This window comes from Syngnathus typhle, linkage group LG4 (genome assembly GCF_033458585.1).
Source record: "Syngnathus typhle isolate RoL2023-S1 ecotype Sweden linkage group LG4, RoL_Styp_1.0, whole genome shotgun sequence".
NCBI lineage: Eukaryota > Metazoa > Chordata > Actinopteri > Syngnathiformes > Syngnathidae > Syngnathus > Syngnathus typhle.
This window is the reverse complement of record NC_083741.1, coordinates 9,521,228-9,804,778: the sequence shown is the minus strand read 5'-3', so window position 1 is coordinate 9,804,778 and position 283,551 is coordinate 9,521,228. Positions and strand designations below refer to the sequence as shown.

The window sequence follows — 283,551 nt, the reverse complement described above, 5'->3', positions numbered from 1 at the left end:
AATGTGTTTCCTTCTGTAACTCAATCATTTGTAGAGGTATAGTGGTAAGGAAGGAACTTCGTGGATCATAATACTTTAAATCCTCTATCCAGAGGTATTTGGACGCTGAGTTTATATTTATAGTCTTTGTGTATGTTATGTAAATTTGATGTTCATTTAACTTTATACACTACCGCAATGAATGTGACATAAGATTATCAAGGACACTGGACTACAAAATGTGTGAATTGTAAGGTGGAAAGGATTTTACTAGAAGCTCACACTCAGCCTATTTGCAAATAACAGTAACAACAACGAAGCTGAAGTCGTTAATCTTCCAATTTAAACTTTGTCAACGGTCAAATCAGTGGCCAAATGGCAATCTAACAGAGCATATTTTTCACTTAACAAAGCCAGATGTGAATGCAATAAGCCCCATGAAAAACATCATGGTGGCTTATTCAAATGTCATTTTTTCCTATTATGCTCCACCAATTTACTTCCTATAAAACTACTATTGCACTTTCCAGAAACAATCTCCTAGGTGTAGGTTACAGCTGAGCTGTTTTGTGTCCACTTTGAGTGAACCGACCCACTAACAATCTTTGTCATTCCAGTCGCCCAACCAAAACATTGTTGCGTGAGTGCTAGTGATAAGGTGTGTATGTGTTTTGAGTGTGGGAAGAGATGGGTGGGGTGTATAGAGGCTAGCAGGAGTGTAGACACTGTGTCCAGCACCAAACCGCCTCCCAAAATAAACGCCGTCCTTGCGTCTCCATGTCTCTCCGGGGGCAGACCTGCAGGCTCCCCAGCGCCCCAGCGGCAGCAACGAGGAGTCTGGGGCCCACAGGAACAGCATGTCATCACCTTCATCACTCCCCCTAACGGCCCTCCTCAAGACCAGAGACATGGCAGACTGGGTTGCCCTACCGAGGCGGCAGTTGACACACACACACACACGCACGCACGCACGCATACATAAACATGCACACACAACTACTCCCAGCCTCTTATAGACTGGACTGGAAAGACTCACAGGTCCTCTTATGAAAACATGAAGGGATGCTGGAGATAATGTCTTGCTAGAACTCTGGACCCGTGCCAGACTGTCCTCTATAAAGGTTTGTAACAATGGACTGATAAAATGTTAATGTTTACAAGTCAGCTCCATTTTCAAAAATAGTCATTTTGACTTAACCTGTCAGGAGCACTGAGGGCCAGTGATGTCAGAAGCACTGTCTCCTATTTACAGTACAAGTCCGTATTTCTTCCATGAAATTTTGTCGCTGCATGCATCCCCACTTCAGCCTGTTCTCTTCATTTTGTGTATTTTCTTGGAGACGAAAGCACAAACAAAATTATTTATGGGGACTCCAAAAATATGTTCAGCAATATCAAATAAAATTGGAATGTCTACAATATTTCCTCGCTACATCACGGTTTACCTTTCATAGCCTTGCTGCTTCACAGATTTTTTTTTTTTTACAGTTGTTGTGTTATGGCTTCAGAAGAAAAAGACTCTACAAAGCGGAGTTAGGCCGAAGCAGCACAGTCAGAGGTGCAGCGAAATACACGTGAGTCACAATTTGTCCTACTATATACTACGTACTTCGTATTGATAATTAAAATGATTATTTTACTGTAGTTATTTGTAAAACAAATGTTTGATTGAATTTAACTTAATTTAATTTAAATTTGGTAAATAAATTTGGGCCTGAAAACCGTTTATGTTCTTTGGTTTCACTGTTATACATGTATAATAATGGTAAAAAAATTAAAGGTTTCCATGTCATGGATTTCACCTATCACGAGTTCTTTTCAGAATGTAACACCAGCGAAAAATGGAGTTACTGCATAGGGAATTTGTTGACGCACGTGTGGTGCTTTTGTCGCCCCCATGCGGACAAACACTTCAAACGTCAGTTAATAAGTTAGTCATACTGTCACAGAGAGCGTTCCATTTTAAAATTAAAAATATACCGTCTGTGATCATACACAACATATATTGAACGAGACCCCAAATATCAAAAACATCATTTCATTTGGCGGGATGATGTATTTTGAATTGCAGCTGAGCGCAAGTGTTACAAAAACAGCAACCACAACAACAACATTGTTTATTGTGCACTCACACTATAGGTTGATTTATTTCCGCTGCAGAATAGGCTAGCAGGTCAAGAGGGCAATGAATGTCAAGAGGCATCAAACCCAACCTTTCCTTCTCAGCGGGTCTCAATAGTGCACACGCCCATCCTCGTCCGCTTGACTTGTGGCACCAGGGAGGTGTAAATCTCTACTCGCTCGTCACACTCAGCTCTAATGCTGCGACAAGCCTTTGAATTTTTCACTGTGATGAATTTCCATGCATGTCATGTTTTAAGGCGAGATATTAATTTTTCTTCCTCCATCTTGGGCCTGACTCTGACTTGGGCAACAGTGAAGCTCGTTAATCACTCTCTTCTTCTTCTAACTAATGGAAAACACTAATCATTCCTCAAATATGTGGGGATGTGGAGTTCTGTTGCCATATTTGTGTAATAGTATAAGATGGACGCCATTGTGGTAAATTGAAAGCATTTAGCATGAGGATTCATTTACGATTCCTTATGGGCTCCAGGATTTTCTACCAGCTTCTCAGTTTCACCATAAACTCTTGTGTGATGGATGAGCTATTGTATTTGCACTGCAGGTTCTTCTTGTAAGTCTTTGGTTTGGTAAAGTGTGCACAACCCCAAAAATTGGCCCCGAACTTTGCATGCCCCTGATCTGCATTGATGTGGAACACACAGTAACCAGCTGTTGCCCTTACTTTGTACATACTAGATGCTGCATTTGAGACCGCATTTGCTGCTTCGGCCTTTGGGGACATTATGAAAGAAGTTGGAATTTAATCAATCATTGTGATCCTTCGTATAGTGAACCACCAGAATGTAAAGGTGGTCATATATGTAGATGTATAACGTTCACAGTATTGTTTTTTTTTGTTTTGACTTCCACGCGGGGAGACGGTGTCTAAGAAAATGAGGAAGGAAACGGGATGAAAACAAAGGAAAAGGAAGGGAACCACGGTGTGATGAAGCCGGTCCCCTTTCACAGATCTCGGGCAGGCTGGTGTTGTGGCTTTATGCTCTGATACACTGTTGTAGTGTTGTCACTAACCGTGGGTTGCTTACTGGTTGTTTCACCAATAATACACGGAGGCAAGGATGCAGTACAAGTCGATCTTTTACTGCCCGCTCAGTCAACATCTCCCCGACTCTCAATACAGACAGACCACACAGTCGAGCACCGAGTGCTCGATTCCAATCTACCACATCCCTCTTTTCCAACTGAGAAGTAGCTTATCTAGTATCGGTTACCTTAACTCTTTGGTATCAACATTGATCACAATTTCGACATGCATATATCAATTACAAACAAATCATGTTTCAACAACCCAAATGGCTTTCAACAATCTTTTTTTTTTTTCCTTCCGAACCTATAACATTTTATAACACTTCACGATAAACACAAAACATCCACACTTTAATTTCTCCATCACTTTCTCTCTTAACATTGAGTAACAACATCACTTTGTCATTCAGTGTACCTGGCAGGGCGCCTAACTGCTCTGCCACTCCTGGTATAGCATGTGGGCATGCTGTCCACAGGCACAGGACAAGGGTTGCGTGGTACCGGTTCCAGTGGTGGTGAGTCCACTGTTGCAGTAGCCTGAGTATGTTGAAACTCAGAGTCCAAATGTTCATCAGGGTGAGAGTCTTTGAACAGGCTTGGGTGTATCTTTCTCAGATGTCGCCTGTTCCTCCTGCGTGTCCTCCCTGCCGGTGTCTGTACAGTGTAGGAGCGTGGTTCATCTCGCTGCCTGATGACAACCGCTGGCTCCCAGCCGCGTCGCGTCTGCATGTGCACCGTGTCTCCTGGGGTCAGCACTGGCAGTTGCTTTGCACGCTGGTCGTAGTGTTGCTTTTGCCGGGACTGCAAGTCCTGTATTCTTTCGAGAATATGCTGTGGGGATGACTGTTTCAGCACAGCACTGGAACATGGAAGTGTGCTGCGCAGGACTCTACCCATCAACATTTGTGCAGGTGTCAGGTTTAGTCCTGTCACCGGTGTGTTTCTCAGCGACAGCAACACTAGATGTGGGTCAGTGCCAGTCTGCACTGCTTTCTTCAGCGCGTGTTTTACCGTCTTTATGGCCCGCTCCGCCATTCCATTTGAAGAGGGAAAACCTGGGCTGGAGTGTGTGAGCTTGAACTCCCATGAAGCTGCAAATGACTGCATCTCATAGCTGGCGAATGGGACATGATCACTCACTACCTCCTTAGGTATCCCATGTCTGGCAAAGACAGACTTCATCTTCTGAATCACCGTGCGAGCTGTTTTATCAGTCAGGTTGAGCACTTCTGGATATTTTGTCAGGTAATCCACCAACAGCAGGTATGACTGACCATGCAGCTCGAAGATGTCAGCTCCAACTTTCATCCATGGCAGTTCAGGAACCTGGTGTGGAATGAGTGGCTCAGCCTGGTGTCTGGGCTGTAGCTGCTGGCACTGCACACATTTTTCCACCATTGTCTCTATGTCTCGTGTCATGCCAGGCCAGTAAAGGACTTTTCTCGCTTTAGCTTTAGTACGCTGCACGCCTTGGTGTGCAAGGTGCAGCTTCTCCAAAATCACTCTCTTGAAGCACTCGGGTATTATGATTTTGTCTCCGACCATCACAATGTCATTCACGATGCTGATATTGTCCCTCATTGGCCAGTAACTGTGTAGTTTACTGTCCAGACTTTTCTTTTTCATGGGCCAACCCTTCAAGTGTCTCTCACATACAGCTTGTAACACGCCATCTGCTGCCGTTGCTGATTTCAGCTGGCTAAGTGTTTCGTTACTCAACGCGTCTGTGGCTTCCAAGGCATACACAACTCTCTCATCACAAGGGTTCTCATTGAGATTGCCACTGTCATTGCACGCTGTGGCGCGTGAGAGCGTGTCCGCGATGTACATGTGTTTGCCTGGTGTATATGTCACATTCAAATCATACCTCTGTAGTTGTAGAAGCATCCCTTGCAGCCGTGCTGGCGCTTTGCTCAGTGGTTTGCGCACAATGACCTCCAAAGGTTTGTGATCAGACTGCACTGTTACTGTTCTTCCGTAAACATACTGGTGAAACCTTTTAGCAGCAAACACTATGGCAAGTAACTCTTTCTCGATTTGCGCATATCTTTTTTCAGTGTCCGTGAGCGCTCTTGATGCATAGCACACCGGGTGGCCATCCTGCAGCAGACAGGCTCCCAGCCCATCCTTTGAGGAATCTGCTTGCAGAGTCAGCGGCTGCTTGTGATCGTAGTACCTCAGAACAGGCGCTTGTGTGAGGGTAGACTTCAGCGTCTGTAGTGCTGCGCTGTGGTGTGGGCACCACTGCCATGCTACGTCCTTCTTTAGCAGCTGTCTGAGGGGTGCCGTGAGTGAGGCTTCATTTGGTATGTACTGCGCCAGGAATTTTGTCATTCCCAGCAGGCGTTGGAGACTTTGTTTGTCGTCCGGGGTCGGCATGTCGACAATCGCTTTGATCTTGGCGTCATCAGCCCTCTGTCCTGCTGCCGTGATGATGTGTCCCATATATTTTACTGTGTTCACTTTGAACTGGATTTTGTCTTTGTTAAATTTCACATTGGCAGACTTTGCTCTCTCCATTACTTTCTGCAGGATTTCATCATGTTCTTGCTCTGACGATGCTGCTATAATCATGTCGTCTGCTATGACGTACACACCTGGAATGTCGCCGAAGGTCTCACAATTCTTTTGTTGAAAGACTTCACTGGCCGACTTAATCCCAAATGGTAGCCTGAGGAAGCGAAAGCGTCCCCACGGCGTGTTGAAGGTGCAGAGCTTAGATGATGGCTCATCTAGCTTGATCTGCCAGTACCCATCCTTCTCATCCAAGATGGAGAAGATGGATTTTCCAGCCAGTCTGCTGCGCACATCTTCAGGAGTAGGAATGGAGTAATGCTGGCGCTTGACTGCCTCATTCAGGTTGCAAGGATCCAAACACACCCTCAGCGACCCGTTCTTTTTCTTAGTGGCAACAAGACTGTTCACCCATTCTGTTGGTTCATTCACCGGTGTTATCACTTTTCTGTTTTGTAAGTCTTTGATTGTCACTTTCAGCGCATCCATGATGGAGAGGGGTACATTCCTGCATGCGTGAATCACAGGAGTGACGCTGGGGTCGACGTGTATGTGATGAACTCCAGGAAATTCCCCCAATCCTGTGAATACATCAGCATATCTTAGTAGTAGCTCCTCTTTGGTGGCTGGCGGTTGTTGTTGTTGTGGAGCCTTTGCCGCGAGCGACCCCATCCTCTTCACCAGTTGCAGCTCTTCACAAGCCTCCCCTCCTAGAATTGGCTTGTCTGCTTGGCTACTCACGTGGAAGTCCAGCACAGCCTTGCGTTTAGACGTTCTGCATTCTAAAGATGCAACACCATCTGCTGTCAGGCGTGCCCCTCCAAAAGCTATCAACATAGTCTTTGTTGGACGCAGCTGAACGGGACCTGGTAGCTGCTGGTATAGCTGCCTGGGCAGCACATTAGCGTCAGCACCAGTGTCCAGCTTGAAGTCAATTGCAACACCTCTGATCGTGGCTGTTTCGCGCCATACAGTGTCCTTTGTTTGGTGTGCTGTTTTCTTGGTTCCATTTCCAATCATGCCTATGTATAAACAGTCCATTTCTTTTTCTAAATTGTTTACAGTCTTTGTCTTACAATGGCTATTTTTCTCATAGCCACCCCTACACACCTTTGAAAAGTGGTTATTTTTTCCACATTTATGACACACAGCGCCGTAAGCTGGGCATTGACGAGGCTCGTGCTTGTTTCCGCATTTACGGCACACAGTCATTACCTGCTTCTTGTAGCTTGGTTTGTTCTTGTCCCAGCTGCGTGTTTGCACTCTTGCTCTATTTAACGCATCCACTGAGGCATCATGGACAACAGGTGACGCTTGCATCGCTTGTATTTGTGACTTGGCGAGTTCTGCTGATCTACATGTTTCCATTGCTCTGCGTAAAGTAAGTGCATTATCACGTAACAGTCTCTCTTTCAGATGGGTATCACTAATGCTGAACACCAATTTATCCCTTATCATGTCATCTTCATGTCTTCCAAACTCACAGTTCTTGCTCTTCTGACGTAGTTCTGTGATGAATCTGTCCACCGATATTCCTGATGACATTGTGTGTGACCAAAACTGATGGCGTTCAAAAACAACGTTCTTTTGTGGACTGCAGTAGCCTCTGAATGCTTCCAAAACTTCCTCCATCGTTGCTTCCTCCCCTTCTGGGGTAATGGCAAGTGTATTATACACTTCCAGCGCCTCTTCGCCGACAGTGTGGAGCAGGATGGCAATTTTAACCCCCTCATTTTTATCCACCGCGCCAGAAGCAACCATATAGAGCTGGAAACGCTGCTCCCACCTGCGCCAGTTTTCAGCGAGGTTCCCCGTGATTATCAGCGGAGACGGTGGCCTGAACTGCTCCATGTCGGCTGTGTTAGCTCCCGTTAGCTTGCCGCTTATCTTCGGTCAACACGTGTTGAATACTGTCCTTGACTTACTCCGTAACTCCGTCTTCTGACACCATGTTGTGACTTTATGCTCTGATACACTGTTGTAGTGTTGTCACTAACCGTGGGTTGCTTACTGGTTGTTTCACCAATAATACACGGAGGCAAGGATGCAGTACAAGTCGATCTTTTACTGCCCGCTCAGTCAACATCTCCCCGACTCTCAATACAGACAGACCACACAGTCGAGCACCGAGTGCTCGATTCCAATCTACCACAGCTGGAGTCATGTGGACAGTGGCGCCACTGCCACGACTAATGGCTGTGGTCGCTCACGAGTGACCTTTTATTTATTTATTTGACTAATAGACCAACAAGGGAATTTAATGGTAGGGGCGGGGGTGATGTTGCCAAACTGAGTTACTATGGCAACTTAACATCAATAACTTCCCAAATATGCTGAGCAGGTGCAAGTCTTGCTTTTTTGCCTTTTTATTTTTGCATTTTCAGTAGTTTGACCACAGCTTCCTTTTAAGGAGACAATGTGAAAACTGTGCGCGCTGCCAAGATGGACACAGGAGGAATCATCATCAGATCATCAGATTAAACTGGGGAAGTAACTTTTGGCTTGATGTTACACAAAGCATTATTCTTAAAATTCCATGAAGACTGTTGGGGTCAATGTGTTTCAGAGTGAAAACAAGGTCAAAATGAAGTAGGGCTTGATGAAATTGAAGGAGCCAGCACCCACACATTGCCAAACATACTCTCAGCTCTGATTCTGTTTACATAGAGGGGGCGAAATGTTGAAGGCAATACACTCAGCACAACTTGTAATTGCTTGTGATTCTCTCCCCTGACTTCAAAGTCAAGGATGGCTGCAGTTCAAAGGTCAAAAGCTCCAGCAGTGCCCAATGCCCCCTCAATTTCCTGTTACGTCTGGTGTGCCAGGTTAAAAGGATCTCAAATGTGAAGGTCACTGTCTGTAGCTCCCTCTTGTCAATCAGGCGTACAAGCAGTTCTTCAAAACGGGCATTTATTCAACTTCTCCACACACATGCCGTGAGAACTAAAAGACATAAAGACTATTAACATAAAACGTTCTCACAGAGAACAATAAACGTTACACACAAAATAACTTAAATCTGCACATGCACTTAAAACACATTCGTCATGTTCTTGCTAACATAACATAGCATGGCTAACATCTAAGGATTACCTCATTGCCGCATTTGCTCGAGGGAGAAAACGAAGAAAAACGTAAATCGTGACAATACAGGTAGGTCTTCAAACTCCGGTTTCAACAATAAACAAAAATGCTATCAGAAAGGAAACAAAATAAGCATTCTTGCATTCTTCACCACTTGCTTATTCAAACGGAAAAACGTCGCCACACGGTGGCTCAAAATCAGACACTCTCGCCCTTGTGTAACTCTCAAAAAGGAACCGCTAACACAAAAACTAAAATTGGTTCCCACTTGGAAACAGAGCTTAGCTCAAAACGTTCAGTGCATTTTCTTATGGCAGCTACACTCCCACCAAATCACTTGTGATTTTCTTCAACCATCTGAGATGAGTAGAACTAAGAGAAAAAGGGCAAGTATAACTGAGGTAAGTATAATTAAGGTAACTATAACTAAGGATTAGGTCATAAGCTAGCTGGCGCTAGGGAGGGGCTCTAGAGAGGGTAGACTGGAGGCTCTCATTCTGCTTCAAGCAAGGTCACAGTCTTATGTATAGGTCTCTCCAGGTAGGTTTGCTTGTTGACTCGTTTTCCAGTGTCACTTAGTTCTGAGTCGCTGATCAATAACTGTATCTTCCTCACATGACCATCTTCACTTGGGTACACTTGTGTGACCTTAGCCAGCTTCCATTCATTTCTTGGTGTATTTTCATCCTTTATAATCACTATGTCATTGATCCTTGCATTTCTCTTCGTCTTGTTCCATTTTTCTCTTTGTTGTAGGTTCAACAGGTACTCTTTCTTCCATCGGGACCAGAATTCTTCAGTTAAGTATTGCACTCTACGCCATCTTTTCCGTAAGTACAGGTCTTCCTTCACAAACTTTCCAGGAGGAGACAGGACTATCGAGGATTTCATCGTCAAAATGTGATTAGGCGTTAGAGGCTGTGGCCCTGTGGGATCATTGAGAAGGTGAGTAGTTAGAGGTCTGCTGTTTATGATTGCCATTACCTCGTACAGGTAAGTCCTCAAAGATGAGCTATCCAGTCTTCGAGAAGACTGATCCAGGATGGATGTCAGCACACTCCTAATGGTCCTGATGTGCCTTTCCCAGGCGCCGCCCATGTGGCTTGCAGAAGGAGTGTTCATCACAAACTCACAGCCAAGTTCTTTTAGACTCTCTTGATCCATCTCTTTTACAGCTTCAAGGAACTCGCGTCTCGCACCCACAAAGTTTGTACCTTGGTCTGATCGAAGTTGTCGAACATTTCCTCGTAGAGCGATGAATGCGCGGAGCGCATTGATAAAAGCGTCAGTAGTCATGTCATCAAGCAGCTCTATGTGTACGGCGCGAGAGCACAAACAGGTGAGTAGCAGACCGTAGCGCTTCAACTCCTTTCTTCCTTCCTTGACGTAGAAAGGACCAAAACAATCCATCCCACAATAGGTAAAGGGAGGAGTGGTCTCCATCCGTTCATGGGGTAAGTCTGCCATTCGTTGGTCCTCCGTACACCTTCTGAACTTTCTACACTTGACACACTTGTAGATGTAGGATGACACCGCTTGACTGCATCCAAGTATCCAGATTCCGTTTGATCGTAGCTCGTTCATTGTTATGCCACGTCCTTGATGCTGCACCCTTTGGTGGTAGTGCTGGATCAGTAGTGTTGTTATGTGGCTGTTCTTAGGCAAGACTGCTGGATGCTTGATGTGTCGATGCAGTGCAGCACGTTCCAGTCGACCTCCCACCCTTAGGATACCTTGCTGGTCCAGGTAAGGGTTTAGTTTGGATAGTCTGTTGTCCTTGCTTATGTCCTTCTTAGTTTGAAGACCTTGTATCTCCTTTGATAAGGTTTCTCTTTGGACAATGCCTATGATCGTGATTTCTGCTTCCTTTCTTTCTTCGAGACTCGTGGCTTCATTGATTCTTTCTGTCAGACCCTTGAGCTCTTTGACACGTCGTTTGAGTCTAGCGATGGCTTTGACTAACATCATCCAGCTGGAGAACTTCTGGAAGCGATCAAGCAGTGAGTCTTCCGTCGTCAAGGTCTTGCCCACGAAGGCCTTTCGAACTTCAGTGTCTTCTGCTAACATCTCTCCCACCTTGATGTCTCCGCTGGGCTTGACTTTGTTGGCCTTGCTCTGCTGGGAACGGTCCTTGTGGCGCTCCTTGTCTTTGTGCCTGTCCGAATCTCTGTCTCGCTCCCTCCGCTCCCGATCCTTCTCCGGCATCCTCCCCGCTGCCTCTTCTTTGGATTTTGTGAATGAGGACTTGCCACTTTCAGAGAGATAAGACTTCTTCTCCTCCAGAAGTGATTTCAGATTGGAAGTGGAGGAAAGCGTCCCATCTTTAAGCTTGTCTTTTCTTTTTCGCTCACAGTCCTTGGAGCGATCGGATCTGCCGTGATCTGAGCTTTTCTCCGAAGGCTTCTTCTTGTCGTAACTCGCGCGGTCCCTTTCTCTGTGATCCGTATCGGAGCGCTTGTCTCGACCTTTTCGGCCGTCTTCGTGCTTCTTGGCGGCGGACAGAGACTTGAGTTTATTGCCCGGGAAGTGGGCGGAAGCGGGCCCGGCTCGCTCTTTTTCCTTCCAGCGCTCCAACTGACTCTGCGGCTCAGCTCTGCTGGCGTGCTCCGACTTGAGCTTTTTTTTCTTGTCCGGATGCCTTTTCTCCATTATGGATAGAAAACGTAGATCTTCCTGTGAGATATGAGCCTCTTCGGCTACTCTTTCGTTGAAGTCTGATTCGAGTGCCTTAATGACTTCTGGTGGTGTGATAACTTGTTTCACAACGATCCTGTGGCTGCTTCCAATTGCATCTCCATAATCGACGCAGGGATCTGCACAGCCAACTATACTCCAGCCCAAGTCTGTTCGTTGAGCGAAAGGCTCATTATCCTTTCCTGACACCACTTCTCTGGGCAACAGGGCCTGAGAACAGTTGTAGCCTATGAGCAGGCCAATCTCACAGTCACATAAAGGAGTGATCTCTCCAGCAAGGTGCTCTAGGTGAGGCCATGATCTTGCTGTCTCAGGTATTGGGACATGACTTAGGTTTGCAGGAATAAACTCTCTTGTGTAGGTTACTGGGAGAGATATTTTCTTTGTCTCATTATAACCTCTGACCTGCAGTCCAGTTAACTTCTGACTCTGGATGACGGTATCTTTGGATGACATCGTGGAGAGCTTTAATTGCACAGGCTGTTTCTTTGTAACTAACACTTCTGCCGTTTCTTGCAGGATGAAGGTGGTGTCGCTTTGGTTGTCCAATAGAGCGTATACGAGCACTTCCTGCTCTGGATTACTTGCTGTGGACAGCCATACAGGAACAACTGTGGAGGAATAGGTGCTCCTCTTGTCTTGCACCACTCTGTTAGCTGTTGCCTCTACTGGTGTCTCTTCTTTCTCTTCAGACTCTGATAAGTCTTCCTTTTTCTTAAAGCGTCTCCCACTCTCCTTTCTTTTGTCATCCTCTTGTTCTTTCCTATCGTCTTCCCTTGGACGATTTTCATGTAGACATGTTGGATGCTTCCTTTTGCATGTCTCACAAATGCTTCGCTTCTCACAGTTCTTGGACTGATGTCCTGATTTCAAACATCCAAAGCAGAGCTCGTTTGTTTTCACAAACTTGACTCGTTCTGCAGTTGTCTCTTTCAAGAACCTTCGACATGTCTGTAAGCCATGATTTGACTTCTCACAGAATACACATCCTTTAGCATCTGTTTTCTCTTCAGAGCTACTTGCTAGCACCTTAGCACCAACACTTCGTGTTTTTTGTGGCTTCTCCTTTCCACCATCTCCAGACTTCAGAGCGTGAAGGGAGGTAATCGGATTACAAGCTATATCGGCTTCCTCTGTGACGAATTCCACGAACTGATCGAAGCTGGGGAAAGTCTCATTTTCCTTTTCCATCCTGGTCACCCTTCGGTTCCATCTTGCTGTAAGCCAGTCGGGGAGCTTGGAGAGCATTCGTTGGTTTTCACCACAGTCGTTAAGGACCTCCAGGCTCTTTATTTGCGACGTGGCTGCTTGACAGCCTTGAAGGAAGTCTGAGAACTCTCGTAGCTGAATGCTTTCCTTGGGTCCTATGTTTGGCCATGAGGCCAGCTTATCTCTGAAAGCCTTAGCAACCATAAAGGAGCTTCCATATCTTTTTTCCAGGACATCGAGCGCTGTCTGATAGGCTGCATCTGTTCCCAGAAGGAAGTATCCCTCAATGGCTTTCTTTGCTGGTCCACCAACATATTTTTGTAGGTAGTAGATTTTTTCGTTCGCTGGTATATTCTTTCTGCCTATCAGCGTTTGAAAGGACATTTCCCAGCCCTTGTACTTTAGTGGATCTCCACTGAAAACAGCAGGCTCTGGTGCTGGGAGACGGCTTACACTGAAGGACTCTGCTAGTACCTTGGCGAAATCAGTTGTGCTATCCTCTTTGGGAGTAGTTATAGAAGATTGCATCCTTGTGATTAATTGTGGCGTGACAGCAGGTTTTGAGTCGAATGTAAGCCTTTCTCGTTTGGGCTTATAATCCTTGAATAGATCCAGCAAGTCTGAGGTTGATCCTTGTTCTTGTTTATACACTTCTAGTTTGGCCTTGGCGGCATTCATCTTTTTTATGGTCTCTAAGCGTTCTATCTTTCTGCGCTTTTCTTCCAAGACCTGTTTATTTGCAGCACATTCTTCTTCTTGTTGTGCAAGCCTTTGTCTGTACTCAGCTTCTAGGTTTCTGAGTTCACGTTCCTCACGCTCCACTTGCTCTTGGACTTCCAAAGTGGCTTCATTTGCGGCTAATTCTGCTGCAGCTTCACTTATTTTTGAAGATTTACATGACGATTTACTTGAGAGTGATGATCTTGAGCTTGCACTGCATGCTTCTGATACTTCTAATGAGAACACAGAGCCAGTCTCAAACCACTCTATTTCTTGCTCGTTATCTTTGTCTTGGAGATGGTTCCAAGCATGCTCTAATATCTGCCTTGAGACAGTGTCGCAGGTGTCTGTTCGACGACGCGTCTCTTTATCAGGGATTATGCATTTGCGCAGGTCTTCGTACGCCTGCTGTACATCATTTGATGCTTCTTTTATCTTGTTGATGAGAGTTTGTAGGTTCTCTTGAGAAGAGGCTCCCTCTATCTCCTTCCTTGATTTCTTAGCAAGAATCTTCCACTTGTCATAGGTACGTGAGAAACGATGTTGGAGACCTTTGAGTTTAGTCTCTTCGAGTTCTTGTCCCTTCTCAGTGAGCCTTCTCGATCTTTCACTTCTTCTTAGTGCATCTTCTGGGGCAGGTTGTTTGCCTTCACTTATTTCAGTCTCCCTCTTAAGAGTTTTATCTGCTTGCTCACTATCCATTTTTAGGAAGTCTCATGAACTCAGTATTTATCTGATTTACTAATGTAATGATGTTATAGTTTTATCACTTGACTACAGTAGGCTATCTTGAATTACTACTGACTCCTGTAATTTACTTTATCAACCAACCTGTCTAATATATTGACTAAATGTACAATAAACTTAATTTTTCATTGCAATGACTTAATCACTTAAATGTTGTTCTACACCTTTGAATGTTCGCAAATGAACTTGTTTTCAAATGCTATGAATGGTCGTTCACACCTCAATCAGACATTACTAGGTGCAAATAAGCACGCACTTAAACCTTACAACATGCACACATCACCATAACATTGCACAATTTAGCACTTGTAGGTCCCTTTACAGCAATTGAGGCTAGTCCACCTTTAAACATTTAACTTGTTCAAATGTTTTACTTATTGTTGACTGGCACCCAAAGCTCTCTGGACTCAGGTAGCTACTTGTGTAGGCAGGTGAATGTACAGTCTCTTATCTGTCCGATGGAAGAGGTATGTGAAGTGACTTGCTTGTAGCTCTGCCGAACACCGTCTTGTTCTGGGGCCGGGTTGGCTGAGTTCTCACTGTAGCTCCCTCTTGTCAATCAGGCGTACAAGCAGTTCTTCAAAACGGGCATTTATTCAACTTCTCCACACACATGCCGTGAGAACTAAAAGACATAAAGACTATTAACATAAAACGTTCTCACAGAGAACAATAAACGTTACACACAAAATAACTTAAATCTGCACATGCACTTAAAACACATTCGTCATGTTCTTGCTAACATAACATAGCATGGCTAACATCTAAGGATTACCTCATTGCCGCATTTGCTCGAGGGAGAAAACGAAGAAAAACGTAAATCGTGACAATACAGGTAGGTCTTCAAACTCCGGTTTCAACAATAAACAAAAATGCTATCAGAAAGGAAACAAAATAAGCATTCTTGCATTCTTCACCACTTGCTTATTCAAACGGAAAAACGTCGCCACACGGTGGCTCAAAATCAGACACTCTCGCCCTTGTGTAACTCTCAAAAAGGAACCGCTAACACAAAAACTAAAATTGGTTCCCACTTGGAAACAGAGCTTAGCTCAAAACGTTCAGTGCATTTTCTTATGGCAGCTACACTGTCTTTTAGATTCTACCAGACAAAAACATCAACTGGTCCCAGTTCAGCTTTATTTCACCTTATATACGGAAGACCAATAAACATATCCCATTAGCCGTTTGTATCAATTGAAATGAAGTCGTATTACCTTGGTACAATATTTGTTGTGGCTGGTCATTGTACGTTCTTGTTCATCTTGAATCAACTGCAACAGTTAAGGCCATTTTGAAAAAGGTGCATGCAAAGAATCTAAGGCAAGCTTTGTAAATGGAATGCTTTTTCAACTCCCTTATTTCATCTTGTCAGGAGAAACCCTTTTTTCAGCCATCCATGGCGCATGAGAAGCCTTTGCTCTTCTCTCCAACTTCAAGCAGCGGCCAAGAAGGACTCTCATATGCTGTAAATTATCTCGGGATCCGTCTCACTCCAACAGCATGAAATGGAAAGTGGGTGGACAAACATAAATTTGTGTGTACGTTTTATTGAAAGTATTACTTACGATATTGAACCTAGTAAGACCGGCTCCGTGGAAGAGTAGGGTTGAAATATCAAATAAGCCTCAATGTTCTGCACACACACACATACTATATTTATATATTGGTGATTTTGTGGGGGTTGGGCAAACATGCGTGTGAGGAAACCCAGTGCTAAATTACACTGAAACCTGGTCCCTCTCACAAGCCACATGTGGGATTGGCCCTGACAACTGGATGCAGTGCTGCTCTCATTTTGGTTACTTTGTTTACAACCCTATAATAGAGACAGCACCGGACCACAGGGCAGGACACAGACAAACCAAAAGCAAGCTATCCTGGAAAGGTTTCCGGAGAAGAATGACCTTAGCTAAAATGAGTGTATGGAATGGATTAACTCAAGCTTTGATTTTTGTTGGTATTTTTATTTTCTTGCAACAATTGACTTTCAAACTGAGTGGAAGGACTGCAACAGGAGGTAGTGGTTTGTTGAGTTAAGCGGCTGCGTATGTAATTACAAGAGAAATGTGTAATTATATTGCAAATGGATCTGAATTTCACCACCATACTCCCTCTCTTTGCATTAACAGTGCGATCATTGACGCACTTTGTTTACACGTAAAAGATACAAACTCTCAATTTAGGAATGTAGTCATCACCTACACTCAAATAACATGCATACACGTGAGTGCGTGCACCGACAATGTCACAGCTTGAGCTGATTTGGTTTCCTTGTTTCAGGTCAACTCTTTTGATTTGTCTTTTTTAGGTTCAAGGCATGTCTCGAATAGACAAAACTATTGCCATCCGTCAACTGTCTATAATTAGTCAAAGACATAAATGATCAACTAAAGCAAAAATAAACATTTATATTTATGAGTTGTGCTTAAAATGATTCCGACTCATGCAGATTTTGTTACAAGTAGCCAACATGGTAATAAAAAAAAAAATCATTATTTTCAAATTGATTATTATAACCACTAGTTCACTTTGCCATGTAGCCTTGCAGAAGAAATAGGATAAAATGGCTGCATGGTTGCATTATCAACAGACAGCCAAACTGCTGAGTATCGTCAATTTTTTAATAAAAAATTAAATAAGACAAAAACATCCCTGCAGCATAATATGGAACTCAATTTTACTTGTATGGGTTGGATGTAAAATAAAAATGTACAGATGCCAAGTGGACATTGACACCTTTACATGACAGGCGACATTTAGCAAGGAAACTGGATTGCATGCAAGAAGAAAACAGACATGGAAATGACATGACAAGATCAGGTTTGCATTTAATTTAACAACATAATGTCTTCTATGTCATAATTTAGGATTGCAATAGATCCTGTGTATAAAAAATACTGCTTTCTTTTGCTCTGCAGCATCAGAATCTTTTCATCTGTCGCCGATCTTGTCTTCGCTGCCTTTTCTCATTCACTTCCTCCGGTGCCGATTGGCTTGTTGCAGAAAACCATGGGCCCAGAATGTTCACCCAAAGCAGGTGAGCGGCGCGTGCCGGTGCCTGGCAAACAACGCACACATTACGTCTCTTTAAAATAAGCAATCGAACAAATGTACGTGGGACGTGAGTAAAAAAATAAAGTGAAAACTCTTACCAGCAACCACAGGTACCAAAAATATGAAGAGATACAGCTGAGGACTTGGACAAACACTGTGAGTAGGATAACATCCTTCAGGTGCCTGGTGGAGATAAAAATAAAAATAGATATTTAATGTAATGTATTTTAATGATGTAACTTGTGAATGCATTCATTCAAGTTACATACAAATTTGAAATATTTTATGGTGCGACAGTATAATGTGGTGTGATCACTGACTCTGCCATTCCTTGTTCCATGTTCAAGTCTATTCCTCCATCAAAGAGACTTCCGTCCTCAGCAAACACTGGTTTGGCCATCGTGGACATGGAGCGGTAACTCCCAACGTACACAGCTAGCGCAAATGCGAATAGCAGCTGCATGAAAATGGAAAGATCCAAAAATGTACTTAAAATAATAGTTGGCCAAAGATTTCCAACAGCATATCAATCAATATACATAATGCTCACCCATGTCCAAAAAGTCGATGAACTGTAGAAGATGAAAAGATTTACAGCAACATATATGGCCTGTGCATAATTAATATTATTTTAGAGTTAGAAAATCGACCAACAATACATCAGTTTATTATAAATCAATTATGAATGGACACATATGCAACATTACTGCTTACATTAGCTCCCAGAATGACTCTTGTGTAGAACTTGAGAGTTGACTCGTTGTCCTCGAAAATCTGCTTCTTTCCTTTGGTACCAACTTTGCCTTTGGGCTGTAAAGAGAGATTGAGAGACAGGGGGGGTCGGTTTCATTAATAACTTCATATATGCACTTCGTGTCATTAAATGAATTGCTGGTTTGAAATGGTTTTGGTTTCGCTCTTGACGTTTACTATATATTTAATTGGACGTAAATAGAAGTTTCTAGATGTTTTTCACAAATAATATCGTCCTCATTTTGCATACAATGTTTAGTTATTTTGTACATTTACTCTATGACTAGATTTGTTTAAAACGTACATAAATTGCAACAGTCATTTGTGAACTAAATGAAAAAAATCACTGGAAAAAAACTGGTGGTGATGTGTTAATCAATCCATGGTCCAAATGTGCACAGATAACGTCGCAGTCGAACAGTTGAGCCAGTGAAAGAAAAAGTGCAAGTATGTGCAACCTCACCGCCATTATCTCTCAGAGAGATACTTGTGCACGCTTCCACTGTGTCCCCTTACAGTACGCTGTCCTCGAACCAACTTTAATACGTATGTTACCTCATCGAAAACTCGCGGAAAAATTCACTCCTTATTTCTTGTAACACATCAGCGTTAGACCCGTCTGAGATCAGCAGTTCCGGCGAGTGAAATAAACGTCATTCTGGTTCTTCAAAACTGAAATTTGGTGGTTGTCTGCCCTCTGGTGGCCGTCTTGCAACTAAAGCATTGCGTTGTACAGTAGAACAAACAGAACGTTTAACTGTACATTTTTAATTTGACGTTGTATTTATTATTACAGATATGTGATTTGTAAAGCATTTCCACTACTTTCCAAATTGTTTGTCCTAATTAATGCGTTTTCAAATACAAATTTTTAATCATTTATTATTATTTTAGTTGACTATTTATATTATATATATATATTTTTTTTCTGAGCATTTCGACTGCCCACCAAACTCAGTGTTGTATGTTAACTACAGAGTAAACCATTCTAACCATCCGATTATCAAATTACTCGTGCTATTTTTTAAATTTTATTTTAAATTAGTGTTTGTGTGTAACGCGACCCTCGTGAGGATTAAGCAGTTCAGAAAATGAATGGATGCGTGAGTCCGTGCGTCCGGGTGTGTGTTATACTTTCCTTATAAGTAAATGAGAAGCTGTCAAAAAGTGCTTTTTTTGCTGGTCGGTCTACCACACCCAAAAAGGCGGCTGCATTTTAGCACAGGGACACCTCTCTCCTCATGGGCTGTTTTCTATTGGCTCCTTTTCGACCTTTGTCGGCCACCGTCGAAGCAGAGATTCATCCACAGTCCATCCGTGTTTGTTTTGACGAGCAGTCCTTATGTAGTTTCACAACTTAATTGTAAGTCAGGTAGGGAGAGAGGCTCTCTCTGACATTTTAACACATTATGGATTTTTTGCTTCAAGTAAAATTAGGCGCGCTGGTCGGTTTGTTACTTCTAACTCTTTTTTTCGGCTTCATCCCCGCGAGAGTCGCTTGGTTCAGAAACACAAATGGGACAGGTAAGTGAAGTTACTGATCTTAACGAATTTCTTGCTATTTATTTTTGAATTACGTTGACCGAATTACAGGTAAACTGAGGCTTAATTTACAATCAAAACTATTTTTTTAAGGCGGACTCTGATCGACCTGGCTGGATGTATGAATGATTTTTTACTCAGTGAAGAGTCACGTGCTAGATGAATCGTCAGTGATTCTATCAACTTGCACATGATCGATTCCGTAGGTCTAATATGCTGATTAATACCCAGGGAATAAAACTATTTTGTTTTTTTAATACAGAATTTGAGTTTGCTGCAGTCGTTTTTATACATGAATATAAACTCCATTCTGCCCAAAGTTTGGGTCACCTGACCTGACAATGACCGTGTGCTGTAGCCCAAAGGCATCGTAAATGTTTGTATATTTTCATAATGCAGCAAGGGTGGTTGTCATAGTGAATTTGTCCAAAGTGCATCTCAACTCGTCGAGTGTGGAAGTGAAAATATTACTTCTCTCTGAGCACCATAAGAAGGATCTGAAAACTAATCTATGACGTGTTGGTCTAATCTGTCATTAAATCACACATAAAAAAAAGACTGTGGGATCAAATTAATTGCATGACCATGTGTGATATCGGAATTTAATATATATACGTATATATTTTTAAATGTTGCATTTTCAGAGACTCACAGCACAGTTTTGAGTCTGATTAGCTGCTTTGCCGGTGGAGTCTTTCTGGCAGCATGTTTGCTGGATATTATCCCAGATTACCTGGCGGACATCAATGCTGCCCTGGCATCAATGGAGGTACAGTTAACCTGCCTGCTGGATAATCTGCCTACCGATTACTTTTGTGATCAGAAAATTTACTACATAAGAGCGCTTGACAGTAAGCTGTAATAATATTGTGGTTGCGTGTGATGTTATTCTCATATCAGGAATATGTATTTCATATGATTGACTTCATTTTATACGTATTTGCTTTAGCAAAACTTTGTGATGGCAAGGCTTGATCGCATTGTCTCTCACAGGTCAACTTCCCACTTCCTATGTTCATCATCGCTGCCGGCTTCTTCGGTGTCCTCATGTTGGAGAGGATCGTTCTGAACTGTCGGGAGAATAGTGGGACTGGGAATGAGAGAGTCCCACTTATACAGGACAACAGGAATGGCCACGGGCACACCCATGTCCACACCTCCTCCGTGAGTCCGGATCTGGAGAGCAGCGGCCACCATGTCCATGTGGACTTTCAGGCCCACTCGCCTTTTCGCTCCTTTATGCTCTTCCTCTCGTTGTCACTCCACTCCGTGTTCGAGGGGCTTGCTATCGGCCTGCAGGATACTGATTCAAAGGTAATAAAAGAGGGAATGACATTTCCTGACATTGAATTATCTCAAGGTTGCAGATAATATTGAATATTAAGCAAGGTTTTCTCCGATTGTTTAATTGCACTTTTGCAGAGTCTTGACTAACAGTTCTTTACCAGTTCTACTGTTCAGTGCATCTGGAGTGCCAGTGCTGTATTGCACGGTATTCACAGCTATCAGGAAGAATAGCAAACACAATCGGTCTAATGAAATTAATTGAAAAACGAATATTTCATCCTCCAGGTGTTGGAAATCTGCATCGCCATACTGGTCCACAAGAGTATCATCGTATTCAGCCTGTCAGTGAAGCTGGTCCAGAGCGCAGTTCGTCCCGCATGGGTTGCCGCTTACATTGTCGTGTTCGCCGTCATGTCGCCTTTGGGCATCGCCATCGGCATCAGCGTGATCGAGGCCCAGCTGGCGGCCGGCGCGCTCATCCAATCCGTTCTGGAGGGCCTCGCGGCGGGGACCTTTGTCTACATCACCTTCCTTGAGATCCTCCCGCATGAGCTCAACTCCCCCGGGAAGCAGCTGCTGAAGGTGCTCTTCATCCTGCTGGGATTCGCCGTCATGGCCGCTCTCACGTTCGTGGGCTGAAACGAAGCCGGTCGGGTGCATGTCAAGATTTTGACTTTGTGTTTGACGTCATCTCTGTTCTGAGCATGGAGATAACATTTTTTCCTCACCTTATGACAGTATTGTAGGTCCTTGACTTTTCATGTCCACCAGTGCATTTTTTTAAAGGGACAAATTAACATTGCTTGATTTTTTTTTTTTTTTTTTTTTTTTTTTTTTTACGACCTTTCTGTCTACCTCTTAAAATAATTCATGATTGGTTTATAAGTATACGTTGTTTTACTTAAGAACAGGTCTTGATTAATAACCATGCTAGTCAAGAGTAAACAGCACATCTAAACTTTCACATGTCACTGGCAAACAAGTTGAACTTGAAGGAACCACTGAAGATGTTTACCATGTGTATCACATTGTGTTTTATCCAATTGAGTCACATTATTAGCAACTACATTTGTGTCCATTTACTTTTGGTTCATTTGACTGAAATGATCATTGCTTCCTTACAAGTGCCTCCAAACGTGTATACATACGTACATAATTAATTTTAAAGTTATTTTTCCTTTGTTTTTGTTTTTTTGCTTCTAGTAGCCTATCACTGACCTCATGACATTTGATTTGTACTGAGACTTTATGTCGCTGCCTTTAACCCATTTTTGATCTCAGTAATATTTTGTTGCTTGTATGATCCATAATGAGATTTTGTGAGCTTGCTTAAAAGTAGGCACTCTTCCTGATGCATTGTGTATTAAAACCCCAAATGAAAATGTAATCAAGAAAAAACTGAGATTTTTTTAAAACTTTTTTTTTTTTAAATAAAATATTGATATCTGAGAAAGCTTGTATGTACTGAACTAAAATGAACCAAAAAAGTACGAGAGGCAAAATAAATTAATGCTTTTTATGATCCAATAAATTCATACATAACAGGTTTCTGTCTAGATATCATGATAAGAAATATCCCACTTAGCGTTGATCTTAGTGTTCAATTCAGTTTGCAATTGAGGAACTATGATTATCCCACAACTGACAGGGTTTGTTCCAACACTGGGATTTGAAAGTCCTGTTCCCTCTTACAACTGAGGTGAAATGTTAAGCATGATTGCGTAAAGCACAGGGGTCAGTTCTCCATTTAGCCATAAAGTCCTGTTCCCTATTATAAATGAAATGTTCAACACTATTGTTTAAAGCACAGGGGCGTCAAACTCAAGGCCGGGGGGCTCAGAGCTGGCTGGCCACATCATTTTATGTGGCCCGTGAAAGCAAATCATGTGTCAACTTCTATGATCAGAATCACCTTGCTAAATTCCGTACCATCGTGTAAAATATTTTCGTAACTCTTTTCACAGTAACTTGAATTATTGGGTACCGTACAGTGGATAAAACACTATGTAAGTGCCCTCCATTTACCGTATTTTCCGGCCTATAAGGCGCACCGGACTATAAGGCGCACCTCCAATGAATGGCCCATTTTAAAACTTTATCCTTATATAAGGCGCACCGGACTATAAGGCGCACCATTAATGCATCATGTCAGATTTTTAATCCAAATCAAATCATTCTCCATTTTATCTTTTTTATTTCAACTTCAGACGGAACAAATTACTTTATAATCATAAAATAATGATCCATAGTCTTTTTAAGTCATGATTCATAGTCTTCAGCGGGCCACTTATGATTGATTTCATGACACAATACTTCGGGCCAGTTTGAATTTAGGAATTTGGTCCATATATAAGGCGCACTGTTGGTTTTTGAGAAAATTTTAGGTTTTTAGGTGCGCCTTATAGGGCGGAAAATACGGTACTTTTTATCCTTGACTATTAGTAATTTCAAAACAAGTCAATTTGATGTGTATTTATAATAATACGATGAGACAATTAAACATAGTTTCATCAACAGCCGATGGAAGCCATAACTATTACTACTTGCAAGCAGCATTGTGGAATTTGTGGTTTATTTATACAAAGTATTATGAACTCGTATATGGATAAACAAGGATTTGTAACAATATTGGTTACCTGGTCTTCACTGCGGGATCAGTTTTATCGGATCCGAGACAAATATTTGTTGCTGAAAGCAATTGAATATAATTGTGCAAAAACGTTTATCCTTAGTAATACAATCAATGCAACGTCCAATGCATTATCGTTGATGATAACATACTGCCATCTACTGGATCCTTTTATGTACTACAATGCAAGTGGATTAAAAGCACCGTTAGTGTTTCACCTCATTACAAAAAGTATGTAAAGTATAAAAATGCTTTTAATCTTTATGTCCATGCACTAAAATAATATTTTTTATGAATACCCGCTGGTATGTTTTATATCTGAATTTATTCTAATAATACATTTGATGTGGGTGGCACGGTGGGGCACTGGTTAGCACGCCTGCTTCACATTTCAGAGGTTGCGGGTTCAATTCTCGGTCCAGCCCTCCCAGTGTGGCGTTTGCATGTTCTCCCCGTGCCTGCGTGGGTTTTCTCTGGGCACTTTAGTTTCCTCCCTCATCCCAAAAACATGCATGGTAGGCTGATTGAGGTCTCCAAATTGCACGTAGGTGTCCTGCGGTTGAAAATTGGAGTGCATGCCATATTCTATTCCATTTATAAAATTTGTTGCGGGCCTTAGTTTGGACACCCATTAAATCAGTTCGAATCTATATGATTAATGTCTGCATCGCCCACGCAATTTTTTCTCATTCGATTTTCACAAAAGCACTGATTGGCAACACAAGGCTGGGAAATTTGAGGAATGGTAGAAGACACACACACAACACACACACAAACTGCCGCTTTTGTTTATGTTTTATACAAAATCCAGAATTTATTGGAGCTGCGGGTTTTGTACTCATCACATATGCTTTGCAAGATGGCATAACATCAACACTCTTTCCTGATGTTAAAGAAATTGCCAACCCATTTTTTTCTTCAAGGTGAAAGGGGGCTTATTCATGAGAATCTGCTAATGAGATATGGAGTTGACGAACAATAGCACAGAGTGCACGCAGTAAGTCGGCCAGCACAGAGGCCTCAGTGTGAATAAGGGAGCCAGTAGAGCATTGAGCTCCGTCCGGTGTGAGATGAATTCTTCAAACAGCTCATTAAGCTGCTCTCCCTCTCACATCTCAGGACAGTCACGTTGTTTCCATGAAAGCAACGCTCACATGCCTGCCAAATTGTAGACACTCTCGTGAATTCAGAGTGTCAGAGAGGTTCCAGAAGTTCTAAAATGGTGGACTGACTCATTATTATCCATTTCTTATTACTTGAAAATATTTTCGGACGGATACGTAAGTTCCTTCAAAAACAATGACTGTTTTTGTCCTTTCTGTTGACAATAATTATTGTAATCAAATTATTAAATAGCCATGGATGTATGAGGTAGTTTGCTCATGATTTGTGTGTGGTGTGAAAAAATAAAAAGTGGTTCCCTCCAAAGGAATGTACACAGAGGAATGTGCAGCATGATGTCGAGTGTGGTCCCTTCCCACAGTCTCAACATAATTTTGAGATCAAACCCCACATTTCATGTCACGCGCTGTGCCACACAATGGCAACGACACTCTAATATGACCTTAACTGTCTGGATCAATTAGGACAAAAGACTATAGAGTGTAGGAAAAAAAAATATTAAACACAAATCAATAGAGGAAATTGATTTCCTGTTTCCTGTGTTGATATAATATTGACGAAAAGTAAAATCATTCAATTAAAAAAGAAAACTTCAAATGTTATGCAGTACAAATTGGATAATTTACTCTTACGTTTACATTATTTTTTAATGTAAATTCCAATTTTGTCAAGATACTAGATTTGAGGATGTTGTCAGCTGTATGTTAGCAAAGTATCTAACAAATATAAACCATGTAATATTTCACATAGTTCCATTGACAGTGATGAGAGTGGAATTTCTTTCATTTGTTTTCAAGTTGTTGTTGCTCTTTATGGAACAAGGAATCTTATTTGGCATCTTAAATGAAACGGAGAAGCAGACAATGTCACACAGCCAATCAGCACAGAAATATATTTAATCATTAAATAAGTAAGAGATGGGGATAAAAAAAAGGGCACTACACCAATATAACATCATTAGAAACTATTTATAATTATATTGTATACTAACTGTTTATATGTAGACAGTAGCAATAATCTCAATGTTATACTGTGTGGAATATGATATGCTGTAGAACTATATGTTAAAATATTAATTGTATTGTTTTTCTCCCTCCCACAGGGTCATTCAAGCTCCACCTTCATTTTGCATTATGCAAATTAGCCAATTGGTTGGTGGCAACTAAGTGATGCCGCCTGCCCTTCTGGTCCACTTTCCTCTAGTGGTCTTCTCTTCCACACTCCCCTCAAATCACATTCCACCTGCTGAAGGTAAGACTGATATTTTCTCCATTAGGTCTTTGTGCAAACCTTTGCGATATAGATATAGTCAATTATTTTCCAATATATAATGATAATGAACATTTGTCATCATCCTCTACAGTGACGCTGCCGTCAGATACTGCAAGCAAACATGGCTTCGGTAAGTGAAATAATTTAATGTGAGTTATTTAACTTGTGCCAGCCGATGTCACTCAATTGTTCCTCTTTTAAAGTCTTGGCTTTACAAGTCCTTTTCTATGATCATGTGAGGCAGCTTAACCAGTCACTCAGTGGGTGTGCATCGCTCGGGGTCCCTGTCGGTTCACAAGTCCCAAAATAATATCATCTGTGCACCCTGAGTTGCTATTACAATTCAAGATTCAAGTTGAGTCGAGTTATTATTTGGATTAAGTAATTGATGTTTGTGTCCTCTGCACGCCTGATAGCATATATATCTATATACACTGACTACACAAAAAGAACATTTCTTTCCCAAACAAAACAAACAACACATTATCTTTCAATAGCATATTTTTCAATTTTACAATTTGTGAAAAAATGTAGTGTAAGCTCTTATTCCTTTCACGCAGACTGGATCGTTCCGTGTGGTGTCAGAGGACGAGCAGGCCATGAGATCCAAGCTGGAGCATCTGACAGTGAAGGATCACGGGCCTGTGTTTGGACCATGTCACAAAATGCCGGGCCACACTATACAAAAGGTAACATGGCGTTGGATATGACAATGACCCCATGACTGGAGATATGGTGTCCACTCTGCAGGCTAAGGATGAGCTGAATGAGACAGAGGAGAGGCGGGCACTGTCCCTCAAGGACCTGCGAGGTATGATGAAAGAGAGGGCAGCCGAAGGAGATGACCTGGCCAAATTGGTGCTGGAGCGTCTCGGCGATAAACCCGACGCTCTGCTCCTGCGCTTCCTCCGAGCCCGCAAGTTTGATGTTGACAGGGCCCATGAACTCATGAAGGGTAATTGTCTTCATTTTTCATCTCTTCACATTCCAGAAGTATTTACTGATAACTTCAGTAATTGATGGGGAGCCCTCTTTTTTTTGTGCTCCGGTTTAGCAGGAACACTGTCCATCATAGAAAAAAGGGAGCCGTGTGTGTGTTAATTGGAGGCTCTGATGAGCCCCTGACAAAGACCTCCTTTGTGTCCAACTGGGACAGCAAGATTATTTAACGTATGAACTCATTGTGTACCGATGGGAAATTCACAGTAACGCACCATGAGTTTCACTGGTGGTACTGGTCAGTTTTACATTACAATATCCTTACTATTTGATTGGTTGAACTCCATAATGAATATAGTAAGTGTACACAAACCTGTCGATGACAAGATGAATAATCTCAGAACTCCCCCCCCTCCTATAACTTTATTTATTTAAAAAAAAAGTCAGATTGAACCAGTAAAAATAAAAATATAGGGATTTACGATACGTTTTTTTTTTTTTTTTTTTTTAATATCTCAGTAGCGACCAAGCCCTCCTGCAAAAAGTGGGGAAAAAAATCACAATTGGCCCTTTTGTAAATATTTATAATTGTCTGGATTGTGTCAGAACTTTAAAACATAAATATACCAAATGACAGTTTAATATGTCATTTCAAACACAATACTACCCTCCAAATTGTTTTGTTTTTAGAAGAAACACACCCGAAGTGTTTTTTTTTCCAATTGAAATGTTTTTTTCAATTTTAGTTTGAGGTATTTAGTTTTAAATAATTATGATAACCTTGTTCTAGACCTGCTCCATATGAGTACGTTGAGTGAGGTGTGTGTCGAGCATTGCTGTTGTATAAATACAATTGAGTTGATTTCTTAAAAAGAAAAACACGTTGGGCTACGTGAAAACATAGCAGGAGCATGACAATAACCAAAGTACACATACATCCACATCACCATGAAAGTAGAAAAACATTTTTTTTTCCCAATGTATGATGAGAGAAAACATTTGTATGCAAATTAAATGCAAACTATTCTTCTGAGAACTTACTGAGGATTGTAAGTGAAAATCAAACATATTAATTGGCGTCTCTTGCTTGAAAAAAGCCACGTGTTTCACGTGCTATGAAACAGTGGCGTCATTCATGAAGATAATGTCGTTTGTAGGTTACGTGCGTTTCAGGAAGGAGTACCCCGAGTTGTTTGAGAACCTGACGCCCGAGGCGGTCCGCAGCACCATTGAGGCGGGCTACCCTGTGGTTCTGCCCAGCAGGGACAAGTATGGTCATGCAGTCCTGCTTTTCAACATTGAGAACTGGGACCTGGAGGAGATCACCTTTGATGAGGTGGGCAAAACATCTTGGATGTCATGAAAAGAAATACTAAACATCAGTCTTTTGTGTGTGTCAGATTTTAAGAGCGTACTGCGTGATCCTGGAGAAGTTGCTTGAGAATGAAGAGACCCAGATCAATGGCTTTGTCCTGATTGAGAATTTCAAGGGCTTCACCATGCAGCACGCCTCAGGAATTAAGCCTGCTGAGCTCAAGAAGATGGTGGACATGCTTCAGGTCGCTCAGATATTCTGTCAATCAACACGTGCATGAGTGTTTTTTTCTAGTGTCGTTTTGTTGGTTATGCAGGATTCGTTCCCGGCTCGTTTCAAGGCGGTCCACGTCATCCACCAGCCATGGTACTTCACCACTACATACAACATGGTCAAGCCTTTCATGAAGAGCAAGCTGCTGGAGAGGGTATGGGGAGAGGGGTGGGGTGAAGCACTTCTCTTCTCCCACATCACTTTTAGTATGATTAGCATTCATTTCTTACACCTCAGGTGTTTGTCCACGGGGACGAGCTGGACAACTATTTGAAAGAATTTGATGCCGACATCCTGCCTGCAGATTTTGATGGGAAAGCTTGCGTGGCGGACTGCCAGGCCATCGCCGCCAGGCTCTTTGGCTCTGAGGACACAGCTCTCTGAAGGAGGAAGGTCCTTCGTCTTGGACCATCGATGATCAGACAGGCACCCTGTTGTGAAGCTATAGGACAATCTTTTTTTCTTTTTAATCGGTAAGGAAGTGCTGAGCACATAGGTATTTAGATTTAGCAGAAGGAGGCTTAAGGTGATAATTAAAATGGATGTTTAGATTTTGGGATGAGCAGTTAATATTTTGGAGGTGGTGCGTTTGATAGTTTCCTTTAAAACTGGAACAGAATTTGTGCCTACAAACCTGTCAGATGAATGCTATCAGAAAACGAAACAGTTACAATGCAGGACAAGCTAAAGAGTGACATGTTATAAAGTTATAAGTTAATCTGTATGGTCTTAAATATAGTCTAAATATGTGCTCTGCAGTGGATTTCTAACCATATTAAATTTTTATTTTCATTTTTTGTGGCTGTAATATAATTTGTCAGGGAATTACAAACACGTTCATGTTGATATTAGACTCAGAACAGTCTCGCGCAGCTTCTGAAATGTATTTTTTGGGAGGGGGAAAAAATCAAAAAACAGAAAATGTGCTTTTGTCAGACAAAATTTATTTTTATCATAACTCCTTTTATAAAGACTCTTGAAAAAGAAAACAAGAAAATAAAAAATACCCAGTGTCCAACATGAGAAAATAATGTGTGCACCTTTTTTGTCACTTTTGCATCCTTTTATGGCATTTCAACATAAACAACTAAAAACCAAAATTAAAGCTGCATATTTACTGTGGCTCATTTTTAATGTGGGCTCTCAACCACATGCGAAAAAAGGTTGACTCCAAACGTGTGTACCCCTCGATAAGAATGAGCCCAAAATGCCAAAAAGTATAGGCGAAATTTTTTTTTAGATCCACTGGGCACTTATAAATACATTTTCTTTTACAACATGGTACATAACGTTACAAGCTAACCACCACGGTGTCTTATTTACATTACACTGATCTTCATTAATTTTGTTTGGTTGCTTATTGCCTTTAGTCCCTTTAGTTTTGCCCCATCCATGGGTTAATGAAGATTTCAAAATAAATACATTTTCCAAGTATTCATTAAACGCTTTCATTATTTAAAGTCAATCGTTTTGGTTTTTTGTCAGTGATTATAAGACAACGTAGACCTACGCATGTCTCACTCACCAACACACAAAAAGGTATTCAGGAAACATGAATTATTCACAAAAAAATAAAGATCTGTTAAGTTAGAAGAGGCAGAAATAAAAATCAATCTCATTCATGATGACTGAATTGGAAACAGATCAACCATTGGCCTCTCGCTGGTTGAGATGATAATGATTGGCGTCCCTGACAGTATCAGTGATTTTTATAGAAAGGCTCCTGGCAATGAGAAACCTCTCCATTATAGGCCAAGGTTATATTTAATGTAGTTTTTTTTAAGTTTAATCTTACAACTAAATTCAGCAAAATTAGATTTTGTACCATATCAAACAATGGTCACATTTGAATGAAAATGAACTGCAAAGGAGAGAAAGAAAATTTGAAAGGAAAGCAACAGGGGTATCATAATTTTTCCAGACTGAGAAATGGAACTAGTAGAAGAAGCAGGACACTATCATCAGCCCTATACCAAGAAACTGAGTGTACTTGGGAGTAATACATTATTCCTCACTTTCGTGACAAAATAATTGTCTAAGTTATGTATTCTATTTTTTTTTTTTCTGACAATGTAAGAAAAAATTACAAAATACGTGAGGGCGAAAACCAGATTTTACATGAAATTGGTGCTGGATCTTTCAATATACACAGTTGTTACGGCTTTTTTTTTTCTTCTTCAAGTAAACTAAACTATCTCATCATCATGTTTACATAAGAGTAATTGGAGTTATGTTGCCTTTGAGTCAAAAGTATTAATGTTGCAATTAGATCTCTAATAATTCATGTTTTAATAATTTGCATTTGAGCAATTTACTGCATTTTTTTTTTTTGTTCAAGTAGCTGCACTCAAGCACTGAACACCATAAAAAAAAAAAACATCGTCCTTCACCTTACATCTAAGTATCTGTCACTCAAATGTGCACTGTTCACTGGCTGATAACACATCACAATCACCAGTATTGTTCAAACAGTCCACAAAAAGAACCATTTGGTTTATCATTTAGTGACTTGACTGAGATTATTCGAGCCAAGCTAGCAAGTGTGCTTGCCAATGCCGAGCCGTCCCTTTAACGGTACAGCGAACAAGGCCTTGGCTCTGGCCACTGAGCATTGGCAGTGGGTCAGCGTCTCCACTCGAGCTGCAGCTGTGGAAATAGATTGCGGTGACACCAACAAGAGGCAACGCACACGGGGGACATCTGAATGATCTCACACATACGCCCAACGTTGTCCTCTCACTAGCAGAGAGCAAAAGAAAAACTTGAAGGGATGGGAGGAGCTATAAAGTGCAAAGAATCAGAGTAATAGAAAGTGACTGCGGGAATGTGCATGGATTGATCTTTTTGGGCTTGGTCCCTCCTCACGAGCAAATGTGCTTTCTTCCTCTTCAAGTGTCATGCACACAGTAAGAGGGGGGGTGGAACAGAAATCCGACCAAAATATTACTTGTTTTCGTTAACTGCTAATTTCCTACGCTTGAATCGGGCCTACGTGATGATCGTGTTACACATGGTTCCCAGTCTTGCTATATTTATGACTGATGCTGCATCAAGCAGACATCATGAGGCTATAATGGCGGTGATAAGCAGTGATCCGTAATGGCCACATTACTTTGACTCATATTTGGTCAATGCCTTCATTATCAAAGGTCACCGCTGAGCACATGTCGTGAAACAATGTGTTTCCTGCTCTGAACTTTACAGAAGCAGATTGTTGTTCCTGTGCTGAAGGCAAGGGGACGTGTGGCAGGTGCAGCACCAAAGAAGAAGGCAGAGGAGGGAGGGAGCACTTCCACATGTCTCCTAAGTGTCGAACAGTGGAGTCTTACGTGGTCAGGGAGTGCGAAAAAGACGTGGAGAAAAATTTTAGGCTTTTTCCTTTGTGCAGGAACTCTCACTCAGGGGGTCACTTTGGCACGGCGCTTTCTGCTTCTGCCACTGGCATATGGCGTTGGCGTAGCTCACAATCACTTTGTCCATCCAGGTGAGGGGTTTGGGGAAGAGCACGGCACCTTTGAAGAAACCCAGGTGCCCACCGTGTAGCGTCAAGGCAAAGATGACATTGGGCTTCTTCTCTATGAGGTGACAAAGCGGACAGTCATCAGACCTTTGGACTCTGAACACGAAGAACAGAAAGTTGCCCGGAATAAGACACTAATGACGGCTTATACAGATAAAAGCATGACTCCATGGTTCCATATCATATCACCAAACAACCACATGGACTTCAATTAGAGTATGATAAAGCAGAAAAAAAGATTACAGTCAGAAAAAGACATAGCAACTCAGAATAGAGCTCAAATTAGTCTCAGATTTGTCAGTACAGTTGCCCCGGTTGTCAACTTAGACACGGGGGTCCTTGGTTTGCAACACTGTTTCATCGCTACGGAGGTGGAGAATACAATTTGTCAGTCGGAAGACGGCGGACGTCAGGACCATAAATGAGGCACCCCTTCAGTCATTAATACAACATTAGAACATCTCACAATTAGGGTAGGAAAATTCAGTGAATTTTCAAATCTGTTGGAATTATCAAAGTTATGGCAATATAAAAGACATTTACAAAACGGAATAAAGTTGAGGACATTTTTAACAAGTTCAAAATTTGATGCAGACACCCTTGCAAGCCTTTGCCACTCAGTGAGAGTCAACCTGCAATAAATGTTGTTGTTTCAGCCGAGATTATGCTACAATGTATTTTCCCCGACCAAATTGGAGTTACTCCGCCAACCAACTGCCACCACTTTCTTGAAAATTGCCAACTACTCTATTCATCCATTTTCTACACCACTTAGTCACTGCTTGAGCGCTGCTTTCTGTCGCCAAAAATGTGACAGGTTCAATGCAGTGGAAAAAGTCTCATTAAATAAATACAAGCACACAAAAAATTGCTGAGATGAAAATGAAGGAAACTATGTTGTTGTTCCTCCTTTTGCAGCTATAACAACATTTATTGTTCAGGGGAAATAATTTTATAATACGGCGGAGTGTTTCTGTGGGATTTTAATGGACAAGAGGTTGAGGCTGTCGAATTTCTTCCTGTGAGTGTGTGTGTGTGTGCGTTTGTTTGTTTGGGGGTCTTGCAGAGACATTTTTAGGTGAGCATGGGTACATATGTGTCTTAATAAATTTGAATTTGGTGAATGCTACTCAAAAGCTTGCAATAGGTACAGTAGCTAAGTGAGCTTTCCTCAGTGTTGTTCCACGATGGCTAACGCCAATATGAGGTGATTGTGGAATAAATCGGACATTGTCAGAATGTCTGACATATTACAAAAAGATAATGGTCAAAACTAGGACACCTTCCCCGAAGGCGATAAATGATTCATCTTCATCCGATGGCCACGTGAACTTGCATAGGGTGCTGCAGCTGTGCCCGAGCGGAGCGGCGTGCTCGGCTATTAAGGATTGGCCTGGATCTCTTTATTTTGTATCTTTTATCTAGGTTAGTGGGAGACACTGATTCAGTTCAGTTGTGATTTTGACCCCACAGGGCTTTTAACTGTGTGCATCATGCATGGAAGCTGCCTTGAGTGCTGGTCCACACCCTTCGACATCATTTCACCAGGCACAGAATGATGAAAATTTAACACTAAAATAATAACAATAGTTGTAATAGTGGTTGCATGGGTGTACTCTGTGTTCAAGTTTGGCGCACAAGAGTAGCAGCATGTGCAGTAGATGTCTGTCATGCCTTTTCCCAGTATGACTGCATTATATTTTAAAACCAACAGCTGGTCATGGTGTTACTTAAAAGACACATGACTGAAAGTCAGTCACACAAAGCCTCACAGATGAGGGACTTTTCTTTTCCCAAATAGCCTCCGGGTTTGTATATGGCAGAGTATTAAGAGGGCGAGAACCCACATTGCACGGTTCATCTGATACACTTTGGATTTTTTGCGGTCAAATGGCTCATTTATTATAATTTGATCTAACATGATATGAATTACAGCAGTGTGAAGAGAAAACAAAATGATTGAATAAAGCCTCAGAATAAAATAAAACTGTCTCTCTGTATTATGTATGCATTTATGTATCAATGTCACAGTCAAGTGTTAACATTATTTTCATGCAATTTAGGTGTATGTGGGTGTTCCGTGGAAACAGACCCTTTTTTTTACCCTTTCAACCTAACTATTTTGGTAGTGCTTCAGTTCCCAACATACTTAGACTTCTAGAAGCCTATTGACATAGTTGCAAGGCACTTTGGATTAGAATGAAAAAGTTGGCAAATTATAACTCATACTGCAGCCCTATTACTGCCACAATTTGGCCATAGATTTTTTTTCTTACCAGTCTCAAATATCTCTAACATAGTGAGTAATCTATCATTGTCTGTCGAGCAGGTTGACATTCTTCCTGACAACACCCTCAAGATGTGTCATCTTAGCAAGAAGCATTGTGCAAACTGCCTTTAAATTGAAGGCTTCGGCCACAAAAATACAATTTTGAGATTTTGTCTGCGGACCGCACCGGGCTGGTCTTTGTTCTATTGAGGTTTGTGGTTCTAAATAAGCCCAAATGGAACTAATCCGACAATAATATGTGGAATCATAGTGTTGCGCCACTGAGGTGGTTGTCATGGCAAATTGTTGCTTACCTGCTAATGTGCGGGGGATTTTGAGCAGAGAGTCATGAACCAGAGGATCGTCTGCAGCGTTCACAAGCAGCAGTGGGACATTTACCTACAAGAAGACAATTCATAAGGTAAACACCACAGAAACAATGTCAACTTGGGTTATATGAAAGGCCGTGGCTTACATTGTGAATATAATGGACGCAGCTTTCCTTCTCATAATACTCTTTGAGAGAGCTGTGGCCATGAAATTTCCTGTTGAAAGACATAATAGTACGATAGATTCATGGTAAGAGATTGAAATTTGTGTTATTTGAAGATCAGAAGTGGCAACTTTAACGTACCTCATGATGTTGTCGTCGATCTGCATGAGGGATGTTGCTGTATATAGCCGACCAAGATCTCCAGGCACCATTTTAACCGAGTTTCCCCCAAATAGACTGTGCCTGGACCATGCAAAAAAGTTAGGGTTACATAAGACAAGTTAGGGAATATATGAATACAAAACAGTTCTTACATTTTTCATGTTTTTCTGAACAATCTACCTTTATTTGTCGTAAGAGTCAAACATAACTAATGCCTGATGGATTGCTAAATTATTTTTTTATTCAAATCTAATGAAGGCTCTTCTCCACAAGCGTTACCTGTGTGAAAGGATTATTTTCTTCATGTTGTCAGCCATGAGAAAATTATAAAAGCGCCTGAACTGATCCCACTGTAGGAATGTTTCCTGGGCCCTGAGAGACAGACAGGAAGTCAGTTTAGGAATGCTGAGTGAGCACAAACAACGCAATGTCATATGTAATCCATTGGACAAAGAGTCATGCCGAGGTCTGCGTCAGACATTAACAAAAAGCTCAGTGGGCGAAACTAAGAATGAAATGCAAATATTTATGAACAGACAAAGAGTTGTGAATGTATCTTTACATATGGAAAGAACTAGCAGTCTTTCCTGTTTCTTACTAGGGGCTGTTAACAAATGCATGCACTTCGACTTGCTCCCATAATCTCCTACCGGTGTGTAAATATTGAAAGTATTTATGAATATGCCAGTTTCTGTTCAACCCTTCTGCTTTACGTCATCTATGTGCCAGCTACAGTATGTGATAAGAAAGTCAGGAGGAGCATACACCAGATAGATATAATGGAATTACACTTAATAAAGAAATGAGACCAATGTGTTATCATAGAATGATTCAGATTAAGCAATGAGACATCCACCAACCTAAGAGCACTGTAACCTTGACAGACGCTGACACAGCACAGCACTCGCTCCTGGTTGGACATGTTCTCACCTAGGAACTTGCAGACAATGTTTCCACCCAGACTGAAACCCACCACTATCAACTGGGTTTGAGGATACATCCGCTTAATGTAGCCAACCATGGCGGCAAACTCCCATGTGCACCCTGTGAGGATAATTTTACTGATTAATACAAGATTCCTGGGCAGAACAGAATGGATTTCGGTAGTTCCATTATCAGGATTTACCATATGTAAACATGCGTGGTGACGTGAGCTCGATGTTGGGTAGAGCTCCAAGGTGGTTTAGCACAGCACAGCGGTAGCCGTCCTTCTGGGCATAATCCACAAAGGTTCGAATGTAATGCTTCTCACTGTGGTTACCGATGCCGGGGCAGATCACCATGGTGATGTCATCTGGTCAAACAGGCAGAGAGATATTTCACAAATCAGAGATTATGGATTATTTTACTGCTTTAAAGCAGATCAAAACAAGTCAAGGGGAGGGGGTCCAAAGGATTACACTGTTTCTCTCGAGCTAAAGCAAAAAAGTTAACCCACTTCTGGAAAAATTGCATATTTTTTATGTAAAACATTACGATCATTTCAAAATGTCAACATTGCATTTGTTTGCTTTCAGTTTTAGTCATGAAAATTTTAATGTGGCAATGTTTAGCCATTTAGCTTTGCTAAAACCTATACAAACGACCCTTCACAATCCAATGGCATTACCTCCTGTTCGATGGTCCCCCACTGGTTCAAAGAGGTCAAAGGTCGCAGTGGCCCCATCCGACATGGGCAAGTACTTTCTGATGCCACTGGGATGAGGTGCGCTCACCCGACCTAGTTTGCCGTACAAGGCCGTCTGGAGGTGACCGCTCTTGCCCCATAGTAATGGTGGGATATACCTGTGTAGCAACAGTTTCATCAACAACTTCCTTTCAAAAGAAAATTTGTTTTCATGGCTCTAGATAGGAGCATGAGGCCGCATTATAAGTAACAGTAAACAAAGGATACTGATTTGCATTGGTGGTTTATGCCAATGGAAAATGTCTGGGTCATCATACAGTTGCTTTTTTGGAAGATTGCACAACGGTAAATGAGGGGCCATCAATGTTTGACATTGTTGTCACAGCTCATGTCTTTAGTTATGAAATAGGCTGCTGATATTGCTGCACATGACGCAGATAACATTATCATAGCTCGAGATCGCCAAAACGGTGAGTTTACTATCATATTATGTCATATCATATTTGTTTACAAAGCTTGCTGGCTGGTTCCAAAACACAATGATCAGCACAAAGATATTAGTCCTGTTTTTTAGATTACAATGAAAACCGTAGCGACACAGTGATTACACGCTCTGCGTAGCTTCAAGCAGACTGTGTATACAGTTCATCGTGACGTCACGTTACGCAAGTACTTTAACCTTGTCCCTGTGTTTTCTCATCTCTGGCTCCAACATTTACCGCACCTTGAAAATACACAGTTACATAAGAGCACAGGCAGCAGCTTCAATTTGGTAACGTGCCGTTTGTTGTAAGCAGAAGCGGCTCTTGACAGCACGTTTCTGGAAGGCGCACAGCAGTTTCAATCCGAGATGGATCATCTCTTTGTTGTAATGTGGATGAGTAGTCAGACGCCTGTTTGTAATGGCCTTGTGATTCTCGTTTCAAAAGGCTTCATATTACAACTAGCTAAACAGTCACATAGCACCAAGGCGCACTTGACATTTTATTGATCACGAAGCAGTCCCAGTGGTGTGCACATTCCCAAACACAACCAAACACTCACGATGTAGTTGGTTCTGATAACTTCCCAGCTCTTCAGAGCTTCCAGTGTAATATATCGCTTGCACAAAATGTGCCATTGTGGGTAACAAATATCCATGACTTCTTAAAAACGCAATCATAAAACAGATTAGATTAGGGTGAACAACAGCTATCCTATCCACTCACATGTTAAAATGACTTTTCTGAACATGCAGCTGAGTGAAAGGCAAAGGGGTCCAGAGGAACTGGTTACGTAAGCAGACCCCTGTGGTTAACTCTAAGGAGTCCCGCTAAAGATCTAAAGTTTCCTCTGGAACAATAGAGGAGGAGAATGTTGGCTCTCAAAAGTTCAGGTATTTTTTTTTTTTACAAATACTGTACAGGCTGTGAAGCTGACAAGAAAATGCATTTTCTGCATTTGTTCAATGAATTCTACCATAGGGCCCTGTTGTTTCATGTTCCACGACAAAGCCTGACAGATGTACGGCACACAAAGGAACACTAACGACAGATGGGATCGTCACTAGACTGAGTGCTACATTCGCCACAGTCCCGAATGGCAAGGCAGCATCTACATTTCCATGGCAACAGCATGAATGATAAAAAACTCACTCTTTGGTCAGCTGAGAACAGGACTTGAGCAGGAAGTGGTTGAGGGGTGTGTCTTGATAGGTGAGGTCTGGGGGTGCGGTTGGACTCTTAAGGTTGAGGCAGCGCACAATGACGTAGAGGACCGTCGCCACCGCTGCCAATTTCATGCCATCAAACATCGCCGGAAGCTCCGGAGCGATGGTGTGCACATCCGATTCATGCGTGCTCATGATTGCTCTGGAATAAAAAATAAAAATTGATAAACAACATACAGTATAAAAAAGAAAAATATGCAAGGGATGCTAGGGATTTTTGGGGAAAAATTAATGATTAGAATAATATAGACGATCATGATCAATTGTTACTTGGATGATGACATTACGGTAAGAAGAGGAACTGCACAGAGCACAGGAAAGCCACATATTTGACATGATCATATTCAAGGGGAAGTACATTGCATAAATTCACACAGCATTGTGCCAAAGCCTTATGCCACAATTTGTTTTCATGACCCTGTTTACATCATTACCAGTACAGCACACTAAATGGGAAGGATACAAGCTTAAGCAATGAATTACAGAAACATATACAGTAGGCTTGTGTTTTTTAGACTTTATAATGCTATGCAAATAGTTTCGTGAATTATTTGTCAACTAACTTACGTATACATTTTTTATAATCAATAACTTTGTTGTGTACATTCTGAGATATTGTTTTAAAATATATTTCATTGCCTGCAACAAAACGTCTTGTGCAATAAAAAAATCACTAAATACTAAACATATTTTTTATTCCCCCCCCCCCCCCCCTCCCATCTGTCTTTTCTGTACTTTTTTAAAGATGACTTACTTGTTTTCAGCGTGACTACAATAAACAATTATTTCCAAAACCGGGAAAGTGTGATGAGTGAAGTCACAGTGATGTGGTCAGACCTATGAGCAGAATAAACAATACATTAGAAATAAAACATTGTCAGCAAAAAAAAAAAAAAAGACTGTTACCAACATTACATGGCCTCGTGTGAATTGTTCACTCTACCATCAATTATTTTTGAGTCTGAATCTCAGCGCTAGTTAGTAGACTGCAAATGATGGTATTACAACAAGCAATTTAGTGACGCCTTCGTTTTCACCTTTAGTGAGAGCTTAAGCAATTATGACTTAGGAACATGTGACCAGGTAGTTATTTTCCAGACGGCGAACACGTTACCACAAGTTGTAGCGTCTGAATCCCCACCCACGATTAATAAGATCGTCCAGTCTCCGCATTCTAACACTGGACCACAAGTCGTGGACATATGTCAGAATAGCCGCAATGAATTGATTTCTTTTTTGACAACACTTAGGTCAGTAAATGAACGTTGTGATTTAACAGGGGGGTCTGCTAATGTTGCCTCTGCTAGCGTTCTTTGTCACGACTTGCAGGCTGCCACAAGGACACACACTGGTGGCATATTGCATGATGGAAAATGCGAAACGAAAACATTTGCGATCAAAAACCTCAAATAGAAAACAAAATCAAAGTTCATGTATGTCTGGTGGTCGTTTTAAATACCACCAACCCACCATTCACATTACATTGGCTCCACAATCCTGGTATAAAAAAAAAATAAAAATAATAAAATTAATCGGTTTTATTTTTTTATTTTTAAGATTCAGGCCACGCTGATCGATTCAGTTTGTGTTTGACTCAGTGTCTCCATGAATTTTATTTCATTTTTTTGCAGGATCGTCAGGTTAAACCTTGGGCTCGTCCGTTAAATACACTACGTAGTAGAGCAAAGGAAGACAAGCGCACCAGTCGCAGCAGCATCTTTTAGCATGGCGTTACTTACCACAGTCGAAGAAAGAATCCGCCGCTGACTGCCTCAAAACGTTTGTTATTGGGTTCGTGTTAAGTCATAACTGTCTGTCGTGTAATGCCGTCGTATTGGAAGTAGCCCATGCAAAGCACACCAGGTACTGGTACTGTAGCCACCACACTGACAGCTCGATTCCGCTTCCGAGAAGATTCTCCAATTTGCATATGGGCCCTGCCATTGGTTGAGCATATAGGGACGTCACAACACACTGACTCCCATCGGGACCACCCATTTTCTGTATCTTGACTATCGAGATGTTTGTTACAAAGAGTGCCCGCCTGAGGGCGACAGAGTTTGGCAAAATATTGCATTTTTAAGCGTCTCATCTTGTCAACATTGTAATTTTTCTGACTGAATATAACTATGACATATGAAACGTGTTTGAGGTGGTACCAAATACTGAATATTACTTTTGAAGACCGTGTTGGCAATATATTTATTCCGATCTGCGAACTATTCATGTCACATTTTGCGGGACACATAGTGTCGATCATATTTAAAAAGTACATTTAGCGATTTTTGAATGATAAATCAAACCCGAGTACTTGGTAGGACTGCACCCAAATCCTCTTCAGTCCACAGGGGGAAAGGTTTCCGCCCACACAATGACGTCACTACCTTTGGTTTTTCGTCCGTTGGCTGCCACAGGAGTCCGATTTTCACAGTGCACTTGAATGCGGCTACAACGCGAATTTCAGCTCCATTCTGAACAACTCCAGTTCAATAAAGAATAAATCAATATGACATCTTCCAAAAATGCAAGAGGAGTCAACTTGACAGCGATTACACTTCTTCTTTGCCTGTCGTCGGTTATAGGTAAGTTTATTTGTCTCGCTTTACATGAAATGGCTTTTGCTGACGACTGTAAATCTAAAGTGTTGCATTGATTAAATGTGCCATTTACAAAATAAACTATCTGAACCACGCAACATGAGTTTCTTAATGTCATTTTTTTTAAAGTAATGACACCACTTCATTGGCCATTTCTTTATGACTTGTATCTTTTTAGTCAATGTTGACAGTAGGCTTTTGAAAGTATGAAATTTGAATGATATGATTGTGCACACTTCTCAGTTGTTTACGATCTTAACTTTACAGGAAATGCATTTCCACTTATTTGTTTTTCTCTGACAATATTACACTGTTACAGAATTATTCTATTCCCTATTGGAAACGTTGTCTAGAAACAAATAAGGTCATTTATGGTTATTTACAACATGTTTTCATTTGTATCAGTGGACATCCTTGCATGTGCAGTACTACAGATGGTGAGGACAAATAGCGCCATATGTGCTCGTTTCTGGAATTAACATAAAGCAGATGTCTGCTCACCTAACCTGAGATCACCCTGGGAATGTCCTGCCAACTTCCTGCACCTGCACACATCGTTTCCCTAAAATAGTAACCTAACATGTCTGGGCTGTGCAGAGTGCCATTGTCTGGTGCTAGTCCACCGTTATGACGTCACGTAGACATCCAGGACCTGTTGCACTGACAAATCACCTGCCAGTCAGGTCATTAGCAGCAAATATTGAGCAGTAAATGTTGTATAACTGCTCGCTCCCTGCTCATTCTGGATGCTTCTCAAACACTTGGCTAATCCTACAATCTCTTAATCCCAGCTACACTCAGACACGTTTTGTTGTCAATGCCTAAAATAGTAATGATCATTTTGTACTCCGCTTTGTTGTGAAATAAAAATCCGATACACAGTTGAAACATTGTTCCCAATTTTGAATTTAACAAGGTGCAAAAAAAAAGGAAAGGTGGTAGTCACTTGATTATGTGGTGTGTTTTTGTGCTGTTGTCCTAGAACGGGACACAACGGTCATCAAGCCACAGTTTGAAAGGTGGCTGGGTCAGCACGTGTCCCATCTAAGGTGGCAAAATGCAAGTCTCAGGCTTGAGCTCTTTGTACTGGAACAATGAATTTGATCAGTTCACGATACAAATTGATGTCACTCATTCACCTAAAATGCCAGATGCTGCTGAGGGAGTAAATAACAACCTCGAATAGCGTTTTAAGCATAAACAAACACTCAGATTATGACTCACAATCCGTGCCCTGCCACTCCCGCTGAGCTTTTCTGCCTGATTTGGTGGAGCTGTCCGTCCAAGAAGTATGACTCACTTTCCTCGGACTTTATATTCACTACCAAAATAACACGATGAACATGTTCAAATGTTTTCTTTTCTTTTGAATGTTGTGAGCCCATTCAGAGTATTCATCCACTTGAGATATATAAAGTTATCATTTGTTGTGTTTTTTTTGTTTACTGCAAAATCTGTTGATATCTTGCATTTTTCTAAATTGTTTTGCAAATTGCAGGGAATGTTCAGGTGAATTGTTGCTTAAAATTGTAAACATATTGAGACGACAGTATCATCACGACAAAAAACTGCTGGGTCAAAAGTAACCCAAAGTGAGCGAAATAGCCAAACCAGCATTGGGTCCAAAAGGGACCACCGACCCAATGTTGGGTTTGCATATTGGGTCAAGGATTTAATTCAACATTGAAACATTTTGAAATGATTATCAGCCTCATTTCATTACTAACATATTATATAAAGAAAAAACAAATGCAAATGTCGCCTGTCAATAGTCGCCTGAGCATGGGTTCAGCACAGTTTTTCCACCAAATATCCCTCGCAATCTGCTGGGTCAAAATTATTAACCCTTCCTTGGTAATCCAATGCGCTCAAAATCCACAGATACCCAGTAAGTGGCTTAGGAAAGGAAAAAAGGAAAAGTAAAGTCGAGTGACATTTACAGATGGGACGTTCAAATGAGGTTGAAATTGATTGCCATGTAATTATTATCCATTCCAATATTGCTGCTTTTTTATAATCTCCTAGGTGACTACTGTGACGTGAATAATTGCCATAATGGAGGAACGTGCGTGACAGGGGTAGGAGATGAACCCTTCATCTGCATCTGTGCAGACGGATTTGCCGGCGACACATGCAACCTTACAGAGACGGGTAGGCTAACCAAACCATCATTTGACGACAAACATTTGTATGAACATTATCCCCCTTGTTTGACTCAGGACCTTGCAGTCCCAACCCCTGTAAGAATGACGCGTCTTGCCAGGTAATCACTCCTACCAGAAGGGGAGACGTTTTCACCGAGTACATCTGCAACTGCAGGGCAGGCTTCGAGGGTGCTCATTGCCAAACCAGTAAGTTGCTTCAAACGTTATCGAGGCCTGAACAATCACTTTTGACACTCTGATGAAAAATGCGGCACTATCACACAAATGCTAATAGCAAAGACTGAATACGTGATTGAGGTCAGCGCTGTTGGATAGGATGTGTGGCCCCTTCAGTGGTCTCGTGAAAGAAACCCTTTCACAGAGTTTTGTGGTCTTTCTGTTTGGCTAATTAAGTAAATGAAAACCTCTCCAAGTCTCTTAGCATGTAGATGCCACCCACACCGGTTCTCACAGACTTAAACTTGACAAAAAAAACCCTCAATTATTTTATTGAATCCCTTTAAAATCCTCTTAACATAATAACCAAGAGAGCTTGCAGTCATTGCAGGGTTGTTTAAAATGATTAGAAGGTCAAAATGTTTTTTTCATGGCTCATTTGTGGTTCAATGACTGTAAATTGTTTGTACATAAAAAAGTGGAAGGTGAAAAGGTCGGATATGTAGCGTCAAAGAAAGTTTGCACTCACACCTTGATGATATTACCAAAGAAACACTTGTTTTGAATGAAAAGCTCCTCCCCATAGTCCGCAGGCTGAACACCAATTGTGGTGTTTGTGCAGTCTGCTTCCAGCACCACTTCTATTTCTGTATCAGATGTCATTGGCAGAAACCGTCTTGTGGTTTACGGTGTACAGTTATAGTCAGGGAGCTTTAGTTATAGCTTAAACTGTTATCTGGTAATAAAACAGTGCAGTTCTGGCAAATATGTGTTTTATTTTTTTAAAGCTATTTAGAGTTAATGTTATATATACTGTATAATTGTCTCTATGTTGTTTTTCAATGTTTGGTTTGGTACATGTGCTGCAGTGCTAGATTAAGAGCAAATCAGTCAGCCTATTTTGCAATACTGGCATTTGTTTCTAAGTTTTGACCAATCCTCTTAGTGGAGCAAGAATTGCACAGATCCATGTGGCATTACGTCAACCAGTCGTCTGCTTGAGCAGAGTCTTTTCGGCCATGTGATGCAAGGTGGCACAACACAGTGCTTGCCATTGTTCTGCAGAGTTGTTGCATTTACACTGATTGTAGTCAACAAAATTAAGTCACTTGCACTAGTTAATTGGATCATTTCTTTACTCAGTGAATCACAACAAAATATTGCTAAATATGAAGCCATTGCTAAGGACATCTTTCTCAGTAATATGTAAATGGTAGTTGACATCAACTCTTTAAAAAAAGGGTGAAAGCTTTCCTTGAGAAAAAGAACCTGTTTGCAAGTTTTATATATTTGGGAATCACAGATGTGAAATGGTCAAAGGCTCGGGTAATAAGTAATGAATCAGTGTAGAATCTGAAAAATAAAAAATGCTATTCGGTCATGTTTGATTCATCAGAGGTTTATTTATGGTTTTCTGAACCTAGACACGCTCTAGAGCAGGGGTCACCAAACTACGGCCCGCGGGCCGGATACGGCCCGCGGGACCGTTTAATCCGGCCCGCCAACCCTGAACAAATTGTATTATTAAACTTTTTTTTTTTTTTTTTGCTCATTTTGCCTGCAATGACTGCGTTTGCCCAGTAGATGGGGAAGCGCTCGCCTGCGCATTTACTACCGGAAGCCGTGTCAGAAAGCTCGGTGCACACTCACAAGTGCGTGTACGGACATGGCGCACTCGCGCTCTATTTGTATCAGTCCCGAATTTAGAGCGTGGGCTGTGACGACAGCATTCTTGTAATTTGCGCGCTGAGCTTTCAGATGCAGTTTTGCGCTAAAGCCACCCACAAACCTTCCCCTGAAATCCTTCCGTTAAAATGTCGCCCAAGTAAAGCAGGGTGAACACAGTGCCGAGCGTTTAAAAGAGTTGCCAATTTGGCTCGACGTACGCGACGTGACGTTCAGCCACATGAACGTCAACATCTACCCGTCACAGATCGAGGTAAACGGACAAACACCTCGGATCTCGCCTAAGAATTGCCACAACAAATTTTACTCCAGACTATGACGCACTATCAAACTTTAACAAAAAAGACAGCAGTGTCTACAAGCCTACTGGAACCTACAATAGGATTATAAGGAAGGAACACAAGAACTTTAAGAGACTGCTCATATGTGTCAGAGAGGTTCTGCTCTGACAACTGAGCTGAACTTTTATCTGTTAAGATTGTTCATGGCACAACAGAAAGTTAATGTTCCATGGTTTTTTTTCTATGAAGAACCCAGAGAGAGTTATTTAGTTATTTATTTCCTGTTTTTTCTGTGAAGAACTCAGAGAGGGTTTAGTTATTATTTATTTCATTAATAGTGTTATTATTTGTTTCCTGACTTTTTTTCTGTAAAGAACCTGGAAAGGGTTATTAAATAACCGTTATTTGGTTATGTGTGGCTTTCTGGAAAACAATAATTTTTTTAAGCTCCCCTACGATCGTCACACTTTTTCTGTTACAAACTGCCACCGGCCCGCCATCAGAGAAGGGAAAGGTTATGTGGCCCTCACAGGAAAAAGTTTGGGGACCCCTGCTCTAGAGCGTCTTAGCTGGCTCCATGCTAAAAAAAATATAAGAAGAAACAGAAATTGTATGTGGCCATATACTCTAATAGAAGATGAGACTATCATGGTCAAAAGTACATTTTGCGTTCTGTGCTTTGAAAATAATCACGTCTTTATTTGCAGATGTGAATGACTGCGCCAACCGACCTTGTAAGAACGGAGGCCTATGCAGAGATCTCGAAGGCGATTACTCGTGCCAGTGCCCGTCACCTTATGTTGGGAAGCAGTGCCATTTACGTACGTGCGCTTTGTAAAATATCGGTCCGTTCATTGTCATCAATTTATCGTATTCATTCTTTAAGTATTATATATTTATATACGTACTGTATATTCTAATGTATTTCATGTAAGAGGCTCTGTTGGAAAGTCCAACCTCAGATTCTGGGTCCTGTGCTCTGGGAACATAGTGAGCCTGACCCCCTGACGCAGGCCACTCGGTCTCTGTACAACTGGTGTTTTTTACGTCTCAGGTTGTATTTCTCTACTGGGAATGGAGGGAGGAGCAATCACAGAGTCCCAGATTTCAGCTTCTTCTGTGCACTATGGTATTCTGGGCCTTCAGCGCTGGGGCCCAGAGATGGCCCGCCTCAACAATCAAGGTATCGCCAATGCCTGGACATCAGCTGCCCATGACAAGAATCCTTGGATTGAGGTGAGCGAAGTTGTCATTCAGCCTCAGTGATACAGTAGCAAAGTGAAAAGAGTCATAACACCTCAGCACTCCTCGACGCCAGATTGACCTGCAAAAGAAGATGCGTCTAACAGGAATAATAACGCAAGGTGCCAGTCGCATGGGCACAGCAGAATACATAAAGGCCTTCAAGGTGTCCAGCAGCTTCGATGGAAAGTCTTATACCACATACAGAATGGATGGACAGCGGAGAGACAAGGTTCGACCTTAGCTTAGTGCTACATGTACAGTCCATACGTATTGTGATGCAACATTGTATTGCAGGTTTTGGTGGGCAACACAGATAACGACAGCACAAAGACCAATCTTTTTGACCCACCCATCGTGGCCCAGTACATCCGTATAATTCCTGTGGTTTGCCGAAAGGCGTGCACGCTGCGCATGGAGTTGGTGGGATGCGAACTCAACGGTAAACACAGCAAAAACATCTAGTTGCATCTGAATTCTGCTGGTGAATAGTAAGCAGCGGGTGACTGGCTAGCTTGTTAGGTAAACAACAGCCGCTTCTCTCAAAGTCTCAAAACATTGCCTCTGTTGCCAAACCCAAGTAAAAAAGCAAATTTTCTAATTGAAGAGGAATGTTTTTAATGTGACAATATGAAAATGTCAGTGAAAATATTTGCAGTCACATGGTGTTATGTAGCACTGTGCTACTGCGCTTCCTTGCACGCACACCATTATTCTTTCTGCCTTCTTCCTTTGTGTCCACTTTGGCTTTGGAAAGGGAATCATTCTCATTTTTATCTTTATACATAATTTCCTGGTGGAGGATATTGATTAATCTCTTCTGTGGGTTTATTTATTCATCTGTTCTGCTTCTCCTCTCTTGGTTTTTCCATTCCTCCCTTCTGTCTGCTTCTTTATTCACAGTTTCTTCAAACACAACAGGGTGCTCCGAGCCAATGGGAATGAAGTCTCGGCTGATCTCAGATAGCCAACTTTCAGCCTCCAGCTCCTTCCGCACGTGGGGCATCGATTCCTTCACTTGGCTGCCTCAGTTTGCCCGTCTGGATAAGCAAGGGAAGACTAATGCGTGGTCTCCTTCCCAAAACAACCGATCAGAGTGGATCCAGGTGACATATGATGCCGTGGGATAATGACTTTTTTGAATTTTCAAAAGGATTCATTGTTGATGTTTCATCCTTAGGTGGATCTTGAGAAGACAAAGCGCCTGACGGGCATCATCACTCAGGGCGCCAAGGACTTTGGGGTGGTGCAATTTGTGTCTGTGTTTAAAGTGGCTTACAGTAATGATGGGGAGTCTTGGAGTCTGGTGAAGGACATCAACACAGACAGCGATAAGGTCAGTTATATCCATTCCAACAGTTCTCTTAGTTTTTAAGATATTTTAGAATTGGGAGAATGGGGCTCTCAGGTTCTTCAACGGGTATGTATGTACGGACCTTGCTTTGTGCAATTAGACTCAGTCATGCTGGATCACAAAAGAGCTGTCCTCAGTTTGTTCCCACAAAATAGAATAGAATGAATTCAAAACCGATTTTTTGTGTCACTAATAATTCATTCATTCCTCTTCCTCACAGCTTTTCCAAGGTAATATTGACAACAACAGTCACATGAAGAACGTATTTGAGCCACCGTTCTATGCCCGATTTGTCCGAGTGGTTCCCTGGGAGTGGCACGAGCGCATCACTCTACGCATGGAGCTGCTGGGCTGCGATTACTAGAAATTCAACTTTCTTTCTCATAGCTATCACTACAGTACATTTCATTTGATCAGCTGCTCCTCTGACAGAGTTTACATGGCACTCTCGCTCTGGAGGAAGATCATTTTGGCCGAATAGCTGAAACTTTCACATTCTTTGTGTGTGTTTTTGTGTATGTGTGTATGTTTTTAATGCTTTGACTTTGCATATTTCTACGGTGTATCTGCACTCTAAATTGTATTATGTTAAAATCTTACAATGAATCCACTGACTTTGACATGTACAAGCCCCCATGCTAATTCTGCTGCTGTTGAGTTTAAGAACACACGTGTTGTAACAAGCAAAACTAAATTCTCAAGGACAACTTTTATTGCACAAGTGGGGCACAAAGTAGCATGATGAAGCGTGGTTAGTACGATGCGGCTTTTGGTCCGCTGTGATTCCTGTAGTTATAGTACTTTTTGTTTACATATTTCAGATGTATTTCTTATTCATGCTTTGGAAAAAAAAATATTTGGATGCAACAATTTCACAGCGCATAATGTGTAGAAAAGTAAGGATGAAACGTTTTTAAAAATTTATTCTTGAACTACAATAAAGGTCATTGATTAATGACGACTATTCAATCTTGTTTCTTGTCATGCATTCAGTATTGTATATTCTCTCTCTCTCTCTCTCTCTCTCTCTCTCTCTCTCTCTCTCTCTCTCTCTCTCTCTCTCTCTCTCTCTCTCTCTCTCTCTCTCTCTCTCTCTCTCTCTCTCTCTCTCTCTCTCTCTCTCTCTCTCTCTCTCTCTCTCTCTCTCTCTCTCTCTCTCTCTCTCTCTCTCTCTCTCTCTCTCTCTCTCTCTCTGGACACCGCATCTGAGTTTCTATAGCAACAAGCGGTGGCCTTGATTTTTGAGAAAATTGGCAAGTTATCATGGTCTAGAATGCTTTCTTGGATCATTCAATAAAAATTCAATAAAAAAAAAAAAGTTAACACGTGTTATTTATTACTTGCTTCAACACATCATTACTGGATCATTATTATTACGTTTAGAAAAAAGAAGTGCAAAAACTGCCAATTACTATAGTAGTAGGCTTTATAAAGCCTGAAACATGAAACATTGTCTCATGACATTCAACTGCCAATTATGGCGTTAGCGAGCTATTTTTAGCAGTACAATTATAAAATGTATACGGCACGGATATTTGCAGATTTCCTGATATTATTTTACACTTGTCTGAAATTATATTATTACTATTTTTTGAAACATCTTTTCAACGGTTATTCAGGTGAATGTTATGATTTGCAAAGCCAAAAGCAGAAGAAAAACAACAACATGCAAATACAGCTCAGAAAATAAATGGTCGAGTTTGTCATTCATTCATTCCGACGTAAACGATGGTTTGTTTTACGTCAGGACGCGATCTCACATGCGCAGTGTCGATTCATGATGAACAACTATCGCTACCTCGCCACGTACTATTCGATGCAACCAAACTTCCACTTACTTTGACAGACGTGCAAATTGACCAATGAGAAAGAAATGCTACGACTTGGACCTCCCATGAGCGGACTAACAAGCCACTTGCCGACAGAGCTCCGGCAGTGGAGGCGATTATTAAAGCAAACAATGTTTTACACCCAAAGTAACGTGAGTATACCATAAAGACAGATTTATTCGCTTTTGTTATGCATGTTAAACCGTGACTTTATTGTAGACACTAACAGAATGAGATCGGAATATGATATAATTTGTAGTTGCTTAGGGGGTTCAGTAGCTAAAACTGTCAGTGGCAGTGCTAAGGCTTATATCAACAGTAGCTTTTGGATTTCATCAGACAAGGTGTGATGAAATAACAAAAAGCATTGGCCACAATGCCATTCTAGGTCGTCCTAAAGGTTTGATATTAATTGTTTTTAAAACTCTTAAAAACTGTCAGTGGTAGTGCTAAGGCTAATATCAACAGTTCCCTTTGGATTTCATCAGACAAGGTATGATGAAATGACAAAAACCACAGGCCACGTTGCCATTACTCATATATATGAGTTTTTGTTCAAACTTCTTATGTCTCCAACGTCAAGATGTGGTGGAGTCGTGTCAGCTGGATTCTGGTTTTGGTTCTGATACTGGTCCAGCTGCTCACTTTAGAGGCTGTTCCCATCAGTAAGGACAAGACCAAAATGACGCAGCCAGAGGTGAAAATTGAAGATGCTCCTGCTAGTGTGGTAAGCTTATGTTTGTGAAATGTCAATGTAAGGAAAGGCATATATTAAATCCTTTTGTTGAATAAACCGCTCAGTGCTCTATAGAATAATTTGAATGAAGATGTCAAACTCTGAGATAGACCATTTAAATAAATAATAGCAAAAATAAATAAAAGTTTGAACACACACGTAAGACACACTTAAACTTATTTGTCACCCTGAGTTAAAGTTTATGGTAAAACCAACGTTTAAAACAAAATATGATGAATCATTGTGTATTTAAACATCAAATGCAACTTTGTGTCCAGTAGTATACGTTCGTATTCATCGGGGTGTATTGTGTGCCATAATTACACGGTATAATCACAAAATATGTATATTTTTTAACCTATGATTGTTTCTTCTGGGAAAGGACACTGGGCTCCACTATGACCGTTACCTCAGAGAAGTCATCGATTTCCTAGAAAAAGATGAACATTTCAGAGAAAAACTCCACAATACAGACATGGAAGATATCAAGGTAAAGCCCTCTTAACTCTGTTCTTATATCTTCATCTAGAAGTGTGTGTGTGTGTGTGTTGTATTTGGGCTGTTTTTGCTACAACCCTTACATTGAATAATGTTTACCTCCAGCAAGGTAAACTCGCCAAAGAGCTGGACTTTGTCAGCCACCACGTTCGAACCAAACTGGACGAGTTGAAGAGGCAGGAGGTTAGTCGACTCAGGACCCTCATCAAGGCTCGGCACGATCTTGAAGGTGGAAATGGTACGTTAAGTGTGGGGTAATAAAACACGTTTATGTTCTGTAAAATGCTGTAACTGTACACGTGTCATTTCAATAGATATCACAGTGGACCACCAGGCTCTCCTGAAACAGTTTGAATACTTGAACCACATGAACCCACACACATTCGAAGTGGACGACCTGGATCGCTTAATAAAATCGGTAAGTTGGGTGCCCGGCAAAAATGTTTGCATGCTTGCTCCCTAAATTGTAAGACGCTGCTTTGTGAATGATTTGTGGCTACACTGTGAGGAATATCTTTGAATAGCAATGCTATTGAACAATTTTCCCGTGTTATTTCTATATCAAGGCCACAAACGATCTGGAGAACTTTGACAAAGAGAGGCACGAGGAGTTCAAGCGTTATGAAATGATGAAGGAGCACGACAGACAGGAACACCTGAAGACGCTGGATGACGACGAACGCAAGCGAGAGGAGGAGCACTATGAGGAGCTAAGGAAAAAACATGCCGATCACCCCAAAGTCAACCACCCGGTAAGTCTGGCTCGTTATGTTTGGTTCGGGTATAATGTTTTGTGAGTCTGTCTGTGTAGGGGAGAAAAATAATCATCAAAATTTCGCATCATTTGTAGATTATATTGAAAATGTTGAAATGAGGTGTTACTTTTGTAGGGTAGCCAGAATCAACTCAAGGAAGTGTGGGAAGATACAGATGGCTTAGACCCGGAAGATTTTGATCCCAAAACTTTCTTCAATTTGCACGGTAAGTCATTCTTTCACTCCGTTCAATAAAACACACAGACGCACACAAACACACACTTGGGGCATCTCATCTTTGACTTCCTCTCCCTGATGCAGACACCAACGGCGATGGCTTCTTTGATGAACAGGAACTGGAGTCGCTGTTCACCAAGGAGGTAGGAATTTCTGGGGGGTTTGTTTTGGACTAAATAGTCCCTGACTGTTGCTCGCTGACTTTTCAGTTGGAAAAACTCTACGATCCCACTAATGAAGAGGACGATATGGTGGAAATGGAGGAGGAGAGGTTACGCATGAGGGAACACGTTATGAATGAGGTATAGTGCAACTGTCGTTTTGTACCTATGGTCAGCTTGTTTGTTTCTTGCGTGACGGTGAATAAAGTAAGACAAACATTAGGAAACTAAACACCTTACTAAACACCCACAGGTGGATTCAAACAAAGACAGGCTGGTGTCTTTAGACGAGTTCATGACTGCTACAAATAAAAAAGAATTCTTGGAGCCAGATAGCTGGGAGGTAAGACAAAACGCACAACAAGCATGGTCTTTGCAAATAATTCAAGAACTGGAAAATGTTTGCTGGGTTCATTTGGTGCTTGTAGACTTTGGAGCAGAACCAGGCCTACACGGATGAGGAGATGAGGGACTTTGAGGAGCACCTCGCTCGACAAGAGCAGGAGCTACACCAGAAGTCTGTTGACCTTCAGAAGCAGAGAGATGAGCTGGAACGGCAACAGGAGCAGCTGAACGCGCAGAAAGTAGAGTTGCAACAGGTAAGGGCACTGGGGTTTAATTCACTAAATTGTTGATACACTTCTGTTATTGAAAGAAAAGCTCCACAGCGGCCATTGGAAATAACTAAGCTGCTTCCCGAGGTCAACTCGGGTCGCTGCGTTTTTTTTTTTTGGTCAAACCAGGCTTCTGATCGGGCAAATTGGCTTGTGAGTCGACAAACGCATGAAATATTTTTAGACTAAACCTATCTTGTATGTTCATTTCAAAAAGCGAAACTTACAACACAGACATATTTGATTTTATTTCTTAGAATTTCGAAAACCCAAAATTCACCAGCTCAACAAATTTGAACGTTATATAAGCAACTATTGAAATGACTTTTAATATCAAATTTTGGTCTTCTGGAAAGTATTTCTTTGTAGTTTGAACTTTTGAGGCAAACGATTGAAATAAATGTACTTAGCAAATGTGCATTGCGATTGTTTTCACCAGGCAGTTGATCATATGGAACGACTCAAGGCTGAAAAACTCGAACCCCCTCCCGAGGTCCATGGTAGGTTTGCGTTCATTATATCTTAACATAGGCTGTCTGACAATGCTGATTCGGGATCTTCGCCGCAGTCGAAGGAAATGCCTTACCGGAGATGCACGCAGTTGACGATCAACAGCAACACGACCGGGTGGCCCTCGACCAAGAGCATCAGCCTGCGGAGCAGGTTCATCAAGATGCGGCTCAGGACCCGAGTCAACACCAGAATCAGCAGGTGGGCGAGCAACCACACCAGGATCTGCCGCCGGGCCATCAAGGAAGTCCACAGGTTGAGAACCACTATCCATAGGGCCTTCAACACTGGACTTCTGCAACCTCGTCCAATCTGAGAGTGTCTGGCCATTTCCACCATGATGACTGATTGGTGCTTTTGAACACACTCAGGAGTCAGGACGATGAAGCACACAAGATGAACAATGCTAGTATTTGGTGCCCGACTTGCGAATCACATCATGGATTTTCAGGAGCATTTTGTCAACATAACGACAGCTAAGGGACATTATTTTTCAAGGCCTGTGGAAAAAGTCACTTTAGACAGACCACCAGAGTACGATGTGGAATTTTGAATAGATTTTTTGGGGGGTAAACATGAATTACCATTAAGAACACAGATGGTATGCTGTTTGTTCACCACTTGCCACACATTATTGCCATTCTTTTAATTGGTTACCTTCATCTTTGTTAACCTAATCTAGGCAATCATTATCCGTTAAATTTGAGCACTGAGCTGCCAAGACTGGAATAAAGTAATCACTTTTTTTTTTAATTTGGCACAGAACTTCCTCCTTTGGTAACACCCAATCATTTGATTGGTGTTAGTGTAGGAGTTGGAGGTTGTTGACATTTTAAGGCCATTTTTTGTAATCGTATACATAACTGTATATGACATTTATTTGATCATAACTGATCTTTTTAACTTATTGGACAGCTATTGCTAAAAATGTTTTTTTTAATTGAACAGCAAAATTTGGGCATTTGGTGTTTTAGTTGCATCTGAACTTTAACTACTGAATTTGAAAAAGGGCAAAAAAGGAGAGGCATACTTGCTGTAATGCACAAACTCTGCATTCAGCTCACTTATGTGATATGTTGTACATGAAGTGACCTAATCTGAAGGTATGAAATTTTAGGTCTTTTACATACATACTTCCAAGCTATTATTTCTCTGTGCCAAGAGGTTTTCTTTGTGAAAATTCTGCATAAAAGGTTTGCACAATCGGTTCACGTGGTTCTGTTATTGCTTGCTGCTGGATTTAATTGTCAAGTGTTTGTTGCTACTGTATGCCTCATTTCAAGACAATAAAATTATTACATCCATTCACTTGGCGCAATTGATAATACTGCAGGGATGTACGGTCAGAGGAGTTAAGGGAGGTCGCGCCTCCCCTGCCATCGTGAAAAGGGGAAAAAACAAATTCGATTGTTTTTATTATAAAGTCATTTTCTTTTTAATTTCAATACTTTTGTATCATTTTGAACCAAAATTGCTGAATTTTTATAGTTATTTTAAAACCGAAGACGATTCGCTCGGAGGAGACAACTTCCTGCCTAGCCTCTTCTGAGAATTGCGTAATCACACGGCTGCCCATGGAGTTAGACTGGACTCCTCTCTGTCTTTATGTCGCAGTTTAAGTGTTCACACACTGTGGCTATACTAACTCATTTCATGAGGGGGGGGGGGGGGTTACGTCAGTGCCTCCCCAGTCATGAACCTCACCGCACGTCACTGTAATACTGTCACAGATTTTTTTTTATTTATTGTTTTAACTAGCCAACTGAATTAAGTTTTAATCTTTGCAAAACTACACAACTATAATGTCTTGGGTAGCATGAGCAAATGCCTTGTAATAGAACACAGCTTTATTGAATCAGTCTTGACTGATATACAAAGAGGTGATGGTGAGAGATTAAAAAATACATCGTCATGTCTACAAGATGTGAAGGAAAAGTGACCAATGAGCACATGCCAGAGGAAAATCTCTTGGGAACCATTTTGACAGTGGCAGGCTATTTTTTGCATTGTTTTGTACAAAAAAATAAATTAATGAAATCTTTCAAGTTTACCGGAATATCTAGTTTATTATCGCACGTGTGTGCAAATAATCTTACATGAAGTTAGGAGACTCGGCATTTTTGTGTTAAAACATTTCGAGAAAATGGGCAGACAAAAGCAGACTGACTCAGAAACGAATAAAAGATTATTAATGAGAAATGAAACGTTACAAAAGTGAGTTTGGGTGAGCACATTCAAAAATCCTGAATGCTCAACGTGGAGCGATAAGCCGGTCAGTAGGATCGCCATCCTCGAGCAATACCTCAAGACAGTCCTCGGGGCCCCTGGGCAGTTCCACGTTTGAAACCTTGTTGGTAGCCCTCCTGCAACATAAATCATGAATGTACACTAAATATAAAGTTTACACCCAAACTGCTCAAGTAAATGGTCCCCCAACGGTGACAAAAGCTTTGCCGATGAAAGATAATCTTACCCTCTGGTAGTTGTTGCTCGAGTAGTCTCGGGGCCCCGTGTTGAATTGGCTTTGACCATAACCACTGCTGGGAGGGTTGGAAAAAGGAGGGCGGTAACCTTCATAGCCCCCTGATGGAAAAAAAAACATTAATTACTACAATCTGGCCCAAAGATAAGTTCCGATTGGGACAGCATACCTCTAAATCCATTTGAAGAGCCTCGGTAGCCATTCATGGTACCTCTGCTGTTCCTCGAGCCGCCCCGGGGCACTGCCCTGCTGTTGTAGAAGGACTGACTCGATTGTCCAAAGCCCGCACTGGGCGATGAGTCTTCGTGCACCACTGGTGAAAGCATGACGTGGGCTTGGGGCTGGAACCCGGCAACAACTGGGGGAGTCACGCATGACATAATACATTGAAATCCTACATTTGTTTCGAGCGTTATTGAAAGGAAAAAAGTCAATCTTCATTGCTCATTCACCAGATTGCAATGTTTCCTGTGGAATGTCAGGCTGGTCCACAGCAGGATCTGATTGAGCACTAAAACTCTGCCCGTAGCCCCCGGGAAACTGAGACGGTTTATGAGGGTCTGTTTGCCCACTGGCTGGTGTTGCAGGTGCGCCCATATTAAATACCTTAAAAACAGAATTGACATTTCAACATTACAAAGAGAATACTGTACAACCCACTCGTAATGCCCATCGATGATCATAAATGGAAGGAGTGAGATGGAGAGAGCCACATGTCACTACTCAGGAGGACAAATAAAAAATGAGGATAGAACTGAGAGAAGAGAGGACATGCACGTATTGGCCGGACTTCATTTCAGTGAAGTACTTCAGGGCTGGTCAAATATGAAGCATTACCGCTTGCACTGACTGGAAGGGTGCAGCATTGACATTGATGCCTCCGGTGTGGGAGGGTTTGGAGGCAGGTGGGAAGGCAGAGGACAGGGAGCAAGAGGAAGGCGACTGCTCAGAAGGCAGAGACATCGCAGCCTGGAGGGTTCAGAAATTGGGGAACAGGAGGAGAGACAACCAGAAATGTGGGGAGGTGAACAGAAGGGAAAATCTAAGCGCTCTTGAAACAACAAATTGTAGTAATTTGAGAAGTTCATTTTTTGTAACAATGGAAGAGTGTGGAAATTATTTTTTTGGGGGTGGCAAAACACTATCTACAGTATGTATGATATTATATTGTCACTTTTCTTTAAGACGACAAACGGTTACTGCCAGCCACGAACATACCAAAATAACATTGCGCTAGTTGGTTTTCAAAGTCCTTACTACGCACACACTCACTCGTCCGATCACAAATCTAACAACATTCATGATCGAGTTGGGGTCGACAGTCGGTGGCATTGCTTGGGCCCATGTCATGACAGTTCTGTTCTCTTTCTGCAACTTACTTGTGAGGGCTCCTTTGGTCCTGTCACCATGTTCATCGGAGGAAGCCTGGACTCTGAGTGAGCTGAGAATGTGAGACAAGTGTTAATTAAATGCACGCCGGTCACTCACAATCTAATTAGTCAAAATTGGCGAGAATATCTGAGTCTCATTTTGAGACTAGATTTGGAGAGGGTTGGACATTTCTCATGATGAAATGCTACATGGGAACTTTATCTGATGCCTATTGAGTAAGTTACATTCATCCTTGGCAATCAATGACAACTTAATATTTTGGGTGATTAATACGAAGTGTATCACGTATATTTGGCTTTGCCATGAAACAAGTGGATTACGAGAAACGCGGTGGGGCTAGTGGTTGGCCTTGCTAACATTCAAGGTCAAAGCTGTGTCAGCATACGCACAGGCTAACTGTTGTAGGTCCACAGTCTGTACAGGCTTCATTGGCTGGGCTGACACAATGGCCGGGTCCAGGGCTTGGCCATCAAAGTCCAACACTGAGTCCTTGTGGGAGAAGACAACAATTGGAAATCATGGTGTAAGCGGACAGAAAAGGCATCATTGCAGAAAAGGCTACAAAATCCTAGGATGGTAAGCTTTACTGTGGTTACTAATTTGCATACTTTGTATCATGTTCTTGTGTGATAAGCAACCCAAGTCGATCTGGTGCCTACACCTGGTCTGCTTCTGTTACCTGCATGAAGTTGTATGTCCCTTGCATCTGGGCCATGAGGTCTTGCACCACCTGCTTTCTGATCACCGGGTCAGTCGACGGACACGGACTGACACGATTCACAGCCGCGCTGGGTTCTGGTGGTAGCTGGGCAGCGGGCTGGTGCTGGAGGGAATCCCCCATCTTAAACAGAAATATGAATCAACAAAAACGACTTGGACAGAGGATTCACACATCGTAGGAAGAAAAGAAGCACAGCATACCTGCATGTCCACTGACCACTCCTCCACATGTTCGGTGTCGGTACTGCTGTACGTGTTTTCCGGGATAAATTGTCTATTTACAAACTACAACAACAAATGCATACAGTTGATACATGAGCACAAAACCGAAAACTCTGTGCCGTATGCTCGAGGCGCGATAAGCCGTATCGTACCTCTGTGGTTTCCAACTGCACCGGCTGAGGATTTTCAGGAACTGGTGCTAAGAAAAATAGTAACAAAAATATTTTATTTTCTTCTGCATATATAAACAAGCCTCATCTTGCTGTGTTAAATCCTACCAGGTTCAGATGGTTGCTCTCCCACGTTAGAATCAGCCACTACCGTTTGCTTTTCCTGCCTCTCCTCTTCCTCCTCCTCACATGTTCCATTTCGACCACTTGATGGTCTATCAAAGTAGCCGCTCTGTAGCAACTTGTCCAGGATGTCCTTCAGTGCCTTGTCTGGGTGGATGGAAGTCATCACAACAAACATTAAAATAAAATGCAAATTCCAGAATGCAGTTGGCACTGTTTCAAGCGGAAGACTTGTGATGGGCAAACTTTATTTGAAACATCAGCACAATGATTCAATATAGAAGGCGTACAAAAAAAATAAACGACACAAAGCTTTTGCCAAAGTGTAAACCGATTTTCATGACTTGACACTCCCAAAAAGCAAAGAAAATGGGGAGGAAACAAAGTAAACAGGAGCAATGGAAAAGCTTACATGACGTCCCTGCCACAGCCTTGTCCCTGCCATCGAGCAGTTCCCACAGGTGCTGTGAGGCCTCTTCATATTGTTCAGTCAACCTGGAAGTCAATGAGTAAACATGGTACACCAGGCATTCAGATTACGGTTAAACAATTTATCAATATTGAATCCTAACATATGAATTTATATGTTCATCATAACCAGGCAAGTGCCACACACCTGACGTCACAATTCCGATCAGGTCCGACAAGTTTGTAGAGCTCATCGAGTGATGCAAGGTCGGCGTCGGTGAGCAAGGGCGAGCCAGAAGCATCGGGCCGCTTCAGATCCTGCCTGACATTGTCATCTCCCAACTGGTCCAATATGAACTGCAGCTCCAAAACCGTCTTCATTCTCCATTTCTCCATTTCCTCTCGCTGCAGCTGTTGGCGTCTTGCGGTTTTCTTCGACGTCTTTTGAATCTAAACATGCACCTTTACTATTTTAGCTCGAATTACGACAAAAAAGCACCAACTTGTATTTATTTATACTTTGTTCCCAGTGGCCATCGCACGCATTTTAGGCCACAGTGGATATAATGGGGCAGACGCGAGACAACTCGGGGTGAATACGTGATAGGTCATGATTGCAAGGGATGCCCAGAAAAACATAACAGTCATGATGCAGATGACAAACCTAATCGACCATAGTAAAATGGGGTGAACACAATTAAACCCAACAGTACCAAAAGGTTTGAGAAGTAGAAGAAGAATTTCCCTGGCATCTCATACCAATCAACAACAACTCGTGAAGCTCAGCCTTGTTTTGAATGCTTCGTGTTGAATGTGTGTGCAAGACTGCGAGAGAGCGTACTGCGGAGTGTGTACGTGGAAGAGCTCAAAAGGTTCCTGGCCTTTATGATTCCATCATATTCTGAATTTTGGAGTGTTGCTAATGTCTGTTCTCTCGGTCCACAGTCTAATTTGGTTAGTAGGTGGGCGGAGTCCCTGAACTGGACCAGCCTACAATTATCCTGGGCTTATTTAGGTTTGGTTTCACCGAAGGAAGACACTGGAGTTTGGTTTTGTTTTGCTTCTTGTCATACCTCATGTTCCCTGGCATTATGCTTGTCACCTGCAGCCTCATTGTTTCCAGTTGGACTTCCCCTTTGTGTATTAATGGGGAATTCAACCCTATACTAAATTCTTTGCAATAATACGTTTTATGTCCCCGCACTCGTCTAAACACAGCATTCTTATTGATATTGCATTTGTGGAATGTGAGTTAAGCAGCAAAATTCACCCATTTTATGCCATCTCAGGGGGCGACCATTTTGCCACTTGCTGTCAACTGAAAATGACATCACAGTTGCCAGGTCTCAGGTCACAACCAATCATGGCTCAGCTTCAGAAAAACTGGTGACATTGCTAAGTTTGAAACAAAAGCAATTTAGTCATACTCACCTCTTGGCCAAGCGTCAGGAAGCTCTTCTGCAGATCTCGAGCAAACTCAATTGTGGTGAGGATCTCCTGGTATTTTGACAAGGCCTCCTTTGGACACAAAAAAAAATAAAACAAATAGCAAAGTCAATTTGACTTGGAGTCAATCAAACAGGCTGTGTATATAAACCAGAGATCAAGTACATACTAGCTGATCCTGATTCAGGCTTTCACCTTTGTTCTTCTTTGCTTGATAGTCATCCAACTTGGACTGAAAGAAACGGGTGGGGGTAAAAAATGTAAAATGGCATAATCTGTAGACAATGAACTTTAACGGAGACAGACACTTTTCATTCCAAAAATGCGGTGGGAAAAACAAAAATAGCTGAAGTGAGAAAGAGTCACTAAATAAATTTGTGCACCCATCAATCTTACAAAATTCATTTCTAGAACACCAACTTAATTTTGGAAGCAGACATGCATTTTAGCAGTGGTGTTGGATTCAAAGTTAATCACAAGCAGGGGTCTAAATCTGTTTTCCACTGTGAGGATGAAAAATTGACATGCTAAGAAACCAAAGCCACTTTCCCAAAATATTCCTCAGTGAGTGTATTTAACTACAGGGAAGATATTAAAACAGCTCTCGTTATGCGCCAATGCATATTTGTGTTTGTTTCTCAAGCGTTGCCCTACGTGTTATGAATATGATGACGGTTGTGATGAAAATGATGGTGCGGTTGATACCTTTTTTTTCTCCATGTTGCGAACCTTCTTGTCGAGCACACCAAGAACTTGCTGCATGGCTTCACACTTGTTCCCATTTCCAACCTCTGGAATGGCCGACTGGACAGCATTGTTGCTAACCATTGCTGAAGGCATCTAGATTAGGTTGAGATAGATGGAGAGAGAAGGTGGTGGGTTATACTTCATTATGCATTTGTTGGGCTCGGAAAAGATTCAGTTTGAGTAAATCAATTCTTAATGTCCAACGTGAGAAACCTTTCCATTGCGTGGGAGTTCACCCTGGTGGAACACCATTTTTTGGTACATGTTTACAGTTGCTCCAAAATTGGAATATTCACGACAGAGAAAGACACCAGATGCAACAATTGTGAAATATATATTTATTTCCCCCTGTGAGGAGACAACAGTTATTTTTAAGAGGTTCAAAATGTTACGTAACGAAACCTATTTGAGCGGAACAAGCGGAACATTGTGAGTTTCACCTTACTTTCAGCGTTCTTGAGTTGTCCGAGACTACGAGTGAAACGAAACTAACCTCACTTGCGTTTAACTTATTTAATTAGAGAACAACGTTGGTCTCAGGTTCCATGTCCCATTGTTAGCCTGCAAGCTAATCCCTTATTGGTGCTATGTTGCTATTTTATCCGTTTTTCGCCACTGTCATTAGTTATTACATAGAATATGTCATCATTTATGTTTACAAACGAGGATTTCCGTGACTATAAGTGCGGAAAAACAAACAGGATCAGTGGATGCTACGCCAGCTCGTCGTGTTAAGTCGTCTCGGCTGAAACGTAAAAAAAAGAGGATTTTGTACTTCTTGCCACCCCGTGATTATTGTACGGATATCATACCTTTATACTCTTTGTCTTCAAAGAGATTTACGTCGACCGGATTAACAACAATCGTGCAGGTGAACTCAGAGGCTGTCTGTTTCTGTGGTATTTTTCCAGAAAAGATGCTCCGGGTGATACACAAACCGGCTGAGGAAGAAACTGCTGCTCTATGGCTGATCTTTGGCTGCCTGCTGATCATAATGCTCAGGCAGGCAAGACTACAAGGACCCTTCTTCGGTGCCCTCAACCTTGCCTGATTGAAAAAAACAAAAAAACAAAAGAAAGCAACAACAAAAAAACGCCGCCATACGTTTTACTGTGCTGTTAAATTCAAAGACACTTTCTGAGTGGTATACTGAACTGACCTACACCCCACTGGCCCCAATATAAGCAAAACTATAATTATATTAATTATAGAAATATATATATATAATGTGTGTGTGCGTGTTGGGGGGGGGGGCGTTATAGTGTGAAAGAAAATGCCTTGCTTACGTACTTGCTTATTGTACTTGTAAATGTGAAAATGTAAATGAAAATATTTGGTGCAATTGCAAAAATCTAACAGAAGAGAGCGTTAACGACACATTTATCGTATGCAGGCCAAGCTTCACGTCTTCTGAGTCAAACCCAAATAAGTTTGGGTTTTTATCACGTTATAAATAATTTTCTTGTAGCAGATGACCCCCCCCCCCCCCCCCCCACGAGTTACACTGGTTATTAAAACTCGAACTCGTTTTAGTCATTTTAAAATCAAAAACATTAAACCATAGAAGCAATTGCCAGTTTTGATTGTGCATGGACAGATTTTGTTAAAACCTCTCCACTAGCACACACAAAATGGCCAAATAATGTAATTTGCAAGTTGCGAGGTTAATACAGAGATCCAATTTTAGATGACTGATTGTCTTATTCATAACAAGTTAATCTGCAAATAAGTCTTTTCATTGCTGTTATAACTTTAACAGAAGCCTACCATAAATCGAATTTCACTTTGACGTACAAATGTTTTACCCTATTATCCAAAGCAATATATCTGGAAATGAAAGTATGGCAAGCACATCATTTAAGTTAACAATATCTGTCCTGAAGAGCAGTGGTCGAAATCACCTCTAGACCCGGCCCCCTTTCTTCTTTCAATTTTCAAGATTTTAACTAAAATATTACATTTCCAATGACACATAAGGTATTTCTAAAAAGTATACAGAGAGGACAATATGTCAAAGTTAATACTGAATTTTGTATATTATATACAAGTGTTGTGGTGTGCAAGGACTGGAGTCGGAGGCGGAGTGACAAATGACGTGTCAACCCACTACAGTGTCATATTTTTGGATTATGAAGAGTTTTTTTCTCTTAAATTTGTGATTTTGTGCAAAGACTTGGGGGTGTACTGAATCTGTAGTTGCTCACTGTGATGTAGATTTTTGAATAATGGCCATACAACCCTCTCTTCTTCAAGACTGCGCCACATCAGAATAGATTAAATATGTGCTGATGATTTATTGGCAAAACCCCACAAGAGCCCCACAAACACTTGAACCTCAGACCATTTGTTGTGTGGCTGACTCAAGCCAAAAAATCCATCTGCAACCCCTTCGGTGTCCCCTCCTCTTCTCACTCCCTCTTTCGAACTCTGTACATTTTCATTCACCAGGTTTTCCTTAAGTGACTTCGGTGTCCTAAGTCAGACACGCAAATGAAACTTGTCTGGTCCTAGTCTGGACATTTTTAAAACAATTGGCAACATTGAAAATTTATGGATGATAAATGATTCATGGAACACATGTGTGACAGATAGACTGCAAGCATCTCCATTTTAAATGCTATTTTTTAGTCTTTATGTCAGAGTTTTATTCGCTGTCATGCAAAGACTGACTTTTATTTGTGGAAGGTGATCTAAGCCCTTTTCGTAAACTATGATAATTGCTATCTAATTCCCGTAATAATAAAAACAAAATTCAGCATTTTTTTTACAGCAGTGCATTTCCACACATTTTCACAACCCCCCTGATGGCATGTTCAAAGACTCTGATTTATTATGTGTTCTACCACAGAGTGGCTGGAAAACTGCACCGCATTCATTACCACATTCATTGAGGGTATGGACATAGTGAAAGTGGTTGTGCAATGATGCCTGATGTTTGGTAAGAATTGGCTTGTGCATACAGTATTTTGTCTTTACACTAAAGCAGGGGTTTTCTATTGGTTTTGTCCAAGGGACCACCATTATAACCAAGAAGCAACTCGCGGACCACTGCTATGGAGGAATGTTATGTCATTTTGCACCGAAGGAGGATAGACCAGATACAGGCTATTTATTTGCATCTGTATGTCTAATTCAGGAATCTCAGCGACATTTGACATAATGTGGATGGGTCAATGATTCACAAAATTAGCTGGAAAGTAAATCTAGTGTAAATTGACTTGAGGATTGAACCCAACACCTTCAAGTTTGAAGTCCATCACTCGATAACCGAGCCACGATGTGAAAGAGTATTTGGTTGGTTAGGAATCACCGTTGACTAGAAAAGATTGATGGCTCGGAATCTGAAAATGGGAGGGTGGTACTTATTTTCATTTCACTATCCTTTCTCTATCACTTTCCATCGAGATGACAGGTGTCAAACTCAAGACCCGGGGACCAGATACAGCCCGCGACATCATTTTATGTGGCCCGCAAAGACAAATTGTGCATCAAATTCGTGTGTCATTACTAAAATTGCAAAATGTCTTCACTTTTAATCATATATTTTTTTAAATATTTGACCAGTTTTTACTTGTCTGATTTGAAAACGAGTTACTTGTCAGTTTGTTTTGTAGCTTTTACTGTATGTAATATGAGGTGCTCATACATTTATTTGGGTTGACAGTCATAATGGCCCTTCGAAAGAAGCTATGACTACAATGCGGCCCGCGAAAAAAATGAGTTTGACACCCCTGATCTTGATCAATAACTTGATTTGCAACACCCCTTCAATGATCTCAATGGAACAGCTCCGTAACAATCAAATTGACATCGAAGGCCCGGTATCCCTCTCCCCACTCCAACTGCCACACCCTTAGATGGGAGTTTGATGGACTTGGGGAATGCAAAGACTCAAGTACCTAGCGGAGTCCCATGGGGGCTACTCTGGAAGTGTGGTGTGCCAAAACCCCTGATACTGGCCGCTCAAACAATAAGTCAGATCTGTTTCCAACAAGGGATGGACTCTGCCAAGGCTGTCCCTTGTCATGCATTTTGTTCATAACCTTCACAGACAGAACATTTGGACGCAGCTGAGACTTTGAGGGGATACAATTTAGTGACCTCAGTATTGCGTCTGTGCTTTATGTAGATGATGTCGTTCTGTTGGCTCTAACAAGTCACGATTTGTAACTGGAACGGTTTGCAGTTGATTGAAAATCATTATCAACGGCTCCAAATCCAAGACCATGGTTCTCACTCCTCGGTTGGAAAAGGGTAGAGTGTCTTGTCTGCATCTGGGATGAGAAACTGCTTTAAGTGAGAGTTTTAAATGGTCTTGTTCACTAGTGACAAAAGACTCGACAGATCAGTTCAACATGTGCAGTTGTGCTACCCCCACAGGCCAATCCCAGATAAGGGTAAGATGATGGATGAATGGCTAATTGTTTTTTTAATCAGACGATCAGGCGAACACATATTTAATCAAATGAGGTACGGAAATTAGATTAATCTTGACACCCAGAGAAGGCATTGCATGAATTTGATATCAATGTGATTTGTACCCTTCTTATTTCATTTACAAAACTGAGTCAAACTGAAAATGGAATAAAAGTAAGAACATAAATGACAATTTAAAAGGATTTTATACTGTGAAAATTATATGACTATACTTTATAAGTGATATCACTAATCATATAACGCATGAGATTAATGTGCACGGGGAACAGTGTGTCGTGTGGTTAGCACATCTGCTTCACAGTCTAACGCAGGGGTGTAAAAACAATTTTTGTTGCGGGCCACATCGTAGTTGTGCCCTTGTGGGGCCATAAATGACTTAAAATGGATGTGTCCCCTTATTATCACATAAAAACAACAGAATCCAGTTCAAAAAAAGGTCAACAATTTTCTAATCTATTTTGAAAGCTGGATTCAAACAAAAGAAAAATCATTCCAATATCTCACTAATATTAAAAGAGCAAATAATTTACAGTTTTGATATTTTAACAGGAAACATTGAGTTGACGCACATGATTTGCCTTCACGGGGTACGTAAGACGAAGTGGCAAGCCGACTCTGGCCCCCGGGCCTTGAGTTTGACACCTGTGGTCTAACGGATTTGGGATTGAATCTTATCTTGGTCTTTTCTGGATGGAGTTTCTACGTTTACGGTTTTAGTCTAGTCTTTGCATCAAGCTGTCATTTTAGCATTTATTATTTTTACTCACTCTTTTAAGTCTAGTCAGGTTTTAATCGACTAAAAGTATGAGCATTTTCGTCAGAATTGTTCATGACTATTTTAGTGATGACATTTTCGTCTTGTTTTAGTCACATACGTATAACTGATGACATTTTTAGCAGAGGTGGCAAATTCAGATTCTGAAAGTAATAGCTGCCACACTTTGGCTTTTGCCACAAATGCTTCGAATCAATCGGAAGTTAAATCATCTGCCCTGTGGCTAAAAGCGAAGTTTTTACTTTCTGAACCTGGATTTACTTACCTCTGCATTTTAGTCATGCCTAGTCTAGTTTTAGTGGACAAAAACTGATGACTTTTTCAAGCTTTAGCCAGTTTTTTATTTTATTTTTGACTCTTTTGAGAAATGCAATTTGAATAATAAGTAATAATAAGTATGAATCTTAAAAGAAGCATAGATGGAAGTAACTTTTTCCTTTAGCCAAATCCAATTGGTATCTAAGGTAAGGCACCTTACATCCATTTCAGACATGGAAGACGCTGTGTTTTATTCTCCATCATATTTTACCAACCATGTTAAATAAAATACCATCACATTGAGTGTGTCATGTTCTTTTGAGACATTTTGAAAAATCCCAAATAAAAGGGAACTTGAGGATCAATTTTCATCTCAACAATTCCAACCATAAACATATTTGAATGTATCCTTCCTGTGAAAGAACTGTGAGTGACCACAAAAATGTCTCAACTCTCCAAAAATCACAAGTATCACAAGATTTCTAAGAACTTGCAACAGAACCGTTTTGAAAGTGTCTGTGCGCACAGGTAGAATGGATGCTCCGACAAAATGTTCCCAAGTACTGCCACCTCTTATGATAACTTGACAGTGGATTTTCACATTCAGCACATGTGCAGACATGGACAGTGACAAATTCAAGACATTTTTTAAATGAGTGTGCACTGACATATGGATGATTGTAGCCTTCATGCCAAATCCGGACACACACGCAGTTGACATCTGGTTAACATCCTTGGAGAAAGTCCCTGTCATGACTACCCCGTATGCCAGAATTCCCTAACTTCTGGTCAAATGTTTTTGCAGAAACAGAGAGTGCCTGGACCCTGTCACCATTTTACCAAATACCTCAATTATACAGACGACCTTAAATTAAATCAACTTTGATTCCCATTTCACATGAATAACATGGAACTGCGTTTATGTCTTCCCCACCCATCTCTCTCTGTCCTATTGCTGTTGAATTGCTATGTATGTACGTACATGTTGTTGTGCTGCAGGTTTGTCATGTCTGGATGTGGTGAGTGACCGAGGGAGTCTGCAGATTATCTGGGGCCAGGCATCCCGATTGAGCCTGAAGAGCCTTTTAGCCAATGCGGGTCCCTGACATCATGTATGCAATCTAAACCTTTGCACGCACAGAAAGTGACATCCAGTCAAGAGGAGTATCAGAGGCGCATGGACTTTATCCTAGTATGACCAGAGCTTTGTTTTCCACAACAGGTCTCTATGTGTATGTGCTCTTTTGGTGTACCGTATTTGTAATCCACGGCACTACCTGAGGAGTGAGGACCATTTTGCATTATACAGCACTGTAAAGTAGACGATGTTTTAAAGTTGAAAACAATTGGGGTTTATTTGAAAAATACAAGCATTAAAATGAAGCAGAAAAATCGACAGGAAAAACTCGATCGTTTCAATTTCCAAAGAATTTCAAACAACTCTGACTACAACAATGTCAAGAAGAGATTTTGTAGAGCAAGAGAGAAAGCATGTGCTTAACATTTGAGGCATTTTAGTAAATTATGTAGTAAAAGCTGCAGATCAAGGAGTACTGGAGGTGGTGTGACCATGCATTCATTATGAAGCAACATGATGTTATTTGGAGAACTCAACAACGTCATGATGAAAGTACAACTCAATGGACTAAAATTAGTTAAATGAGATGTTTAGCTCTTTTTCTGAATGTGTTTGCGATTCCCCTTGCTGTCATGCATCAACAAATAACTACGCAGTGCACATACTGTATGCAGCAGTTTCACTACCAAACTTAAGGCAGCCAAGTTTAGTCATTGAAGTTATTAGTGTTGCTTTGCTTTGATATTTAAATCCTCTTGTTTCTTTGTGATGCTTTTTCCTACAATGAAAACTTAATACCTATCTCCTCACAGTCAAGTTACAAGCTTGATTCATTCCGTGACACACCTTAACTCAAAACCTTTGTAAATTGTGGGAACTTTTCCCTTTGAAATGAATGGAAACACAATGAATTTATTCCAATCACCCACATTATATTCTATTTACATTTTATGGCACTTCCTTATGTAGAATAAACACACTTAGCAAATATAAGTGTACTTTAAGGTGAAGTCCAAAACATTTTGTTACAATATGTTTTATGTGATTCCACGAGGCTAAACGCAATATTGCAATTGTAGAATGTGAATTATGGAGTAAAATCCACCTGTTTTTATCCGTCTTGGCCATTTTTGCCATTTGTTGTCAATCAGTTGCCACTGTCACATGACCAAGCCTGAAAAGGAATTCTCTTTCATGATATCCCGTTTGTTTTGATTGATTTTCACTTTTAGAGATGCTCCAATACAATAAATACTGTACATATCATAAATACGGTCAGACTTTTTTAATTAGAAATTTAGGCGGCTAGAAATGAAATTGTAAAAAGTGTGTATGTAAGCAAAACTTCACTGAACAGCTTTCTATCTGTTGCAACGGACTAGACAGGCAGTTTATGTGTTGTTGTTTTTTTTGGGCGGGGGTTGGAAGGGGGGGGGGCTTTTATAGCCAACAGTGGCCTTTAATTAATTCTATTTAGTACTATTTAGTATATTTAATTTATGAATCCATAATATCCCATTGGGTTGAGGAAGACTTTTATAGCTACCCACGTGAATTGGGAGTCAGAGGGTACACTTGAGGTCAGAGGGTACAGGATATTTATAGTTTCCTCCTGTCAGTGAAGAGACCAGAATGGCTTTCACTCTTCACACAAAGTGCATTCACATCCCCAATTTGGCTTGAAAACGTGGAATCCTGGAAAACCTCTTTAAAATGACCCCCAAAAAGTTTCCATTGAGAAATGTCAACTAATCAAGCGGAACCTAACATCATGTACCTAACGTTAGCGTGCGTAAGCATCTTTGGCCAAAGCGAAATATCATTTATAATTCAAGTCGACATAATTTTGTTTCAGTGCACTCCAGGACAAAAAGCCCCCAGGACTGAATAATTTGAATGACCTTGTAGATGCAATCAAGAGCTCCGTGTCCTCCAGCGGTTGACTTGCTTTTGTTCCACAAGACCATTTTAAGCTTTTGTCTTTGCAGCTAGCTTGACAAACTAAACAAAGAAAAGCAAAGTTGGAGCGCTGATTAGAAAAATCAACAAATCCTCAATAAGACATGAGCATATGAGGATCCAGACCTCCTGGCCTCAGATTAGCTTCTTTGGAAAGGGTGAGTGAGTCAAAATGTTTGAGGAACCAAAAGGGAATGTTTGATATGGAATGTGTAGACCAGAGATGTTTGATCTGCTATCGTAAAATCGGCCCTTCACTCCAGTAACTCGAGCACACTGTCATAGCAATATTACTTATGTTTTCTTTTAATTACACGGCCACTCTGAGTACTCATGCCAAACATGGTTTGGTGTTAAGTCAACAGATCCACTCTTTGAGAGAAGCTACATGAAGTTCAAATGGTTAATAATTTTTGACCAAAGTAGATAGTTGCAACTGCCATTCAGCACAATAGTGATGACGTCTGAAAAATCTGAACTAAAGAGGCAAAGGGGTGGAAAAGATGCATCAGGAACAAATGAGTGTTGGAATACAACACAGTGGTGATGTGTATGCCCATCACTGAGCCCAACATGATAAAAAGCAACTTGCAATCCCATGCAACTCATTCTAATTGTGTATTTGCTTATCGATTTCAGCTTGTACATTGTCACTATTCATTACAATTTCATTTCATGCAGTTATCACCTGACTTGGCAAAATGCTTATCTAGTCCCGCCTTGATTTCCACCCAGGATTTACATTGAAAGTCAATAATTCTATTGTAATTATATTCTTTTATTATGTTACTTATGATGCCACAAAACAAACAAAACAAAACAAAACAAAACAAAACAAAACAAAACAAAACAAAACAAAACAAAACAAAACAAAACAAAACAAAACAAAACAAAACAAAACAAAACAAAACAAAACAAAACAAAACAAAACAAAACAAAACAAAACAAAACAAAACAAAACAAAACAAAACAAAACAAAACAAAACAAAACAAAACAAAACAAAACAAAACAAAACTGACGTTGTATACAACAATAACAAGGTAGTTAATTTTTTGTCCAAGTGTCCGAATGATCAGGATTCTTGAGAGTTCATGAGAGTCTTTATGAGATTTTCAGTGTCCTTTTGTCCTTTCCAGTCTTGAAAGTTCAGGTTTTGCATGTTTTGTTTTGGTAAAATGTTTTGTGAGTTCTCTTTGTGACAAAGAAAATTGCACTTTTGCGATTTTATATGAACAAGTAAACAATTTGTTTCTCTTGCCTTAGGATTTTCTGTTTCATCTTACACAATGTAAATTGAATTATAAAAATGTACCTACAAGTCTTTTTCCCCCACCCGTACTACACTAATAAATATGCCACTAACAATATAATATAATATGATATAATATAATATAATATAATATAATATAATATAATATAATATAATATAATATAATATAATATAATATAATATAATATAATATAATATAATATAATATAATATAATATAATATAATATAATATAATATAATATAATATAATATAATATAATATAATATAATATAATATAAATTAATGCCTTAAAGAGCAGCAGTTCGCACATTCAAACAAAAACTAGAAATAAATGAATGTATGACATTACTAAAGCCAGAAGTGACATGGTATATGATTGTTTTTTATTACCTAATTTCCCCGCATTAATGCCTCACTTGGGATGGTAATAGGCCTACATTGTTATGAAACCATATTCTTTTTCTTGATGCAAAGCTTATAAAAGCTCCATTAGCCTGCTTCTGTAACGTTGTCCATTTTCAAAATGTGAGCCATGTTTCCTTGTCTCTATTCATTTTATGCGGGCGGGTGATGGATGCATAAGTGCCATGGCTCGGCACACCCGTACATGCCTCTGCCTAATTGTCCTTCCCTTCCCACACATCGCGTGCATCAGTCCAGATCAGACAATGTGTGCAGCGCAGACCCGCCGAGACTTTACACATATGTGAGAACCACTTTCAGATCTGTGTAAAGTTTCACTGTGAACTGCTTAAAGATGTGTGTAACTGTACAGATGGTGCTGAATGGGGGGGGGGGGGGGGGGGCACTCGCATATCAAAAGAGAGTCATGATGATCATAGCGGCGTATTAGTAACCAAGGAAATGGCGCTTGAAGTTTTCAAGGTAACATTACAGTTGTTAAATTGTGGTGACAGGCTTTCAAGGATTGTTTTGAATGATATCCCCTCGAGGCCCTCCAAAGTGAAGCGAATATCTAACCGAGGTGTTCATTAGAAGGGAACAATTTATTTGACAAATCTAAAATCAAACCTTCCAGCAGTGTTTTAAGAGAAATCAATACAGTTTTAAAGGCAACTAGGCAATTACATGCAATTGATATATGCTCAGGGGCCTACTTGCCAAAATGAAAATGCTACACGAGTCCTTGGATTAGTTTCCAAGCAAAATACCACGTGTGAAAAAGTGCACAGCCCTCTCATTTTGAAAATAATGACAAGATCTGCAAATTGTCTAATATGAACAGTAAATCTTAGAGATTTACCTTCTGGGAGAATCAAAGAAACAGCTCAAACATAATTTTAGTCATTTGCAGTCGACTGTGGCAATTTCCAGCCATTTTCGCCTGCTTTTGTCACAGGGCCAGACACTCTGCACAGCTATTTTCTGTCTGGGCTTAGTTTGAAATGTAACAGCAATCAACCACAACAAGATTTCTGAGGCCGAGCGTTCATCCTTTTAAAGTCCCACCAAACGTGAGTCGTTGTAAGAATTCCGGAGGACCATGCCAACTGCGGAGCCTCTTCCTCTCTCACAAGCTCTGCACGAAGGGCAATTTTCCTCCATTTGAACTTTGCAAAGCTGCCTCACCTGGAACCAATCAGTAACACAATCGAAGGGTCCCAACTTGAAAGCCCAGTCCTTCTCTTTGATAGTCTCTCGGTCTTGGTAGCCTGAACGAAGTTGGAAAAAAGCCTTTTGTAATCTGCACATATGAGAGAACCAGGGATTGAGACAAGTCTTCACCCATCAAAGTGAATTATGCAAATAATTGTGAAACAAAACTCAGATACACTGGTTTTTTTGGCTGTCCTTTTCTGGGATGAGCATGGAAATTGGGCCGGTGTTTGGAAATTTGAACTGCCGGTGCCACCGTGTCATGCACGACTTTACGATGAGTGCTCGGTACTCTTCTATTTTCTCTTGATGTCACAACATCTGAGGTCATCTGAAACAATAGCCTCAATTTGGTTACTCTGTCATTATACGAACCGCCAAGCAAAAGGTGGAAGTGGCCATTCGAAGCCATTCTTTCCCAGACGTTTACCCTACTTCTCATTGGAGAGTCAAGGAAGGCAATACTCATTTAAAAGTTAATTTATCCTTTGGTGGAGTGCTGAATAATACCTTATTTCCTTGACTTTACAAGTCATCTGTGTCCAACTCAAGGCCTGGGGGCCAGATACGGCCCACCACATCATTTTATGTGGCCCGCGAAGACAAATTGTTGATCGACTTCATGTGCCAATACTAAATCAAAAATTTAGTTCACTTTTAAAATCAAATAAAGTTATTGCTCGCAATTTTTATTTCCATTCATTTTTTTAAATACTAAAACTGTTTTGGCCCTCCGAAGGAAACTATGACTATGATGTGACCCTTGACAAAAATTTGTTTGACACCCCTGTTATAAGTGCTCTCTCAAGTAGACAAGGCAGTTTTGGTTCGATGTCATCAGGCCTGTTGTAAAAATAGCTTAGCTGTAATGGGACATGGGGATTTCCTTGGTATGTTATAAAAGTACTTAGTTGAGAATGATCAAACACGCCCATCATCATAGGGCAGATTCGGACCCAAACATCAGAACTAACTGCAAGGAACTCATGCTGACCACTCCAGCGTAGCACATGTGGTTCTTGTGCAGTTGTTAGACTAGATTATTTACTACTTGGCCCTGTCCATGTGATTTCAATTGATGAATCATCAGAAATTAGATTAGCAGTCAATGAGCAGAGCCTGAATATTTTGTGTGATATGAAAAGAGCATTTGTTCTCTGAGCAGCTCACCCCAGTTGAAGACGCCACACCAAACTGTTCAGTTAGACCTTTAGTCTCCTACAAGCCATTCTCATATCATTCCTAATGGCAATGAATTGACGTCACAAGAAGAGTCATTCGTGTGAGTGCCCTCTCAAATGAAATGAAGAGGATGACTGTAATTAAGAGCCTTTAAAAGGCATTTTTCCCTGCATGCGAGGTTTTCGGGACATTCCAAGGTATTAGACTGGTGAGGGATTGCTTTGTGTTCCCTTGCCGCTGACCTTTGCGAGCAGGTCACTTGTGTTGGTCAATGACACTCTACTGGGCTGCTCAGTGTCTTTGTGGCTCATCACACAGCCTTGTCACCAAAAGCGCAAATCTATTACTGACGAAAACATTGTGATGACTTTGTTAATTCATCCTCTTGAGAACCAAGTGTCCCTTTTATTTACAATGACCACTGTGCAATAAATTATAAAACATAGTAAAGCTGGAGTAATCATGATTATCTGGTTCTAGAGTCTCAGTATCAAAAGCTCTGTATTGCTTCGCCACAAGGATCTCCTTAAGGCTTCTGGAAATACTTTCCAAGCCGACTTGGTTGGGACAGCGCTATCGCTTGACAAACTGCTGTTGGTTCATTTTGAAGCCTCAATCCCTCAGAGACCTCATGGTTTATCAGTCGGCTTCTTCTCAATGCTTCATACTACTGTTTTTTTTATTACAAACAAAATGATTTGCTGTGGTTTTGAATCGTTTAATGCAGTGTTGTTTTAAAAGTGCAGCCAATCAGCAGCCACTAAAAGATGATGAGTCTTATGTAAATGCAAGTCATCCACTAAACAAACAATTTGATGCCACTGTCTTGGCTACAAGTTTTAGTTCTGACTCCAAGAAATACACCACTGTGGATATTTCTTGACATCTGTGCACGTGTTCAGAAACAGCCGTGCCCTTCGACCCTTGCCTGAACATCCCACATGCTGCTGTGTCCCTCTTCTCTCGAGTCTCGATGATGTCCAGCCGCCTGGGTTCGTAGGTCACAGTGATGACAGCGAGCACCTTGCTGTGGGACACTGCCCACCAAAATAAATACAAGGGTCTCAGATGCAGCCCCCCCACTGTCCCTCTCTGGAAGGCACAGAGTAAACTAGCTTAGTCTCTCTCTCTCTCTCTCTCTCTCTCTCTCTCTCTCTCTCTCTCTCTCTCTCTCTCTCTCTCTCTCTCTCTCTCTCTCTCTCTCTCTCTCTCTCTCTCTCTCTACCTGTTGTACAATGACATTACGAGCATTCTTTTTGTAATTCAGATTATGTACAACCGCAGGTATGTTGTGTATTTGTATTTTTGCCAAGAGCAAAACCAGGAATAGTCTAATTCTGTTACTCCGCAGACTCTATTTAAGTACTTTTCTGGATTCCTACAGTTCAGTCTCCTGGCAATATCACGGTTGGAAAATCATAAATAGTGAAAACCATGCCAGATACATTACGGTTTTATATCTGCTTTCATTTTGAAGTCTTATGGTAAGCAATTGAAATTCTAGTAACCAGATTGGTGCAAATATGAGGCGCTGGTGATCTCGATAATCTCACTGTCGCACAAAAGAGCGCACAGTGTTTTGTAAATTAAAGAGCGTGGCTGCCAGTGCACATTAATCTTGTTCTGAAAGAATGACTAGACCGTCAACTCTTGGCAGAAATATCCCCTCAGTGGCTAACCAGACCTTCACAGAAGACATTCCAAGTGACAGTCACTTGCACACAACTGCCACACAACTGTCAGCCTTGTAGACATGAGACTATCTTGGCAGTGTAGAATTTCTTTACGTTAGTGGCAATGGGTCTGGGGTGTACCCTGCCTCTCGCCCTAAGTCAGCTGGCATCATCTCCAGCTCAACAATGACTTGGAAAACGATAAGTGACGGGAATTGGATGGCTACCCAAACTTTTTATGAGTCCAAATCATCACTTCAGTATGTTTTGTCAGGGTCCTCAGCACTTTAGAGACTAATGAAGCATGAGAAATGGCAGGATTTTAAAGAATTCCACATCAAGACTAAAAACCTGTCTCGGATAAAAAGTACATATTCCATGTAAAGTGATCCTGTTCAGTAGTGAGAACCATCAGTTAAATGCATGAATTATTGACCCCCCCAAAAAAGAAAAACTCGCATTCCCATACAATCTCTACACAACTAGAGCGTTTGGAATGGATTACCAGTATGACTCTTGAAAATAATATTTTCTTCTGAGCTGTGGCACCTCTTTTGAAAACGTTGTCCTTTCTTTCTCCAAAATTCTGTTGTCATACCAACAGCCAAAAAGACGTGTTTTACTTTTTGTTAGGCCTCGTGTACACAAGGCCTTAGATACTTTTTGCAACTGCATGCTCAATACAGATTTTTGGACACAATCTGATTTCTTTGAGGTGTAAGCATTCGCATTATGTATTGAATGTGTGTCAGTCTGTCTAGTGTGTGATGAGATCTACGTGCGCAGAAGATGAGATGACTTCACTCACGAGTCACAATGTAGTGTTTACAAAAAAGTAAATAACTTGGTTTACAAGCAGTCAACAACCCTTTAAAACCCAAAATACTGGTAGTAATTAGGGGTTAAAAAGCCATAAAACTTACTCAGATTTTGAAAATTCCAAATAAGACTATTCATGCTCACAATCACACCTATGCACAACTTTGGAGTAGTCAATCGGCCTACCATGCATGCTTTTGGAATGTGGGAGGAAACTGGAGTACCTGGAGGAAACCCACGCAGGCACAGGGAGAACATGCAACCAAGGAAGCCTGAAGCCAGACCCCCTGAACTGTGAGGCAGACGTGCTAAAATAATTCAAATAATTATGTTGACATACAGCATGCTGTTTAGCTAAACTTTAAATTCACTTGGGAAGCTTCACAATGGATCACAAATGTTTGTTGACCGTTTTTTATAACGGTGCACTGAAAAAGAAAACGAAGCTCTGTCCACTGTACAATCTTACAAAACTTTTCAAGACGCTTTGGGGCTGTTAGTCACTCGTCATTCTTTCCACTCTATTTTGGACCAATGACAAAATTTTCCTCTATTAGTTATTCATAAAAATACAGTAATTGTGCTGGGGTTTAGTTACCCTGCCTTGAAGCATCTGGACAAATACAGAGTGGTAAGGAGGGGGACAACAAATTACTGGACTTTTGTGTAATTTATTCTGAATACACTACCCTCGAGATTGCAGCCTGCAACCTATTTGCACTGCATCTTCCCTTAGAAGTGGTTGGAACTGGCTGAGCCGCCAGTGGCTCTGGAGTCTTTTCATAGCGGCTTACTGAGTGGAATAGTATCCCACACTGCTTTGCTTACCACATGGAGACCCTTAAACATGTAAACATCTCAGTTTTATTGACGGTGCAAATTATTTGACTTCAGAAGCACGTACAGCGGTTCACCTAAATGAAAACGCTGTTGATATAAACACTTCTACCCACACGTTTTGATAAAAGTATTCAGTCGTAATAGGAGTTATTACAGGTCGATGTATTTCATGCAGGTTCTCCCTCAGCGCTGGTGTGAATGTTATCATAAGTGGTTATGGTTGTTTGCACCTTTCAGGATTCAGTGCATCTTTCTGCCATGACATGCCGTTTAAACTTTCTTTTCCCCATATCCTACTTGTGTGCCAAATTGTCCATGAACTAGTCCTCTCTAGTGAGATAATTGAGCACTGATGTAGAATGACAATTCACTAGTAGAGGTTTGAAGTTAGGCAAGAAAACTTATAGTGGCCAGCAAATAGCTTGTATTTTGTTAGCTCCGAGTGGACTAGATGTTCATTACTTTGTAACATTCTGGGGTGCGAAATGATTCAAGGATTTGTCACCGTGAAAATATGCCCCCCAGAGGGATGGAAGCAACTTTGGGGGACATCAGAGGAGTTTTTCCTGGATGTTTTGGAAGTGCTGTGATCTTCTGGTGAAGTCGTGACAATGGTGATCTCTATTGCTTTTCGGTGCATGATCTCATCTTTGATCTTCTCGTGGAAAAATTCCTGCTTTTCAGAATCATTAAGTGTTGAGAGTTAGATAAATAATAGCTTCCTGAACAAGACACACATTTTATTCTTTTGTTAATCCAAACCCAAGTGTATTTTCTTGTAGCAGAATAAGATTGGTGTGAAGATTTGATTCTCTTACAATGCAATACTTCTTGTGTGTTCCTCTTAAACTGGTGTCTGGTTTGCTTACAACCAAATTGAAATTGTCAAAATGTTACAGACTGCCACAAGGAATGGATCTTTTTGTTATGATACACACTAACTCTTTCCAAGGCCGTAGAATTCTCAGAGAGTGATGAAGCTGGCGACAGACGTTGATGACTGCTTCACTTTGGATATATGATGCCGTCAATATGATGAAGAACCAGAATGCTTTCAACTGATCATATCAGTGAGGGAACGATCCCGCCGTCACCCACAGACCAGAGATGGTGACATATGGGAAGCATTTTTCAAATCCTAATAAACTTTCATCTTTGAAACTGTATCGTGAGAGGTGGGATGGGCTTGGCAGCAATGCTTCCAGGATTTCTGCTGTGTGACTGTAGTGTTGTCATGGAGACACTAAAGGCACATAGGGAAAACTCTTGAAACTCTTGGTCTTGTATCAAGTTCTAATTGTATACATTATGGCAGAATGCTGAGCTTGTGATGAACTATGAACTATTAATGCATATGTGTCAAACTCAAGGCCCGGGGAACAGATATGGCCCGCCATATCATTTTATGGGGACAAATTTTGCATCGGCTTTGTGTCATTACCAAAATTACAAATTGTCTTCACTTTAAAAAAAAAAATAGAAATATTGCTTGCAATTTTTATTACACTTAATCTTTTTAAGAAATTTGAAGAGTTTTTACTGGAGTTAAAATAACATGGGAAATGATATAATGTGTTAATAATTCCACACATAATTCGCTCCTGAATATAAATTGTACCCCCAGCTAAAGTATGAAAAAAACTGCGACTTATAGTCTGGGAAATACGGTACAGAGAGAAGTGCCTCTCTATTAGACACCTTCTTCACAAATGTAATAGATAAAGAAGGATAGATAAAGAAAGAAGAAAGTCTATAAAAGGTGACCCTCTGTCCCCCTCGAGCTCCACCAGCGACCATGTCTAAATAGTCATAGAGGGAATTTGGTGAATTTGATCTGGGCAGAGGCAGACGTATTATGAGCCTTCTACACTATGCATGGATGTCAGCGTACTTCATTCATAAATACGGCAACGGTGGGCAATGAACCCTCTGAATCATTGTAGAAATTGGTTAATTGAACATGTTGTGATTATTTTAGTTCTAGGTAGTAGTAGGAGGAGGGGGAGGAGGAGCAGGAATAGTAGAAGAGGAACTTCTCTGATAGATGGTTAATGGAGTCGGCTGTGTTTTAGCCCACAACCTCCCAATTTGAAATTTCTTAGCTTGCATGCATCTGCAAAATTACCCAGTCTAACACACCTCCATGCAGAATTTTGCTGTGCACTGTGCCAGATTTGACCCAGTCACGAAGTAGAGCTCTCTGTCGTTGGACTTAGCCTTTTAAGAAAAAAAGGACAAATAATATTAACACACATAACATTGCAATGCAATGAAAAGCATGCGCATTTTTGTCTGTGTTTTTATTGGACGATAATACAAAAGATTTTATATGATTTCTTAATAAAAGAGAAAATGCAAAACAATTGCTGGCTTTTATACGTCATGACATTGAGCTGCAGAGTGACCAGATGTGACGATAAGATTTTGAGATGTGCCAGAAATACAGCAAATGCATGCTTGTGGTGGAGATCAAACACTGCAGTTGAGCCCATTGCAATTGTGAGATATTTGTTTTTACTGTGGGAGAGGCTGACTGCCATCGTGCCAGGTATGTCTTTTCTTTTGGCTGCTGAGAAGTTATCTGTCTTTTCAACAGTACTTTAGAGTCCCTTCATAAAACCATGTTGCACTCGCAGCCAATGATGCTTAGTTTGCAGCGAAAGAGTGTTCTTGTCACTTGGAAAGTCTTTTTTTTTTCTGGGGGTCTGGGGCGGTAGGTTATAATGAAATAACATCAGTTTTGTGGACCTCACTCCTTCCTCTTCCGCTTTCTATTTAATGTTCCTTTCCATTTCTGAACAAAAGCCATCTGATATGGTATTAATGCCCATCAAAGGCCTAAATTAACTTGCTTTGCCACAGGCCAAAGTCAAAATGGAGGCTAATGTTCGATGTTGACAGTTTAGTGAGGATGTGGGTTGGCGGCTATATATCAGTATCCTTGTGTTTTCTTTTGGACCCCCTCATTCACAAATATCTTGCAAATTTATCTGGAAGACGGATGTGACTAGAATACGCATTAAAAGGCCATGTCAAGGCCACTGGCTGTGCCAACAGGCTCACTCATTGTGCCCTAAGGACAAAGACTTCATATATTTCCTTGTAAAAGCCGGAACATTTCACGACATAAAAAAATAATGACGCTGGACTTCCTTTAAACATTGGTCATGGCTGTAAATTGTCCAAATAAGATTTGTCCGGCAATGAAAAAAAATATTAAAAGATACATTCTATGAAAGCCAGCATTCACGTAGCCACAACTATGACCATCTTTTGTTAAAGGTCAGAATTATTCATGTTTGCCCACAATAATTAAGAAAACGAAGGTATTAGACAAATGTACATATACCTCACTGCCAGAAAAAAACAATGATCATTTTTCCATCATGAATATATTTCTTCATGAGATTACCGTGATATGATCTTTGGAAAACAGCTATCTTCTAATTAGGGAACAAAACCTTGAAAAATGACTCTTCATTCATCATCACTGTCATATTAAAATATTTGTCTCATTTCAGAGAGAAAATATTGAATCTAATGAGGACAAATAGAAAATGGATGCAAGGATAATAAAAATATAAAGCTTGATTGCACAAACCTCTCTTATTCGTTCAAGAAAGCCTTGGGTTGCAGTGATTTTATGACGTTGAAAGAACTGTTTCAAAATCATCTGGATGGCATTGAACGAGTGTTTTACTACAGCAGGGATGGGTAACCTAAATGATGGAGGGGAACCACAAGATTTTGTCTAGGGGGGGGGGGGAGCACAGGTTAATTAAAGGACATAGCATCAAAATGTGTTTCTAATCATGTCTTGAATGCTTCTACTGAGGTAGCACCTCTGATATCTATCTGTAGGGCATTCCAAAACTCTGGAGCCCAAATTGCAAATGGTCTTGACCCTGCAGACTTCTTTTTGGCCCTTTTGGGGTCACTAAAAGACCAGCGTTGTGCAAACAAAAATGTCTCATTTTTATCTGCGGCTTATTTGTAATTGTTTTCTGTCTACAGATGACAGTTCATCTTTGTATGCACTCGTGATTGTTTGCAGTGTTGTGACGGGCTGTATAGTATATATGTATACACCACCTCTTGCCCGAAGGTCAGCTGGAATTCACATTCTCCCACAATGTTGCTTGTAAGGTGAGAGAGTCCAGTGATTGAAAATATAAAACACATTGTGTCTTTTTAAAAGTTAGAGCTGCTGGATAGATTACACAACATTCAGGGTTATCATGTTAGCACTGAAGCGTTTTACTGCTTTGAGTCCTGCTGCTGACATGTGGAAAGTAATTCAATATCCGTTTGAGTGGAATAGTTGAAACATACGACATACTCTGTGTTGAGAAGTCTTTATTATTATTATTATTATTATTATTATGTCTTTATTATTATTATTCTTAGAAAAGTTTTTATTATTATTATTATTATTATTATTATTATTATTATTATTATTATTATTATTCACCATCAAACTAAATTTGTCATTATTCTGGACATATGTATTTTTTTTTCTCTGACTGGTATATGCAGCCATCAACTTGTCAAATCTTGTTCTAGACTGTGATTGGGATTGGGATATTGTTAATCCATTTCACTTTGGTTGGATGTTTTAATGTGGATGTGGGATTGGGCAAAATATGTGAAACCGACACTGAGCTACCACAAGTTGTTGGTTTTTGTGTTTGCCTGTTGATATGTGCTAACCCAGCATTATAAGTATTCGTTATTTTTATCATCTTTAGCATATGCGATTGAGAGTCTAATATTAGCATGACGTTTATAGCTATAAAACTCTGGCCACAGTTTAAAAGCAAAGATATGTGAATGACACAATTAAGTTAACCACCCCTTCAGATGGCATTGAAAACAATTTGATAGGCACAGGAGTACAGCACAGACATTTTGTGTCACTGTTGAAAATAACTGCATCCACCCGTCCGTCCGTCCATCCATCCAGCCCTTGAAGAACCAAATGTAGTAATTTGGTCTAGACCAGGGGTGCCAAACTCATTTTTTTCGTGGGCCGCATTGTAGTCATAGCTTCTTTTGGAGGGCCATTATGACTGTCAACCCAAATGATTGTATGAACACCTCATATTATATACAGTAAAAGCTACAAAACAAACTGACAAATAACTCGTTTTCAAATCAGACGAGTAAAAACTGGTCAAATATAAAAAAAATAGATATTATTATAAGTGAAGACAATTTGCAATTCTAGTAATGACACACGAATTTGATGCACAATTTGTCTTCGCGGGCCACATAAAATGATGTGGCGGGCCGTATCTGGCCCCCGGGCCTTGAGTTTGATACGTGTGTAACATTTGGAGTTCATATATGAGAGGATGCAAGGTCGTAGGATGTTGAATATGGGAGAAAGGAGTACCATGGGACAAATAAGCATGGGAAGAACATATTAGGAGGGTTGGAGCTGAGGTCCAAACCCTGAACCTCCCAACTGTGGTGGGTTTTCAATTTTTTTTTTTTTAAATATCCCCAAAACACGATGTGCTAGACAACACAATTTATAAATCATCATCAAAAATACTTTTAGGGACACAATTTCTGATAAATGATGCTGTTGACCAGTGTCATTTCTTTTCCTATACAGCCAGTGACACGTAAAAAGAAAACTGTAAACTAAGTAGAAGCAAAACGACTTGCTTATTTAGAATCAATCAATCAATAACTAAATATTATTTTTGAGGAACATTGCTTATAATTAACACATAAATTATTAATAATAGACATGTTCTATCATCATTTTTTCCAACTCATTTTCATATACGTCATTATGCAAACCTGCATAAATAAAATGTTGCGTTTACAACAATACTGTTATCCTCAGTGAGGTATGAAAATATATGTTAATTTGTTGTTAATTTGCTTTGTATCATTGTGAGGGCTGTTTCTAATATTTTTGTCCAATTTCAATGTAGCAGTGCAGTGCCATACTAAGAATATATCTTATGATAATTGTTTTTACCTCTTTTTACACAACTAAATAATTATATTCTTACATTGGATCGAATTGACCCTGGGGTTAAAAATCCACATTTCAATACAGCACCAAAATAAATCTGTTAAGAAGATGCTCTTGAATGCAAACGATAATGAATGAAGTAATTGAATCCTCGTGGTGCCGACATTTGTGGGGCCCGTGTCGAGGGGCCGGTGGCCCTTAATGAAGCAGTGCGGATGAAGCGTGAAATCGTGTTCCTCCCGCCATCACTCACAAGATGTGTTTGTCTCGCCACTCAATGGATGTCACGTGTCACGCCCTTTTGACACCCCTCCCCACAGTTCCCTCACAAATATGGTCCCAACTCGTCCCTGTCACTGGCACTTGGCATAGGAGACTCAGAGGCGGTAGGTCATCCTCATCGAGTCCTTCTCATCCTCAGACCTAAAGGGGGTGTTTGCTCAACGACAGTGTTCCTGGAAAAGTTCTCAATGGTTTTATAACCAAAGCCAGCTGCTGTAGGCCCATGCTTGAATGTGTGCGTGTGAACTACAGAGGAGGAGTGTGTTTGAGTGTGTGCACGCACGTGTGTGTGCAGCTTCCCTTTTCAAAAAGACAGAGAGAAGAGAGAGAGAGAGGGTGAGCGAGTGAGAGAGAAAGTTTTACCACTTTTTTTTTTTAGGCATGAGCGCCGAGATCTTCAGTCCATACAGCTGCGACATGACCTCCATGGATGCATTTTACAGTCCTCCTGCAGCACAAACTCGGGACCAGCAAACGGAACACTTCAGGACGTTGCCAGCATCCCCTGATACCAAATACAGCCCCACTGCGTTCGTGCAGGCCCACAAAGGTCACGCGTACGGAGACAAGCCCCGGAGTTCGTTCCAGCACGAGTGCCACTCATTGGACGCGGCCGGAGCCGGTCACGCTGCTTTCAGCAAATTCCACCTCTTCACGCACAGGTCCTCCAGTAAAACACCTCCAGAGGAAGGCGAGGGACACCGGGAAGGCGCAGAGATCGTCCCCTGCTATGGTGAGTGGGCCTCGGCTTAATGTCTCAGCGGAGCGGGCGCTCCCCCCGAAACACTGTGAAGGATGCTGCGGGTGAGAAATCGCAGATTTCAGGAAAAATTGGCGATTCTTGCGCAATATGCTTCGTGGAGCTTCCAAATGTTTTCTGCGCGTGATCAAGAGTGGCTTTTTTTTTATGCACCCGATGATCACGTTGCCTTCATTAAATTAGCGCTCATTAAATGCGATAATCTGTATCACAATCCCTTATTATATCAAACCGGGATGCCACAATTGAATGATCGTGTTTTTTCGTTCTTTCGTGGTGTTGCTAGCGGTCTTATTGGGACCACTTACATTTAATTGCACCGAAATGGGCCACGAATGAGGGGGCGAATAAAACTTTGACCCACGTTTGGGGATGAACAGCGAGGTCCAACACTACAGAGACGATCGTGTTACCAGGAAGAAAAACATCACATAAAAGTGACAATGACACAATTCCGCAATCGTTTCATTGGACGTGATTAAAATTGATGCTCATTTTTCAAAAAGGTCCAAGCTATAAATTATACATAAGGAAGCAACTAAAAAATAATTTATTGTTGTAAACCACCTTGTCGATTGAAATATTTATTTATGATTGAATTGCACAGATTGTGAAAGTGATTGTGTCTTTGACCCGTTCTTGGATGAAGACCCTCTTTTCATTCCAGCCTGTCTTTTTTTTATGCTATCCGTGCTATTAAATAAGACTAAATCATTTTTCAACGCCACCAAAGCAGACTTCAGAAAACTAAATTTATCAATAAAAGTTTAGATTAAACCAAAAAGTAGGCCACATAATATCAAAATTATATTTATCAATATCAATTACTATTCTTAATTCATAACGAGCATAGGCCTATCATATTTCTTTTTTGGTCTTTGTAAAAATGTTTAATAGATCATTAATCCACTTCAAATGTTCTGTCAAACGAGGCCTTTTCATTCCGAAATCAAAAATGTGATTTTTCTAAAGACGTAGCCACAGTGCCTACATAACATTTAATTTTAGAATGAAAAATATGCATTATTATATTACATTATTATATTGTTCATTTATTAGAAATAAACCAATTAATTACAGTCTTAGCATTTTAATGAATAACATGATCAAACACATTTAATAATAACATTCCAAATGCAGTTCCATGTATTACAATCCAATATTGGAATAGCTCTGCCATTTATGTCAGTATCCGTATTATTATTAGTATTTATAGGGCTTAATAAAGCATAAACGAACCCAGGTGAAATGATTAAACTTAACCTTCAAAAACCACATTTAGGTCACAAAGTCAGCAGGATTTACAATAGGAAAACCCATAAAAGCAATTCGTTGCACAAGACAGTTTCTCCATAAAATGTTCACGTTCCTCATCTTATTAGTGTTTAGAATGAGGTTTCGAGGAAGGGGTAAAAAAAAGTGGTAATGTTATGAAAGGTCAACTGCACCGAGACATGTTTGGCTGCATTGACCCTGTAAATATTGTTTTCCAATGCTGCTTTCCCCGTCGTTACTAAGGAAAACTGATTAGACGGACACTGACAAAAACACACTCTGTGTACAGTTAGACTTAAACTCTGTATGCTTTAACAAATGTGCTGCAAAAACTAATGGTCAAAGTCATGCACGGAAAAGTCTCGGGGGAAAATTCCCTCTCAAGCAGCCCCTCCAAGTCTTTGTTATCCTCGAGAGACGTCACATTTCTTCATTTGATGTGTCCGTGTCTCCCCTCAGCGTGTGACCTTTAGCTTCCTGTCTCATCTGTCTGGGGTCGTAGGCCGCTTCCCCCGCACACACACACGCCACAGAATATCCATATGAGGCCCCGCAATGTCATTGCGCAGATCTTTGCAACACTTGGGTTCCAGTTGGATCTTGTAAAGGTTTAACTGCACCCATATTTTTCTTTTGTATTGTCAACCATTTGCAAATACGTTGATGAGAATTGCCACAATGGCAATAGTCCATTTGAAAAATTAGAAACAGGACAATTGTGAAATGACTTCAGTCTATTAAGTTCTAACTCATGTTTGAAAGGTATGCATGTAAAATGTAATCCAAAGATATTCATTCAATCTACTCCTAAAGGTAGAACATGTCACACTAATTTAACGTAATTAAGTTAGTTGTGCTTTTTTTCCAAAACTTGAAGTATAGCTTACTTTATTCTTTTATTTTAATTTATTTATTTATTTATTTATTTGGGTTTAGATGAGTGTGTCTACATTGATATTGAGTTTTTAGTGTACTGATGGCTCTTTAGAGATAAAGTACATCAAGTTTCTCCTTAGACCTCATTTTCCGCCTATGTGCCCCTTCGCCATCTTTAAGCTGGTGCGACAGGTCCATTCCGCTATCCTGTAACGGCCGTCCGAGGTGATTGGTTGGAGCAGGCGGTAATGGGAACCAGCCACGAGGCCCAGACAACTGAGACACACTTTCGTATGTCCGTGACATGAGTGGAGGTGACAAGGACTCAGGATCGTTTTACCATTTAGTTTCAGCTATGGCAGGCCAATTTGCATTAGGGCCCGCTTTGCATGGCCCGGTGAGAGCAGCGGGGGTAAGAAGCAGTCCAGAACTTCCTCTGCTCACTTTCTTGTCATGTCACAGCTGAAGATCACATTTATTTAAAAAAAAAAAGAAAGAAAAAAAACCCCATCAAACATCTGTGATGATTGTACCCAATTTAAAAGTCTCAAATGCGTTTTTATTATATCTTAAAGAGTCAAGTCTGGGCTATGCAGTTGTTTGAGGATTTCTTTGTATAATTTCTTCTAAAATTAAAACATTCTGAAAATAGAAGTAGACTAAGAATGAAATATTACCAGGTATGGGTTTTCAAACATCAAAATATCATGCCTTACTGAACAAAATTTAATATTAATATTAATATTTTTAACAACTTTAGCCAGATGTCATTTTAACCAGCTCACATGGGTGCTAACTGTAGGATTTTTTTTTTGCTTTACTTCCCCAAAGTACTAGACTATAATAGTAAGCAAATTATTGTACTTTTCACAGTCAATAGTATATATATATTTTTTTTTATAGGCAAGGTGCAAAAGGATCAACTAAGCAGTAAAGTCATGTCAAAATATGTATCCAATATCGTAAAATACAAAGAACCCATAGTTTAAAAATGATCCAGAATCATCTTTGAACTAAAAAAATAATAATAATCTGAAACTAAAGTTGCCAAAATGGTGGGGTGTGTTTCTGCATAATGTGCCATTTTCTGGGGTGTATCGCATTAGGGAGATTGTGTCGACATGCAGAACCAGCAAAAAGTGCAGTGACACTTATGAATGTAGTACATTTCACAGTAGCTAATGGAAAGTCGTCTGCCTGGAACACAGTGTAATCTATAACTTTTCACATAATTTCTCAGGCAGTTCTCAGAGGAAAACAGTACATGCAGTCATTAATCTGCACAGTTCAACATCCACTTGCAATGATGACAACAAAAATACATATCGACAGGTTAAGAAGTATGTGTACTTTTCGATAGAGCGATGTAGTGAGTTTTCAAACGTAAAGATTTTTTTTTGTTCTCTCAGATGGAATGTTCACCCCCCCTCCCCAATCAAACCACAAAAATCACAAGATGAAGGATGTTCATCTTTGCTCGAGCGGGCGAAGGGAACATTTGGAAGCGAGACAAGGGTGGGTGTACGAAGAAGGAAAAGTGTTTGAGATGTGATTTATCAGTCTTGGACTTCATGGATTCTTTTCACAGTCTATAAACGTTACACAGCCTGCTGAGATAGATCATCTGTGCTCAGTCAGCAGAGCTGCATTTCAAAGTGAACGTCTCTCACATTGGAAGGGTGGGGGGAAGAGCATTGTGCTGATGTTTGCCGATCGTCTGTCTGTGAGACACTGTGACTATTTCCGGATTTCGAGACGGCTCCAGATTTACACCTCTTATGAAGAGGAGTGTGCGCGGCGACATTATCCCAATATGCTTGGCATCGCTCAACAGAAAGTGCCAGTTGTAGTGTGCTCGCTGCTATTTCACAAAGATCAGAGGAGATATATTTTGGGTGCAACAGTAGAGAGACTGAAGCCATACCTGTTGGTGAGGCTTTAATACAATGTCCAGTAGTTTGATGCGTGCATGTTTATGTCCTTCAATATCTTGCAGCAAAGCAGGGCACCGACAGAAACTTTATGTTCCCTCGCAATCCTTCTTCTCAGACCGTAAAATAACCCCACAAAAGACGTACAAAGGCATTCTTTCCTCGCTGATTTACTGTCCTGGAGGTCGCTCAACTTATGTTTGTAGTTTCAATTCTGGTGTCATTTCTTTTTTTTTTTTTTTTTGGTTCAGTGCAGTGGTGTTTTCAAATGTTAAAAAAGAAAAATTAGTCACCAGACACAATGATGTATCAGTTGATCCATGCTGTATTTTTAGTTAGGCAGGTTAGGCAAATTACCAATGAGCTATTGAGCAATTAAAAAAAAATATATATATATATATTAAAAAAATTATATATATATATTATATTATACTATATTATATAGATACTGTATATATATATATTTTTGTGTATATATATATATATATATATATATTAGATAAAAAATAAAAAAATACAAATAAAATATATTTTTTAAATATAATATATATACTACACGCACACACACACACACGCACGCACACACGCGCGCACACGCACACACACACGCGAATCATAACAGAAATTGGGCTCTTCCATGGTACTTAGTTCAAACAACATGTGCTGCCTTCAAACAATTGTTTGGAATGCATATTTCAACAAAATAACACATGTCAGATATCTTCCAATAGTTGTAATAGGATATTGGGAGAGGTGTAAAAAAAACATGATGTGAGTCACAACTATTGAAATACTCTGTTCAGAACTACTGGAACATGTGCTCTCACTTGTGCAGCTGTAAGTCAAATCATTATTTTATAGCCGTACTCGGCGTGTGTTGCTACACAGGTGTAGGCTGAAGATGAACTGATGGTCTCGTAATAATTTAGTGAAAGGAGATGACGGTTGGTTGTACTCAGATATGATAAAAGTTTCCATGTGCTCCAAGACTCAGAAAAGCATTTCTTATTTTCCCGTTGCGGCAGAACTTTTTTGAAGAAAGCACATTAGCTCCTTCATTGCCAAAATGCAACATGAACAGTAGTCTTTTATCAGTTAGTGGTCATTACTCACCAACCTGACAGGACTGCGGCGATCCGGCAGAGAAATATGATGATCACGACTAGGACTGTTTATGCAGGAATTTTAAAGCAAAGGACGTTGGGGTCTAAAACCATATACATGAGTCATGGACAAGGAGCCCGCTGCCGGACTCCCAGAGGGAATTGTGTCACCAACTTTGGAAATATTTAAGCTTTTTTTTTCCGAATTAGTCAAACACCAAAAAGTCTGCTCTCGCAAACTCTATCACCTGATTGATTTTCGGATGGGTTGACATTCTGCATTACTTTCATCAATTCAAAGAATGCTTGTTTAGTTCTTTAGTGGTTGATCTCTCTCACAAGCAGCGTGGAAATGCACAGAAGCATTTGCTTGAAGTTAGTGTGTAAAATTTCAATCTCCCTAACAATTGAGGCCTTTTCAAAATGAATTTTATTGAAATGTAGTTGTTTTTTATGAATGGTAGTGACCAAATTGGATATATGATATAGTCATCTGTGGTGGAATAGCGGATAGCCTCATAGTGAGATTCTGGGTTTGAAACACTGGTCACGTCTTGGTTTTGTCATGCTCGCTGTGCGGCTTTTCTTCCCCCACGTTCCAAAAGCATCATTGTGTGTTAGCTTAATTGTTCATCTAAACTGTGGTTGTGAGTTGAGATGTCGACCTGTGCAAGGTTCATGAATGGATGGATTCATTTTCGGTACCATTTTGCCTGTTCTATTGTTTTTTTTTGTTTGTTTTTGTTTAACCAGCCATCTATCGGATCTACCCGAAGTAACTCGCAAGATGATTAATCTCTTCTAAACAAACATCATGTTTTGCACCAATGTGTAGCAAAAACAACAACACATGTTTTGAATGTTGGATCAGCATAGCTACTTCTAACATTTGAGTGACCTGCCATGCATGTTGGTTCCGGGTCAGTAGGTGTAAGCGACCCAAAGCCGAGAGCCCGCATGAATACAAACATAACTGAGAGTCCTGAATGGATCACCTGAGAGGGTTTTGCATATATGTTGGCAATGGGTCACACACAAAAAAAGCACCAAGACAAAACTTTGGTGGTATCCCACGCTCGACTTTATGCAATCACATCCAAAAATGAGTAAGACACTGGATCATTTTGATGGACGCTGGCAGACAGATGGTCATGAAGATTTATTTGCGCAGATTTGTCTGAGGTTTGAAAATTCACATGCTGCAATGCCATTAAGTGAGTGTGTTTAGTTTCTTGTAGCCAGAAATAACATCTTTGCAAATTCAGCATGACAGTTCAGGTGACGCCGCATGGCAGACATCCAGCTTTTCTGAATCTTAAAATGTTCTCTGCAATTAAAAGAGCCACTTTGTCATATAGAGCTTCCATACCTCAGAACATCAGAGAATGATCTATCAAGAACAAAAGTGAATGTCATCTATCATGACGGGAAATCTAATCAGTGCTCACATTAACACTGGAAGCCAACACATTTCGCAACTAAAGACCAAGAAATGCAATTGCTCCACCCCATCATAAATCCAACTGGCGAATTATGAGCTATGCAAAGCTGCCAAGTGACTGTCATTTCAAGCACTTCAGCGGCACAATGGAAAATGTTCAAATGGTGCCAGTGGTGGTAGAGTTAAAGTTTCAGCACGTTCACACAACTATATTGGGATTTGAATGTACATTTTTGTTGGCAGGTAATGAAAAGAGCTCATGCAGTTCTCACTGGATGTTTCTGTTGCCACACATCTAATGTGGCGGCAGAAAAATAATAGATAGTTTCGTTTTGAATGTACAATACGTCTTATTGTGCCTGTTGTTCTTGGTGGTTGACAAATGCATTGCATCATAATGATGCATTAACAATCCAGAACATTCCTTCACAAAGAAACACACTAATAAAAAGATTATTTTGTTACTGAAATGGAACATGATGATATTTTTAAATTCTGTTTTATTGGCTTTCATTAGATTAGGCAAATCTTCTCTCAGAAGTATCACAAGCAATCAAGCACACATCTTGCATGAAGCTAATATATTAACAAGGGGCTAATAATAAAAACAACAACATGATAACAGGTCATAAAGCACTATCCCAATAAATGTTCCATGACAGGTTGTAGTTTTAAACTAGAACTCCCCTCCCCTACAAATTAACATGGGACAGTCTAGTCATTAAGAACAAAAGTATCTTTAAACCAACCTGCATATATTGTATGCTCATTTCACCTCCTCTTTTGTTTCTATCCAAACTGCACCTTTTAGTTTTGACCTTTTCCTTTCCATGTTTACGATGAGTGTAGCTTACATTTCCCATCATTCCCCAATCTCCCCCCCTAGCCCTCGAATTCCCCAACCAATGATTGACATATCGTGCCGTTAGACAATAGAAAACCATTTTAGGTAACAATTTTCTCTTCAGTTTGGGGCAATTTGCCACAGCCCTCAACAATTGCCGCTTATGCCAGAAACCGCCACTATATTCCTTCCATTTTCAAATTCCTAAAATTGCTGCTTCATTTGCTCTCTGTCTTCTAGGTAAAGACAGTTCACATCTAACGGATTCGGACTTGACTCCACTCTCCGATCATCCAACAATGGACACCAGCTACCTGGCCGTGAAGGATCAGGGTGTCAACGCAACATCTGATAAGTTACCAGGCGCTGATTTAGCCAACCCCCATGATAAGAGTGATAGCAGCGAGAGCAATAAAGGCAAGAAGAGGCGCAATCGCACCACCTTCACCAGCTACCAGCTGGAAGAGCTGGAAAAGGTCTTTCAGAAGACGCACTATCCAGATGTTTACGCCCGTGAGCAGCTGGCGCTACGGACGGACCTGACTGAAGCACGTGTGCAGGTAACAACACTTAGTTACATCATTCGCCTTTAACGTCACTACTATCTACCCTTTAATTTTTTATTTTCTTTTTTTTGTAACCAAGCAACTATTAATTTTACAGCCACAAATTAAGTATTTTAATAAAAACTCTTTGCTTTGCCAGACCGTACTTCCAGATGAAGCCACATCGTAATTCTTTCGATTTAACGTTTGGCTTTAAAATAATCCAAGGAAAACATTGGAAAGAAAACTGTTCAAATATCTGGCACTTGGTGCTACACTGTTCAGGAGGTATTCTTGCATTTTACATTCATGATAGTCATGTTGACTGTCCGGTGTTTGTTTGACCACTGACACGGAAAGATAGGCGTCATACAGCCAAAGACTTTTTGGTCATATAGCCACAGAGGTTTTAGGTCCCAATAAACAGACATACTATGTGAAATTATAAGACATTTCAGTTTGAAACATTGATTCGCTCGTATGAACTGAATTCCCACTCAGTGGCCCAATCACAACCACTCTGTGAGTGCTTGACTCTAATGTGAGTCCGCGTTTCATCAATTAGGATCGGCTTCAAATTTCCTGTGACCCTGAAAAGGATATGCTGGTGAATGGATGAATGAATGTTTGGAAAGTTTGACCCTAATCTACTTTGCTTGTGTTGAGGTTGTAACGGTTAGATGGCGCTCGCCGTACTAGCTGCTTAATTAGCTTGACATCATACTGGAACGTCACAATGGAGTCAATGAGGAAGAGGAAGTCTACGTAGTCTACGTAACTTTGCATCCTTGCCATGAAATTATTTTTTTGTATTAGGCAACACGTTTATCACATCTGCTTCAAAGTTCTGAGGTTCAGGATTCAAATTGCCACTATGGCCATCCTGCGTGGACATGCCTTTAGTGTTTTCCTTTACAAATGCAAGCAAGGTTAATTCACGGATCTAAATCAAGGATGGGCAACTAGCGACCCACGACCACAATAGGTTAAACATAGGTTAGATTGTGAGTGTAAATGCTTGCTTGTTTACATGTGTCCTGGGGACCAGTCCAAGGTGTACCCCACCTGGATGGATGGGATCAGTGTTTTGTTCTTTCAATTGCACTGTTGTTGACCAGTCAAAATTGAACGTATGTATCCGATACCATAATATTGTAGTTTAAGCACTAAGACTTACATTTGTCATGTACGTTACTCACTTTTGAACACGGTGCATTACAAATGTATATATCATCCTGTAGGATAATGGAAAATATTTCTTCCTCTACTTTTGGCTTCCTCTGTAGAGGATTTGTACAGCAAACCCTTTTTGAACCCTTCCTGACTCACCTCAGGAATTCCCCAGGAATGTATAGCATGTAAAGAGATATAGGTTGGGAGGAAGGTGGCAAATGCAGCTGGGAAACAGGCCAAAAAGTGGTCTGTTATTTTGCTCTCCTTAACTTTCTGAAAATAGAAAAGTGAAAAATGTGCCTCGGCGGGATCAAGCTTTGTAAGAACACCAACTCACGGCTTCAACATCTGCAGTCCTGCACAGATAACGTCACTCAGAGAAAAACGTGAGACATTTATCTGGTAATGTGGGAGTGATGGAGGCCAGGGGCCCCCGGGGGTCCGACGGTTTGGGTTGCCTGGGCCTCATATGTTGTGTTTTTGGAGAACACACTTTCATCAGCAGCATATGAGGAGATGAGCTCAACTGTGTTTTGATGGTGGTCAGCGGCATGTTCGTAAACATCCTTTCCTTGAACGCCAGGTTCGCCGCCCAACCCCCAAGTCCCGAGAGTCAAACATCCAGTCACCATTTGGAACACTTTGCATGCAATCTGGTGGTGATGCCGTAATGCATTCCAGCACATTTCTGCTCGATTCCACTACTCTTATGTCGTGTATGTGAACATCTGTGGGGCGCAGACAACCTAAGCCTTTGGATTCTCCTTGTTTTTCTTTCATTAACATCCTGTTCAGAAAAGAATGTGTCCCCGCTGTGGTCTCCCGGGTAGAGGTGTGAAACAAAAGCCTGGTGCAAGGTAGCCATTGATATTTCAACCCTTGTCTTGTGGCCAAGACAATGCGTTGCTCTCGATAATAAAAAATAAAAAAACATATTTGATTTTGGCTCCAAACTGGCTACGTGCCCGTGGCATAGAATAAGAGTAAGTTTACAACCGCTCTTGGAGGAGACAAACAGCAACAGTGACACGCAGCCGCAGGGTTATAACTCAGCTCTGAAGGTCGCTGTGAGGCTCACACGATCACAATCGAGTGACTCAGATGGCTCCAGCTTTTACAGCCTTCGGGTCTCCCAGCGGCCCTCTTAAACACTCACGGTCAAAAGATGAAAGGACCGAGAAGCCTCGACGCCCGCTCTGTGCTCCATTCAGGACATTTGCCCAAAGAAATGAATGGCGAGTCTCAAGTGGGAACCATTACTGTATTGGTTTGACTAAAGCTCAAACATAAATTGTGAAACCCGCTTTGAGGAAAAGGGTTAAATACATCTCGGAGGAGGCTGACCTTTATCCCGGAACATAAAGTACTTTTAATGAAAGATGTAGGATCTGTAGTCCGAAGTTGTTTGCTTTTTCTGCCTCTGGCTTTCAGAGGGCAAAAGTGAGTTCAGATTGGAGTCATACGCAGTGCCGATACAGGGAAGGGGGCATAGATCAAAGGTCAGGGGTTCCAATAACATCACGTCTCTCAGATTCTTCGTCCGGTCACTTTGGAGAGCTCAAAGAGCGTTAAAAAATTGCGACGACAAGTTTGACATTAGGTACTTGTGAACATTTTTGCAGTTCAACCAAATACATTTGGCCTCGCTGAGTGAATTTGAAAGATAGAAATAAATGGACTCTTATAGAATATTCTAATTTCTCAAACGTTTTTGATGAGACGCAAAAAAAAAACCACATCTCAGTCTGATTGTGTACTTTCATCATACTAATAAACCGATGAATACCTCTCTGGCAATGTCAATGACAATGGAACAAACTGTCCTCTTTGTTAAGGCTGACCGTTTCATGCGCGCATGAGCCTGCAATGTTGTGATTAGTCAGTGAATATGGGAGGATTTGGCAGTACAAACGTACATTTAACGAACCACAACACCGGTCCAAAGTGTTTCCGTCATATTAACGGTGCTTTGAGGGTGTTGGAAAAGTGAAGCCAGGCTCAGCCTCAGATTTCTTTTCAGCTGACATGAGTGACAGCAGAGGCGGGTTATCAATCCTCCAAGCTGCTCTCACACTTCAAAGTGTTCCTGGGCCCGTACAGCTCTCCTGCTGGGACCTGTTTGGCATTTCTCTGCTCGCTCACTCTCTCGGACTGGAACATAAATAAAGCCTCATTGAAAGTCCGGCAGCTACTTAAGCTGTCAAGGTCTTTACCAATTACTGTCACGACACAGCGTGTGCAACATGCAAATACATTCTCTCTTCATAATAACCACCAGATTGAACCGGGAGAGATTGGGACACTCGGTGTTGGGATGTGGATCATCTCACGTGAAGAAAAAGGTTCAAACTAGTCCTGGAGTAGTTGCTACTCTGAGTAAGAAAGAACAGAGGAAGACATCTGCTCTGCTTCCGTAATTTATGCAGCATCGGTATCTGACCGCCAGGGAGCTTTGGGCTACAGGAAATTAAAAAGGAAAATGCAAACAAAGCTAAGTTGCAATGCCATCTCACCTTTCAATGTTCTCATTATTGCCTCCTAATCTTAGCACAGTGTACAAATGCAAAGAGCTGATGGGTGAAACTCAAGAAGCTCACACGGGGCCCGACACTTTGTGCGCTAATCAATCTGGCGGTGGCGCTGTACGTGGCACGCCTTCAGCCAGTGTGATGTCACGCAGCACACTGATGCTTTCATTACACGGCAGTTTTAAGTCCAAACGTCAAATATGATTACAGGAAACATGAGGCACTCAGCGCTTGTCACATTGCAAATAAGCAAAGGTGAACTGAGAGAGATCTGTTTACATTTTGTTGTAGAAGTGAACGTTGTTTAGAAAACCCGCATAACATTCTTGCCTGCATTTTCCAAGCTACTTGTAATAAATGCATTTCCTGGCAGAACTGCTCGGATCCAAGCTTTTCATAAAAAGATATATTATGATTTGAACTATAAATGTACAGTACACTAAAATGCCAACAGATTTTGAAACAGGATGAAGAGTTGAAGCTTATTCATTTATTTTTTTATTTTTAAACCCATATTATCCATCCATCCCTCCTTCCGCCCGTCTGTCTGTCCTTCCATCCATCCATTCTCAATGCCACTTGTCCTCATTAAGTTTGCGGGGGAGCTGGAGCTTATCCCAGTTGACTTTGTGATGGAACAACTAACGCACACAAGAGTCTCCAATGACCCTAACATTAATTATTTTGCAGTGTGGACAAAAGCACGGGGAACATGCAACCTCTAATCAGTACTCCATCGATTTGCCCTGCTGCCTAATCGGTTTATTAATATGTGTAATAAGTACGCACATACATATGTAGGTTTTTTTCTATCTATTCATTTTTGCACTTTTCTTTGTCCAATTGGAATCGATCTACGTTACCAGATGTTTTATAAAGATGATGCATTTTCAGAAAGTGTTTAGTGCTTGGGAATGTGAAGATCTATCAAATGAACATGCGTCTTCTGCTCAGGTGTGGTTCCAGAACCGGCGGGCCAAATGGAGAAAGAGGGAGCGTTTTGGTCAAATGCAGCAGGTTCGGACGCACTTCTCCACAACTTACGAGCTGCCTCTGCTGACACGTCCCGAGAGTTACGCACAGGTAGTGCAACATTAAATGTGGATTCATTCATTCATTCATTTATGATCAGAATAATTGAATAATTATTTTACAAGCGGCCATGGGGTTAAGATGGTCCTGATATATGATTCTATGATTGCGAATGTCATGTTGGGTTAAGGCCATTTATTTTTTCATTATACATTTATGGCTTTTCGTGTTGTGTTTTTACTTGTGCACTTTATTTACTCACAACATTAAGTTAAATGTTTATGGTTGATTCCCAAAATACAATCAGAAGAATATCCTAAAACGTAACAGAAGCAGTACAAGACTAGAGAAATTTGACAAAACACTCAATTAAATTCCAGGAAACAGATATTATACTAAAGTTTTTAAATATAACTTCTGATTATTGGATCTCATAACTGTAGCATATATGTTTTATTTCTTTTTGCTTCAGATTCAGAACCCTTCCTGGATTAGCGGCAGCAGCGCAGCGTCACCTGTGCCAGGCTGCGTGGTGCCCTGTGACACGGTGACCCCATGCATGACCCCTCACCCCCACTCGGCCAGCGGGGTGTCTGAGTTCCTGGGTGTTCCCAGCCCCGGAGGTCACATGGGCCAAGCTCACATGGGCAGCCTGTTCGGAGGATCTCCCGGCATGGCTACGGGGCTCAACGCGTATGATCTCAACATGGACCCTGACCGCAAGTCCTCGAGTATCGCCTCTCTGCGTATGAAGGCCAAAGAGCACAGTGCAGCCATATCTTGGGCCTCATGATGCGTCAAAGCCAAAGGGGACGATCTTTATCTCCCTGTTGATGTCCGAGCCAGCCTGGAGTGGGCTGAAGGCGCACACATAAAAATCTACAGGCAACAGTGACTACCTTCATGAAGGCTGCTGACAAATGCAAATGATGAAGCAATTATTCAGAATGACTTGAAGTGGACTTTGTGGAGTGGGAGACAACTCTGTGCCGTTACAGTATTGGTGTTTTTGTTTTTTTTAACTAATTCATGCACTTATTTTGCTAAAATACAGGAAGCTTTGTTTGTACAGTGCTTTCAGTGAGTTCGGGTGCTCTTTTATTCTTACTTCACTATTTAAAATTGGAGTTTTGTGTGGGCCGCGCAGGATTTGCTTCAAAATCAAGCATCTAGACCGGCTAAATTTCAGATTTAATTTAAAACAGTAGCGAAAACAGCTCCCTCATGTATAAATTTGAATGGTTTTAAACAAGTGAACCATCAAGCTACAAGAACAAATATGTCGTGTTGGACAGTGGGGCCCTCATTCACTTGGTTTTGTTCTATATTATTTTAGTTTTTCTTTTTTTTTAACATTTTAAGCATCCACGGTGTCAGGAAAAGTACATACTTGTCGTACAGAGTGACATCAATCACAACATAGCAACGTAAATTTAAGAGACTAATGGGACTTGAAAGTTTGGGGGTTGATTTTCCCTTTAAAGAGTTGTAATACAAGTATGGCCTTAAATGTTATGTTGCTTTCTACTACTTTTTTTTTTTTGAATGAAGGATGTCATTGCACAACGATGCACAGAAACTGTGCTTTGTTGCTCCCCCTTGAAGAATCAGGTTCTTCCACAACAAAGACATTCAAGTATGCATCTTAACTTTCAGTTCAGAGCAGCTCTCTTCCAAGTCTCCTCTATGCTTGTTTACCTCCATCCAATACAGATGCTTCAAGTCCACTGTGGGAAGTCTTATTATTCCCCCAGATGCCTGAGGACAGAAATAGCAGATAACGTTTGCGCTCCTAAATCACTGACACAATGTCAGGTTATGTTCCTTTGTTCGCAAAGATTGCATGACGCCGATACCTTGTCGAAGAGCTTTGGGCACAGTAACCGTTGAAAATTGTCAAAATAGGAACCACATTCTCAGCAGGTGAAAGAAGTGTAGTGCAGGCTATAATCTGTCAGCAGAGCACGTCACACCGGACTTGTTCAAATCACATCCAGTTTTACCCCTTGGTCCAAATCCAAGGCATATGCAGGACATAATCCAAACTGTATAGTCCATATATCAAAAGTGAGAGGATTGGCTTGGATACGTGGACATGGGGGCCCCCTTCGCTTGCTGAGGGCTTGGGTGGAGAGGATTTCTGCTGTGTTCCGGTGTTCTGGGAAAAGGACAGTGCACACAGCTGTGCTCAGGGGCTAAATGTAAAACAAACATGCCTCACACATGCTTCCCCCTCAGCTGTCATGTCTCTGCTTTCAAAGATCCTTCCCCCCCAACTCCCCTCACGCCGATGCTCTTCGCTTGGCCCTTTGCACAACGTGTCCACAGCTCCAAATCTGCAGAGCCATCACAGAGTTCTCTGGCTCAGGGTCGAGGCGCAGCCAACCCAGGAAATATTTTTAATTAACACTGAGCCCTGGGGAGCCAGCGGGATCTTGTGTCAGGACAGACACACCCGACTGTCTTTGGGCTGCACAGCATCAACAAACAATGTGGACATAAGGTTATGTTTTAATGCATACTCATGTTTGCAATCATCCTGTTTATGGTGGATCAACACGTACGTATACTCCAAAGGGGATATAGAACATGAGTAATACCATGGATGGCCCATGCCCCCACTTGGTTTCCTTTTCAAATACTACTGAAGTCATTCAATCAGTACAGGAGTATTTGTATTATAACTTGTTTTCATGTGTGCAGGAGTCTTGGAGATGATCCGGTCTTTTTTGCTTATCAACTATTTGTGTTGGTTCCCCTTCTATAGGAATTGATGGCTTTTAAGCTATTGTTGCAAGCAAGATGTGTGATGTTTTTGTGTGATTAAAGGTCAATAAGTTATTGTATTTCTTTTTTTTAAGAGATGATCTGCAAATGGAACATTTAATACACTTTGCAATAACTGCATAAGAATAAACAGCAAAAAAGAAGTTTAGAATAATGCTCAAGTGCCACTCTCTTTTTTTTCTTCAGTGTTGAGGAAATCCCCAAATCTTGAAAGTTCTGGTGGATAACATGCTATGAATTTTCCATTGTATACCTGCATTTTGTTTCAATACACTAAAAACTGTCTCATCCCAAGATCCTCTCGGTACTTTGAAGGGACACAAGTCATGAAATGAGGTTGCACAGCTGGGAAGAGCATGATCCGAAATGAAGATGACAAAAATACGAAGTGCAGTCTTTTGAACCGCTGACATTGAACAGGGCGGATTAAGCAGCCTATATTAACAACAGGTGACAGGCTGCGGCGGCGAGGGCGGGGACAATGTCATGAAGGTTGATTTGGTCTTTCACAGATTCCAAGTACAGGCAGATATCAAAATATAAATAAAATATGCCTAGTCACTCAACAATTACATACACAATGGAGAAAAATGAGGAGATAACTAAAGCCGACTTGTTTTGGGAGCTTTCATTTTATTTTATAATACAAAGTTAGAATACGCACCAATGACCTCACGGATATCAAACCCAAACATTGCAAGGCAACAGTAACATCATAAAATCTGTAACATCTAATGAATAAAGGATATAAAAGGACATTCAGACACAAAACTCAACCAGATAAATAACATTGCATCAACAATTATACACCAGTTCAGAACACGTCCGTACTGTATTCAGTGTTACCTTGCTCCATTGCGGTACAGATATTGACACTTCACTCTTTTGAGGGTTTTCATTTGTCTGAACAATAAGTGTCTATGTATGCCCTGCAACTGAGTGGCGACAAGTTCAGGGTGTGGGCCGCCTTTTGACCATTGTGAGCGGGGATAGGCTTCAGCACCCCCCGCAAACCTGAACAGAATAAGCGGCGTTGGGATGGGATGAAAAAGAAAAAGTTGACTTCTACTTCATGGTTTTTGCCTATTGGCATTTTGGGGACATAACTCCTGTAATAAACGTGGGACTAGTGTCGAACACACGACAAATTTGACATCACATGCACAGAAAACAAACTAGTAGCTCAACTTACTAGATTTTTAAAAGCAGCTTAGTCTGGTAACTTGTCTTATCTGCATGAAGCTAACGGCAAAAATGACTTTTTTGTTTTTGCTTCCCAACCCTGATTTAAGTCCACCAAATTGTTTCAACATGTAAAATGTGGAAAATCAAATAGCTCTACAAATCATTCTTGGAGCATAATTGAAATACATAAATGATCCCATAATAGCAAGAGATCAGTAAAAGATCTCACATCAGTCATGATTTTAACACATTAGGTGTAAAAAAACAACAACCCAAAAACAATTAATTTAAACTAATGTAAAGGTAGTGAGGGGAACATAAAATCAGAGCGCAGGTCAAGACATGATGTCAGAAAAGTCAAGTGCGTCTCTGCTGACGCTGTGGTGAGCTCTAAATGCAAATGACATGCGGGTCAGAGGCTGCCGATGTTGGGGAAGCTCTTGAGCTTCTCTGGGAAGTCGTCTTTGTAGAGAACTGGGTCGGCCCGATGCTCCACCACCTTCAGAGGCATTGTGCCGAAAACGGATGCAAACTTGTTGATGCACTCCGATCTAGTGAGGAAAACAAAAACATTTGTGCATGTGATGCTGAAGTCTAAAGAATATAGTGGGTGAGCAATTTGGTACACGTTTCTTCAAATTTGAACTTGTAGTTAAGTCAGTGCTTCTCATTTATTTTCTGTTACGCCCCCCCCTAGCAAGAAGAAAACTATTCGCGCCCCCCCTCCCCACCGTGACTATCCTAACTTGTCTTGTAAGTCGTAAAATGTTGCACTGTCGCAAACGTGACAGAAGTAACAATGAGAGTGCCACTGCCCCCTGCTGTAGTAAACGCGCAATTACACTTTATTCTAGTACTACCAAAAAAAAAGCCTGTTCCCCAGGGTCACACGCGCCCCCCCAGGAATAGCACCGCGCCCCCCAAGGGGGGCGCGCCCCACTATTTGAGAAGCACTGAGTTAAGTCAAGTCAAATTTATTTATATAGCCCTTAATCACAAAAACTTCTCAAAGGGCTTTACATGGCTACAGTTGACAATTATTCCCGACATCCCCAGATGTTAACCCTCCTGAGGGCAAAGGAAAACCTCACAAATCCCAAACTGGGGAAAAATGCGAAACCTTGAGACCACAAATGGGAGGATACCCCTTCTCGGACGACCAGGCTGCAATGGATGCCGAGTGGGCAACGTTTAACACACAATAAAAAATAAGGTAATGTAGATGTCTATTAATGTCTATTTAATCAGAAGAAGAGCTGCAGGAAGACACCCTCAGCTATCATGGCAGCGGCTGGGGAAAGGTGGTCCACCTCACATCTCATCTCATGTAGTGAATGGATTTGGATGAAAAAGGCTGTAAAGCTCCTCAATTCACTTTAACATGGTCCTTTGCAACAAGATGGAACCAAAATAAACTGACTGTATTTATACAAGGCTAAGTAATGATAGCCTGAGCATAAAAAGAGCAAGTGGGTAATTTCTGCAAATAACAAAAGACGTGCCCCCCTCCCCCCACAATAAAAAAGTAAACTGGCGAATGCAAATTTGCGGCGGCTCATTGTTGTGTCCATACAATCAAACAAATGAGCATTCAATTCAGAGTTGACTCATTGCATTACCTCTCCACCATGTGAGTCTGATCCAGGGACAGTCCATCGATGGCTGTACACTCAGGACACTTGAACTTCTTCCTGGGAGTCACCTAAACAAAATCACAGTGGATGTGTGTTTGCAGTGAAAGACACTAAGAAGCCGTGTGAGACACGGTGCGACAGGGTGAAGGCGTAGGCCGGGTGCGTGCATATTGTGATTTGGTAGCAGCATGCGAGTGTTTCTGTAAGCTTCGAGGGGGAGTTTGACCCTGCCGCTGATAAGGGAGGTTAAGGAAGGACTTGGGCGCCTACACCTGAATGAGGGAGGCCATGCAGCGAAGTGTCGGGGTGACAACTGATGGGACCCAGAGATGTCGCTCCGCTCTGTCTGTCTTCACTTCCACCCCCCTTTTTTATGAGCTAAGAGCCCCCAAACTAGCTGATGGGATGAATGTACCTTAATGGGGGCTTTGCCAGTAATGTTGGCCACAAGAAAGTTCATGGCAATATCTTCACAGTTCATGTGTGCGTCAACCCAGTTCTTGATGTCTCCAGGCATCTTGTATGTGTACAGGTAGTTGAAGTACTGCAACAAAAAGAGGCACATGAAACTGCCGATTAAGAAGAATAAAGTGGACACCGGATGACCCAAGAGTACATAGGTGGGCGTCGCTGCATTAGACTTTGCTTCGAAGCAGCAACTCCGTCAGCTGATAGGAGGTGTGATAACCTTGCCCGACCTGCAACGTTCTGCTCATCCATCAACGTAATCTTGCCTTAGAACCTTCATCGTCCACCCACACGAAACTGCTCCCCCCACTCCAACCAAATGTCATTTAATTGCCAGTTAAAATGAAAAACATCCTTCCCAAAACAAGTTACATACACATCAGCATTTTCATCATCATTTTCATTACGACGCTAAAACAAAGGCTTGAGTAAAAGTGGAAACCACCTTATGATAAAAAGCAGCGCCCGTTAGAACCATGGAGACCTCATTGGTCCATTCTGACTCGTACTTCCACTTTCCCATTTCATGGTCCCACAAGTGCAGTCGGCCTGGATAACCCACAAGCCTGTCAGGGAACTCCCTCCATACCTGTTGAAGTTGCCAGGACAGAAGCTCAAATCAACAAAGATCGAAGGACTATTTAGTCAAGTATGAATATTAGGATAGACATAATCATTTAGAGTCTGAAGGCTACAAATACGAGATACTTCTTTCCTTAGTGGTCAACTGTACAACATCGTCACTCCAAAAATATTTATGTTTGTAGTTTATGCCAGCGCTATGCCATGTTGTTTCAACACACATGCCTACAGTAATGGAATATTAAATTTGTTTTGTTGGACTGATGATAAAGACAATAATATCAACATTTAAATGGTGCTAACCAAATCACGATTCGTCGTTCTAAATTGTATTGTGGCAAGCTTAAGTAAATTGTACCGCTAAGTGGGAAGGAAAAGGGCAAGGAAAACTGATGTAAGGCCGAATACGAGTGTAGTGGCTTTATAATGAACTAAACTATTATGCTTGAAACCTATAGCCAGTGAGTGTCAACTCTTTTACTGTGCTGATTCTAATTCCATGTAATTCTCCTTAAACTGGCTACAATTTTATGAAATTGCTTCTAAATGCAGTCAGGTGAGGGCAGGGGACATTTGTAGGCTCAGAGCCCGTCATCATTCCGCACTCATCAAACACAGTCAAAGCCTTGTAATATGACTCCAATCTTCTCCGGTAACTCTAATGCCTGAGATCGCGAGGAAGTAGTTCCTGGCTCTTACGGAGGTCAGTAGAAACATGGGAAACAATTGGGGTAGGTTGTTTGGAACTTGCTCACCTCATAGCCAAACTGCAGTTCATCGGAAGTCAACATGATGATGTCATCATCAATGGCCAACACTGCTTCAGTCTCAATTTCATCATAGGGGAAAAAGCGGTTACTCAGCTTGTTCTCTTTGGTGCGCACAACTTTGAGAGGCACGCCAACCTTAGGCCAAAGAGATTCTGACAAGGAAAAAGAACAAAGACTCAGTTGGTAACAATAATTATCTCATAAAACCACTTTTACTAAAGAGAATAGTGTCTGTGTTAATGCCATGATGACTAAACCTTAATAGTCTATGATAATGACGCACCAGCCTCGACCCTTGACACGTTCTCGCACAAATATCACTGTACAGATTTGAATGCAACACTTGCACAAACGTTGATGCTGAAACATGTCAGATGAGCTTTCTTGGTGTTAACCACACAGATATGACATTTTACTGCAGCATCTTCTATGTAGAGACCCGTCAATAGGCCTCGTCAGAACTTAGCACGGGTACAATTTTGCTCTAACTGCTTTGAAGCGATTAGCTAGTGTTTTTTTTTCTTTTTTCAAGGTATTAATCTTTATTTATTTATTGCTTTTTAAAACTGTGGTCAAAGAGTGCAAGCTTTAAGATGTTTAATGACACACTAGTTGGAGTTCACTGTGTGCTTCAAGATGTGACACACAAGTTGGAGTTCACTGTAAAACTAAACACACAACACAAAGAATTACAAAATGGATAATGGCTGGACGGATGGATATTTAATTTGTTTTAGATACTTTGCCAGCTTATGGTTTGCAATGAAGTTTATTGCCCGGCTATCGATAATTAGCATGATACATTAAAGGAGGAATTTACGTTCGAATCTAATAAAAATTGCCATATGTCAATGTCATATCTCTTGTTAGTGTAAATGAGTCATATGAAAATGAGTCATATTACCTAAATTGGCAATTTTGTTCTCTCTTTATCTTCCAAGTCATTGTATCTCCAGGAACAAAAGTTTTGAACCAGAATGTAAATGCTCGATTTGAGTAGGTATTGTTTAATAAAAGATAAAATCGGATTTGACGCCTGATTCTGAAAATAGTAACAGTAGATGTTTGACTTAATAACAGGATAGGAATCCTATCTTATCGTACAGAATAAGAAGCTAATTTCTTGTATAGAATAGGTGAGATATCCGAAAATAACAAATCTGTGTAAAGTAATTCCAACACTCAAGCCATTAAACTTCCCATGTACTTGAGACCTGAGAGTCCCCTCATTAATTCTAATGGGTCACGCCACTCCAGCCAGGCGCCGCTGACGCCTCTGATGAAAAGGAAACACGCAGCAACGAGAAAGCACTTCAAAGTCTTCTCACTACTTCATTATACAGTATTAGTCAACTCACGGCCGATTTGATTTCTGGTCAAGATCAGAAATGGTGCCAATAGGAGAGTAAGACAGCTTAATGGTGCTTGGCTATTTGTACTGCTACGCTAACAAACATTAGAGGTGGAAGAAATCATAGGTTTCCGGTGAAAAATGACAAATACAGCAGTCTGCTGCTGACTTAGATCAGCTATGAAATCCAGACTCATTGCTATGCCAGCGATTAAGTATGGTTAAAGTTTCATCAAGTACATTTAAGTACATTTCCAAGGCAGGGGGATTCTAAGCAAACTGACAGCGAAATTAAATAAATTGGCGGAGAGCGGACCGGATGTTTGGAAAACAAACGAACATTTTTTTAAATAAATGCTTGCAATTTAGTACCAATTTAGTTTCTTTGGCACTATGTTTGTCATTTCCTGGCTGTTGTATTTCTATGTTTTGAGTTACTAAATAAAAGAAATTAAAATAAATTACATTGCTGCCAGTGGTGGCCGGCGTGCCTATTACGTCAGTGTTTCGTAGCTCTGGGAATCATATTGTTCATCTTTTTTTAGAGTGAAAACATAAACACGTTTCATTCAGAAATATTTCACATTATAAACATACAATCTTGCAGCCTGGCTCAAACGAGACATCGCTGCCAGTTTGGCCAAAGAAATGCGAAAACGCTTATTCTCAGGAAAACTTGCCGTCATCAGCAGGCCACCGATGGAAGATACAAAATTGCAGGCCAATTGAATTTGGTACCGGTCAGCTGCAAGTATGTTAACGGCTCTACGTGGTTCTGGTTATTCAAAAGTGATTTCAGGCTGAACGTAAACAAACAATGGTCCCTCCGTGCATCCATGTTGTGCACGAAGAATACATCGCAGCAAATAAACAAATCCTTTCCGCACCCACTTTCTTCGCGGGTGTGGCTTTTCAGGCTCGGCTCAGATATTAACATTATATTAGGTGTCTGCATGAAACGTGACATTCGCGCTGATATGGTTAACGTGGCAAGCAGTTTACCTGTTCACACACATTTCTCAACTTTCACCGTATTGTAACCTAACGTGAATATACTCACCCTCAGGAGGACTCTTGTTCTGGTTGTTCCAAACCACCACCAACTTAGCCAAGCTAGGAACTTTTGAAATTTCTGTGATGACTCGGAAAAGGCTCTCGACTCGATCGTAGGTCAGCACCACCGCTGTGAACCCAGGTGCTCTCGGTGGGATAAGTGGCAAGAATAAGGGACTGTTTACACTGGACCACTTCTGGATAAGACAAAAGGCAAAGACACATACAAGCAACGCAGTTAACACACATTTGTAAACGTATTTGGCAGCAAAAGCTTCGATAGTGTAACATGCACTGCAAGACTCAATTGTAACAGTTTTCAAATGATGGATTCTCTGACATTGGCCCAGTCCATCATATAAACCTTACGGAAGCCCGAGGTTATGACGTGAAGACTAGATGTGAATTTACAACGAGGCTGACTGTCCCCTCTTAAATATCTACACGCTTTGTGGTGCTCGAGTGTTGGGGCCGAGAACGGGATGCAAGAAATGAGATGATGTTGACATGTGGAAATCAAGTGAAGCGAGTTTGCCAGGTAGTTAACGACGACTGTCGGACGACCTTCAAAGTTGTACTCCTCTTTCATTGCTCCCCATTAAAATGGCCTATAAAATGTGGGACTTTCACTGACCCCGACAGGTGTGCTTTCCAAGTTACCAAAAACAGATCATTATCATAAACATCAATTTGACACGGAAAGTAACATTGTCCAACAATACAAATTTAAATGATATTCCAACAAAGACAGAGATCACATCAAACTGAAAGTGTTCCGCCCCAGTTGCAGTGAAAATTTGTCAAAAAAAGGACAATAAATCTGTGGCATTCTTGAAGTCCATATAAAGTTTGATTCTACGATAATATGGGACCTTCCACAACATTAAGCCAAGTCAAAGACAGCCCCAAACCTTTTATACAACATCCGTTACCCACGCACCAGTAAAAAATTCTCTTTGCTGGCGAGTGGAAAGTTTCCTGTGGTTGTTCTCACATTGTCAAGCAAGTAGAGGGGGAAATAGTTAAAGTAACACATATACAAAACACACATTCAATACAAAAACACTTAAGTCATTCGTCAAACTAAATAAATATAGATTAACAACTTCAGACAGACGTAACAGCTGAATAGTCTTTCCTGATTCATGGTTTTTTTTTTTTTAATCTTAGAAATTATCTTCACATTAAATGACACAAACTACATTATTGAGTGGATACTAGACCTTTTTTGAAACATTTTCGGCTAACCTCAAGCTACCCAACACAGACAAAGTAGGCCTTATGCTCAAAAAGCAAGAAGGTTTGGACAAAAGGTCTTAACACATGGCGGGCGCAGTGTCAGTATTATGGTAGTATTTTTATTTATTTATTTTTTTCTTGTTTGGGTTGCTTTCAGCCTTCATCTACAAATCAATATAAGGCAGAACAATTTTTATGAAAAACGAACAGAAAACCAAAACGTGCTCTCCTCACTTTTGAGATGGTTATCAATGCGGAAAAAGTCTCAATTTACTCCACGGCTTAATTGATAGCCAAAACACCGTTGTATAGACCAAAACATCTTAAAGTCTGAGAGGCCTCGGACTTAAAAGTAAACCCTTTACTCACAAGTCCCAGACAAAAAGCAGCCTGTCCTTCATTCTGAAAACCCAGCATAACAGCACCAGTAATTCTGGAAAATGTGCTTTCAATTACCAGCCTAAAAGACTACATGAGGTGAGGGGGTGGGAGCTCTGGCTGATTTATTTTGTGTTCTGTTCAAGTTCTTCTCACCATTCACTCACGGAATTGATCCCTGAAACACTTCACCTCCAATCTCAGACTGGATCACCAAAAGATCTTTACGTCCAGACAATTAACCTCCAAGTTGGACTCGGGTTGGGGATCCGAATGAAGTGGAAAATAAAGGGCAAATGTCATGCAAAGGCAGCAATTCTCCACTGAACAACTAATAATTCCGTACAAAGGTATGTGAACAGCATAGTCTTGTACACCTGATAGACTGAAAAAAACGTACACGTTTTCTCACATTCATGACTCTCTGTGCTGACTTAAGACAAGAGACTGGGCTGAATAACCGCTCCAAAGATTCCATTGCCAAGATGTGCACAGCCACAAACTTTCATGACCACATGAATGCTAAGAACCCACCCTATCATTCACAAACAGACTGCCTCGGACATACAAGAACTTTTTCTCCCACCACAATACAGGCATCCCCTTCATTTAGCACTACAGCTGAGACTGTTAGGTGTATATCAAAGTCTAATGCACTGCTTGTGTGGTACAAAATAAATAAAAAAACATGGCATCCACAGTGTATGTATGATGCGGAATGTAGTCCAATGGCCCTGAGCTGGTTCACAGAAGCTATCAACTGTGATCCATCTGCATGTGTAAGCAGGTATAACCTATGTTATATCAATTATGTTACGATCAGATTTATTGTTTCTTGTTTAATTTGCTGATAGTTCCCACTTGGCCTCCCCCCCCCTCCTAAATTGATGTATCATCCTGTATTCTTAATTTTCTGTGTTCATCATTTAAAATAAAATAATAGAAAATCAGTAGTAATCTAGAATAATCCTTTTTTTTTCTCCACGTTATTTAACCATATAGAGAAGCTGATTTTTTTAATGTGCAAATATTTACATATAAATATTTTTCAAATTTACTATTTTGACAAACTGACACAATAATAAAGCTCCATATTATTCAAATCTAGTCTAGATAATCGAGATATAATCTATATTTTGTTCCTGTTATTTACCCATATAGAGAAGCAGATTTTTTTAAAGCGCAAACATGTTTACATGGAAATATTTTTCAAATTTACTGTTTTGACAAACTAACATAAAAGCGCCATATAATTAATATGTCAAAACATATTTACTCAAATTCACAAACATAAAAACAGTTAGTGGAAGATTTTTATGCTTGATTGATTCCTGACTTCTGATAGAGCCCAGCAAGTCTGCTATAATTTGGGTGGAAAGGGGTGAGTTTGAAATTCTACAGTCCAGATCAAAACTTGATGAAGAAGAAGAGATAGAAGAGAAATGAAAAGAAAGAAACAAAGTAAGAGGATAAAAAGAAACACCAAGGGAACTGAAAAAAAACGGAATGTCACAAAGTTTCCCCAGGATGCACTAAGGTTAAAGACTTTGGCTGTAGGTATCAAGGTTCAAAGTCAACGTAAACAAATGGAAGAACAACAGCGACATGGCCGAGAAGCTCCTCTAAAATGATGAAAAGCCAAAGAAAATCGGACAGAGTTGCTGCCAAGAGGCAACATTAAAGTCATCAGAATATTTTTGGCAAGCACTAACTGTTTACCACATGTGACAATGATTTCTATTCTTCATTCTACAAAGAAAAAAATCTCTTGGTTTTATTTCAAAAACACTCTCTTACACAAGCGCGTGTGTGTGTGTGTGTCCTATGGTTTGATGAGCTCGAGTTTGAATTTATCTATTTTATTCACTGCAGATTACGAAAAGATGAGACCATATGTAAAGTGACGCATGGTGACAGAAGTGTCATGTTGGGGCAATTTTTCTAAAACTGGGTCTTGAGTCACAACTCACAATAGAGTAATTTTGGCTCAGAAGACTTCAAACATCAGAGTAGTTGGGCACTAAACATTAAGTATCTGGAAGAACGCCGAGAGGACATTTGCGCTTTCGGCATGACAGTGATCTAAAGCATACAAGCAAACTGACAAAGAATATTTTCACTAGAAAACAATTTTTGGGAGAGAAAACAGAAAATCAGCAAAGTGAGCTGATGAACGCTGAGCACAGGAAATGCTCCGCCATCTCACAGCTTTGGAGTGTCTTAGCAAATATTGCAGTCACTGTTTCAAAATGAGCATGGAAAAAAAAATATATCTGTAATGAATTAAGTCGTCTAGTTATATCACAGAAAACGTGCCTGAAAAAAATAAAATACACATTCTTTGCTTGAATCAATATTTACATTTAGGCCCATCTTATCACGATGCATGTAAACATCAAGATTGCACAGTTACATACCACAACAGTTGGATTGTTCCACTGCTCATATGTATTTGCGGCATATGGGTAGATGCGGTCATTGATGATCTGGAGCGTAGTCAGTCCAATGGCCTTCATGGAGCTGAAATAGGCTTCCCAGAACCAGCGTGCCTACAACCAAAAACAGAACGCTTCAAATTTTATGACAAAAAGATCACTAGTGGTATCCCAATTGCATCGATATTTTTTCTCCCCAAATCAAATACATATATACTATATACAACTCATTACATGGTACAGTAGTTTGCACATGATGAAGGAAAAAACAAAGGGTGAACATTTTTTTCCTATTACAATTTTTTAAGGTCCTCTTCCCCTGCATTTTTAAAGCAAGGCAAGCAATAAATTAATCTGTATTGCAATAAACAAAAAATATTATCCATCAATATTATACTTGTAATATTGTATTTTTATAGGTCAGACTTGTGCTAAAATAAAGGCAACGGAACCATGAATTATATGATATATCTACTTCAAGTAGTGGTATTACTTTGCACTGTTTTGCTTTCACAACAACAACTGTACAGCATTAACAAGTCAGCGAGTCATAAATCTCATTACAATGTTAATGCAAACCGATATGCGGTTTCATAAAACAATGTTACATGTGGACTGGACAGCCTCTGCAATTTGAGAAATGCATTCTACGACATTGGGATGTCAACAGCCATGGTGTCAAAATTAACTACACGACTCCACTGGCCTCTTAACGTTCACCTTCCATGGTTATAAATACCAATGAAAATATACCAACAGACCTTTGACCCTAGCTACTACGTAAAGCCTTGTGGATCAAATATCCTTTAAAACCGAATCTTTGGCTAATTGCCTCAGATCATTTCACTTTTAGAAATGTTGATGTTGACATGGAGAGCCGGAAACTAGAATGTTGTCATAGATAAATCAGTGTGCAGGATTCCAGCCAATATTATACTGAAGCTAAATTAAGAAAAATAATGACTATTTATCATTTACTTTCTGTACAAACCTCATTCATCTTAATACATACACCCACATTGAACATACTGTAAATAAGATTTTTTTAACCTTCATTCTTAGACTAATAGCTATACTGTAAATAAGATCTTTCATTTTTATTCTCAGACTTCCTTTTATACTTTTTTAAATTTTGTATGTTTGCACTAGGAAGGGAGCAGCTATCTGAATTTCGTTGTACAACTAAGTTGTAAAATGACAATAAAGGGCATTCTATTCTATTCTATTAGTCTTTCTGTTCTACTGTTAAAAATCTGTGTTCTAGACTTAAATATAAAAGAATGCCTTGTTATCTAGAAGTAGTACTGACCAAATATGGTAATTTTATAGCACTATAGAAATGTCAAAATAATTGCCAGTGGAATTATAGGAATACTGTTTTAATATTTCCATTTAATACTAAGCATGAACTGATTATTAATCAATAACAATTATAGCAGACATTCTTATCTTCTTATAATTGTATATCTGTTCAATTGTGCATACACTAAATTAAAAAGGCGTACAAAAAAAAGTGTTGGGCTGTTTAGTAATGAAGAAAAAAAAAAGGGTCAGTTCGACCTAACTTCTTGGGTCGGTCCGACTTTTCAACCAAAATTGGGTTGTTTTTAACCCAGCCTTTTTAAGAGTGTAATTAAGGGTGGGAATTTGAGTGATAACAATTTGTATTAAATTTTGGCATTAACCCAGCAAAAAATACTATTGGTTTTGCGGATTCTTGACCAACACTGAAGTTGCAGTTACCAATAAAGGAGGTCGAGGTTTGTCTTTGTTGTCTCAGTGTTAAATAAAGATGGCTAATTTTATCTGGTCACCATGTGAGTATGGTGCTGTATCATTTAACATGTTAAATACATCTTTTACTTTTACTTTTAAAGACTGGTGAGGAAAATCCAAAAAGACTTTCAAATCTCCTGGGGGAATCCCAACACTTCATAAATCAGCTGGTGATGAAAGTTTTCTTTTCTAACTGGGAGGAGGATGTAAGAAAACTGTGCTGGCCTGAGGGAATGACCCTCAGCCCTCCAGCTCCCCCATTGCTGCACAAATTTTACGTGCTGGAATGAAAAAGACCCCCCCCCCCCCCCCCCACACACACACACACACACACACAATTCCAACATTTAATAAACAACTTACCTTTTCATCCTTGTTTAGAACATTGAACAGTCGATAAATCATAATGATTAATAAAAAGAAATGTATGAATTAAGATGTGCATGCATACACACGCATCTCATTGCAAACATTGTTAATAAAGAGTTACTGGTAGTAGCGAACCAAAGCACGAAGTTCAAGAGCCCCCTCTCTTTAACCATTTAAATCATTAGAGAAGAGGTCAAAGTCATGAGCAGAAACAGTTGGGAGTACAGAAGTCTTTGTTTAAGTCTACTTGTCAAGTATGTGACAGATGACTGCACCTATAGCGCAGATCTGCTCGCCACTGAGTGAGCCGTGGCGAGAACCAGGCAATCATTAGTGATTTGGACTTACTTAATCAAAAACAGCAGCCAAACCGCATGTCTGCTGCTCACTGGGAATAATGTTGTGCTACACATTAATTAACACTTACTTGACTTTTACCTGTGGTCTCATGTCTAAATACACTCATCTCTTTTGTTCCAACTCAGCATATTTAAAAATTGTCATTTTGATTTAAAAAGAAAATATGTTTTTCAATTAAACAGCTTCCGTTTCTCCAGGATGCGCGCAAATTACAGTTAACTCAAAATTTTTAAAAATGAAGTGATAGGCATCTGTCGCGAGGAACAAGAATTTACCAGTATTGGCTTGAAATTATATGTATTGTGCCTATCCCTACATACATGACAACTGATGACTGACGACAACTAACCACAAGATGATAATGAATCTTTCCAAAGGAAAGCTATTTTGGTCACAAATACGAATGAAGTGTAAACAACGTCTATTAAATTGTTCCCTAATATTACATAATTTAAAAAGTAAAAACCTATTTGTCAAACGTTTAGGCACATTTTCCGGTGCTATTGAATAAGAAAAATTTGTCCAGAAATGTAAATACATTTCCATGTAGCTTTGACAAATCAAACAACAGCTTCAGTCCCGAGACTTGTGAGCCCTCTGCTGGTAATACTGGTAAACTGCAACCATAACAATGCCCAAAATGCAATGTAAAATATGACTAGCAATTCCTTTGGATGGAATTAAGATGTACACCGTTTTGTTACGAAACAGGAGAAAGCACTGAGGATTTCACATATCCAATTAACAGACGCTTCAGATAAAAAAAGGTTATTTTTATGCGTTTGACTGGTGACAGTTTATTGAGGGTTATCCCCAGTTAACATGGGCCTTGGACAGCAAAATCTTGGCATGTTTTAGATTTTTTTAGACACCCAACTCACACGGCCCATATTTTTAAAAGGACTACCAGTAGTTTCTGGTGTAATTGGTGAATGGATCAAAGTTGATATGAGGGAATGAAGAGCAGCAAATCTCCTGTTTATTGTAGTGGATACGAATGGAGACATTAGATTAGATGTCTGCTATTCATTTGTGTCGACAAGAAGAATAAAATTGAAAATGTGGTACTAATATCAGTCAGACTTTCAGTTTTGGTATTTAAAGCAACAATATGCAGTGAGTCATTTTTTAATAGCTTTAAACTCACGGTGATGGTACCGCGAAGTGACAGCGAGCGTAGTCACTATAAGTGGTATAGATAAGAACCTGTTAAACAAGGCAGGTCACCTCGTGTTGTGTTAGCGCCAGCTTAAGTTCAAAGTTGTTTGTGTCCATTTTCACACGGGGATGGGTTAAATGCAGAGGACAAATTTCACCACACCCAGATGTGTGTGTGACGATCATTGGGACTTTAACTTTAACTTAAAGCAGATGCCTATCACTAGTATGACACACTGCCTGTCTGACTTTTCATTTTCCCTCACTCGGTGAAAATGCAGCTAAATAGAAAGCAAATGTGTCAAACCACTGCGACAGTTACCTGTCTCTGCATCTCCTCCACTTGTCTGTGCGGAATACTCTTCAAGATGGTGTACATCTCGGAGAGCTTCTCCTCTGGGATAACCACCGATGCTCTGTGCCAGATAACAGACACGACTTAAGTGAGTTGAGTCAAGTTCTTTCATGCTTAATGGAAGCTGCTCTGAATTAGTCTGACCTTTTCCAGTCAAGAACTTCAGAAAAAGGGAGGATGTAGGAGTCAGCAAGGATGACAGGGACGCAACCAGCTTGCAGCACATCACTGAGAGTAGCCTGACCTAAGCGTGCGCCCCTCAAAACCACACAAAAGGAGGATTCCTGCAGACATTGGACAAGCATCATCACCGTGTTTCACACTGACAACTTTCATCTTAAAATCTTTGCATGCAGGTGTATTTACCTGCAGGATCTGCGGGTAGTCAAACACCTGTCCCTTGTGACAACGCTTCCGAGCAGAGGTAGCTCCCTGGGAGAGGTTGCTACACTTGTCCAGAAGGAGTAGAGCCTCGCCATTTTCTTCCTTCAGGCGTTCAAGTTCAGCCCGATATTCACGGTGAATGGCTGTCTGAGATGACAGGATGAAGTAGCGGCGAGGCCTGGAGGAATGAAGACAAGACACTTAGAATGATTTATCGCAACTACATCACACAACTGCCCCACATTGGCTCAAGATGAAAACTTTACTTCATCGCAAGGTTTACTCACTAAAATATTTAAGCCATGTGTCAATCAATATAGGTACTCAGAGTGCTTGTGTTCATGGTTATCCACGAATCCAAATCATTTTGTATTAACGTGTTAGATTTTCTTGTCATTTTTCCTGTTCTTGCATCCAATGATTAGCTTGATCTTTGAATCATACTGAACAACTGCATATATTTTCACGAAGAGAACCGCAAACAGAGGCACTGCGTACGGTTGCAATGACCTCACCCAGGCTGTCTCTCGGGTAGCTCAACATCAGCAGAGAGGGGGCTGTAAACTGGGATACTGATGTCGTAACCTTGTCTGTACGTCCATGTGGAGAAACCCCCTCCAGCCAAGAGCGCTCTGAAAAAAAAAAGACCAATCAGCCTTGACTGGAACACTTAAAAAAACAAAACACAAAAACTACTAACAAAATGCCTGCAAAATTGCTCTTTAGGTTACTATCCCTTACATGATTTATGGCCAAGTGCAACTTTGAGTGATGAAGTACTTTTGGTATTCCATTCAACTCAAAATGCAAAGGCAATGCACTGAAGTCCCTCTACACCTGGTTCCAATAAAGTTTCATGCCAAATGGACTCTGGATGAGCTCAGGATATTCCTTACATCTAAAGATATTGTTCATCGTCTCACATTAAACCACCAACCATCCCTTTAATGTAGCGGATATCTATTTGTAGCTATTTGTAAATATATAATTCACCTCCTGGAAATAATTTTTTACACGTGTGTTCTGCTTCAACCGTGTGATCCAGCCAAAATGTCGAGGTCCACACAATCAATCATTTTTGGGGCGCTGTGCCACCTACCTCACGGTCCATTTATAAGATGTCTGTTTTCAAACACAATATCTTGACTGTAGTAGGAGGTCATCTGAGGATGCCATTGGATCCCCCCCCCGCTCAACATAAAAACACATTTAACTTCTTTGCTTATGTTGCACCTACCAACATGCACTTTGTTTTTCCCTCTAACTCACAAATTTTGTTTGTGCAAGACAAATGCTAAAGTAAACGTTTATTGATTTCATTTTGTCTTCTACCAGCGCTGCTGAAAATATGATTATACATTTATAAAAAAGAAAGATTGTTTCTGAAGAAGCTACCTGTCTCTGGGTACATCCAAAGCAGTGTTGTAATCTGGTGGGCCCCCTGGCAGCATGTTAAAAAGGAGATGATTCATACCCTTGTTCCACCTTAAAAAAAAAAAAACATACATAATAAAAACACGACTACTTGATGCAATGATAGATTTACATTATCAAGTTAAAAAAGAAAACCAAAATAATTGATTCACAAAACAATTAAATGCAAATGTTCCTGTCCCATCAAGACAAAAACATTTGAGTGTTGCTCTCGGAGCATGGCCCAAGTTAAATACAAGTTTGCCTTATCTTATTTCAACTGTAATCCTTTCGATAAAGAGAAGATGACGTCGAGGGCAACGAAGAAGATGACGACGATAACATAGAAAGAGTTACAGCAAAAGGAGCAGCTGTCATGGCTGCCAACGTTTGAGTGACTCTCAAACTGCCAAGTCATTGAAGCTCAAAACAAACGCTGACAACACCTGCAAAACGAAACGGGGTCTTGAGTGTTAAGGAGTAGCAATACAATCCGAGACCAACAGCACGTGCTCCGAATTGAGGGTTTATTTGGCATGCTCGAAACACGTCCTGAACCCTCGGCACATTTCGTACCATCACAACTTGTCCAGTAAAGACGATTTTGATTCAGAAGAATTTAACTGCGAGACATTTACCTGGGTAGCATTGCCAAAGCTTGGGCAGTCTCTTTGATTCGCAGCGAGTTCTGATTCAGGACATCAGTCGATGGGATAAAAAGACAAGCCCTGTTGACATCATCAGTGTAAAAGTCACTGTCCGAAATGGCACTGAGAAGGTCATTATATTCTCGAGAAAGTCCAGTGCTGCTGATAGGAACTCCAAGTTCATCAACATATCTCTGCAGTGGGTAGATGTAAACCTAAACAAAGAAAAAAAATAAGAGCAAGATTGAGTCATATAAATGTAGGGTGGATGTGTTTCACAGGGATTATTACCTTAATTCGGTTCTTAGGGTTGTAGCCACATTTATACACATCGAAACAAGTGTGCATGCGACACCCAAGGTCTCCCCTCTCAGGAATAGGATTGGAGACTTGGAGGCGCACCAGAGGAACATCTTGAGCACTGTGTTTGTCTACGGTCAGGTCAGCTGCGGACTCAAAGGAGTGAGGCCAGAACTGAAACATCCCAGTGGCAATGAGGCCAAGCAACACCACGGAGAAGAGTGTGATATAGTATATACGATGCTTGATTTTCATCCGTGGGATCAGAGGAGGCCCCCGGGAGCTGTATTTGCCAGATGCATACATGGCTGCCTCCTGACTGTCTGCCCAGCCTCTGTAATGACAGTGACAAATATACATTACGTCACGTGTGCTGCTAAATAATGAGGTTTGTGAAAACGCCTTCAAATAACCATGTCATCAATCTGTAGTCTATTGTACAGTACTAGTTCTCCCGGCACACCCAGAAAGCCAGCTAACCTGTTTTCCCCCGAGTTTTCTCAATTGATCTTCGGATTGCTTTTTGAACAAATGTCGAAGTTGTGATTTTTAAAAGTAGGACCTGCTCCACGTCATCATTAGTGGTTTATACCTGTAGTTGAATGCCCACTTTGGACAACCATTTTGTGGCGGATACACACATACATAACGTGATAATACATTTTATAATACAAGTTTACTCCTATACATTTTGTCACCCCTTACTCTAAGACGATCGCGCCTGCTTGTATTCTTTATATTATTGTACATACAGCGCAACGAAAAAACACGTTATGTATGGATATAGCAAGACAGATATCACACAATTGACTATCTTATTATGTGAGATTTTAGACATGAGTATGAATCTGAAAGCTAACGTAGCAAATATAGCTAGTTACATTAGTTTACTAAAATCATCTTAAAAAACGTTACCAACAAGAAAAAATATCACAATTGTCTAATTAAATGTGGACACCGTCGATGCGTGTTTTACTTACCAAGACGTTCAACAAATGAAATGTTGACTTCCGTGTCAATTCATGATAGCATGCTAGTTTAGCAAAACAACCGAAGGGGCCAACCGGAAAACTTTCGTCACTTCCTGTGCAACGCGGATTCCTTCCCGGATGTGCAGCCACGAGAGAGAGGCTCCCTCTAGCGGCTGCACCAGTGGAGAGAAGTAACAAGGTGTCCAGCGTCGACGTTCTTCTATTTACCTTACCAATATAGGCGTGAGGTCAACGCACATGCAAAGGTCAAATCGGTAGGCCAGTCAGAGAGCGGGGGATTAATTTTTATATAATTATAATGTAATATAATAATAATTAGAATGTAATTACACCTACCTTTGTCTAATACATAGTGTATTAGACTCACCTCCGCTGGGTGGTTGGATTCTACAAGCTTTTGAGTTTACATATTGCTTAGCTCAGTTGACTATCTTTCTACAGAGTTGTAATGTATTAAAAGAAACAGGAACAATTATGAGCATGGTTTTTAATTTATTCCATAACGGGCAAGTTCAGTAAGAGGAGGGATCGCATACATTCCCATTGGGGGTAGGAAGCAAAGCAGATAAACATGAAGACAGACATTGATGCAAATATTCCTCTTTCTTTATGGAACAATTTGTAAAATCTTCCAAGAGTTTCAATAAATAACTTACAGATCATATATTTCTTGTGTTATATGTCAATATTGATATTTTAAATATATAGTTATCTTCTTTTTGTTATACAGTTGTTCTCTATGAGGCTATTGGAAGTATTCTTTTTAGCCATCTGCATAAATAATACACACAGGGGATGGTGCTGTACACATCATGGCCAAACAGTGCTTTGACTGGTTGCAGGCTTCATTGCTGAATGGGTTTAGAACCCAAGAGTATTTGTGAGAGGGAAGAGGGGCTGGCAAGATGACCTGTGCAGTGACAGATTGTAAACTGGCAAGATGTGAGATGTTCTGTGAGTTACAACTCTTGTTCCAAGCAGATCGCGTTGATGACTCCAGCCTAGGCATTCCACCAACGGTCATTCTGCAGAATGTCTCATCACAATGGAACATTCGTAAATGTGCCGTGGCCGAATGTTAAATACTTTCCCACATAAATGCACAACTTCTGGGAAACCTCTTAAAAAATATACCCCCCCAAAAAGATTCAAGATAAAGAATAAAAAAAAAACACCAACATCAGTCTGTTGCAAGGGCATTAAAGATATTACCATCAAATACAGCAATAAAAGTGAAACCATTTATCGTAATAAATAACACAAGTAGTAAACCACCCGTTCACCTGTTACACCCTCGGTGATATGGAAGATTGTTTGCCACATGTAGAATTGACACCGGCTCATTTATCCATGAAGTCCAACCCAGAGGAAGAGCGGGGTGAACTCCATTAAAGGGAAGCAAACACCTGATGTCCATCATGTCTGAGAGCACCTTGAGAACAAGTGATGAGAAGCCTGGTTTGGATTTCTTTGACATGATGGCAGCATTTGTCCTCGTGAAACTGCAAAAAAAAAAAGACGCCACGAGAACGGTACCGTCTCTAGGTAAGAAAGAAAATTATGAGCGAGGTGGTTATTGCGGCCTGAAGGTTGACACAAATGAGCAGTGGTAACAGGGAAGCCATGCCGGTGTTTTCCCTGTGGTGTGTAACAGTCTCCATAGGAATGACAGGGCTGGGACATAAACATAGCTCTTTGTGTTTAAATAAAGCAATGAACATATACATCTGAGAAATACATTTGGCAATATCAAGGTATTTAGTAAAGAGGGGGACTAAGCAAACATGATTTACCTAATTGTCAATCCAAGTGGCTTAGTGATAAAACCCTCTTTGAAAAGAAAGACAAAAGAACTTTCATGCACTGTAAAGAGTAACCAAAAAGGCTTAAAAACATCCATAAGCGTCTGTAATAACGTCACAATCAGCAAATGTTTTAAGACACGACTTCAACCACCCACACCATCTTTTTCTCGACACCAACTCCGTATAGACCTGAGGAACATTGTGTCACGTCTTCACACTTCTACGAACCGACATACTTCACATTCCTGAATGAGCGATGACAAATAAAATGCAGGAAGAAAATATGGCGCTGAGGGTGCAAGAAGTAGGAGAGCACATCAACCCAACCTAAGATGATAGCTTCTTCTACAGTGTTAGCTTTTGAATCCCTGCAAAGTTAACGTACGACTCTCTCTTTTGTAGAGTCAAGTCAGGGGATGAACATATGCTGAAATGTACCATGACATTGTTTTGGAACGATATTTGTGAAGCTACAGTTGTTCATTTCCACCCAAAAGCAGCACAGCCCCCTGGCATGCAGAGAGGTATCTTCTTTGTAGTCATTGCAATAGTGCGAAAATGCTAGAAGCATCCTTTAAGAGGGAGGAGGACACCTGAAGAATGGAAATTGTTTGTGAGTCGGCAAGTCAAGCTTTGTCCTTATGTGACTACATACATTCCATGACCATCGCATGCACATAATGTGATTCTTTTAATTATTTTTTTAATTTAAATCTTGGATGTCTGTCACTTCAATTAGAGTTGTTTGAAGTTAGAAGACTACACCATAGAGGACAGAGTGTTCTCCTCAGGACAGTGGATAGGGAGAGAGGTCCGTAGAGATTCGATGGCAGGAGGGGCACCCTCACCGGGTGAAAGGTCATTGAGTTCCTCAGATGATGAAAGAGGGAAGGAAGGTGACAAGGAGATGCCCGAAGAGGGGTCAGCAGATCCAGCAAAAGTGCGTGGGGGTTTGGGCACCAAGTTGGGCTCCAATGTTGCCCTGGCCAGAAGCCGCTTGTCATCCGGTTCATCTGCCAAACACTCCACGTGGCCTAGAGAGCCGCGTCCCGACTCCGACTCCCCATCAGACAGATCCATTGGAGGTGAACTGCTGCCATCTAGTTTAAATAGAGAGTCCAAGTACTGGGCAAACTCCAGCACTGTTCGGCTGGGGTTCCCATTTGATAAGTGGGTTGGCGGCGGGGAATTTTCCCGTCCAGTCTCCGTGCCAAACTCCCACTGTTCTTTGTCGCGATCCATTGCTCTCGAAGCAATTTGTGGACTGCGGGGAGCGTCAGGGGTGCTACCTGGGCTGTAGACACCCGGCATCTCTTCCACATCAGGGTCAATTTTAGAGTAGATATTAGACTCTGCGTCAAAAGGCTGAGGGGAATAATGTCCACTGTAGCGAGGCGTGGCGGGGGAAAGCTCTATCGAGCACTCCGGATTAGACACGGGGTCCAGTGGCGTAAAGAAAGGCCCGATCTCCCCCATGTGTTCTGGTGTGGCCTGGCAGAGGCAGTCAGCTGCCAGCAGTTCAGTCCGAGAGCTGAGAGACGGATTCTCTTCAGGAATCGGGGCATCCAAAGGGAACGGGAGGCTACTAAGCATCGGAGAACCTCTAAGTGCAGCAGAGGAGCGCCTGGAATCCAGGCTGTAGACCGATTCAGCGTCTGACAGGCTTTCCATGACAGCCAACGGAGCTTTGCGGTCCCTAAGCTCCACAGTCAGGCGCTCCCGTGCTCCACGCAACACTACGGGCACTGGAGGAGGAGCGCACTCAGAGAAACCATCCAGAGATATTTCGGACTGGGCACAGGAACTAGAGGAGAGGATGAGAAAGGATAGGAGTGACAGGGAAGTAGGACTCGCAAGGTGAGATTGGCATCAAGAAAATATCAACGACAATTGGGAGGCTTTTAAGAAGGGGAAATGGGCGATGGTTTTAAAACATATACAATATGGACAAAGGTCTTGGGACATAACACTTGGTCAAGGAGGAGTGGGACTTGCCCAACTGACCCTGAATTTCAAACGCTACAGCAGACTTGAGAGATTTGGAGCATTTCTGTGTTTCCAACAAAGGCCCTTTGAGTGACCACAATGACTAACTAGAAAAGAATTTGAGAGACTCTTATTGGTTTTCTGGATTCAGAAATTCCAAGAGACATTTCAAACATTTGCACGGGACACTGTAAGGTGTTTATTTACATTTCCACTTCCTATTGGTGTAATTGTCTCAATACATTTGTCCATATGACGTGTCAAATTAAGTAAGCACCAGGGAGAAACACTGACAGGGGGAGGTCAGCATCCCACTGGGTGCTTCTAAAGCCGAAGAGATAACAACATCTACTACTTCTATCAGAACACAGAACCGGAGGGGGACGTGGAGAGAACTGAATACTACCGTACGTTGTAACTGCACTGTGGTCAGACAGCGTGCATGAGAGAATGATGCACATTATGAAGGGTTAAGTGATTACATGCTTTCCTTACCGTAATAATGTTTTTTGTCTTTTTTGTTAACCAAACAAAACAGACAAGAATTAAAAGTTTGAGAAAACAAAAGTGGAAATTAGTAGCAGTCTTAATGCCAGTTTGAGAATACGTTATATTATAAATAAACATACTTTATGGTGCTTACAGAAACTATCATGATAAGATAATATGCTAGGAATTCGCTTTTTCCTCAAATATCTAGACCAAACAGTCACTTTGGTTTTAGAAAAAAATATTTTTAGCTCTTATTTTTACTCCCATATACGTTGTTAGCTGTGAGCCTTTCTCAATTTTGTTCTCTTGATTGTATTTAAATCAGTTTCAAGACAAAGCTGCACAAACATTTCAATGATCATGGGATTTTGTTTCGTTTTATGTTAATTAGCACCATTAGTGAGTGTGGTAGAAAATGCCTTGCTCGTAGACATTACATAGAAAAAGTCGGAAAACTAACAGATTTAATTGAATGTTTAATTTCTGGAGACCCTGCGACTTGTATAGAAACAAGTCAATTTTTCAAAATAAAATAAATTCCTTCACAGGAATTGATTTAAATATTGATTCAACATGAGGCAAAAACCCAATTAACTAGCAATAAACTGCCAACTCACAAAAATAAATATTCTTGAAATTTTTACATCACTTCCAGCAGGCTATAAGAGACACTGATAATTTTAGACCGCAACACATCCACTCCGGTGCTCAATACTGACCGAACACTACTGTTCCTGCGGTGGTGGTGGGTCGTAGCCATCGGCTGCTGTGCTGTCGCAGATGCAGCCATGAACACATTCTCAGCGTTCAAGTCGACTTCTGTCGGGCTCACCATGATCTTGGCTGCAGACAGCAGAGCCGTTTTTCCCTTGTTGTAGTTCTCCAGTACCTGTCACAAACACAGCGGTATACTCGTGACTAGGAGCATGGCAAAAAAACCCCATTAAACTTAAGTCAGAGAAAAGGCAAGGATGAACATAAAGGATACACATTATGGAAGTGCAAAAAAACATCAGATATCACTCAACTAACACTATTTTTATGTAACTCCACAATAAATACAAGACCCATTATAATGAAGTATTGTTAAAATTAATTCATAATGTACTTTATGATATCCTAAGCTCAATGAGCCTGGAATAAGTTCTCGTAGAGTTGACAGATCTTCTAAACAAATACAAAAAGTGGAATCAGTGATTTCCACTTTGCCTGGATAGTTTGTGTATGCAATCTTTCTATATATAACTGCAGATACTGTAAAACATCTATCGTGATAGTACGTAGTGGTTGAGATAAATGTAAGTGCGAGCTAAAGGTGAGCTTACACCTACTCCAACTGACATTAAACACCCACAGTGAAGTCATGGCTGCCTGAGGAAGATTCACACAAGTTCCATAGTTTGAGAGGAAATTGCAGTCCATATGATTTTAGGGTATGCAACTTACAAAACACAAGACAATCACATGAGTACAGCAATTACACACACACATTTGTGGTTGGCTTTAATGGGTTAGAACACATGCTGGACACACATTAGGTTCAAAGAAATGACTGGACATGCAAATGTGACAACACAATAAAAAAATGATGGAAAGAAAGGTTTGAATGAGAGGTAAAATATCAGTCAAGGAGCATGTTTGCGAATAAACGGAGGATCATTTGTACACTGCTACCGATGGCTTGCTCATGGGAAGACTGCTGCTGTGCTGCCAAGAGCACAACACGGTCAGAAATATAAAAAGGCACAAAAACGGTCTGAAAGCAGATCAAATCAAAATGACAACTTGATGCAGAGACAAACGTTTACATCTGCAATCCATTTAGTTACAGTAGATCTGCTTCGCTAATGTACATGCACATGACGACAGAATAACTAAATAGATGCATGGTAGAACATAGTCATCCTTTCGTCTGTTTATAAATGGTTGCCGCTGTTTCAAATCAGGAAAAAAGAGAATGAAATGACGGCGTAGTAGCAGCTTAAACAGTAATTGTAAATGTGTGACTCTGAATTTTGAAAGTACTGAGACAATTCAGTTGCCCGGAAGGAAGGAAGGGAGAAAAGTGTCTTGAGAGAAAGTAAGAGATGCGGAAGAAGGGACAGTCCGTGTGAAAAGGCATCACCATGGAAGCTTTGTGAACACAAAAGAAAATGTGTTAGCAGGAAGAAGTGGGGGAGTTCCATGTCACAGCACTTGAGCAGAGGCACAGAAAGGAGCCAAAAAAAAAAAAAAACCACACACAATTTAAGTTGTTAGCGGGTTTTACGCTCTACATAAGCTTGATGTAGTGTACAGATGAGTCACTTCTCCAACTGCAATTTCTAAGAGTCATTTGCTCACTGGAATGCAGCTATAATTTCTTTCCTCCCTCTGGAGACCTTGCCTAGACTTGTTGTTGCCTCTGGCCACATATTTGTAGGTGCAAAACAAAGGCATCAGAACTCAAAGATTTCTCATTGAATAATCTCGATCCTTTCAATGGTAGAAACATGATCTCACTGATAAATTTGACAGTGTTAGAGTTATGAGAAAATGGTTTCATTCAAATAACTAGCATTTTGACATTCATTTTCGCAGCTCTGTGTATATTACTTCTCTGGTTCTTCTATATCAAACAAATTTGTTTTAGGTTCATTTACCTGACATGTTTCGGCGGAATCTTCCGCCTTCATCAGAGTGTCACTGATGTGTTTGTGACGCGTCTTTATCAGCTGATGGACGCGTCACAAACACATCAGTGACACTCTGATGAAGGCGGAAGATTCCGCCGAAACATGTCAGGTAAATGAACCTAAAACAAATTTGTTTGATATAGAAGAACCAGAGAAGTAATTGAAAAAGAAAAAACAAGATGAACCTAGTACATCTGTGTATATTGACGTGCACTGTTAAACACACGTTGAATGAGAATCCTTAATGCTCAAAGACATAAAAGATAAAAAGGTCAATCATAACGTTGGACACCATGCAACTACAGACTTCCTCTTGTTGTTAAGGCTTATGTGATCTTCCGATCTTGATAGTATTTCTTGTCTTGGGACTCATTGGGTAAAAATGCAGGAGTGGGAATTGCAGTTATGCAACGGATGGTGAAATGTAAGTCTGGTTGGGTTTGTGGTGAAATGCATGAATTGTCTTCAACTGAAAGAGTTGATGACTGGTGGTGAGAGGGATTAATAGCATCCGTAAAAGGAGATGAAAAGATGGTAGGGAGAGACAGTCTCTGTGAGGGAGGTATTGCAAAATGGGTCTTTATAGGTGGTCATACGGTGCGTCATGGGCAATAATGTTAAACTCCTCTTCCAGAGTCGCCTGCTCAGACATATGACAACCTGGTTCCAGCACCTGCAGACACACCAGAGGTTTTGCATACAATCACATAGTGCTACGCTTCCATAGAAGTCTTTAAACAGATGTGCCATCACCCAAACCAACCATCACCTCATATTTAACGCCGCAGGTATAGGGGAAATTCTCAGAGTGGTTTCTTCCCATGCAAACAATACCTTCATACCAGGACAAAGTATCAAATATTGCCAGAAGACACCATAGAACCAACCGGAAGAGAAGGAAAGGCTCCCCATGCTTTGCTAGGAGAGCAATGTGAATAAAATACAATGACAGGAAAGATGAAGATGAACAATGGATGATTCACACATTCAATTCAACTGAATTTAAAGCACATCAGTGATTTTGGGCATACCAATGAATGGCGAGTTTTTCTTTTTACGCTCTATAGTCAGATATATTTCTGTGATTGCTTGGACATAAAATCTCTAATATTGTAAATTAATTCTAATACATCTTTATTTTTTGTAACACATAAATCAATCTGTCTTGAATTAAAAGTACCCCTCAAAGAGACAAAGAAGTCTCGATAGAAAATGATTACATAAAAATTGGGCTCTGTACGCACATGTGATACTCAAATAATGCTGCGTCTTTGAGTGCATTCAAACTTTAAATAGCGGTAATAGTAATTCTCAAAAAGTTTTTTTTTTCTTTGTTGGAGACCATCGAAGATTCTCTCCACTCAATAATTTGATGAGATCCCAGCACCACACCAACAAAGACAACTGAATCAGCATGCAGAGGATGAAAACAGACCTTGTTTAGACCCTCCATCACCATGTGAGGCATGTGTTCATTCAGCATGGCAGGCGAAATGATGACCTCATTGAAGGCCTTGTTGTCCCCCCAAAGAGCCGAGTACGTTGGCTCTTCTTGACCACAGCTACAGGAGAGAGTGAGAGAGAAACCGTTTTGTAATCAATAAGACAGTCAAGGTTGACTGGACAGTGATCATTGTTTTTCTAGTCAACATTGGTGAGGAATGAATGAAGATAAGATGAAAATGTTACATAATATTCACAAAAAAAGAGGTATAATGAAAAAATAAATAAATAAATTATAGAAACAGTGAATGGACTTAAGTATGACACAAAATGAAAAAATGCACAAATCAGAAATCATCTTTCTCATTCTCACCAGGTTTCTGGAGGATGGTTGTGCACCACGTGGATGATGCGACCAGGAGGGTAGAGGGGAGTCGAGGCTGAGAGGGCGATGCTGAGGTCACTTGGATGGAGCCACAGGCGACTGGGAGGTGCTGCTTGCTGAGACGGAGGATCCTCCTCCTCCAGTGGAAGCTCCGACTTTGGGACGCATTTAGTACCTCCCACGATGATCCTCCACTGTGGCAATACAAACTCATTATCTCAGTTGTGTGGAATAGTACGTTTTGTCTTGGGCAGGGGCTTCTGAACTTTATGCAGTACATGAAACAATGTTTGCAAATCAATGATGATACAGGAAGAGGTGTACCTTTGGTTTGTTACTTTTTTGTAGAACTTCAAGCAGATGGCGACGAAAGCCCTCTAATTGTGACAGGCCCAGTCTGGAAGACAACACCCACAAATGACTGTGACAAATTCATGACTCCAAGGAGTGGATTTGCAATGCACAAATGAAGGGGATACCTTGGTACTAGATCTTTTCCTAATACTACAGAGGTGACAAACTCTTTAGAGTACTCCATGGCATCCTCACTGGTTGAAAAGAAGGGAAATAAATCATGCAGAAAATGGTTGAACACACTGATTACGCATTGACATTTATCAAATTGAATCAAATGCATTTCCAAATAACAGCATGGAGAGACAAACTTCTACCACGGCTGTGGTTGTTTTTAAAGTGCTATATAAATGAAGTTGAGTTTAATTGAGAAATCTATCCTTGGCTCGTCTTGCATCTTAACCGCTACTTGACGTCAGCACACAGGTAAAAACACCCAAGATTGACTAAGAGCAAACATTGCACGATTCTAAGGTAGCATTCTACGAGCCTTGATCTAAATTTCATTGAACATCTGTGAAAGAGCAGAAAAAACTTGGAGCAGGTTGCTTATGAAGAGTAGATCAATTGAATACCTGCTGAGAGGTGCAGCAGTCTCACTGAATTTAAGTAATTGCCTCAAAAGATTGAAATATTGAAAGATGAATTATTAAGTTAAAGGTACCATCATTCTTGTCCAAACCCGTATTATGAGTTTTATTTTAAATTAACGATTCTACTGAAACAACTTTAAAAAACAACGTATGATTTTAACATTTTCAAAAACAATGTATGATTTGAACTGGTTAATTTGTATCATGTTTCTTAATTTATTATTATGATTAGTATTTTCATTCTCTTTCATTGTGTCTACATGTGTATGTGCAAAACAATGGGCGAAAGGAATGGGGGGGGGGCTTACCTAAGAAGGCCACCAGGAGGGGAGTAAGAGTAGCAGTGAAGTGTGGGATACTGAGGTCTCAGCAGGAAGGAGAGAATTGCAGCAGTCCCAGCACCAAGAGAATGGCCTACTATCACCAGTCCATAATGCATGGTGCCCTTGTTCTGTGAGAGATGGCCCCAATCATCACACTGGCACACTAATATGGGCTGAAATACATATGTGCCACCAGACTCTGAATAGTTTTAACAATTATACATTGAAATTAGAATTGCACTGCAAAACAGAATATAACTATAATATGGGTTGCTTAGTTTGAATCATTGTATTGAAAAATTTAATCTGGCACTGCAGCTACTTGTGTAATAGTTCTAAAATGATTCTCACTTATTATCCTAATATTACATTGCAAGTATAACCTCAACGATCCATTTTGAGTGGGTTGTCGACACCCAGTAAAAAAAAGTTACATGTATTTGTACTCAGATTTTTTTTTTCCTGGAATATAGCGCTCTAGCAGCAAATTAAAGCAACTCTGTAAAACAAATACAATGCAAAAGACGTCAAAGCTCACAATATGCTTTTGACAGTAAAACGTACGTTAAAAGCCGTGCAAAAATATTTCTGCATGTGTTTTGCAGAGGCTATATTCAAACTAATTCTGAAACTTCTATCAAAGTGGTGACAACAGTTGAGAAGCACTTAGCTAGACAATGCGTGTGAATGCGTCCATGTACCAAGTCTCTGCCAAAAGCTTGCGACAATATCATTTCCTGCTCCAGTTTCTTCTTGATGTACTCTGCTGAGTAAACCATCCCCTAAGACAAAAATTACAGAAGGATTAAATGTGGTGCAAGTACGGGCAAGAATCCTGCTGCACTGAGATTTTATTAAAAGAGAACGACTGTCGTCAATGTACTATAGTGAAATTCTTCTCTCTCTGACCTTGTGTCCAAGCCAGGTCCCTTGCTGCTCCTCCACTGGTAAACGCTCAGAATCCCCCGACAAATCAGTCAAGGCATCCTGATGCCACACAAAAGAAAATAGGAGTTGTTTGCCATGAGTCAAGACTGTGACATTTCAATCATAGACTTAAATGCTACAACATTTCCCTTCAGTGCTTCAGTGTTACGTAAACAATGGACAGCAAATTTATATCGGAGTGCTGCTTTGGTACGATGCATGCACAGTGTGGGAGTGTGTGAACACTGCCTTGAACCTCAGTGCAGATGCAGCAATGAGAGAAGATTAGGGCAACACGGGATTCAAGGTTGTAGAAGTACAAACTGGGCAAAGCTTAAATTTACCTTTAGTGATAATGTCCCTCTGATACTGATAACCACCTTCTTCTTTTCATGATCCACTGCCACAAAAAATGGAGTCTCATAAACCTGGATGGAAATTTGACAGAAAACAGCAGAATATATTGTATAAATGGATCATAGGAGAAAGCAAAGATAAAACTGGGGCGGTGACTGAATGAGTTTCATTGAAACTGATACTCCATAGCATGACTATAACAAATAAAATAAAAAAAGAAAGAAAGAATCAATACACTGTCTCTGCGACATAACATCACACAGTTAATCATTTCAAACCATTTAGACGGATTGACCTTCAGGCTAAAGTCTATCAGAAAATACTAGCAGCTACAGTAAGATGGAGTGCTTTTTTTCTTCTTTGGCATCTTGAGATTCAGTCCATGACAATCGAGGAAAAGTGTGACAAAACGCAGTCTCAGTAGACTTCAACACCGACTAAAACGCTCCCCACTTCCCATCTCTCAGCAACTGAACTGGCGAGTGAAGTGTTACCAAAACAGATACAGATGACAGGCAAAACTACAAAAGACAGTGAAGCCATTAACATTGCAATGACACAATACGAGGTTTTTTTCTGCATCTAAAATTTTGAGGCTGAACCCACACTTCATTTTGGGCCGACTCTGGCTATTAAAACCTCGGGGGAAAAAATGCACTAGTTCAGGTGTCATTTATAACTGCAATTCTGCTATTAGACCAACAGGGTGGCTTAGGTTCTGTCTCACAAACACTGGGAAGCTGCTCTGATAAATGTCGAAAATCTTCATATTTTAAGGTGAGATGGAGTCATTAGTAAAGGTGAAGATAATTACAGAAAGTTACAAGTTTGAATTCATCCTATGAAGAGAAAATGTCATTTGTCACATCTGAAGGTACTATATGCCTCATGAGATAGAGTTGAACAAGGCAAGGTTTCAGAACAGGATATGGAGGTAAAGTGAGGTTACTCACTTGAGAAGAAGTAATGTTATAATCATGCAAAGGTGGCATTTGTGACACTGTGACATTCAAGCAACATGAATTTCAATGAATTTCCAGATTTTCCCCAAAACATGTGAGTAGGCCTAATCATTTTTTTGTGGATTAGCATTGATGTGCAATACAAACATAGGACTTCAATTATATTAAAAGTGAGTTGCTTTTGTGGAAAAAAAATGCACAAAATGATTTCTTGCACTTCATATTGGTTTCTTGTTCAGCAGCTTTGTGCAATCCTTGAATGGTAAGTTATGAAAAGAGCCTTAAGCACTGGAAGAAATATAAAGTCGTGGTTGTTTTATTGTTTGCTGCAAAGCCTTTGTAGTTGGGTTGGGATAGTGGAGCTTTCGTAGAAGCTGTGGCCCTTCTGCAGCACTGACGGAAAACGGTGGTCCCCTCAAGCATTTAAATTGCCCTTCCCTGAGCTACAAATGTACAGACTTTGAAGCAATTCTTGAATTTTAACATGTTAAACCCAACATGTCTTATAGCATAAGCCTGATTTGTCATACCACAGAATTTATTTCCAGTGCGACAGCATCTAGTGATGGCATACTTTACATTTTCCATCCAGTGCGCGACTTTGTATTTGGTGATGTAAGGCGTTTATACAGTTGCTCGCCCATGGAAACTGCCACGAAACCCAAAGCTTACAGTTTTAGTGCCGATGTTAATGCCAGATGAAGTTTGGAATGCTGCAGCGGCTGATTCAGCAGGACAGTGGAAACTTTTACACACTGTGCACCTCAGCCTTCCGCGACCTTGGCCTTTAACTTCACAATGTGTGCCATCTGCTTTCTATGCCTCAGTTGCTGTGGTTTCACAACTCCACTTTATTTTACTACATTTAAATGCTTACAATGGTTAATGTCTAGTAGGGACCGGAAAAAATGGTATAATTGAGGAAGTGCACTTGAAACGGTAAAATACTCACAGCATCATGGCAGGAAGTGTAGACAATGTGAACCTGCTTGAGATCCCGGTCCAAGAATTGCCTGCGTATGGCCAAAATATTACAACCACAACAATTGTCCTCCTCCACTGTCACTGACTGGGACAAACGTGAGCCAGACACTGATGTGCAGCTGGGGATAGAAGGGAAATCGGGACATACAAAGATTGTAAACCATTAAGTAGGAACAAAAGCAACTGTTGATTAAAAAGGAAGTCACCCCAAAACCTTTTCTCTGATTAATGTTGTGCTTGTATAATCCAGATTAAACAGGCAAAACCCACCCGTCTTGTTATCCATCGGATGGGACAGCCATTTCCTTCTCGCTGTCGACTGAAAATGACATCGCAACTGCCATGACTCGGGTGAGAGCCAACCAGTTTTCTGAAGCTGAGCCGTGATGGGTTGTGACCTGAGACCTGGCACCTGTGATGTCATTTTCAGTCGACAACAAGTGGCAAAGCGTCTGCTCCCTGAGATGGATAAAAGCGGGTTGATTTTGCTCCGTAACTCATAATCTAAAAGCAGACTAGAAAGAACCCAGAATGCCGACTCGTGGGGGCACATACAACATACAGTCTAAATATTTTGGTTGTTGACTTCCACTTGAATGTAGGTAAAATACACAATCCCATTGCATTATGCGAAAACTGTGGGTGCATGTTTGAGTGCTTACGGGCAGGTGCTAACAAGGAGGCACAGCCCGCATGCTGGCTTTCTCATCAGGTACATGGGCCAACCATATGCAGCGAGAGCAAAGAGCATGTAGTAGCACACATCCTTGTACATGCCCATCTCAGTCTGCGACAGAAGAATACACGTGTAAGACACATCCACAAGGAAAGAGCTATCTTTTTTGGGAAAGAAAAAAAAGAGAGAATGTTTTAAAGTGCTAGCATAGATGCATAGTGTGAATGAAAATATGGTTTTCAGCTTTGGCTTCATGTATTCATCATATATAAGGATTCACCGAATTCTTCAGATCCAGATATCTAGTGTTGCGAGTAACAGGCATCCCGGACAGGAAGGCTAAGATATCGTTGTTGCCCTGTGGAGGGAAGATAACAGAATAACGTTTCAAATCAAGCATTAAAAGGAAATGTGACTTGTATGGTAATGAGTCTGCTGCATGCTTACAAAGATGCACAATATTACATAAGGGTGTAATTTGGCAGATTGGTCTTGAAGTGCTGACTGCACGAGTGATTTTCAATTTTTTACTGTGTTTCACAGGAAAGGTGTATAAAAAGATTCCTTCAAAAGGGAGACGTAAACATACTATCATACCTGGTCCAGGATAGATGATCTTTTAGACCTCTGCGTCTGACGAAGGAGTACCAAGCCAGCGATAATATCACTAGGCACAATGTCCAGATCTCTGAAGAACTCTGCAAAAAGGCTTGCCACCTCTGAATATGCATCCTGCAGTAGATAGAAGCAGACTTGAGTGCACGGTGTGCTATTAACAGTATCTTAAATACTACAAACTTAAAAACGGATATCGGGGGGGGGGGGGGTCTTGGTTCTCGCAGAGTTCCGTTTCTATGGTTACAAAGTGTCCAGAATGTGTATGTACCAAGTGGTTGTCTTGTCCAGTATTGTGTTATTGATATTGTGGCAATTTTAATATCACAATATCGCCATTATCGCCATATTCGTAATATAGCTAATCCCAAAAGCAGAATTCATGTGGCTCACCGATTGTGTGTCCTGGGCTCTTGTGCAGCACATAAAGAATTTCAGCCTCCTGCTCCAGCTGCTGGTCTGGCCTTCCTCAAGTCTGTGTCTAAATGTAGAGGATATAAGAAATAAAACACACTTACATGAGAATTGGGATATGAATGTGAATGATGTGTCAAAATAAAGAGGTTTGTTAGTACCTTAGAGTGTATGTTGTAAGGTTACGTTGACGCCGGCGAGTTGCTTTCAGTTTGACAAATGTCCGACCGGTGGGATCGAAAGTGCACATAAGTGTAATGCAGACACTCAATATCACTAGCCAGTTGCACGCAACAATCCCTAAAACACAACAATAACATTTCAAATCAAGCACAATATATCCCACGATCCAATTTAAATATGTGTGTGGACAGAAACGTACATCAAATGAATTTAAGTTGGTAAGATTAAGCTTCAACAGACCTCCATAACCCCCCCAGAAAATCATGAATTCGTTCAAGTTGAAAGATGATCAAATGTTTTTGCCAAGTCGATACATACAAAAAAAATATGCGTTGGCGGTTGAGGCAGATGATGAACGACTACAAATATAACTCATTCCGGTGAGAATTGATATCATTTTAACCGTCTCATAAACGATCTACCTAAAGCCCTTGTGTGACTCACCCAAAGCTAGATTTTTGGCGGTGACATCAGAGCACGGCTGGTAATACTGAACAAGCCAGGCAATTCCCACGACTGCATATACGAGCTCTACCAGGAGAATGGCTGCAGCGAAAAAAAAATAAAAGAAATCACACAAAGTACAAAATATCACAAATATATCGTACATATACTAATATATATATCTTAAAGTGAGGCAGCTTACCTAGTCGGATATAGATGACATACTGCACAGCTTCCCTGGGCTGTGTGTATAGGATGCTGCCTCTCATACTCAACCATATGATGGCGCTCTCACAGATAAGGCAGCTGACCAAGATGCCCATGTACCCTCGGCCATGGTCCACCAGTGTTATAGAACAGGACTGGTCAGAGCCATAGGGAAGGCCGAACAAAACCACGGAGAGAACGACCAGCCTGAAAAAGTACAATTAGGTATTGTCAAGAAGCCCCTCCGCCCTCTGTTTTTTTCATGGAATTGTTCTGTGACAGAGATCAACTCACCAGATGCAGTGCAACAAAAACAGAAAGAGGGCAGGCAGCACCAGGTCATCACTGCCGACTGACCAGCGCCGCCGAAACATCACCATGCCAGGCATCACTGCCCTGTGGAGAAAAAGATGTAACATCAAAAATAACAAATATGATGTTTTCGGCAGGCCTAGAAAACTGGAAAGTCTGAAAAGTGCAACACTAATAATGTTTCTGAGGGGCACACACCACATAACTCCTCGTGCAACTTTAACCAACTACACAGTTCTTAAAAGAAAATGGCATTGCTGTACTTTTCAGCCACTCTTTTTGGCACCCAGGATGCATTTTGGCATGCAAAGCTGAATCTTTTCCCTGGTAAGATTTTCCAAGATGGCGCTCCAGTGGCGGTCGTCTTCAAATGCTATGTTGTTTTTTTGTTGGAGGTCAAGGGTCACGAGAAAAAAGGTCAAGTAGAGCTTTTGAGAAAGTGAACCTGCTTTGACATTAGATGGTACCCTGTAACAAAAAGATTCCTTAACATCACTCTGATCATTCTCTTGTTGAAAAACAAAGCAGTTGCTTCTGGCCCAAAATGAACTGAAATGACAAACCCACAGAAAGAAGGAAGGAAGGAAGAGGGGAGCCACAGAGAGGCTGATGCACGCCTTATGATGCCGATGCAGGCTGATCGAGCCTTTACGGTGAGCTACTCCAGTGTATCTGTTTAAAGATTTGTTTTGTTAAAACAAACACTCAAAAGAAAGATTTACATTTTACAATAAATGTAAGACAAATAAAGATGAGAAATGCGGAGCACAAGACTTATATTGATTGTTCTGCTCCGTCTGTTGCAATGATTTCTCAGTCGTTAACAGAGTGCCAGTACCTTTCTTGCTCCAACCTTAAATAGCACAGTCATCAGAGTTATTAAAGTCTTCCGTGGCATTGTGCCATCAAAAATTAATCATACTAATTAAAATGGCATGATATAGCTGCATCATTGCCCAGTTGAAGGTGAGAAGTTGATTTACACTGCAGCAAAAAAGTGCACTGTGGCTCCATGAAACAGTGACACGGCAGGACTCTGCAATTTCTTAGCATACAGTATCTTACAAGCAAAATGGATGATGTGGGAGAAAAGGGTCAAGTCGCCGATAGCCACCGATTAAAACAATAAATAAAAAATGGCACTCAGTTCTTAAATAGCGGGGGAGGGCTGACTCATGTCAGAGGCGCGACCCTAATTGACAAAGTGTAATTTATCAGCTTGTTGATGAAATGCTACCCGATGACTAAAAGGGAAATAAAATCTTTATAGGCACTCGCTTTGTGAGTGGTATTGTAGGGGATGTGTGGGCTTGTGGGTGTTTATAAATACGAATCTATATTTGTCGAGCAAATAAAAGGCAAATCACATTTGCCTGACAAAAAAAAGGATGTAAAAAAAAATACTCACAAAAATCTGATTTTTATCCATATTGCTACAAATGGGATTTGCGAGGCGATGTTGTCTGTAACATGTTTTGCTCTGACTAATCAGTGAATCAAAAAATGAGGACCAGTTTTGACAGTGAATCGGGAAATGTCACTAAATGTAGCGACAGTTGCATACTGGCCAAGACGGCACACCCGCTGGCTTTGTTTCTGCCCCAATTGTCATGGTAACAGAAAGACGCTCTCTACATTTGCAAAAGACAGAACTCAAAACGGAATATTTACAACCACAATAAGTGAATATCACGTGAGCTACTATTCTTTCCCCACTGTTATTTTGACTCAAGCATGCAAGAGACCTTTTTGAAGACATGTGACTTTTTTTTGTTCATGGGAAAGATAAAGCATTATGTCTTCTTCAAAAATGTGTATAATTCTCAAGTATTAGCACAATACCAATCATGGTGATGGCAGCATTAAACTTGAGGGTTGTTTATCTTCAGCTGGAAAAGGGTATTGGTGCTTTAGTCAAGGTGGAGTCAGTCAATATTTGGCACGTTTGGCATCTTCTGGGAAAATGAGAGTGGGAGCTATTTAGGAGTGCTTTTGAAACTAAGAGAGGGTAAATATTGCGAGATAAATAAATCATTGTCTGTCGTTGATAGACTCATCCATATTGAATGAGCACAATATCAGAAGGTGCTTTGACAAAAGTGTGGAAACAATTATGCATTTTTACACATATTTACATACAAAAGACACATGTATAACATCTTTCAACATGGTTTTCTCTTTAGATTATAAAGACGGGAATGTTTGATACCACTTTTGTCAGACGGATACCAGTACATCAACCCATTGATTTATTTGCAGCACCACCTACTTAGAACTCAGCAGGGACGTGTAAAACAGAAAAATACCAGCATTTTCTCGCAGCAGATCTGGAAACATCTAAATGCACAGTCTTCTGGCAGGCCGGGCATGTTTCTGTCATTCATCAGTGAAATGGTCACTATGCAAATATCATACTGGTCATCGATGAAAGACTAAATTATTTGCTTCCATATCCTGACAAGAATACCTGGCCATGCTGAAACCACAGACAGACCTCATTAATTAAAAAAAACTAAGCTAACCGGTACGTAACAGAGACCCAGACTGAATTCCATTATGAAAAACCAGATGATTAACAGTGATTAGAAAAGCCATTAAATAATGAGTTGTCAGATGATATCAGATGTAAAATTCAAAGACGGTTAGAGGGCAGCACACTCCAACAACCACAGGAAAACACAATTTAAAGAAACACATTCTCTGTGAAATCATTTCAGTAATTCAGTCGCACATAGAATTACTCAAAAGGGAACTAATAGCATTTAAGGGGAGTTGAACCACTGTCAACAGGAGGGACAGTATTAAAAGGTTCTGGCAATGACAAAGCGTATTCTTCCAAAATGGAATAAAAAAAGGACACATTTGAAAGTGAAATAAACTGTAAAAAATGCTGGTCTGGAAAACAAACATCAGCCAGGCAAATTGCAATAGATGACAAGAAGGAGTACGGTCACAAGTCACCTGCTTTTTCATTAACAAAGGAGAGAAAATCAATGTGCAAAAACAAAAAAGATTTTGGAAGAGGGTGGGACCCTAACTAAACAAAAAAAACAACAACCATTTGGATTTAAATCATATCCACTTATGTGTTTTCTCTGCTTTGTGCTAAAGGCTTACAGGGGTCATATGGAAAATGCTCTTTATTGCACATATGGGTAAGATAGTTGTTCCTCACCCAACAGATTGATTGATTGATTGATTGTATATTTATTGATCCCCAGGGGTGGGGAAATTCATGTGAAGTTACTTAACCAATTAGGTCTTTTGTCAGCTTCTTTTTTTTTTTTTTTTTGCTCTGTTGTATTTTGACAGCTTGCAAAAGCAATGGTGTGGCGAATTTGCATATATTATATTGTAATTCTCTGCCTGTAATTTGGCAGCTAGAAACAGTGAAGAGATGCCAGTGTAATTCAGAAGCCTTGTCAATGGTGCCTTTTAGCAGAACACAAACCACACCACAAAATGGATGCTACTTTTCACATTTTATTAGCTGTTGGTTGGAAAGCAATTTTGATTGTTCATGACTTTCTTGAGCAATCATTGTATTTAATTACAGTACCTGATCTGAATCTGGTTTTGCAGTTTACATCATGCTAAACCTAGCCTGGCAAACACTGACAATGCTACATGAGTTATTATCATCGGAGTCGTTGTGAAACTAAAGGTCATTCGTACATTTTGGTGAAAAGACGCACACATCCCTGCACGTGAGCAGTGCCTTTGTGCAAGCCAGTGTATGGCTACGTGCCAGGCCCTCACCCCAACTCACGTGACCCAACAACAATGATGTAACGACAATGACAGAGCTCTCAGTCTGTCATTGTAGCTTTGACATGGACAATGAAAGATGAGTAAAAAATGGTTCCCATAATTTGCCTGTTAAAGTATGTTTCAATTGTGGAGATCTATCTTTTCGTATCTTTACGACTGCTTTATTACAGCGTTACAGATAGCTAGGATTTGTTTTGATTAGGAAAGGGGAAAGTTCAGAGAAGCACCTCATCCACACAGTCACTCCACAAGTCAAAGAGCGTGGCCGGGACACAGTAGGACAAGGAGTGGATGCTTTATTCTGGCTTCCATCCAATTCACATAGCATCAAAATGACTTACTCAATCCGCCTGATATTGTCATTTGCGTATAGCTCCACTTTTAATAAAATGTCGATGAGAGTGGAGCGTTCAAGGTGATGAACCCTTTTGGCTGCCCAACAATGTGCCTTGCGTAAATTAACATAACAAAGAACGTCTTCAGCTGCCTAATAGCATGCCTTTCTAAAAAAAAGAAAAAAACAAAACAAAAAAAAAAACAATACTTTCTATACAACGCACTTTCTGGGTTAACGCGATTCCCAAATTCTGGACCCCCAAAACCGTGTAAAATCAAGATTTGGGTGTACTGTGTTATGCTTCAGAATTGGTCAACACTTTCAGACAAAATACCATTGGAGGAAGCTTATTTGTATCATTCACTAACATAATATATTTGAAACGTATACTAATTCTAATGAAAACAGAAACTTCTCTCTGCATGCATTGAGGATTTAGACAATGTCTGACTCGAGTGGCGAGGATACACTGAGCAGTTCCAATTTCAATCTCCTCTATGTTCACTTTCATTCCTGCTTGGGTGAGAATGACACTGCTTTAAGAGTCGCTTCAGCTTTTGTCACATCCACTTCTCGCTGTTTCTAATCAGCCTGTCTCTGCAAAGCCATCACACAAGACAGCAGCATGCTGACCATCCAAATCGAACACTCCCTCTTCCTTTTCCCTCCCATTCTTCACTCTTCCCTGTCCTAATGCTCTCTTCTTCTCCTTCCTACCCACACACTCATTCACTATTCATATTTTAGAGGACATTTGTGAGCATGGAAACAAGTGAGTGCATCTGCACCGCTACAGAAGAAACCTACATTTGCTCTTCCTTATCTAACAAAGCCAGATTTTGGTTTTGGTTTACCACTGCTCATCTTTTTTTAGACTGAAAGCCATGTGAAAGCCACTCACTCCTACACTCCCTCTGCCTCTTTCTCCATCTTTTTCTCCCACCGCCACCACCCACTCAATCCTTTTCACCTCCTTATCCATTTTCCTCGTGTTGCAGCCGATGCATTAGTGTTAACGTGTGGCTGTTTGTGCGTATGGATGCGTGCCAACGGCGGGTTGCAAAGGTGAGCTGCCAACCTGGCTGCAGCCGACAACCACAAAGCAAATGAAACGATGTTTCGGTCGAGATGCTGTGGCCGCTCGATGACTACAGCCAAAGATTTTTTTTTTCCCTTCTGTTTTTCCTTTCCATTAAACTGCACAAACCGACATCATTAAGCGCAATAGAATTTCAGTGAAGAGGAGCCAATCGTGACTTGGACATTTTGTCACTCTCAGTAGACTGAAATGACATCGCAGCTTCAAAAAAACTAGTAAGCCGTGATTAGTTGTGACCTGACAAGCAACTGTGATGTCAGTCCACAGCAAGTGGCAAAATGGCTGTCCCCTGAGTTTTGACGAGTAGGGGCGCATACAACATATTGTAGAAAAAATCTTTGGGTTGACTTCCCCTTTGAGAAATACCACTGAGCAGAGATGAACAATCGAAAAACAAACATTAGTCCCGTTGAGTATCCCACTCAAGGTAATATTCCATCATGTGGATCCTCAAGGAATATTTTACGTTGGCTATGTAGTCAGTAGAAGACTAATTAACGAATTTCTCCACGAGTGTAACAGGACCAGTTATTAGTGTACAGTTAGCAAATAGGGCTAAATTTACATTCCTTTCCGTAAAAACTACAACTCAATACAACTCAAGTTAAGGGTACAAAACAGCAGGATGTTAATAACGGAGTGCTGTTATGCATTTGCTGCCATTTTGAATCATTTTATGGCCGAAGCAAATTAAAAACAAAAATAATTTTCAGGAAGATTATGTCAATATTTGGATTGACAAACTAATCCGCAGGTCCTGCAATACATCCTCCCCCTGTCTTTACTTTCCCATATAGTTTGATTAAACAGAACTAACATGGTTTATTGAAGAACCTAAATTTGCCCTTCTATTTAAATGGCAATGTGTTGAATTGGTCCCACTCACGACATCAATACACATTTCAAATAAACAAGTAGCAGAGGATAGGTCAACTCTCCAGATTAAACAGCTCAAGGATATTATCATCATTATAAAGGGATGATGCATGCAGGGTTGCTACTTGCTATCTGAGTCTTACTGTATCCGTTTATATTCATCTGTCAAAAAAGCTTTTTAAATAGCAACAGTCTCATAGACTATTTCATTAAGAAACAAAGACAAATAAACAACAAGAACAAACCAAATGCTGCTGCTTTGACTTTTTTTGCACTCTTTTCAAAGGGGCATAAAGAACATACCGACATGGCAGCGCTAAATTCAAAGCATTGTCTCTTGAGGGGCAATTGTCATGTTTAAAATGAAGGAACCTTAATTAAAATAGATATACTTGAATGGGATTAAAATGAAATCTAACCAACATATCACACAAAATCAATTTACAGATGAATGGATAGCATATATGTACTGCATATACTATTGTATATACCGTAAATTCCGGACTATAAACCGCGACTTTTTTCCAAAATTCTGAACCCTGCGGCTTATAGTCAGGTGCGGCTTATATGAAGATTTTTTTCGTGATTTTTGTGATGACTTGATCACTTTTATACACTGCGGTATCTTGAAGAAAAAAACAACAACAAAAATACTATTTTGAAACACTACTATGGCTGCTGCTTATTCTGGCTGTGTTGCTTGTGACTATTATGAGCTTTAGTAGGAATGCACGCTAGGTGACCTGCGTCAAAGGGCTCTAAACCCTTCGTCACAGGCAGTGTTTAGAAAGACATGTTAAAGTATGTTATTAAAACTCTAAAAAGGCTTTCTGTGAACGATCTTTCCCTGTAAAAAGACGCGTGTGCACGTGCGGCTTATAGTCCGGTGCGGCTTATATAAGCAAAAAACTAAAATATCCCCCAATTTTAGCTGGTGCGGCTTATAGTCCGGTGCGGCTTATAGCCCGGAATTTACGGTACTATTGCTCCAGCACAATAGAGAAGAGAACAGTTGCACAGGGCAACAGAAAAGCGGTAGTGGCATTCTTAAATACGCACTGTTTTTCCAAACAGAGACAGACAGTCGTATTTGCCAATTCACCCTGGAGATGGCCACTTTCCTAAGACTGTGGTTATAGCAAATGACATCACAGGTACCAGACCTCCTGAGATGGACAAAAACAGATGGCTTATGCCTGTATAATTCATATTCCACAAACCTTACGCTGTGTTTCAACTAGTTTGGCTGCACAGAATATATTAAAAGGAAAATTTGGAGTTGACTTCCACTTTTAAATGACACAGGAATAGCTATAATGAATGAATATACTAAATAATTGACACTGTACTGCTTCATGTGTTCAGTTTGCTGTATATCAGAAAAGTTCAAGCCTTGTTTTAAATAGTTTCTTCCAAAACTCAAACCATGTGAATTTTCATTTCAAATGTATCCTCTTGTTCTTCTCATCTAATATTGGAATCAATCCGCCTGCAGGGGTATTTCCTGGCTGCTAAATGCCTAACTTGTGGAACAAATGAATTTTCACAGTTCTTTCATGAATTGCTTTGTATTGTTGCACAGAAAAAAAAAACAGGGGTCTCAAACATGTGGCCCCCAGGCCAATTAAGGGGGATGATTAGCGATTGTGTGCCCCACATATTTTTCTCAAAATGCATATTGTTGTCTGGTTTGTGGCTTTACTTTTGTATATACTATTTTAGCACTTAGTTTGTATGTACTGTAGTTGGACCTCGTGACAGATTATTTGTCGACGAGTTAACCAAAGGGAAATTGTCAGTCACTTGGTTACGGTGTTATTCCGAAGTGACACGATGAGGAAGGAAAGCCAAGACAGGTGTCATCCTCCTTGCGATGACACACCGGGCACCTTGAAAAGCAAGTGTAATTATGAATCGGAAGCAATGCAATTGTGTCAAGAGTTCAGGTTTGTGGAGTTGTGTGTGGGTGTGCGTGCGTGTGTCTCGGCATCCTCCAAACACGTGTAAGACCGCAAGCAATGTTGCAGTAACGGGAGCATCCTGCGGGCCAAGCTAGTTGTGATGTGGCCTACTCATGTGTCCAAAATCAGTGGGGGGAAAAAATATGAAGGTGGCCTGTCCAAATAAAATCTCACACTGTGTAGACAGAAACGGGGGGTGCCCATTTACTGGAATGTATTCGCTGCTTCTCACCTGAATTTTGACGCTGCCTTGACACGAACCACTGCATCGGTTCCGCTTGCTCGCCCATATCCCCCCGACTGGAGACAAGCCTCCTCAGACCCGTTCTTCTCGACACCAGTTCAAAGATGCAAGGAGGGAGAGGGAAGTCTGTAAACGCCTCGGGGAGAGGTTTTATGACAACGGAGCAGCTGTCATTCGAGCTGATGAATGGACCTGGAAACGTCAAATAATCGGGTCGCGGGGATCCGCAGCAGTCCTCGGAGCAACACGTCTTCGGATGTGGCAGCACAGTGACTCCTTTTCTGTGCTCCTCCAAAGCAGTGAGAAATATTCGGGATTGGATCAAATCCACTGAAGAAGAAATGAAAAGAACGGAATCCGTGTCACGTTATTGTCAGTGGCGTGTCTGTGCTCCCGGCCGCCGGACAACTCCCGAACCCCAGCAACGCCAGGAGGCAAAACAGGCAGCATTCCACGAGAAACGGGCCCGGTACGTATCTACATTAAACTGCGTGTTAAGAAGATGCAAGCCCCTTTCCGCGTTTTGCTGCGCACATCACGTAGCGCGTTTTGATTGCGCATACCTGACTCGTTTCTTAAACGGAAGGCACTCGGGAAATATTGCAGAGAAACGGCGCCACTGGTGGTTTGTGAATATCAAGAATTTCGCTACTGCTTCAAAGATGAGACAGCCATGGCAAGATGATTACCTACCAAGAGAGTGCGCGTTCTTACTAAAGAAATATTTGAACATTGTAATTTGTCTGTTAGACGTATTTATGTATAATGAAACACTGTATTAAAATAAATAAATACTGCCTTTGTCGATTTGGCTTGAAAACAAAGCCAGTGAGACCTGCATTTCAATTCAACACAAAAGGCACTGAAATGTGGGTTTTGTGTCGTTGACACAAGACTGATTTCTATCTCGAAACATAGTCTTCTTCGATAGGACGCGCACTGGGCGTGGATCCCTGTCATGTCATAAAATATAAACACATGAAACGAACTACATTTGGAAGATTTTGAAAACATAGCAAATCTCATTAATTTCAATTTGAAATGAGATATTGCGGATTGTGAAGGTTCTGTCCGTATTGCAGTAATTACAAAAAAAAAAAGCATGAATAGAAATCGTGATTCGTGACTGGGTAAGCGATGCCGGGCCATGGCCAGGTAGTGATGTTTGAAAGATTGCCATATTCTTTAAGGAGTTCCTTGAACGCAGATCTCATCTGTACATGCGTGAAATCAAATGTTTAAAAATGACAAGCGGTTTTGTATAACAGTGCATTGGTGTAATAATGCTTGTAGCTGCAGGCATTCAAGGTTTTAAGCAATGTGATAAAACGGCAGGTGCACCATTGCAAAGGTGAAAGTTTATTCAAATACAAACACAATTTCCTGACAGACGAACTGAAACATTTCTTGAGCATGTTTATTTTATATATTTATTATATTATATCTAATTATAATTCTATTACAAATAAGTAGAAAAAAATCAAACAGCTCCCTTGACATCAAATATTGTGGTTGTAGTCACGCTGCATACAAAGAAATGTGCCATGTATTTATTTTCTTACTTTTATTTATACAACCAAAGAAAAAGAAAAATCAGACCAAAGAAAAGACTCCCCCCGTATCTTGTACCCCAGATGGTACATTCCGGTCTCGTTTTCATTCTCCTCCCTTCTGCCTTCAGTGCCCTCCATCTCCCAGCGTTCTGTCATTTTCTAATGTTAAGGGCATTGTGACATCCTTGTGGTCCTGTGGTCCTTGCATCTTTTAATTATCCGAGGGATTGCTGGGAAGCGGCAGAGGAGGTACGTAATGTCCATTTTGTCTCATTAGACAGCAGCATTTATTGATACCTATTTATGTAAAACGTGTCCAATCTGCATTGACACGTTCATTTTCAGTTACTATGCATTCATGTTTGTTCAGTGGGCTCTGTATATTTCACTGATGCCCCAGTCATCACGCAGTACTTATTATTCACCTCCATCTTGTCCTCCATTTATAGGGCCTATGAGCTATGACTCAGGAAGTTTGACACATTACTGCATTGCATTGTTTTGCATTGTATTTGCATTGTTGTCTGCATTAGATTTGATCATAGTAGAACAAATGAAAATTCAGAAGACAAGAGGAGTTTAGGCTCTGCAAAGCTGCAGTAGCCTAATATTCCCATGCGCTAGTTATCTTGAAAGCTATGGTTTTGAAAAGGACAGTAGTGGCACCATTTCACATAAGGGTTATGTCATAGCTGTTTCAACCAAAATACTAACAATGTATACAGCCTCAAAATGCACCCATCCAAGTGATAGCTCTTGCAAGGTCATATATAAGGCCCTCCAATCACAGGGCTGCTAATGCAATACAGTGATTCTGAGTATAAAGGCTTGTGAGTATGTCTGTGTTTCCTCCATTTAGCAGATATCCTGTGAAGTCTGACCCCGATTTGGAAAGATTATCTTCCCTTTTTTTTCTTTAGTGAAGCAACACAGAGCTAGCAGCAGCAGCAACAGCAGCAGCATCACCGAAAAGCCCACACTTTGGTCCCGGAATCCATGGAAGCCAAGGCCAAGTCTGCTCCTGCTCCCAAAGGGCCATCAAAAGCAGAGAAAAGGGAGCCAGCAGCCCCACGTAAAGTTGAACCTGCCCCTGCAACGCCGGAACCAGAGATTCCTCCTCCCCAGGATGGGGCGGCAGAAGGTGATGCAGGTGATGGGGCTGCGGGCAGCTGCACAGACTCTCTGGAGCATCTGAAACCTTTCCTCATTGGTGGTGCTGTGATTGCAGTTGGAGCCATTTTGATTGGGGCGATGTTGCTAGCAAAGAGAAATTAAAATCCTAATATCGAAAAATTAACTCTATGTAAAATTGGTTCACAAATAATCATGGTAGATTTTGAAGATGGGGAGTTGCTCTTTTTTTTTGGCTAGCAAACATATATGTATAAAATATTACTAAGCAATGAAGCAGCTAATTTTTTTTATTGCAAACATTTTATGCATGAAATTTTAATTCACAATCTGTTAAAACTACACCATAGTGCTGAACATACGAGACGATTATTTTCTGGTTGCTTATATCTGCTTTTTATTATTTCCTCAAATGTTGACAAAAACACACAATATTTGCGTCGTATGTTCAATTTCTAAAGAGCTCCAGAAAATTGTACTCCTGGTGTGGAAAATGCAGATTCTACTATTCACTTTTCTTTTCTTTGAAAGAGCAGAGTTGTAAAAATGTTACATTATATGATCATGTGACAAAAGAGTAAGGGATTCAGAATGCTGAGGTTTATGAACAGCTTGTGGGAGAATATGACTTATATGGCAGACGAGTGTTGCAATGTTATTTCTTGAAGTAGATTGTAGAATAAGAAGAATTTTTATGTTAGAATCAAATGATGTGACAAATCAATAGCCTTTCATGTACAACACAACATCTGAAAATGTTCTGCATCTATATGTTCACCTCTTATCGTAAATACTTTATTGCAGACCAGTCACTAATGGTCCCATATCGAGTTCAGAGCCTGCAGTTGAATCAGGCTTCATTTCACTGTGCGTATTCCATCAAGAACAACTATCCAGAACAACCTTTGTGTTTTCAGTACCTTATTAATATCTAAGTATAGCTGGGGACAACTAGAGTGCTAATGTAAAGGAAGTGGATTAGTCAAGCAGTCGTCATTTCTATGTCTGCACACCCTTGCACGTGTTCCCAGCATTGTCTATTCGCACAGTAATGTCCCAGTTGAAAAACTACACACCACTTTTCTCTGGTTGCAAGTGAACATTTTCGCAACATATTAGTCATCACAAATGTTGTATGTGTGTACATTGTCGCATTCTACACCCCTAATGCATCCAAACAATACAATGCCAAAACTAGAACTAACTTCATCTGACCTTGTACAAATAAGTGTACCAAAAAAAAAAACATCCTCTTTTAATAACTTAATAACAGCAGCGTATAAATGCAATAATTCAGGTAGGATTCCTCAGTTAGCACATTATGTTGTGCTGTAGCAAGTTATTTCACATAGATGATGCGATGTAATAACACTAGTGATGGTCAAGTATGATGTTTCATAAAACGGCAATGATGTTAGAGGTGATAGAAAGTACAGTATGTATTTATGGTGACTGTAATGATGGTTATATTTTTGATATATTACTACTCTCTCCTCCAGTGTACACAAAGAATGTGGTTGTGATGCAACCTTTATTAAAGGAAGTGAACCAATGGGTATTTGTTTTCTCTGAGAGTCCAAAGATAATGCAAATTGGGAAAGGTTGTTGCTGGCTTACCTACTTTTAAGGAGAATATATTCCATGTGCCACCAATAGTCTAATTGCAAACATCACATGACCAAACCCAGAATTCAGGTGAGCCGTGCTGGTTGTTGCCTGGGGCACTTTAATGTCATTCCCAGTCAAACAACAAGTACCAATAAAAGGAAAAATATCAGTACCCCGGATTAGATAAATATGGGTGGATTTATCTGCCTAACTCATGTTCCACGAAAACAGTATTAATCTCAGTGGGTGTGCGTAGAACATTAATATAAAGAATTTCTTTTGACTTGACTTGTCCTTTAATAACTATGTAAACAAATTCTTGACACCTTTGCATAAATAACCCTTTTCTGATGTCTTTATATATGTATAAGGCTATTAAAGCAGGCCCATTTGTATGTGGAATACATATTTAAAACAACTGTTCCTGTGAATCCAATTTAAAAGAACTGTGATTTCGTAGTATTTGTCGTGAACGTTTTTGAGAATGCTTTTGCATCAACAAGGACAAATGTAAAAAAAATACTCATTTTGCCTCTACACAAATAATAATAATAATAAATAATAATTAATATTATTATTAATAATAATAATAATAATAATAATAATAATAATAATAATAATAATAATAATAATAATAATAATAATAATAATAATATACTGAATGTAACCCACAATGCATCATTCAAGGAACAGCCGCAGATGTTTTTTTATTTTTACATGAAACATGGTACCGGAAGTAATGTACGTGTATCTGATCTTACCGGAAATATTTCTGTAAAGCGAAGAACCCTACCTTCGTGCTTTTGAGCTCTTTGGTCGCTATTATACTTGGTTTGACATACTACAACTGAACCACTGAGGGTAAGTTCAAAAAGACCTTGACATTTTTTCTTCAATGTTGTTAGTAATTCGTAAACTCGTGCATGGAGTAAGCTACCAACGTTGATGCTAACATCGTGGCCAAACCATGGGGTTTTGTTGTTAGCTTAGCATGAGCCCACCAGAACCAGTCACGGACGCTATATTTAGACATTATGAGAGCTTATATGATTTTACCACCGTTAAAGTGGTCCAGCAATTGAAAATATTTACTCATAATAAATAATTGTAATACATACATTAATAACCACGACTCATTCTCACCTCCAGTCCGGTCCAATCATTAGAATCTGTCTGACAAAATATAGCCAGCCACAAGATCTCCAAAATTTGTGACAACAGAAGAACAAGTATTGAAGTAAATAAAGTAATTAAAAAACGGACATTAGAAACAGCTTTGTAGCAGTTAGAAGTACACATAAACACCACCTATGCTGGTACTATAAATAAAAGCCAATACCAAACTCTTGTCCATTTTAAATGTGTTTTGAGTTGTGTAAGGTAGAAGTTATTTTGAATGTACCTAGTGAGGTGTCCAATTTATACACGTTCCCTGTATGTTGGAATTAATGTTTTTTAATGTAATTATGTTTCTAGGTGTCTTGAAAATGATCATCCCAGTGCGGTGCTTCACATGTGGAAAGATCGTGGGTAACAAATGGGAGATGTACCTTGGCTTACTCCAGGCAGAGTACACCGAGGGGTAAGAAAAGCAAATCTAAAAGTATTTTATTTTCCTAACAAATATCGATTGCCGATAGTACATACAGCCTGCAGTCTGTCATTAACTTCATTAAATTGAACCCTTTCTTCTCACTTCCTCAGTGATGCGCTTGATGCCCTGGGGCTGAAGAGATACTGCTGTCGAAGGATGCTCCTGTCTCATGTGGATCTTATTGAGAAGTTGTTGAATTATGCCCCCTTGGAAAAGTAACTGCTACCGGCCTCCTTTAATAAGAATGTGATCTTTGGAAGGTGTCCTCTTTATTTTGATGCAAAAATGCTTTGACCACAATATTTTCTTTTTTTAAATAAAGGTGATAAATGTCACATTTCCCCTTAGTGTTGTACTGTATGTCCTGTGATAACCATCAAAGAAGACTTCGATAAAAGAAATGGAGCATCAGATTGACTTAATTACAAATATACATAGTTTGTTGTAATTTTTTTAAATTCAACTCCGACAATAATACTTTTGCCGTTTTAAAGTGTACTTCCAGAGCTCCCATATTGAGATCTTGATGGGTTAAGGGAGCAATATTGTAAAATAAATATATGTAAATTGTTATTATATACCATTTTTGCGTCGCATCTTGTATTGGCCCAAATAGTCCCCGTGGTTTATTTTAATGCATGGCAGATATGCCACATAACTTGTCTATGTCTTTAAATCTATCATTTATTTTTTCAATTATGAGGTGACCCTAGTTAGTAAGCCTGTCGGTCCCACCTGCTTCCTCATTTGACATTGAGATGTCAGATATTTCGCTGCCATCAGTATTGATGCTGAAAAACGGAGTGTCTCGGATTCACCAGACCAAGAAAATGCCGTATTGAATTGAGATGGCCGAGCCAAGATGGCATCACAGCTCATTCTCGACAAATAGGTTTGAGAGCTATTATAAGCTTACTTTAACATAGCCAGTGTAACAAAAACGGTAACATACATGTTGACTAAACAATTGGAATTCATAAATGTATCCCTAGGTATCTCCTTGGTAGACCTGAAGAAAAATCTTACAAGAGTGACAAACACATTCAGATGTTCGGGTGGATTGTTTTATATTACAAAAGACAACAATGACACTGTGTTAAATACATTTAAGTGTCTTGCACATGCAAGGATTCCTTCTAATCCGAATGACTATGCACACAGTATTTAACTTGAACAATTGAAGTCCCCGATAAGAGTAGAATGAAGAGACAATGCAAACTTCTGGAGACACATCTTTTGTCTTTTTAAAAGATTGTGTCAGAACAAAAATTGTGTCGGAAGAAAAATCTGTAACCTTCATGTATGTCAACGGGAATCTAAAAAGAAATTAGTTTACTTAAAAAAAAAAACCCCTACAAAATATGAGCTAAGTATTCCACCCCCTTCAAAATTATTTCAACATTATGCTCAAAACATGGTTTTCCTCAAAATTTGACACTCCCCATTTTTCAGATGTATGAAACTGAACTCGGGTTCTTCCATATCTTGATGCATGTGATTTTCCAAGGCACGATATCAAGACCTGACAAAACATTTCAGACACAAACCCCAAAAATGGGACAGAAGGAACTTTAGTGACAAAAGCTCTTCAAATAGTTGCTTTGACCAGGTGCTTTTTGGTCCGATATACTTGGTCAGCTGCGAGGCCCTATGCAGACAGGCAAATCACATCTGGTTAATTCTTTTGAAAAGGTGGACTTACAAATATTTCAAATGGGACCAAGAGGTAGATGGACCGGAGTTAAATTTCAAGTCAAAGCAAGTTATCAAAAAATCAGTGACATTTCAGTTTTATGATAAAAAGGAAAGATTGTTAGATTCTGCTTTTGCTTTTTTTAAGTGTTCAAATTATTTAGGTAAGAATTTAAAAAAAGAAATTTAGCATAAAGGCAAAACAAAAACATTGAAGGGGACTAAGTACTTTCTGAAAGCGATTTTTGACATTTTGCAATTTCAAGTGACATCATAACCTAAAATGAAATGCAATTGTTCTGGTGGTAAAATGATCAGTAACCACTCAAGAGTAAATGTACAGGTGGCGGGCATACCAGTCGGTCATTGTTGGTTTTGATGGCGGTCCAAGTGTTAGAGTGGCTCACGAGGATGTGCTGGGTACAATGTTACAAAGTCAGCGGTAGCGTTCTCTGTAATCTCTGTGCCTGTCCCGTGAACGGCCCCGGTCCCTTTCTCGACTCCAAGAACGTTCTCTGTGCCTTCTTGACGTTCCAGCGCCTTCCCAACGAGGCGAATCTTCTCTGTGGCGCTCTCTCTCCCGTTCTCGCTCCCGATCTCTGTCTCTGTCCCGGTCTCCAGAATTACTGCCACTCCTATAGAAAAGGTGTGATACTGAAGTATTGAGCCTGCCTTCTCATTTATATCTTCTCTACTTATATCAGTTACTTGGGTCCCCAAAAGTTGAGTACTGTTACTCGTAGCGGTCTGATAAAGAGTGATATCGAACATCCCTTATTTTTATAAATCATGTATTTTGTCTGAATTCAGCTCAATTTCCATGCATGGTATGAAGCATGCAAAAGCAAACAAACCTATAGCCACAGTTTCCCTGGATGGACACCAGGCAGTCTTTGAGGGAGGTGACGAGGGCTTGGCAGCGCTCATCCCTATACACGCTGGACTGCTTGATGATAGCAATGGCTGTCAACAGCGTTTCCATCGCCACTCTCTGGTCTCCTGTAATTGCAAACATTTGCAGTGTCCAAAAAGTGTTGATCGCAGATTGCAAAAACATGTCGCGTACACATACATAGACTAGAAAGATGCTGGGAAATCCCACACAGTTGAGTTGTCCCAGTGAGTCATCAACATTAGGGTTTAGTCCAACCTTCATACTATAGTACCCCGAGAATTCAAACTTGTTTCAAGAGGCTATTCTTTCTTTTGTAATGAAATACCGTATGGCCCAAATTTGCAGCGAAACACGATGGGATCGGGTGCACTTACCAGCTGTTGCACCTGTCACAGCCTTGGTAATGGCGCTGCTAGCCACAGCTTTATTTCTCTTCAACAATTCTTCATAATCTCTGTCACCCCTGAAATGTTTGCAATGCACAAAGAGAGATACAGTCAATCTGATCAATGAATAATGCAGATGCTAAGATATTGTTTCATAGCTATGGATATTGAATTGTGGTTGGAAAAAGACTGAAATCACACGCATCCTCACTTTTGTTGACCGTAAGCTTGACTTCTGTAGCTGTCTTGTGCTGGAGTAAAGTAAGCAGGGTTTATATGCAGACTTGGAGGCGGCTGGCTTGGTGCATTGAAAGGTGGAGGGGGGAACAGATGCGGCGGAGGGATGTTGATCGGCATCGGTGGGAAGGGAGGAGGTAGCTGGCCAGGATACAGGCTGGAATGTAGGGGAAATACATTTCCAATTGGATGTGATGGAAACGGAGTGGGTACGCTGGGAGGATTGTTATCCCATGAAACTGACGAGGACACTTGTGAATCGGCGTCCTTGGAATTACCGCGCATTGGGAAACCTGTGAATAGCACAAGAGCACTTTTGGTGAATCCATGTAACATTTGCCATGAATGTGACTCATGCGCCAAAACACTGGTCCACTTACGTTTATTAGCGACATCCTCAAACACGCTGAAGTTTTGATAAGTGGCAAAACGGCAGTCTATGCTTTCCCCATCCAGTGTACATTGGGGAATTTTCTCCAACAATATTTTTAACGAATTTTCTGAAGTCACCACCACCTTTGCATAGCTGTAGTTATGAGATGAAAATGTACATGAAGATCAAGTAGCAGTATTCAGTAGCTAACTCAGGCTTAAAGACACGTATCATGGAAAATCAACTTTTTTTTGGTTTTAAAATCATTTAAAATTTTTCAAGACTTAAAGACGCATATCATGGAAAATCGACTTTCTTTGCTTTTAAAAAATATTTTCTTGTGTATCTGGAGCATCCAGGAGTGATTTCTCCGTTTTCTATGACTTTTTTTTTCACGTAACTACAAATGTCAACCGGAAAGGGAGGTGCACATCTTGCGGCCTTGAGCGTGTGAAGTATCTCATTTGCAATTAAAGAGACCGCCCCAAAACGGCTTGCTCTGAGCCGCACCTCAGAACAAGTCGAAAAGAGGGACCCGTGATGGAATTCAGACAAAAGCATCGTTGTTCCACTTTATATAGACCACAACTAAATGAGTAAAACGTAAAACAGTAGAATTTATTACAGTGAAAACGGATGGATGAATGGATATTTAGGCTTTAACATACTTGAAGAAATGGAAAAGTCACTTACCCTCTTGATTGGCCATTTGCTTTATTTTCGGCAAATTTGATTTCATCAATATCCCTCACCCCTAATTTATGGGTCATAAGCAGCAGATCCTTGTCAGATGTCCACTAAATGGTAATGGGTATAAGGGAAGAAGGACCGGTTACTTTACAGTAGATAGTTTGCATGACCAATTTATGCAGAGATGAAAGAAATTACAAAGTGTTTATTTACTTTTTCATCCTACTCTAATAACCCCCAAATAGCCAATGAAAATGCTTAGATGTGTTTAAGTGTTTATATACGTACTTTTTCATGCCGCTCTAATAACCCCCCAGACAGCCGATGAAATTCATGTACTAAGACTAACTACTCATCATAATTAATGTACAGAAGGCTACTGCAGTGATTCCCAACCTTTATTAAGCCAAGGCGCACATTTTGAGTTCGGAAAAAGCTCATGGCATATCAACAAAACAAAAAACGTCACGCAAGAGGATACACATATTGCTTTTACACTTGTAGTTTCTGGCAGCTAATCGAAGATTATTTTTTAAACAGAAGATCACTTGTCACTTTTAGTCTCTGGCATAGACAGATGACGAATGTATATTATTTATTAGGAAAAAAAAAGCCGTTTTGGAACCAATTAAGTAGTTTTTGTTGAGCTCTCAGCCTTTCTCCGCACACTAATGTGCGCCGGCACACTGGTTGACAATGACTGTATGATGTAAAACTTACCCAAGAGAAATTCCCAATATACAGTGAGAATTTCCGTGCCTGGTTTGATTCCTTTTCCTCTGCTTTCACTGTGGTGACATTATCCTTTACTTTAGATGCTGTTACACTGCCAGCATCTGAGTTCAAAGTGGTTTTCTTGTCTTGATCCATTGAGCTCGAAAGTACAGCATCATCAAAAAGGTCATTTGCCTCATCTAGTCTGTCCAAATCCTGTGGTGAGATTAAACAAATCAGATCATTTCCATTTCACCGTGTGCAGGGTATCAACAACAACAACAAAGGACTACTTTGCAATATTTGTACTCCACGGTAATGGTCAGGTTAGGAGGAAATGCTTGCAGGGTGAGTTCTAAACAATTAATTAAAGAAACACTTGAGGCAATGTACAAGAACTTTGCTCTCTTTCCAAACATGCGGATATGAAGTGACCGTACAAGACAGGAGAAACAAACTTCAATTAAAAATAATTTTTGACACAAAGAAAAGTCCATTGTCGGTGCTGTGGTCAGTGCTTTCGCAATGAAGCAAGACAAGACTCACCTCGTCGTTAGGCTTCGGGTCACCATACAACTGTGCTGTTGCCGTTTTGGATTCACTCGGTCCGGCTGCAGCCATCACGAGGGCCAGAGATCATTCAAAGATGACAATGACGGTGATGATGGTTCTATTTTTGTTTTTCCAGATGGGTAGTTTTGAAATGCACATTTACACAAAGTGCATCATTACCGAAAAGCGAAAAATCATGCAGGGTTAGATTTATACTTTTGTTGACGTCGGACATTAGCTAACGCTAGCAAACGTCGGGACCGGATAAATTACAACGAATGTGGATTAGTGAATAAACGTAGCACGATAGAACGATGCCTGGTAAAATAAAGTTTAATGAAAACAGTGCACACGTCTTCCCACAGATTATTTCGTTGATACAATTTCGCATTGGGCCATTGACACTGGTGTTGCTAACGTACCTGCTTGCTCACGTGTATCTGCTAAATGTTACCGGTTAGCAACATATACTACATTGGTTCCTACTCCTTCATCGGCTGTGAAGGAAGGGACAAGAATAATAAGATGTACACGTTTGAATGGATCTGATTACAAACGTAAATGTATAATAGTAGCTTTTTTCCTTGTTTGGCTGACTTTGTAATGAAAACTTTGCCTAAGACAAACGCAACTGTTATACCAGCGACATCGCGTCACGTGTCTAGCGTGGGCCAATCACATCGTGTGTGACGTAAAGGGGCGTTTATTGTTTCTGACGTTACGCGACAAGTCTGCAGAGGTTACCGTCGCCAGTCAAGTAAAATGTTCTCCTCGATCATTGCGAAAAGAGTGAGTTTTATTTCAAGTAATTCTGTTTTGTGGTCTGTTAATGACAACTTTGAATCGATGTACTTTACTTGTATTTAATTGAGGCGAGCACGCGACATTATGCAACTCTCCTTCGTTGCGTTCTGTCATTGGCAACTTGTAATTCAATGTCTGGTTTCCCTCCACCCCCTGGTATATGTAATAATACGACAAAGGGTTGAAAGAAGACAGGACTCCCACATTTAATATTGCATCTCTGTTTTTTCTCCATTTGGTTATTGTCACTATGATGTGTGTTGGTCCATTTAGATACGATATGCTGCATGACGCTATGTTGACTGACAGACCACCCCCTTGCAAAAATAATCACCTACCAGAGCCTTAGACCAGCTCTCGGCTGGCGAATATGGATGTACTGTTTGAACAATGAGGCACAGGTTAGCATGTCCGCCTCACAGTTCTGAGCTACAGAGTTCGATTCAGGCTGGCAGTGTGGATTTTGTAAGTTTAGCCCGGCCAGTGTCTGTGTGGATACTCTGAGTACTCCAGTCTCCTCCCACATTACAAAAACATGCATGGTAGGCCACACAGGTGGAAAAAAAAATCAGTTCTATGTCAGAATTTTTTTTGAAAATATTCTCAACCACTCTAGATAGCCAAATTCAATTTATTTTAAAAAAGAACATGATTGTAGGACAGTAAAATATTTCTGATAAGTTCAAAATATAATTTATCTGACTTATGTTTGTGGTTTCTCATCAGCTGGTGCCAGGGATCTGCCAGACAGCATGGAGACCTGTGGTCACTGGCCTAGTACCGACCCGTTGTTACCGTGGCGATGCACCGGATGATGCTAGGACTGACCTGATTGAGATCCCCTTGCCCCCTTGGGAGGAAAAGGCCGGCGAGCCCATTGACATCAAGAGACGTCGCCTTCTCTATGAGAGCCGTAAAAGGGGCATGTTGGAGAACTGCATATTGCTCAGGTTAGTAAGCAAACGACAAAGGTCAATTCAAATGTAGCATTGTTGTAAAGGTACTTCAATCTTCAAATGTTGCTGATGTCTTCAAGTATTAAAATCCTTTGGTACTGGTAACATGTTTAAAGTTACTACATACGTATTTTCACTTTAAACGATTTTCTGTTCCCCTTGTAGCATCTTTGCCAAGCGATACCTGAATACGATGAGTGAGACCCAGCTGCAGCAGTATGACAGACTCATTAATGAGCCAAGCAATGACTGGGACATCTACTATTGGGCAACAGGTGAATGAAGCATTTCATTGCTGTATTTTTAAAATAACTGCTTTCTATTTGTTTTGTAAAAAAGAATGTGTCGACAGTTTTTCTGAAATTTAAATGATACTCTTAGAGGGTGATTGGGTAGTGAAACGATTGTAGGCAATCTCCATTCATCTGTCCATTTTTCACATTATTGTTATTGGTGAGCTGTAATTTATGCTCTGACCCAATTGTTTTTTTTTAATACTGTATTGTAAAATGAATGGATTCACTTCCTGTTTTGCTTACAGAGGCTCAGCCCACACCAGACATTTACCAAGGAGAGATCATGGATATGCTAAAGGAGTTCACAAAGAATCGCAATCAGGAGCAGCGTTTGGATGCCCCCAGCTTGGAATACCTGGAAAAAGAAGGCCAATGATGATCATTCGCCTTTTAACAAACTCTTTTATTTGAGTGCTGAATGAAACCATGGTAATAACATACTGTGGAAGACTTCCGAGTGGACTACTGTACAGTCGGTTGCCTCCAAATGTTTTGTGGGTTACAATGCAATGATAACATTTATTCTTGATATTCCCACATGTCCCCCCAATACACTATCCAACGCTTATAAGAGGTGCCCTGAAGACCTAATATTATGTGTGATACAATTAGTTTTTAGTTTTATTTGCATGTTATTTTATAAACGTTGATCTTTTCTGGGTACTCTCATCACCATTTTCCAGTGGCCAGAGGTTTGGTTATTACTTTAGTGTTATGCATATCCACATTCAAGGCCGGAAATAACAAGGAGTGGAATAAATCACTTTTTGTAATCATTAGACCATTTCTTGCCAGAATTTTTGTCTCATTGTTTTGCATTTGAGAGGCTTCTTCATGTAAATAAAGTGACAGGTACCAACTGTAGCGTCTAATGTGAAGAGTTGTGAAATAAATATCTTATGTAGATGAACTGGAGGGTTGTCAAATTTGTTTACATCATATGCCACATTATGATTATGGTGGTGATTCGATAAATGTTAAACCTCATATGAGGTGGGTAAATTGCACCATTTCAGTATGTGCAGAGCTTTTCATCATTGATGATATATAATTGGTGTAGCTCAATTTTTATAAAATCATGTATTTCAAGAGGTTAAGTAAAAATAAACTGATAATATGACTGTACTTCCCCTTTTGAAAAAATAGTTATTTGTAATTTATGGTGGAAAAAAATGTAAGGAGACTTTATATCCTCTACCTTCGTTATAAGTTCACAGTTAGTTTCACATTTTCTGCGTCAACGGAACAAAATGATAGAAAAAATGGCACATTTGATGACAATTCAAAATGACCCATTAACTCCATTTTTTTCTAAATTTATGTCCAGCAGATGGCGACAAGGTATGATCGAATACAACCATTGAGGGTGTGATGTAAATGTCTCCAGTACCGTACTTTAAGTCAATAATGGCACATATTGAAATCACATCCATCTACCATAATGTGAACCTGTCTAAATCATCCACAGCACCCATGATTTATTTGGATGAAAGTCTTCCAAGTTATCACGGGTGTTATAGTGCTCATATGGGTCATTATGAGGCACTCTGGATTTCAGCGAGCAAGCCAACCTTTTTTATCGCATCTTAAGCACCACTGAAATTGGCTTTCCTTTTAAAGCTCATAAATGTTAGCTCTGAGGCATTTACTGTAAATATGGCTCCATACTCACGTCCCTTAGAATTTGCAAACCTCAACTGCAGAATGGAGGAGAAAAGCCCTCTGGCCAGATGTGGCCAGATTATTAAATTAGATCCAGTTTGCTTGAGCATGCTCGTGAAATTATGATGTATACATAAGTCAGACAAGTAAGACATTTAATAATACACAAAAAGAACAGCACGTACCAAGCACAATTTTTGTGACCAATGTCTTAAAAGATGTTGGAATATTTATTCTGCTGGGTATATTTAATAGCAAAGAGCCCTCTGTGTGTGAGATTTGAAAAAATATCTGTTCTTTTTTTGTTGATAGTGCAACTTCCTGTAAGAGGTACTACGGTATGTGTGGGGGTGCATTTATAATCATAAATGTTCAATATGTTAGGTCACAAGAAGGGTAAAATGTTTGAGAGTTTGTATTACAGCCCTATTTTCAATTTTTTGTGAGTTGGTATTTTCTTGTTGTCCAGTGTCTTTTGGGATTTTAATTTCACACTATGCTCAACCCTTTGCAGTGGTGTGCCAAAGCTGTTTGTGGACTGAAAAAAATCAAACGTTTGCTCATTTTGGGCAGACAGAACCGATAAATCCCCTGAAACATTGAAGTTGGTGTTTGTGGGCAGCACCACAATTTCCTTACCGATCCCGTCCAAAATAAATTAGGGGCTGATAGTACTTTAAATCACCCATACAAAACAGTATTGCAATACATGGTTCTGAATGCTATTGACCTCTGGCGCTGATCCAGAACTGAAGCGTATTAACTTGAAAAGTGTTTCTAATATTCTTGTTACCTAATTTACTGTTATTTGTATCATCCTAGGTATGAATATTTCATGATCAAGCTGCAAAACACAAATTGCTGTTTGCTGGGGGAAGCCACTTCACGTTCAAATGTCCTTGAGTCATGCAATGCCCTTCACGCTGACATCTCATCATGAATGTCAGACTCTATGACATACAGATTATCTATCTTGTCTTAGCCGTCATATATATTTCTTTGCCATATGTGGGCATTCCGGTCCTTCCACAGTCCAAAACCTTGAATATGAATATAGAATATGTGGCTGAATGCATAGTGACATGTTTGTGATTAAGGGGTATACAAATAAAACTGACTTGACACAACACAAGGTTACTGTTCTTCTTAAATGAGTAAATGGTCTTGCTTTAAATGCAGTATAATTCTATTTTTTGTGTGCAGAATAATTATGTTGGTAATTCTTGGGGAACTAGCTCATTGGTGTCTTCATTGTGAAGGAATAAACCCGTGCTACTTGTGGAGCTCTGAGATTTGTTTGGAGTATGCATTCATGCTTTTCCTACGCACACCCACTGTAGCTATCTGTGGCCCAGCATTGCTGTCATCCTCCACCGCTGCTTCCTGTGTCGTGACAGCTCCGCGTTTGATCCTCAGCTGTGTCGCCACCCTCTGCTCGCTGGGAATTTCAATACCTCATTCTCCTGCTCCCTTTATCCGTCCACCTCCCGCATCCCCAGCATTCAGCTTGCCTGCCCATGTATGCAGGAGAAGAACTGCTCACTGGTGTGCCACTTCACTTTTGTGGATGGATGCAATGGCTGAACGCTCATCCAGCTCCTTCACAACAATACACTGTGGTGCTTTTTAAGGAAAGTGTGAATGGAACAGAGAAAAGAGTGTTACAGTTGCTTATTTTAAACATAATAAAATAATCACAATGCATAAAAAAATAACATGAAACAGAAAGAGCAGTGCTGGGTATAGATTTCTGACAGTGTCAACTAATATTGGGGCTTAACTTTCCATGGCTATGAAATGATTTAAGATTGTCTTATTTCATTGGCACATTGCTTTTACAACCGTATTTTCCGCACTATAAGGCGCACCGGATTATAAGGCGCACCTTCAATGAATGGCCCATTTTAAAACTTTGTCTATATATAAGGCGCACCGGATTATAAAGCGCATAGAATAAATAACTCAACGTTGCTCAAACGCTAATGCAATCACAATATAGTAACACTCGAAATAGTGAAAACAATAACAATATATCAATAACTCAACGTTGCTCAAACGTTAATATCACATAACACACAAAATAAACACGTAAAGCTCACTTTAATAAATTAGTCCTCATCCACGAATCAATATTGGTCCATATAAAAGGCGCACTGAAGGCTTTTGAGAAAATTGGAGGTTTTTAGGTGCGGAAAATAGTGTGGAAAATACGGTAATTTGTAGTCACTTAATAAGACCAATGAATTGCTCAAATATACAGTAGACTGAATCAAGAAAGCATTATTTCGGCAAAACTACTCAAGAATTCTTCCAGGGGACTCTGTGAATGTGATATTTTTATCTTACCTACTTGATGTATACGCTGGAGGAAATGATGGATTTAAAAACAATATGGGATGTTTATGCATGTACACGTTTATCTCTTATATACACTGTACAATTTCAAAAATGAAACAAAAGATCAGTATTTCACATTGTGCACCTTACAGATGTGTAACAATAAAACACGGGCCAAAGACAGATAGATCTACCCAATTAATACCACCCATACTGGACATTTCATTGTACAAACAAATACAGCGTGTACATTAGATGTTGCTGGATCACCTCTTTTTGATTTGTGTCTAAGTAAGGCGATTTCTACCTCATTCTGTCATGGATGGACTATACCACGCCCTGACAATTCATAGCTGCATTAATGAAGGTGACTTGTCGTATGCCTTTGGAATGTTATTCCGTCATCACTATCATAAATAATGTCTTGTTCATCGGCCATGGCCATCAGCACAAACAACATTTCAGGTTATTTTGGGATGAGGTGACGCGGAACCTCTCGGGATGCAGAGAGGTGGTGACTATGCCCTGTTCTACCCCCACCCCCCCTTCCATGGCTCTTGCAGTGTGTGCATATGGCGAGCAGCAAAACATGGTGGGATCTGGACACAGAACATGTTGTGCCAGATAGCATGTGTGCACGGTGGGAGTGTTTTGGGGCAATGCCAGCAGGAGTGTGGTTAGCTGCTTTGGTCCAAACCAAAAAATTGTAAGATTAAGCTGCCATCTTTATAATATGAAAATAACCCTGCTATTCATTATTGAGAGAGGTTTGTTCCAGCATTGACATCTACAAGTGCAGACAAAAGAAAAAACATTGAAAAATAAAATTGTCATATTGCACAGAGAGCTGATAAACTTTTTAATCATGGACTTACTATGATCAGACACACACACGCACACACGCACGCACACACACGCACACACACACACACGGCGCAGGCGCGTGCACACGCACGCACACAAATAGGAGACTTTCCTTTATTCATTCAGAAAGCACAATGAACAAGAGGATTTAAGGGCAGGTATTTCTTGGTTCTTGAACCAATGAAACAAATAACTGGAAGACAAAACTCCAGAATGGACAAAAAATCCAGACGGAACAAACTTCATTTGCTGCTGGCAAAGAGTTCAATTTGGCAGCTGAATAGAAGGCATAAATGAACCTTTACGGATTTATTTCGACTCACCCGCCTAATCATGTCGTTTTCGTACAAGGGTGATCCACCCCGAGACTACTGCCTAATGAAAATATAAAGTCTGAAATTACACGTTTTCTTTGGAATGACTAAAAGAACGCACCATTTTTTCGAGCTAGAATTAATCCATCTTTATCATCAAGACTACGCCCAAAGTGATTCCTCATTCATCCACTGATGCACACAAACATTTCTCGATTCTTAGTTATTTTTTTGTAAACAAAAGATAACACACGAATCTCTTCTACTCCTTTTTTTCCGTCCAAAAACAGGACAATGTTTTGACGCTTTGTGGCCCAGGACTGGAGGTTTTATCATTGAATCCTCCTCTTTTTTGAAGAACTCCATTTGGGGGGGGGGGGGGGGGGGGGGGGTCACAGCACATCACCCACACACATCACGCACAGACAACAAGGGGGTCTGGTCAAGGTAAATGGTTACACAGCTTCCCGAGCAAAAAGAAAAAGTCCACTTTACATCCATTGCATTCATCAACTTCCTGATGCTTGGGGCATGATCAGGATATACGTAGACTGGCAGTGACAGCAACAGCAGAGTAGAGACAAGTGCTCCCTCGCTCTAACATCATATGGGGGCAGTGCCATTGGCCCACAGGGCTGTTTCTGACCTCTATGCTTAACACCATACAGGAGTTTGGGATTTTTCCGTTGTTTTGGTAAACAGTACTTGTATTCTCGTGTGGCAAGAGGTACTGCTCTTGTGTTTAACACTAGGAGTGGTTGACAAGAAAGACACAGTGGTATTGTGAACAAAAAAAAAAAATCTCATAAAAAGACAGTACAAGGAGGAAGTGGGTGGACATCGAATACATTTAAAGGTCAGAGGAATGAGAGAGGAGGGGGTCAAGTGGGCATCACTGTTTGACAAGGGGTGAAATTTAGGAGTCAAGGATTTCAAAGAGGCCTGAGAACAAAGAGGTGACGCACACTGTCTGCAACCCGCGGCCGCAGCTCGAGAGCAGGATATGTGAGCCGAGGGCACGGAGAACAGAGCCCGCTCGCTCCCTCAGGCCTTGAGTGCATGCCATTGGGCCACGGCAGTGCGGGGATGACCCATCATGTCTTTCCAGTGTTTCACCTCCGCGGGGCCACTCTTCCATGAGAGATAAATCTGCCAGGAGCAGAGACAATATTAGCTCATGGACTGTGTCACCAAGTGACGATACTGAACTTTTGTTGAAGCATATTATCAATAATCCAAAGCAAACATATTTGATTGAGGTGTTACAAAGGGTTAGAATGAACATGAACGTCTTATATTAGATGAGTGGCTGCACGACATAAACCAGCAGGGGTCAGTAGAGACTGGCTGGGTGATTAAGTGAAGCTGGCCTGTCATGAAGTCAAAAATACACACAGGAAGAGGAAGAGGCAGGAAGAAGCGAAGAAGAGGGAAGGAGTTACCTTTCCAATGACATCATTGCGACTAAGCCTGTCCTTGTCCATGACAGTGATAATTATGGTGGTCTCCCTCAGCACGTGGGCAGGCACGTCAAAGGGAAAGGACTCGTTGAAAACAGGGTTTAGACAACGCTTCATTACCACCGTCTTTTTCTTCTCCACACGCTTGTCCTTGTTCATCAACCACACCTTCACGTAGGGGTCTGGGAAGAGCAATATGAATTGTTAACCCGGTATTACGTGTGTATGACGTCATGGGTTTAATTCCTCTCTGTGGTCGTTCATATTTCAATATTTTTGAAGTGCACACGACAATGATGCATAAAGGAACCAATTAAAGGAGCCCGTGTACCAGAAGTGCCTCCAATGTCCATGGCTTTGAGGTTGCGGGCTTTGACGATGCTCACAGTGATCGTGTTGGCGGTGGGGTTGTAGCACAGAGACACCAACAGATCTCCTCGGCTTCCCTGGTCAAATGATACACACTTGTTTTATTGTAATGCTCTTTTCAATTGTTCTCCCCTCTTCTTACTGTGTTTTCTTCTCGCAGTCTGTGTTCAATCCACCAACCTGTCAGATGCTCAGTATTCACTTCTATCTTCTCCCACCGGCATACTGTCACAGCAGCCAGCAATATGACATCAACCATTACATTCTGTCCCATCTCCCCTCCTCCCACTCCATTCCTTCTGCCACCTCTTTTCCCCCCTCTTTACTCACACTGCCATCGCTACATGGTTTCAATTCCTTCCAGAAAGTCTGCATGTTGGCCAGATCCAATTTGTTGAGGGGGATGGACACCTCTCCGATGGGGTCATTCCTGCTGAAGCGGTCATAATCCAGAACCTGCAGGTAGAGAGTTCTCTGGACCACTTTCTCAAATGGGAACCCTGAAATAAAAATATAAAATATATAGTAAATAATAATAATTTATAATAAAAAAATATATGTAAAAAAATTAAACAAACAAGCAAATAAATGCCATTCAAACCTTCAAACAAAAAGGTCTCATTCCAATGTGGGTTCAGATTCTTCCTCTTCACTTTGGTCTCCAGTTTGTGCTTCTTGTCAGGCAGCAGGTAGAGTTTGACAAAGGGGTCGGAAGTGCCGGAAAAGTCCTTGGCAGGCAATTCCTGGCCCTTGAGGATTTTGACAGTGAGGGTGGAGTCCTGGAAGCTGTATCCTACGCTGAACTGAATGCGACCCAACTTCTCACACACTGGTCCCTCGTGTTCGTCTTCTTCCGAGCCTGGAGACAACTGGGAGAGGCGATGACAATGAATATTCCAGTCTGAGAGCATGAAGGGAAGGAAATAAATGGTAAATTACATCCATCCATCATTTCATAGCTGTGTGTATATATATATACTATGTCAGTATAACGTGTTATTAACGTGATTAGTCCAAACCCCTTTTGTCGTGTGATTAATGCTCATTTTGGCCTTATAAAATCTTTACCCTTTTCGCGTCCTGTTGCCATAGAAAAACTACACCTCACCGGAAATGAGCACGCCACACTGGTGACACTAGTCTGAGCTTGATATGCCGAGATTTCATCAGTTTTTTGACATAAAAAAAAAGCATCATGGTGAGTGGTCTGTTCATTCTATTTTGGAGAAATCAAAAACAGGGTAAATATGATAAATCAAGACCATTATATTGCTGCTAAATTCAAAACAAACTTTGAAATCAGTTTATTGCACTCTAGGGTGAGTCCTTGCTTACATTTTAGATGCATGTTTTTATATTTCCCCAAATTTAAATGGAAAAAAAAGCAAGGGATTTATTTTCTTTTCTTTTTTTTTTTACAATAAATAACGATACGATTGAGATTACCCTACTTGGGCACAAAAGGCACACGCTGATGGCATGTCCTTAAATTCAAGGTGACAGTGGATAGTAATCAGGCCCTGCTCTTTATAATGTATTGAACCAAAATGCAAACTAGCTTAGTGTGTTGTCACATTCTCCAGTATCCACTGTGCATGACAGCTCTGGTATGACAGCCCGATTATCTGTCGGTAGACTGACCCTTTGACTGACGGCGGTACAGCCTGCAGAAATCCAGTTAAAATGTGCAATCTGTTGGGAAAAGAGCTGGGAGTATGACTTAAGGAACAGTCCCACATATTTCATATCCAATTCCATACTTTCCACACTTGTTTCAGCCAGTGCTGCTCGACCTCATTCTCCTTTGTCACTTTTCATTATTCAGCCTGACACTCTAAAATGACCCCAAATGCACGGACACGTATGCGCTCCCATATTGGAGCATTGGCTCTGCTCTTTTTCTCATGAGTGCTTACCTTCTTTTACCTATGAAATTGCCAAATCACAGAAAACTATTGTTCAACGATATACACAAATGACCTGCAATTGCATTGTATTACTGAAGTGAAATGCCATATTTTACGTTTACAACGACAACAAGAAAGCCCAAAAAATATATATATATAAGCAACACAAAAATTTAAGAAATGTATTTCATCAAAGCTTAATTCCATGGAAAGAGCCAGGAATGTTGTAGGTCATCATGGTACTGGGAGATGTACACAACCATAATCTCTATCTCTTAAACCAAATGGTGTGCCAAAACAATGCAGCTCCTTTTGTCTTTGACAAACAGTGACCCCTCACTATTCAGATTTTATTGGATACTCAAATCACAATTGTTGTACTACTCCGGTCGGTGCAATTAATTAATAATTAATTGGAAGTCTCGCCGCAATAGCCTATTCCATGAACAATAGACCGCACCTCGGCAATATGTACTTATCGTAAAGAATGGACGTTTACAGACAATTTGATTTGGAAAAAAAATCCCTACATCGGACTATATGTTGTTTGTTTACAACCTGTAAAAACACCAATTACCAGTACTACAAATTACTAGACTCCCCTGGTTGCTGAACTTCTCCTGAATTCTTCCAGTGTTAATTAGTAGAGGCAACAAAAATGATCCCAAATAAAAAGTCATGCATCGCTTGGGTTCCCTGTAGTGTTTTATCCCTTGAACATCCTAAGTGCAACTGTATGGCGTTTGCGGTATGCCACCATGGATGAATTTGACCATGTCCCTCTCTGACATTTTTACACTCGATGGGTAGGATGGCACTCAAAGACCCAACTATGCATCAAAACCAATAATGATATTGATGATTAAAAAGATGTAGGTAGTACATAAAGTACTATACATGCAGTATTGCAGCCTTATGCCATCCATGGCTCAGTGAGTGCCATACAAAGGTGTTGGTGTCACTTCCTGATAAAGACCACATGAGAGACAGGATCTTCAGCGTCACCCTTCACCAACCTCAGTCATCTTAGATTTTGCACGATTGGATTCACATTGAGCGGAATTTCCCGATGGAGACAGTGACAAAGCAATCAAAAAGCTTTAAGATTTAGCACATGACAAATATTTTGACCATAGTGGTGAAATAGCGTATCCTGAATAACAATGGTAAATCTGCTCAGAACAAAGTACTAGAACATCAATAAGCAGCACTGTTTCAATTCCTTTGGCACATCATGGAGTGCACATAATTACAGTATACACAGCAACCCAATAGCTGGTACATTTGCATTGCATGTTCTTTCACAACTAATTCATAAACTCAGCTGAACAAGGCCTCCCTGTGGTGCTTCACAGATGGGTCAAAATGGGAGCGTTAGAAGAAAAACAAATGCTTTAAAACAAATGTCAACACATATTTTAAAATAAACCGAATACATAAATTAAAGCACATATGACATTTCGCTAAATACTACTGGATAGCACTCAACTATTTTAACTGCTTTTGATTTGGCCACTTGGGGGCAGTAGATAAAAGGTTGTAAGTACAAAACTGGGGTTATTAAAATTTGATTAGACTGCGCAAAACATTTGACTGTTGATCTGAAAACAAATTGAACTGTGAGGATTTCCTCTCGAGCCATTTCAAAGGTCTTTGCATCCGATTAATTTCAGGGAACTTGTCAGGGAAAGCTCCCACAGATCTTTCATATCAATTCTTAGCTAACAAGCCTCAAGATTGATTGGCAAATAGTTGATCAACGAAACAAGTTTAACCAAACAGATATATATTTTTAGAGAGACGAGATACAAGAAATTTGCTCATGTGTGATGTCTGCACGTTTCTGAGACCATATCAAACAAATGACTGACCTTTTCTCGTAAATAAATACAGTAAATGTGATCCGACAAGAATTCAGCCTTTGTTAGAATTCCATTGTGAAAATAAAAAAGTTAACATTACTGATATTATAAATGTTTTATGCAATAATGTCTGTGAAAAATTAAAAGGCTACTCCCCTGGCTGACACATGGCATAAAGAAACATTAATTAATTTTGATTTCCAGTTCTATTCCACAAAGAACAAGAACGAATGCTATAATTGTCAGAAATGCATCTTATTCTCCGCCATGAAGATGATGATTACTTTTAGATTAGGTTTAGCCAACCTACACGTATAAGGCAGCTGAAGCTTGTTGCTAGTGAGTTGACATGGTGCAAACGGCACCGAGCTTTCCGCGACCTCTGACTATTCACACGTACTATGCTTTTCGGGACTGTCTCAGCGGCTCAATTATCGCAAAAAAAGAAGTCTGTGATTCTCAGTTTTGCTATTCAATGTGTTTTGATGAGGTGCTAAATGGATATTATGACTCACAAAGTGTGCTGTGAAACAGTCCCTGCCACAGCGTCAATGTCGAAATGTAAGCAGAGCTGCATTCACACACATAGCAGCATTCGCAAATAGACTTAGCTTCTGATAAGTCACCTATACTGTACTTGATCGACCGGATGGGTAGTGGGCGGGAATTTGTGTTTGAGTATTTGATTGTTTTTACGGGTTCCAGAATTCGGGCTGCCGGTGAGATGACGAGAGACAGTCAGCCGTGCAATGTGGAAGAGGAACATCTGCTGGGGACACACACACTCACAAGTGAGCTGCAGCCTATTGTTATGCTGACTCTTTTCGCCACAATGATGAAAGGCAGTCTATGAAGACTCTGGAATGGTAAAGCTCAGGTATCGGCCCCTGGCTGTCATGGTAATGAAAGTCGGACATGCCATTAACTCAGCAGTATATGGGTTGAAATAGACTGCAAGACAATAGGGCTCATAATTAGTGATCCTTGGGGAATATTGACAGGAGCATGTCATAGGTGTATTATTAAGACACACTTGAACTGTCTTTATCTTTCCTTTAAATTTACTTCAATTTAATATGTTATGACGATGTTATAAAACGTTGACCGTTGTTGTGCAACAACAGTATTTTGATGGCTTGGAACATTTTCATATTCTCGTCAACCCACTCGCCCCATTTCTTGTCTCAAGGCTTGCATGTCACTTTCATATTGGATTAGAGGCGATGATTTGGAAGTGCCCTCTGATAATAATATGACCATAGCTATCTCATTCACTTGGATTTGAGAAGGTTTTGCTGACTGCGGCCATCAGGGATGACTTTAGTTACAAGGAACCAAAAGAGCAGTGTATCAGTCAACGTGTGTCGTGTGTTACCATGAGCATTTCACTGGTGACTGAGTTGGCTAAATCGGAGACGGATGAGTTGGCATTGTGGGCCGAGCCCTGCCGGCGTCCACTCTCATCTGGGGTGTGACCTCTGGGACTGCTGCCTAGTTTGTTACCAGGAGTCCTGGATACAACAGAAAAACACACATGCACTTAAACAACCGCTGCTTTCTGGTGAGGATTTTTCTTCTTGGCTATTGTGCTCAGCCAATAAATGTAATAATCTAACAAAATAAAGTAACCTAGTACTCACTTTCAGCTCATCAATACAATTGTCCCTTACCTCATTTTATAGATAACTACTCAAAAGAGAGTTTGAATCAATCCCAAACATGGTTTATGATTAACCGCTGAACCAAAATTCCAATGGGCATTTGTATTTTAATTATTGTATCATATTTAGAATGTCTGAGAGTAAACAGCTCTGTTGTTAGCAGCTTTTTATTATGTGTCACATCACATTATTGGTGATCGCATCAGTAGTCAGTGGCCATTCATATCTTTGGTCCAACACGTTCAGCGTCTTCTTTTCACCTCACAAATGAGGATTATTTGAGTCGTGCTCTTATAGTGTGATCGGCTCATTGTAGTTGTAGCGTGCAAAGATTTAATTTATCCTTTAGATCTCTTTCAACAATGTTCTAATCACACCAATTACTGCGATAAACGTAGTTACTGTATATTGTGATATGAAATTGTCATGCTGTTTCTTCATCAAACAGATCATATATTATTATTATTATTATTATATTTTATTTTTGACTTTCAATTGTCTATTAATAATGTTCAAAGCAAAGAATATTAATCTGATTGGAATGCCTGTTACATGATTTTTTAGATGATATGGAACTATTGCAAATATTATTTATGGACTGGCCAAATGTTATGACAAGAGCGCAGCATAAAACCTATGAATTACAACTATGAATTAACATATTGTATTTGTTAATGGCAACCCCAGAAACAAATAAAACAGGCCATAAATAGGTTTCAAACCCAGAAACACTAAATATGAGTTATTATTGTGCCAGCTCAACTGACCGAAAAACAATACATGACTTTTTATGTTGCACATAAAAATGAACACCAAAAAGTTCTAAGGTGGCAGCCACCGAGTGTGCCAAGCTGCCTGATTTATTTGTAGAGACAGATGCTGTAACACAGTCGCACCATTTCAAGACGTGGGCGGCCATGCCCGTGAGACAGAGCGAGAGGGACAAAGTGACCTGCCCCCCTAAATGACAGACAGTGAGCCAGCCGTAGGACCTGAACGTGCACCAAAGCTGTACTGTACTTGTCTTACATTCTCTTTGCTATAACAGAAAATATGTTGTGGGGACCCTCGTGGAATTTATTGGAATAAGCACACTGAGTATCATTTCTGCATCAACAGTACCATTCAGTTCAGCACAACTGTAGGCTAGAGCCTGAGGATATCCAATTGCTTTATGAACTGTAGAGAAGAGACCCGGGAGTTTTATTCCAAACCTGACAAGAGATGACATTCCTCATCATGAGCCTGCTCTCCTGGATTAGAGCGACCAAGGGGGAACGTCAAGGAGAGTGTGTGCTTCATGACCCCCTCTGGTCACAGTGAGTGCACTGATCTTTTTACTAGTCCATCTTAAGTATTTGGTAAATAGCAGTTGAGTATTTAGCTTTATATTCTGTATTACTTTAAGTTATGAAATAGTCCACTCTGCGTATAGTCAACTTTATGATTTGATCTACTGAAAAAAAGAAGTTTTTCATGCTATTTAAATTCATTGAGACTTGTACATTGTGATCGTTCTTATACTCTCTGATAAAACAAAAAGCAACATGCAGGTTCAAATACATTTTACAACGACTTACAATTGTCACAAGAGACGCTAGCTTTTCATTCTTTCACCCCAACAACTAACTTTCCACATTGCTACACAACCGAGAAATATAGAGAAAAGAGTGCACAGGGTCAGAGTTGAAATATAGGTTCACATCCTTCTAAAAGTAAACTCAAAAAGCTAGAAAATAGAAAAAAAGATATAATAACTAACTAGAGTGCCAAATACACAGTCACACAAGCAAATCAGAGTGCACACCTAACAGAAATTTCACGGCGAAAGCTTAGGGAACAAAACAGCCCAGGTTTAGTTCAGCTGAAATGTACACTGGAAAAAAGGAAGCAAATGGCCGTGTTATATTACGTAAAACAAATACGAGAAAGCTGGCGAGGGAATGCTGCTAGATGGACGGACGGGGGTTGTACCATAAGGAGACAAGTAAAAGCGAGTCCCAGCTAATGAGAGAAACACAAAGGAGACGATGGTGACCCAATGAAGAGGAGAAACAATTGATTTGTCACGGTATGTTTCTTCACTGTGATTTGCAGGTCAGAGCAGCTACAATACAGCACGGAGTGAATTCAAAATGCAATGCTGTCCATTTTGAAACACATGTCCAATAAACAAATATACCAGGAGGTTGACACACCGGTCCACTGACTTCCTCTTTCCTGGTATGTGTGTTTACGGACCACTTGGTGTCTTATTACATGCATGGGTAGGTTAGCAATAGTTGGAGTGGTATTTTTCAATACCGTGGGGTTCAAATACAGATGTAAAATATGCATTCGTGTTGGGATCCAATACTAACAACAACAAAAATCTGTTGTGAATGGTTGCAGATATGACTGGACTGTGTTATGTTGTTTTCATGAAATTAATATATTGTTTTTTCCCAACATTTCTTGCATCAAACACAAAAAACACAACAGCGGACAAACGGGATGGGTGTTTTGAGAAGATTAAAATTATAAATAATATAATCAGTATAATTTATAATCCAAAAATAAAAAACTAATTGGTATGTGTTGTCAACTATGCTGGTAGGCCTAGGGCACTATGCAATAGAATTTTCCCAATATGCATATACGATTAGACGTTTAGAACATTTAAAACTGTAACACAACGAACAAAATAGAGAGCTGCTGATAGCATCTCGCTTCAACTTTAAGACAGCCATTTCCTGTCAAAGCAGTTTTGCTTTAGCCTAAGGCAGGGATTGTGAAAATAATTCTTAAAAATAAAATGGATTTTTTTATTTACACTTTTTCCAGCTAATTTTGTGAATCATCTACATATCCAAATGATGTCAAATGTAGCTGAGATTCCCAAAATAGACAGATGCAAATAAATAGCCTGTAAAGGTCTATCCTTCTTTGATGCAAAATAAAAAAATATTTTTCTTATTAATAATGGACAAAATCAGTTGAAAACCTAAGGGACGGAAACCCGTTCACTGCTGGCAATAGAGGACATAATATATGCCTGTCAACTGGATCGCGAGCCCAAGAGTCAATAATTTCCTACTTGTAGAAGTGCTAAGATCAATGAGAAGTCACTCAACCCCATTAAATCAGAAGCCAGCACACACACACCAGAGACCACAAGGACAATCACGCTTACGTAAACATACACATGCACGTGCACATGCACAGACACAATCACACATACGATTTTGTAGTGTTGTTTCAGTGGAGATGTGCATTGTTTTCATAATCCCAATCAGATGGCCACATGCTGTCATAAAGCCAATCCTGCACAAGATGGTTCGAGATCATCATTTCCCAACATTCAGTGAAAAACCTCACGTAACATCCCCCAAAAATAAATGTAAAGTATGAGCACAGAAATAACAACAGGGATTATTTTAATCTATTGTAGCTCTGCAATGAGGACTCATTATATAAATAGAAGAAACCATTTGAATTAACAATGACATAACTAACTGGCCAGAGATTTTGAGAAGAAGAACCTTCAATAAAAATAAGTGGTAGATGTCTTTCCCCCTGCACTGACACAGATAATAGTGAAACATATTTTGCCTTTCGTTATAGCAAAACATATTTTTGCATTCTAGGACAATTGCGATTGTTGAACTGTAAAAAATCCATGTGGACTCTCAACGCAACTCATCTTTATTTATACTGTGCTTCCACAACAACTTCAGCTGTAACACATACTCATTCTGTGGGAGTTGAAGTTACCTATTAAAGTACAAATTTTGACACCACTCGACACTGAGAAAAAATATTGCACTGCACTTATCTGCAGAATAACAATCAATCCATTAGCACAAATACTATTTAATTACCCATATAAAACTCATGACTCCTTTTATCAACTTGATGAGGTTGTTTACATCAAGTCAATAAATATACACCTGCACTTTATTTCATATTTTACCTCAAAGAATAAAGCTACGTCGTGCTTCCAACATCTGCGCTGTGTCGGCTCTTTTTGCTTGCTTGGGACTTGGCGGGGGGGAAAAAAAACACTACTTACATAATTTATCCTTATAGGTTGATGTAACCATGACTACTGAAATATGTGCACCAACTTAAGGTTGTACTCAACTATCATCATGCATTTTACACAGGTAACCATGGCTACCGAACCCTTTAAAGAGGGGCATTAAAAGCCAAGTATGCTCAGCAGCGAGGCGCATGTTTAAAATAATACAAAGCCCTCAAAGGAGACGCCAAAGTGTAGGAACATCCTTTTTGACTCTATTCATATTTACATGTAAACTCTTGCTGACCTTTTTGAAAAACACCGTAGCTCTCCTTTGGTCATGTTCAAGCAGATTCATAAATGCCTTGAATCAATAATTAATGGAACTTAAGCCTTAACTTAACTTGGGAGACAGTCTTCACCATCACAACTACAGTATATATGTACAATTACAAGAACAGGTGCCCAAATCCTTTGGAATTGACTTTGAACAAAATCAAGCCCAAATGGTCCGTCAAGTGTTGACTTCCGTTGCGACATCAATCAGTCAGGCCAAATATCCATGGACGGTGTAAATCTGATTCCAAGAGTTGGTCAGGTGGAGTTTTATTCTTTCAATGGCTGAAAGCCAGTTTTGAGCCTCTAATACGACTTCTAGGACAACTCCATGTCTAAAAACCCGAAACAATTGTCATAAAAAATAATGTGAGCAAGTGCAGCTTTGAGATAATCATTCTCTAAGGATATTAGAACAAATCTCACAATATTTTTTAATTATTTGCGGGTCGAAAGTTGCCTGGAAATTCAATCTTACAACTGTACCTATTATTTTCAACACAGGAAGTCTTGATTTTCTACCCCAACTGTCCAGTACTGAGCTAGAATTGTAGCAAAAGGCCACAAATTAGCATTTTGTGCACACATTATATTCACGTTCCTACAATATTGTGCCCCCCTTTTCACCTTGGAGCATCTGGCCATGCAAAGTTCTCTGCATGCCCCTTGCCCCATATAATTGATCAAAAAACACAACATAGAACAGCTGTGACAAAAGTAAAGTGTGTATAACCTCCGTGTGTTTATAGTGGATGCACTGTCCCAAGATGCTCAAGGCATCGTTTCGTTCTTTTTTGCTAACACTGTAAATTCATGCATGGGAATTGTGCGCGGAGGAATATCATTTTCTTTTTAAGATGTGCAGCAATAGGGCAGATTCATCATTCCTCTACGCTGACAGCCCAGTTGTGCTGTGAGAGCATGCCATCACAAGCATCACCATCCCCAGCGAATGAAAAAGATGGATGAATATAAAAAAGACTGAAGGACACAGCCTAGCTGACAGAAGGGTAGGATGAGAGAGCAATGGATCCAAAGATATTTTAAATATGACAGATAAGACAAGCTTTGTCTCTTAATAAGTCAGCACATTATACATTATAGTAATTTATCATATAGGATGAGATATTAAAATATGCGTATTGTGCGGCAATGTCTTGTCTTTGTGATACTAAATATAAAACCTAAGTCATGACACTGTCCGCGCTTCCTTGTCCAGATCTAAATGTGAATGAGCTTTGCTTGTGTCATTAAACAAAGAAAAAATTGCCATGTTACAGATGGCTAAAGCTTGCTCTGTTGTCAAAATATTGCATGTGAAGTGTTATTGGCGACATTCATTTTGTACTCTTTTGAAACTCAATATGAGGGATGTTTGATCCCACATTTTTCATATGAATACCAGTACAAGACTCAACAGTTTGTAGTCACCGATACCAAATCTTGATACCACTAGTATTTTTGATATACAAGAAAATTCCTGTGAAAAACAATTTCAGGTAATTGAAAAGAAATTCTTATATATCCATATGACATTGTCAGTATAATTGCATGAAATTAATGTTTTTATTATTCTCATTTGTAATGTCCAATTCCTGATCATAAAACGACCACAAGAGGGTGTCCACTGGTATCAGCTGCCGTCGTAAGTTCCGATACCTTGAAATAAGACCAATATCGGAACTGATACCTAACATCGGTACTCACCCATTCCTACTCAAAACCATTAATCACTAATATTTTTGATAATCTCTCGTAAAATAATAAAATTATACCATACCTAGCATCGGTACTCACCCATTCCTATTCAATACCATTAATCACAAATGTTTTGGATAATCTCTCGTAAAATAATAAACTTGTCAGCCACAGTTGAGCGCTGAATGGAAAGCTGATCAGTACAGGGGATGGACATGAGGGGTCCAGGAAGTCCCTTGTTGCCAAGGGGGTTCTCCATAAACATACATACATACATAGGTCATGTTGATCACCTAACCGCCTTGGGATACCACGGAGCATAATAACACTTCCATCTCCCATGATGGATGAGGCCTATGCTCCCATGTCAGCCCACTCAGGGCTCCCCACTGAAAGGAACAAATCACCGGTGGCTGCTGCCTCACCACGCAAGCTAATACAACTAATGGAGTCGTCTGTAGTGGTTGACCGGCTTGCTCTTGTTTACGTTTTATATCCATTTGCACTTATGTGTTTGCATGGAGGTGAAAACCTTTAACCAATTAACAAAGAGTGTTTCTTGCCATCACCCTCATTAATACATCTTTGTTAGATGCTTTGATTTTCTTCTAATTGAAATCACAAACAAGGGAATGATCTCGGGTTTTCAAAATTAGTTGTAATGTTGTTGTTTTTTAACATGACTATTAACATTTATTGCTGACCTAACCTTTTTTATCCTCATCTCAGGCCACTGGCCAGCCTGGAGCGTCGTTATGAGGCACTGTGATTACTGGCTCAGAGTTGGATTTGCTCTCCGATAAAAGGAGGAACCAATATCGTGCCTGATTGACAATATGCAGTTGCAACTCAGCTGGTAACAGAGAACATGATTTTGACTGAGGCCACTAACCACTCAGCTCTTTTTATGGCATTTGAGGACATGGTCTGTAATTCTCTCTATCTTTATTTGTCTTTCTGGCGAAAATTGGATTTTATCATCAAAGAGCAACGTGGACACTTTTATTTAGGAGCTATATACAGTAAGATTTTAAGAGACTGTTCCCTTTCTGCTATCTGTGCGGGTGGATTACAAAATGTCCTCTAGATGAGAATCCATTACCGTATTTTCCGGACTATAGGGCTCACCTAAAAACCTAAAATTTTCTCAAAAGCCGACGGTGCGCCTTATAGTCCGGTGCGCCTTATATATGGACCAAATTTCTAAATTTAAACTGGCCCGAAGCATTGTGTCATGAAATCAATCACAAGTGGCCCCCTGAAGACTATGAATCATGAATCAAAAAGACTATGGATCATTATTTTGGGATTATAAAGTAATTTGTTGCATCTGAAGTTTAAATAAAAATGATAAAATGGAGAATGATTTGATTTGGATTAAAAATTTGACATGATGCATTAATGGTGCACCTTATATAAGGACAAAGTTTTAAAATGGGCCGTTCATTGAAGGTCCGCCTTATAGTCCGGTGGACCTTATAGTCCGGAAAATACGGTAGTTTCATTTTGGTGATCCGTTTCTGTCTTAACTGCTTGACAGCTATCAATTATTATTTTTTTTTTCAACCAACTGGAGCCTATACAACGGAAAATATAACAGATTTCCAGGCTTCTGTGTGAAGAATTTCATGTATAACAAGATATGTCGTTAAATATAAAAGTGAGAATGTGAAAATGTCGTTTTGTTGTAACAAATTCATGAATGTTCGAAATGCTAACTATTTGGTTTGACTGCTTTTACAAATACTGAGTTGAGCTTTGTCGTCCAGGGCTCTTTGAAATATACTGATATTCATTTCCCGATTGCACGCTCTGTGTGGCGGATGTCTGAGCTCATTAAGATTCAGCTTAGCTGTGCAACGACTGCTTTCTGTGCTGATAATAAGCTAAACAGCGTCGGCGGTCCCATCACAGTTATCTGCAGGTGTCTGATTGTGTCCAGTTCTGCAAAGGTCTTAAGTCGGTTTTGGTTGAGTCAGTCAAACACAGTAAAGCCCCTATCCTACTGAGCAGCAAAGAAATGCGAATGTTTTCAAAGGCAGCTAATTTTTCGTCCACGTCAGGTTACTCACAAGGTCGCAAATGTTTGCAAAACTTTCATCAGATATAGCTTTTGTATTTTTTACTTGTTCAAAGGATATTTTGAAGATTCTCTCGCGGCAAAGAAAAGTACAGACTTTCCGTCTGTCAAAACATTTGGTGAACATTTGCAGCCTATGGTTTTTGGCCGACTGACAATGACATTTTTATATTTGTCATCAAAAAATGGGTATGAGACAATAGACAACAGTGAATCTTTTTATTTTTATCGCTACGTATTTAGTTTCTACATTTAAGGCTAATTGTGAGCATTGAGGAACTTTGTCAGTTCTTAAGGTGTGTGTCTTCACTTTATGAGAAATTATGGCCTTGCCGTTCCAATTTTCTTGCAATACGAGATGTGTATCCTGAACATTTGTGCAGAAAGTCCTTTATGATAGATTGTGATAGCTTCACTTCTGTCACTTGGAAGTTATTGCTGATGAGCTCACTGTGTTTGGTGCACTAAAACAGTCCTCACAATTACAGCCACCAAATTAATGATTAATAAAGATCTACACCTCTTTCGAACCATTTTAATATAACACAACTCTAAATTTCCCACAAAGTGAGGATTTATAGCAGGCTTGTTGATATGTACTGTCAGTGATGGGAATTCCATCCCTGGGACGGGACGGAACAGTCCGTCTCAGACAGATGTCGATTTTGTGGCCAGATGAGAAGTTTTTAAAAAACTGCCTATTCTTCACGTGTGGATCTCTGTTCGCTGCTCTGATCACCAGCTGGCAATGTTGCGTGTGTGTTGTCTTGTCAGTCAGTCCTTATACCTCTTGTGTGTGTTTGTACCGCTGCCTTTTGTTTGAGTGCATTGCGTTAGCGCTTCTTAATAGCCATCAATAATCATTTCGCCGTGTGTACTAGGACTTTTACAACAGCTGTCATTATTTCATTTATCCACTCAATTCAGGTAGTCGGGTTTATTTCATGAGGTATAGTCTCATGTTAGTGTCATGTAGCCCTGTTCGTGTGTGTGTGTATCCCTCATCTTGTTGTGCCCAAACCACTTTTGGAGCACCGCCTTTTTCCCATTGCCAAACTCGACACCTTCACATATATGTTAGACCCACACACACTCTCCATAATTACAGCCGAGCCCTCAATTGTTACGACCCGATCCCCATGGTGGCATGAGAAGGTGGGTCTAACAAAGACGTGTAGGTGTAGCCACTCTCCCTTGCACTGATTGGTGAGTTGAGGGCCACCAATCAGGGAGGAGCAGCTGGAGACCTCCCACAAAGACCTGATCAACACACAACATAATTAAACGGACACAAAAGATCGTGGATCAAAACACAACTAACAAAACGTGAATGTGAGGCTTTGCAAAGCTTTTTGGCAGTCGCCGTTTGCTTTAAATATACGCACGCCACCATTTTAATCAAATTGGGTTTCACATCTGTTGGACCATGACTTTTCAAGGACAAGCACGGGGATGAGGGACGATTATTTTATGAATATGGACGGAAGAACGAGGCCGGAAGGGTGTTCAGGTTGGGGACAGAAGAAGGAAATAATTCTTTGTCCGAGCTGCATTTGATTTGATAAATAAACCAAAAGAACTAAATGGATACTTCCCTGCAAAACATACTAAAACAATGATGCCCCTCTCTCTTACTGTCACAAAACAACTCAAATCTACTTAGACTGTATACTCAAGATTGTGATCCATTGTTTTCAGTCTACTGGGCACCGCTAAAATTGCCAGCAGTATGCAGACATTAACAAGGAGCTAAGCTGGTGCGGAGACCAAGAGATGAGGAAGAAGGCAGTGATGAAGATGGAGAGCTGTTATTACGTGCGGAAAGACACTAGACGATTTGGCCCACACAACCCCTCGAGCTAAAGGTTTCTCGGCGGGCCTGTGATTAGAGTTAGCTACTTGACAGAGCTTCAGACAATGAGGAGGAAACAAGAAAGGCGCTCAAGCTCCCTCTTCCAATAACCCTTGCCTGTTTGAAGACATAAAAACAGGCATTAACCTACCTGGCTATAATCCGATACTATTTTATCTGGAATGAACTCGACATTTACAGTTGACCAAGTCTCGGTTGCACACCAGCATACAATACAGAAGGGTTTAGAGAAATTTGTAATAAATGAAGTAAAAGTAGTGGAGAAAAAAAAGCATCAAAATACAAATGACTAACAAACTGTTTTTTGATATTGCAATGATGACAAGAATAAAAAAATCACAGAAGAGAATGCTTTGCAATACTGTATTAATGCAAGCTGTAGTGATTCTGCGTAAGTGGATTCTTGCGAGAGTTTTTTAGTGAAGTGAAGGTGACCGAGTGTGATTTGTAATTGGATTAGGAAATTGTAGGGGTGCTTTGACTGGAAGAAGGAAGAGGAGCATGCCGGATGGCGTCTGCTTGTTGTTGATGGACCATCCTTGTTCTCATTTGATGATGATGATGATAATAGAACTTTATTTATCCCATAGCAGGGAAATTCACTTGTCATCCATTTTTGTTTAGTTTGTTGCAAGCAACCACTAACTGTTGGACAAATACTAGTTGTCACTGCATTGTAGCTCTCGCACAGGGAAAAGATGCTTTACCCAACGGGTTATTGATCTAGTTTGATAATTAGAAAATGAGAAGTGGGACTAATGACAGAATTCAAAACAAAACATATCAGATTAAAGCAATGTAAAATAAATGCATAATGGGTTTTGTCTCACGACATAATTTGTAGAAGATACCTTTGGTGGTTTCATCACAAGAGTAGCTCTCTGAGCTGAATGAATATCAATTATGGCATGACCTCATTCAGTCTTTTATGACACACAGCCACCTTGGCACCTCTTTAGGCCAACTGACTGACTTTCTAATTATGGTCCATTTACCTCTTCTCTGGGGTGGTTTCATTTTCTTTGCTCGCTGGCGCTTCCTGTAGGTCAGGGAGGTTCGCGAAGTCATCTTGTTCGGCCAGTCCAATTGCTAGAGACAGAACAACCATCTTCCCCTCACTGGACACAGACGTCACATAAACCAACATATAAATACACCCAAATATCATTTCGGAGTACAGAAAGAGAGTGTACATATCAAATTTTATTCAGAATAGCAGTATGTTTATGATATGATTAAAGCTAAAACTTGTCCGCATACAGTCATGTCAAGCCAATGCCTTTTTTTTCTTACACAGTGGACACATTCTTACCTCAATTTTTTCAGACATGCAATGATTGAGACACCTTTAACCAGAAATATTATTTGCACACCATACAGAACATTCATGAACAAAAGAAGTTGTGTTCTGAACATCGGTTGGTTGTTACCTGAAAAACTTCAGATTTCCACGAACCAAATTTGAAGGAAGGCACAGGAAAGATTTTCATTTTGAGAACGAATTTAACCTTGGTTTGGATCAAAATGAAAGCGCAGATGATTTATTTTCTCTTACTACTGTAACAATCTGTTTGAATCGGGACAAAGCAAGGAAGCAGCATGTATGCTGCCACCTTAAAATAAACAATATCACCCTACAACAGCATGAAGCAAATAGAAATGATTTGAATGTGTGGTCATAAATGAAAAAATAGAGAGAGAAAAAAATCCAAAAATGTAATTCTTTTCATTCATGATTTTTACTATCATACTTACAGGAAAAAGTAGAATACTGTAGCACATTATTTATTGATTAAATCATTATGATCATTTTAGTGGTTGAATGTTATGCTTGATTAATTTCTGCTTTTTCAGAGAAGCAGTGAGCCAGCTCACATTTGGGTATGGTTAAATGTATTCAGTTGGAAATTCAAATTCAATGTATGACTAAAGAAAGGTTGTCAAGCTAATTTGAAAATTCAAAGCATACCAAAGGTTGTGGGTTGAACATAATAAGCGTCTGTGGAACGCACGAAAACAAAAGGTTTTTGAACATTTTCTTTGCTTCGTGACTTATTCTAGGTCACATCTATAGACATTGCTGTCTGCAAGTCTCATAGGAACAGAATTTGGTCTTCCCTTCGCTATTCTAAATTATGAAAGAGATATTATTATATTCTTGCATCGGTTGTGCTAGTTTTTGCATAATTCTCCATTTCCCCAGCCCATTTACCCGATTGTAATTCTTTTCTTAACAGGAGGTGTTTTGTTGGCAAAATATTGACAGAAAGAAAAAAGTCTCCCGCAAAGGCGTTGTTAACAGTACCAGCACATGGCTAAGGAAAATGGACCAGTACAGATGACCCGAAACGACACGCGCACTCTGACCTGAGGGCGCAGAAATCATTACCACGACATCAGTTCTATTGATTAGAAAAGAGAGGCTCACTGTTGCATGGCAGACCTGGAGTCACTTGGTTATACTGCCGCATTTGGTTATTCATAACCTTCTGATCACAATGGTACTCCGCGAACCCAGTGTGTGTTTCTTCCTCGGGGTCTAAAACTGAGGTGTTTGGCCAAATGGGGGTTTCAGGGACGAAGGGACGTGCCACCTACCGACGCACTATATGTGGCCAGCATTATTTGAACGATGATTCACATAGGCAGGGAGGTCACTGGCCTCAAGACACTGCGAATAGAAGATGGAGAGGAGCATAGAGCATGTGCATGTGTGTGTCTATTCGTGGTTTGTGGAGGAAGGGGCATTTATGTGAAGCTGCTTTATGGAGCATATCTTCTGTAATCTATCAGTGTGGCGGAATGGAGGGTCTTTGTGCTCAGTATGTTGAGCTGCCAGTAGCCTGGAAAACTTGAACAATATCAATGCTATTTCCTGACTCGAGACATCAGGAGTTCAGGCTACTGTCACGGTAGCACTTACAAGAACGACTTGACGTCCAGCCCTCTGTTGCGGATCTGTTCCATCATGTGGTCCCAGCTGCCTGGATTCGACCTGGAGCGTCCGGCCCCTCCCCCTCTGTATCGGGAGGCTCCAGCCGTACTCCCCCGGACCCCTCGTGGGCCCCCACGGTGGCCCCCAGCACCTGGACCTGTGTGCAGTTGGCCCAGGCTCTGTGAGGTGACTGGAGGGTCGTTAGGCCCCGGAGGGGGCTGGTGGGTGAGGGGCTGTTGGAGGCTCTGTTGTCGGACAAGAGGCCGGGGGCGAGCCACAGCTGAGGACGGGATGTGCTCCAGTGTGGAGGTAGTTGAGAGGGAGGCGTCTCCAAAACTGAGCAAAAACACAAGTGACATATGATCAATAAAACAAGGACAATAGAATTTGTGATGGTAGTCTGAGGGAGAAAAAAAACATTAAAAAAAAAAAAAACAATGGAAAGAGGTGAGAAAGAGAACAGATGTGACTAATAGTAGGAGTAAATCAAAGCTCAGCTGTGGAATTATTTGGTGGCATGGTGACACTAGAATTATTTTTTGCAGTGGTTACCTGATTTAGCTACCGTGGACCAGGGCTGGAATGTCACAAAAAACACAGGTGAGCAGCAACCTATCTTAGCAGCAGTCGACACCCACGATGGATCACCAGAAAATGGCACATAATGACTAACAAATTGACACTTTAGAGCGTTAATGTCATGATCTTATTTCTCTGCCTGTGTTTCCATTGATTTTGACGCTGACAAAGGCAATCAGCCGGGCTCATTAGCACAGTACAAGGATTATTGCATTATTTCGCATGGTTGTTCATCGCTCAGACTTTTTGATCTTTATTAATGCCCCCCCCCCCCTCCCCCCCGGCGCTTGTGGTGTTCAGCTGTATTCATTGGATGTCCACCTTCCTTTGTGACTTTGTCCATCTCTGTGAGTTTAGTTTGTTTCTGTGTCTCTAATTTATTAACGTCAACTTTTCTGTGCTCATAGTCTTCTTTTCTTTCATTTTTAACCAAATTTGCATATTCTTGGAATGAGGGAAGAAGCCAGGCTACCTCGTGAGTCCACACAAGCACGACGAGGACATGCAAATTCCATACAGGGCGGGCCGGTGAGAATTGTGAGGTAGATGTGCTATTCCATAATACTGACAACAAATGATTGATGTTCTTTTTTCTTTTCCTTTGTTGGCCATTTTTAATTCGATCCGGGACTTTTATTGGATCAAATTGGACTGTGCCGGTTGTCCCTAATTAAATGTATATTGTATATATGCATAATCTTAGAGTGTTGCTGAAATAAACATCAACTTAAATGAAGTGTTCAATGCACATCTGCACCACTAAAGTTTTTAATCTGTCTCTAATGCAGTGCTTCTCAATTATTTTCTGTTACGCCCCCCCCTAGCAAGAAGAAAACTATTCGCGCCCCCCCTCCCCACCGTGACTATCCTAACTTGTCTTGTAAGTCGTAAAATGTTGCACTGTCGCAAACGTGACAGAAGTAACAATGAGAGCGCCACTGCCCCCTGCTGTAGTAAACGCGCAATTACACTTTATTCTAGTACTGCCAAAAAAAAAGCCTGTTCCCCAGGGTCACACGCGCCCCCCCAGGAATAGCACCGCGCCCCCCAAGGGGGGCGCGCCCCACTATTTGAGAAGCACTGCTCTAATGAGACCTGAATTGCTTTGCAATTCCGTCTTTCCCTGAAGCTCTGTCCACATTATCACTCCTTTCCTTCTTAAATCTCAGTTAATTCAGCTTTTCAACACTTTTGTCCTCTCCCTAGTCTCACTCCATTTCTACTCCATCTCAAGTCACTATTCTTTAAATCAGACCAATTACCAGTTGATTACTCTTAATTATAAACGTGCTTCTGCCTCTATCGTCTCCTCTATCATTGTTGTCTGTTCACTTGTAAAGAGGTGTAAACAGCCCTGTCTCGAGCTAATCCTGTGCAGGATTTACTGCTTGAACTTATGTTTTGCAGCGCTTTGCAGAATTAACTCTGCTTGAACTCTATTGGAAAGCCAGAAGACGAACAGCAAGAGGAGAAAGGGATTGCTGGCTCAACTCATAGTCGACAATCTGCCTTCATTCATTCTTGTTCAATAGACCCTTTTAGAGTTTGTAAACAATGTAGTGTCATTTTGAGGGCGTGGAGGAAAATATCCATCCGTTCATTTGAATATGCAGGTTAGCATATTTCAACACAGTGTTTACGTAGGAATGGATGGGAATTTTAGTGAGTATGTGAGTAAACTGACTCTGCACAATCGTAAATGACGAAATATAACAACTTGAGTGATGACGTTCGTGTCGTGTGGCCGACTGCAAGTGCTGGCAAGTCAACGACGTGGCGAGTGGTCGTAGGCTTCGGCCATTTAGCGCCTATATGGCTTGTCCAGGCAGAATTGGCTTGGCAGAACAATTTCAGATTCTTACCAGCCAGACACGGGGCTCTGGGTTGCAGTCCGAAAGCTCCGTGCCCGCCACCAAACGTCACCAACCACCGTTGGTATTTACTTTGTCTTCCAGTGCTTCACAAAAAGCACCAACAAAGTCAATTCTTTCTACTCTGTCTCATTATTTGCATTCCGAGTTCACTTTTGTTCTTGCTTGAAAGTCAATTAGGGTGACTTTAAACCTTGAATGATTTTGTAATTAAGAGAAACTGAAGTGTGTGAAAACCAGACAGAGTGAAAAAATACAACAATACAGAGGCAAATAAAGGAGACGTGAAAGCCATTAAATAGAAATATGTCCACATAGGAATACTATAACATTACAAATAACGAAAATGGATTTGTTTAATAATCAAATTTAGTTTTGGGGTAATAGGCTGTTTGCATATGAACATTTGCGAAAGAGATCAGAGTGAGAACAGATCGATACAGCTAAAATGGAAGGAAATATGTTAGATTAGGGTCACTTACTCTCTTGGCTGACATCCTGAGGACTTTGCTACTTGACCTGGGAAATTCAAGCCAGTGAGGAAGCTTCTTTTGATTACTTTGCCAATACCTTGCATATTAAAGAGGATTCCAGCTCACTTGGATTAGATTTATGTACATACTGTATCAGTTTTACATGTGGATGTGGGTTCACTGTACCTTATATTGTGGAGACATTCAGGGCTCCTGTATAAAGCTAGTGTTGACTTTTGATGATGTTTGAATACGTGATATAAATAAGTGATTCTGAGGTGCAGCACAAATGAGCCTTCAACATGTTGTCATTATTGCTCACATTGCTGGCCGTAGAATATTAACTGTTGTAATAATGGTGACCACACGCTGGGATTCATAAGGTACATTATGCATATGTGATGAAGCAAAATGTCCAAGCCTGGGCAGTTTCTGTTCCCATGTGAGTAAATGCAAATACAAAAGTGTCAGCACAAAAGAGCACAGGGTTATGAGTCTAAGTAAGACTGCTTGAATGATCCTTTTAATAACTAATTTTCCAAAATATAACCTAATCATACTGAATGGCATTGTGATCATCTGCACATTTTACCAATAAAATTGGTTTGCTGAATGTACCGGTTGTCAAATGCTGAAGAAAGTCGAGATGATTGCAAGTAGATCGGCTTTTAGGTAACCAAAATTGCACCTCTCAAAAAACAGTTCTTCCTTTCACCTGATAAATAGAGGAATTAAGTTACATCTGGCTAGATTCACCATATTGAAGTGATGAAATGAGAAATGACCCAATACAATATCTCCCCTGCTGCTTTATGCAGCGGCCGACGTGGAATTAAAAAAGATGAGCAGATGAGCTATTTTTGAAGATTTCCTCTGAGCCAGTGTTTTCGTTGATAGCCATGAAATTGTCACAGCCTGAACCAAATTAGAGCCCGCAGAGTAACAGTTTGACTTGGCTTGACATCATCTGGTGGAGATAAAGTGCCTTTAACTTTCTACACTCTCACAGGCTTTAACCCACAGTTCATGGAGCATCACTCCCACGCAATCCAAGACAGCTGGCTACCTCCAAACACTTTTCTCTTTTATGCAAATTTCATTCACAAACTCATTAGTTGGAGGTATCCATTGTTCCCACTAGGGATTGGGTACTTGAACAGGTTTTGGTGAATTGAGCAAACAATAAGAAAAAATGGACAATTATTGTAATCTTTTTGCTTTTACAGTATGTCGACATTTGTGTAAGATACAAAGTACAATTTTCAAAATAAAAGATAGAATAATATTTCATGACAAACACAGTACGGCTGCAGCAAAGACAAACACTGCGCTTAACGCTTTGACATTTCGATGCACAAACCAAAAAGGTAAGTAAATTAAGTAACATCAACTAAGTTCTTTTCACCGAGAAATATCATGTGAACATGCTAGTGTAGTTTGGGAAATTAGCTGAAAAAACACACATTGAACTAATAAATAAAACCAAAAAGCGCTAAACTGAAACTACATTTTACATTTGTAATTCTAACTAACATGAACTAAAATTAGAATGAAATTGTCTTTTGTTTTAATCGTCGTCAAATAATTTCATACCTAAGCTTTAAACAATGATTTTGAATGTATTTATTTTGGTATTACTGTACGGCTAAAGTTCGAACAGGTGTTGGTAACATAACACATTGAGTGACTTTTTTTTCTCGCACTCCACAAATACTCTTTATATAAAGGAATCAAGCTAATAGTAAATCAAATAAAAATTAAACTAAACATTTTTGGGAAAAAAAAAACCCAATAAAAACTAACAAACTCGCTTTGCAAAGTGAAGTAAACTGAATATGAATTCCAAAATAAACTAAAAACTAACTTGAAATGAAAATTGCAACGTTATTATAACCTTGCACTAAACCCACCGCAGACGCTTAACCAACATCGGGTATGAACCAAGGTTAGATCAATAGAATTTCATGTTGGGGAAAAACTCCTAAGAACCACAAGCTGAATCAATGGGTCATGTGCCCCTCAGCTTCCACTGCCCCCGAATTTTATTTTGCATACCCCGCCACCATCACCATGCCGGACTTACTTGCTAAAACGCAGGCCTCCTGCGTGCATGTGGCTCTGGACCGTCTGCCAACGTCCAGCCCTGCTGCCCCCAGTCAGCATGCTTCGAATGCTGTCACTGCGACTGGGCCCTGCCTCAGCCCCAGAGCAAGCAGCGACCCCGCTGTCACTGGCCCCCGGCGAGGGTCCAGCTCCGCCCTGCCTACTTTTATCCACAGCCCCACTGAGACGGACAAACACGAGGGAAGGATCAAAAGAGGACACCAACGAAGACAAAAGACGGACGAACGGCATAAGGACAAAGTTGGAGAGCTGTCAGTGTTAGCGTTGAGGTTATCCAAGACAAAATGCAGCCAAGTGTTCATCAGCCAGTAAAAGTCTACTGACTAGCCACAATGACTTGGGAAAACACATTATTTTCTTCTATGGGCACTTCAAAGTAGTAACAATTACGCTAGCAAAGAGATATTGGTAATGGCTGTATGTTCTTATTGTTGACAATTTATCAAGACAACGAGCACTTCGGATGAACTAAAACACCTGTGGCGAACTTCATTTGTATCACTTGGAATCAGGCACAATGAGGGTCGCATCATCAAAGTTTTAAGAGGACAACAAATATTAAGAGTCGTTTGCAGTCGACTCCATGAGTCTTGATTTGGTCGTATTGGAAGAGTTGATACATAATATTCTGGGATAATATACCCCATGAAGAGAAGAGAACCCCCCCCCCCCCCCCTCCTAAAGTTATGCAAACCACAAATCGGAGGAGACAGGACATCAGAACAGAGACCTCCCACAGAGTGAAGACAAACCACAAGACTTAACCAGGGCATCCTTTGTGACAACATTTACACAACAAGTACAGATTGAGGGTTAAATAAACAGACTGCAGGTATTCTCTGTTGTGTAACTTTAAGTTTCATAAAATGCCAGCAGATTTATCCCAAATGCATCCTACGTCAACATCTTAAAATCCCGGCTAATATTAAAATAAGAGTATCAATAAACCATGTTCTCATGAGAATTGCACAGGAATTGCACTCTAAAAAACAAAAACACAACGAAATATGTCTGCCATGTTTTTATGTTGCTGAAGGACTTTACAATTTTTTGCAGTTGTTTTCTCCACAACTGCTTTAACAAATGTATTCAACTGCTGCATCTTCAGTGCTTTAACATTTTTAATGTTTTACCGTTTCCAACGGGAATGACAAATTCAGATCATTGGACTTCTTTGGTAGCAGTTCTGTCATAAGCCTTACATTGTTTGTCTAATACTATATCCTACTAGTCAAGCCATGTGTTCATCAAAGCTACGACAGACTGCAGATTTTTTTATTTATTTATTTATTTATTTATTTATTTATTTATTTATTTATTTATTTATTTATTTATTTATTTATTTATTTATTTATTTATTTATTTATTTATTTGTTTGTTTGTTAAGTGTTGGTTTATAGTATATGGTGCATTTAACTGGTTACTTTGAGAGTCATGCTATGAGTAAAACTATTTCAGTTTTACATTAAGCAGTGACTTAACAATGCTGTATGTGTATGCAAATGGCAATGTTACTTAAAACAGTTAATAACAGTGTTACAATGGAATATTAATTCAATTTTCATAAATTGATATTGGAGTTTCCTGTTTGTCCAATCTGATTGTGTTCTGCTTTGGAGGTTACACTCCATACTGTAGATGGAAATGGCTCAATGGAGTTTTACGTTTCCTTAAGCCATTAACAATTCTCGGTGTTGACAGTGCGAGTTCTGACAAGTAATGAGCAAAGACAGAGGGACACGAAGAAGATGTGAGAAGGGCAAGATTGGACAAGATGCTACATAAAAACAAAACAACACCTCTCACGAAGGGAGCGCGGAGACCACCCCATGCAAAATAAAACTTTGAAAAGAAGTACAGTGACCAGTCAACCCAACACAGATCCTCACTGACGTATACGTACATAGAATAAATATACATGAAGCCAGTTATAAACAGTCGGCAGAGTTGCTAAAAACCTCATGGTAATGCTTCATGGGCTGAAAGTTGTAATGAGCCATGCGGCGCTAAAGACAATCAAATTTACCGTCTTGTGTGCAAAAGTTCATTCTCAACTTGCCCATACTTAAACAATGCAATTTTAACATCATTATATGTATATAGGATGGATAACCCTTGTTTCCTTTGACCATTATCTGAAAGAAAGCGCAATCTACAGGCAAGATTTGCATACTAGCAATTGTAATTTCTACCAACAGGAGGGTAATCCTTCCTTCAAAGCATTAAAGCAAGGCAGGGTACATTTTTATCAGAAGCTGCATGGCTGGCAGTGCATACAGTGCATACTAAACACCACCACACTGTGGACATGCCTGAATGGAAAACATGAGGATTACCAGGGATGATGGGACACTTGGGGTAAAATATAGTATGTACACCAGCCAGCATGAATACGAGTTGAGATGTTCTGTCATATTTCCTTCAGGCTAATCGAGGTCTTTTCATATACAATATTCTATTCCATTAGCGGCAAGCTCCAATCGACTATCATGTTCGCGTTACTTCCAGCGCCACACTGATAAAACACATTGTTTCCTAAAGAACACTGACTGAGACTCACTTGGGTGTGAGGCGAGGGTCACCATAGGGAGCGTAGGGAGACATGTTTAAGAGGAACTCTTTCGGTGGGTAGGAGCTCCACCTCTGTTGCACATTGCTGCTGTCATTGTTATTCCAAAAGTCTCTGTCGAGCTCACTGCAAGCAGAGAATGTGTGAAAGACCGTTAAACAACATAAGACAGGACACCCAAGCGTCATAACAAGGAGAGAATACAGGTGATTAAATATAAACCACAGTCCAATTTTTAAACGTTGTTTTTGTCAAATTTTTTAGATATCACTGTGATATAATCAGTTATTCACATGATAAAAATAGAGGCTTGCTGCACCAGTTAGAATGGTAAAAGCCGAGCTATTTACTCAGAAACCTGACATAAATCATTTCCATGTGTCTCCCATCTGCAAATTTCCTGTCACCTACTTGATGGCTTTATTTTCCCCTCGACCTCGCACAGACTCTGGAGAACTGGCAGCTTCCACCCCGGGCTTGTTTCTCTTCCCCTGTGGACGGACAAGGTAGAAGATAATGGGGGATACTTTTGGATGATATACTACATGTCCAGTTGCTGTTCTGTCAACGGGCCACTTGTTTGCATTCAGTAGTTTTATTGGGTAAAAAATATTGCGAGGGTCATTTACACAGAAAAAAAGAAATAATGAGAAAACATTTTCACTGCAGGTTATAAAAGTAGTACCGTAATTTCCGGACTATAAATCGTGTTTTTTTTCATAGTTTGGGTGGGGGGGCGACTTATACTCAGGAGCGACTTATATACATATATATGTTTTTTTTTTTTTCACTTTTTTGGGCATTTTATGGCTGGTGCGACTTATACTCCGGTGCGACTTATAGTCCGAAAATTACGGTACCTAATATTCTTCCAGTAAAATATTACCTGCTTTAGTGGAATTAATATTATTTATCAACAATGATAAATAAAAAAAACAAATGAAATAATCAGAAGACGATACAAAGAGGGATTGTTGGAGGTAGGTAAGATGTTTTTGTGTTTCAAGTACATGGGCTAAACAAACAAACAAACAAACAAACAAACAAACAAACAAACAAACAACAGAAATTTGGTCGAAGTAAGGTGCTGAATAGACAAGCCAGGGACAGGCTAGCGGTAGCAGGAGCATGAATGACAAAAGGAGAAACTGATCATGAGGCAGCATGAGACCATCAACACAGATTAGAGAGAAGGCATACACGCAGGCACACAGATAGATTGCTGCAATATTACATTACTTGAAAAACAAAATACAAGAAAAGTGCTAACCAGTGTGCCACTCCCAACCCAGTATAATGCATCTTTGTTTATAAAGCGCTTTACTTTTGTGAAATGTCGAATGCATCAAGGCATTTTCAGAGATCGAACGAGTACTTCCAGGTCATCTCGTTTGGATTGGAAAGGGGAACCAAAAATGGACATGAGTGGGCAGGAGCCAATTGTAGCAAATTTAGGGCAAATTTCAAAGTACACCATAGACTGTGAGCCAGCCAGTCAATTGTAGAGTGTGTTCAATATAACCATCCACACGCACATTCATGCCGAAGTTGAAATTTGAATTTTCAATGAATTTAACATGCAAATGGTGCAGTGCATGAAGGAGATGCACGGGGGGAATATGCAAACAGGGTGCTGAGATTGAAACCAAAGACTTCTGCACTTGAAGGCAGACGTGCTATCTTTCAGTAAATCAAGCCACTTTCAAAATCAATTTATAATATTAAATGTCTGTATCTATGATTTCTTATGAAGAAAAACAATTGTTGGGGTTTATAGATTTTACCATTGGAGCGGAAATGGACTGAAAAGACAACATGTAATTACACCAAACAAAATAGGACAAAGGCATCATGGAGGCACTGACTAGACGATAGAATGAAAGTGGTGACACTTTGACAAGGACATTGAGATCAAAAGATAACAGGACAAATGCAAACCAGACGTTTTCGATATAAAGGGGACAGACAAATGATAACAGAAAAACGGTGATCAGTTGGATAAGCACAGATAAGCAATGTTTACAATGATACTGATGGCTGATATTAAGGAGTAAGAGGGTGCATATGTTGTCTTATATGTACAGAGGAACTAAAAATGCACAGCCATGTTTTGTAATGTGAGCAGCCTTTCAAGCTCATAATTTGCTGAAGCAATTTTTGATTCGATTACATTGGTCAATCTTTTTGGTAAGGGAAGCAAAAGCCTATCCCGGTTGACTTACGCTTGGCACGCAAACAATTTTAGAAGCTATCTTTTCCTGACTATTCTCAAATTGCCTTCCACAGAAATTCAAAGCGAACAATTTACTGGTATAAGTGCTCAACCAGAAGCCTAATTTTGAGCTATGAGTTGACTGCTCTCACAATGCTATTGAGTTGGTGTTCCACTTTATTCTCAGTGCTCAGTGGCAATAATGCTCTTTTCAACATGTTGTAATCTGGCAAATAAATCACGAAAAAGATGAAGGCATTTCTGTCAATTTAACACCAGAATTTGAACTAATGCTCAGACCGGAGGAGGATTGGTTTGCATTGAATGGAATCGCAACTCCAAGTTGCAGTCAGGTTAATTCGAATGTGACTGTTGATATATAACTGACAAGGTGTGCGATGACTCTCACTAAAGTCGGCTGCGAGAGGACAGGAAATGGATGCATGGATATGAACTGATGACGATTGTTGGAGATGCGACCTTTCTGACATTTCTGTACACCTGTGTGACGCTGATAAAAGGTGATGATGACACCTATTGGATGGTGACACTGAATGGTATGTACCGATATATATGTACACACACACATACGGATATATGTATATACACACACATTTACATAAATTGTCAAAATTAGTCCAAAATCAGTGCAAAACTAAAACAGTATGATGAAGTCTTGCATTTTACAGCAGTATTTAGACTATTTGTGTCCCTGGTTCTAACCACCAGACAAAGCAAAAATGACATGATGCGACTCGAACTGTATAGGTAGAATCACATTTGCTCCAACAGCAGAGCCGATTGCTCCAAGCGATTCTTATTAGCATATGAATCATTAGTATGGTGCTGGAAGCTTGAGGCAAGCAGCCACGACACACAAAGCTCGTGGCCCACAAAGCCCTGATTACGGAGCGCAGTAAAGTTTCCGATTGTGCTTGCTGTCAGGGACAAATATGCAAACCTTTCTTTGGCTCCGGTGCCTTGTACTCTGCATGAACAACATGAAGTAAACACTCACTGAACACATTCTGTCCAAGGTCACAGAATGGAGAAAGCAAAAAGCGTGACTGCCCACATGAGTGCAGTTTACTTTCAATGCCCAAATGTTACGGGCTAGAACATGGCAGGCTGCAAAATGTTGAATGTGTTTGTCATTAAAGCCATCTGCTTTCAGTTCTATAAACTTATAATACTGATGTCATTCTGTACTTTCTAAAGTTTCCAACTGACCAATAAATAAGAAAATGAAGGGAGAACGGTCTCCATTTTTATTTATCATCATAAGGGGTATATGAGCCGTGCTTTGTCTGGCCCTTCACCTAGAACCCTTTGCCATGGGTGACCCAGCCAGGGGCATCAAGCCCCAGACAACTTGTCTCCTTGGATCATTAGGACCTGCAAACCCCTCCACCACGATAAGGAGGGGTTGTTCTTCTTATTATTATTCCAATCATTGTGCTGTACATTGTATTCTTGTTCATTTTCTCTTCTGCTCGGCTGGTCTTAGTGTACTTGAACTCGCCCTTTAATACAACACTCCCCAGACAGATATTCGACTTCACCACTGGATGCTGGATTAACGATGTCGAGACACAGCAGTCAGTCTCAAAACCAACTTTCCACAAGTGTGCCCGCTGAGTCCTCTCCTGTATATGCAATACACACATGACACCAGACAATACCGTCATTAAATTTGAAAACCACCATGTTAATTGGTCTCATCTCTGATGGAGAGTAGACACCATACAAGGGATGAGGTCATAGTTTGGTGGGGTGGTGTGTGGATAACAATTTACTGTATTTTCCGCACTATAAGGCGCACCGGATTATAAAGTGCATCTTTAATGCATGGCCCATTTTAAAACGTTGACCTTATATAAGGCGCACCGGATTATAAGGCGCACCTTCAATGAATGTCCCATTTTAAAACTTTGTCCATATATGATATAAACATTTGGCCCGTGGGCCGGACTTTGGACACGCCTGCTGTAGTGGCACAATATTGGTCCATATGTAAGGCGCACCTGATTATAAGGCGCACTGTCGGCTTTTGAGAAAATTGGAGGTTTTTAATTGCGCCTTATAGTGCGGAAAACACGGTAGTCTTTAAAATCACAAAGACACAACAACTCATTGTGGGTTTAGTGAGCAGGAAATATGGTGCCCATCTTCAAGTTTCTGGGGATACACATAAACTCAGACTTTCAATTTAGCTTAAACATGTCAGCAGTGGTAAATGAGGAATGCCAATATTCTCAATAAAGGCAGCGTGGTAGATACTGGTTAAGGCATATGTTATTTGTATTCGAAGCATCAACATCAATAAAAAGGGACAGAAGTGCCACAGGGTATGAATTACTAAGATCGCAAATAGTGAGCTTTAAATTGTGTGTTCTCTCGAACAGATTGTGTGCGCTGTTGCGCGTGATTTACTAAGACTGTGATCTTTTGCAAGGATTCCAAATAGCAGGTGCCAAATTGCATGTTTTCGTCACGCTATCAGATTGCAGATTGTGCCTGATGTTGACGACGAGACAAAAAGTGGTGAAAACTGCCTTATTTATGAGGGTTTAGCCTTGATGGTTTTCACCATGGAACATTTGGAAGAGCACTGTAAGCGTAAAATGAAGTTTGAAGTGATGGAATTGGATCTTAGTGGAAGAGACTGACTTTGTAAGAGAGGAAAAATGCTCACACTTTTGTGTACCCTGCATGGAGTGTGTGTGAGTTTGATTTTGTTACAATAATTGCTGATCTTTAAGTGCCCAAAAAAGTTGGCTATCTATTGCACATTTACTTAAAATATATCCAGGTCTCATTGGCATTTATTATTATTATTATTATGCAGCATCTGGAAAATTATGTTCTCTGAAATGATCCAGATATGTGGAACTTTTTTTTGGTCATACGGGTCAAGGCATGCCGCCTTCTTATGTCAAGTCCAAGTTAGCCCTCACATCGTTCAGAAGCTCCATAATTACGGTATTGACGACATTTTTAAAACAATTTGTATTGGCATTTCAAAAATGTTTAAACAAGTGGAAAAGTTCCATTATTAATGGTATGTATGCTCTCATAAACGCTCTTGGATTGGAATGGTTAACTGACACAGCAGCTGATGGATTACAGAAACATACTTAGTTACTTACCAGTTTACGCTGACACCATGTGCAGACGCCACATAGAGCTACCAGCCAAAGGGCACATACTAGGAATGCCAAAGACACCAGGAATACACTGAGAGACACTGAACCTAAGTGAGAGAGACAGAGGAAGGTGGACACACAAAGAGGAGAAAAATCAATTGAGGTTCCAGTTAAAACATCTTAGCTTTGTGTTTGCTGAATTGAAGGGCTGACACAAGGGTGACAGAACTCCATATTGTAGAAATACATCATGCCAATTGGGAGCCAAGCCCTCTGATGCTCTGACCTGGATTCCCTTTCGATTCATCATCATCCGCTAGTTGTTATCAGCGAGAGTGAGAAGTGTTAAAAAGAACTCTTTCGTGCTCGTGCTCTGTGTATAAATAGACGATGTGCACGTGTCAGGAAGAGATCATATCAAGGGGCCACAAGCCATGCAATTACTCGCTTCCGTTTTTTCTCGCAGCTACTTGATGTTGTAAATCCTCCAGCAACTTGGTTGCCGCCTCGCTAGATGAAAATATCTTTGGTATTCCTTTTAATTAGACACTCACCACTGCAAACAATGAGCTCATAAGTGTCAAATTCCTTCCACCTGCAAAATTAAGCAAACCAATGAATCACTCCTTTATCCCCTCCAAATCTTCTTTTTTCTGCCTAATGAACACTAATGAATATTTTAAGATGAAGAGAGAGTGGATTTAGGCAAACATTTTTAGCAAAATAAGAATAAAAAAATCTCTCCTCGCCCACATACCACACATAAAATTCCACATATCTAAAATATAATTGACATTTTTGGATATGTTATGGACTGGGCGGGTTGAGGACCCAGTTGCAGGGAAGCACGGATGCAAGCCAGGTGTGTACTCCAAAAGTATTTATTACAAAAATATAACTCAAACAAGGGACTACTATGGAATCATCAAAAACCCGAATTACCTAAATTCCAAAAAGTGGATACAAAGTAACAGACATTCCACACAATACTCATTATGATGTGACAAATAACAAATGATATTATCCATATATTATTATTCATATATATCCTGTATATGTAAATATAGTATATGTATGTATAAAATCAGTATGCTCAGGGTGAGCAACGGATTACTTGAAGATGAGGCACCTGCTGTGTTGTGTTCGGTATCATGTGGCCTCATGTCCCTCCTGTGGCTTCAAGTGTAAACAACACACTCTTGCAGGTAAAGTGCAATAAGTCGACTGCTCTCATTCATACTCAATGTGTGTTTTAGAGCCACGATTGAATATAAATGACAAATTGTCACTCAGTTGTTAATCAGATTTAATGCAATGGTATTTCCTTTTAAGCAGAAATGCTGAAGATTGTTTCTTTCTCCTTGCTGTGTTCGCTCATTGTTATTCTTGTCTACCCATCATTCTGCCCGCAGCCTCTGTTGTCTCGGCAATATTTTCATTTCTGGTAATGTCATGATTTATGACACAGATGAACTGCTAATTTGAAAAGAATATTCTTGTTTGCGTCTCTGCCGCCCGCAAATGACATACTTGTGCTATTTGTTTCAAATTGTGTAGAAATTCACCGCTCTCCTCAGATACCACTCAAGCACCACAGTCGGCACGGTGGAAAGCAAATGAGAAAACTGAGAGCAAGTGGGCCGTGACATTTCTCCGTCTAAGTGGCACAGCGGTAATGATGGCCAAAAATACAAACAGAATATCTGCAGTTTTTCTTTGCCAGAAATGCACTTATCAATATTGATGTCTTCGCTTAATCTAGTACCTTTGCCTGTGAACTCAGTATGAAGTTAGCAAAGGTGAGTGCCCAGCAGGCTCATCTTCCACCCTTGCCTCTCTGTTAAATTACTCCACATTGTCCTTGGGTATTTCTGCCCATGCTTTTCCTCCCTCTGCGTGCCCTCCATCCACCTACTGCGTTGACGAGCTTGTGCTCGAGCAACTCTGCCCACTCTTGGAGTCTCGTGCAACTCCTAGAATATATACACTCAATCACATACAACCTGCAGAGGAGCATCTCTTCTATGATATGGAGGAAGTCAAGCACTCTGGGAGGTGACCCCTGTGTGTCACTCAAGCCACAAGCACTAGTCAGGAGTGCTAATTGAGATCTTACTAGAATTCACTCTCATGGTATTCATACTGGATATAAAGTACAGAAGTTTGGTAGCAGTTGTATTAGGCTGGCATATTTGATTTTTTTCTTGACAAAAATTGTTTTCGCCAAACATTTTATGGTAGTGATTAAGACAATTTATGCAGAGCAGAGCACGACAAGGGTCTCAGAAAAGATTCTCCATTACTAGTGAGTAAAGCAGTTACTGAGAAGTTCTATTGCAAGATTTTCTTCGAGCATAATGTGCAGAGTTTGCGAGTGGTACTGTAGTGTAATAAACATTTAATCAAGAAAGATTTTATTTAAATGCATGCTCACAAAGCATATTATGTATTCAAAATGAAAATCAAGTGTTGGGCATGTGGAGAAAGAAATATATAAAAAAAAAAAAAATTAGATATGCAATTATTTATTGCTTGCCTTAAGAAGAATCTCACATTGCATTATGGCCAACAGTCAAATCTGGGTTAGTTATTGCACACGGTGTTTCAAAATAATTATAATGATAAATAGTGCTCAAGGTTAACGCTGGATGGGTTAGCTTGCATGCTTCTTCTTGGCAGCGAGTTGCAGAGGCCAGAGAAATACGACAGCTAGTGTTTGGTGCCGGCCATTATAATATTTTGAATTCTTCAGCAGTTTTGACATCAGACATGCAGCTATGATACAAGCCCCGTGCGTCATTCTACTATTGGGGCTTTCACATAGAGACCATCGTAGGACTATCTCTTCAGTAAAAGCTCTATGTACTGATATTGATGCATCTATCCATATACACAAGGATATATATCGAGAGGTGTCCATAAACATCACTGACAATTTCTTGATAAAATATAAGAAGAGTTGACCATGCTAATATGTAATTTTTGCAACCAGAGAGACACCAATGTGAAACACTCATTATAAGATACTTATTGTAGCATATCATGAATATACGGGGATAGTGCCGGTTCTGGCAGGGCCATCACAACATGGGACATGATGGCCCACAAGTGCAACAGTCCAAAATGATGCCCCTAGTGGTAGTATAATTAATTATTTAAACAATTTGGTCATTAATTACCTCTAGTTGTAACAGAAATGGTGCCCAGAGTGCGGAAAACCCAAGTTGTTGCTTATTTCCACAGGTGTCAAACCCAAGGCCTGGGGGCCGGATACAGCCCACCACATCATTTTAAGTGGCCCGCGAAGACAAATTGTGCATCAAATTCATGTGTCATTACTAGAATTGCAAATTGTCTTCACTTTTAATATCATTTTTCTTTAAATATTTGACCAGTTTTTACTCTGATTTGAAAAGGAGTTATTTGTCAGTTTGTTTTGTAGCTTTTACTGTATATAATATGAGGTGCTCATACATTTATTTGGGTTGACCCTCCGAAAGAAACTATGACTACAATGCGGCCCGTGAAAAAAGATGAGTTAGCTTTATTCAGACACACACGTTTAGTTCCAACCAGCACTGTGGAGTGTATTACAGCGTTATTATGTTACAATAGGAAGTACGTACCTTGTGCTATCCGGTTTCGAACGGCGTGTTAGTCAAATTTGATAACCACTACACTATGGGAACCTCTGCTCAGTGCCTTTACAAAGGTTAGAGTGCTACTGGGCATCCTGCTACTGGGTTAGGCCATTCCTCGTTAGCATAGTGGATAGTATTTCCGCCCTGTCACGTGGAAGACCAGGGTTCGATTCCCTGACGGGGAGTCTATTTCTTTGTGTGAAACAGCGTATAGGTAGGTTATCTACCAAGTGCGTTAACCTGGGTTTGCAGTGGAGTTATACTAACTGCATTGGTTATTGTGTATCAAAAGATTCCTCTTTGGCAAAACACAGATGTCTTTTGGTTCAGAACAACTGAAGCACTGCAAACAAAGCATATGCTCAAATACTTGAGCGACAGGTATTTTTTTTCACAGTCTGCAAGCTGTGGCAGCTGTGATCTGTTCCTTGTAATGAGGAGGATCTAGAGGTTTACTCCGTGTGACAAGGCAGCCTTCGGGTGAGAGAACATTTGAAAGATCATGATGATCATACACATGTTGAGGAGGAGGAGGAGGAGGAGGAGGAGGAGGAGGAGGAGGAGAGAAAACCTTCCAAGGGCAAGGTTTGAAACTTGGATGAAGTGTCACAAAGCTGTCTGACTATTTTTGTTGTTTTTGTCAAAACACAAAATATAGACAGCGTCCCAACATTAGTTTTAAAATTGAGGTAATAAGTTTGTTTTGTTTCAATGCAATGCAATATATAATAATATAATAATAATAGCACATACTAATAATGCAGTCTAAGCATTAAGTTCTAACCAAAATAGGCATATACTGTAGCTATCCCACCCAAATGAGCATATGAGAAGATGGAGAAGGATGCAATTCACACCGAATGACATTTTGTCAGCCATTCACATCCTTGACGTCATGCCCAAATGTACGGAATAGCATTTACTGTTTCTTGAAAAAGTAACATTGGTGTTTAATTGGCAAAACGCTGACCAATTATAATTTTTTGAAAAGGGTAACATTGGCTGATATAATCGGTTGGCCAATTAATTGGTCAGGCTACCATCCTGTTTCTTTTCTTTGAAAGAACAAAAAAGGTGGCCTCTGTCTATAAAAGGGCATTTCGTTTCAAGTGGACATACGCAGGTGCTCATGAAACGTGGTGCCAATCAAAGTGAAGTTTTTTTAGTTTTATACCAGCTTCGTAGATTATAGTATCTCAGCACTACATGAGCAAACAAATCCAATCGTGTAAGTGACAACAAAGTTCTAATGATTATACTAATTTAGAGCTTATTGAAGGATTATTGTATTTCGGAAAAAAACACATCCAGTATATAACTGTGGCTCAATCTAGAACTTTTAGTAGCTGCCATACAATGTATTTGGCTTTTCAGTATCCTGCGAGCTGTTTATTAATTTCTGGAAGAATCTGCTGTTGCTTCATCTGCTATACCTTGTTAAATTTTTTCAATCTTCAAAACTACTTTTTATTTATTTGTTTTGAATGTAATTACATTATATTCAATAATTCAATAGATACTTTTGTGCATATGAATATTGAATTAAAGAAAGTGCCCTGTGCTGCCCTGCCCCCTGACTTTGCTCAACATCGAGTATGTACAGTAACGTTATTTGATTTGTTTATTTATTATTATTATTATTATTATTATTTTGTTTGACGTTACTTGTCAAAAAGGGAAGCGGGAGGAAGCAATTCTGCTTATCTAGTCCAGCCCCGATTGCGGTTTTACTGCCACACACACGATCTAAATGACTATAGTGCAACCATCATATAGCGTGAAGAGAAAAGTGAGAAACAAAAGAAAAACTTAGATTTGACCAGTGTAACATAATTTGAACAAAGGAAAACCGAAATTTGACCAGAATAACATATTATTTGAATACAGCAAACTAGAAGTTTGAATAACAATTTGTTTGAATACAATAATGAGAGTGGATTTACTTTAACATGTTTTAACAGTTGATTTGACAGTAACAATTTAGTATGCTTGCTAGTATGAATACAGCATAAAACTGGAAGTTTGCATAACAATTGATATCAATTTATTTTGGATACAGCAATGCCATGTTCCATCCATCCATTTTCTGTACCGCTTGTCCCCACGGGGGTCACGGGTGTGCTGGAGCCTATCCCAGCAGCCATCGGGGAGTAGGCGGGGGACACCCTGAACCGGTTGCCAGCCAATTGCAGGGCAGCAATGCTAAGTTGATTTAGTTAATATGTAATTATAATGTTTTAACTTGAACAAATAAATACTTTATTACCATTTGGGTTTGAGGACTAACTACTGTAATTTCAGAAGGGTTAAGTTAGAAGAGAGCAAATAAAAAATTAATTATAAATGTAATTTAGATGTGTCACACATCCAGATAAAAATCGTGTCTTGTTTACTTTTTTTTTCACGTTAAGCCAACTCATCAACTCCAGCAACAAGTTATTTAATATTTTTCTTACTATTACACTCTCATTACAGTTTTTTTCTTTTTGCTACTGCACTCCCACTGCTGTTGTTAAACGGGTTTAGTTTTAAGTCCATGTCAGAAATACAAATTCACAGGAAGCATTTGTTTAAAAGCTAAAGCCAGCCAATGTAGTCAGAAGCTAAAGAAGCTGAGCCAATTAATCTAAGTAACTGTTTTGTGTGTTGTAATGCATCACAATGAAATGTGTTGTACATAAAAAGAACAAAAATGGACATTGATAGGATGTGCCATATATTTAAATAGTATGTTTATGTTAGCAGAGCTTTTCACCTTGCTTCTTGCCTTGCCATTTATGAGGGATTCTCTCAATTGTAGATTTTGATGATAAGGCTCACTTCCCAATGTTTTATCAAAGAAAGCATTTGGCCATATCTAAGGTCTTGTAGAATGTTGTTGATGTTGTTTAGCGTGATGATAACGTATCTTTCTCTTGCACTGGTACCACCATGGATTTCATATCACTAGAGCGAGTCAAAGGCATTCCAGACGCCGATTCATTTGCATATCAACAGCAGGCTTGTATCTGCTTCACTTGTCTTGAAGTCACAAGGAGATTTGGACTTTACCTGGCCAATTATCCTCCTGTGAATGAATTGTCCTAATACAATACTTCAGGAGCTCATTGGGATGGCTCTTACTCCTAAAGGTCAAATGTCCTATTTTTGTGACTACAGATCTATAAAACCATGTATTTTTTAATCTTAAACTAAAATAAAGCCAAAGAAAGCCGCCATCATTCTCTTAATACTTGAGGTGTACACATATTGACATGCACATAGTACATACACACGTATAAATATATAAATCAGCAAAGAATGATTGATTCTCGGATGAGCCAGATTTAATAGGATCACAAATAACGTGCGCTAAATTGAATGTTCACTAACTCTTAACATATTGCATACCCGGCTGGCAACGGCTGTAAAAAGGACACCCTAACTAAACAATAGATATGAGAGACAAGAGTTAATAGCAGAAATGTTTCCTCGCTGCAGCAAATTACATCAGCACAATGTTCTGGTTTTTCTTCCTTTCATGGTGAGGTAAACTATCAAAGAATGCTTCACGCATGCAACAAGTTCTCCAGGGAAAGCCGGCCGAGTCTTTTGTATTTGCAAATCCACTTTATTAGGGTATTGAAGGCGAGGAGGATTTCAGCCTGGCTTGTCACCTCTGTGGTGATGGTTTTGCATACAAAATATCCCGCAGCTCTTTCCCATATTTAAAAGAGCCTTTTGGTCACCATGGAACAATTGGAAGAGCACAGAATTATACTTTGAAGTCAAGGAATTAGAAGTACAAAAAGACGCAAACTGATCGCTCCGCTAATTTTGGGGAAGCCGGCAAACACATTAAAGCCGTTATTTGTTTGATGAAGTGTGCGGCAATTGAATGTGCTCATTCTGCTTTGACCCAGATGCACGAAAATGCAGAGCTGAGAGGATTGAGTTGTAAAAACTCATTTTTGTTATGGGCCACATTATAGTTATGGCTTCTCTTAGCGCCCATCATACATCATACTATTACATATGCACAAAAATGGGAAAGGACAATTTTTTCAACTATTGCTCAATTGATTTTCTCTCAATGTTAAAAGTGAAGATTTGGAACAAAGGAAACATGAATTAGACCTTTTGATTTGCTTTTATGGGCCTATGGGCATATGTCGTGGGCCAGATTTGGCCCCCAAGCCTTATGTGTGACACTAGTACCTTAGAACAACTTGTTTGGGGTGGGGATACACCCATTCTCATAAACAGGACATAACTTTATTTCACCAGGAACTTTCTTGATATGATGAGCATCATTTACACGGTCTAAACTTTTGAATGAGTGAGACTTTAACAAATGCCTTGCCTTAATCTTATTTCTCAAAAGCATGAGCATGGGCTTAATTCCAGAGCCACTGATGTCAGCCAGGATTCATTTTCTAATCTTGGCAGTGACGTTATTGCAACGATACTATCAGTCTTTCATCAAAGTTGTGTCCAGTACCTCATTTGTGTCTTTGCCCTCTATTTGACCCTCTCTCAAAGACAAAGAAGTATACTGTACTGTTCTTTGTTAAATTGTACAGCTTTTAAAGAATATGCAGGAGGATGTGAGATTGCATTAAAAAATGTTAACGCATTTAAGAAAATACGATGAGCAATCACTTTCAGACATTGGTCTTCAGTGGGTATTAAATGACCCAATCCACCTCCAAAAACGCCATCACGTAACAAAATAATCTTACAATAACGCTACGTGACTATGATTATTTTCACACTGTAGAGCATGTTACTAAACTGTCAACTTTGCAGATTCACAGATGTATCGTGTCCATTCCAAGCACTCTCCCGCACATACGGAAGAAACAAATGTGTGGCATTAAAGAAGGACTTTTCACATATTTGAGGGCTTTGCTACCGCAAACAAAACAAAAAAATAGTTACCTTTATCTCAACAATATAGTTGTTCACAATCAAGTTTTATCAATATAAAATCTCATAATGAAAGAATAACATCGATGACTGAGTATTTGGATGCAAATGTGGACAATGTGTACCACAATGTGTCATTTTCTGCTGTAGATATAATTTAATGTCTTTGTGTTACGAATGTGAATTCAATAAAGGACCCTATGAATGACAGCCAATGGGGATCCGGAATAATAAACAACAATGCGGTTCACTGGAAAGGAGAAGGTGTGTTGTGTCTTCAAGCTTGATAACAAAGGAGGATCCAAAGACGCAGATGACTGAGGCCTTGACAACCATCGATCCTGGTTTGCTTGTTAGCGTTTGGCAAGAAATGCAATTCCATTTCAATGGGTGGCCCGCATATTGAACATTTCCGAGTACTGCAATTTCGTTCAACATAAATTCCTTGGATTTATGTGTTCAAATTTTTGCAAACTTAAAGACCAATCCCTTTTAAGGAATGTAAGTTAACGTTTTCAAATCTTCAGCAGGCATCGAGGTATAATGCGTATGAACTGCGTTGTGAAGTGTTTCTGAGCCCACATGGCAATATCCTTTTTAGAATTCAGTGCGGACTGAAGGATTGAAGGTCATCCAGTGTTAGTTGGCTTTGCCACTTACATTCAACAAATTCTCCAGATTCTCTGAATCCTTTTTTATGATTTTATGGGCAGTAGATGATGAAATCTTACAATTGTGCATTGAGGATTGTTGGTATATTTTCTCACATATTTTTTCACAAAGTGGTGAACCTCACTGCACCATTGCATAAAAAAACTAAGCCTTTTGGGATGAAAATCCTGACACTAATGTTTTTCCCATTAAAATGTTCACCTGTGAAATGAAAGGTGTATTTTGAGCATTCCTTCACTCCACCAAATCTTTTGTTTTTCCTGTGCCAGACTTTTTGTAATGTGATTATTAGAAAAAAAGGAAGACAGAGAAAACGATCATGAGTTTGAACATTAAACAGGTTTTCCTTGTAGCGTATTCAATTGAATATAGGTTGAAAATGTAAATAGTTTTCTGTTTTTATTTACTTTTAACACAATATTCCAACTTCACTGTAATTGGTGTTTGTACTATGGCTAATGAATCCTGAAATAAAGGTTGTCCTTTTGTTGGAATCTATCCTAAAAATATTCCCACACTTTCTTCAAATTATATATTCTATGTATTTTCTAGTGATTTGTAATTCAAATAAATCCTATTCCAAGGCATTTACTAATCAAGACAAAATAGTTTATCAATGCGGCTATAAAGAAACCATAAAAGCTGTGGATAGAGCACACAGATTTGTAAGTTAGAAAATATAAAACATTACACACATTTAAAAAAAAAAAAAAAAAACTAATTTACCAAAAACAATCAATACGGACATTTTGACACAGAATTGTAACATTAATACTGTTGTTTGATTAGACAGACTTTATGAAGGACTTATGAATCCAAACTCTATTGAGAGTGATGAAAAGTGCTAATGTGCTCACCCGAAGCATGAAAAGTGCTAACGTGCTCACTCAGCCATTTAACTGAAACAAAAGATAACTGTTGTTTTGCCAAGGCATTAATAAACTCCTTAAAAAGCTCGCAATATTGTCAGGGCGTAAAGACGAATCAATTCTGCAGTAACAGTAGTGCTCTGAGTGGTAAAGGATCAATGTCCTGCAATACCTGATACTTAATCAACAACACCGTGAGTCAGCAGCAATTAATAAGTATTCTTAATTAGGTTGAACACTAAATTCCAGAATAACAATCTAAAAGAATATCATCTCCTCATTGTCTTTCGATAAGACTATTGAATGTTATTTTAATCAGAGACATCATCTTTTTAATCAGGCACTGTAAATGGGTGCTTACAAATCTACTTTAAAAAATACAATTTCAAAGGGGTCTAAATTGTTTCAATTTATTTCTTTTTATAATTCTATTTCATTAAAAAAAAAAACATTGCGTGGCTGTTGCCGCTCATTTTCTTTTCAGCATTTATTCCTGGAGACTAGCATGTTGGACAACGAGACTTGCCTCAGCCAGTACATCATGCATTTGTAGTTGTGCTGAGTAGCGGTCTCCGCACATCAGACCATCAGTCACACTGCGTCCTGTCTGTTTGACAAAAGAATATCCCTCTGACAACAGAGCCAGACTGTCATAGTATGCTCTGGTGTGCATCCATTAATGAGTGCCCACTCATCACACATTACATCAGCAGAGATTTAGACAGTATCAAGGTCAAATTCAGAGACGGGAACCAGAGCACACTATCTTCTAACCCTTGGAAAATATTGATGGTATAGCTTGAAGAAGTCCATTAATCTCTAAGCCTTATCAAAGTCATGCTTTGTGTTTTCCAGCAGGAGCATCTCAAATACAGAGAATACAACATCTGGGGTGTTGCATCCATTGTCAGTGTCAATGTATTGTTTCCATGTCTCTAGTTAAATAAAGTACCACAATCTGTTCTCTGGACAAACTTTCATGAGGTGATTATTCAAAAAAGAATGCGGCTTGGACTATCCAGTCACCTTGCACATTGATTCAATTGGCTTGACTCCCTTCAATGAAATGAACCAGGCTTTCAGCATATGTTATTAGGAAATAGCTGTATGCCGTGTTCATCATGTTCAAACTCATAAAAGATCCCTGACAGAAGCAGTCATCATGATACCAGACAGCTTCCCCAAACACAATGTGATGAAAGCCTGGACAACAAATGAAAGACAATTGCCGGCCTGGGTTTGCTCTATTTTATTGTGTGTTGTAAATATTGCAAAGAAGTAAGGTTGCAAGTCTGGACAAATGAATTCAGGAGGTGGTGAGAGGAATACAAAGAAAAGACTAGGATCATAATCAGTGGCGAGGCTCGACTTTTATGCTTGGAGGGGGTCATGGAGGCGCCAAGGCTATCTAAGGGTGTCCACAAAACAATTTTTGTATGGATATTATATGAATATATTGTATGTATTACCGTATTTTCCAGACTATAAATTGCAGGGAGACTTATGTGTGAAATTATTAACACATTATATTGTGGGTAAATTGTAGGTGGTAGTGTTGTGTTGAGGCTATGGAACGCAGTTCAGAGGGCATAATTGTTACAAATATATATATAACAATGAATGAAGAAACTATCCATTATAATCTCATATCTTTCTCAACCATGTCGCAATTTGTTTCGTTGCATCTAATGTAGCCTCTGAATGCTGCACCGTGTTTGTATAACAGTTTTTAGTATCCGTAGGGTTATCCATCTCTTCTTGCCCTTATGTATTTTTAGAAACCAGTGGGCGTCTGTGGTTCATAACGGTATATGCAACTGGTCATGGAAAGAGCATCCTAAAGCATGTATTGACTTTGAAGTTAAAAATCTAATTTCAACACAGATGCTCAGTCCAACAGTATCACCTTTTTCGTCAACTGTCCCCACACCTCAATCTGTTTTTCTACATGTGTTATATTGTCGTCATTGCTTGAAAAATGCACTCTAGATGTGTGAGCAGTGGGCGCGGAGAAATCCAACAAAACTGTGGACCAAATGGTGGAAGACCGATCCACAGAATATGACACCAGAATAATTTTGTAGGAGCTGTCGGTCTTTTGCTTTTTTTTCATGGTGTCCTATTGAGGTTTTTTTTTTTTTTTTTTGGACAGCTTGCCTTGTTCAACACTGCAGTTTTATAGCATCATTACTCTATGATTTATTGTTTCTCCCGTGGTCCTTCTCCATCCAAAAGTATTTTATTTGTGTATATTTAGGAGCAAAGTGCTCCTGACAAACCACTCACAAAATTATCCACCCGTTCCTTGTTATCTACTCTCATGCATCTTTTGCGTTGTTAAGTCCAAGTTTGCAGAAAACCCTCTCAATTTTACAGAACTGGAATGAATTGTTAACCTTGTGCACTGAAGCATATACCCCTTTCAACCCCCAGATGCCTCAACAGGAGCACAATTAATTAAACACTGAAGTTTAGCGGAAATCGGTCACTCCGGTGGTTACCTCTAATTAATTAGATTGACAGCATGTGATTTCTACTGGAATTAAAGTATACTTTTCTAATCCCACGATACAGTGGAATAATTAACTTCCTGTCCTGTTATGTTTTACTCTCTGTGATAAATTACATGCATGCTTCACACCCACACACCTCTTTCAGTCTGGCTTCTCTGGAATAAATCGCAATGAATCACCTGAGTGCAACATTTAGAGCTGATGGGCTCTCAGCTCAACAGTGTCAGCAATGTCGCCTTACTTTAAAACCATACACATGTTTTTGCATTGAGCCAGCTTTTAAATTGTACAATCATTTTAAATGTTTGACATTTTAACGTTTTACCCATTATCTAAAACTGACCTGGTTAATTGAGACAGTGGTCATGATTTTTCAGTACAATATATATTTGTTTCTTTTACAAGGACTTAGTTTTCAATATATAGTTTATGAGAGTTAATTTAAAAACGTATGAAAATGAGCCATAAAAATGTCTTGCATAAAATACCTAAATGTGAAGCACACAAAAAAAAAAAAAAAAAAAAAAAACTTACTCAAATACATCAAGTGGTTGCATAGAAAAAAAATCATCTGGATCCAAGATATTGTTTTTTTTACTTGATGAATTTGACGTTGAATTTACTCCGTTTTATTTAGTCAATTTGTAGCACTACAGTTTATGCCTGTTTACGGAGGCTCGGATAGATCAGCTTTCTAATTAAAACCTGTCCCAGTCAAAGGAGCACAGACTATTAAATAGAGCATTATATGATGACTGGACCGATATGTATGCACCAAAAAATGTTTGACAACCCCATGTCCCTGATGTGATTCGACATCAGCTCAGTGAGTCAACAATCCTCTCCCATTCCTGGCTGTCTTGGAAGAATGCCATTAAAACAGGCAGTTTTGCCTCTATGACAAGTGAGCATCTGCATCATCATTTGTGGATTTCACTCACAACATATGAACCGACATTTTCTGGCCCACTTCAGTCAAGGAAATGCAATCTTTCGCATTACTGGTCTAGACCAGTGATTCAAAGCCAAGGTGGGGTAACACCCTCCTAGTGTGCTACAGGGTTGCCAGATAAATATCCAATTGTGTTTCTTTCTTTGGAAACAAATATCTTCGTTCCTCTCGTGTGTGTGTGTGTGTGTGTGTGTGTTGTGTTAAGCTGTATGCCATAATCAGCAATATTAAAATAATAAAAGGTTTGCAATATTTCAGTTGATTTGTAATGAATCCAGAATGTATGACATTTTTGTTTTTTTAATTGCATTACAGAAAATAAAGACCTTTATCACAATATTCAAATTTTCTGAGACAGTCCTGCATATATATATATATATATATATATATATATATATATATATATATATATATATATATATATATATATATATATATATATATATATATATATATGTACATGCATATATATTTATATAGTTTAGTTTGCTTTGTGTTCTATTAAACAGGTCCAGAAATCACACTAAATTCAGTCAATTTACGAGTGAATTTCAGACAGCATCATCATTATGTTTAATGTTGTCCTGTGAGGGTGTCTCTATGTAAAATCCCTGGTTAAGTTAAGGGTGGGAAACATGGGTCCCAACGTTTTCATCACGACATCCCACTTTCATGTAAAGTGTGCTAAATACGGTCATTTATTGCCCTTTCTTTTGTAATTTATGTGTATCTTTTTGTTTATCTTTTTACACATTCAGATACAGCAATCCAGCAAATCAAATACCACCACAAAACAACGACACACTGGTCATATAATTCATGGTTACAAAACTCACAACAATACGTGGAGTGTAGTCTTAGCATCATTTATCACCATTTATGCCCACTATTTGCAAATCTAGTGTTCATAAATGTGTGTCACACATCAATAATTAAATAAGGAAGGCTTCAGTAAAAATAGCGAATGACGACATAGACACACAGAGTCACAGGCGGGATGACTAAACGAGCTGCTGATTGGTTGGTCAGAAGATATCAGGCCACATAGGAGCCATCCATCCATCCGTTTTCTGAACCGCTTAGTCCCCACAGGGGTCGCGGGAGTGCTGGAGCCTATCCCAGCCGTCATCGGGGGACACCCTGAACCGGTTGCCAGCCAATCGCAGGGCACACAGAGACAAACAACCATTTGCACTCGCACTCACACCTAGGGACAATTTGGAGTCTTCAATCGGCCTACCAAGCATGTTTTTGGGATGTGGGAGGAAACCGGAGTGCCCAGAGAAAACCCACGCAGGCCCGGGGAGAACATGCAAACTCCACACAGGGAGGGCCGGAGGTGGAATCGAACCCGCACCCTCCTAACTGTGAGGCGGACGTGCTACCCAGTGCCCCACCGAGCCGCCACATAGGAGCCAAGACCGACTTATTCATTTCTCTCGCCAAGACCATGACCTCGTTTAATGAAAATTATTATTATAGTAAGATCTGATTCAACCTTAATGGTTTGAAAGGGGGGGGGGGGGACTAAAAGTGGGTAACAAGGTTTAATGCAAGATTTTAGGTTGGGCATGCTGTTGAGTCTAGTAATGAAGATGGGGCAAAATCAGGCTTTTGTGAATCCCTCCTGTACCACGTTGTAAATAATTTGTTGTTATTAAAGGTAGAGTCATACTAAGATTCCTTGTTATAAATATTTTAATGTTCTCTCTAATATGTCATTTCTAATTCATAAGAGAAGTCAAATTCTTCTCACTGAGCTCTCTCATCAGCCAGGGGGCATGACAACAGTAAGTGAATGTGCCATGTCATTAGGTGATTGAAGCCACTGGTTTCTATTTTTAGATTCGTGTGTGTGTGGCTTTGTGCATGACCTACCCACTGTAATTTAAATTTAGCACTTTATGATATAGTGTTTATATGTTTTATATGCATATAAATGAAGTATAATCATGTTTGTACGATATATACCATATTATATAAAGGAACCATATAAGGTGTTTATTTCAGTGACAGACATAGTAGACAAGACATAAAAACCTCTGCAACTGGAACATTGTATTTTTAATCTAAACAATAAATACAATTAAAACATGTCATGTTATATAGCTTGGCAGCTTGTTCTGTTGCTTGTTCAGTGCATGACATGTGCACCAAATGAGAAAAGCAACCTGCTTATTTATTGCTGTTGTTTTGAGTTATTCATTACTGAATGCATTAAAGGGGCTATAATTTTTTATTGTGATTCAGGTCGGGTCAAAATTGTCAGCCAAGACGTCTAACGTGTCTTGAATGCAAGCCAATCAAACACTTAAAACGGTGCAACAAAAAATGCTGGGCTATGTGTTGCAGCCCTCATTCTGAAAAGTGAAATCAAACCACCTCAAGCTTTGTTTTTCCAGAGAGATCTACGACACATGGTTGTTCCTTAACTTTGAGTCTTGGCTCAACATAGAGCACACACTGAACAAAGTGATTGAGTCTAATTTCCCTGCCAGCAGCCTGGCAAATTTTGTTGTGCTACCAGCACAAGTCCTTCAAAGATCACCTTGATCAGTGCTTTATACTTCACCAATATTTGAGATGTTTTGCTGCCCTGGCAATGTTGAGTGTATCTATATGCCAGAATCTTATGCTTCAAATCTGAAATAATAATTAAATAATAATGAACTACTTCCTCCAAGATATATTAATGCTTATAAGTGACATTTATTAATGAAAAAGTATTGATGATCATAAAGACCAAAGAGTGATTATAAAATAATTAAATAAAACAACAGCAAAACAGACAGGTAATCGAACCCAATATTTCATTTCCAGTAGGCCCCTTTAGACTTTGTAAACAATCCGCCATCATTTGTGAGGCGTGACTTAGCTGGAGGCAAAAAGATCGAGCGTGGTCGCTTGAAAAGGTCGGTTAGCATATTTTAAGATTAGTGTTTACCTAAGAATGGACACGGAAAAGGTCATTTGAGTCACTGTGTGAGTAAATGGTAAAAGTTAAAATGCAACAATTTGAGTGATGACTTTTTGAGTGCTGCTGAAAATAAATATGAACGGATAATTAATGTGAGAACAGGGAAATCAGTGGATTCCACCAAGTCACACCAATTAGTCACAAATAGGTCAGAGTGCAGTGCATGCTTGAGAAGAAAGTCACATGGCTCAAGATCACAAGAGATTATGCGGACATTTTGCCAATGAGGTTGCATTTTCATATCCATCAGTTTGTTTTCCAGAAGGTTAAATTACTCTCGGATTGCAGGAGTGGCTCTTGTGCAGATGTGTCCAACTCATTTTGTCATTGGCCGTACGTTTGACGTAGTTTCCTTCGAAGGCACGATGATTGTCTACGCCTTATATGTAGTGTACACAACAGACTGATAAATAACTGATAACTAGATGAATAAATCAGAGACGAGTAAAAACTGTTAAGATATTTAAAAAAAAAAAAAAACTAGCAATCTCTATATTTTAAAAGTAAAGACAATTTGTAATTTCTGTATTGACACATGCCACATAAAATGGTGTGAATTTGAATTGGACACCGATGAGCCAAGGAAGACACCGTTGAAATTTGGGAAGGATCCAGGCATTTTAATTTAGAAAATATTAGACTGCCCTTGGCACCATTAGTCTACTTTGAGCTGTTCCATCCGCATTACTGAAGGGCAACTCAAGTGGAAGACTGAGAGCTCTATAATCGTAGCATAAAAACGGCTAAACAAGCCTCATTTGACCTGTTTAGGAATTTGGCAGACCACGTTGCACCATAGTGGCTTCACGACGGTGTTTTTCTTTGCAACTTCAACTTAAAGGGAATGAGAGGAGCCTCTTTGATTGCTGGCAACTCGCATCCACAGAGAGACAAAATGCCTGTTTTTAATCGTGCCAAGCTGCATGTGTCTGCGAAAACACCAAAATCCAGTCCAGCACACACCCCTGTGCAGATTTAGAGAGCGCCTCATGCTATACTTGCACTAGCCATGAAAATAGAGCTCTGAGTGTTATGCTGTGATCAAATATATGTGCAGCTGTGAGTCTTAGTCTCAGAATTTTGACTAGCTCATTTCACGGCCTATGGGCAGACTGAAGACGTTCTATAAATTGATAAGTTAGTGTTTCTGTCTAACAGTTATAATGTTAACCTCCAGTTCCGGCTAGTTATTGACGTTCATAATTTACTCTGACGCAGAGCTTGTTGCCCAGCCAAATTTTGATCAGTCACATTCACTTTTTTGGAGGTGAAAGTATATTTATGGATGCAAAGCACACACTGAGTAAATAGCATTAGGAGAACAGCTATAGAGTAAGTGGCTCGGTTACAGTGAGCCGCTCTCTTGCCAAATGTATTCATCTAATTTCAGCCAGGCTTGTATCACATGCACTGTAAAATAATTTGATCATATATCATACTATACTACAGAGGTCACTCAAATTTTTGAAGCTCAAAGCTTCTTCGAGGGTACTGAGTAGTAAGGGCTTCTGAAAAAAAACACTTATGAAATGAAACATTTACCTTCTAATTGCTTTGTAAAGTATAGCCACCCTCATCCATTCATGCTTTCACCCTGTTAAGGCAGGGGACACCCTGAACTGGTTGCAAAAAAGCCCAGAGCCGTGAGAAGTCTTTCACGATGGATTTTTTTTTTTTATGACTTCTTCTCGACCACTATGAGAGGAAAAAAATACTCCCATGAGTACTGAAGTTGTTTATATTTGAATTGTGCGTGAGCGTGCCTGAGGTATGTATAATTACTCAGACATGCAGGATGACTCACCGAAAAGCCGGGAGAGGAAAAGAAGTGGGGTAAAGAAAGCGACAGAAGGGTGAGGAGATAAAGTCAACGGTATAAAAGCAAAACAAATTTATGACCTGCAAATTTGTAAAACATCAGATTTTTATGGTATTATCCTTATGAGTTTTGAAACGTCCCACACAACCTCCACAATTGATTTTCTCCTTACATTCTAAATAGATTCAAAAAAGCAGTCAACATAAAATCAGTTCACTTTATATTACACATATCATAAACAAAGTATGATGTACAAGTAAATATATCCATCCATCCATCCATCCATCCATCCATCCATCCATCCATCCATCCATCCATCCATCCATCCATCCATCCATCCATCCATCCATCCAGCCGGCCTGCGAAAAAATGAGTTTGACACCCTGAGGGCACCCAATGGGCTAACCCCATTCCAGTTTTAAGCAAGATTTAGCCGGCAAATGTCTTTGCCAAGCCATAAAGTCTAATACAGCAATGCAGTCAATGAACAGACTCTTTTCATTCAATTTCCAGAATCTACTTTTATTTCTTGCCAGTTTACTTTGTATTATCACTGCAGCAGCAGCCAGAGCAAACCGCTTCTTCCTTGACAAACACATCATGCGTGGTCAAATGAAATAAATAATACAGCACAGTATATGTGGAGCATCAAAACATATTTTCTTGTCCCAGAGGTCACAGTCTTTCTATTGCAGTGAAGGAGGGTGAATGTGGTATATACTGTGCTTCTCCATTATTACACTGTTTATTGTGCGGTTAAAGTTTGGGTTAAAAATACCTGTTTTATTTTATAACTGGTACCATGCACCACGAGGGAAAACATCAATATATTTCTATTAAGTTCACATTCTTGTATGTATGTTTTCGCGAGTTAGAGGAACATTTTCTGAACTGCTTTTCCACCTATCGCAGCAGTCTTCGGGCAGTAGACCTGGGAAACCCTGAACTGGTTGCATGCCAATCACAGGAGACGGATAAAATGATCAACCATTCACACCTACGGGCAATTTGTAGTGTTCATTCAGCTTACCACGCATATCATTGGAATGTGGGAGGAAACCCGGAAGAAAACCACGCAGCCACGGGGAGAACATGCACATAGGAAGGCTGGGGCCGGAATCGAACCTACAACCCTGCGGATGTGCTAATCAATCGACCACCAAACCGCCATGAGTTGAAACCACAATCATTAAATTCCAATACACTGTGACCAAAAAAAAACCCATTTTGCCTCCTCACTCATCTGCAGTGTCCCATTTGCCTTTTATCATTACCAAACACATGCACACTCATAAATATGCACACACATGATTTAGCCTTTCGCACATAGGACTGTTGCATTATTGCTCTCTCTCCCTTTACCTCTACAGTATGTTTTTTCCCGCAAGTCATCTCTGCCTGTTTGATTCCTGTGTCTGATTCAAGAATATTGTCAGTGTTTTAGTGAGTCTGGGCCGCCACAGTGTAGGACAATATCAAGAGGCGCAGACTCAGCAAAATTCTGATGTATTGCGACCCAAAGACTCAGACAGGTAGACAGAGACAAAATGAATTAGAATATTAAAGGTATAGCTCAAGTTTTACTCATAAATACATAAATAAAAACGTTTTATATATAATATACAATATAATTAGTCAAACTAATATAAACTAATATAGTTTTTTTAATATATACGTATATATATATACACTATATATATATATGCCTTTGTATATATATATATATATATAATATATATATATATATATATAATATATATATATATATATTATATATATATATATATATATATATATATAATATATATATATATATATATTATATATATATATATATATATATATATATATATATATATATATATATATATATATATATATATATATATATATACAGCAGAGGTTTCCATAGTGCACACACACGCACACACGCGCGCGCGCGTGCACATTAAAGGAGACATTTTACATGCAGATTTAAAACGGCAATGAAATCCAGGTATAGTGGTTTGTTCGAGCCAGCAGGACGCAGAATATTGAGCACTTGCCTACTAAGGTGAGAGACAGCAGCTGCACACTTTTCTAGTCTCCGTAAGGCTGTAAAGTTAGCATTCACAACAGCCCCCCCTCCCCCCCGCCAGGTAAACCAGGACTCCTAATAATACTCATGTGCATCAGACTAAATTTAATTCACTGTGAAGTTTGTGTGACATTTAATAGTCCCTGAGAGTGTCTTTGTATTATCTTATTTAATTGCCTCCCTACCACCTGTTGTGAATAATTTACCAGTCAGGAATAAATGTATCGTAATTTTCGGTCTATAAGTCGCATTATTTTTCATAGTTTGGCCGGGGGTGCGATTTATACTCAGGGGCGAGTTATGTGTAAAATTAATAACAATTAATTATTAAGGTGTCAAAAGTATTCGAGTCCATTATAAGTACAAATATAGATATCAGGGTTTAACAAGACTTGGTGAGGCAAGTGATGTACAAGGGTTGACTGGTCTTTCCTGCTTGCATCTTCAGGAGCAGAAGTAAAAATGATAAAAATCCAAAATTCCACCTTAGTAACTTGGCACCTTCTTTCGGAAGTATTGTCAGAGCACTCCAGAAAGATGCAATGGCTAAAAGGTGGAGGCAGAATGAGGTCTAGAGAAAACAGTAAAAAAAAAAAAATGTGGGCGCAAATGAAGAGGGTGACAGTGATAGCAACGCAATGTCTCGCAATCCCTCATCACAACGATTTCGAGTCCAGGCCTGCTTTTGAATGTGTTTGTCGTTTGCGTCTGTCTTTATTGGCAGGATGATGGTGTCTATGTGTAGCTCTGTCTCACCATCTGTTCTTGGCGAGACTGCTGATATCTATTCTTATAACAGCCTATCTTGAGTATATAGACTTCCTCTACCTTTTGTCATCAAGCCAGCCAAACAGCAACTAGCCACTTACTGCCCGCTTTGATTTTTCTGTAACCTATTCGATAATGTGGGATGAAGCCAAGTGGCCCTCTTACATTTGATGCGACATTACATACAACCACTCTAGCCTACACCTGAGACGGGGCACAAATAGCCTCATTCTGGGAGCCCTTCTTTGACAAGACCACTCTTGGGCAAAACATCCACCAATCCATCCATCTTCTCTAGTACAGAGTGTTAAGGATGAGAGGGAGTCCATCACAGCTGCCTTTGGGCAAGTGGTGAGGTACACACTGGACTGGTCACCGGCCAATTATCCATTGAGTTGGAAACCCAAAAAATACATTAGTTGATTATATAGAATTATTAATAGAATGGGAGAAACCCTTTCTGAATGTTCGGAACATTGCTCAACTAGTTTATACCAAAAAGCACTTTTATAAAAATCCCCAAGGAAAAACAACCCATTTCCCTAAATTGTTGCACACTCTAATTATGCAATTACTTCAAGACGTTTGACAGATTCCTAATGACCAATGATTCTTGATTGCTTATTATATCTACTACTATGACCAGCTGCCCAAAATAAAGTGACCACCAGTAATGTTTTGTTATTCCAGACGTTTGATCTATCAGCAGTTTTAATGAGGTGTAATAGTCATTCATTTTACCATAGATAATTGAATAATTTGAATGTGAAAACTCAGAGTCACTGGAGGTGTAGCTTTACACACAGCTATGACTGAGTACTTTAAATGTGCTTAATTATGTAAATGTATTGTATCAAAAAAGTCTGTCACAAACAACTAGCGTCACAAACGGGCAATTACACACCTAAACAATGTGTTTTCCCTTTTCCTCCTGCGGTTGCTTCATTTGGTGCGTGAGAATAGGTGTGACATGAGCATCTGACAGTTCCTGACCAAGAAGAACAAACGCTCTTCATCCAACCTGGTTGCATGTGATTATTATTATTTTTTTTTACTCTTTCACAAATTCTAAGTGTCATCAAGGAGGACTATTTTGAAGATGAGGACTACATGAAGATGGAAGTCTTCATAGAGTTTCCGGGAGAAGAAGACCAGAACACACATCTGCCAAGAGAAACAAGGCTTATCCTGGCCAAAAATCAAGATGTGCCAGTTTTTGTGTGCAAGGGCCGTCAATTAACCGGGAGCTCTTTGTCTAAACTTTGAAAGAATCTTCCCATTTTGCAACTTTCTGTAGTAGAAGTAAAGCACAGCCCGCTTGTAGATGTATTCTTTCTTTACCTTTGTCCCATCATCACCATGTGCAGCGTCTGGAGACGAGTGTTGCTTCAATGAGTTCACAAATTAAAAGGCAGAGTGTGTGTCTCTTTCTCCTCTCTGCCTTTTCTTCAAAAGCACTTACTTTCAGGATCTGTAACAACGTTCCTCTCTCAAAATCTCTCTCTTCTTCCCTCTGCCTCAGTCTCCAGTTATCTATTCTGGTCCACCAGCACCCTATATTTGTCAGTAAGACTTTCATCCCACACTCTTAGTAGGCTACTTCCTTGATGCAACCTCATCCAGATTGCAAAGGCTTCTCATGCCAGGCACTCTATTTGTGTTTTTTTTTTTTTTTCAGCGGCTACTTATCAATAATTGCAAAGCAAAAAGTACAACTAGAAATACTGCCGAATGGGGTCAAGTGAGAGGAGGCACAACAAAGACAGAAGACAATCATGCAGATTCTGTCTTTGGCGTCATGGTGTTGCTGTAGAGGCATTTCCATAGAATTCTCTTTAGACTTAGATTTTATTGTCATTTTGTAAACACTTGGTGCACACAAAACGAACTTTCGTTGCATACGGCTTTCAACAATGTAGTGATATTTCGGCTGAATAAAAAAAAGTGACATTTCTATATAAAAAATATGAAACGAGATAAGTATAAAGTGCAGCAGTGATAAAGTATGTAAACAGTGCAGGAAACAAAAACAGTATTTACAAAGTGTGCAGAGGAATGCTAAGTTGAATGTTCAGTAGGGAAAAAACTGTTGCAGAACCTGGTGGACCTGCAGCGGATGCTGAGAAACCTCTTCCCAGAGGGTAGCAGGGAGAACAGTCCATGGTGGGGGTGTGATGGGTCACTGATCTTTACACTCAATGCATGAGCCCACCTATGGAATGTGACGCAAATCATTATTCAGCTTTGGAGTTGATACACTCAGCGCAGATGTGTCTACTTTCCAAGTGGATGCAATATTAGTATTTCCCTTCTTCTGCTGTTTTATTTTGTTTCCCCTTCTTGAGTTTTGAGACTCAGGCGAGAAAACCGGCATACATAGTGGATCATTTTGATCTCGCCTGTTTGATTGTGTTGTGGATGCATACTCATTATCCAAAGAGCAGACTAATGGATCTTTAGACCCAAGGGGTATATCGAAGCTATTTTTATGCCCGTTATTATTGTAATACAAATATGAATAAGAAATGAAATGCTCCCTCCCTTCCTTTACTTTTGTTCATACGGTGGAAAAGGAGGGGTCGTAATAAATTGCAGCTCTTTCACACAAATAATGCCTGAGAAAAAAAAGTGGAATTATCATAATGACTACTTCATATTATTTTCTACAAAGGGACTGACAACAGAGAAAAAGAGTTGTTTTTGGGGAATCCTCACCGGTACAACTGTTCATACACCTCAGAGCCCCGTTGTGTTTATATTGCTTCCGTCTTTCGTGACTTTTCTCCTCTGACCATCATTTTTGATGTGATGATTTATTATATTGCTCTTTTACTGTAAAGTATACACCTAACAGCAGAACAAGATAGTAATGCATCTTACATCCCTTACCAATAAATCTAACTTGCCTACTAATGTTGTGGCTCAGGGTTATAGTAATCCCGCTCGCTCCCATCAGATTAATTATAGCCCGGCCTTCGTTCCCAATTTGTTTGAAACTTGAGATTCCAAGGCTGGTGCAAAATAACAGGCCCACCAGTTTCATAGCAAAGCTTATACGTTGTGAATGTAGAATAGTAGAATAGCAACTCCACCCCCCCATTTGGCGGTTAGTTTCCGATTTGGGATATGTCAGATCTTAAGGCATAGGTGTTAAACTCAAGGCCCGGGGGCCAGATATGACCCGCCACATCATTTTATGTGGCCCGCAAAGACAAATTGTGCATCAACTTCATGTGTCAATACTCAAATAACCAATTGTAACCCTAACCCTAATTGAACCGTTTTTTTACCAGTCTCTGATTTCAAAACTAGTTATACATCAGTTTGTTGTGAAGCCTATACTACAAGAAGTTGACAGTCATAATGGCCCTCTGAAGGACACTATGACTACGGTGCGGCCCGTGACAAAAATGAGTTTGACATCTCTGTCTTAAGGTGTATTTGTCGATTCAATATAACTCCCAGCTGGGATCAGGCCGACTGTATTTGTGAGGTCAGACCTTAGTGATGCTGGACAAGCAGTCCTGTTACACAATTCCTGTTCTACTTCATCATAAAGATGTCTGATGGGGTTGATGACACGGATCACAGTGGGTATCAAGCAATCAAGCATATTCTTCTACGGTAAAGTCTTTCTTTAATGCCAAACTTTGCTGTGTGCACTAGGGCACTGAAATGCTTGAACAAAATGGGGTCAAACTGCCAGTTACGCCTTTAAGGACTTAAACAATTAAGGGAGAAATAGTTAAATTTTTTACACATTAATGAATGAATGAATTAATGTCTTTATATATTTTTATTTATTTTTTTAATCTTCATTTATTTATTTATTTACAGTGTGTCTCAAGCTGTTCATCATTGCTTTATGTAATACTAAGACAATGCCAATAAAAGTTTTAATTAACATGATGATCAAAATTAGGGGACTGCAATTTAGAGTGGAATACGTACGTACTCAGTGTTGCCAACTTAGTGACTATATTTCATGACTATTTTTCAAAAATGCAACGAGCAACATATGTAGTGACTTTTGTGTTTTTTATTTGAAACGTGAGGAGACTTCAAGACTCCCTCCAGAGCAGATTTTCACCCCTTCACATAGAATGCAAATGAAACACGCTTACATGAAGCCACCAGCTAATGGTTCCATACAGTACCTCTATATTGTAGTGTTTATCTAAGGGGTGGGGGTGGGGTCTGCTAACATGACTAAGATTTACCGTTCCTAGATAAATTATTAAAATTTTTGCATGGAGACATCTTGACTTCTGACAATTACAGCGAGATGACAACATTGACAAATACTATGAACACACAAGTACTACAATGCCAAATATCCACTTTAAATCTTTTTATCTTATTAATCATGAACGTTCAATCAAAATTACAATTCATTTTTCCTTTGCTAAAAAATACATAAAAGTATAATTTCAACTGAAACCGCAGCAAGAGCAAAAGTTAACCATGCACACATAGAGAGCCCATACTGTAAAACCTCCTCATAAACATTGTGACGTGATGTCAGGAGCTGTTACAATGCCCTGAAGTAAATACAATTAAAATGCATAAGCAAGCATCCAAGAAACATGATCTAATGAAAGACCTAATAACATCATATTTAAAACCACTTGAGCATGTTGATTACAAGTATAACGAGAATAATAAAATGAAACTCATTAATCAACGACTTCTATCTGATTCACTGGGGAGATGAAAGTAAAGTAGACTTTACACTCACTCAGCAATGGGATAAGACTACGAATGCTGGTTAGAAATATGCTAACTATGTTTTCAAATATGGAACACGCTTGGATTCGTGTTTTCGTCATTGACCTGCATCACCTTTGAATATGTCCTAAAGTGCATTTTGAAAACGATTTCAATATTTGTCACAACTATTTGTGGAATTACAGTTTAACAACATCAGCTATGAAAATATATGTTAAGATTACAATCCTCTCTTCTGATTTGAAATGCTTTTGAGAAAAAAATCTCTGTTTCTGTCAGATATTAAAGTGGTGCTATGACATTTTCTTATTGAGTTTTGATTTTCACTAATGCGCTTGAATACGTTTTTTTGATGAAGTTGCAGCTACTGTCATTTCTACTGATATTTCAAGTGCAAATAGCTGTCTCTATATGGATTTTTTGATTAATCAGAATTTTTATCATTAGTGAATCACTGAAGGGCTTACTACATAATGGAAAAGTTACCACCAACCAGCATTTTTTGCTGCAAGTCGAAAACATTAGCTGCCACCAACCTTGGCAGCTTCAAATAAATACTAAAAACGAAGCAATCCCTTGCCAGACTCATAATATCATAATTAGCACGCAACTCATTAGTGAGAATAGTGGTGGTTGTACTTACGTTGCAACAAATGGATCTGCTAATGATATATCATTCACATACGCAAATGCACATGCTGATGATTTGTCATACTGAATAATTAAAGTCAATTATTGGTATTTCCTGAGTTTCTTTCATCTGTGTGATTCTTGCGAAAGTGATGTTGGTACGACTGCACAAGTGAGTAAATGGGTAAGCACAAAAAAGTGGCAGGTATGGGTGCACTGAGTGGAAACAATAATCGCACTATATTCTGAAAATATGCCCTTCACTGCTCATGGGACCCCTGACTCTGACTTGTATGCCTTACCCCAAGTCCAACAGATGATAATTGGGAACGCGTGTGTGCGTTTTAAAACGATTGTGCTTCCTCTTTTTCTTATAAGACCACAATGAGCAGCAGGTGTTTGTGACCCGGCGCAGGCAGATGCACGGCAATCTATTTACTCTGTCGTAACATAATCGGATGGAAATGTTTGTCTCACTCTGTACCGTAATTGTTCCATCTGACCACAAAGATAGACCAGCCAGACACACACACTCACATGCGCATATCATCATCATCAGCCGCAAGAGATCCATGCACACAAATGGGAGACACACAAACATGCAGACTGCTCATTAATATGGCCGAGTGTGGATGACCTTGTGATGTTGTGCCTCGGCCACCTCTGTGGTAGACGCCACGACGGTCACAACAAGTGCTCCAGCAGCCGCTTCACTGACTTGTGTTGGAACATCCCATCTCACTGCGATGCACGTTTTGTGAGTGTGTTTGGGGGGGCGGGGGCAGACGAGCAATAGGGGATGGCAGTTGGCAGCTTGTTGCAGTGACCCCCAGCATCACTGCCTGACATAAACGTGACGCACCCAAGGGCATCTGCTAACCAACGCGAGATCTCTAAACTATATCAAATGAAATAAGAGAATTCCTCACGAGAAATATAGTGTGCCTTTAGAAATGTATTTTACTCACCACCGGTGTTATCTTCTTCTCTGTTGAGATGCATGACTCTTCTTAGTGTGTACTCATTTAGGCTGATTCTTGCAGCAAAGATGAGCTTTTGGCTCCAAAGAGTGTCCAAGCTAAACTCTCATTCCAGTTTTCGATGTGTTGTTGTCCTTTTCTTGTCTAGCTCGGTTGGCACGCGTGGACGCGCCTGCACTTGTGCGTCCTCCTCCCCTTGCTGAGCCGGAGCAGGTAGTCTAGGTGATCTGCGTGTATTTTTGGCTCTCTCACTTTCCATTTTCCCAGCCCCGAGTGGCTCCCGGGGATGATTCCTGAGGGTTTGAGGGAGGATCCGACAGACAGACGGGCGGGGTGACGTGAAAAAAGTCGGGAGGAGGTCGAGGCGGAGGCGACGGGATCCGCGCGCGCCCGCTACATGTGTTGGTCCTTTCATCTGCTTTGCTCCTCATCCCCGCATTCTCATACGTAACCGCACATGACAAATAAATAACCTATATTTTAGAGAATACATGAGTGTTCATATGCATATATGCTTTGTTGCACGAGCTGTGAGCTATAACAACGCACAGAATGCTGATTCCATAACATGTTGCTTCCTTTAGAATTCGAACCCACATTTTTTTAAATGGAAAAGAGAAAGAATATTGGGTAGTAAAATACGAAGGTGCCAGAATCTTTTAATTTTCCTGTCGCCAACAGTTTCTTAATTTATTATTGCTATTATAAGCACGGTCTCCATAACGGATGGAATAATTGTGTTAATGTGGAGATTTGAACACGCAGGATGCTTTTACGCACAAAATAACGCACAGTTTAAGTTCTCAGCTATGCTCAGGTGTTCCCATCACGAAAAGTGTCAGTCTCGCCGTAATCATCATGTAATTACGGTCAGTCGCCCTGTCCAGTTGATTTAATAGCACATCAACTAAACTGTTCACGTCCACGGGTACCGTATGTCTCTAAATGCAGCTTACCGGTGGCCTCTAGTGTCCAATTCAAGACAGCGATCGACAGTCACCCAGATGTATATTAAAGCAGCGGTCCCCAATTTGTTTGCGCCACGGAGTGTCAGACAATATGTTCACGGACCGGCCTTTATATAAATAAATAATACATTTAAAATAAATATATAAATACGATGAAATAAAATGATACGACTGGCATAAAAACAAATACAAAGCGCATAAAAATAAAACTCACCATTCAGTATCTGCTTCGTAGTTCTGTTTTGGTCGCTGTAACTGCAGAAAATCCCGTTGGAAAGGGAAGCAGGGTTTTCAGTGCTTTTGTGGCGATCTCGGGATATTCTGCCTTGATTTTAATCCAGCTTTCTTTATTTTAGAAGTCGTAGCCTCTTCTGTCTCCACATTGGGCCTTTTCCTCTTTCCAAACATCTCTTTTTCTTACTCATTTTTGCTAGTTTCGGGACGGGACCGGGACGAGCGTCTTGACCTGAATTCACCTGTGTCAAGAGGCGCAGGTGGACCGACGGATGTAATTGGGAGAGAATCCCCACATTTTTTATATTTTTCAAACTAAATTCTTACTAATTTTTGCTAAATTTGCGGGCTCGACTGGGGAAACATTTCATGTGACCGGGACGAGCGTGTGTGTATATATATATATATATATATATATATATATATATATATATATATATATATATTTCTTTTTTTCTGTGCGGCCCGGTACCAAATGACCGGTACCGGTCCGCGGCCCTGTGGTTGGGCACCGCTGCATTAAAGTATCATTAAGTAACGTCGTAGTCATCGCAAGTGATTCTCGTGTTTGTAATTCTTCTAATTCTAGTTGGAGGATAAGATAAGTGACTGTCTGGAACCCATGCATCACCAAATGTTGAGTTTGCTGAGATGCTAAACCGCAATCTTATGCACTTTCTGTTTGGGTTAATTATTAGGTTTAAATGTTTTGCAGTGATGTGTGCAAGTAGCTACAAACGAGTTTTGGTAGTCGTGGTTGGCTAGAATAAGCATTTGTTTCCACCACCCAATCAAACGGAAAGAAAGAAAAGTCATTGGCAGGGCACATGTAGAAAAATATCATGCAACGGACAACGTATGCGTTATCATTTATAGCCATGCAACACATATTTGTATTTAAGTTTCTGTATGCCTTTGAAAATCTGCCGGCAGAAGCGTTTCTGACCCTACCCCGCAATCACCACTACAAGATTTTATTTATTTATTTATTTATTTATTTATTTATTTATTTATTTATTTATTTATTTATTTATTTATTTATTTATTTATTTATTTATTTATTTATTTATTTATTTATTTATTTATTTAAAGCGCAGTCGCCTCAAGCTTTACTTGATTGTAATGCTTAACTGAGTCCAGTAGATAGCAGTATTGGTGTTTGAATGAAAAGTTCAAGCTTTGAATCTTGTTCTCAGTTTTATAATTTATTTTGAGGTTAAATTAATACAACGGGGAATACAAGGGCGTTTATTCAAACTGAAGTTATTAACCTCAAATCTCAATTTAAACCATCGCAGTGCTGTTTTTAATGTTTGTCTTTAAATTGCAACGTTCTCGAGACAATTTGCTATTTAATATTTAAAACGCAATTTGAAAGCTGAGCCATAGTGAGCTTGGGGAACACTCGAGGTGAGACTATTATTTTGTTTTAACAGAAAGCCGTGTTGAACCTTTTAAAGTGTTATGCCTCTCGAAAAAAAAAAGTATTTTAAAAACAAAACTTCTGAAGCATTTCATTTAAAGCATGGGAGTCCGGGGGGGGGGGGGGGGGGCGTTTGTGAATGCGTGTATGTTTGTTTTGTTTTTCTTTTCTTTTTTTGGTAGGAGGGTCGAGCGTAATTTCATTTTCCAGCCATCCAGACAGCCGCAGTGGGCTCATATGTTACTATGCTGGTTCCGGGGTGCCGCTACAGTCAGACTCAGTACGCTTTCTGTCGCTGAGAGAAGCGGAGGGATGTTCGGCCTGCCAGTACCGGCTCTCGAAAGGAACTGAATTGTCCGGCACATCAACATTGTCCAGGTAAGACTGACTTTGATTAGTAATGGCAGTGGAGAGGTCATCGAGCGTCGAGGAGCGCTTGGCAGATTGGGGCATCAGCGTTTTCTCCTCCAGGGCATCCTCGGGATCGGGGGATGCTGATCTGCTAAACCAGTGTATAATTGTTCTGCATCCGCGCTAGCAATAGGGCGGATTGCCTCGGTGCAATTGAAACAGCAAATGAACTCTACAAAAAGATGTTTTGAATGCTCACATCCAACTCTGCACTTCATGTTGTTCCATCTCTTTGTCAGGTACGCATTATTTTCTCACACCCGTGCGGATCACATGGATTTTCACATTGATGATCCTTTTCCTGTAACATCCTAATCAAACGATTAGTGCGTGAGTTCCTTTCCTTAATGAGCCCATTCGCGTCTCTACATTGGACTATCTTTCATCTATCCCACTCCCACGCACTTCTCTAATTAAATAAGAGATTTTATGGCTTTCCTCTCATAGATAGATAGATAGATAGATAGATAGATAGATAGATAGATAGATAGATAGATAGATAGATAGATAGATAGATAGATAGATAGATAGATAGATAGATAGATAGATAGAACTATGTATGGTGAGTTGTGTTTTTCTTTATATGTGGTTTTAAAAACAAAAGTCCATGTTCACAGCACCCATGGTAACAAGAGGGTGGCAGGCACTTGCTGGCTTGTTGCCTGATGTTCATTGTTCTTTGGGTGGGACTCGTGGGAGGCAGAGTCAGTCTTGCATCATGAGATGTGACGTCCACACTGTTTGTCCTCATCTCCATTTTTAGAGGCTGTTAACACCCCGCTGCGTGTGAAAACATTGAGTCAGAGACAAGCATTGGTTGGAGATATTGCGGGTTTCATTCATTCTAGTTGAAAAAGCTTTTATGCAATAGTTGGTTGAATTGATACAATACTGGCAAAAAGTATACGCAGGCTGATTCATTACAGTTAATATTAATGCATAGATTATGCAAAACGGGAAACTTGAACAGGCGTGGCATGTGGGCCAAGGACGAGCCCATTAAAATTTGGATCAGGATAAAGATGTAGAATCTGTGGAAGCTGGATTTTTTTAAACCACTGTTTGAGTCTCTAATAATAATAATAATAATAATAATAATAATAATAATAATAATAATAATAATAATAATAATAATAATAATAATAATAATAATAATAATAGTGGAACTGTCCTTGCGGATCTTCAGGGTTACTTTTTTACTTCCCTCGTGAACATTTGTGTAACTGCAAATGCCCTTGCCACCCCTGTTGCCACTTTTACTGTTGGCCATTAATCTATATTCATAAATTTTATGAAAACAACGCATTGTAAAGTCTTCCGAAGATCACGTGAAAGCTCCATTGGTAAGATCACGTTTATTTACAACAAAACACAGCTTCTGTATGTATGACCGTGGCTAGAACAAAATATACATTGCTAAAACAAAATCACGCTTGCTTGCTTCTCTCCCTCCCACGACCGTGCATCCATATGTGACCCTAGCTCCCATTATGAAGGAGTGCTTAAAAAAATATTTTTTAGATGACACCAAAACGACAACACACAACCTGTGCACAGACTAGAGTGAGACATCTTAGTATAAGTCGAGTGAATTCTATTACAGACTACGGCTGACAAATTCTTTATAGTATGTTGACGAATAAAAACTCTTCATTGTTATCTAATTGCGACACATGTAAGCCTTGTACACATACTGTACAAAGTGATGGAACGACTGCTACACATTTAGCCCGCAGCTAATATGCTGGTTCAAGAAATCTCAACTGTGGCCTATATTACGAGTAGTGGGTCCATTGGGTTTGGGTTAAAATTGCGGTGCGTTGGTGGAATGAGTGGAGAACTGGAGGAGTGTTTGAGGAGAAAGTGATGTCCATGGAGACAGGAGCTGTATGCCAATAGAAAGTAAAGATGGGTTCCCAGGTTGTGTTCTCCACCTCAATCCAATTGACACATCTACCCACCTTTTCTGCTAATAGTGTGCCCCACTTCCTCTAAATCATCCCTTTGAGGATGTCTCACTCCTCTGCTTAGTCGATAGTTTGCTATATCACACCTGCACTCAAGGACAAACACCTTCCTCGCAGGCTGCAGGGATTTTATTCAGACTGCAGTGAGAGGATTCCAAATTGGATTCCAGGCAGGGAGGAAAAACTCTGCTGAACAAATGGGACTATTTGTGACAAGAAATCAATAAAGTTACGTTTGACATAGCAAATCAAATTAATTGGACATTGCAGCATGATTGGTACCAACAAAGGTCATTTATGTATGTATTATATGGGATAATGCGCTGTACGCAAAAGGCTACCGTATTGTAAAACTTCAGAAAATGCAGATTCATTTGCACGCTGTGTTATCAAGGAAAAGCCACTTAAGCACAGGGAGAAGTGTCTGATTTGATATGCCCCTTCATAATGGCCGTACAAGACAAAAGGCATTATTACAATTCATTAATTTCTTTCAAAATGAGATCCATTGTAGAAATCCTGAACCACTCAACTCAGCCTTTTTCGCACAGCTCTTAAAAAGTAATTGAGCAAGGTTGTAGATTACTTTGCAATATCTATCTGCCATATTATTTTATGTTTATTACCCTTTTTGTTTTGGTGACTGCTGAATTCTTTTGGCACTTTCAAAGATTGTTACATTCCTCGAGCAACTTCAGTGAATCAATAGAAATGCAGAGTGAAGAAAATGTTTTAATTGGTACAGTATCAATTTGTTGTTTTGATCGTTCTGAATACTTAAATAAGAAAGCATCAGAGTGGCTGCCACTCCTGAGCGTTTTAGTTTTACTTCCACTCCCTCCGTGCTGGTGTCAGAAAGGGAAGAAAGTCCCCCGCGTGTGTGAGCTCAAATGTATTTTTGCGTAAATGTCTTCATTGAAAATCATTTTAGACAATAAAATGAATGTTAAAAGTTATATGTTTCTTGAAGGAACAAGCAATTAAATTTAAACAGCCAATTATATTTTCATCCATTTTGGGAAGGACCTGTATAAGAGTGCTTTGTGTTTTTATTTTTACCACGTGGGTCAATAAGTTGTCATTAGAAACAAATTGCAAATATTTTTGAATATTTAAAACTTGAAAACATCAACCTTTCTGGAGGTCTGGTGTTGTTCTTGTATATGGTGGCCTAAGAATTCTGCAGAATAGAACAGTTGTCAATTTATTTATAAATAAAACAAAAAATGTTCAAGAGCATTAAGGTGTGGATTTGAATATTAATAATAGTTCATCATTTTCATCATGAGAACCGGCTCATTAAGGAATATGCAGTATAACTATATAACTGATGCAAAAATGAGATTTTCTTCAATTCCCTTGTGCGGTGACATTCCTAAATAATATGGTATGCACAGTTTTTTTCTTTGCTTTTGCGCCTTCTTCATGTAAATAAATGAAGGCGTCAATCAAATCAGTTTTATGCTGACTAAATTAGGCCACACTGGAAGAAAGGCGAAGTGCTGAAATGAAAGAAAATGGAAATTGTTAAACATATTATGTCAGAGACGTTCTAGGCCCGGAATACAACCCAGGAATTTGAGGTAGAGAGGCCCGAAGGCTGAACATTTTTTATTTCTGATGACGCTGACAAAAGACGAGGCCCTGAATATGGTCACAGTGATTTCATTTTTATGGAACACTACGCATAATACAATTGCCTACCATATAGCAGCGTGACGCACATATGCCAGTCTTGTTATTGCTCCTCTTCACACAGTGCAGAAAACGCCCAAATATAAATCAATTAAGAATCTGTGACTGGTTTGGGATTAATCGTCAATTTGTGATACTCAATTAGTTGTCGATTAATTGATCAATTGCTGCACCTCACTCAACCGGCAAAACGCATCTTTTACAATTTCACTTCCGACGTTTTACCCAAAATAATAACCTGGTATCAAAGCTTTTCTCTGAGGCACCCTGTCATCATTGTTGTCACTGAGTTCGGCAACACAGTAGATTAGTGTCTGCATTTGTTTCAGGAGCAGGAGACATTAGCATTCAGATGTGCAGAGAACCTCACCTGCTGCTTTTTATTGCTGATCTGCTCTGGGGAACTGCCATCAAGTAAATGTCTTCCTCCGGGGAGACACATTGGACTGTTTCGTCAATAGAAATTTGAGTACATGTATTTCCAGTTATATTTATTATTCAAGCATGAAAAATGCAATCTGGCTCGGATGTTATTCGGAAAGCCAAGCGTGTTTTTTGATTGACAACCAAGCTTTGTCCAAGGCTTGCTCAGCCTTTGGTTTAATCAAATAAACAAAAACGATGTCATTTGTGGGATAAATTGCATCTTGGTTAAAGACTGAATGGACAATAGGGCTTGATTGTTCCAGTAATTTAAAATTCAACTCGAGGAGCCTGCAAAGTGAGCATGTTCACGTTCAGCAAGTTCAGGGGGGATATTCAGTCTATCCTCAAGACTGGAAAAAAACCTGCTTGAATTTCAAAAACAGCCTCCAAGTTTTTAACTGAAAATGTTAGCACCAGTGTGGTATTTACAAAATATTTGTGTATTACGAACTTTGGTTGCACCAAGCAGCTGCTGACAAAACAAGTCAGTTATTTTACATCTTTTTAAAACAATACCAAAAAAGGGGAACGATACCGTGGCTAAAATTTAAAACAACATTAAAAAGCAGTGGGAAACAATAGCTGAAAGCTAAACAACTTTATATTAATTTTATTTGTATGAGATCAAAACAGTACTCCAAGACTACCATTTAGAATGCTTTTGATAACATTAAAAAAACATTTTTTAAACACTTCAGAATATTTGAACTGGGAGAACATCAAACATTTTACACACTACTGATATTTCTCTTTATTTCCAGGACTTCACAAAAATCTTACACCACATAAAGATTTCATGTTCAGTTTATAACCCCTTGGGAATTATAAAATTTGATTGAATATTGAATATTTAACCTTTTGACATATCCCAAATGAAGGATGGAAGCATAGTGATTTGTTTTAAATTAATATATAATGATGGACCACCCATTGTAATTATGTAAACTAGCAAAGTGATTCATCATTCTTCTCGTCATATGTCAGCTTTTCCAGATTGACAGATAGCCCTCATCATTTTATTAACGCTTACTGCATTGAGAGACTCTTTTTCTGTTTGAGTTTGAAATATCCAATTGTATTTGAATGCACCTGTCTCGCCAAACCTGAGAGAGGTCAATGTTTAATGTCATGTGCCCATTATGACTGAATCAGTTTGAACTACAAAGGTGTATTATCAACCATATAACAAATAATAACATGCACTTGTTCTTGTTGACAAGAATTAAAATCACAGAAGGGCATTCAGGAACATTGGGAGCTTCTCAACACTTCCTGTGCTCATATTTTATTAATTTGTTCTAACATTCTTCCTTCTTGAGAGGGAAAATTAATAGATTTTTCTATCAACCTGACTTTGCAACACAACCTTTATAACTTTAGTCAATTGAGTACCATCCATCATCAACCACTTCCCTACGTGCCTATTTTTATTTTGCATGTGGTAATTTGTTCCTATCTGCAGAATATCACCCACCATCAGAAAATAATAATTTTGTCTTGCACTACCTGCAATTTCTTATGCGTGTGATAGCTGAGGCTTTTACATCCTGAGAATTGTAATTCCATCCTTTCAAGCAAGAAGAAAAGTACTGTTTATTTGCTCTCTTGGTTTTATCTTTGTGCATAACTTTTTTTCAATTCAAACATTACCTAACTCACTGCTTTCTCCAACGTCCAAACTAATAGCAGCGTATCTCAGAAATAAAAGAGTATCTCTGGTCTTAATGTGCTTTTATACGGATAAGCAGCCAAACATCTATTGGCCTATTTACACAACAATGTGCATGTCCGTGGTTACCTATCTTGAATACTACCCATGACATAAATGATGCAAAAATCCATGGTGTGGATTTAGAGCAGAGTGACAGTGATGTGATGTAAGGGGATTCAAATGGCAGATACAATAATCCCGATTTCTGTCATCACAGGATTGGCATGGTTGTTGGTTTGGTGAGAGAGAGACCTTATGAGGACTTTCAGATCCTCATCCCCTGTCCTTTCTATCCCTAATGACCTCTGGACCCATCTGTAGGGATTGTGAAATTAGTACTCAGTACAGCATGTTTTGACTGAGGCTTTGGATCTGTTGGCTGGCATCTTTTTTATTGATTTATTCCTCCTCAGAATTGATCTTTGATTAAATAAATAAGGCAGGATATTTATTCTCCTCTTCCCACGGAAAGTAAGACTCATCAGGGAATACGTTGTGCGGCATTTTGGACAAAAGTCACACGATTTAGTTTGGAATTTTATAGACACCACAAACATTCTCACTTAATTTAACTCGATAGTATTTCCCATTAATCAAGGGAGCTGTATCATGCTATTTCGAGTTTATTTCAAATAAAATCTATCTATCTATCTATCTATCTATCTATCTATCTATCTATCTATCTATCTATCTATCTATCTATCTATCTATCTATCTATCTATCTATCTATCTATCTATCTATCTATCTATCTATCTATCTATCTATCTATCTATCTATCTATCTATCTATCTATCTATCTATCTATCTATCTATCTATCTATCTATCTATCTATCTATCTATCTATCTATCTATCTATCTATCTATCTATCTATCTATCTATCTATCTATCTATCTATCTATCTATCTATCTATCTATCTATCTATCTATCTATCTATCTATCTATCTATCTATCTATCTATCTATCTATCTATCTATCTTCAATAACTGCTCGCTAAGTAGGACATCTTAAAGTTACATGGAAAAAAGGAATAATTTAATGCACCAAACAGCAATGACTAGTGCTTGAGCTCATTTTGGAATGTACTGGACGCATTTTATAATTCATGTGATGCACCAAAATCAGAACATCCGCATGTGAAGTCAAGTTGCTGCTTTGCGAAAGTGTGCGTGGGTTTAGTATGCCAGGACGGTAAGGGTGTGGCCTCTCACTTTGTGATGTCACTATGTGTGGACCCGTTTTCATGAATCGGGCGGGGCTGTTGCTTTGAGGAGGAATGACCAGTAGCCCGCAGTGTAATCATATTTAGCCCGCGAAGACAAATTATGCATCGACTTCTATATAAGTTTGAATAAACAATAATGCAATAAGTCCTTTGGAGGGTCTAGTGGTGTGGAATATTGGTCAATGACAATTAAACAAATATGTAGGGAGCTGAAGCTACAATAATCAAAACAGTAATACTGTCACAAAGGGATGTGCAAAATTGGCAAACATTTGCTAAGAGTTGGAAGAGGCAGTGACCCGGGTGTTGAAGGAGGCTACCCATATATTTTCTTCTGGGAGTCCTAAATGTCCGTTGCAGTTGGATTTTGTCCTTTATTGTGGCAGAACCAAACTAGACTGATTCAATGAGGTGCCGTGCCTCCTCAGCAGCCGCAGGACGAACATCCTCCGCTGGGCCTTTTTCAGTTTCTGCATAATATTGTGAGGGAGATTACCCAGAGAACTCTTAAAATAGGTTTGAATAAATCATACATTACATTACAGACCTTCCTCCTCTTTCAAACTGCACTTTCTGTTCTGATTGTTATCTTGTTTTCACCAAGCTTGCACGTGGAAAGATGCTCCTAACTTGATCAACATATCTTTATACCGTATTTTGCCGACTATAAGGCGCACCGGACTATAAGGCGCACCTTCAATGAATGGCCCATTTTAAAACTGTGTCCTTATATAAGGTGCACCGGACTATAAGGCGCACCATTAATGCATCATGTCTGATTTTTAATCCAAATCAAATCATTCTCCATTTTATATTTTTTATTTCAACTTCAGACGCAACAAATTACTTTATAATCACAGAATAATGATCCATAGTCTTTTTGATTCATGACTCATAGTCTTCAGCGGGCCACTTATGATTGATTTCATGACACAATGCTTCGGGCCAGTTAAAATTTAGGAATATGGTCCATATATAAAGTGCACCGGACTATAAGGCGCACTGTCGGCTTTTGAGAAAATTTTAGGTTTTTAGGTGCGCCTTATAGTCCGTAAAATACGGTAGTTGATATCATGTTGTCGTTTCAGTCTCTTAAAACCAAATGCACATGGGATAAAATCCTTGTCAGATTTCACAACATGACACAACATGTGAATAGTTAGGTTTTGATATTTAAATGCATTCAAAAGCAGTTGGTGGGATCAAAAAATAAAAATACATGGAATACTGCTCCAATATGTGATCTAAGTTTAGGTCTGTTGGGGAGCTTTCAGTCTTCCCTGTTGACTCTGTATGTTTCCCTTGGGTTCAGTAAAGCATGAAGGTTGTTGGGAGGTTGCAACTCCTGCTTAACCTGCCACTGCTTTATAAGGATTGATGTGACAGATTCACACACAAACACACACTTGGCACTTTCAGTGCATTGAGTTGCAACAGTGAGAGACATTGGTAGGTATAGAAACACTGTCAAGGAGGTCTAAATTCACAATAGATGTGTTAATTCAGTAGGACTGGGCATTTTTATTTGCGGCATAATCGCCTAGCCCCAATATTCAGTTGGCACATCACACAAACGCAGAGATAAGGAAAATGTCAACAACAGTGGACAGGACTGATGAACAAAACCAAGCCTCTTTGTGTTCGTCTATCATTTGTGTGGTGCCGCGCCTCTCGGGGCCTGAGCAGTCACCGTCTGCACAATTATTCCTCTGCGTGTCAGCTGGCCAGTGGTGATAATGACACAAATAAAAAGACTACTTGTATTCATGCTCTGTCTGAGGATGAGAAGACATTCCAGAAGGAAGCTGAGAATTGTAGTTGGAATTTTCTCGAGTAACTCTAGTCATGCTTAGAGTCCATCAATACCCAGGAAATTTGAATTGTTGGAATTGACACTATACCGTATTTTCTGCACTACAAAGCGCACCTAAAAACCTCAAATTTTCTCAAAAGCCGTGCGGTTTATAATCCGGTGCGCTTTATACGTGGACTAATACGGATTCGTCGATGAGGACTAATTTACTAAAGTAAGCTTTACGTGTTTATTTTTTGTGTTGTGTAATATTAACGTTTGAGCAACTTTGAGTTATTGATATATTGTTATTGTTTCCACTATTTCGAGTGTTACTATATTGTGATTGCATTAACGTTTGAGCAACGTTGAGTTATTTATCCAATGCGCCTTATAATCCAGTGCGCCTTATATATGGACAAAGTTTTAAAATGGGCCATTCATTGAAGGTGCGCCTTATAATCCGGTGCGCCTTATAGTGTGGAAAATACGGTACCTGAACCCAAAACAGTACCTGAACCCAAAACTTATTTCAAGTGCCAATTCACCAATCCGTATTAGCATGTCGAGTTCACCTGCTCCATCTATTTGTCAATTACACAGAGATTTTTGCAGATAGCAGAAACTGTAGAAATAATAGCATCTCCAAATTCGATTTATGCAGATTTGATGAGATTCATGAGAACTTGAAGAAAACTGAGAGTCCTATATAATGTTGGAGAATTAAGTTTTTCTCATTGTGTGTATCGTCCGATCAAATTATAATTGAGGCAATTTTTATTTTTATTATCCAAACACCACCTGGCTCAGCAGTTATGAGCTGTTAGCATTATTCGAGATTGCAAAGACCTGAGCTAGGTAAGAAGAGTGAAGGCCGTGAACACGTAACCGGTCTTGATTAAAAGATGACACTCAATGAGGATCAAAGGTCAGGGGATGGATAGAATTTAGAGAGGTCTCAGTCTGAAAAAGCATTGAAAAGACTTGTGTAAGATTTATTGGAGTATTGTGTCATTTTAAACCATGACTATCCCTGACATTTTAATGACAATTCAAAGGTCAGTCCAATCATATCCCATTCTTAGTTGTCAAGATCAAATTATCTTGATAAAAGAGGAAGAAGACAAACAGCATTAATGAAACACCTTATGTGAAGTCTAATTCATATCTAATTACAATTCATAATAATTGCAACATGTCATGCCGTTTGAACCTGTTTTGATCTTATTGGGTTTCATTCAGTTATAACTACATGCAGATCTGTTTTTGTCACTTTAGATTCTATGATGCAGGGCATCCAGACGTAAAGAGCCGAGTTGACTGTCCACACAAGTGTTCAAACTTGTGAAATAGTTTAGATCAGCACAATGACTCGATTTGAATGCTACATTTTCATTCTCCTGAAGAGCCTGTCTAATAATTGGCTTAGATACTTCTCTGAGAAACTGTGGTAAAAGAAAACGGGAGTTGCTGTGGAAACGGTCAAGGGTGTAGTTGTGCTTGAGGTGGCAAGATGGACATTGGCAGGCATAATGAGAAGGGAGCGTGGAATGGGTTTCTGTGGTCCTGTGCCGTTCCGGCTGCGAACCAACTCTGCCTTTCCCCTCTTCCTATCTCCCGCAAAGCTCCCTTGTTGTCGTCTTGAAGTGAGTGGGAGGCTTTAAGGAGAACAAATGCTGAATGTCAATGAGACTGTTGAAGAGAAACTCCTTTTCAAACAAAGTCTGTTTCTGTTAGTGCTCCTATCCGCAGTAGACAAACAATAAAGACAATCCTGATATGTATTATAGATGTACGTATGTGGTTTAAGTCGTAGCTGGAACAAATATGCATGTCTACGAGTTTTAGGAATCTTCTCTGACCTTCTCACTTTGTATCATCCTATGCCAAGTTGAACCCAATTTGTTAATGGCTTGCATTGAAACTCACAGCATTGGCTAATTTCCTCAGCTGAAACGTTTTGGTGGACAAAGAGTGAAAGTCTGAGACAAAAACAACAGCTAGCATCTCCAATGCTATTTCATTTCTGAAAACCTTCAAAGGTTTGCCATTACGCTACATGTATGGATGGTTTCTAAGGCAATCATTTGCTTACCCGCTAAAGGCCAGAGAGCAATCAAACATGATGGGATGCACACATTACACTGTGATGTGCAAAAAACATAATAATAAAAAAACTTCCTATGAAAGGGGGACACTGTAAAAAAGTGAATAAAAATACAACATGAGTAATGATTTTCATTTTCAAACACTGAATAGACTACCAAGATATTTCTTTGAAAAATATTCGCCATTTTTTAATTTCAAGCCTGCAGCATATTCCATAAAAGCTTCAACAGGACTAATGTTGAGGAATAATAAAAAAAAACACACCTGTTAAGAATATACCACAGGAAAGTTCTTTGTTAACAGGTGTCTGGGTATAAAAGTAGTTTCTCCCACAGGCTCAGTTGTTCACAAGGAAAAATGGGTCAAGGTTCTACCCATTGCGAGCAACTGTGTGAGCAAATAGTCCAACAGTTTAAGCAATTTTTGGATTTCACTGTGGTCCATAAAATCATCCAAAAATTCAGAGAACCTGAAGACATTTCTCCATGTTAGTGGTAAAACAAAAAAACTGCTAATGAATGCATGTGAACTCGGATCCCTCAGGCAACACTGTGTTAAAAATGGCATTATTGAGTAAATAATTAGGTCATAACTAGATTTCAAGCTGAGATATTAGTATTACCCTCACTATGCTAAAACCACCTACTGTAAGCACTCTTTCGCCCCTTCCTCGCATAAACACACTGCACATATGCCTCTGCCAAACAACAGAAGTGTCTGAAGATAATTTAAAGCTTCATCTCACTCGAGCAAAAGCATTTTGTGGCGGACAGAAATAGGTTCAGTGGAGATGATAGCTTGGCTCAATCGGTCCCTAGCTGCTACTCAAAGCAGCCGATTGGGATTCTAGTACCAAGCTGTGCATGTGACATCCATTTGAAGCGTTCTTACTGGTTAAAATAACATTTGAACCAAATGGTGAAATATGTATGTTTGGGCCGGGAAATGAAATGGAGATCAAATCAGGCATTAACGGGGTAAACCATACCACGATCCAAGCAATTCTATTGGAATTCAACAAAGAGGAGGTCAGAGGGGAGCTTACCCCGCCCCTGAGATGCAGTTACCCCTAGTTACTGATCCTTTACTCTCTGCACAGGAGGGGTTGTGCTTCAATAAATGGATGTTAGAATATATTGTGGCAAAATGGGGCGGGTGGAGTCAGTGAGGTGCATGCTGTGTTGCTGGCGGATGGTGGGGGAAGGGAGGAGCGAGGAGAGAGCAAAGGGAGGAAACACTGGGCCGTTGTGCTATTACACACCACATCCCATTTCAGGACCTCAGGTAGGAGGTTCATTCGATTTATCTTTTCTTTGTTTGACATGCTAAGGACTTTTATCGTTCATTGCCGTATGCCTTCAGTTAGTTCTTTTTTATTCTACGTATGCACATTTAGTCAGCTGTGATCATGTCCTTCTATAATTCGTAATAATGAATCAGTTTGTGAACTACACAGCAGTCAGTCACGCATGTCGCTGATGCACATCCAATATCGGTTAGCTTGAGTATTGTTGCTGTATTGTCTTTTCGTACTTGCCTGCTATTTGAGCTGCCGGGGTCGTAGCTAATCAATTCCTATAATCACTAATGATTGAAGGGTCAAAACTGGAAAGCTGTCAAATGGACGCTGAAAAGAGACGACAGGGCAGTGAAGGGTGTGTCTGACAGAGAGCTGAAGAAGGATTAGTGATGAGTTGCCAGAGCTGATTCATGCCGTCGTGCATCAATAGTATCTCTACCTCACAAAAAATCTGATAAATGTCAAAGTTTGGCTAATTTTACCTGCTACGACTGTTTGCCGCTGCATCTTCTGAATCATCTAGAGTTCCTCGGCAGATTATTTATCACTTAATGTGTGCGGAGAAGATTATTTGTTTTGGTGACTTTGTCGTGCACTCATTCATCTTGATAATTGCACATAAGTTATTTCTCAGGTAATTTTACTGGCAACTCACTTTAAAAACATTGAAGTTAAATATGAATCTTGCAGACTGACTAATGTCCTTTTTCAGTCCACTCTCTTCTTATTCCTAAAGCAGAATTGACTCATATATTTTCATCTGTGTCTTTTTGCTTCTTAGGAGCAAACTGTAACAATGCACGGCCTGTAAACCACCAAACATGTCTCAAAGGAAGAGGCCAGGAGCCCCCTGTGCAGTTCCTCCAGTCTCCAGCTCCTGTCCTTCAGCTCATCCTACAGAATCGAATGATTTGAAAGCAGTCCATCCTCGGCAACGGCCAACCCGCTACCCCAAGGAATCACGTGCACCAAAGCCCCTTCCCCGTACCTGTAAGGCACAATATTCCTCTCACAAGTGTGAAGATGAGGTTCCCAACAGCTGTCCAGAAGTGGATGCGGATACTGATGTTGAACTGAAGCGATATGGCAATCAAGCAGATGTAGAAATAGAGGCCCAGAGACCTGCAACACCCTCAGCGCCTGACCATAAGCATGAGCAAGAGAACCACAGCCAGGCGGACTTTCATGATGAAGCTGACAGCCTGGATGATGACTCTTGCTCTGACTTCATTAACAATACATCAGAGGATGAGGAAGACTATGATGACGGTGAGTGATTTCATCAGTGAATATGATGGGTACAAAAAGTACTGTAACCCCAGCAAGTTGGTCATCTCGTTTCGAAACAAAAAAACAGCAAAACATGGTACGGAATTGCAATGCTTTGCACCGTATTGTTCAGTTAACATTATAGAGCCTTTTTTTTTTAGGTCTACTCTGCCAAAGATGTTTTATTTTGTTTAGATACCGGTGTCAATTTAGTTCAGTTTTGCCGGAGCGCTCTACCAAGTGCCGTTGTGATCATTGCCCTATAAAGAATCAACCATAAATGTTCATTAACTTCCAGGGCTGGCAGAGGAGGATGAAGGTGTTACTTACTACATCCGGTACTGTCCCGAGGATGAGAGCTACATGGAAGGTATGGACTGCAGCAGCCAAGGAGACTGCAAACATGGTCACGAGCAGCCAAGTGAAGGTCACACCGAGTGCCAGGAGCCAGTTGAAGGGTGGACTGAAGAGGGCGAGGCAGAGGTGACAGAGGAGGAGTGGGCTGGAGATGAAGAGGAAGAAGAAGATGAAGACGAAGATGAAGAAAGTGCAACCAAGGAAGAGTGGCGAGAAGAGGAGGAAGGCATGAGAGAGGCCTGGAGGGAAGGAGATGAAGAAGGTGGCGAGGAATGGCGCGAGGAGAACGGAGCCAGGCAAGAGCACTGGGCCGTTGGTAGTGAGAGGCACAGAGTGGAGGAGTGGGCTGAGGGTCAGGGGGAGGTACGCTGTGAGGTGGTGGAGCAAGATCCAGACGAACAGATATACAATGGACGACCAGAACCGATCCTGGACCATAACCATCACAATCCACACCAACAACAACCTGCCATGCAGGACATGTGTCCGCCTGAGGAGAATGACGAGGACGATGCAGAAAGCGGGGAGTATTGCCCAAATGAGGAAGGAGATGAGGAAGGAGATGAACATGAGACACATGAACGGGCCTATAGTGGAGACTACTATGCCCCAGAGGACAATGGCAACTCTATGCACGTCTCTCCCTTCCGAGGCCGGAAGGTGTTAGTGGTTGAGGGGGAGACGGGCGAGGAAGCGGAGGAGGACATTGACCAAATAGTTGCTGAGATCAAGATGAGTATGAGCATGGGGAGCCTGAGTAGTGGCACTGATCAAAGTCCAGAAGAACTGGTGCAGGACCCACCCACAGGTGACTACCTTCACGCCAAGCCCAACACAACCACCTACCCGCTAGCTCACCATCGCCATGACAGCCGACCCAAGTCCCTCAACCTGCCTTCTGTGCATCATAATAACCCAGACCTCCAGAGGGGCCTCAAGATCCAACCACATTCCCCAGAAGATCAACAGAGATGGCAACAGGAGCAGGTGAGCTGGGAGCCTTTTTGCTTAATCGTAGCAACAGCCTCCTTCTGGGTGGGTTCATCACATCAGTTACAAATAAGATGGCAGTCTGAAGGATTTAACTGAATTTGAAGGAGAAGCAAGGGCTGCTTATTCACCTTGAAGCACAAGCACCCTTGCACATTGCTAGCAATCGTGTTTTTCAATGCACCAAAGCTCCAAAGCATTTTTCTGTACACTTTTTTTTAGTACACTTTGATTTTGTAGTATTTCAAATATTGAGGCAGGCATACAACATTTTGGAAGTTATCAACAAAAGCAACACGGCAATCGATATATGCGCAGTAGTTGTGCTGAAATGATATCCATAATTCATCTTCTGGATGGCTGCCTAGTACGCTTGCTTTGGAATATAATATAAAAGAAATGTGGCCAGGGGCGAGGCTGTGAGTTACACGGGAAATGAGAAACGTTTCCCTGGAAAACAGATATGTTCTTCCCCTTCTGCACATTCTTTGATTTGTCCCTGTTTTCGTGCCCTGCCTGTTCTTACAGAGCACAATAAACAAACATACAAAGCACATTCATATACAAGGGAACAAATAAACCGCACAGATGCTCCCTCACGCTAATTCAGAGAACTTTTAATGTTGTTAAAATGCGCATCTGCTCTATCATGTGTACATATGCTTACATGTTAACTCAAGGGTGCAAACAATGTAGGTACTGTGTAGGGTTCTGAGTTCCAACACAAAACATGAACGTGAAGACTTTCTAATCTAGGTCAATGTTTTCACAAATATTTCTTTAGATGGTTGCCTTAATTATGCAAATAGTGAAAATATCACTGATGGAAGTGTGAACAACACAGAATTTTGTTACATGTACCGTTTTGTGGCACGGCATGGATTTTAGCATCACATCCCGCAAATATCATTAACGGCTGTTTGCAGAACACAGTGAATACTAATCAGGTCTTTAGGGTACTAATGTCGTACAGTATATGCACTGATTCATTTCAGATCCATTGGCTTGACAGCGTTGCCTGTTCCGTTGAAATGTCACTTTTCCGCTTTTCATCTCTTCCCTCCCAGTGAGGAGCAGTTTTATTGGCAAGATGCTTCATTTCTGTCAGTAATGGTCGAATATTAATAAGCAGTAGTGCACGGCGAGATAGATGTATCCCGGGGAGTAGAGTTAATCCTCTCCCTGTGTGATTTGGTGCTGGCAGACCTGCTTACAACCATCTATTAGCTGGGAGCTGGGAGAAAATACTCGATTGAATGAAGGGCAAATGAAAGACATCATAGTCATGACTCACTTTTTTGAAATCCTGTTTAAAATATAGCTGTCAATTTTTTCTGTAGCTCCTCAATAGCTTCCTTGCAACTGTCCTGTTTGAGTGTCTTGTTCACACGTGTTTTTGTTGACCTGACAGGTGAACAATGGTGCTGAGCAGCCCAGAAAACAGCAGCGCTCTGACCTGAATGTTCCCCTGGAGAACAACAACGTACCAGATGTAAGATTTGAACCCTGCTGATGTATTCTGTGATTCCTGTGCCCAAATCTTCAAGTCTACTTAAAACTGCAGATTTTGCTGTTTTGATGTCTGTGACCGTGACTGCATGAATGAATCATTTTAGATTTATACCTCAGCACGACCTCTGCTTGTATTTTGATGGATTTCGCCTAAGTGAGCGACGTGTGTGAAAGCCGTATTTCAGTGAAGAGACGCAGGTGTATTCTGAACATTTATATTTAAAGGCTGTAAGAATGAGCTGAATAGTAATCATGTCACAACTCACAGCCAGAAAACATTTCTCCTTATTTCTATATAGTATATACCGTATTTTCTGCACTATAAGGCGCACCTAATAACCTCCAAGAGCCGACAGTGCGCCTTATCATCAGGTGCGTCTTATATATGGGCCAATATTGAGCCACTACAGCAGGCGTGTCCAAAGTCCAACCCGCGGGCCAAATGTATATATCTTATATATGGACAAAGTTTTAAAATGGGCCATTCATTGAAGGTGCGCTTTATAATCCAGTGCGCCTTATATATGGGCAAAGTTTTAAATTGGGCCATTCATTATAGGTGCATCTTATAATCCGGTGCGCGTTATAGTGCGGAAAATATGGTATGTTTATCTGGCTTCCACAGAAATGTCTTTGCTTAGTCTAACTCGATTTACTCTTAAATTGTATCGCAACATAACACTATTATGTTTTTGTTTTCCAGACGACCAAAAAAGTTGCGTCGTTCCCCAGCTTTGTTGACGGTAAGTTCATCTCTTTGTGCATCTGCTCTATGTTGACCTCAAAGCCAAGCAATGGCGTTGGGAGCCACTGAGCTCCACCTCCCGTCTATCCTAGTTGAGCTACTTGTGTGCTCTTTCCCTGCCTGCTGACAGATGTTAAATCAAATGATGAGTGAGGGGCTTAGCTGCCTGTCTGCTTCCTGGGATTGTGACAGCAACATGTCCCGGAGTGGCTGGCTTGTCCACATTTGCATATCACAGGCAGATTCATCTCAACCTAGGCTTCCTAACACATCACACTCTCCCCATCTCATTGCTCACATAATCTGTTATTGTTCTATCGCCCCGGTGCTTGGCTCTTTGACCAAACCCACACCACAAACCCTGTCAGACGGCCCTCCTATTGGCTTCCCATTAAGACTCTTCCTTTCTTCCTGGCGTAGTCCCAGGACCCTGCGAGCCAGAAGATCTGATTGATGGAATCATCTTTGCTGCTAACTACCTGGGCTCCACTCAGCTGCTATCTGAGAGGAACCCTTCCAAAAACATCCGCATGATGCAAGCTCAGGAGGCAGTAAGCAGGGTTAAGGTACTGAAAGACCAGATGAATATTATATTGGTCATGTGAGGAACGAGGACATTTGATATCGTATGGTATGCTTCAGTTAGATGATGTCAAACACACATTTCCATTGCTGAATTATCAGAAGAGCGATTCAGGCAACAAAGTAAGGCTACCAAATTGGACGACTTACTCCGACCCAGTAAACAGGGATTTTTTTTTTTCTTTTCTCCAAATTTACACAAAAAATGGGTAAACTCAAGCAATGATTTGGACACTTGTGTATTGTGTGTGCTGTACAGGAAGGTATGCCTCTATTTTTTTAATTGTGATTTTTTTTTTCACAAAAGCATTGACAAGACTTGACTTTGTTCCATTAAATTTGTTTTGAACATGAAAGGAAAATAATTGCCAATGGAGTAATGGCAAAGTTTTCCTCATTTTAGATAACGTGGGGGAAGGCCCAAGTCAACACAATAGTCATTAATTAAGAACACAAAAAAAAACCCCATTCCCTCTCACATTCACACTGCCGCAAACTCATTTTGAATCCTGATGTTACCATATTATACCAAGTACATTTTATTTTCAAATGAAACCATCGAAACCATCAGACTAAATCTAAAATATTATATTATATTATAATGTAATAATAATGTAAAAGAACAAGCTCACTATTCATTTGTATATGCTGTCTCTGAGTTCCATCATAATAAGAAGGCCTCGTATTTACTTACACTATTGTGAAGGTGACAAAATAACCCGTTTTGTATTGTCTGGAGGAAAGCAAGGCCCACATGGCGCTCAATCTCTTGAATGTAAATGAAAAGAAAACAACTAAACAGCAACAATTATATTGATAGTGTTTGGTCCCAGTGGCCGTTGTACATTCCACTCTGTTGATTTGGGCCTAATCTAGAGCCAACAGTCTCGAAGTGGGGGATTAAATCGGACAGTGATTTTAAATTGGACTGGCAAGTCGGTGCTGTTTTAAATGTAGCTTTTTTTTAATTGTTTCTTCTCCTTTCTCAACAGCACTTAGAAACTAACCAATGCCTTTGTTACATAGTAAATGTGCTCTCACTTGTACAAATACTGAATTACTATGATGCACTTTATTTCGGAATCAGCCTGCCCTCCTTCGAGCCTCTTCAATTTTTCCAAAATGCTGCTGCTCACCTCCTAGTATATACCTCCAATTCTACCTGCAGTGGCTTCCTGTACACCTTACTGTCCATAACAAGATTATTATGTTCTTTTTCAGCTCTTTAAATAGTCTTGCCTCAGCTTTCATCGCAAATTTTTAGAGTTGAGGATGAAGCAATATCCAAGTCAACAAGATAGTCTCAAATTGAAAGCTATACTGCATGGCACACTTTACGCTCTATTTTCATGACGAGGGCATGTCGCTCCCAATGAGCGGTGTCAATCTGCACACGGAGGTCGGTTCATCCGAATATTCACAAGCATATTTAAAAAAAAAAAAAAGAGCATTGTGAGCCTGAATAGAGCCAAGCCACTCACTGCCAGTCAATGGAGACATCGCAGAAAAGGACATGGCAATTTGTGCGTGACTGTTGCATAGTGACTGCTTCTAGCCAGTGTGGCAACAGACAAACTCCGCTGGTGATTTAAATATGTCCACAGACCTTCTATTCATTTATCTATCCCCATCCCGCCACCAAAGCTGTGGGATGTTTTAAAAACTATAATAATGATAATTATTCATTCATAATAATAGTGCATTCAATTAACTGATTTTCTACAATGATTGTCATAATCATGTCATAATTCCTCTGAGCGGATCAAATTCACCAAAATTGCATTAGACCAGTTGCATCAGGATTTACACATGGTCCAGGTAGGCGTGACTTCAGACCAACTTATTGCCACCAGATCGTTATTTTGCCGGGCGTATCTTCAGGGACACACCCGGTCAATGGAATGAATTCCCAAATGCGTATTGAGTACCGTATTTTCCGCACTATAAGGCGCACCTAAAAACCTCCAATTTTCTCAAAAGCCTATAATCCGGTGCGCTTTATGTATGGACCAATATGGATTTGTGGATGAGGACTAATTTATTAAAGTAAGCTTTACGTGTTTATTTTGTGTGTTGTGTGATATTAACGTTTGAGCAACGTTGAGTTATTGATATATTGTTATTGTTTTCACTATTTTGAGTGTTACTATATTGTGATTGCATTAACGTTTGAGCAACATCGAGTTATTTATTCTATGCGCTTTATAATCCGGTGCGCCTTATATATAGACAAAGTTTTAAAATGGGCCATTTATTGAAGGTGCGTTTTATAATCCGGTGCGCTTTATAGTGCGGAAAATACGGTATTGTCAAAGGGAAAGGTGATGCAGCACAGTGGTAAATACGCCCCTGTTCCAACGTCTCTAAAGCAAATTCAAAATGAATTTAAAATGAATCACTTTTGAAAGTCTTTGTAGTGTATTCGGTTGAGCACGGATTGAAGAGGATTCGCAAATCATTCTAATTTCCGTTTTAACCCAATTTCATTGGGACTGCCGTTTGTATTTTCAACAAGCATACTTTTTATTATGCTGATCCACATAAATCACTCAACTTTATGTACATGTGCCACACTAAGCTTAAAGAAATATATTAAGAGTAAATTGTAGCAAAGCCCTTGAAGGTTATTTATGCAGCTCTTTTCTTCTTGGTACTGAGCGTTTGATCGAATATTTATGTGGCTTTATCCTCACTTACTCTTTCCTGCTGTCTGTCTCCTCCCTGCTTAGCTTTCCCAAAGCACAGACGCTGTGAAAAGAGCAACTTCACCCCCACCCCCCACCACGCACACACAATAAAAAAGAAAAAAAAAGAAAGGCTTTTTGGATGGTCCAGTTCAATTCGAACCGTGCAGTTAATTTTTTGAACAAGCTTTAAAGCATCTCATTGAATTTCTCCTACCTGACTTTATGTGTTCCTCTCTCTGTTTTATTGTTTTATTAATTCATATTGGACGGTGGTACTGGCAACCATTAATTTAACAATACAACCTTTAACAGAGACTCTAATATTATTTTTATTTATAACTGTATTCAGACATGCAATTTATTTTTGTTTGTATGCGTTATTAAATACTAATTATGGTATGGCATGGTTAATGCTGATATCTCTGATAATAAAAGGACTGTGCTTACCCGATTGTCAGGCATGCAGGCAGTCAGACAGACAGAAAGACAGACACACACACACAAACATTCATATGCACTCACATAACTTGAGAAAGGCAATAGCACAGCTGTTTTTTGGTTTGGGGCTCTGTTGTCTTACCCTTTATTTACCTCCTTTATTTCCTTTCCTCCTGTTTTTGTGCTCCCTTATCCGCTGATCTCGTGTCATCCAAACTCCTGCCTGGCCACCCGCCTGCCAGAGGGTACAGAAGGCTGCCAAAATCAAGAAAAAAGCGGTGTGTAATAAATGCAGCAAAAAGAAAGCATCTCACCTATTCTTTTCTCCTCTTCTTTTTTGTTTGGGGGGCATCGGTCTCTCATCAGTATGTTTTCGATGGTAATTTATTTCTTATTTAATCAAATATTTTTCCTTCTTTTTCTCATTTGAAACTGCACAGTATGCATGCTTTTAAATAACCAATCATGTTTCTTTGGTTGATGTTTGAATTCCAAAGAGGAGTAAATAAATGTACGTATCACCTAATATTACATCTTACATTTACATATTGGTGTGATTTTAAAATTTGATTTATAGAAGTTTTGTTTGAGCCAGTAGAAAACCACACATCAGCGACTAGAAAAACAACAACAGTTAAATGGCAAATCATTTCCAAATATAACATAATTATAGAAGAAACCATCTAGAAATAATCATTTCAAAAAATCAACTCCACTTGGAGCAATGTGACCTTATTAGATGCTTCAGGTGTTTTAGAATTTCGTCCATCATGCATATTGTTAGTCTTGAGAACGAAGGTTAAGAGGATGTTGGAGGCCATCGTAACTGACACTGTGCAAGGTCTGACGTGGACGCATAGCAGACATGGGCGAGTTGCGGAGCTCAACTACCATTTCATTTACAGGCTTTCAAATGTCTCTTTAACGTGAATTGTTTTTTGTTTTGTGAAACCACTGCATAAATAAAATAATACTGTATTGGTCAAATTGAATTTTGTGTAGTCTACTTGATATTTTCTTGCTAGGACACCTTGCTTCCTTATTTATTGTATTTATTTATTCATTTGTTTATTTACAGTTGTGATTAACTGACGCACAGCTAAGTGTTTACATCTTTTATTTTTTCCAGAGCCAAGATGGAGACGCTCAAACCCTCACTGAAGTTGATCTATTCATCTCCACTCAAAGGATCAAGGTCCTCAATGCAGACTCACAAGTGAGTATGTTTCGCCAAGTGCTTTTTTTTCCACCTCGAGAAGGAACACTGTGTACTCACAAACAAGTGGAGGTTGCATTGTAGCTTCTCTTGAAATCCCACTGCAGATTTTATGACGTGACAGAGGATTAGAGCAGATTTCATAATACCCAAAATGCTTGACAAACATCTGTGCATGGAGGATGACTCAACACGTACTATGGCAGCTATTTGCTTGCAGCTCTAGTTTAGCACATGAACATTTATTCCTTTATGCACTCTTTATGTTGACTCATTTACCTTGAGCAATTTTTTTTCATCCTTTTTAGTGTTAAAAAGGGCATTTCAGTATGACTTGTTAAAAGTACAAAATTAAGGTGGATGTTTCATTAGTCCCCTGTCAACCATCATCTCCGTGTATCAGGGTTCGCAATGCAGCGTCTACCCAGTCATCCCAATGTGTATTATCCTAGCGTCATAAAATAAAACAGTTTTAAATGTGTCTCAAAGTGCCTTAAATGGGTTTTCTGACACTTAACCATAATGAGAACAATTCCAAAATGGAATGTAAAAACAATTCTAATTAGACTATCTGTTCAACCATTGCACACTACTACTAATCAAGTGATGAGCTAAACTGCAAATGGAATGATACAAGTAGTAAGTGGGGGTTTAAAAATATTGACTTATCTCCATCATGGTAGCCTTTATGAAAGCATTATTATTTATCAAAGCATTATGTACTAAATTGAGAGGGTGGGATGAGTTGCATATGCAGCTTTTTGGATCAACACTGACTCTGATCAATGTTTACTGCATATTATAGAAATTATTTTCTTAACAAATTAGTGTGCATTAAGTTTAAATACAGTCGCACTATGGTGTGAAATCTTTAATGACTGTTGTGTTTATGTGTCTGTAGGAAACAATGATGGACAACGCATTGCGCACCATTTCCTACATCGCTGATATTGGAAACATTGTGGTACTAATGGCGAGACGTCGAATGTCGCGTACAGCTTCTCAAGATTGCATCGAAACCACACCCGGGGCACCTGAGACAAAAAAGCAGTACAAAATGATATGCCACGTCTTTGAGTCTGAGGATGTAAGTTTCTTTAATGATGATGTTATTTTTTCCTTGCTTGTTATGTCTGAAGAGTAGCATTTGTAATTTCCATGGTGATGCCACATACCCACCTACGTACATTAGAGATCTGTATGAGGGTCAATAATGTGTTTTACCAATTTGGAAATTTGCAAAATAGGAATATCTATTACAACTGTTCAAATACACACATGAAATAATATTTATTATACATAAACTAATATCAAATTTATATATTTTTTTATTTATTCATATAGAGGAATTGGCTCTGGCTAGCTAAAATGACTAGGGCCTTAGAAAATGCGAACAAGACTCCTCCCTTGAGTTATTTTCAGCTATGATCTCGTATTTTATTTATTTATTTATTTATTTGATCACCTTGCTAAATTGACTCATAGTTTTTGAAAAGCCTATAAAGGTGATACAAAATGTGTTTTTTTTAATACAATTCTACTTAGCAAAACATTAATAATCCAATTATAGAAAGGAGAACTTTTGCTTTGCATTTTTATGTAATAATTGCTATAATCAGTTAAACCAAATTAGATGGAAATATGCATTGAAAAATGCAACGAAATTAAAAGCAAACTTCTTTCTGCCTGGGATGTCACCACAATGACTAACATCTTTAAACGTAAAACCTGAATGGCTGACTGGTGACCTTATTTACCTTATTTATTTTATTGTGTTTTTGTACACAGGCTCAGCTCATCGCCCAGTCCATCGGCCAGGCTTTCAGTGTTGCTTATCAGGAGTTCTTGAGAGCAAATGGAATCAACCCAGAGGACCTTAGTCAAAAGGAGTACAGTGACATCATCAACACACAGGAGATGTACAATGATGATCTCATTCACTTTTCCAACTCTGAAAACTGCAAAGAGGTGAGTAAGGTTAATTTCTTAAAAAAAGAAAAGAAAATGCTACTGTAATCCTTATCCTGACTATCATTTAAGTGTTTGTGAAACAGACACAATCAGAGACTCACCGTAATGTTGCACATGTTGGTTCTTTAAATGCAGATAATCCAGTAAAATCAGCTCAAAACGTGTCAATTTGTACCTTTTTTTTCATGACCGATTTGCTCCATGGCACTTGATGTTGCCATTAATATTACTAGAGGCTTTTGGAGGATTACAAGCTGTGATACATTTTCTGCTCTATATGAGCAGAGAGACTTTGCAAACACTTGTATATCGGTGTATGTGACTTTTGGTTTGAAGCCACCAGCATGATGGGCAAGTAATCAAGCCTCCTTTGCGTGATTTAAATGCAACTTCTGATGTAAGACCGTTGGGACCATTGAACTTGAATGACCGCATAATTTGGATTTTGGCAATCTTCATACCGAACAGTATATGCTGCTGAGCCGGAGAGCTCCAAAAAAAAAAAAGACGTGTTTTTTTAAAATACAGTACCGCATTTTCCGTACTATAAGGCGCACCTAAAAACTTCCAATTTTCTCAAAAGTGCGCCTTATTATCCGGTGCGCCTTATATATGGACCAATATGGATTCGTGGATGAGGACTAATTTATTAAAGTAAGCTTTACGTGTTTATTTTGTGTGTTGAGTAATATTAACGTTTGAGCAACGTTGAGTTATTGATATATTGTTATTGTTTTCACTATTTCGAGTGTTACTATATTTTGATTGCATTAACCTTTGAGCAACGTTGAGTTATTTATTCTATCCGCTTTATAATCCGGAGCGCCTTATATATGGACAAAGTTTTAAAATGGGCCATTCATTGAAGGTGCGCCTTATAGTCCGGTGCGCCTTATAGTGTGGAAAATACAGTACTTGGTTTAAAGTAGTGGATGCACATAGAATATCTTGTAAAAACATTTTTTGAACAGCCAGGTGGCACTGCTATCAGCAGAAAGCTAAGACGTGCAGGCATGCCCCTTGAATTCAACAAAATTGGTCAAATTGGTTATCAGCCAACACATATTGGTCGATCTGTAATAAGCATACGGACTGCTGTCTGAGCAGGACTCTGACCTCTCCTCTGCTCCCACGAACACAGCTGCAGCTGGAGAAGAGCAAAGGTGAGATCCTCGGTGTGGTGATTGTGGAGTCCGGCTGGGGCTCCATCCTGCCTACTGTCATTTTAGCCAACATGATGAACGGCGGTCCTGCGGCACGCTCGGGCAAGCTCAGCATCGGAGACCAGATCATGTCCATCAACAACACCAGCCTGGTTGGGCTGCCACTCGCTACCTGTCAGGGAATCATCAAGGTACAAGGATAAGATACTCAAATGGAACCGAGAATCTGTTTTTCCAAATGACATTGACTTTGTTTATTTGTGTGTGCTGAAGGGCTTAAAGAATCAGGTTCAGGTGAAAATGAACATAGTCAGCTGCCCTCCTGTTACCACTGTCCTCATCAAGAGACCTGACCTCAAGTACCAGCTGGGATTCAGTGTGCAGAATGGAATTGTAGGTGGCAGCGACAGCTCAAGTTTGTTTTCGCTTTCTTTTACCCCTCTCAACTTTGTCAGCCAATATTATGCCTGCATTTAAATGTCTTTTCAAGAAATCCCATAATCTTTGGAAAGATCAATTCAATGTAAACTAAGCCTTTCCTAGCCTGTAAAGAAATTCCCAGATGGCCAAATCTTTTCTTTACAATATGTTGTCTTTTCCCTCACTAGTCTAAAAACGGCATTCTCGTTAATATTGCGCTTGTGGAAGATGTTAAGGAGCAATATTCACCCTATTTTAGCCATCCTACCATTTCCCACTTGCTATGAGGATCTTTTTTCTGTGTGTTGCTCTGTCTTTAGATTTGCAGTCTAATGCGGGGAGGCATCGCAGAGCGAGGAGGGGTCCGGGTGGGCCACAGGATCATTGAGATCAATGGGCAGAGTGTTGTGGCCACAGCACATGAGAAGATTGTCCAGGCACTCTCAAACTCTGTTGGAGAGGTGACAGTGCGCACACACACACAGACAAACACACACATTACACACCTGATTTTTTTCTTTGTTGGTTGACTTTTAGATTCACATGAAGACTATGCCTGCAGCCATGTTCCGACTCCTCACAGGCCAGGAGACGCCGATGTACTTATAAAGTGATGGACAGATCACTATAAAACCATGGACAAAATCAAATATTGATTATTTCTTCCCATCTTGTCTTCATTGTATGACACTTGCAACAGCCATTTTTTTTTTTCGATTCCCATCGGAAGAGATTGTGTGAATGTTTTTTTTTTTTTTTCTCCATTTGTTGGTCTTGTCTGTAATCTTGTTTCCCTTCAATGAGATGAAAATACTTATTGGTACTGAGTGAAGGCCTCACATTGGTTTTATATTCTTACACAGGATGCAATATGTTCAACTGTTCCTAATGATTATGTAAATGTTTTTCATTGATTTTTTATAAACAGTCTATGCAAAAGGCACTCATAAAAAAAAGAAAAAAAAAAAGGAATCTACTGTTAGAGTCGTTACCAGAGCTCTGAGGAACTGTGACGTCATTTTCAATGGTCAGCAGTGGCACCTCCTGAGATGGATAACAAAAACAGTGGATTATGTCATCTTATTAGTTTTTCACGAACGGAATATTAATCATAATATTGTCGTTACACTAGCGAGGCTTTTTTGTTTACTTCCCTTTTAAGGAAAAGATCTGAGGGCACACTGAAGTAGGAAAAGATCTACATGGTTGAAAGGCACATCGAAACAGCAGATCTCATCGGAGAGGCTCTTCTGACATCTGGAAAGAAATTCAAGCAGAAGCTTTCCAAAAACTCACGTTAGTTTGGAGGACCCCAATAAATAGAAGAATTGCCAAGCTGCTATCAAATAAGTGGTCTTGTGATAAAATGTACCTTGACCTGTTGAGATGTTTTAGATTGAAAAATCTTTTGATTTCAGCAAACAGTTGATGAGTTGAAAATGAAGCTGCGTTCCATTTGCATAGACCATTGATAAAAATCAGAAAAACATGTATACATCTTGTATAGATTTCATTTTCAGCTTGTTATTTATTGCCTAGATTAATGCTCTGTTAAAAGTGTGACAGCAAATGTGTGAGGAGTTTTAATGTAAATAGTTTTGTGAGACACAAGACAAGTATGGCAAGAACACCAGATGATTGTCAGGTCAGTTAAAGCAGAGATGTTTGTGTTGGAAATAATCCATTTAAATATGTTATGTTAATATAATATACATGTGAATGAAACTACCCAGAGTGAAACTCCATATAGTGTATTTGGTTGAACAGTATGGCAATACAGTTCACACTCAAAGCTGAAGACTTTTCTATAGCTCATGTAGAAACACACACATTGAAATAACAATAACAAAACCAGCAAGATCCATCAATTATGCTTTTGATATTAGTCACTGGTATGGAAAAAAATGGTTTCTTCTGTCTGCATCCTGTCGAGTATGTTGATCTTTGGTGTTCCTGACTGAAACTCATGTAAACGATGGGTGGATTGTGAATGTAATGTGTTGTGTGAGCTGCCCCATTGCCATACCAAGTATTGGAATGTCTGTACATAAAAAGAAACGTGTCTAGTATTGTGCTTATCATCTAAAGAGAAAACAGTGAAACGTCACGGTTTAATCACTGCAAACATCATCCCCCACTTGAACGTTGGCTTTGGATCCTGGAAGTGAAAGACCAAACTGAATGACACTGTGACAGTAAAAGCCTTACAACAGAGTAACGCTTTTAACATTGCACTGTATTCCGTTCAACCACATGAACATTATTGCTGTGCATGCCTCGTAATGTATCTAGTATCATGTCGTCGTGGCAGGATAATAAAATCAGCTAAACTTGGCTGCTTGCGTGGGACTGGGTCATATATTGCGAGTGGAGTTTGTTTGCACGTTCTCTGACTTTCTCCCACATTGAATTGAAATTGAGTGGGAGTTGTTTGGCGCATCTGCCTCGATATCAAATGGTTCTGGGTTCAAATCTCAACTTTTGATTTTCTTTTTCAGCAAAAGGTATAATAAACTCAGGTACTGTATTTCATGAATTTAATTCAATGACTACAATCATGTTCTCAACCACATTGTTTAAGCAGTGCTCCACCACCTTTTCCATTGTTAATTGCTCTATTATGTACCATAACGGTAAAATCATGATGTCCGTTTTTTTTTTTAGGATGAACATCACACACAAGTTTCAAAGTTGATGCTCTAGTTCCCCCTTGTGGCTGTATTTAAGAAACGCATGTGAAGTCCTACCATACGAGCATGTAACAAACAATATTTTTACAGTACTTACAGTAGTTTTAAAAGTGTAAACAGTTTAAAATCAGGAGTAAAATCAATTTACATCATTTCTAATATTGGTCTTATCATAATGTGATGCTTTAACTTTCATATTTTGTTGTGTTTGATAATCAGTCACTACGTTTACATGCCGTCATGTCAAACTCAGTCAAAATCCCGGTTTCTGAAATATTCGGAAAAAAACTTTTTTGATATTCCTATGTCCAAATATCTAAATTAGAAAAAAAGTAACCCAGCGGCCTTACTTGGGTTTTCATTGACTGCATATAAACGTAGTCAGTCAGTTTCACTGCAGTTTAGGGATTTTGGTCATTCTGGTCACACTTTAACATGACCTTTATCCCAAGACCCTGACGCGTGGTCTCAAATGCCTGAACCGCCTGCTCCAGGGGGAAGCGGTGAGTCACTAGAGGCTTCACATTCACTTTTCCTGATGCCAACATGGCGACAGCCATGGGCCAACTGCAAAACAGTTCACACAGACATTCTTTTAGTTGATCGTGTGATTCTTAATGGGAATAAAGTACAAGAGAATCCAACATTAGTTTGAGGAGAGTATTTTACATACGTGTTACAGTAGCGGAAGACGCCTCTGATGTCAACTTCTCTGACGGCTGCGTTGAGTAGAGGAATGGTGACCGTTTCTGATCCGAGACCCACCAACACCACCACGCCTCCGGAGCGGGTCGCCTGGAAGAGCACAGCAGCAGTGTCTTACTTGATCAAATGTTGTACAATTATGTCAATATCTTTAAAAACACTACAGAAGAAATTGAATCGGTGGAGAGTGAAATCTTGTGTCGTGCATTTTCACACCGCTGTTACATAACAGTGGAACATGATAGCCGCTCTCACAGAGAGTTCCTACGCCCACGTTTGGACAGCTGGAGCATTAATGTCATTGTGGACCTCTCTAAAAATCACAGCACAGATTCTTCCTCTGATATGGCGCGGGCATGGGTACGTACATAGATGGCGGTTTGGATGCTGCTCTCAACGCCACTGCATTCAATCGTGATGTGAGGCTGAGCTCCCAGTAGGTCCTCCACCTTTTTGGCCAACTGCTGAGGTCCGTCCTCTCGCTTCACGGTCAGCTGGAAGTCTGCACCCAAGTTCTTGGCCATGGCCAAACGCTCAGGGAACAGGTCTGAATGTAACAATAGTGATTAGAGAAAAACAGGTAGTGTTTTCGAAAGGATAGGTTTTGAAGGAAGTCACGTTACCTGTGATGACAACTTGCGAAGCTCCCATTGCCTTGGCCACAAGCAGACAGACCAACCCAATCGGCCCTGCGAGACAAGAATGAACACAAAAGTAGCGGCAATTTTCAATAAACTCCACCATAATGAATCATGAATATTTTTCACCTGAACTCAGTACGTCTCGATTATTTCTGGTATGAGCCTCAAAGGAACAAGAAAAAATTTACACCCTCCAAACTCTCCTCCACTGCGACTATAAATAATCATTCTAGAAAAATACATCTCCGATAAATACTGTTTCTTAATATTAAATTATTCATAAGAAATATACTGTAGATTACAACAAAGAATGACTTGATTAACCTTGTTTTGAAGTCTGCCAAAGAAAAAGATTTGAAGTGCATCGTTGGCGTTTCAGTTGTCTGATAGATTGTTTACACGTGTTAAATATTAGTCTGCTGCTATAAATGTTAATGTTTAGCAGTTTTTTCTTGTTGAGACTGACAAAACACATTCCTTACTTGCACCGGCACGATTCAGTCACACAATCACAGTATTAGTTTCTCTCTTAATATAAAATACCTGCACCACAAATTAGCATAGTGCTGCCAAGGGCCACACCGGCCCTGCGACAGGCGTGGATTCCCACCGACAAAGGTTCGATCAGTGCACCCTCCTCAAATGTCACATTATCGGGCAACCTGGAGAGAGAAACACATTTCAAAATGAAGAGGATGTGTGCAAAAATTGATTAAGATTGTTGCAGTCAGACAACAGGACACTGTTAGGTAATTGTGGGTGTAAGCCTAATAATGTGTTACTTGAAGCAGAAGTTAGCACTGTGTGTGTAGTATCTGCACAAGTTGCCATCATCAGGCGGCGTGGCACAGAAGAAGATAGATGGAGATAAATTGTAGCGCCCATTTTTGAAAAACTCATCCATCTCTCGGGGAACCCCTGGCTCAACAGCGACTCGGTCGCCTAATAGTTAAAACAAAAAAAACAGGAGCATTATGATGATGCATGCTACTCAGGGTTCCAACATAATACATTTTGCTCTAAATGATGTTTAAAATATGAGTAAATAATGCCACTTTACAGCACATTATTTTGTCCACACCTGCCTTAAAGCAAATTTGGTGCCTAGTTCTGTCACTGACCTCATACTAACACATCTTTTACACATTTTGGACATTTGTGCTCTTTCCCGTCTGTGAGCACACTCACCAATCTGAAGGTGTTTGACCGCCGAGCCAACTTTGACCACCCGTCCAGCCGCTTCATGCCCCAACACCATTGGCTTTGTCAACACAAAGTCCCCGATGCGGCCGTGCTGCCAGTAGTGGACGTCGGAACCGCAGATGCCAACCGAGTGCATCTGGAGCAGAACCTCTGTCGGCAAAAATACGGAACAGCTACTTTGTATGGAGGGGGGCATGCTGAATAGAGAACTGATTGATTTATTTTGAATCTTCTTTTACTTAGGGTTTTGCACATTTTCACGTGGTTTTAACATGTAATTATTCAACCTTTTTTACTTTTTGCTTGATATCAAACCATGGAAATGCTTAATTAGTTGGTGTGCTGTCTGATTGGTTAACTATGTACAACATTTTAAAAGAGACTTGCAGTGGGCTTTCATACCATTGGGACCTGGCTCCGGCACAGGGCGCTTTTCCTGAGGAACACACAAACAAACAGATGTTGGGATTTATTTGCAAAACAATTTTTCATTTTTGCTCCTCTCGACCCAGTTGTTGGAATACCAGAAGCCTAAGTGTTCCCTAACAGGATATCACCCATCCGTACCTTGCTACTTTGATCCCGATGGAAACATCCTAGTCCATTTCCTTTCTGTTAATGTTTAAAAAGTTAATTGTAAAATTTGTGGCTACAGCTTATGAAAATACGCATAGAGTTCTACATTGACGATTACTTCCACTCTGAAAAAAATATAACGTTTATAAGAATTCAAACCATAAAAGTGTGTATTCTTCATGTCTTTAAATGAAAACAAACGGAGGATACCGATTTTCTCCGGGTTTAAGTAAATTGGCATAACATCTGTCAATTGAGCCAATTGAAAACAATGACATTCTATTGCGAGACTTTACCAGTCTGAGGTCTCCCTGGGAGTGCAGCACCACGGACAGGTTTTGCTGTTCCATAACAGAATCGGGGGTGTCACGCGTGTGGAGGGGAAAGAAGCAACCCGAAGCTCAACAGAGTCAAATGTAAAATTTACAATCATGCAGCGTGTCAAAGTATATCACCGCCTTCTTTCTGGGGGTTGGTACCACAACAAATACGCGATTAGATAAACATGAGTGGCGCAGTCCACTGTGGAGGTGTGGACGTATAAATTCTTACAATGATGTCTGCCTTCACACACACACTGAAACATTTTCCTTCAACTTACTACTGCTATTCATTTTAAAATGTTAAAACAAATAACCACAATCGCGCACTTGTCACTAGGATTTCCTCGATGATAGACTGCACGTGCAGTCTTTACCCCTTTAAAATGTAGTCGTCGACTAATGCGCAGACGCAGTTTAACACGGTCAGTCAGAGATTTTCTAGAAAAGAGATCAGCGTATAGAAAGCTGATTTTTTTTCAAAAAATTGAAAATGCATTATAAAAAAAGAATGCATTGAATTAATGCTAGAATACATGGTAGCTCTAACATGTATCCTGTAACCGAATATTTATTAAATGTTCAACTGTAGAAATCTTAACATCTCTGGAGTTTTTCCCCTCTCATCATGACATTGCTTGAAATGTGATAGCAGAGGTCGCAGTAGCCCACTAAGTTCCAAGACTTGTGAAAAGGGATATGTTTTGAACTTGATGCAAAGTGTTCATGCTGCAGATTGCTTGGAGTCTGTTCTCAACAATCCTCAGAGTAGGCTTTCATGTCCTTTGGAGGACTTTCCTTTCTGCAGCTGGTGGTGAGGATGTTCTCCACCACACATTTGCAGAAGACTGTCCGGTCTGGCACGACCCAGCTTCCAGAAGAAGTAGAGATGTGATGCAGACAGGAAGTGTTTCTGCTCCAGTTAAAGTTCCCAAAAAGGTGCACCTCAAGATACTGCTGAGATCTACTTCCATTGCTACTTCTTCAATGTGCAGGGAGGTCAAGGAGTGTCTGTTCTCTTTGAAGTTCACCACCATCTCCTTGGTCTTCTTCACATTTGTGTAAAGATTGATGCATATTCACCAGTCCATCAGATGTGTGTATCAGCACACAGCCCTAGGGGATCCTGACAGTCTGTGGTTTGTTGTCTTTTGCACCACACTCTGTGGGATGATTGCACTGAAATCCCGGAAGTTCAGGTAGAAGCAGAAATTCGTGCTTTCCAGGTTTGTAGGTTCAAATATTTGAACAATTTTACTTAAGATTATTGATTTACTTGGAGTGACACTGGGCAGTGTTTCCCTTTTGTATGCCTCTCAATTCTTCTTCACATTTAGTAAAAACACATATCAAGGTAGAATCCATAAACTGACATCTAGGGGATAAAAAATAAAAACAAAATGAAAAATATATATAATCTATCTAGGGGAGGGGGGGGGGGGGCTTGCGCTAATGAGACGTCAAACGCTTTGTGTGGCGGGCTCTATCTAGTGTGGAAACTGAGAAGTGCAACTTGAGCTCAAGCTTCTTGTGCGGGCCATATTCAATTATGTTTTCAGAATTTGCTGCGGGCCAATAAAAACTGGACCGTAGTTTGGACACCCCTACTTTAAATTAACCAAACAGCATTTAATTCCAGTGAATTACATACAAATGGTTATGATGGCTCAGATGTTCTCACCAGCTCAATGGGCCGCATTCTAACTTCCCCCCTAGGTGAATACGACCTATCAGTTCAATACTGATTTGCCATAAGTCCAAATAAAACTTGTAATTGTTTCACATGTACCAGTGTCACTAATTTATTGGATCATCCTTCGGGTCGCGACATGTGCATAATTAATTCTCTGATGTGCTTGCACTAAATGCATCACTCCTGTTAGAATATGAAGATTACAGCATTGTATTCTTATTATATTCTTTTGTGGTCAATTCTTAACAAACCCGTCATTGACGTACTCTGCTTCCTTGTCATTATCGGCGGCCTGGTCAGCAAAACTCTTCGGGAAACACAAAGAGGCAGAAAGGAGTCAAATGAAGGCAATTTCCAACAAATTAGCTATTAACATCATGTGTCAATAATCATACCTGTGTAGATGGTTGGTCATGGTCCCAAATAAGTCTTCCAACCACATTTCTCATGGCTTAAGACACAAAGAACACACAATCAATATTATGGATTAATTATATATGCAACTCCTTGGTTTCTTTACACACCAATTACTCTCACAAGACATATTATGGTGGAGTTGGATAACAAGTAGAAAGTCAGTCAATTCAATATGAGTGCAAATTTAAAGTGGGTCAGACTTTCAATTTAGTAACCAAAAGTCAAAGCCAAGTTCCAGTTGAGAATCACTGCCACCCAAGATTACGTTGGCCAGCACTCCGTTACTACTGAATGTTCATAATTGAATAATCAGTGGGCTATCCATTTATATCAATAATGCCTTTCTTAAATAATGGTCATCAATCATTTTTAGAAAACACACCACAAAAATGAAACAAACCTAAAACGGAATATTCCATATTTATTAATCATTTCATGTAGTGGTAGAAATGCATCTGTCGACAAAGGAGGGGGTGTTAACAGGCAGCCAGCATCTTAAGGGGATAATTTAGGCAAAAACAAATTCAATTTAAGTATTTGTTTGATTAATTTATTTATGTGTGCCCTGCGATTGGCTGGCGACCGGTTCAGGGTGTCCCCCGCCTACTGCCCGATGACGGCTGGGATAGGCTCCAGCACACCCGTGACCCCCGTGGGGACTAGGCGGTTCAGAAAATGGATGGATGGATAATTGATTTATTATTGTTTTTAATGTTTTGTTGGACCCCTGGAAGACGAGATGGTCCATCTTAAGGGGCTATTCTAGAGAAAATAAATTTGAAAAGAACGTATGATTATTGTTATTAAGGAAGGGGTGACGTGACTCAGTGGTAGAGTATTTGTCACTCAACTCTAAGGTTGTGTGAGTGATCCTCAACCCTGGTGACCAGGTCCAAGTTTCCTTGATCGGGACACTGAACCCCAGCGTGGACCTGGAAGCACCTTCCATGACATTAGGCTGCCATTGGTGTGTGAATAGGTGAATGTGAGGCCTTGTAAAGTGCTTTGGGCACCGCGTGGAGTAGAGAAAAGCACAATATAGGTGCAGTTGATTTACCAAGCAGGTGAATATTGTGGCTGTGACCATGGTTGCTGTTTGCAGTAGTTTTGATGAGGTTCTGTTGCTTATTATTGACCTATAAATAAATAAATAAATAAATAAATAAATAAAAATAAAAATAAAAATAAAAATAAAAATAAAATAAAATAAAATAAAATAAAATAAAATAAAATAAAATAAAATAAAATAAAATAAAATTAAATTAAATTAAATTAAATTAAATAAATAAATAAATAAATAAATAAATAAATAAATAGGTCAAAACCATCCTCACCATTCTGCACTGGGACCGGAGGCAGCACATAGTGACCGATGCTCACTGACTTGGTACTCTGTCGCTTTCTACATGAATTCAGGAACAAGCTGTGAAAAACCGTCACCTTGTCCCTGATGTACTCCATGCTTTGAAAAATCCTGAAAACAACAAGTGCACTTTTAGGATACAACCAACTGGTGAAATGTTGAAACAATTATGACACTAACCTGAGTGTGTCAGGGTGTTCAGCATCAGCACTAAAAATATAATCTGCTGTTTTCCAACCTGTTACTATCCCATCCTCCGTGACTACAAGGGAGCAAAATAACACCACTTAAGAGTAGATTTGTTATTTTTTTATTATCTTTTATTCACGTTTAATCATGCACAAACGTAATGTAACCTTTGTTAAAATGTTAGTTTATAGACGGGTGTTTTAAGTATAATCACCAACATCTTAAGCTAGTTAGCTAAAAATCAAACTAACAGTTATGTCCACTCATTAAATTGTACTTACGCCAAAAATCCCGAAGTGACTGTGAAACACTGCTCGAAAACCAGGCCTTCTTGTTCGCAAACATAACTAAATCGACAAATGGAGTTAAATTAGATATCTGTAAAGCCAAGTTAACTTGACGCCACAAACGTTTCTGTTCTGCCTCACCTCAGCCCTCAAGAGACTCCGAAGTAGTTTTTTTTTTATTTTTTTAATCAAGTTCAGTATTTCTCTGACTTTAGTATATTGTAAATTTTAATGATTATATAGCAAGACACAACTACCTAAGGGACAAACACACTACACCACAGAGGTCTGAATTTCAATGTCCGCCCTACTAAATTGTACCGCTAGATGGGAGCATTTAATAGGGCACATATTAAGCCCATTTAAATCGCCGTTCTTGTTTACGGCTCGGTTCTTTCAAGTACTGAGGTAAAATCAGGCAACGACTGAGCATCACTTATGGGACTAGTGTTCTTCATCAAACCTCATTTCAAACCAGTGAAATGTTCAGCTAAAATTTGATGACGGTGCATATTCTGCTGGAGGTTACAGCTGCCATGAGCGATAACATTTAAGTACATTTAACGCAAGCTTTTATGTTTTCAAATCACAGTTATTCACAACAACATCACGGTGGCTGTGTTGCACAGACAATCTCGCTCCGCTCAGAACATCAACGATGGGGTCGTATGCAGGTTAGGTGCATTTTGCAATCACACCAAAGCACACTCTCCCAATATCCATTCCAGTAATATCATTTAGCCTTGTGTTTTATAACAGTGACAGCCTATTAAAGTGGTTATTGCAGTGCAGGAGTGTTGGCAGGATGTTTCCAATCCAAGTGATGGTCTTGAGATGTTCTCAGTGTCACCATGTCATAGGCTTTTTTCTCAGAGTATTAACGATGACTGCACCCTTGCAATTGAGTGCACAGGTTGTGTACACTGACTGGTCCAAGAGATTCAAAGCAGCGCTGACTCTGTTGCCATGACAACAGTGAAGCCACGCCCAGTCCACCCCTCTCTCAACCTCCTCCGTAATGTGTTCAGAGTGGGCTCTTCATGAAAGAAGAACTGGTTATGCTTGTTAAACGTAGAAGGCCAAACTCCCTATTATCAAACATCAGAATAAGAATGCATCTTTTCTAGGCTGTAGGTAAATGGAATATTTTGAACAGCAGTGGATAAGAAGAACGGATACTACAGAGGATGCTTTGATCGATCTCCATTTCAAATGTTTTTCATTGACAGTTGTTTGATTGTTCTCATATGTGGATATTTTTTGATTTTTAGACTGTTGGTATTGAATTTCGTCAGACTTAATCACTAAAATAATAATCAACCCCAGCTCTAATTCCATCATTATCATTTATTCACTCTCTCTTCATTCATTTTGCACATCTAGCTCTTCCCTATGACACGATGATGCACTGTATTGTAATTCATATAGGTCAAATGGTAAAATCAAACCTGTCATTGTCTCCATTGTTTGCTGTCGAGTTTGTCCACTAAGCTTGCTTCCCACTGGAATGAGGGGAGAATGGGCAATAGTGGTTGAGCTGGCCCAGCCATCCTATGGTCACTGTCCCATGATGACTCGTCTCTTTTGGCAAGTATACCAGGAAATGTTCGCTTTGCTCAGATCTCGATGTAAACGTAACAAATTCTAATTAGCCCAGAAATAAATCAAGCCAGTCATTGAGATTGATCGGCAAAGCTTTGTGGTTTAACACCTTATATCAAGCCTTTTTCCCTACAGCGGAACCTGACATGAAAGCAGCGGTCTTGAAATTGCAGGTGTTGAAGGATTAAGGGCCGCCGCAGGATGAGGTTTTATTGTTCACCACATCTTTGATCTATTGTCTCGTCAGTTCACTCGTGTTTGCAACATGGAACAGGGATTGACAGCCCAGCGTGAGCATTGGTAAACCGAAAATACAATGCGCCCTTGCTTTCCCACATCTCCACAATGTTGGAAATACGGTTCAAAAAGGGATTCACGTCCAGATTAACACCAGCGAGATCTGATTTGTGACTCTCGGGAATAAACTGGCATTCTTTTGTCAACTGCGGCTGTCGGCAATCTTAAACACTGAAGGAGCTATGTGGATATGGAATGGAGGTCCCAGAATCAAGATGGCAGACATTGCCAAAAATGGATGAGAATAACCAGGGTGATCTGAAGATTCAGGCAGACAAACTGGTGATGCCCAACCAGCCTGACACAGTGAAGGAAAGCACTCGCCAAAATATGAAAGTAGGAGACAATAGTGGAACCAGGAGTGTTTGTGGCACCGAGGACAGTATCAGGTTGGATGGCCCCAGCAGATACCTGGAGAAACAGCAGTCCTCTCTATCCAGAAGAGTGCACTACTGGCAAAACCCCTCAAGATCCCAGGTCTCCTTTAGAGAGCCCGAGCTAGAAGGAGAAACCGGCCTGAAACGATATATATTGTGAAAAGGTTAAAAATTGTAAACGACTGCTGTCATGCTCCATTCACCTGCCCTCTTCACCTTTTAAATAGTTCAATTATATTTAAATTATTTTGGATTGGTTCTTAAAGGATTGCCTCCATCTTATGGCATGCTTTTTGTCAATGTTCCCCAGGTGATAATCAACAAAATTCAACAAGATTCAACAAAATGACCAGAACAAGTGGGAACATTATTCGCCCTCTCAGTTACTCGCATCCACTATGAGTCATGTTTTGGAGGTAAAAGCATGGCGCCACTGAATGATGACCGCCCCTTGGGGTTCACACTTGGCTGAACACCAGCTATTTAAAATAATGGCCTTATCTTTATCTCTGTTTTTAATATTCTTTTGCCGTCTTGTATCCAACTTTTAAAATGTCTTCTCAGATAGCAGTGCAGCATAAACACAGACAATGTAGCCATGAGGCATGTTTTTATCCTCAGCACAATTATTCATGGTGATTAAAAATGTCTGCCTGTTTGTTATTTCTCTAACGTCTAATTAATTTCTCTATTTGAGTTGAGCACGTACTAAAAAGACGCGGAGCAATATCTCCGTGCACAACGTAAAATCAGGAGGGAAGCTCATTTCTATCATTTTTCTCCCAACACAGGAAGTAACTCACTGGACCTTGATTTGTGAATCGTGAGAGCCAAAAGAGGCATAAATAATTTGGGTTGTTGAACATGGCAACACACATAAGACAAGTTAAAAGTCACGTCACTGCTTCACACAAGCTTCGTGAAAATGCTCAAGCGTCTTTCCCCATTGATTTAAATGAGGGTTATCTGTACTTAAAACTAAGGTAACGAGCGAGTACACATTGTATTAACATACTCTACCGTTCAAAAGTTTGGGGTCACTTGGAAATGTCCTTAGTCTTAAAATAAAATCACTATTTTTCAAAGAGGGTAACATTAAATGAATATGGAATACACTCATTAATTTGGTAAATGACTATTGTAGCTGCAAACGTCTGTTTTTTAATGCAATATCTGCATAGATGTATAAAGGCTGTAGGAATTTATATTTAAAGAATTTACATGTATGCTCACCACGTAATTGCCATTTAGAAGACACAAGTCAACTTAATACTGCTGGCAATAGTTGCTTTTTATTTTCCATTCACTGAGAAGGTCTGGAGAGGCTAGCGTGACCTCAGGTGGAGCTGTGGCGGGAAACCCCCACGACAGAGGAGAAGTCAATCTCACGGGGAAGACAAGACAACTTCTTTGTTGGTAGTCCAGCTAAAGGACAAACCATTCACCAATTATCCTTATCTGTGAAACCTCCGCCTCATGAAGGGAGGACACGACCACTCCTGAATTATCGCTGCAGCAGGATAGGGCTGACCAACCTCAAACACAATTATCAATGTGGCGGCCAACAACAAAAACACACGTACACACACAAATTGCAAAGCCCACCCTTTTGATGAAATGTCTTGTATAAAGTCTGGGTCAGGGAAATGCGTTCTTTGTCACTCTGCATCGCTATCTTTGCGGTTAGGGACGGATGTGACCCGGAGCTCCGCTAGAGAATTGGCTTGCTGTTATTAAACAATTTTGGTAGGAATAAATACTAGAATAAATAATAGACGAGTGCCTGTGTTGATTCCTGCATCCACCCAACGAGCACCTCGGAACTCCACAAAGGGATAAGACTTTATTAGTCAATTGGTCATTTAAAAAGAGGGGATATTTTCTGCCTTCAGTAGGTGACCCCGATGTTGGGGGAGCAGGAATGGTATTAACACCTTGTTTGTGATCGCAAAGGTCAGTTGGGACACCACCTCCTGAGTTGCTGGCGACGCATTGATAGTTCTCTCCACTTTCCACGCCAACGGCCGCTATGAAAAGGTAAGCGGAAGCCCTTGAAGTTCTGCATTTTGACGATGCTAAATTAAGGTGTGGATTGTGGTAGATCAATTGGTGTTAAGGAGGTTCTGGGTTTGCACCGCCGAAGACTGGCGTTCGCCCGGACGTGGGGGTTTGTGACGTTTTGGTACACGTAGGGGAGTTTTGGGGCCCTCTAAAAGCGATTGGATTCCTCGCTCGATCTGACTCAGCCCTCGGTGAAATTGTTTGACTATGACTACTGTTGAGGAGAAGTTCACAGAAATTTTGTCTCAAGTCTTGGGTAATCTGAAGGAGAAAGATAAGAAAGGGGAGAAGGAAAAGTTGCGGAAGGAATGGGTTAAGTTGCAAAAGAAAAACAGTAAGTTGCAAAGAAAGGAAGTGACGTGGAGTCAGATAAGTGATGAGTTGTTTCATGAAGAGAAAGAATTATGGGGACAGATAGAAAAGGAGAAGAGAGCAATGAAAGAGGTAAATTGGAGGGAGAAAAGAATAGCAAAGAAACGGCTTGAAAAAGTAGAAGAAACGAGACGTCGTGTGCATTTTTTGGCAATGGAAGCCTCAGTGTTAGCGAAAATCCGGGAGGGGCGAAACCCTGTTACCAGCGTGAGTATGCCTGTAAACGCTGGAACCCGGGTGAGTAAAAAAGCATCGTTGTATCCAACTCTGCCAGTTGACAACAAATTCACCGACTTTTCTCTCCCTTCGGCGCCGCCACCGTACCCACCCCCCATGTTGGACACACCATGTGTGATGGCACCTATGATAGAAGTCGCGGGACTGATTCAGGAAGCTCCAGATATGAACCAGACGGAACACAGATTCATCCGTCGCTACGCAGAGGTAGGTGGTGCGGTGACGGGGCCCACTCCAACACATCAAACTCCAGGGTTCAACAATACAAAAATTAATGATAGGGATCTTTTAGGGGAGGTGTTGGCAACACCCTCACATTTCGGTGACAGGCCAACCTGTCCACCAACTGGTCAAAAGGCAGCACCCACATGGCCATCGCTATTTAATCTGGATGATGCCGCTGGTGTTACCAATGAGGCTCATACTATTACTGATAGTGACACTGATGATAGGACTGACATAACGGAAGCGCGACGTGATCGTATGGACATTGAAAAGGCAGAAGTGGCAGATAAAAAAAAGGGCGTTGACGTTCACAATAAGTATGAATTGAGATCCAAACCCAAAAAATCTTCCATACAAATGCCTCTGCGTGACCTGGGCGGGGGTTGGCATTACGAGCCCATGGGAGTTCGTGACATGCAGGCGCTGGTGGACAGATTACCTAATTTAAACAGAGGGGCCCAGGGGTGGATTTCGGATTTTATAGCCTTAATGGCGGGGCAAAGAGTGGCTGTGAGCGATTTCCGCGCTGCACTGCGCGGGTGTTGTTCCTTTCACGATGCCAAAAAAATCGAGGAAGCCGCACAGCTGACTGCTGTGGGAGATGAGGAGCCGTTTAGGCCTATTGCTAGCGCAGCATTCAGTGCACTGAGAGAGCTATTTCCTCAGGGGGAGACAGGCAGTCCTGTGTTACTATCTGAATACACCGAAAAGATTGACCCAACAGATTTTTACACTGAATGTGTAGAAAGATGGACTTCCACCACAGGTCGTCACCCTTCCAATACACCTGATGCCACTCAACTATTTAGAGCTTCACTGATTCGCGCCCTACCAGAGGAGGTGCGCAATGAATTGGAAAAAGATCCAGATTTGTTAGACGATGACGACGCCAGATTTAGACGACATGTCGTTCATGCGTTGAAGCTGTATGTGAAACACCTCAGAGAAAAGAAGGCTAACAACTCTGAAATGGAACAACAGTTGTTAAAGCTCAATTTGAACAGAGCACGAGAAGAGGCTAAACGGGCCAAACAAAAGAAAAAAGGCAAGGATAACTTGATGGTGCTGACTGGGCAGTCTCGTGGAGCTGGCCGTGGGCGTGGCTGGGGAGGAGTTGGACAAACCCGGGTTGGAATGCGAAGGGGACGGAGTGGATGCTTCAGATGCGGAGCCACTGACCACTTGGTGGTGAACTGTCCATACCCACCCTTGGGCATGATGCATCCTGGACATATCCTAAACGTACAGGGGCCACAAGGGGCTCTTCCAAGCCAAGCCCAGAGGCAGCAGGATCCACCTCAACTCAGCCTGTCAACCAGAAACACCCTACCACCCTGGCAGTACAAGAGCTGGATGGGGAGCGTACAACAATGCCCAGCCCAACCAGCTGTGTACCCCCTGGGGAAGGGGCATGGACAATAGGAGTGCCCAGGAGAGGCCAAGGAGGGGGGACTGGCAGAACCCCTTCTTGAAGTGACGGTAGATGGGACCCAGGTGCGGATGCAAGTGGACACTGGGGCAACAGATTCTTCAATCAACTTCAATCAATCGTTTTTGTCACTGACTACAAACAGAGTGACCCTCATGGGCTTCTCTGGGTCTCCCACAATACTGTTATGGCCGATATCGCTTCAAGTCCAGCTGCTGGGACTTTCGTCACGTTCCGCGGACACCAATAAACTTGTTAGGAAGAGACCTGGTCACCAAAACCAGAGCCATCCTACTGTGCACAACACAAGGGGTGGAAACTGCTCTTCCTGGGGCTCGCCCCAAACTATGTGGGGTGGAGGGGGGTGACCATGGGGTGTAGTTGATGGCGCCTGTGCCCACAGACCCGTACATTGATAATTACTGGGCAGAACTGGCACCTGAAACAACTAAAAAGAGTGGAATTCTCTCCTTCCTAATCTGAAAACCCTGGGTCCAGAGACTCCAACCTTTTGCTACGTCTCTCGACCCGCTCCACTGCACTCTCCTTTATGATAGAAATCATGATGATATGCACAGAGAGACGTTTGATGAAGTTGAAGTCAGCAATCCAGTGCTCTGCCATTTATATTGGAAAGCAAGGCATCACTGCTAAATGTGACCGGACTCACACACAGCTTCAATGGTATAGGATGAACACAGAAGGGGCACCCCAAAGCCCACGGGTTAATTGAAAGCATGCCCGCCACGCTCTGGTCCCAGGGGCCAGAGGATGCGGGCTTCTGCACAACCACCCTGCCCATTATGTTTAAAGTCAAATCAGATACACTTGATTGGGTCGCACAATATCCCGACAAACTGGCATCAATGAAGGGCATTGAGGGCACATTGGTGGGGACGTGGAAGGCTGGTGTAAACGACCCATCATCCTTGCCTTTCTACACAAATTTGCTACCGGTATTGAAAGCTAACAAAAATTACAGAATCACATACGACTTTCGCAAAATCTACACAAGCACCACCACTGGCTGCCTGTCAGTGCCTGACCCACAGTTTGCCATAAACCTAACATCAAAATTATGATTAGTTTTTTTGTTCATGCTTTTTTCTGTCTGACAATAACCAAGGAGGGTCGACAATATTTTGCATTCACACAAAGACAATTACAATACATACGTTTGCCACAAGGGTTCAAGCTCGACCATGGACTTTTCAATCAGGTCCTGATAACGCACTTGGTTGACCTCAACATACCAAATAGTGCTCTAATGGTGCAGTGATTGGATGACATCCTTCCTGGGGCGTGTCATTGCTGCCGCGAGGGCCATAATGTGCACTCAACACAGAATGTCACTTTTGCGAAATTTGGGCAAAGTCTTGGAGTGGACTCCGGAGACTCGCAGCCACCCCCCACCTTGCCTCACTTGACTACAATACACCTATCCATCTTGACGTCCTGACGTGTCAATTAACCTAACGGTCGCAATTCACATTTTAATCCAAAAACCAGATGGTTGACAACCAGTGCTAATGTACACGAATGTGTTACTTGACATGATGATTCCAAACAACCGTCATGCACTGCTAATGCAGCCACTTTGGCCACCAGCCCACAAAAAGTGGGCCATCTGGTGATGGGCTTCCCGCTCGTCATTTTGACGGAACACTCAGTGACATAATTTGTTGCGTCAACGTTCGTCATGTCAATTAAGCCAAGATCGCTTGATCACCTTGCTGACAGCAAAACACATGACATATGGAAGATATGGAATCAACACGGCTGATTCTAACTTTAATAAATGTGAACCCCATTGCTGTGAAATGCATGTCTCTCAGGAACTACTGTGTCTGACCAGATTTGCAGATCTCTCCTCTACAGGATGACAGCATTCTTTTCACGGACTGTTGGCGGACCTCTGGGACGTCCCTCCGTGTGGGACGAGCGGGTGGGAACTACTTGAGAGACCAGGGTTATCTGAACAACTAGTCCCGACTTCACTGATGGCGCTGAAGGAATGGGGTCAAAATACAAAAAGTCCTGCCTAGCTACAAAAACAGATATGCTCAAACCTCATTGAATAAAGTACATAAGCAGACAAGTACTATATTCACATATTAAAGCAACAAAAGAAATATTTTAAGCATATAATTATACCTACACATCAAATCAATAAAGAAGACATAACCAGACATTTTTGATACGTAGGTGGTAATGACAAAGGTTTTTATAACTTTATGATCTGATATATATTTCTGAGCACAATGAAATAACAAATGTTTTTTGATATATTGCCTGAATAGCTTAATGACCCTTAAGGAACTGTTTAACGCATGCCTGATGATTCTCTAAATCACGGACACTGCCAAAGTCGTCTAAAGATTTTCAGTACTTGATTGTATCTTATGTTTTGACTAGTGCTAGACGCCAGTTTTCGATTACTACTGAACGTTCTGGACAGAGGGAAATATTTTGGCTAACAAAGAAAAGATATGGTTGGAAGCATGATTAAATTAAAAATATGATGACGTAAGCAAGTACATGGAGTATCAAAAGAACAAACAAACAAAAACATGGTAGGTGGTGAGTACAAACTTTGCATAGTCAGGGAACATTAATAAATTGATGATGTCCCAGCCAAAAGCTCACATAATTCCGTACAAAATGACAAAATTGAAAGAATCACGAATGGATGAAGTGCGACAATGTATGTGCAAGAATGGAGCAGACTGTTTCCAGGAAGGTCACTTGGAGATAAAACCAGCAGGTGCCAGAGGGAGACAGCCAAGAACCCGGCCAAAGATGATCGCCAAGGCCGAAAGACGGGATGGAAGACAACAGCCCCCACGCACACCGAATCGCCCATAATCAGCACCCACCCCCACGGAACCAGCTCTCACCGAACCAGCACCCACTCCCATGGAATCAAAATCTCCTGCGAACTTGCCCCACCCCAAAGACTCATCACCCATCAAACTCGGCCCACACCGGCATGTGCAACTGAATATAAGCTGATCAGAGAACCTTGAACGTTGCCTTTTCGGAATGGAGACTTTCTGCTCTTGAGCATGGTCGCACGAAGGGCCCAGCGCTGTATTGTACTTTCCTGAAAACAGAGCTTTCCTAACAAGAATTGTGATTGAACTCAACCAACCTGCGTAAGTCTAATTTCTGCTTCAGTGTCTGAATCACTTGGGTGCTACTTCTTGAAATCGTTCAATAGGATTGCTGTGTTGCCTGTGATTACCGTTTTTTTCCGTGTATAGTGCGCAATATTTTACTAATTTATTGTCCTAAAATCTGGGGTGCGTATTATACATGGGTACAAAGAAAAAAAAAAAAAATTTTTTTTTTTTTAATTTTTTTTTTTTTTAAATAAAGTCATGGTACAACAAAACCAACAACAGGACTGACCGACAAAGTCGTGGAACAAAAAGACAGGGTGACATTACCAAAGACAGGAACAGAATGACAGTAACACATGCAATGATCCAACGGTGAGCGAGGGGCAGACAGGACTTAAATACAAAACACGTTACATCGATTGAGGTGACACAGGAAGAGCGGGGTGACACGAACAGAAACTATGGCAACCTAGACACATAGCAAAACTGGGGACGAGACATGACAAATCTCCCCCGAAATAAAACTCACCTTTCTTCTTGTTTGTTGTCAATCGCGCATCGCATTCAGCCATCCTGCCCAACACACTTAGTAGAATTCATAATTGACGACACATCGTTTGATGCGATGGTGCAATCCTCGATGGTGTGTTATTGTCAAATATTGTTTGTTTTTTAATCTCCATCGCGGACCGGACATCAAACGGAGGCCGCCATTACAGATGCGCAGAACGGTTGCGCAAGACACGTCAGCTATATAAAGAGCGAGAGTTCAGTTCTCCACCTATTAGTTTCAATTCACAGTTTAATTAGCAGTTTCAATCAGCAAATAACAAAATGCGTATTACAGGTAATATTTTATTTCACAACACTTTGCCTTGTTCCTTTCGTCTCTGCTGTTCACTTCAAACACCCTCCATACGAACGCAATGCTCTCGTATCAGACGCTTGCTCGATCACCTGCTCGTTTGCTGTCACAATGTACCCTACACAAATCCGAAACATTTGTTGCGGCTCCGAGTCACGACGAGGGGCAAGTTTTGGTTTCCAAGGTTGTTTTTATTCCTCTTCAACGTCTTTCCCATACAGAGCCGCCTTTTTCACGTCCGCAGCCCATGCGCGCACGGAGCGCGGTGGTGCGTTTAGGGGCAGTCGGAGAAATCAACGCCAACAAAAAAAATGACATCCAGCCTAGTTAAGACCATACCAAAGACTTTAAAAATGGGACCCATTGCCTCCCTGCGTGTGTGACGATCTTTGGGACTTAAAAAAAAAAAAAAAAAAAAAAAAAAATTAAAAAAAAATTAAAAAAAATTCATAAAAATTGGGTGCGTATTATACATGGGTACAAGCTTTTTTCCAGCATCAGCATGCCATTGTTAGGGGTGCGTACTATACATGGGGGCGCACTATACATGGAAAAAAACGGTATATAATCCCAAATGATGGCTGCCCATCAACTTCCTCTTTTCTTCAAATTATGAATCACCGTAATAAAACAAGTCAGAAACAAGAAAAAAAACTTCTCTGTCAGGTTTCCATTTCCATTTAAAGGATGTAAACAGAGGAGGGAGTTGAATGACTAAGAATATTATTGGACTTCTGGATTCTCTCTAGTAGTCAATGATGCCGTGTTATGTGGAAACCTGTTTCCTCTTATATAACTGCCCCAGGATGCTGCCATCTAAACACAATCTTTTAACTTTATTCATAGCACAATCACAGACACCAACACACGCACACACATGTAAAAGCTTGACAATTTGATTATTAGAATAATTGTTAATTGAAGCCTTGATCAGTTGAAAGAAAAAAAATATATACAAATATATGTATATTGATCATTCCTATCTTTGCAAAGTCAAAGTTCATATAAAGTTGATATGTGTCGCTGTGAAAGTATGACATTAGATGAAATTGCATTCTGATGAACCTCTTGTCCCTTTATGCTCATCATGAAAACACAAAGCTTGCTTGATTGTTTCCTATTTGTGCAGTTATGAGGCAGCCATTTCAAGAGTGCCATCCTGACTCGCAGCACAAAATAGGTACAGTCGTGAGCTTTTTTGAGCTGTACTTAATCAAACAAAATCCTGGCTGACCGTAATTTGACCCTGCGCTTCAACTAATCACCAAATCAGACCGTAACATGGGCTCTGCCATCGCATCTGCTAATTTCCTCTCTGTTTACATCGTTGTCGGAGAAATCATAGTTTGCTGGTTAAAAAGAAACGTACGGTCAAGGAATTTGTGCTGATTTAGGACTGAATCCAAATATTTCATCAATCATGTAAACTTTTTGAAGTTTAGCCTTCTTTCTTTTTTTTACATGTATAGATGTTTGCTCTTTTTTATATCAGGCATTTTCAACCTGGGGATTTGGAAGCAAAGGTGGTCTGAACAGATCTTACGCAGCTTACCCACCAGCTTGGAGTGCCGCAAAATAAACCTAAAGATGGGGGAATGTTCACTGACAGTAGCAAGCAATCTCGGAAATGTTTTTTGCTGTACAGCGACAACCAGAAAATAAATTTCAAACACTGACGATAGAGGAGTTGGAAGCTGGAGGTCTCAAATATATCATTTAGTAGAGATCATGGATTTGAAAACTTTGGAAACAAAGTGTAACTGGAAATATAGAAGGTCATGAAGAACGTTCCTGGCAACCAGCAACTACGTTGAACTGGATCAACTGGATGGATCAGTTTCCTGGGCGCAAAGAGGGTGAATGATTCCCTCAGGACATGAAAAAGGTAGATAGCTGGTATCGGGGACGTTGGGATGCAGCCATGAATGCTGATTGAAGTTGGATTCACAAGAGAGGATAAACTCTATGCAATCCTTCTAATCAAATCACTATATTCTGATTAATATTTTGTTAATGGAATATGAATTAAAAGGTGTGTAGAATGTTTAGATTTTTCAGTGTTCATTTATTTTAAAGATTCACTATTTTCCATTAATATCGAATTGAATTCAATACGATAAATATACCAGAAAAAGTTGTATAATGTGTGACGTTAGGCAAATACAGAACGTCAGTATTTTATGAAAGCGATTAAACTGACACTACACCATCCCACAGCCGTGTGTGACTTTCTGAATCATAAAATTGTGGATGTCTTTTCTTCTAAACCAAGTGTTTAGTTGTTTTTTGTTGCTGATTCCAGCTCCGGCCTTCCTGTGTGGAGTTTGCATGTTCTCCCCGTGCTTGCATGTGTTTTCTCCAGGTTCCCCCCACATTCCAAAAATAAGTACAGTAGGCCAATTGATCAATCCAAATTGCCCGTTGGTGTGAGTGCGAGCGCGAGTGGTTTGTCAATGTGTGCTCTGCGATTGGCTGACAAGTTCACGGTGTTCCCCGCCTACTTCCTTTAGTCAGCTAGATAGGGGCTAGGAGGTCCGTGACCCTTGTGAGAGCAAGTGGTACAGAAAATGGATGGATGAATGGATGTTATAACACAACCAAAGACTACTCATTCAAAATGAATTACTTGCAGTGAATATGATTATTTCAAGTAGTCTGCCATTGATGTAATAGTGTGCTTCTTGCTGTCATACCTCTTGACCTAAAAAACTTTCTTCCCTCAACTGTATAGGCTCGAAACAATTTCTTATTCAGTAAACAATACATCACACACTTGTAAAGCAACACACACACACATATTTCTCATGCAAGCTGAGCAGGCTCACTGTGACTCAACCCCTTTGTATGTTCGCTACATTAATTGGCTGACTAACAGAATACAACAGCTAGTTATATTGACTCATGTTTTGACTCATACCATTATTTTCTTTCACTTATTATTTAGAAACCGCTTTGAGGGTAATACAAGGTTAATAAAATTATCTCCAGAATTCCCATATTTAACTTAGTAGAACACTTTGGGTGAACATACTGAAGCAGCATTGCAAAATGGCACGCATGTCATACAGGCTCTGTACTATTTTGATCTCTGTGAGTCGATGAGCAGTGACATCCTACACAGTCAATATGTAAATATTTATCTGCAACATTCATAGTGCTACTCTATGCTACAAGTAGCAAAACCCCAACAACTTCTGTCTTCTGACTCTATATGATGACCCATGTAACGGTGAGTGATGTTTAACTCCATTTCACCAATCATATGGAGCCAGGTAGTCACATGACAATACACAGGCTTGCACAGATGAAGCATAGCCGCAATTTGTATCCACAATTCAAACATTAACCAGACCTCTTTGTTTTGACTAGTTGGGCTGCACAGGACATATTACAAAGCCAATTTGAGGATGGACTTCCCCTTTAAAATAATTTTAAAAGCCTACACAATTTATATTGTGTTTTGTAAGTAACTAAATCATGGTTGTCAAACTCAAGGTCCGCGGGCCAGATATGTTCCGCCACATAATTCTTTGTGGCCCGCGAAGAGAAATTGAACATTAATGTCAATATTAAAATGACAAATTTTCTTCACTTTTAAAAAATAGAGGTATCGCTATCAATTCTTGTTACCATTAATCTTTTTAAAATATTGGAATCATCTTTACTCATTTCCAAACTTGTTATTTATCAATTTGTTGTGTATGGCAATACACATAACTGTATGGCATTGATGTTCATAATGGCCCTCCGAACGAAACTGTGATTACGATGCAGCCAGAGATAAAAATGAGTTTGAGACCCCTGATACTATCCTTTTCTAAATTTAATTTCAAACTTTAATATTTGACAAAAGAAGAAAAACGCACTTCTCATATCTAATAAGATGACTCTTGTGTTGGTTAGTCGTGGTTTGTGAAAACCACATCTTCAAAATATTTTTTTTATGTCACAAAAGTACACAAAACACCAATGTGATATAAATCTGTTACTGATTTGTGTTTACTGTAAACAGTGCCTTTCTAATGCCCTCATGGCCTCATTTGACATTTACCTCAGCAACTCTGAGGTAAATATGACACTCAGCCTGGCAGACGGCTAATAAAGGTGACAGCGGGAGGGCAGAAAGCTGCTTGGTGTACCACCCTGCTGTTTGGAGGCACAAACGTCACGGACGCTCAAGAAATGTCCTCATAACATCGTGCCAACAACATAACATGAGTAATGTTATGTTCAGGTACCCAAGGTGTAGAAGAGAATCCAGTCCATTATCGAAATAAAAGCTCATCCAGACTCAGATGAATGAAATGGAAATAATGCAAGGTATCAAATTATCCACAAACTAGTTCCGGTCAACGGCCCGAAGGTTGGGGATCACTGCCCTAACTTAATTATACCATATTATTTAATTTGATAAAATAAAATGTTAAATATAGTAATACAGAGAACATGATTCCCTAAGTATTGGATTACCCTTGGGTAATAATCTTGCGTGTTCTTTGCAGTCTTTTGTCTAAATATTAGTGTGTGTATACTTTACATATGATTTCCTCCCCCATGCAAACAATATGAGCTCAATATTTGTCAATTCTAAGGGCGTTTTACGATTTTGGTGAGTCCATTTTAAAGGCAATGAGAGAAGCCACTTTGATGGGAGGCGACACAACTCAGCTGTGTCGACACCCACAACACAGAAGAATGCCTGTTTTTACCTGGACCAATCTTGCATGCATCTGCAAAAATCCCAAAACCCAGTCTAGCCCGCTCCTGCACAGATTTACACCACGGCTCACACTAGATTTGCACTGGGCATGAAAATAAAACCCTTTGTATGCAGCCTTGTTGCAAAACTATAAATCATTGTCCAAATACTAACAGCAATCATTTAGTGTCCAGGATTATTGCAAATATTGCAAACAATCCTCCAAACACTCACGCCTTCATTCCAGTTATTATGTGATGCTGAGCAACATTAAGATACGGCTGCTCTTTCCAAATCGCCTTTGACTCCCAAGACTAAACTATCAGGCCTGCAGCACATTTTGATTCGCGTGTCTGTCTTCTTCTCTGCATCTTTGACCCGAGCTTGAACCCAGAGTCTCAACAAAAAAGCGCAAAGGGGGGAAAAACAGCAAACATTGCATGTTTATTTTCAGTTTGGCGTCATATGCATTTCGCATGCGATTCTTAAGAAGTACCAGCAGGCAGATGCACTTTGACAACTGCTTCATTTACACATTGCATTGCATTCGGTTGGCTTCATGAAGCATCCTCTGTAGAATCCCCCGTGTGCCTTCTTACCATCATGGTTTACTGGTAAGTCTCAGATGGATTTTACGCGGAGGTTTTTATTCAACCTATCAGCTTCATGTTCTAACATCACTCACTCGTCTCTTGTGCAGCCTCGGCCTAGCAGTTAAAACACACGAGGGGTGATTAGTGGCTACAGCCATGACATTTATATGCACATCCCAAATTTATTTCCTTTATTCAGTAAACAAAGACATAATTAAAACACACCATAACATTTGCAATATACTCTTGCTTTAATTGGTTGACTAGGATGCAGTGTATTATTAGATAGCCTTGCATTTCAAATGACCACAGATTTAATTATAGATCGCTTTTACACGATTCAATTTAATAACTGAAACATTAATTTTATTCAGATAGTTGTCCACTGTCTGTATAATTTGATTATATTTAATTATAATTATATTTATACTGTCTGTATAATTTAATTAATTTTTACCAATAACTTATTCAAATTTCTGTTACAGTTTTTCTCCTTTTATTCCTTCCTTTATCACCAAGGGCTTGCTAATGTGGGATTGGTTTTCTTATATATATCTAGTGTGATTTTTGACTTGCTTAATGTTGGAAGTTCCTTGAAATAAAACTTTTGTTGTGCACGGGCTTAATATAAATAAAATGCTTTCCTCTTGGATTGATTTTAGTGGCATATTATTGCCTGAAATGTACAACCTCGAGGCAATTGAGTTTTCCCATTGGAGAGCTGAGCTGCAGGATCCATTCTATTTAATAAAGTGAGAGCTTGTCGTGACAGGTAACCAGGTGGGTAGTGTGACATACAGACAAATTACACTACTGTGTTTATAACCTACTGCTGATATTTCCTTTCCTAGTGTGTGCTTGTGCTTCCTATTTGTATGTTTCCCACTTGACAGAGGAGGTCGAGAGAGAGTGAGACAGAGGAACGGTCCAAGGCTGCGAATTTAATCTGGCTCCTGTGGTCATGTGATTAATCGTGGCCAGGGACCAGGGTGCTGTAATTTATGATGAGGGTGGTAGGGCGGGGTGGGGGGACTTCAACACATTGCCACTCCAGGGGGAAATCTCACTCTCCAACCAATCCGATCATCTTCTCCAGATCTCCTTCCACCAAAACAATAACATACAGCTGGGCTTTGAGTAAGCAAGCCATTAATTTCTGGGACAATGCAGGAGATGGAAGAGACTCCTTGTGCAGTTTTTAATGAAGGAGAGTTGATGACCTATGGCACACACTGGTCACAAAAATAGAACATTATCAATTTGACTTTTTTTTTGGTACAATTAAAAAAAACTTATTTGGATATCAATGAAAACTGCAAAACGTCCATCCATTTTATGAACCGCTTATCCTCTTATCCAACCAGCCTGAGACATGAAGAAATTGATCTCAGTGAGTGAACTCGTGCAATACTCCCAAGTATTGGCATTGCTTGGTGTCGGATATTGGCAACTTCATACCTGGACTCATAATATGTTTATGATATAGCTGATGAAGCCAATGGTTCTGGCGGCCGTGGCTTATGCAGTAGAGCGGGTTGTTCAGCAACCCACTATTCGAACTCAGCTCTCTGTCCGAGTCTCGAGTCCCTGTGTCTTGGGCGAGACAAAAATTCAAAATGAGAAAGTATTATAAACAAAACAAACACACGACCGAACGAGTGAATGAACGAGCAAATGAATAGATTAACAAATAAATAAACAAATAAAAATAAATGAATAAATAAATCACAGGCTTGAATACTAAATGTCTCACCTGTGATTGAACTGCAAAAGAGTGTGGGATTTTTTATGATGAAACACGTTCTTGATGTTTTTTTTCTTTCTAATTACAACATTGCATTTGAAAGTCCTTCCTAAATCGTAAGGAAGAAAACACAGACAAGAGACATAAGAATGGACGTAATAAACACAACTGTAGTTTTTCATTTATAACCCCTCTTATCCAATTGTATAACCCAATCCTAGTTGTTTTCATATACCATCCCTGTCTGGTTTGAACTAATTACAGAAAATATTAGACAACAGAGCAGTGACACTCGCTTGACTTTAATGCAGGTACTGTGAGTTCACTTCCCAATCAGTCACAATTTCAACGTGAGTTTGAACATTTGATCTCTCAATATGGAGAGTGATTTTGATCACAATAGTGTGGAAGTAAAGCCAACAAGACATTTCTATGGTAATGAGCAGCAATAGAGGTTTCTGATTTTGAATCAAGGATACGTTGACAGGGTGAATAGGGGATCTAACCTGAAACCTTTCACTTTGATTCTCGCTCCAGCATCATGGTTACTTCCGTCTGAGTCAGGCTTTTTGGTAAGTCAAATGACTTTGGAAAAGGTGTTTGGTGGTGTGCTTTTGGGTGAATGCTGTGTTGCCAAGATCAAGCAGTGCTGAGAGCAGCTAGTCTGACCTTCCCCACCAGCTGCTTCCCTACGTGTGCCTTGCCAGTATTAGCCGCTTTTGCTCTCTGACTTTTCCCCTTTGCATTGTGCTGTTCATTCTCCATTATCTGCATTTACTTTTTCGGGTGCATGGGCAATCTCAACACCGGGTGTATATATAGCAGTTCTTTCGACCTTCACATTGTTTATGTGTCCCTGTAAATATTTATACAAAGGGACAGTGGGGCGTCATCTCACCTTACATTTGAGCTTCTCAGCAACAACACACATCATGCTGGGGAGTTTCCCTTAGGTCAGCGGTTGACAAAAGGTGAGCCGCGGGCTGCATGGGGGTCCGCACCCACACTCAAAGTGGCCCCTTAACTGATTTCTGAACATGACTATATTTCCTTTACCATGTCAGTTCTGAGTTGTAATAATGTTGTCGATGAGAGAAGATGACCACGTTTTTAAATACGGACGAACGTACTCACAAGAAACAGATCACGTGTAAATAAGAGTTGTGCTTTCATTTTAGATATGCCGTTCCTTAAAACAGACAACAATAAAAACATCTTTCTGTTTATATTATGTTTATTGTTATTGCTTCCATTTCGAATGCTGTTCTCCATCTTTTTCACGCGCTGATCCTGCTTCTTTAAACATAAAACCGGCGTCCATCCATCCATCGTTGCTGTGATTTTCTCTCATCGCTAGTAGGTTATAACACCCCTCTCCTAAACCATTTCATCTCTCCCTCTCCCCTCCTCCTCCTCCTCCTCTTGAGCGCACTCCTCCACCTACCTCACAGACACATGGATGCTGCCGCCGCCGCATCCTCTCATCCTTGCTCTTTCTGAGCGCATCAAACTAAACAAAACAGAGGGTGGACAAAGAGGAACAAGTGGGCGCTCCCGGGCGTGCCACAACAATGAGTCGGTCCTGCCTAAAATTGAATGGATTAGCCAATCTATTCTGAGCTCTAATGAGATTAGAGGGGCAGCGAGCAGACATGCAGGGTGGCGGCGGCGTGGTACCTTTCCTCCGGCTCCCCGGGGACTGCTCCCACGGGAAATGGCGCCGTTGATGCCGCTGGACGCGCGGTCGATGTCGAGGGACCTTTGGAGACATTTGAACGCACGCTCACCTGCGCCGCGCTTGAGCGGGGCGCGGATTCCTCGAAGTAGCGCTCCAAAGTAGAGAGACGGAACCCGAAGATGAAGTACCAGAAATACATCACGGTGATGCAGATGGCCATGGGAGTGACAGCCTCCAACAAAGACTGCCTCCCCACCAAGAGACAGCTGTGGTGAGTTAGGGGCGTTGGAGGTGGATGTATACACCATAGTAGGCTTCTTTGTGCGTGTGCATGGAAGCGGACGTGTGTGTGGCTTCTTGGGTGTGGAACAAAATAGCTTTCATCTGAGCCTCTTAAAGCGTTGTGCTCACGGAAGGCGTCAAAGTTGCAGCTGAACACGAGCAGCTGTTGGCGGAAGTGGCTGGCTGTGCTGGAGTAGATACAAAAACATCCACGCCGGTGCACGAGACATACTACACGTTTAGCCCGGTGTTTATACGTGTGCACATTTTGCATGATATGATCATGCGTTAGTTTTCACACAAGCGCACAATACGGGCAGGTATTGTCACAGCCACTGTTCAACTCATTTAAAGCCCACCTGCTGTTTTCCGTTTAAAACAATTTGATCTATGTGTCTGATTTGTACTATTTAAAAAAAAAAAGAAAAAGGAGGGGGGCACCCCGCACTCCTAATTACTTATTCAGTAGCTTCCTGTGCATGTTGGAGTCTCTTGCTGAAGGCTTCACTCATTTTGCGTGTATGATTTTCCACTCCATTTGACCAGTTGTCTGCCTTAATGGTACATAAACAATATCAGATGCGCGCACGCACTCTCGTACGAACGCACGCACGCATTCTCGTACGCACGCACACAGACACGTTCTCATGCATTTTTCTGTATGGTGTGTTGCAAATAAATCATCATCATGAACACTCATCATCAACATCATCAGATGCTAGCCTCTTGCAAACAGCCCTATGAGTTTGTGGTTGAGCAAAGAACCATGTTTTTCTGTGGGTGAAATTGGGTTTTGTTGCACCCCTCCTTGCTGGATCTCATCATCTCCACATACGGAACTGATTCTCTTTCAGTGAAAATAGTGTGCCTATTCTAGAATTTTGCACGGCAGCCCTAATGACAGTGAAATATCAACTCCCGTTGGATTATGTTGAAATTGTTCGATTTGAAATTCTGTTATCTTTGTTTTCTATTCCAGACTAAGACTAACTTTATTATTATTATTATTTAAAGGAAGTTCTTTGTTATGGAAGCATTTAGATTAAAACTAATTTAATGATTGTTCAGTTGTGTGTGGAGTTGAGAGTAGAAGGAAGGTGAGAAAGTTGAGTTGGGGTGTTGGTCAGTCACATTCTTAATATTTTCAAGTTAGGACAGGAATTGGCATCTTGGTGGTGGCCACAGTTTCAGCAGCACTACTGGTGGGGGCAACAAAGGATTAAATAAGGACCAAAAAAACATGCCCATATGTCTATTTTTTTACTGAGCCAATGTCCAGATAAGTATCTTAATATATTTTAATACTTTGCATATGAAAGAACAGCTCTTCAACTACAAAGGCTACGAAGGAAAGAAAAAAAAAAACACATACTGTGCAAAAAGTCTCTCTTGCATAACAATTCCCATTCAAAGATGGCGCAAAACAGCACAGCAACATAAAGAGGAAGAACAATTTTTTTGCTGGTGCTCACAAAAACTGACTCACTCGAAGATTTAATATTCTATTTCCCTATCTTTGTTCTTAGGCTGGCTCGTTCACACAATGCAGTATAGGGCAGTATTTAAGGTGGTTCCCTCCGCATCAACGGAGATCTGTCACAACAGCCACTTGCAGGGCAGCACTGGCAAAACTGGGGCCCCAAGAAAAAATGTACACTCCCATTCATAAATATATCATTGATACAAACAGACCATACCATAACATGCCATTTGACATCCTTTATTAATTAAGAGTGAAACAGCTAACAACTGCAATAATAAGGAAATAAATACTCAACAAAAATAACAAATAGATATACTAATTCTAAAGTGAATATGCAAGTGTGCCATTTACAGAGGAGTACTTTTTTCATGTAGTTCATTAGGGTCATCATGTGACAAAAATTATGCAAAGTCATAATTAAGACTTATGATTACCACGCCACTTAAGTGCTCTTGTGCCATTGACGAGCGGAGCGGAGGTAGGCCTAAGTCTTAATCAGCTTCATTGTTGAAAAGCTCCACTCAAAAGAGACAACTGAAACAAGGACAGTCACTGCAATATGGAGGGTAATCCAGATTTGGATACAGTATAGTTTGATATTATTAATAATAATAATCAATCTTCAGTCCCGAAAGAGGAGGAAAGTAGATTCCAATCGAATGAGTCACGGATAGGAGCACCAACAACTTTTATTTCAACAAGTTATTAACCATTCAAGTGAAGCTTGAGCTTTCCCTTTTTGTATATTGGTTTGTTTGTCATCCAGATTCAAGCTATCACCTCATGCAATAGATGCGCATGTTTGTACGCATATTCACATCTAACGTGCTGTGCATTTTTGTGGAAATGACTCCCTTTAAGCAAACCAGGTCGTTTGTGTTTCAATTCGATTTACATATTCCGACTTGGGCTAAGGACCTGCTTGCTCTTATTATCCGATGAGTTCAAAGTCAAAGTCAGCTTTATTGTCAATTTCTTCACATGTCAGGACACACACAGAGATCGAAATTACGTTCCCACTATCCCACGGTGACAAGACATAGTACACAATATATGTACATACAAGTAAACAACCCAAAAAGTAAAAACAAGAAGGCACAAACAATGAATAAACAAGAGTGATGAATAAATAATAAATAAACAAATAATAAATAAGAGGAGCAAAAATGGAGCAAGTGTGCATACAGCAGCAGCAGTTCAAAGTGCTTTTAAGCAATTTCCCGTCCCGTCTCGTCCCCGGTTGTTTTATTATGTGCATATTGTCTTAGTTTCTGTCCGTGTGCCTGTCTGCTCGCCCCTCCCCTCCTGTCTGCCCATGATTGGTGTGATCATTCTCACCTACCTGTTGTTACCTGTCGTGTATATAAATTCTGTCTGCCCCTCACGCCCCGTCGGTTCATTGTTGTCGTACTGTCCTGCTGTCGTCATGTCCTGCTGTCTTCATGTCCTGCTGTCTTCATGTCCTGCTGTCTTCATGTCCTGCTGTCTTCATGTTTCACGTCCCGGTCAGTCAAGTTCTTTTTTTGTTAAGTCATGTCAGTTTGCCGAGTCTGTTAGTTTGTTTTCTCCAATAAACCCTGGTCCAAGCTGCATTTGGTAGCCCTGCTCCACCCGATCCGTGACATGTCTGCCTTCAATTTATATTACAACTTAAATGTTTTACTTAAACATTTTTAGCACCAATTTCACATAAGAAAAATCTCCCAACTAGACACCCAACAAAAATACAGAAACGACGATGATCTCGTCTCAACTTTCTCACAAAGACCTGATATACTCTACATATATAAACTATAACACCACGACTAGTACAGTTACAAAATAAAGATGACATTGATCATGAAATAAGTTTCAATGATTTTGAGATCAACTTCCTGTGGCCCATGTGATTTTTGGAATAATCCAAGTCTTTCATGCTAATGTTAGGCTAGGAATGTATCCTGGAGTTACACATCTAAAGTTCTGTTAAGGAGAAAGACATATACGTTAATATATAACATAAAAAAAAACATTACCAAATTAAACATATTAAATTTCATGTTAATGTAATTTTATCATTTATATACA

General features: G+C 40.2%; 19 protein-coding genes and 2 long non-coding RNA genes across 36 annotated transcripts; 10 read left to right on the top strand and 11 right to left on the bottom strand.

Annotated features, from left to right (window-relative positions):
* Positions 1 to 8,560: 8,560 nt before the first annotated feature.
* LOC133153192 (uncharacterized) lies at positions 8,561 to 15,227 on the bottom strand. 2 transcript variants are annotated; one of them, XR_009714269.1, is made up of 3 exons: positions 14,897 to 15,227; positions 8,761 to 14,746; positions 8,561 to 8,610 (listed from the first exon to the last, which is right to left on the bottom strand). XR_009714269.1 is itself a non-coding variant. In XM_061277300.1 (2 exons), the coding sequence occupies exon 2, from the start codon at positions 14,074 to 14,076 to the stop codon at positions 9,244 to 9,246; it is 4,833 nt and encodes a 1,610-aa protein (XP_061133284.1). In that variant the 5' UTR covers positions 14,077 to 14,746; positions 14,897 to 15,227; the 3' UTR covers positions 8,561 to 9,243. The 2 variants fall into 2 exon arrangements, 1 of the variants encoding a protein (XP_061133284.1); XM_061277300.1 differs by having other exon boundaries at positions 8,561 to 14,746.
* A 1,504-nt stretch (positions 15,228 to 16,731) lies between these two features.
* tmem208 (transmembrane protein 208) lies at positions 16,732 to 18,587 on the bottom strand. Its single transcript, XM_061277304.1, has 6 exons — positions 18,395 to 18,587; positions 17,893 to 17,988; positions 17,729 to 17,788; positions 17,499 to 17,635; positions 17,277 to 17,361; positions 16,732 to 17,182 (listed from the first exon to the last, which is right to left on the bottom strand). Exons 1-6 carry the CDS (start codon positions 18,398 to 18,400, stop codon positions 17,045 to 17,047), a joined length of 522 nt encoding a protein of 173 aa, XP_061133288.1. The 5' UTR covers positions 18,401 to 18,587; the 3' UTR covers positions 16,732 to 17,044.
* A 548-nt stretch (positions 18,588 to 19,135) lies between these two features.
* On the top strand, positions 19,136 to 22,306 carry slc39a1 (solute carrier family 39 member 1). The gene is made up of 4 exons (XM_061277301.1): positions 19,136 to 19,455; positions 20,118 to 20,242; positions 20,467 to 20,787; positions 21,046 to 22,306. The coding sequence occupies exons 1-4, from the start codon at positions 19,341 to 19,343 to the stop codon at positions 21,397 to 21,399; spliced, it is 915 nt and encodes a 304-aa protein (XP_061133285.1). The 5' UTR covers positions 19,136 to 19,340; the 3' UTR covers positions 21,400 to 22,306.
* Positions 22,307 to 25,617: 3,311 nt separating this feature from the next.
* On the top strand, positions 25,618 to 29,035 carry LOC133153303 (retinaldehyde-binding protein 1-like). Its single transcript, XM_061277515.1, has 8 exons — positions 25,618 to 25,762; positions 25,875 to 25,913; positions 26,344 to 26,472; positions 26,534 to 26,738; positions 27,880 to 28,058; positions 28,123 to 28,281; positions 28,354 to 28,464; positions 28,548 to 29,035. The coding sequence occupies exons 2-8, from the start codon at positions 25,905 to 25,907 to the stop codon at positions 28,692 to 28,694; spliced, it is 939 nt and encodes a 312-aa protein (XP_061133499.1). The 5' UTR covers positions 25,618 to 25,762; positions 25,875 to 25,904; the 3' UTR covers positions 28,695 to 29,035.
* Positions 29,036 to 30,310: 1,275 nt separating this feature from the next.
* On the bottom strand, positions 30,311 to 40,030 carry LOC133153302 (monoacylglycerol lipase ABHD2). Of its 2 annotated transcripts, none has more exons than XM_061277513.1 (11): positions 39,829 to 40,029; positions 38,844 to 38,926; positions 38,016 to 38,231; positions 36,364 to 36,539; positions 35,881 to 36,048; positions 35,615 to 35,798; positions 35,034 to 35,126; positions 34,734 to 34,835; positions 34,575 to 34,644; positions 34,414 to 34,498; positions 30,311 to 31,885 (listed from the first exon to the last, which is right to left on the bottom strand). In XM_061277513.1, the coding sequence occupies exons 3-11, from the start codon at positions 38,222 to 38,224 to the stop codon at positions 31,677 to 31,679; spliced, it is 1,296 nt and encodes a 431-aa protein (XP_061133497.1). In that variant the 5' UTR covers positions 38,225 to 38,231; positions 38,844 to 38,926; positions 39,829 to 40,029; the 3' UTR covers positions 30,311 to 31,676. The 2 variants fall into 2 exon arrangements, with proteins under 2 accessions (XP_061133497.1, XP_061133498.1); XM_061277514.1 differs by having other exon boundaries at positions 31,811 to 31,926; positions 39,829 to 40,030.
* Positions 40,031 to 40,466: 436 nt separating this feature from the next.
* On the top strand, positions 40,467 to 48,539 carry LOC133153301 (EGF-like repeat and discoidin I-like domain-containing protein 3). 2 transcript variants are annotated; one of them, XM_061277512.1, is made up of 10 exons: positions 40,467 to 40,671; positions 42,712 to 42,837; positions 42,906 to 43,037; positions 45,682 to 45,795; positions 46,029 to 46,210; positions 46,293 to 46,448; positions 46,514 to 46,658; positions 47,138 to 47,322; positions 47,397 to 47,552; positions 47,791 to 48,539. In XM_061277512.1, exons 1-10 carry the CDS (start codon positions 40,596 to 40,598, stop codon positions 47,932 to 47,934), a joined length of 1,416 nt encoding a protein of 471 aa, XP_061133496.1. In that variant the 5' UTR covers positions 40,467 to 40,595; the 3' UTR covers positions 47,935 to 48,539. The 2 variants fall into 2 exon arrangements, with proteins under 2 accessions (XP_061133496.1, XP_061133495.1); XM_061277511.1 differs by having other exon boundaries at positions 47,120 to 47,322.
* Positions 48,540 to 49,405: 866 nt separating this feature from the next.
* On the top strand, positions 49,406 to 54,214 carry LOC133153300 (nucleobindin-2-like). 2 transcript variants are annotated; one of them, XM_061277509.1, is made up of 13 exons: positions 49,406 to 49,551; positions 49,983 to 50,126; positions 50,518 to 50,625; positions 50,739 to 50,871; positions 50,948 to 51,051; positions 51,200 to 51,385; positions 51,524 to 51,614; positions 51,710 to 51,768; positions 51,835 to 51,927; positions 52,040 to 52,129; positions 52,215 to 52,385; positions 52,840 to 52,900; positions 52,969 to 54,214. In XM_061277509.1, exons 1-13 carry the CDS (start codon positions 49,444 to 49,446, stop codon positions 53,184 to 53,186), a joined length of 1,566 nt encoding a protein of 521 aa, XP_061133493.1. In that variant the 5' UTR covers positions 49,406 to 49,443; the 3' UTR covers positions 53,187 to 54,214. The 2 variants fall into 2 exon arrangements, with proteins under 2 accessions (XP_061133493.1, XP_061133494.1); XM_061277510.1 differs by lacking the exon at positions 49,406 to 49,551 and adding an exon at positions 49,558 to 49,892.
* Positions 54,215 to 54,739: 525 nt separating this feature from the next.
* LOC133153299 (caprin-1-like) lies at positions 54,740 to 61,633 on the bottom strand. Of its 5 annotated transcripts, none has more exons than XM_061277505.1 (17): positions 61,433 to 61,633; positions 60,579 to 60,713; positions 60,069 to 60,105; positions 59,859 to 59,945; positions 58,636 to 58,877; positions 58,432 to 58,514; positions 58,005 to 58,166; positions 57,879 to 57,925; positions 57,706 to 57,789; positions 57,464 to 57,625; positions 57,174 to 57,273; positions 56,772 to 56,833; positions 56,230 to 56,361; positions 55,845 to 55,998; positions 55,562 to 55,750; positions 55,384 to 55,493; positions 54,740 to 55,273 (listed from the first exon to the last, which is right to left on the bottom strand). In XM_061277505.1, exons 2-17 carry the CDS (start codon positions 60,686 to 60,688, stop codon positions 55,214 to 55,216), a joined length of 1,821 nt encoding a protein of 606 aa, XP_061133489.1. In that variant the 5' UTR covers positions 60,689 to 60,713; positions 61,433 to 61,633; the 3' UTR covers positions 54,740 to 55,213. The 5 variants fall into 5 exon arrangements, with proteins under 5 accessions (XP_061133489.1, XP_061133488.1, XP_061133490.1 ...); XM_061277504.1 differs by having other exon boundaries at positions 60,043 to 60,105; positions 61,433 to 61,632; XM_061277506.1 differs by lacking the exon at positions 56,230 to 56,361 and having other exon boundaries at positions 60,043 to 60,105; positions 61,433 to 61,631.
* Positions 61,634 to 82,890: 21,257 nt separating this feature from the next.
* Positions 82,891 to 99,256, top strand: LOC133153255 (homeobox protein aristaless-like 4). Its single transcript, XM_061277420.1, has 4 exons — positions 82,891 to 83,538; positions 91,276 to 91,595; positions 96,236 to 96,364; positions 96,786 to 99,256. Exons 1-4 carry the CDS (start codon positions 83,187 to 83,189, stop codon positions 97,104 to 97,106), a joined length of 1,122 nt encoding a protein of 373 aa, XP_061133404.1. The 5' UTR covers positions 82,891 to 83,186; the 3' UTR covers positions 97,107 to 99,256.
* A 457-nt stretch (positions 99,257 to 99,713) lies between these two features.
* ext2 (exostosin glycosyltransferase 2) lies at positions 99,714 to 118,064 on the bottom strand. Its single transcript, XM_061277417.1, has 15 exons — positions 117,938 to 118,064; positions 116,949 to 117,291; positions 116,649 to 116,872; positions 115,993 to 116,082; positions 115,113 to 115,229; positions 114,580 to 114,775; positions 114,358 to 114,497; positions 114,181 to 114,274; positions 110,178 to 110,309; positions 106,151 to 106,340; positions 103,725 to 103,891; positions 102,833 to 102,976; positions 102,335 to 102,463; positions 101,905 to 101,987; positions 99,714 to 100,836 (listed from the first exon to the last, which is right to left on the bottom strand). Exons 2-15 carry the CDS (start codon positions 117,261 to 117,263, stop codon positions 100,698 to 100,700), a joined length of 2,160 nt encoding a protein of 719 aa, XP_061133401.1. The 5' UTR covers positions 117,264 to 117,291; positions 117,938 to 118,064; the 3' UTR covers positions 99,714 to 100,697.
* Positions 118,065 to 119,637: 1,573 nt separating this feature from the next.
* dagla (diacylglycerol lipase, alpha) lies at positions 119,638 to 142,503 on the bottom strand. 2 transcript variants are annotated; one of them, XM_061277415.1, is made up of 20 exons: positions 142,363 to 142,503; positions 134,069 to 134,170; positions 133,770 to 133,981; positions 133,568 to 133,669; positions 133,102 to 133,240; positions 132,920 to 133,007; positions 132,509 to 132,643; positions 132,192 to 132,269; positions 131,898 to 132,022; positions 131,204 to 131,354; positions 129,277 to 129,360; positions 128,915 to 128,992; positions 128,707 to 128,787; positions 127,991 to 128,178; positions 127,215 to 127,283; positions 127,060 to 127,132; positions 126,724 to 126,929; positions 126,343 to 126,469; positions 122,952 to 123,121; positions 119,638 to 121,558 (listed from the first exon to the last, which is right to left on the bottom strand). In XM_061277415.1, the coding sequence occupies exons 2-20, from the start codon at positions 134,161 to 134,163 to the stop codon at positions 120,514 to 120,516; spliced, it is 3,246 nt and encodes a 1,081-aa protein (XP_061133399.1). In that variant the 5' UTR covers positions 134,164 to 134,170; positions 142,363 to 142,503; the 3' UTR covers positions 119,638 to 120,513. The 2 variants fall into 2 exon arrangements, with proteins under 2 accessions (XP_061133399.1, XP_061133400.1); XM_061277416.1 differs by having other exon boundaries at positions 127,991 to 128,133.
* Positions 142,504 to 142,701: 198 nt separating this feature from the next.
* LOC133153256 (uncharacterized) lies at positions 142,702 to 146,602 on the top strand. Its single transcript, XR_009714282.1, has 3 exons — positions 142,702 to 142,843; positions 144,056 to 144,176; positions 144,848 to 146,602. It is a non-coding gene; the product is annotated as an uncharacterized LOC133153256 (long non-coding RNA).
* Positions 146,603 to 147,389: 787 nt separating this feature from the next.
* polr2l (RNA polymerase II, I and III subunit L) lies at positions 147,390 to 148,595 on the top strand. Its single transcript, XM_061276598.1, has 3 exons — positions 147,390 to 147,527; positions 148,143 to 148,248; positions 148,371 to 148,595. Exons 2-3 carry the CDS (start codon positions 148,154 to 148,156, stop codon positions 148,477 to 148,479), a joined length of 204 nt encoding a protein of 67 aa, XP_061132582.1. The 5' UTR covers positions 147,390 to 147,527; positions 148,143 to 148,153; the 3' UTR covers positions 148,480 to 148,595.
* Positions 148,596 to 149,310: 715 nt separating this feature from the next.
* Positions 149,311 to 153,934, bottom strand: LOC133152738 (cleavage and polyadenylation specificity factor subunit 7-like). 2 transcript variants are annotated; one of them, XR_009714187.1, is made up of 9 exons: positions 153,794 to 153,934; positions 153,254 to 153,463; positions 152,537 to 152,640; positions 151,851 to 151,996; positions 151,445 to 151,763; positions 151,222 to 151,310; positions 150,807 to 150,951; positions 150,309 to 150,587; positions 149,311 to 149,908 (listed from the first exon to the last, which is right to left on the bottom strand). XR_009714187.1 is itself a non-coding variant. In XM_061276595.1 (8 exons), the coding sequence occupies exons 1-8, from the start codon at positions 153,866 to 153,868 to the stop codon at positions 150,389 to 150,391; spliced, it is 1,287 nt and encodes a 428-aa protein (XP_061132579.1). In that variant the 5' UTR covers positions 153,869 to 153,934; the 3' UTR covers positions 149,311 to 150,388. The 2 variants fall into 2 exon arrangements, 1 of the variants encoding a protein (XP_061132579.1); XM_061276595.1 differs by having other exon boundaries at positions 149,311 to 150,587.
* sdhaf2 (succinate dehydrogenase complex assembly factor 2) lies at positions 153,766 to 156,765 on the top strand. 2 transcript variants are annotated; one of them, XM_061276597.1, is made up of 4 exons: positions 153,766 to 153,905; positions 155,330 to 155,553; positions 155,725 to 155,834; positions 156,101 to 156,765. In XM_061276597.1, exons 1-4 carry the CDS (start codon positions 153,894 to 153,896, stop codon positions 156,229 to 156,231), a joined length of 477 nt encoding a protein of 158 aa, XP_061132581.1. In that variant the 5' UTR covers positions 153,766 to 153,893; the 3' UTR covers positions 156,232 to 156,765. The 2 variants fall into 2 exon arrangements, with proteins under 2 accessions (XP_061132581.1, XP_061132580.1); XM_061276596.1 differs by lacking the exon at positions 153,766 to 153,905 and adding an exon at positions 154,451 to 154,588.
* Positions 156,766 to 160,689: 3,924 nt separating this feature from the next.
* syt7b (synaptotagmin VIIb) lies at positions 160,690 to 222,016 on the bottom strand. 2 transcript variants are annotated; one of them, XM_061277329.1, is made up of 13 exons: positions 221,710 to 222,016; positions 194,191 to 194,294; positions 189,241 to 189,320; positions 188,821 to 188,955; positions 186,220 to 186,420; positions 181,202 to 181,549; positions 179,274 to 179,396; positions 168,006 to 168,141; positions 163,463 to 163,730; positions 163,192 to 163,361; positions 162,824 to 162,938; positions 162,475 to 162,674; positions 160,690 to 162,181 (listed from the first exon to the last, which is right to left on the bottom strand). In XM_061277329.1, the coding sequence occupies exons 1-13, from the start codon at positions 221,741 to 221,743 to the stop codon at positions 162,077 to 162,079; spliced, it is 2,019 nt and encodes a 672-aa protein (XP_061133313.1). In that variant the 5' UTR covers positions 221,744 to 222,016; the 3' UTR covers positions 160,690 to 162,076. The 2 variants fall into 2 exon arrangements, with proteins under 2 accessions (XP_061133313.1, XP_061133315.1); XM_061277331.1 differs by lacking the exon at positions 186,220 to 186,420 and having other exon boundaries at positions 221,710 to 222,014.
* A 2,589-nt stretch (positions 222,017 to 224,605) lies between these two features.
* On the top strand, positions 224,606 to 251,162 carry apba2b (amyloid beta (A4) precursor protein-binding, family A, member 2b). Its single transcript, XM_061277200.1, has 13 exons — positions 224,606 to 224,724; positions 237,766 to 238,253; positions 238,552 to 239,597; positions 241,012 to 241,092; positions 241,816 to 241,855; positions 242,278 to 242,423; positions 246,694 to 246,780; positions 247,682 to 247,867; positions 248,569 to 248,748; positions 249,893 to 250,105; positions 250,188 to 250,307; positions 250,655 to 250,795; positions 250,872 to 251,162. The coding sequence occupies exons 2-13, from the start codon at positions 237,806 to 237,808 to the stop codon at positions 250,941 to 250,943; spliced, it is 2,760 nt and encodes a 919-aa protein (XP_061133184.1). The 5' UTR covers positions 224,606 to 224,724; positions 237,766 to 237,805; the 3' UTR covers positions 250,944 to 251,162.
* On the bottom strand, positions 247,866 to 250,953 carry LOC133153136 (uncharacterized). The gene is made up of 3 exons (XR_009714260.1): positions 250,841 to 250,953; positions 249,868 to 250,086; positions 247,866 to 248,655 (listed from the first exon to the last, which is right to left on the bottom strand). It is a non-coding gene; the product is annotated as an uncharacterized LOC133153136 (long non-coding RNA).
* A 1,269-nt stretch (positions 251,163 to 252,431) lies between the features above and the next one.
* sord (sorbitol dehydrogenase) lies at positions 252,432 to 256,626 on the bottom strand. The gene is made up of 9 exons (XM_061277201.1): positions 256,446 to 256,626; positions 255,976 to 256,009; positions 255,559 to 255,723; positions 255,153 to 255,312; positions 254,914 to 255,032; positions 254,353 to 254,418; positions 254,098 to 254,276; positions 253,698 to 253,819; positions 252,432 to 253,591 (listed from the first exon to the last, which is right to left on the bottom strand). The coding sequence occupies exons 1-9, from the start codon at positions 256,497 to 256,499 to the stop codon at positions 253,426 to 253,428; spliced, it is 1,065 nt and encodes a 354-aa protein (XP_061133185.1). The 5' UTR covers positions 256,500 to 256,626; the 3' UTR covers positions 252,432 to 253,425.
* A 1,425-nt stretch (positions 256,627 to 258,051) lies between these two features.
* On the bottom strand, positions 258,052 to 260,699 carry terb2 (telomere repeat binding bouquet formation protein 2). The gene is made up of 6 exons (XM_061277547.1): positions 260,560 to 260,699; positions 260,413 to 260,478; positions 260,123 to 260,204; positions 259,914 to 260,053; positions 258,558 to 258,613; positions 258,052 to 258,469 (listed from the first exon to the last, which is right to left on the bottom strand). The coding sequence occupies exons 2-6, from the start codon at positions 260,474 to 260,476 to the stop codon at positions 258,398 to 258,400; spliced, it is 414 nt and encodes a 137-aa protein (XP_061133531.1). The 5' UTR covers positions 260,477 to 260,478; positions 260,560 to 260,699; the 3' UTR covers positions 258,052 to 258,397.
* Positions 260,700 to 264,338: 3,639 nt separating this feature from the next.
* On the top strand, positions 264,339 to 270,164 carry LOC133153180 (uncharacterized). 4 transcript variants are annotated; one of them, XM_061277281.1, is made up of 3 exons: positions 264,339 to 264,440; positions 264,648 to 264,731; positions 265,498 to 270,164. In XM_061277281.1, exon 3 carries the CDS (start codon positions 265,530 to 265,532, stop codon positions 267,009 to 267,011), a length of 1,482 nt encoding a protein of 493 aa, XP_061133265.1. In that variant the 5' UTR covers positions 264,339 to 264,440; positions 264,648 to 264,731; positions 265,498 to 265,529; the 3' UTR covers positions 267,012 to 270,164. The 4 variants fall into 4 exon arrangements, with proteins under 4 accessions (XP_061133265.1, XP_061133262.1, XP_061133264.1 ...); XM_061277278.1 differs by having other exon boundaries at positions 264,648 to 270,164; XM_061277280.1 differs by having other exon boundaries at positions 264,366 to 265,364; positions 265,501 to 270,164.
* Positions 270,165 to 283,551: the final 13,387 nt, after the last annotated feature.

Coding starts and splice junctions, on each gene's coding strand:
- polr2l (XM_061276598.1), top strand. CDS start 148,154: ATGATCATCCCAGTGCGGTGCTTCACATGTGGAAAGATCGTGGGTAAC. Junction 148,249..148,370: donor CAGGCAGAGTACACCGAGGG/GTAAGAAAAGCA, acceptor TCACTTCCTCAG/TGATGCGCTTGATGCCCTGG.
- LOC133153302 (XM_061277513.1), bottom strand. CDS start 38,224: ATGAGCACGCATGAATCGGATGTGCACACCATCGCTCCGGAGCTTCCG. Junction 36,049..36,363: donor GGGGGACCATCGAACAGGAG/GTAATGCCATTG, acceptor CTGTTTGACCAG/ATGACATCACCATGGTGATC. Junction 34,836..35,033: donor AAAATAATCCTTTCACACAG/GTAACGCTTGTG, acceptor TGCATGGTCCAG/GCACAGTCTATTTGGGGGAA.
- dagla (XM_061277415.1), bottom strand. CDS start 134,163: ATGCCTGGCATGGTGATGTTTCGGCGGCGCTGGTCAGTCGGCAGTGAT. Junction 133,241..133,567: donor CGCCAAAAATCTAGCTTTGG/GTGAGTCACACA, acceptor GTTGTGTTTTAG/GGATTGTTGCGTGCAACTGG. Junction 133,008..133,101: donor CTTACAACATACACTCTAAG/GTACTAACAAAC, acceptor CTCTACATTTAG/ACACAGACTTGAGGAAGGCC.
- slc39a1 (XM_061277301.1), top strand. CDS start 19,341: ATGGATTTTTTGCTTCAAGTAAAATTAGGCGCGCTGGTCGGTTTGTTA. Junction 19,456..20,117: donor CAGAAACACAAATGGGACAG/GTAAGTGAAGTT, acceptor TTGCATTTTCAG/AGACTCACAGCACAGTTTTG. Junction 20,788..21,045: donor TGCAGGATACTGATTCAAAG/GTAATAAAAGAG, acceptor TTCATCCTCCAG/GTGTTGGAAATCTGCATCGC.
- tmem208 (XM_061277304.1), bottom strand. Junction 17,362..17,498: donor ATGGAACAAGGAATGGCAGA/GTCAGTGATCAC, acceptor TATCTCCACCAG/GCACCTGAAGGATGTTATCC. Junction 17,183..17,276: donor TTTGGTACCTGTGGTTGCTG/GTAAGAGTTTTC, acceptor GTTGTTTGCCAG/GCACCGGCACGCGCCGCTCA.
- LOC133153255 (XM_061277420.1), top strand. CDS start 83,187: ATGAGCGCCGAGATCTTCAGTCCATACAGCTGCGACATGACCTCCATG. Junction 83,539..91,275: donor AGAGATCGTCCCCTGCTATG/GTGAGTGGGCCT, acceptor TCTGTCTTCTAG/GTAAAGACAGTTCACATCTA. Junction 96,365..96,785: donor GTCCCGAGAGTTACGCACAG/GTAGTGCAACAT, acceptor TTTTTGCTTCAG/ATTCAGAACCCTTCCTGGAT.
- LOC133152738 (XM_061276595.1), bottom strand. CDS start 153,868: ATGGCTGCAGCCGGACCGAGTGAATCCAAAACGGCAACAGCACAGTTG. Junction 150,952..151,221: donor TGTGACAGGTGCAACAGCTG/GTAAGTGCACCC, acceptor TTGCAATTACAG/GAGACCAGAGAGTGGCGATG. Junction 150,588..150,806: donor CAGGGAAACTGTGGCTATAG/GTTTGTTTGCTT, acceptor CCTTTTCTATAG/GAGTGGCAGTAATTCTGGAG.
- LOC133153192 (XM_061277300.1), bottom strand. CDS start 14,076: ATGGATAGTGAGCAAGCAGATAAAACTCTTAAGAGGGAGACTGAAATA.
- LOC133153300 (XM_061277509.1), top strand. CDS start 49,444: ATGCTACGACTTGGACCTCCCATGAGCGGACTAACAAGCCACTTGCCG. Junction 50,872..50,947: donor CGATCTTGAAGGTGGAAATG/GTACGTTAAGTG, acceptor TCATTTCAATAG/ATATCACAGTGGACCACCAG. Junction 51,386..51,523: donor ACCCCAAAGTCAACCACCCG/GTAAGTCTGGCT, acceptor TTACTTTTGTAG/GGTAGCCAGAATCAACTCAA.
- sord (XM_061277201.1), bottom strand. CDS start 256,499: ATGGAACAGCAAAACCTGTCCGTGGTGCTGCACTCCCAGGGAGACCTC. Junction 254,277..254,352: donor TTCGCAAGTTGTCATCACAG/GTAACGTGACTT, acceptor TGTTACATTCAG/ACCTGTTCCCTGAGCGTTTG. Junction 253,592..253,697: donor GTCTTCCGCTACTGTAACAC/GTATGTAAAATA, acceptor ACTGTTTTGCAG/TTGGCCCATGGCTGTCGCCA.
- LOC133153180 (XM_061277278.1), top strand. CDS start 264,963: ATGACTACTGTTGAGGAGAAGTTCACAGAAATTTTGTCTCAAGTCTTG.
- LOC133153303 (XM_061277515.1), top strand. Junction 28,059..28,122: donor AGGAGATCACCTTTGATGAG/GTGGGCAAAACA, acceptor TGTGTGTGTCAG/ATTTTAAGAGCGTACTGCGT. Junction 28,465..28,547: donor AGAGCAAGCTGCTGGAGAGG/GTATGGGGAGAG, acceptor CTTACACCTCAG/GTGTTTGTCCACGGGGACGA.
- LOC133153301 (XM_061277511.1), top strand. CDS start 40,596: ATGACATCTTCCAAAAATGCAAGAGGAGTCAACTTGACAGCGATTACA. Junction 40,672..42,711: donor TTGCCTGTCGTCGGTTATAG/GTAAGTTTATTT, acceptor ATAATCTCCTAG/GTGACTACTGTGACGTGAAT. Junction 43,038..45,681: donor GGGTGCTCATTGCCAAACCA/GTAAGTTGCTTC, acceptor CTTTATTTGCAG/ATGTGAATGACTGCGCCAAC.
- ext2 (XM_061277417.1), bottom strand. CDS start 117,263: ATGTATGCATCTGGCAAATACAGCTCCCGGGGGCCTCCTCTGATCCCA. Junction 114,498..114,579: donor ACTACCCGCAGATCCTGCAG/GTAAATACACCT, acceptor CAATGTCTGCAG/GAATCCTCCTTTTGTGTGGT. Junction 114,275..114,357: donor GAAGTTCTTGACTGGAAAAG/GTCAGACTAATT, acceptor TATCTGGCACAG/AGCATCGGTGGTTATCCCAG.
- LOC133153299 (XM_061277504.1), bottom strand. CDS start 60,713: ATGCCTTCAGCAATGGTTAGCAACAATGCTGTCCAGTCGGCCATTCCA. Junction 60,106..60,578: donor GCAACATGGAGAAAAAAAAG/GTATCAACCGCA, acceptor CGTTTCTTTCAG/TCCAAGTTGGATGACTATCA. Junction 58,515..58,635: donor GATCGGAATTGTGACGTCAG/GTGTGTGGCACT, acceptor ATTGACTTCCAG/GTTGACTGAACAATATGAAG.
- sdhaf2 (XM_061276596.1), top strand. CDS start 154,562: ATGTTCTCCTCGATCATTGCGAAAAGA. Junction 155,554..155,724: donor GAGAACTGCATATTGCTCAG/GTTAGTAAGCAA, acceptor TTCCCCTTGTAG/CATCTTTGCCAAGCGATACC. Junction 155,835..156,100: donor CATCTACTATTGGGCAACAG/GTGAATGAAGCA, acceptor TTTTGCTTACAG/AGGCTCAGCCCACACCAGAC.
- syt7b (XM_061277329.1), bottom strand. CDS start 221,743: ATGCATCTCAACAGAGAAGAAGATAACACCGGTG. Junction 186,421..188,820: donor GACCCTCGCCTCACACCCAA/GTGAGTCTCAGT, acceptor TGTCCGTCTCAG/TGGGGCTGTGGATAAAAGTA. Junction 163,731..168,005: donor TCACCAGTGAAATGCTCATG/GTAACACACGAC, acceptor CGCCTCTCCCAG/TTGTCTCCAGGCTCGGAAGA.
- terb2 (XM_061277547.1), bottom strand. CDS start 260,476: ATGTTTGCGAACAAGAAGGCCTGGTTTTCGAGCAGTGTTTCACAGTCA. Junction 260,205..260,412: donor GTCACTTCGGGATTTTTGGC/GTAAGTACAATT, acceptor GCTCCCTTGTAG/TCACGGAGGATGGGATAGTA. Junction 260,054..260,122: donor GAACACCCTGACACACTCAG/GTTAGTGTCATA, acceptor TGTTGTTTTCAG/GATTTTTCAAAGCATGGAGT.
- apba2b (XM_061277200.1), top strand. CDS start 237,806: ATGTCTCAAAGGAAGAGGCCAGGAGCCCCCTGTGCAGTTCCTCCAGTC. Junction 238,254..238,551: donor TGAGGAAGACTATGATGACG/GTGAGTGATTTC, acceptor ATTAACTTCCAG/GGCTGGCAGAGGAGGATGAA. Junction 250,796..250,871: donor TCTCAAACTCTGTTGGAGAG/GTGACAGTGCGC, acceptor GTTGACTTTTAG/ATTCACATGAAGACTATGCC.